This window comes from Macrobrachium rosenbergii, chromosome 34, assembly GCF_040412425.1.
Source record: "Macrobrachium rosenbergii isolate ZJJX-2024 chromosome 34, ASM4041242v1, whole genome shotgun sequence".
In the NCBI taxonomy this organism is placed as follows: domain Eukaryota; kingdom Metazoa; phylum Arthropoda; class Malacostraca; order Decapoda; family Palaemonidae; genus Macrobrachium; species Macrobrachium rosenbergii.
Window position 1 is genome coordinate 316,487 of NC_089774.1, and position 288,358 is coordinate 604,844.

The 288,358-nt window shown below is 44.2% G+C and overlaps 2 protein-coding genes and 1 long non-coding RNA gene across 10 annotated transcripts in view; 2 read left to right on the forward strand and 1 right to left on the reverse strand.

The window, feature by feature from the left end:
* Positions 1-29,757: 29,757 nt before the first annotated feature.
* LOC136856039 (oocyte zinc finger protein XlCOF6-like) lies at positions 29,758-241,901 on the reverse strand. Of its 8 annotated transcripts, none has more exons than XM_067133591.1 (4): positions 241,770-241,901; positions 127,076-127,181; positions 100,842-101,005; positions 39,042-41,989 (listed from the first exon to the last, which is right to left on the reverse strand). In XM_067133591.1, exon 4 carries the CDS (start codon positions 41,914-41,916, stop codon positions 40,381-40,383), a length of 1,536 nt encoding a protein of 511 aa, XP_066989692.1. In that variant the 5' UTR covers positions 41,917-41,989; positions 100,842-101,005; positions 127,076-127,181; positions 241,770-241,901; the 3' UTR covers positions 39,042-40,380. The 8 variants fall into 8 exon arrangements, 7 of the variants coding, with proteins under 7 accessions (XP_066989692.1, XP_066989691.1, XP_066989693.1 ...); XM_067133594.1 differs by lacking the exon at positions 39,042-41,989 and adding an exon at positions 59,352-62,024; XR_010858200.1 differs by lacking the exons at positions 39,042-41,989; positions 100,842-101,005 and adding an exon at positions 29,758-30,394.
* LOC136856038 (uncharacterized) lies at positions 176,106-211,642 on the forward strand. The gene is made up of 4 exons (XR_010858199.1): positions 176,106-176,170; positions 188,882-189,020; positions 189,179-189,282; positions 210,663-211,642. It is a non-coding gene; the product is annotated as an uncharacterized lncRNA (long non-coding RNA).
* Positions 241,902-288,234: 46,333 nt separating the features above from the next.
* The window catches only part of LOC136855987 (gastrula zinc finger protein XlCGF57.1-like), a 1,359-nt gene continuing 1,235 nt past the window's right edge, over positions 288,235-288,358 (forward strand). Inside the window, exon 1 of the mRNA XM_067133536.1 lies at positions 288,235-288,358. This exon is cut by the window's right edge and continues 1,235 nt beyond it. Within this exon, the coding sequence (XP_066989637.1) occupies positions 288,235-288,358 (124 nt within the window).

Sequence of the window (288,358 nt, forward strand, 5' to 3'; positions counted from 1 at the left end):
TATCTATTTTATGTGCTTCAAAAAGCACATAAAATAGCTCAAAATTAAAAAAACTCCAGGTGATTAGGCTCGCTTCGCTTGCCAAACCGCCTTTGCCCGCTCCCCCATCAAAAATCTGAAATGACGCCCCTGATTGAAAGAAAAGATTTCGGTCATTTGTTCTGATGAAATGAAAGCAGAAGAAAGATGGTCATATGATAGAGGAAGTGACAGAATATATAAACCATATTCTCAAGTTCCAGTTGCTGTCTAAAAGGGTTTATTTGGCAAATGGAAGCAGCTCATTTACTATGATTTCGACCAACCTATGACAAAACAAATATTATTGTCACTGATAACTCTGGTTGAAGATGCTGGCTATCCTGTTGTGTGTGTAACTTCTGACGTGGGGAGCACCAGTGTAGAGTTACACAAAGCGTTACATATTTCCAGTGACAAGACCTATTTCGATAACCCTTCAGAACATTCTAGGAAGCTTTCGAATTAGTGGATCCTCCCCATCTCATCAAATTGACTCGTAATAATTTAATTGATTATGGATTTCAGATTGCGGATAAAACCGTTACTTCTAAACTTCAGAATTTGTGTCTTTGTCAGTTAATGATCTGAAATGAGCTCATAAAATTGAAGAGATTCACTTAAAAGTGAAAGGTTATCAACGGGTAGTGTGTGAAATCAACCGTTCAGCGGCCCTCCTCCACTGTTGCAAACACAATCAAGTTTGTAATGACACAGGGTTATTTGAAAAGTCGTTTCTGTAATGAGACATCTGATTTTATGTATCTGATTGATAGTTGGTTTGATATCACGAATTCTTACATGAAATATGATTCGACATAGAAAAGTAGAGATGCTTTCTCGAACAGACCAAATCAAGCTAGTAACTTTGATCAAATGATTGATTTTGCCAGCAGTGCAAGGGAAGGGAGAGTGTTTCCACTCCAGAGGGGCTTTATTATATCATTTAAATCACTAAAAGGATTATATAACATATTGCATGAAATGTGTGGAATAAGTGCTTGCTGACGAGACGATTATGTCAAGACACAAGTTGAACATGTCTTTTCTTTTATACATCAAATAAGTCGTCGTCATGATCATCCGTCACCTTTAGAATTACAGTACAGATTGCGGTCATTCACGGTGAGTAGAAGTTAAGTATACCTTAGTTTTACCAGACCACTGAGCTGATTAACAGCTCTCGTAGGGCTGGCCCGAAGGATTAGACTTATTTTACGTGGCTAAGAACCAATTAGTTACTTAGCAACGGGACCTACAGCTTATTGTGGAATCCGAACAACATTATAGCGAGAAATGAATTTCTATCACCAGAAATAAATTCCTCTAACTCTTCATCAGCCGGCCAGGGGAATTGAACTCCAGCCCATCGAGTAACAGTCCGCAGCTCTACCGGCTCACCCAACAGAGCTTCACAGTGGGTAGATAATAGTGTGGTCAGTGAAGGTCTTAATGTGTGTAGTAATGATGAAGCTGACCCCTGTGTCACAACACAAAGCTTAAGAAATGTAAGCGGTCCATCTCAGTGCTCATGTGCTGTAGGTAAGGATTTAGATTCCAAGTTGTGTATTCCTGCATATCTCATGAAACGTCTCCTACCTGTAACCGATGAGACTGAGAATGAGCAAGATGTCATAGGAAACTTAACGGAGGGAGAGCCAGAATCTGTGATAGAAAAGAGTCTTCTAAGTTATTTGGGAGGCTTCATAGCACATAAGTATCCATCTTTAGGTTCAGTTGATATAGATGGAACAATTGAAGACTGGATCTCATAGATAAATAGAAAAATATTATGCAGACCTTCTGTACAATTTCAAAAAGATTTGCAACATATGGAAGAGTTATTCAAAACTTTCCACGGAAAAACGCTGGAGCCGGGAGTCATAGCAGTATCCAGTCTCCTCGATATTTTCCAGGGCCAAAATGTTGATGTTCCTGAGGATATAATTAATTGTTTTTTAGATACAGGATTTATTTTAGAATGAAAATATTAAAATCAAAAGGGAAACAAATATTGCAAAGCAATATCATAAAAAAATAAAAAAAACAGTTCAGCAATTTTTTATAAACATTTGACAGAATTAAGACAGTGATAGGGGAGTGTTAAATGAATTATAAATAAGTTTATATTATTTTCTGAAGTGCCTTTTCTTTTGGTTTCCATTTCCAATGTTCAGTTTGTATTTTATATGCAAGCTTATGAAGAAACAATTATAACATTAACAAAAAAAAATCTGTGAACTCAAAGAGGCGCCAGTAAGTCATTTAGATGCGCAGCTGCACACAAGTGCTCCGTGGGACGACACTGAGCACAGCTGCCATCCTCTCAGTAGCCTGCGCGGTAGCTCACCTTATCTTTTGACATCTTGATTGACAGAGCCATCACAGTACATCATGCAGTGTTGGATTTTGGCGGAAAATCGTCCGAGAAACGGATGATGACGTCATACTTCGATGACGGAAATGGAGGAATTTTTTTCCGCCGTGTATATTCATATGGCAAGAAAGGGAATAGCATTTTAAATGAAATTTTTATACCAAAATTTTGCATTTGAGTTTTTTAACCGTTTCTACATTTATGAATGGCTAACTGATAATGAATCGCATTTGAAATTGGGCCCATCACTCTCTGACTGCTTGGAGGGGGTGGTGCAAATTTTGTTGTCTGTGGCCAATTTCCCCAGATATCCTCCCACCTCTATGAGGTGAGACAATCGTACTTTCATATCTTTCAGGCATTCATTAATAGGCCTTCACGCGATGTCTCAAATTTGAAGTTACTTAGTGTCATCATCACTTTGTTAATAAGATACTGAGCGTCAAATCGTGTAGCGACTGTGTGAACACAATTGCCCGAACACAGATGACACGGCCATTTCCCAACATCGGCATTGACCACACCGGTCCCTCCAGGTGGAAGGGGGAGTTGGCTACATGGTATTTCTTTTTGATGAAACACAATCTTGACATTCTATATCTTTCCGTTATTACACTCCCGGGTGTGTCCCCATATATTCAAGAGCACTTTCCTTATGCACGCCTTTGTCTGTCTTTTCAAATAGTGTTTCGCGAAAAGCTAATGAGAGAAGGTCATTGTCTCCCTGTTACTTTGATCTTTTTCGTATTCACTGTTCACTTAGTTTCTTGTTCAGAAACCTTTATCACTGCTCTTCCCTGGATGATGCTGGGGGAACCTTGGAAGACTTGGCTTTGTTTGTGTGGGGGGTTAGGGGGCTGGCTCAGCCATATCGACTCCCTTACTTCAGGAATGTCTGTTCACTTGATTTTTGGTGTCATTACAGCTTCTTACTTGCATAAAGTCTTGTGTTCAGTGTGCTGCTTTTTCTGTCCGCCCTCCGCGTGCGACACATCTTCACTCGACTGCATCTGGGGATATGAAACCAATCCTTAATCATTCAGCTTATTTTGATGAAGAGAAATTCTTGATACTTTTCACTGGAACTTGATATCTTAAGACAGATTTCTGACCTTCAGTTCCATACCTGTCAATGGAAACTCATTTGTCTCTCTGAAACTCTGGCTTCTGAACACAAGTCTGGGGCAGATTTCCCATTTCTGGGATTCATTAACTTACCTTTACTCACTTTCACAGCATACTGCATATTGTCAGTATGTTGTCTGTTGATTTGATTAATTACTTTAGTACTTTTATTTAACTGCTTTTCTGTAAGTTTCTCTATTAAGCCACTTGGGCATTGTTCCTTAAAGACATTGTTAAATTCCCCTCACCAGCTATTTGTTAGTTAACACGCGATCTCAGCTTTGTTTTTTCTTTTCAAGTTATGCAGCTCCAGCTCTGCCTCTTTTCAAAGGTATCGTTTTTGTCCTGTGTCGACGGAGGGACAGTTGGCTACCGAGCCTTTTTGAGAGAGGTTGCTGTCGACCTGATCTGCCATATTGCAATCAGTGCCTACTACTGTCCTCGCTACTTGCCCTCGTTTCTTGCTGTCCTCACCGAGTGCTGTGACTTCCTGCAATCCTCACTGCTTACTGTTAGATATACGTTCGTTGGGATGTTGCTCCATCACTGTTGGAATTGCAACTTGATACCTCCCGTATTCATCAGCTCCTCCGGCTCAGTTACATAGCCAGGGGGCCACTCCTTTATGGGGTAAGGTGTCATTATTTAGCATTGTCTACATTTATACGAGACCAGGGCTCTTGCGGGCATCACTACACAGCTGTCGTTTGGACCCCTTTATCCCTACATATCCTGGGATTATCTCCAGACGTGGAGGTTGATGTGTTGAAATCACAACTAGATATTTTGAAGCCCTTGTTTGTATTCTTAAGTTAGTTTGTATTTGATAGGATATTCAATCTTTTCGATTCCCTCATACTTTCTGGACCCCTTTGTAAGCGTGGAAGTGTTGTCGTCTTTATTTAGTAGCGTAAGTGTTTTGGGTATGGTATGATAAGGGCAATTGGATTTTTGTTTATATTTGTATAATTATGAGGTTCTAGTGCTATTGGATTGTATGGCACCTCAGCGCTGGATCTCTAAAACGTTTCTCATTGTCTCTACATGACAAGTGAGTCTACAATACTTTTCATAACTTATTGTATGTAGATAGTTACAGAAGGGACATAATCAAGTGGATCTTTCCTAGACAGTGACCCCCAAGGGTTTTCGGAGGTCGTTATCTAGGACTAATATTTCTTGGGGGTCATTACCTTTATGACATTTACAGTCTTTTTTATGTTTTTACGGCAATCCCCAACGGGCTTGTGCTAAACACGCTACAAAGGTGGATAGGTACCGGGTTCAAATAAAACTCTTGGGGGTCACTATTTAGGAAAGATCAGATCAAGTCTGTGGTGTAGGCCGTGAGAGCATGAAGCTGAACCTCAGTGAACTAAGGCTCTCCTGCTATTTCAGTCTTGCACCTGTTCCTGCCTCATGCTGCAAGTTTTGCTCTCTGGGCTACTTCTGATTTTCCTGTTTTTCTATTGCCAGATATTTTTTCTCCTTACATGGTGCCTGCAACCTACCCCTTCATCTTTTTCTAGGTTTCAAAATTGCTTCTTCTGCAGAAATACTTATTATGAAGGTGTTTTATACCTAAAAGAAATGGTATTATCAGTACCAGAAGTCTTTTATTCCTTTCACCGTGGCAATATTCGTGATGCTGATTTCCATGAGATGCAAAGAAACTGTAATATGGTTTTTAAGAATCATTACCTTCCTTCATTTGACCTTTATTGCTTTTGATGATCAGTTGTTGATGGATCTCTGTTGTTTTTCGATTAGGTTTTACTTTTCTATGCAAACTTACTTGCAGGAATGATTATTGATTCATCATAAAGTGATGAAAGTACTATATGAAAGTAACCAAGTGATTTCTAATTTCCTTCGAGGATACGGGAAACTTCAGCCGAAACAACATGAGACACTGGAAGGTCCTTGGAAACACGTTCTTGGTGACACAGGAGCGACACCAATGTCACAAATGCTGAAATTAATGTTGGAATGAGCCATAACAAACCTTCCTTATCCTGTGAATCGTCTCTTGGTTCTGTAACGGATTCTGGCGGTGAAAATTCTTTTCATTTGTCTTAACGCTTTTCAGAGGCTTCAATAATTACTTGGTCTGTATATCCTTATCGGTATGAGGAACTTCGTGAGAAATTCCGAGCATGCCTCAAGCATCCCATTCTGAGCACAGGGATTCCACATTCCAAGGAATTCAGTGTCTGTTTCCTTCCAGCCCATCCACGCCAAAATGCTAAGGAATTGTGAAGTCAGTCAGTTTTTGAAGTCATATGGAAACCATGAGGAAGAATGTCATGAAAATGTCACTTGCTTTAAAAAAAAATTGGTCCTGAAGTGAAGATGAGAGCAAGAATGAAATGACACTTGCTGTGACTGACTCCTCGCTGCAAAGCTGGTGAATGCAGAACCTTAACTAGTATGCTTTTGAATTAAATTCCATTTTAGTTTTCTGTAAAAGGAAACTATTGAGATGGTTTTGTTTGTCCGTCCGCACTTTTTCTGTCCACCCTCAGATCTACTGAGGCTAGAGGGCTGAAAATTGGTATGTTGATCATCCATCCTCCAATCATCAAACAAACTTCAGCCCTCTAGCCTCAGTAGTTTTCATTTTATATAAGGGTAAGGTTAACCATGATCGTGTTTCTGGCACCGCTATAGGTGCCAACAACACAGACCACGGTTGAGAGTTTCATGGGCCGTACTGAGAGTTTCATACAGCATTATACACTGTACAGAAAACTCGACTGCGCCAAAGAAACTTCGGTACATTTTTTACTTGTTTCTGTCCTTTCTCGAAGTTCAGATGATACAAGTTGACTCCAGCCTCCCGAATCTTCTGGAATTTCTGGCCCAGAGTCATTCTGAGGTTGAATTCAATATCTACCAAGAAAGGTCAAATTGGAATTAAGCATCGCTCGATACTGAACTGCTCTAATAGCATAGTTGCTTTTAGTCTGATTTTCTTTCATTTATCTATTTTTAGATAATTCTGAGCCAAAACTCATTATATTTATAAACATTTTTTATTATGGAAGTTTTCTAGTGATCTTTTCTAGCAAAATTCGGACATTTCTTTGAGCATATTCTTTTGTCAGAAATTAATTTCAATGATTTAGTTTAAAAAGCCAACAGTTTCATATATATATATCCCTGGGGCAACATTATATATATATATATATATATATATATATATATATATATATATATATATATATATATATATATATATATATATATATATATATATATATATATATATATATATATATATATATATATATGATAGCATATAATATAAAAAGAATGACATAAAACCAAATCTAATAAAATAATGTTTCACTGGTATAAAAAGAATGACACAAAACCAAATCTAATAAAATCACTGGTACAAAATAACAACAGTAATTAATGTGATTAACATCTAGCTCCAAAACTTACCATTTAGGCGACAGTCTGAAACCAGGTGTCCAGGCCACTGCTCGGCTCCAAGCAGAATAAAAACATTAGGCGGGTCAAAATATGAAAAAAGGGGGTCAACCCCAACAAATTGCTAGAAATTGTTTTTGCTTGTTTTTGGTTTCCTGATATCTGTAGATTAACATACTAAAAGTCTACCAAGATTGGACTACCGGAAAGTGGGTAAAATTGGGTCAGTTCAAAGATGGGCGCCAAAATTTGAAAATTCATTGAATATGTTTCCTTGTCGATAACTCGGTCATTTTTTCACCCAAAACAAATAAAGTAAGAATGTTTTCCTATGTTTTTGAGTTTGTTCTTTCAATTGGAATTGGTTTTATTTGGGTGTGGTCATGCCGTGGGGGTGCATTGGGGTACCCCTACCCCAAAATGGAATTTTGTCGGTTTCATAGGGAAGTATTTGTCCTCAAATCTAGTCCAAACTGGCAAAACAATGCCTTTTCATTTGTTTTGTTCCTCTGTGTCTCTACAACTATACATCAAAAGTTTACCAAAATTGGAGGGCTTGAAAGCGGGCAAAATTGAGCCTATTCCAAGATGGCCGCTGTGTTCAAAATGACCCTCGGACTTAGTTTTCATTCCTTGACTTGCACAAAACATGCCTGTTTTTTTTAAGTATTCATTTTATCTTAACTCAGATTCACTTAGACATATAGTTTGCCCATGTCTTATTCCTGTCCCTGTTCCCTGTACCCACTGTACACAGCCCCCTCCGTGCCCCAAGCCCAGCCCCCGGCTCAAACACCCCATTTTCAGTACAGGAATCGCATCCCTAGTCTACATTTGACTGTTATTCTCAGTTTCATATTCTTACCATATTCACTGTTAAGGGAAGGAGAAGGAACTCACTCAGGTAATATATAACCTTAAAATTTTTGTATACTTAGCTTCCCATAAGATTTATAGTGCATCTGTTTGCATCATGTTTCATTTAAACCATACCGTTCCCTTAAAAGTAGTGGTGGCCTGACCAGAGGAAGTGGAATGACAGAGGATGTCAGGACCATTTGGACACTGTCATCGTCCGTCTCTTCGGCATACAATCTTGCGATGCAAGAGTTCACAGAACTATCATTTACTTCCAGTGAGCAACATAAAGAATCAACAACACCAAGGATACAAAGAGATCAAGAAGACAGTGTGAAACTCCTGCAGAAACTTCTTGACTGCAACCCATTCTCCAAAGATTCTGAATTAAGAAATGTTGTGACTGGGGTAGTGGCCAATGAAGATGTTAATGTGCATGAATATGAAGCTGTGGGCAAAGCGATAGTACAGAAAATGATCGGCCAGCCAATATTTACCTATTCCTTTAAAACGAAAGGATAAAGTCAAAACTCTTGGCTACTCTTCGTCAGTGAAAGTTAATGCCGATCAAGTGATCAATCCTGAACTCCTATTTCAAAGATTTCTTGTTGTGTCACAAGCTGGGATTTAACATTACAGGATATTATGGACTATGAACTCAGTCCATATCCTCCCACTCTTTTGAAGCCAAACACGTTTTTCAGAAAGCAGACAAGCCTCAGTTGGCCGAGGCTCTACGTGATTTTGTGAGTCAATCCTCTAGTAATGCTGTGATTACAGAATCGATACCTGAATCTGAACATTTTGTTCTTGATGGAGGATCTCTCCTGCATCGCTTATCATGGAAAAGTGGGATCAGCTACGGCAAAATTGCTGAAGAATATGTCAATTTCACTTTTTCCAGGTATGGAATGGCTACCGTAGTTTTTGATGGATACAGTGGTGAGCCCAGTATCAAGGACAATGAACACCAGAGGCGACAACGTAAATCACACCAAGTGGTGCGTTTTGACTCCAACACTGTTTTTTCAGGGAGAATGGAGGACTTTTTGTCTAATGGTTGCAATAAACAACAGATGATCAACCTGATCTGCGACAAACTGAAAGACAGGGATGTGAAGTTATCCATGCACATGGAGATGCAGATGTTGACATTGTCAAAGCTGCAGTGGCATCTGCAAAACACAGAGACACAACTTTAGTTGGAGAAGACACGGACCTTCTAATTCTACTTTTATACTATACAGAAAGGGAAAGCAAAAAGCTCTATTTTCGATCGGACAAACTGAAATCTAAGTATGTTTACGATATCTGTTCTCTGAAAGAACTCCTAGGATGTGAAGTTTCCAGGCAGTTGCTTTTTGTACATGCGTTTACAGGTTGTGACAGCACATCAAGAATTTTTGGTATTGGTAAGAAGGCTCTATTTCAAAAATTGATCAAACGTGACTCTGTCATTAAGTCATGTGCGGCAGTCTTCACCACAGCAGATCAGGAATTGTCCACGATTGTTGATTCTGGATGCAAAACTTTGTTTCTTTGTATGGAGGAAAAGTTGGGACACCCTTGGCAAACCTACGAAACACCTTGCTTGCGAAAAAGTATCATCTGCAAAGTCATTTGTAAAACCCGAGAAGCTGCCGCCAACAGTATCTGCTGCCAAGTACCACTCACTACGCACATTTTATCAGATCATTGTGTGGATGGGAAAAGACGGAATGATGGACCCAAAGAACTGGGGTTGGAAACAGGAAGATAGCTTTTTGTTGCCAGTTATGACAGACCAGAAGCCAGCTCCTGAAAGGCTACTTAAAGTGATTCATTGTAACTGTACATCTGGCTGTTGTAATACACGTTGTAGTTGCAGGAAGTACGGTCTTCCATGTACATCCGCATGTGGACCTTGCCAAGCCGAATCTTGTTTCAACCCAAATAATGAATGTACAGGGGACCCTGACGCAGATGCTGATGACAACCGTGCAGACAGTGCTGTATTTTAAACCACAATGTTGTGAGCAGAACACTGGCATAAAGGCATTTAAAATTGGTTGATGTTAGTATTAACTTTCTGTTTTAAGTTGTGTTTCCGCTATGCAATTATGTCATAATACCGGACCATCTCATAATTAACTGATGAAGCAGAAGACTAAACTCAGTTAGTCTAAGGGTGAGGGGAGGTTGAGGATTGTTCAGGTTGTTGGCATCACTCATGTATTCTTTCAGAGGTCATTATGCCAATTTACCTTGGCGTTTTAGTCTCTTGAGGAGGGGAGGGGTTAATGGAGAGACTAACCAAGTTAAGTTTTTGTGTGGCATCAGCTGATTTTGAGATGGTCCCTAACGTCATGTGTTTATCTTTTTGTGTCACATGGAAATCATAATCCATAACTTATCAGAGTCTATGGGATGTCATATTTTAGTTAATCGAAAGTCAATATTAACCAAATGTTACAAGGTTTGACACCATGTATGACAAGTAGTGTATATTGCATGGCTTATAACTGTGACGTATGATCATGAGGGTGAGGGGTGAGGCCTTTCAAATTTCTGGTACCCATGGTATTTTTTCATTCAGATTAATTATGAGGGGTCAATATTTGGGTTTACTGCAATTTTTACTGTCCTGAACTACAAATCAACATTTTACGTCATTATGACGTAATATTACGTCACAGGCTTGTCCTAATGATGTAATCATTATCTCATTTGAATCTTAGCTATCATATTTATATGTGTTTGTAATACATTTATGGGGTCTAAAACCAGCCATTTAGAAGTTTGCTGTACATTAATTGTTCATCGGCAGCCATCTTGGATATTATGTAATTTTACCACTTTCCGGTTGACCAAATTTGGTAGACTTTTGGGATGTACTAAAGTAGCCCCATACAAACCAAAAATAACCAAAAAATGTTTTCTAGCAATTTTTTGGGGGTCAAATCCTATTTTGACTTGACTACATTATAACCCAAAAGGCCTAAACATGAGGCACATACAGGTACGTACCCATGAACTTACATGCCTTGACGCCCCACCTGTATACCAGTTAAAACTAACAATTCCTTTGAGAAGGTTCCAAGGAGAAATGCTGATGCAAGCTTCCAGTTCCAAGGCATCTCAGGTTGACGGACACTTGATTAACTGTGTGCTGACGTACTTCCGGCTCCCACGCGAGCAGGACTCAAGTCTCTCCCAGTGGATGCAAAATGCTGAACTGGAAAACTTTCAATTATTCACCCTCTGCCCTAAATGACCTCTGTGTGGCACATAATCTTACAATACAGTATTGGTGTTTGAACTATTAAAATAGGCAGTTATAAGCACTTAAAACCCTTATCAAGGTTCCCTTGCAAATAGCATGTCAAGTCTAAAAGAGCATCGCAGGTACCTAGCTGCTTCCTATACAAATATTGACTATCAGCTAACAATCCTTTAGATTCAACATATTTATATAATGTAGCGGCTTAAAATAAGTTTTTCAGCAACTTAGATGAGCACAGGTAGAATAGAAATTGGCCTGTAATTACTGCAGTCTGAGGATATGCCACTCTTTGGAACGGGCGCTCACTCGCAAAGATACCATGTCGACATAAAAATCTATGGAATCTACTAAACTTGGGAGATGACGTGCTAGAAACTTCTTTGAAAAACAAAGGGAATAAACCTGGAGCAAAATGGAAATTTTGAAAGAAGAGCTTCAGGATGACAAGTCTCAGGGAGAGGGACATCCTCAGCTGATTGCTTAGCTTCAAAAGCTTGATGAAGCAGTTCAGCCTTTTCCCTTGGTTCCAGTAACCAATCTACCATCATATGTTAGTAGTGGTGGAATGGAAGATGAGCATAACCCAAAGACAGATGATGCCAATTTGTTCACCACAGATGAGGAAGAGTAATTCCTTCAAGTTTCCTCTTCAAGGAATTATTGTAATTTCTCTCGGCTGTATGGTAAGTTCTATTCGCAGCATGGCAAGACACAACAATGGTGTAATTTTCATTTGAATGATTTCCTCTCTATGTGTTGAATTTGGCTCGTCTTCAAGTATCATAAAACCACGGCTGGTCATTTATCCTAAATTTGATGACCTTTCTAGGGACATATTTTATTAAAATAGCCATCAGAATTTCATTCAACCTCTTCTTGGGATCAGGATCTATTATAGCATCTGAAATATTAGGTGCCTCACAAGCTTCAATAATGCTATCCCAACTGGCTCTGGATTTCAACCAGACCATTTTTCCAATAGTGGAATTAGGAATATGCTGATTGACAGATATGTCCATCTCAATGGCGCAATGATCAGAAGTGCCCATATATTCACAGACCTTTGACCTCACAACAGCTGGAACATCTGTGAATATGAGGTCTAAAGTACTACCAGAAATGTGCGCAAGTTCTCAATTAGCTGGACAAAATTGGAGGATACGCAGAACTCAAGAGCAGACCGGCCACGTTGATCTGTGGAATTTGAATTTAGCCACTCATTGTGTTTTGAATTACAGTCTCTACAAATAATGAATGAAACTTTTGAATCCTATGACTGAACCATACTAATGGTCTCCAAAAGACCGTCAATATAGAATCGTTGATATTTGGATTACGGTAAAGAGCAAATACATAAAAATTGTATAACTTACTGAAAATTTTAAAACAAAGAACTTCATGGCAACTACACTAAAAATTTTTCTGATGATAAATAGGTCGTCCGGACTTAGAGTATGCAGCCATACCTTGCACATGTGGGATGTTATGACGATAAATTAAGTCAGGGTCATCAAACCTAGGGATGGGCACAACTTTGTAGATCAAGAAAATTTGACCTTAAGCACCGAATATTTGAGTAAAGTACTTTGCAATTTTTCTTGCTGGAATGAGCAACAGGCCCAGGGTTCAGCTCAATGTCTCCCAAAAGAATTAAAATTAACAACATAAAATCAGAATCAAAACTAATAAATAAACTCATAACAACAGTAACATTGTAAAAATCAACAGAACAATAAACAACACCACCACCATCAACAACAGTATTTACATAACTCACAAAAATGCATGAACAGAAAACAAGCATGATACCGTACAGGAGAAAATAAACCAGAAATCATCAAAATTATTACTAATGCCGACCACACCATCTATACAGGAAAGAAGCCATTCATGTGCAAGAAATGTGGGAAAGCATTTTTCTTCACCAGTGATTTTACAAATCTTGTGAGAATCCATACCGGAGAGAAGTCATTCATATGCAAGGCTTCTCTCCAGTATGAATTCTCTTATGAAATGTGAGTTGATGTTTCCTGGAGAATGCTTTCCCACATTTCTTGCACATGAATGGCTTCTCTCCAGTATGAATTCTCTCATGAACTTAGTGCTACAAGTGTCTCGAATTAAGAATCTTTTTCGATTTTCTATTTTGAACATTTTTGTTACTTTGTCACAAGCAATTTTTATGATATGGCTAATTTGTCAAATTGAAAGGGTTTTCTCAGAATTTCATAATGAGCAATTTTGCTGGCCAGACCAGGGCAAATGTTTGTTATAGTAACCTTTCCTATGCAATCTACAAGGCGATGAAAAATTTAGCTGCCAGTAGCTGCCTGAATTCTTCAGTTCCATAAATGAAATGTTGCCTTCAAAAATTATGATTTCCTAATTATTTCATGTTTATACTTCAAAGATCTATCTATAAAGACTTAAATATAGATAAATAATAATGTCTATAACGAACAGAAATGTTTTGAGTTAATGCGTGAAGCAATTAAAAACAAAACTCTTACAGGTTTCAATAACAATAATGCAAAACCATTTTTTGTGGAAAAATTCAGTGATCAATCTATTAATGTTAATATTGAATTGTTTGCAAATTATCTGAAGAAACTGCACCAAAAATGGCTGAGTGTTAATCAAAGTAAGAGAAACTTGCCTTTGATGTCCATTAAAGGCGACCACATGGAATCAAAGGCTTCAACATCAAGAGGTCAGCCTACAGTTGTTTCTTTTGAAGCAGCTTCTGATAAAACTAAAAGAAGGAAGACAGCAGAGTTAATGGCAATATCACCAGATGGACTATATCTCGCAACTTCCAGTGTATTAAAAAAGAGGACTCAGTGATACATAAAAAAAGTTAGAAAAATTTAGCAGCATCACCAAAACACTATTCTCCAGATGAAGCACTAGCCCTAATGATGGGCTGTTTCCTAACAAAAAATACGTATCAGAGATATGGAGCAACAAAGAGGAAATGTGAATTGTATACACCCTAGTACCTAGTTAGAGAGGCCAAAAAGTTAAGGTGTCCTTGTTCAGAAAATTGGAAAATGACAGAGTTCTCTGCTGAGCTGAACTTGCAAGATGTTTTAGATCACACAACTAACAGAATTTTGAGATCTTTATACAATGAGCCAAGCAATATTACTGTATTTACAAAGGGTATCTTGATATCAAAGACAGGATTTGATGGTTCAACAGGTCAACAAATTTACAAGCAAAAGACTTCAAATGAGAGATTCTGCTAGTGAAGTTGGCATTTTTATGACGTGCATTGGTCCTTTGAAAATAGAGATAACTTACCCTGAAAGAAATTCCAAAATTATAATTTGGGAAAATCCTGCTCCATTTTCCACTTTTTATTGCAGACCTTAAGATTTTCGTTTATAAGGGAAACTATTGATAATTTGAGAACAGAGAATGATTTTATGGATTCCGCTAAGAAATGCCTAAACCTACAGTAGTTGATAAAGAATGTAAAGTATCCCATGAAGTATTTGTTACTACGATTGATGGCGAAACTTAACTTCTTTATCTACATTGACTTCATCCTTTCAGTGCTGTAGCATTTGTGGAGCAAGTCCCAGATGTATGAATGACATCAATCAGATTATGAAAAGAAAGATCTCTTAAGCCAGGAGGCTCTGGAACCTCAAATGTTCCTAATACTGCAAGGCTTTTTTTTATAAATTTACTGTAACTCTTAATTGAACGACTTCATAGAATCCTTGCTGTCCTGTCATCTGGGAAGGAAATGAATCCAAACAAATCTATGAAATATTCCACAGAAATGGCGAACAATACACAGAACATTATAGATGGTATTATATGTCTCAGTCGCTGCGCAAGATTTTAATTCAGGTAGCTGACTGTATTCAGCAATTCAACATACCTACTGGATCACTTTCAGAGGAGGCTCAAGAAGCTCGAAATAAAAAATTTAGAAGATACAGTGAGGGATTCAGCAGTAAATCATCAAGAACAGAGACCATTAAAGATCTAATGATGAGACTACTGTTCTTCAGATCCTCCTTACATAAGTTCCTTGAGGAACAGAACAGAGAGGAAGATGAGAACTCTTCCTGATGATGCTCCAGTCCTCTTAAAACTTGACGATGATGTAGATAGTGATTCAGATGATGATGACTATGATCACAGCTAATTATTATGCTTAACATTCACTGTGTAAGTACAGTAAAGCTGTAAGCAGGTATAGGCCTATATATGCTTAGTTTAATTTCTGTTTTTTAAAGTGATTGTTTCAAGTTAAAAATAAATTTCATTTCCAGCTGTTTTACACATAATTGTAGAAAAAAGTAACTCTTGAAAAACTATAAAGTACCCACAGTGCATACCTCCACCAATACGTTAAGGAAATAATTTGAAAAAGTTAATTTTGTAAAAAAAAAAAAAAAGTTTGTGGGCCTTTTCGGTCCCCTAGATCTTGATAAGGTGCAATGACTACTCTAAAAATCATATTTGATCCTACTTCATTGTTATATTCAGTTAACTTTAATGGGGGCAGGGGCTGATCGCCCTCCCCCCCTTCACCCACCACGAGGGAGACCATATAAGAGAAATATACTTAAAAAAATATATTTCTCTGTCCATTTTCGACCACTCTTAAAAATTCATCAAAATCCACCCATAACTTGCATACTGCCACTGATAGACATACAGGCAGAGAGAAAGACAGACAGACAGACATGTACATATAAAGGCAAAACATAACCACCTTGGTAGAGGTAATTTAGAAGAGTCATTTAAAAAAAATAATAACATTCTTGAATAAAACAACTAAAATCAAGTAAGGAACTATTTTTGTCCAAAAAATAGCCGTTTCGTCCCACTGTGCAATGGCAGCATGTGGAGGGGAATGCCGTCCCTAGCATCCTCCTCTCTTCTTACCTTTGCCCCCTTTCCTTGATTGGAAGGAGGGCTGCAAGGGGCGTGGCTGTGCACCCTTCCTAGCAGGGCCAGAAGAAGGCTGGGTGTTCTCACAAGAACTCTTCGAAGCCTGGGACTTCTTAGAACCCACAGAGGAAGTGCCAGTCTGACAAGAAGGTCGGGCCTCAGTGGCATGCAAAGACCTGGAAGACTTTGCCACTGCCTGGTGGACAAGACGGTCGTTGTTCTCGACTCGGCACTTGTCCTCCACAGCATCTACTAGCTCTCGAGGGAAGAGAAAGGCAGAACCCAGCAACGGTCCATTCCTCAAAGCCAAAGCCATGAACTTAGATTCCTGAGTTAGGACAGTGTCTTTCCTCTTCAGTACCATGTTTGCCCACAGGTTTGCCGTCTGGTGGGCCAGGTAGGTGATAGCCCTACCTCCTGACCGGCACAGTCTCCCGAAGGCGACTCCTCCTCTGGGGTTATGGAACCCAAAGAAGCAGCGACCTTGGACACTGTGAGAGATCACAGGTCCAACTACGAGACTGTCTGGAACACTGCCATGGCAGTCAGTTCCAGGTTTGCTATTCCTGTTGCATGAGTGTGATACCTTCCACTGCTGCAGTGACAGACCCGGACCCAGATAAACCAAGTCCGGGTCAACCTGTTTGGTCAACAAAGGCTTCTTGAAGGGTGTGTAGTAGTGCTTCTGTCGAGGTAGAGGAGGAAGAAGCATCTTAGCTGAGCAGCTAGAGTGAAGTGAATTCTCCTACCCTGATACCAGAGAGTTCACCTGCTCTAAGACCCCTTCAGTAAGATTGGACCATGGCAAGCCCAACAAAGCCCTGGGTTCCTTCTTAGGTCCCCAGAAAGCTTTGAGGCCAGACGATTGATCCATGGACGTGGCCATGGCCCCTTCCCCAAGATTGTTTTGCTGATGAATCAGTCTCACGATCTCTGCAAAAGTCCTCTGCATCTTGGGAGTGCCTGGGTCCTGAGGGAAAGGACCCTCAGGTCCTTCCAGAACACGGTCCTCCCGAGGAGAGCAAATGGGCTCACGTGAATGTGTGTGGAAGCTATTGCCGGGTGAGCAGACTCGTTCACGCGAATGCGAATGAGGACTGACCCAGGGAGAGTGATCACACAATCTCAGGCATGAACTTGGGCTGCTCTCCCGATGTACTTCAGTCTTTTTTGAGGCTGTGGCCTCTAGACAAGAAGATGACTGTGTGGGGGGCCTCCCCGAAGCTTCTTCAGGTGCACGGACTTGTGAGTCAGTTGCACCTGTATGGGACCCTGGCTGGGTACTCAGGCAAGCACTGGTAGGGGGTGAGGCAGCACCTGCATGCTTGTCACTCTCTCTTGAGCAGAGCCTGAACTGGCCCATAGAGCTGACTCCACAGTACCAGGAGAGGTGACTTGTGGTTTCAATGAAACCCGAGTACCAGGGATGACACGGCTCTCCTTGAAGGTCCATGCACTTGGAGCTCCAGAATCATGTACAGGATGTTCTTCATTTGCTCCCTATACCTGAGTGTCTGAAGAGACACGGCCTGAGGTAAGCGCTGCGCTAGTCTGGGAAGGTGACCTCCTGGGACTAGTATTGGTGATGTGGGTCCCCTTGGAGACCTGCGCACTCAGTGCTCCAGAGTCACAGGGTCTCAGCAGCCTATGGCACAGCCCCCGTGCCAGAAGAATGGGGAAAGCAAATGAGAGATCCCTTTGCCTCCTTCGTGGATGGAAGCAATCCTTCGGAAGCCCCATGACGGAACTTCTTCTGGGCAGGAGAAGCTGCCTTCTTCCTCTGCTGGTGAGCTTTGGAAGAAGGGGAGGCGGTGGCAGCAGATAACGAAGAAGACGACAAAGATGATGAAGACACACTTTCCGACTCCTCTTCTTAGACTTCTTCTTGGCAACCTTCTTTAACAGGGTGTGGAGGAGCTGATTCCCGATGGAGGGGAGAGCAGACGAAACACCTGACGGTTGGGGTGCCCAAGGGTTGACCATTGCGGGAGTGTGAGGCGACGTCTTATCAACCACAGCAGGTGATACTAAAGGAGGGGCATGTGTCATTACCATGGTTGACAAAGAAGCCTTCGAGAAGGAAGACAATGTGACAGTTGATGTAGTCACTGGAGGCATCGCAAGATCACGGGATGTTTTCAGATGACTCAGCAGGCCCTGCAATGAAGGAACACCCTAGAGACCCAGAGAGAGTCAAGTTTCCTGGAGTTCCTCGTTCTCCTCCACACCTGAAAGGGAAGTCGGGTTAATGGTGGCAGTCTCTCTTTGCTCTGAAGGGGATTCCTCCCCCTCCTGAATGAACAGAGACCACTAAGCAGAGATCATCCCTGTCCTCAGCACCCCCACGATGACTACCGCCTGAGAAAACACATGAAGACGACAAGGGGGAGATCACCCCCACAGGAGTGACAACCATGGATGGAAGTCTCAAAGGGGAAGGAAGGAACAAGAAGGATCGGTAACCAATGGAGACATTGGGGCATGCTATCACTAGATGAATCATTGGGAGCCTTCTTCTTGTACCTTCGCCTCTGCGGATACTTCACCCACTGCACAGGAGACCAGACTCAATACTCATCACACACATTATCCTGGGTACAGTCATGCCCCCTGCAACTGGAGCAGAGAGCACGAAGATCAACATCAAAGGAAGAGTAATAGCAGTTGCACTGCTTAAGGCTGGTCCCAGGACACACTGGGAACCAGCCTTTTGCTCAGATGGCTTAATATCATCCAGGCAGCCATTCGATCTTTTGTTTGAATGCTGACTTGCCTATTGGCGCAGAGATATAAGTTAACTTCAACAGTAGGTAAGATTCATCCCGAATAATATTACAGATTTTTAAAATAATTTGTATTTTTCCTAACATACAAACCTGAAGGTCTTTACATATGGATATTGCTTGCAGCAGTGAGCTGGAACAGCCGTTTAACTTTTAACATGGTAGTTAATACCGATGGTAGGGGTGGGAGTCCCGCCTACCCAGCAAGTAAGCATTCACTTTGCCTTTTGGCCCAGGGAGCAGAATGAGGGGTGGCATGATGGGTCATTAATGTAAAGACCTTCAGGTTTGCATGTTAGGAAAAATACAAATTACTTTATTTGTAATATGTTCCTAAACAAATACAAACCTTTGGTCTTTACATGTGGAGACTTACCTTTTGGTGGGGGGGTTTTGAGTAAATCTCTGAACCAACTGGTAGTTTGACTCACCTGGTTCTCTCCTGGTCATGTAGAGCAGAGGAAGGAGTCCATGCCTCTCATCTGTTGAGCATGTGGGATGCTCAACTGTCAGATTTCTGGGGCTTTCGTATTAATGAGTTTGTGTCACTGACTCAAAAAGGCCTTGGATTAACCAATTGTGTCAGAGACAATAAAAGGCTAATAAAACCTACACATTTTTGTTTTATTGTCAGCCGCTGTCTCCCCTTGCTAGAGAGAGGGGAAGACTTGCATTTATAAATCTACAGTATTTTAGATTATAGATAGGTCACTCAGTTATCTAATTCACCTGCACCTCATGCCCGTCCAGCACGTGATGGTTAGCCAACCGTCCCTCTGCCCTACGGGAGAGGAAGGGTATAAAAAGAGAAAAGGAGGAGGCCAGTCACTCACACACTCTCTTTTGCAACCATACTCTTTAGGCAAGATGCTACCTGTTCCTCTAGGGGAGCTGGGTGAGCTACACAATTTGTTGACCAGCCACCAAAGGACCCAAGGAAAAAGTGTCCAAGGACCCATGGGCAACATCCCAAAGGTAGAAGGAAGTGAATGTGGCTTGTCGTGACCACACTCCTGCCCTTAGTACCTGTGGAACCAATAGGTTCTTCCTGAATGCAAGGGACGAACTGATGTCCCTAACCTCGTGAGATCTACTAAGAGCGTACTCCCGTCTACTTCATCAGACATAGAGTACGTTTGCTTGATGGTCCCACGAAGCCAGAAACAAATAGTGTTCTTGAACACTTCTTTCTTGGTAGGGCCAGTACTAACACAGAGTCATCAGAACTCAGGTTTGAGATTTCCATTCCTCTTAAGATAGTACTGCAGCACCCTAACTGGACATGGTAGTATTACATCACGATCACTACCCACCAGGTCTTTTAGGGAGGAGACTGAAGGGGACTTGAATCTGGTGTCAGGGACTGATGGATTCTGAGTCTTTGCTATGAATTCCAGGACAAACTCGAGCATGACAGATACCCATCTCCGAAGGCCATATAGCTCATCAACTCTCTTTCAATTGTCAGGACAAGCAGGAACATAGTCTTGAGGGTCAGATCCCTGTCTGATGACTCTTGTAAGGGAGGTCAAGACTGTTCGAAGCTTCTCACCAGCATGTAGATCTCCCATGAGGGAGACTGATGCCCTTCAAGAAAAGGACTTGGCGAGGGCAGTTGAACACATGGGATGTTCAACTTCCCTATGTAGCCCAACAAGCTGAGACAGAGAAAAGCTTTTTCTCGGAGAAGAGGGACGAGGAAGTCCACTACCTGCTGCAGAATAGCTCCTACCAGACAGTAGAGCTACCAGGTCTGGATACCACTCGGCGTGTGGCCACTTGGGAGCCCTTGGAGTCATCCTGTGATTTGGGTGACCATGACCCTGTTGATCACCCGATGGATCAGAAAAAACAGAGGAAAGGCGTAGGCTTCAAAATTGTCCCATGGGTGTTGGAAGGCATCTTCTGTAACTGCTCATGGTTCAGGAACGACAGAACAGAACACCGGCAGCTTCTGTTGTGTCTGGTTGCAAAGAGATATATTGTTGGGAGGTCCCAAAGATTGGATAATCTTCCACAGTGTCTGGGTGTAGGGGCCATGTCCCTATCACCCGACCTCAGTGACTGAGCTTGTCTGCCACTATGTTCCAGTTCCCAGGAATGTACTTGGCTGACAGCTCTATCGAGTATGCTACTGCCAACTCGTGCACTTGCACCGCCAACTTGTGGAGCTGAAGGGAAACCAGTTCCCCCACCCTGCTCGTTGACGTTTGCTACTACCGTGGTGATGAGGGTACTGTTGCTCATCAGTCCCATCACTCGATCCTGAAACTCGTCAGGCTAAAATGTCGCCTTCAGTTTCATAATATAGATGTGGAAGTGTCTATCATCTCTGCCAAGCTGGTTGTTCCTGTCAAGACAGGAATAATTGTGCTGCCCCTCTGAACTTGCCGATACTCGAGTTTGTGGGGTAGACTCTAGTTGCTGCTGTATCTATAATCATGCCCAGATCCTTACATTCTGCTTGGGTGTGAGATGGGCTTCTGAAAATTGAATGGGACTGTCAAATCATGACAAAATTTGAGAAGTCTGTCTCTGTCCCGGATCAGCTGGATGATGGGTATTTGAAAATATTCATCCTAAAGTCCACTGAAAGCATAAAGTCGCACTCCTGATGGCACTGAGTACAGACCGTACCATTTCCATCTTGAACCCAGTTTGGTGAAAGAATAGGTTTAGAGGAGGAAGGCCTATGACCAGTCTCCATCCACTTGTCATCTCCTATGTGAGGAAAGACAGCTGTAAAACTCCTGGAGACCAATCTGTCCCAACTTCTACAGTGCCCTATCACCTTCACCTCTTCCCATAAGGCAAGGTTTGTCAGTGAGCTGGGAACATATGTCTGGAGGAGGACTGGAACATGAGTGAGGGGTGGAGGGAACATGAAAGTCTCTTCTTCTTATCACTTCCATGTTGCCCAATGGTTCGGCAGATACCCCTTCTCTTTATCCTTGCCCTTTAGCAGGGGCAGGAGAAGACTGGGTGTTCTCACGGGGGACCCTTAGAAGCCTGAGACTTACTAGGACCCAGGGAGGAAAAGCTAGCCTGACCCGAAGGTCAGGCTGCAGTGTCGCATGAAAACAAGGGGGTCTTGACCACTGCCTGGTGAACAAGCAGATCATACTTTCGATTCTTCACCTGTCCACCTAGGCGTCCACTTCTCCTCTACGGAAGAGGGAAGGGGAACCAAGTACTTTACATTACTGAGTGCCAATGCCAAATCAGAATCGACAAACCTGGTGACCTGAGTCAAGACAGCATCTCTCCTTTTGAGCACCAGGTTCACCCACAGGTTAGCAGTCTGGTTGGCTAAGTAGGGGATGGCTCTACCTCCAGACAACATCAGCCTCATGAATGTGGCTTTCCCATTGGAATTATGAGAAGCCAAAATGAACTCAAATTGGTATAATTATTTGAGGATGGGCGAGGATAAGTTTAGGGAACCGATGGCATTAATAAGACCTTATATTAAGAAATCAAACACCTGTATGAATCTATATCTCCTGCTGATAGACTGACCGACCACACTACGGTATTTAGCAACGAGGAGATCTTATGAGGTGGACTGTGCTCCATAAGGAATATATGAAGGTAAGATAGCAAGCATTTGGTAAAATTCACCACTGAGCATAGTATTTTTTACTCTCACCACATGTTTATATGATATGATGTCATTGTTGTTAATTTATTGGCTTTTATACATTGCTGAAACCAAGCTAATCATTCTGCAATGGGAACTACAGTTATACGTGGGTTCTAAACCATGTCTAGAGTGCATTTCTATCACCAGAAATGCTTTTCTCTAACCTCTTGACAGCACCACCAGGAGTCGAACTTGAGGCCACCAAGTGCCACAAAGGTGCGCTTACTTGACCACCAAGGTGCTTATCATTGCTATGATTAATTATTTTTCAGCCACAAAAAGAACTCGATAACCTTAACTTTCGTCTAGTATATGGTCCTATATTATATTTACATCAGGATTTAATAAAATCAATAGGAATATATAAATATATATCTACATTTATAAAATACAGTAATTTTCATACTTCCTATCTGTACAAACCAACAAAGATAAAAAAATAAATAAAATGTTATTTTCATAATAAAATAAATTTTTGAACATACTTACCTGGTAGTTATATATAGCTTAAGTCCCTGACGTCACGGCAGAATTTCAAAACTCGCGGCAATCGCCGATCGGTATCAGGTGAACCACCTGTGCGCCCTCTACCCAGGTACCTGGAACCATTCAACTATTCCTCAGATCTTCCATGCCCCTAGTCTCTAGAGGAGGAGGGTGGGAATATAATTATATATAACTACCAGGTAAGTATGTTCAAAAATTTATTTTATTATGAAAATAACATTTTCAAACATCTAACTTCCTGGTAGTTATATATATAGCTGATTGACACCTTTGGTGGAGGGTCAGAGACAGCTAACATCGTTGGAATTATAATTAAAGTTGCAAAACAACTCTAGGTTCCTACCTGTTAAGGAAGCTGACTTCAATATTTCTCATTATGTCTGCATTCCTTAAGAGATCAGCGATCCACCCAGGGGGCTGAAAAATCTCTAGGGGCTGTCAACGATTGTATAACCTTTATGTGACTAGACCTCCTCTCAATACCCTTTGTTCCGGGCGCTACCAGGAACTTTCATCCCAATGATTGTGGAAGACTGTGCCCAATCTTCACAAACAACCATAAAATTTCAACCATTCCAAGGCAAGAACAAAGGTATTGTTTTATGGAATTGGATTAAGAAACTGACTTCAATGAACTCGCCCCTCATTATGTCTGCATTCCTTAAGAGATCCAGCGATCCACCCAGGGGCTGAAAAATCTCTAGGGGCTGTCAACCGATGTATAACCTCTATGTGACTAGACCTCCTCTTCAATACCCTTGTTCCGTCACAAACAACCATAAAATTCAACCATTCCAAGGCAAGAACAAAAAGGTATTGTTTTATGGAATTGGATTAAGGAAGCTGACTTCAATGAACTCGCCCTCATTATGTCTGCATTCCTTAAGAGATCCAGCAATCCACCCAGGGGGCTGAAAAATCTCTAGGGGCTGTCAACCGGTGTATAACCTCTATGTGACTAGACCTCCTCTCGATACCCTAGTTCCAGGCGCTTCCAAGGAACTTTCAAACCAATGAATGCGGAAGACTGTGTCCAATCTTCACAAACAACCATAAAAAATTCTCCATCCCAAAGTAAGAAAAAGGGTATTGGTTTATGGGATTGTAGGGGGTATTACCCTCTCCCACTAGTAAATGCTATAAACGGACCCAGCGTATAGCAGTCTTCAGTATAATGTTTGGACTCGTTTTTAGACAGTGAGAGGTAAATACTGACTTGTTTCTCCAGAAGGTCGTGTCCAAGATACTCTGCCGGGACCTGTTCTGTTTAAGTACTACAGAGGTTGCAACTGCCCTGAACTTCGTGCGTTTTTACTTTCAGAATCTTATGTCCAAATCGCTACCTTTCATATGAGCTTCTTTTATCAACTGCTTGATAAAATAAGACAGAGCATTCTTCGACACCTGTACAGAGAGCTTTTTGACTGAGCACCAAAGCCCTTCTGAATTCCTTCTTAAGTCCTTTGTCCTGTCCAAGTAGTGCCTTAGAGTCCTTAACTGGAATATGACTTTCTCTGCCTTATACCCTGTAATGTCCGTTAGATTTGGAATCTCGAACGTTCTGTGTCAGGGTTGTGATGAGTATTCATTTTTGCAAGGAATCCCTAGTTGCAGTGAGCAGATTGCCTTGTCTTGTCTAAAGTCCATATTCTCGCTGAGAGCATGTATCTCACTAACTCTTTTTAGCTGTGGCCAAACTGAACAAGAAAAGAGTTGTCAAGATGAGGTCTTCTTAAAAAATGTTCTCTGTAAGGGATCGAGCTTACTCCCCATGAGGAACCTCAGGACCACGTCTAGGTTCCATGCTGGTGAGTTCTGTACTCTCTCCTTAGCAGTTTAGAAGAATCTGAGTAGGTCCTGGAGATTCTTATTGTTTTATAGGTTTAAGTTTTTATGTCTAAAAAACTGCTGCCATCATGCTCCTATAACCCCTAATGGTAGAGGTAGGAAAAAATTAAGCTTCCTCTTACGGTGTAGAAAGAAGTCCACAATTTGAGTTACAGAGGTACTGGAAGAGGACACATGGTTGCTCTTGTACCATCCTCTAAATATCTCCCACTTGGATTTGTATACCCTCATGGTGGATGACCTCCTTACTCTTTCTATAGCACCAACCGCCTCTTTCGAAAAAACCTGTAGCCCTTGTAAGTTTTTTGATAGTCTGAAGGCAGTTACTTGTAATGCTTAGGGGTTTTGGTGATATCTTTCCAAGTGAGGTTGTTTGAGTAGACCTACTCTCTGATGTAGGCTCCTCGGGATGTCCACTATCCATTCCAGAACCTCTGTGAAACAATCTTTTGTCGGCCAGTAAAGGGTCACAATGGTCAATCTGGTACCCTCGTGTGAAACAAATTTTTGCAGTACCCTGTGTATTATCTTGAAAGAGGAAATGCATACACGTCCAAGTTGAACCAGTCCACCAGGAAAGCGTCTATGTGTATAGCCCGGGATCTGGTGCGGGAGAGCAGTAAGTTTCCAGCCTCTTCGTTTGCGCTGTGGCGAAGAGATCTATGCAAGGAAGTCCCCAAAGTCACCACATGCTACTGCACACGTCCTGATGTAGCGTCCATTCTGTTGAGAGGACTTGATTTCCTGCTCAGAATGTTCGCCCTCACATTTTTCTCCCCTTGGATAAAGCGGGTTACTAGTTTGACATTCTTCTCTTTTGCCCAGAGAAGCGGTTCTCTTGTTGTCTCGTATAGAGACCTGGAGTAGTGCCCTTTATTTGCTGATGTAGGTCAACGCTGCCGTGTTGTCGGTGTTGACCTGCACCTCTCTGTTCTCCACTGTGTTGAACCCTGAGAGATAGAAGGATTGCAGTTAGTTCCTTCTAATTGATGTTTAACTTCTCCTGCTCTCTGGACCAGGAGCCGAGACTTGTTATTTCCTAGTGTTGCTCCCCATACTGAGTCCGACGTGTCGGATAACAACACTAGGTCTGGGTTCCTCTAATATAGAGAAGGAACCTCCTGGAGCTTGACGGGGTCGTTCCACCACTGTAAATACGTCCTTATTGGTTCCGAAATGGGGATGCACTTGGTCTCCAGATCTATTTCCTTGTCCCAGTTCTGATTTAGATGAAACTGTAACGGCATAGAATTAACCTCCTAAGGAGACAAATCGTATCAGCGAGGAAAGGGTCCCCAGCAGACTCATCTATTCCTTCACCCGAGCATGTCTGTCTATAAAGTCCTGAAATTTTCTTAAGGCTTGTCCCGTCCTTGCAATAGACGGAAAATCCCGAAAATCCTGACTCTGAATCTTCATCCTAAGGTATAGAAACTTTTGAAATGGGATCAGCTGAGATTTCTATCTGTTTATCAGTAGACCTAATTCCTTCTATACCTAAATCGTGGTCTGAAGATCCTCCAGGCAGAGTGTGCGGAAGGAGCTCTGAGAACCAGCCTTCTAAGTACAAGGAGATTCTGATGTTTCTCGAGTGAAGAAAAAAACCTGCTACATTGGCAATCATCCTTGTGAAAATCTTTGTTAGACGCTTGATGCCAGTGCATCTTGCGTCCTGAGCTACCTCCACGTCTTGACTTCCAATATCTTGAAGCCTGGCGTCCTGGCGTCCAATGCCTTGGCGCTGACGTCTTGGGTTCATGGACGCTTGTCGTCATGATGTTTCACTCCTAGATGCTTGACGCCACTGCATCCAGCGTCTAGAGTTTCATTCACTATGTTCAGCGTCTTAAACTTCTGGATGTCTAGAAGCTTTAGTTGGACGTCTATTATCCTTCTTCTCTTTGCCTGGTTGTCACGCTTGTACCAGGGAAGACAAAGTCCGCTGCATATTTTATATATTAAAGCTATATGTGGGGCTTCCTGCTGTTGGGGACAGGTTGGGGAAGCCTCAGCTGCGACAATTATTTCCTCCTCATAGTCAATAATGGATCGTGGAGAGGGTTCAGCAGACAGTACCAATCCTAAGGAGGAAGAGGAGGATATGAAAGGCAGCACAGAGTCCGTTACGCTCTTGCAGCCTGGTATCCTGACTGAACAGGACTGTCTACGTTTGTTCTTAGTAGGAAAGCTACCCTGGGGCTGGAAGGGAAGAGCTCGGGCTGCTCCAGTGGCTACAACCTGAAGTCTATGAAGTTTTATCATGGCGTCCCTCAATATTGGGTAACTTGCTCTTGAGAGATCTCGACTCCAGAGCCAGGCGTCATCCCGTCTGCTAAGGCTGAAACAAAGGGACCGAAACTGGAAAACCTTTCCGTGGGCCGAACTTCAGAAAATTCTTGGAGTTCGTGCATGGGGATGTAAAAAAATCGCATCCTGGAGGTCAGTGAGGCCATCCAGTCATGCTGTCCGACCGCTGCTAGAACCGATTTTGTCGTTTCAATAGCGACCTTTGTTTATTGCACAGAAAAGTTGAGTGCAATCACGTCTAACACCGTCTCTAACCCCCAAGCATTTGGGGATCAGGAATAACCGAATGTAGAATCATGGGGGAATTCGGATCTTGAACTCTCTGTCTGGTCTCCTTTTTGCAACATCATAGACACTTGTTGCTATAAAGCCTTTGCCTTTGTTCTGTTGTTGCATTTGGCAGAAAAGTCTAATTGTCTTGTTAGTATAGGGGCCTCCTCAGGCTGGACAGTCTGGATCCTACCTCAGTCTGCAGGAAAAAGAAAGGCAGGTTCTCTTTCTTCCCAGTGTAGAGCCTCTTCTCGTTGCCATTCATCTACCCGCCCTAGAGGAACCTCTATCGGAGGGCACGACCACGAAAGGGCTGAGATACCTGAAACACAGGAGCCTCAGCCTTACTCTTTTTAGCGATGAAAGTCGTTGGTAGGACTTTTCTTGCTGTTTTTAGATATTAAATCTTACATGGTTTTCTGGGCCAAGGATGAAAAGTCCTCTTTGCAAATCTTGAGAGAAGAGGTGAGAGGAAAAAGGGGTATAAATCAGTTCTGATTTTGATTGGAGCGTGACCCCATTAGCCAGGAAAGAGCAAAGCAAAGATGGGTTCTTTTCTTCAGGATTCCCGCTGAGAAAGATGCAGTAGATTCGTTGGAACTATATCCGAGTCCTTTATCAATACACGACATCAGATATATGAGTTATTCGGTGTCAGTCGTGTTGAATAATTCCATCTTCCTTCCTGGGAAGGGGCAGGTATTTCCGGGCGAAGAACGATTCTCTAGTTTGATACTAAAAGCTAGACCTTGAGCTAGTTTGGTTGGAGGAAAAACAATGGCTGTCTTTCATTGTTTCTCCTTCGAAAGTATCCATTCTTCGTAAATGCTGCCCTCTTAGGCAGCCAAGAGTAAATTCTGAAGGTGGGAATGAGGAGCAGTCAGGTTAAATTTCTCTGGAAAAATTTCCGAAAATCGTTTCATAAGTCTTTTCAAGTCTGATGAAAGCTGATGGCCTTTTATATTGTCTTCGCCGGAAATCTCAACAATAGGATTCACAGGAGAATGCAAGATATTATCGTTCTCTTTTCCGATTTTCCGAAGGCGGTAGTAGAGGCGTCTTTCAAAATATCATCTTGGCGCCTGGCGTCCAGTCTCTTGCGCCTGGCGTGTTGGCATCCATTTTCTTAAAGCAATGTCTTGGCGTCCAGCTTAATGGCGCCTGACATCCTGGTGTCTAACTTCGACACTTGGCGTCCTGGAGTCCAGCTTCTTCGCCCGGCGTCCTGGCGTCAGCTCCTCGGCGCCCGAAGTCCTGGCGTCCAGCCTCTTGGCGCTTGATGTCCTGGCGTCCAGTTTCTCCGGCGCCTGGCGTCCTGGCGTCCAGCTGCGAAGCCCGACGTCCTGGCGTCTGGCTCCTCGGCGCCGAAGTCCTGGCGTCAGCCTCTTGGCGCTTGATGTCCTGGCGTCCAGTTTCGGCGCCCGACTCCCTCCTGGAGTCCTGGCGTCCAGACTTCTAACATTCGTTGTCCGCCAAACCTAGAGGTTAGGCTGCTTGAGAACTGGCGCCTGTGCGACATCGGTCAAAAGTTTCCTCCGGTTGACGTACAGCAACTGGTGGACGAAAAAACACTTTAACCTCGCCTTTCCTATGGCGAGGGTGGCGTCCTGGGAAGCGTCAACAGGTGCGCTCGAGGGACGACCGCTCGATAACTAAAGCCTCTTGCCTCCCTTCGTCTTTCGACATTTCCTTCTCACAGGGGTTGGTGAGCTTGGAAGAGGTCCAGGACTAGGAGCGCAACAGGACCGAGCGGCCGCACCTCCACTGCACTTGCACTAACAACATATTAACACTTTTATTTTTTAGATCTCTTATTGTCGATCACATATTATCCCTGTCTTCTGAGAGGATTTTTACCTGTTGGGGCAGGGTCTGAATGGCCAACAAAAACATGAAGTGTTGGGTCCTTACCTGTTTCAGTAGGGGTTCAGAGACTACCACTACGGGAGAAGGGGTCAATAGAATAGTTAGCAAGGGGAAAAAGAATTAACTATTCCCCGGTTATATCAAGAAGAGTGAGATACAGTACTCTTGGCTCTTCTGAGCCGTCTTCCATTCCGTTCTTCAGACATACTGAGTGGGGATCAAGGAGACTTTAGCAAGTCAGCTTGCATCCCCATACACATTTTCACACTCGATGAAGATAGATATGTTATAAGAAAATCCAAAAGCGAACAAGCGAAAGCCAAGCCAAAGTGTACTTCACCAAAATAAGTTGCGAAAAAACACAGGCTCTGCGAAATTCCATCGATGTTACCCGACACAGCGGCAGGAAGATCTGAAGAATAGTTGGAATGGTTCCAGGTACCTGGGTAGAGGCGCACAGGTGGTTCACCTGACTACCGATCGGCGATTGCGCGAGTTTTGAAATTCTGCCGTGGCGTCAGGGACTTAAGCTATATATATAACTACCAGGGAAGTTAGATGTTTGAAATATATCTATATATACAGGCATTACCCTATAATGAAATTACATCCATATATAAATTCAACTAGCCTGTCACAATTCCAGTCACTTATACAATACATAAATTCTCTTACATCTTATCTGTACAGACTTGGTATAAAGAATTAATAACTACCTTTATCATATACAGGGATTACCCTATACTGAAACTGACATCCATAAACGGAATCAACTGTCTCCAACTGCTAATTTGAATGTAGGTGACTGAGTCTGGAAATGAAGGGCTAGGAGTACCATTTAGTACAAATGAAGTGGCAGATGCATTATCGATACGGACCACAATCTTTGTATTTCAGTCAAGGTCCTTAACTTCCCCTTCACAAAGTCCCTCATTGATTAGACTTTCTTGTTGCACTCTGATAATGTCAGAGAAAGTTCACAGCCACTTTACCAAATGCATCACAATCATCTTGACGATTGGCATGAAGTCTCTGCCCCATCAGATGTAGAATTTCATCTGCCTTACTGGTGCTGGGGTCTTTCTTTTTCGGGAACGTTTCCTGGCTACTTCTGCCGACGTAATCTCGTCCAAATGATTTATTGGTGAAACTGGTTCCCTTTCATAGTCTTCAACAGTCTGGAAGTAAAAAGTTATGGTATCAGTTGAATCCATGCACTGCAATGAAACATTTGTTTCAAACCGGGAATTAAAAAATCAGATTCCATGATAGGAAAGAGAGAGAGAGAGAGAGAGAGAGAGAGAGAGAGAGAGAGAGAGAGAGAGAGAGAGAGAGAGAGAGAGAGAGAGAGAGATTCTCTGTTTAACCTACACATATTATTATAGTTTGAATTTCTTTTACCATGTTATGTGAACCAATCAATTGTCATGTGACTTGATTAATCTTATCTTGCCCTGACTATGTCGGTTTCAAACTTTCCTTATAGCACCTTGTTTTACTGTCATGCTATTTGATGAACCCATTATATCCATTTTTCTTTTTAGTTTCCAGATTGTGAGCAAGAATGGCTAAATTTTGCTAAACACTTTGAAAAACTTTGGCAATTTCCACATTGCATAGGTGTGGTTGATGGGAAGCATGTGTGGATCAATCCAAAAGAGACTGGCTCTTTCTATTACAACTATAAGGGATCTCACAGTTTGGCTTTGCTTGAGTCGTCAATGCCGATGGAAGGTTTATCACGGGTGACCTTGGAACAAATGGACGTATCTCAGACGGCAGAGTGATAGATAATACGACCTTTGGAGAGAAACTGAAGAATGGCACTCTGCCTATACCACCTGCCACTCCATTGAAAGAAAATATCATGAAGCCACATAGCTAAAGAGAACTGAACACAGCAAAACGTGTGGACAATCACAGACTATCATGTGCTCACCACATCACTGAAGGTGCATTTGGGATGCTCTCTTCTAAATACTGCACAGAGTCCTCAAAACTCCAATAAATCTAAAGCTGGAAACCATTGTCAAAGTATTATTATCATGTTGAATATTGCACAACTTCCTACACAACCCTGATAGTGATTCAGAAGCGGAAATTTCAAATGTTGGCCAGGTAGGCCTACATGATTCTCCACTTGTGAACCTTCAAATTAATCAGGATGGATGATCAAACACAAAAGGTGTAAGCATTCGACACCAAAATCTACACAAAAGCAACAAACGCAGGGCGGTGTCTTAATGCACGTGGGGAACACCCAGCAGCTTATAAGCGATCGGTAGTGGATGCTTATAATAGGTAAGCTATAACCCACTGCTCCACATGGCATGAGACCCACCTTGAAGTCGAGTCAAACAGCTCGTCATTATTATTATTATATTTCTACATTTCTTGTTATTATTGGTATTTTCCCTTTTTTTATTACTACAGTGAATAATATCATTGTAGGGTTTTGCAGTCTTCAAATCTCGTATTTAGCCTTCTGAACCTGACTTATGTAACCACCTATGGTCCCTAGCTGGAAATTAATCGTCTGCAATTACCATTATTATGAATTCTATTTTTTCTACTTCTTCAGCAACTGTGTGGATGCTGCCGATTATTATTTTTATTTATCATGTTACCTTATGTATCTAGATTGTGTGTATTGTATTTGTATATTCCATGTATATGGCCCTGAGCTGCAATAAAGGATATTTTTATCACTATTATTAGTTTCAAGATAAACTGATCGAAGAAGTAACAAGAGGAAGAATCGAACAGTTCTACATCAATGAAACCAGAAAACCATCGAACTAAACACAATGAAAGATTCAAGGAAGAGAAAAAGGCAATAACCATCATCAAGAGAGGAATAACACCTAAAGCACCCTTCGAACAGGTTAATGGACAAGCTTACTGCAAACCCAATTTGACAGCTTCTCTCAAAATGAGAAATAATACCAGCCCAAACCCAGAAAAGGAATACAGTACCAACGTCGTTTACTGCTTTACCTGCCCAGAGAGGATGTGTCAGTCCTCCACCACATTAAAAAGATGCCTACAGGCCCATAGAAACAATGGGTCCATCCACCAACACTGCACAGACCACCACAACCACAAACCTACGACACAAGAGCTAGTGGAGAATACAGATATCATCCACACAGAACATAGTCGCCATAGATTAATCATAGCAGAATCCGTTTGCATTTTATTATACAAACCAACATTGAGCAGACAACTAGAAGCGGAAAGATCACTCCCATCTAGCAGACGCCCAGCAACATAAAACACTAACATCAGAAACAACCATAACAACGGCAGCAACACCTTCTAAATCTCGTGCTTTCTCTTCCTACCATTGCCATTCCTCTCATCCTCGTAATCTGTAGGTTATATACATCTGCATTCCTATTTCTGTTCAGTTTGTTGCCACCAGAACACGTGGTTTTTGTTTTCACCATTTCTCACAAAGTAAATTGTTTTTATTATAAATTTTTATTGTATTGTGACTTTTATAACTGTAAATAAATTAAAATTGTTTATTTGGTACTTATTGTTAATGTAATGATTTATTGTATTATTACTGTTTTGGACACTATGTCATCCACACACTGTGACGAAACAACAGGATGCTATGTCCAGATTATACACTTTGCAAAGGTCACGACGAGTGACAGAACAACTGTGGTCTTGTGTTCCTCAGTAAATGGAACAAAGAGTTAATCTTCGATTTTTTTTGTCCATCAACTGAATTTGGAAGAACGGAGAAGATTCAGAAAATATTGTCAAACTAATAAGAAGCTGATCAACAATCGAAAAGCCATAGAATTCAACAAAACTCTACGGCATACAAGAAGAACCTTGCCATAAAAGCATAAAACAAACTATTTATATATCTATTTATCTATCAGTAAAGAGTAAGAAAGAGAGAGTTGGCCTATCTTCAACATCAAGTCGTAAATTGCTGTTTTATAGTCGACACAACAACCCAGAAACTGGAAAGAAACCGAATTAAAACAAATATTAAACTACAAAAACACCTCTGAGATGGAAGAAATGGTTTAATAAACCGAAATAAACCTTAGAAATATATCAAAACAACTCGAAATGATAACGGCACCATCACCTACCGATTGATAAACCACAATTTTATCATCGATATGATGAACCAGGGATTGAAGGACTGAATTCAAACGAATATAAACCCTAAACCTGTTAAATAAACTACACTAAGCCTCAAAAATATAAACAATTTACAGTATATTAAAATACGATAAACGTCATCTTATCAGGCTACAGACGACGTCACATGCAACACCAACCCCTTATTGTCCCCATAACATTGTTGCCTACTAGTTGCTATATGTACATCACAACTTCCACTCAAAACAATATACCAAATACTCAAAAGACAAATTCATAGAAATATAGACCAAATAAACCTGAAAATATATCTATAAAAAACAATAAATAACGTCACCATTGCCTACCGATGACGTCATGCATAACCTGATCCATCCCAAACCTACTAGTTCAATGGAGGGATTAATTGCAGAGCTCACACAATATTTTGCTCCTAAGGCACATAAGTACTTTGAATGCCATCACTTCAGACAAACATCACAGGCACCAAGTGAAACAACAGACTTTTTTTTTAACTAGGTTAAAGAAACCAGATTTTACTTGTGAATCTGTGGCACTAATATCTTGGATCATCCATCTGCCTTCATGACAGTCTCTTCATCCATGATGTGTCTGTCATGGTCTAGGCCTTCAGTGGCTGCGGAAATTAATGCTATTGGTAGGTCTTCATCCAGCTCGGTGTCGTCTGCGTCAAGTGTTGTCCTAAGTGCAGGGAACTGTGACAGGAAGTCGGTGGTGAATTTCATTTTCCCTGGCAGATACTTAACACTGAATTTAAAGTGTAGCACTTTTTCCTTCTGTCTAAACAATCTAGGGTTAGCTACATCTTCCAGGGCCTTATTACCTAGAAACTTGACGAGTGGGCGGTGGTCCGTGATGATAGTGAGGGTCGGGCATCCTAAAAGGAAGAGTTTAGCCTTCTTAAGGCACCAAACTACCACTAAAACCCACCCTTCCACGGCTGCATATCCTTCCTCGGTGGGCGTAAGACAGTGGCTACCACATAAAGCAATCCTCCATTCCCCTTGAAGCAGAAGGGGTACTCGGCTGAGGTTCACAAGCAATATTGCTGGAGGATGATGAAACCTATCCCTTCTTTACTCCAGTCTGTAATTGCTACTGTAGGACAGGCTTTATCATAGTATGCAAGGACTTCTTTGGCCAGCTGGCACATGGTACCCTGTGCTTGTTCAAATCTTGTCTGCAGTTAATCATCCCAATAGATGTGTTTCCCTGCAGGTTTCTTTAGGAGTTCTCTAGAAGGGTCCATGATGGGTACTGCAGCGAGAAATGGTGCCAACTGGTTCACGAAACCGTGCCACGACCTGAAGTCGGTGACAGTTGGCTTTACTGGCATGGAGAAGTTCTTGATGGCTGCTAAGTTTTCTTCCACGGGTTTATGGTAGTCCCTTCCCAAATGAAAGTCCACAGGAGCTACTTCTCTTCTACAAAATAAAAATTTTTCAGGCTTAAGTGTAATACCTCTTCTTGAACACATCATCAGGATGTCATAGGTGCGCCAAAAGGCCGCCTCTACATTTGCATCATAAAGAAGGGCGTCGTCGACACACTTGTATTTCTGGGGTACCTCTTGAATGGCATCATCGAATCGATATGTGTAGGCATCCAAGGCAGAACAGTGGCCCATGGTTGTCCTGCGGTACTGGTACTGACCCCAAGTCGTGATGAAGGTAGAGAGCTTGTGACATTCCTCATCCAGTTCTACTTGAAGAAACCCCCAATAAGCGCCAGCGACAGTCCTGAAGAAATTCGGTGGGACTCCTGATACCATGTCGAAGGGCACAAGCGTAAGGTGCATCTTTCTCATACAGCATGAGTTAAGTCGCTGGTAATCGATGGTGCATCAGGGCTGGTCAGACTTCTTGGCTACTACCACCATACGAGCACACGACTCTGTTGCCTCTCCGGGGGGAACGGGTTGCAGGACCCCTGTTTTTACAATTTCGTCGAGTTGGGGTTTAACTTCATCCTTCCAATGCTTAGGATTGACACTGGAGTGTGGCAGGCATACGGTACAGCTCCAGAGTTGAGATGGATATGATGAGGCTTGCCTGTCATCACAGGAAGAGGTTCCCTTGAGGTGTTGAAGGTTGAGGATGAGAAATGCTGCAGTAACAATTTCTCAAGTCTTGGAACATTCTCCTCTAATGGTGGAAGAGGCACTGTCGTTGGTTTTGGAGGCATGGTAGCCGTTGGAGCTGTAGTTGTGTCAATGAAGGCACTAGGCCCATTACGTCCAATGAAGCCATGGAAGGAGTGTGATGAGGGAATTTCTCTGGTAATAGGCCCAGTTCCTTACAGGTTGTTACAGTACTGACAGGTAGAAGTGTTTAGCTGTCTTCATGAAATAAACGTCCTGCAGGTAGCCAATCCCATGCACTTCAGGGGTACATCAGCAATATCCCTCAGGCCAGCCTGGTGTTGCAACAGTACAGGTCGCACATTAATTAGTGAAAGCAGGGAGGGTCCCGCTACACACACTTGGGCATCCGTGTCCGCCACAGTGGAGGCAAACTTACCACCCCTCCCGTGATTATGTTCGACCTCCACCTTGATCGTGGGTTGAAGAGTATGGGGGGACTTCAGCCACTACAACAGCTCCTGAAATGTCTACAGAGGCTGCAGGCCCCTCTGTATTCTTCTTATTGCTTCTGCAATATTTCTTCAGATGACCTACCTTCTGACAACGTGGCATGTAAGGGATTTGGCTGGGGAAGAGACCCTGTCCCGACCATGTTGACCTCCCCAATTACTAACTTCAGTGTGTGAGGCTCACATTACCATTGGTATTCTAGGTCCCTGCAGCTTCCAGTGCAGTATCCAAGTCAGTGTTGGTGCAGCCGTATTAGGAAAATCGCGCCAAGATTTCCCGTAAAGTATCAATATTATTAAAGATATTACATGAATGAAACACTTGTCTTTTTAATTCCTGGTTACTAATGCCTACCATAATTTTACGTAATAACATGTATTCTGACAGGTCAAAATCACAATCAGGCATTTGAAATCACGATAAGCAGCTTTCTGTGTGCACTTAATAAAATAATTGCTCACTGACTGATCTGGCCCTTGCATTATACTAAAAAAATCAGAACAATGCACTGCCTCACTTGATGATCAAAGCACTATTTTTTCTATAGCATTGAGAGCTTCCTTGGGTGTGGTATGATTCCAAGGAGCATCAGTAAACCTGGTGTTAAAGGGCCTGTTGAAGGGCAGGGATGCAGTGTAGCCGGACATGATGAACAAAAACAAGTTAATTATACCTTAGTTTTACCAGACCACTGAGCTGATAGCTTCTGTAGGTGGCCACCTGCAAAGTTGCAACCAACAGGACATTGAGTGCCTCCAGAACTGGAATTCAGCCGAAGACATCTCAATCTCGCATTTCTCTGTGGCTGACGACTGTGGAATCCTCGGAAGGGAGGCCACTCCTGTATTCAAGGAGGCACGAATGAAGTCAGCCTGAATCACCTGTTGCTGTGCTGATAGGACTGCCTGAGCCTGTAGTATGGACAGAACAATATTCCTGTGGATCATTAAGCTTCTCTGGGTGGCACAGATGGCCTTTGAGTCCTTGGGGTCCCAGGAGTTTTCCTGTGGGATGGGATCATTGCCGTTTATTATTCCTTATCAAATTGTTAAGGTATTTCATGCAAAAATAAAAGGATATCTTGGCAAAAAATTTATCACATAGTCTGGAACATTAACACCAGAGCATTTTATTTCAGAAGACAGTGTCCTTAAACAGTGTTTGCCTTCTGTCAGCTTTTCCCCATGTACAGCATTAAAAAATTCCCTCCTCACAACTAACTGAGGAAAAAATTGGCTAGTGGGTGTACACAATTTTCCCCTACTAACACATGTTATCCACGAATCAGCCTAAGGTTCCATTTTATTATTTTTCTTTCCCAAATCAGGATATTTCATTGTAAATTTTTGACAATATATCCACCAATGTACCTCAGAGCCTCTTCTTCAATCAAGTCCTCGGCATTTTAATTGGCGGTGTGTGACAATACAATTTTGGGCGATGTCATGCCCATACAGTGCACGCACTTACGCATACATGCCCATAGAGGGATGTGCAGAGGGGGGATGAGAGTGGCGAACAACTACCCTTCTTTCCCCTCCTGATCTCTTGACCTTGATTAATGGCTTCTCTGGAAAGAGGTACAAACGAGATCTAATAACACCTTCAGCTATTACCATACGTGATATGTGCAATACATTTATCAAGAGCAGTTTCATGTATATAAGGATATAAATGAAATATTATAACTAAAACAGTACAGTACTCTAAGACTTCATACTAGAATCATAGTAAAAATCAGACAAAATAATGTAAGAGTGTCATTATCAAATTAGATGTGGTTCTTTCGCCCTTATTATTACATGCAGTAGAGACAAAATACATAAACATGTGAATATATTTGGATTTCACATGAAAACAGATATAAATACAGCAACATAGTTCTTGTCTGTCGATTACCTGACTGACGGCAATTCACAACGAAAAATCAAATCAATAATTTCTTATGATACTAATAACTCTACTGTAAGAGAGAGATCACATGGAAACAAGTGAATGCATAAAAACAGAAAAAATTGTTGTGAGACGAATTTCTCACACCTTGAATTCTGAGTGATGTTTATCAGTACGCTAGCCTTGGCCTTGGTGTGATAACCACCGACATACATGAAAAGATTCACATTATGGAGTAAACTGATAATAAAGGCAATAAAACCATTTTTACCTTATATATTATTGGCATATCTTCATAATGAATAGTCTATTCAAAGAATAATTCCATATCAATGAAATCAACTTGTATCTATGCGAGCCCAGCTGAGGGAATGTAAACTTCGAGTTACGGTTGCACTCACAGCAGCCTTTATCTTTCGGTAACCTTTGAGTAATTTTAATGGTAGTGCATTACAGTAGTACAGTAATAACATTTAGGATAACAAAATTTTTTCAGGCTGCTTGTAACCGTTTAGAAAATTCAGTCACATGAACAATAGTTATCATACATTATCGTATTGTTGTTAGGGGTTGTTTGTGACTGGCGATGAAACGTAAACAAAACAATGGTTTCCCTTTTAGGCGATGTGTGTTGGAAAAACACGATATAGAATTTGCTTTGTTATTCATTTATTTTGAATTTCTAAGGACACGGCAAGTAAAACAGCACTTGTAATAACACCATCTTTTCATGACCAATATTTCATAAGATACATGTTTTTGCAAAAGCTAGCCCATACACAGATGGTTTTGTAATTTAACAGTCGTCTTAAACTACAGATATGAGATAAATTCATGAAAGTTTGCCATAATTTTTGACCTGGTCTTATCTAAAGGTCATCTTATACACTGAAATATACTGTACTTTACGTAATTTTTAGTGGCATGGTGATCCATGCAAACAGTTCATCTATATGTTGCATTTCTAATGTGCAGCTTAAACAGAATAATACAGTACTTTGATAATTTACAAAGCAAGTCCTGTCTCAACACTCCTGGCTGGTTAGCTTAAAACAGAATACAGTAATAAAGCTAGTCCACTGTATCCAGTGGGATAATATGAAACATTACAATTTACCAACGCTTTACATTCTTTGTAGAATATTAAAACCAAGAACACATCAAAAAGTAATCAAATAAAACTGCACTTAATTTTCACTGATGTTTAATGAAAAAATCAATCTTTTTATTTCCACTATGCATGACATTTCATGGAAATATTCAAGCTTACAACTACATATACAAGTGCATATGCATAATGCTAAATAACCAAAGGAAGAAAAATTCATGTCACCCAGTGACAAAACTAATTCTCAGTTTGGAAATCACACAAAAAGTACATGGGAACAAGAAAAGTGAAGTAGATAGACACCAGAAAATTTCTTAACCTAGCACTGAACAGTGCTCGAGTACAATTGTAGAAAAAACGAAAAATAATTTATTTTACATTTTTATAAAGGTTACACTACCTTTGGTTCTGTCTTGACTTCTAATAAAGGATCTACAAATAAGGAGCCATCATCTGTGTATTCAGTAAGATCCTCCTCCCAATTCTCCTTCTCTTCTTTAATGAACAGCAATGATAACAATTTTTCAGTGAGAATCCAATGTAACTTTCTTCCATTTGGAATACTCTTGAATAAAATATCACCAGTAAAAAAATGCTCTCAACAGTACTGTCTATAACACAAAATCAGAATAACTTCCCTGTAAAAACTAATGGGATCCTAAGACTATAAATATGGTTTTTCCTTTTTATAGTCCCACCGGTTGCTAATGTTTTTTTATAGATTTTGCAGATAAGTTCACAATAATTGTTTCCACTTCCAATGCAACTTACTTTAGGTTGCAAAAAATTTACAAAATCTGTCGGTGCAACTGAACATCATCTCTGATGAATGACTTTGCTCATGCATTTTGACACTTGAAAACACTATTTTGGTATTCATAACCAATGACTGTGTTTTATAGATCACAAGACAAAAAAAAAAATGCAGTGTAAAATATTAACATCATATGTTACGAATCTACGAGAAAAAAACTGTTTTGACGCTATATGAAAGGATGAAATCTTTCTTCTGATTTAACACATTCATTCTACGATGGACCTAATGAAAAAAAATTCTCGGGAACCAAGTGCATATGCAGTATATGACTTCTGTCTAGTATTAGTTTTCACACACCTTTTGAGACACCTTGATTCAAAATATCTCCTTTGGCATTCATGAGATGTGAATCGATTCTCTCCAATAAGGCTTCTCATAAGGTTTTTGAGAGCAGAGGAATACTAAAAATCTTTTTGGCATTCAGCACATTTAACTGCCCTCTAAATATTATGCATTTTCATGAGTAATCTCAAAGTATTTCAAATTGTCTAACATTTTTTACATTAGGACTGGAGAATGTTTATGTCTAATATGAATCCTTGTTTGTTTTAAGATGACTTAAACCTGAAAAACTTTGACATACACAGCAAGTGAATGGATTCTATCCTGTATGGGTTCTCATGTGTCTTGTGAGATTACTTGATTCAGAAAAACTTCTTTGACATACAGAGCAAATGAATGGTTTTTCTCCTGTATGAGTTCTCATGTGATTTTTGAAATTACTAGATTGAGAAAAACCTCTCTGACATACCGAGCAAGTATATGGTTTCTCTCCAGTATGAGTTCTCATGTGTGTTTTAAGATCACCTGAATCAGAAAAACTTCTTTGACATACTGAACAAGTGAATGGTTTCTCTCCAGTATGAGTTCTCATGTGCCTTGTGAGATGACCTGATTCAGAAAAACTTCTTTGACATATAGAGCAACTATAAGGTTTCTCTCCTGTATGAGTTCTCATGTGTGTTTTGAGATCACTTGATTCAGAAAAACTTCTTTGACATACTGAGCAAGTGAATGGTTTCTCTCCTGTATGAGTTTTCATGTGTCTTTTGAGATCACTTGATTCAGAAAAACACCTTTGACATGCTGAGCAAGCAAACGGTTTTTCTCCTGTGTGAATTCTCATGTGTGTTTTGATATGACTTTTTTGAGAAAAACTTTTTTGACATATGGAGCAAGTAAATGGTTTCTCTCCTGTATGAGTTCTCATGTGTTTTGTGAGATGACTTTGATAAAAAAAACTTCTTTGACATATAGAACAAGTATATGGTTTCTCTCCTATATGAGTTCTCATGTGATTTTTGAGATCATCTGATTCAGAAAAACTTCTCTGACATAATGAGCAAGTGAATGGTTTCTCTCCTGTATGAGTTTTTATGTGTCTTTTGAGATCACTTGATTCAGAAAAACACCTTTGACATAGTGAGCAAGTGAACGGTTTCTCTCCTGTGTGAGTTGTCATGTGTGTTTTGAGATGACTTTTTTGAGAAAAACTTTTTTGACATATAGAGCAAGCATATGGTTTCTCTCCTGTATGCGTCCTCATGTGTTTTGTGAGTTGACTTTGATAAGAAAAACTTCTTTGACAAATGGAGCAAGTATATGGTTTCTCTCCTGTATGAGTTATCATGTGTATTTTGAGATCACTTTGACAAGATAAAATCATTTGACATATAGAGCAAGTAAATGGTTTCTCTCCTGTATGAGTTCTCATGTGTTGTTTGAGATGACTTTGTTGAGAAAAACTTCTTTTACATATAGAGCAAGTATATGGTTTCTCTCCTGTATGAGTTCTCATGTGGGATTTCAGGTTGCACATCCTTGAAAATGTCCTTTGGCATTCAGCACAAGTTATTTGCTTCCCTGCTGTGCTGCATCTCTTTGAAAATACTTCTTTTCCACCCAAATATCTATTTTCTTCTGCAATATTGATCTTTCTGCCTTCATCATCACAGCTTGGAGAGCTGTCCTCGTACTTAATAGATTGGGATGAACAGTTCACGTCAAATTCACTTTGGTAAAAAAATTCTGGCTCTGTCTTGACTTCTAAGACGGGATTTGCAAATACAGAGCCTTCATCTGTGTTTTCAGTTAGATCCTCCTCCAAATTCTCCTTCTCTTCTTTGATTAACGGCATTCCCACAGGATGTTCTACGTACAATACTCAATCCTAGTCAGGATCTGATGAAATTTTCCTCGTTTGGAATACTCTGAAATAAAAGAAAAAAATCTGAGAACACATGTTCTGAATAGCACTGTTGATAACATACATTATGAGAAATTCAAAATAATTTAATGTTTTGCAGTATGGTCTTTCTTCAACTCTAAAATAATCATCCTCTGGGAAAACAAATATCACAACGCAATGATCATTTGGACACATTTTGTCTCAAAAGAAATAAAACAGCCTTGGATTCTGTTTGGAACCAACAAATTCATTCAAGCCAAAGTTAGTTGACAATTCAACCAGCTTCTACCTTTCCCACAAATTCCCGACTTACCCTAATTTTGTCAAACAAGCAGCCTCTTTCCTTGATGAGTTGAGTATTATAAATCTGTTTACAGAAGAATGTTTTTTTTCTTATGCGAACTGCACGTGCATTTTGAGGTGATTCTAATGAAAAAGCTACTTGGACTTATGAGTTTTCATGTGCCTTTTGAGAACATGGGATAGAGAAAAACTCCTTCGGCATTCAGCACAGGTGAATGGCTTCTCTCCAGTATGGGTTCTTATATGTACTTTGAGAGGAGAGGAATGATAAAAACCTTTTTGGCATTCAGTATGGATTTTCATGTGTAATTTCAGGCTATTCAAACGTGTATAACTTCTTGGACATTAAGAACAAGTGAATGGCTTCTCTCCGGTATGATTTCTGATGTGCATTTTGAGACTTTCAGAATGATAAAAACCACCTGGACATAAAGAGCAAGTGAATGGTTGCTCTCCAGTATGAATTCTCATGTGAGTGTTGAGATGATTTAAGTGAGTAAAAGTAATCTGGCATTCAGTTCAATGCAAGCATATGTTCTCTCTCCAGTATGAATTCTCATGTGGATTCTGAGATGACTCAAGCGAGAAAAAGTACTTTGACATTCTGCAGAACGTCATGTTGGTTTTCCATAATAAAAATACCCACATTTTGTCATTACTTTTATCAATATTACAAGATGATTTCTCATGACATAGTTTTCTGCAAGACATAAGTAATATGTGAGACCCATCAGCAATTGCAGTAGGTAGTGGTATGTTTTCTTCTTTAACACTCTTCTTTCCACATTCCACGTCAAAACTTGTATGGTCTTCTTCACTCTTTATGGGTTGGCACATATATTTTACATCAACTTCACCATTATCAATATATTCTGGCTCCCCTTGACTTCTATGGAAGAATCTACAAATAAAGATCCATCAATTGTGATTTTGGTATATTCATCCTTCAAACTGTCGTTTTGTTGTTTGAGTAAAGGCAAAACTGAGTTTCCAGCTTCCACTCCCAAAGGATGCTGAATATACAGCTTTGAAAAAAAAGTCAGTTTTATGTCAATGAATATTCTGTTCCATTCACGAAAAGCTCTCAAAATGAACAAACTACTGCCAAACCTTTAGATAGTGAAATTGTTGGAATGAGAGGAAGCACTGAAGTAAACATTTTTCATTCACTTTATCACAAAATGCACATCTCACAGAATGGTAGGCTGCACCCAGGCCTTTTGCAAATTCAAAATAATCCTGGCTCACTTTCAGCCTGCTTTCAACGATACTTCATATCAAATATTCTTATAAAGAACAAGACTCCTCACACCACACATGAATCATTCTGGCACAGACATAAAACACAATTATATCAGTTAAAAACCAAAAAATTTCATAAGACCAACTACACTTCTTGGCATCAGAAATTATTTCTAAATTAACAATGGTATGTACATTCAACCCACCCAGGGTTTGCATGCTCTAAATTTGCAGAATTTTCTGTGGAACTTATCTATTAGTTACTTGCGGGAAAACTCACCCATTTGCAGATTTTTTTGTAGAGAAATATTCTGTATTTTCATGTTATTTTTGTGACTAAATACTGTACTGTACCTACATATATATTTTATGATAAAATAATGATTTACAGTACAAATTTTCAGATATTATCAAGTTTAATAAGGTTAAACAATAACATTAAATAATAAAAATAATAATTCTCTCTCTCTCTTACTGAGGTGACAGAACTTTAATGCATATGTAATATGTATGTTTATTTGTTTTGTATGATAAATGATTTACTAATTTTCAAATATTAATATCAATGTTCTAAACATGGCAAAATATCAGTTCATTAAAGAAAACATAGTGAATTAGTAAGACTTTAGTTCAACATAAATTCTTTCCCTCACCTTTTACCTAAAGTAAAGCTTGGGAGTAGGGGTGTAATCTGTCAAATATGTCAAACATCTTGACACACTGACCACAAGGATAGAACTACGAAGGATACTGAAATCTCTCTTTCTCTCTCTCTCTCTCACTGAGATAGATTCTTTATGCATTGTAACACAAGTTTATTTTTTTTCTATATATACTGTAGTTTTATAGAAAGACGTGACGTTACTTTGTTATTAACTTTTTTCATATTTTCCATGCTATAATTAAAACTTTTTGCATTTGTATAGTAAATCATTAAAAATTTTAAACAAATAAATATCATTCCCAGTCTTTTTTCTAGATTTTTCAGGGCAAGGGGGGGGAGGAGGCAAGTATCTGTTAATTAACTCTACATACTGACCACGAAGGGGAGCGTTGCCCACAGAAGGTCGCTGAAATCTCTCCCTCTATTCTCCTTCATAAATCATGAATTTCCATCTTTTGATATCTAACGTATGAATAACTTCTCTCTCCCTCTTTCCAAAGTTATTCTCTTTTTCATTGTCATAATATTTAAGAACAAAAACCCTCTCTCTCATGCCAAAGGGTACCCAGAATGTGTGAGATGGATAGACAGATATATAGAAAAGGAAAGTGGTTGATAGAAGATATACTCTCTCTCTCTCTGTTATGGGCTGGAAGGGTTAGAAGTACATACACATATATTTTTAAGAGTAAAATGTTCAAGGTGAATTTGAAATGATATTAATAATATCATTTCAAAGATTAATACAGTAATAGGATAATAGTTTAAGGTATGTATGATGTAGGATGCTAGTTTAAGGTATACATTTGGTATCTGAACTTTCAAGATAGGCAGTTATAAGCATTTTTAGAGGGGGGGGTGTTAACTATTTACCAATTTTAACTATTTGCTAGGGGTTGCATCCCCCACAAATCTGGATGGTTGACCTGTAGTGGCAAGCAAAATATTCAGTCATTAACACAAACTGTCATATCTTACATAGAGTAATTTATTGTCAAATATTTTCAATATCTGATCTTTTATCTTCGGTATAAAAGTCCTGTATTACTTTGGCAATATGATGTTAATAACAAAAATGCAGTAAAAATATTCTCAAAACTACTAATTCTTAAGGGGATCGGCCGCCTAAAAAAACCCAATAATCTTTAAAAAATTCGATTTGCTGAAAAAAATTCTATGGCTTCGTATAGGGTTCAAGAATGTGTCCACGAAATATTATGCTAAAATTTGCCGTATTTCTCTAGTTATGGCCTAAAATGTCACAATAACTATATACCCATAAAACACCAGTAGCGCAAATGATTTAGTCTGGTATAGTTTTTTGATATATATATTACGAAAACTTCCTTTGAAATGAAATGTATAATGTCAATAATATCCTACTCGGCACCTTTTTAGTTATTCCTAGCCATGACAACGCACACGCATACCATGACGCCGACTGTAGCCGAGAGTTGCCTATAAACTTCCAAGCTAGAAGGACACGTTTTTCATGCTCGCTAGCCTTGACTGAACTCTGTATTTTCTGCTGTGTTTTGTTTTTTCACCGTGCCTAAAAGGTCCAAGAGTTCACTTCATGCTTCTAGAATGCGGAAAAGCCAAGTGGAAAAGTCCAGGCGAGAAGTAGAAGAAAGAGTTCAAGAAATTAGTGCCATAGAGGGGAATGGAGCGACGGAGAGAGAGAGAGCTGTCGCCCATCAAACAGCGCAGGCAGCGATCTCTGCTGACCAGAGACCAACCACATCCACCCCTAAACGCCTTTTTATTTGTTCGTCACTACCAAAGGGCAAAGATATTTTAGAAAAAGAAAGCAGTAGCTCGGAGGCTGATATTATAGACGATCCTGAAAATAAAATGATCATAATAAGTGACGCAAGACTTGATGAATTACTTGAATCACGAATCCCTAATTGTGAATGTAAAGTAATTCCCAGGATCCATTTGGCAAGGGATGGATTCGAGACACTAATAAAAAGTGTAGGCAACTATGATACCTGAGTAATACCTTGCAGCAAGATCAGACAGGTGGGGACCAGGAACCTAAAATTTATAAGAATGTGTCTTAGGCACATAAATAATCAATTAATATTCTTATTTATAATCATTTTGCATTAATTAATACCCAAAAATAAAAATTAAAACCATAGAATTAATTGTAACACACTCTTTGAAGTCCCTTTTACTTTTTTTATGTAACTAAAACTTTGAAGGCCCGTTTCTCAAAACATAAGTTTTTCGCCTTTAAAATGCATCTCCTCCCTTAGTATTGGACCAATCTAAATGAAATTTTAAATATAACATGGGGAAACATGGTAGATTAAAACAAAGCCGGGGATTTTAATATTTTGAGTTTCTGATTTTTGGCAATTTTTTTTCTGTAATTTTTCCGGGAAAATTTCATTAAAAAAAAAAAAATTCATATCTCGAAAAATAATTGAAAAATCAAAATCCCCGGCTTTGTATCGAAGGTCCATATGTGTTTTATACGTGGTTCAAATCTCATCCCTTAAAACCAAAAAGCAAAGGAGGAGATGCATTTTGAAAATGGCCATTTTGGCCGAAGAATGCTCTGGCGTCACAAAACCTAAGGTCACTGAACAAAAATTTTTCCCCAGAAGTTCCACACAATATCCTTTAACAAACCCCCTATATATCAACAACCTGTCATTAAAAAAGTCGGAAACCGGCCGATCCCCTTAAAGTAATTTGTATTTTTCCTAACATACAAACCTGAAGGTCTTTACATACTATTTAGTTTGTGAACTTTCAAACAGGTAGTTAACTAATGACGGCATGGATGGAAGCCCTGACAACTCATCAATCTGCACTCCACTTTGCCTTTTGGCCCATGTATCAGAATGAGGGGTGGCTGAGGTTGGCCATAAATGTAAAGACCTTCAAATTATTTTAAACATCTGTAATTTGTTCCTACAAAAATACAAACCCTTGGTCTTTACATAGGAGACTGGTAGTTAAGCTCACCTGGGCCTCATTTCCTGGTCTCAAAGAACTGAGGAGTCCCATGCCTCTGATCTGTTGAACATTTGGAATGTTCAACTGCCAGACTTCTGGGCCTTTTCAATTATTGAGTGTCATTATTTCAAAAAGGGCTTGGATGAACCCAAAGTGTCAGATAATAAAAGCTAAAACAACCAACAGGTTTGTTTTGTTGTCAGCCTCTCTCTCCCCTTGCTAAAGAAAGGGGGAGGACTTGTACCTAATAATCTACTCTAGATTATAAACAGGGTACTCAGTTATGTAGGCTCACCTACTTAACAAGCCAGTCCAGCAGTGACGGTTTGCCACCTGCCTCTCTTCTACAAGAGAGGAAAGGTAAAAGAGAAAAGGGTAGAGGCCAGTTACTCACTCACATTCTCTCTCCGCTACCATACACCTTAGGCGAGATGCTACCTGTCCCTCTAGGGGAGCCAGGTGAGCTACACATTATCATTATTATTATTATTAAAGTAGTTTAACCAGACCACTGAGCTGACATTCAGCTCTCATAGGGCTGGCCCGAAGGATTAGAATAAAATACCAGGTCTAGGCCTGATGCCAAGCTCTGGAATCAAATAGCTCACTCGGTGTGATGACGAATGAGTGAAAATTAAACTAAAAACTGCACAAAGGAACACGCTTCCACACTGGAACACATCCACACATAAAGACATTTACTCAAGCATCCATACATACATAAAAAAAATCGGAATAGATAAAGTAATATTTAAAATTTTGTTTTTAAAATCCATTAAATGACCCAAGGATTTTCGTATTTTCATTTTTTACTTATATTTATATCTTATCATCCTAATTACATCTCTTCATGAACATCAAAATCGGAACGACTGAAAATGCAGAAGATTCTGACAAAATTTCCTTCACTGATTTATTTTCGAAAGTTGACAGTCGCTGTTGGTGATACTTTGGACACCCACACAAAACATGTCTGACCATTATTATCACCTTGCACTCTGAGCACTTGGGAGCAAGGGTACGTGGTTTGCTCATTAAGCGTGTGTGTCATTCAAGTATGGCCTATTCAGAGATGAGTAAACTATTACTTGCTCATGTCTATCTCTCTAATACAGGATTTTATTTGTTTCAATTTATTATTTTATGGTTCTGCATTCCGTATATTTTGCCATTTATTTAAAATGATTGTTCTTATATATCTTAAATAGTCACTAATAGGGATGTTTACATTTTCTCTTGTCTTGCGGACTGCTTCTTTAGCTGCTTTATCAGCCTCTTCATTTCCTTTAATCCCTACATGGGCAGGGATCCAACATAATTCAATTTTTTTTTTCATTATTACACAACTTATGGAGTGAAAACTTAATTTGTTGCACGATATTATTTTTTGGATTGTAACTTTTAATGGCTTCTATAACGCTTCCGGAGTCGCTATAAATCACAAAATTATTACATGAGGATTCTCTAATTATTTTTATGGCTGATGCTGTTGCACATAACTCAGCTGTAAATACCAAGGCATTATCAGATTGAGAGGAAAAACTGATAAAATTTGTCTTGGGATATTGCAGCATATCCCACTCCGGGCTCTGATTTAGATCCATCTGTATATATTGTGTAATGTGGAACTTTTTGGCTATTGTGCTCTACTGAATGTTGTCTATGGTTTTTGATAAATATTTTAAGTGTGTGCAAATTCTTATTTTATTCATAGTCCAAGGAGGAGGTAATTTTACTATTGGAGGCAACATAACATTCATATTCAACGACTCAGACAGTCTTCTAGCTCTAAGAGGGAAAGATGGCGAGTGATTGTTTATAAATAAATCTCTTGATTCGAATAATATTTTGGTTGGAGAATCACTTGTCTGAATTCTCAAGGCACTTTTCACTGTTACAAACTCTCTATGGGGAGACAGTGGTAGTTCACCACATTCGACTTATAAAGATGAGGTTGGTGATGATCGAAAAGCTCCTGAACATATTCTAAGGCCTTCGTTAAGAATTAGGTATAACATTTTTGGCACTGCATCTGATGCTGAGCTACATATTTCACTTCCATAGTCAATGACAGACAACACTGTTGCTTTATACAGTACAGTAAGGGTATGTCTATCAGCTCCCCAAATAGTGTTTGATAGTGTAAAGACTGGGGTATGAGTGACATACTGGCTGGGTGTTTACTGGTTTATTGGTAGTTCCTTACTGAGATCAATGTACAGAATCTTGGAAGATGTTACTGACGCGTGCGAGCGGCAATGTAGCGTCTACACACAGACAGGTAAAACAGAGATAAAAGGTTCAGACATCTGTGTTTGTCGGCAGACAAACAGATGGCGATATCAAGAGACATGATTAACATACAGTGATGAAACATACATCAGTGGAAAGGCCAGGAAATTCTACATATGGCCAATTGCTTGCGATTCAAGACAGATTAATGGATACAATGCAGTAGCATAATATATGTGAAATGGAGAGACATTTGGCGTCTTCACAAACAGAAACACACATACAGTTTGATACAGAAGATTCGTTGGAACATTATGAGTACATGATTAGAATACTTGCATGGCAATGCAAGTAGTGGTGATTGTACATACATCAAGACAACAGTGGCTAGGGAGAAACAGACGGAAATATTGTATGGTTGAAATAGTGTTCCTGTAGAGAAAGAAAACAAGACGCTGGCTTTGTCCTGTCCACTTCGATGATGACGATTGATGAACACACAAACACACACGTGTTTGGAAGAGGCAGCGTCGGGGCTCTTACAATAGTTTTTCAATTCGATTTAATGCTCTTTTACATTTAGATTTCACACGTTATGTGGGCTTTCCAGTTCAAGTGAGATCAAATACCAATCACAAAAATTTTGCTGTTTGGCTAACTGGTATAATATGGTTTCTGATTTTTAAATTTATTTTTCACCTTTATTCCACTTTATACTTTTATAAAACATTACTGCTTTTGTTTTTTGCATGGATAATTTAAAGCCTAGAGATGAGGACCATTCTATTTTTATTATAGTTTTATTAATGATTCACTCTGCATGTTTTAAGCAAAATGCTGAATAATATATGGCAAAATCATCCATATAAAAGTTACTTTTAATTGCAATAGGTAGATCATTACTGATGTTATTTATTGCTAAAGTAAACAGTGTGCCACTAACGATGCTTCCTTGTGGAACACCATTTTCAAGTGGAAATGTACTTGACTATTAAATACATCATCAATTCTCACTTATAAAGTGCGTTTTGTCAAAAAGTTTTGGATAAACCTAGGATACTGTTTTTATGTAACATTTTTAATACTGCATCGCTCAATGTAGTATCATATGCCTTTTCAATGTCAAAAAAGACGGCTATAGTAATTTGTTTTTGTTCAAGTCCTCTTTGTCTGTGGTCTTCTAAGTTAGATAGAGAATCCAGTGTAGATCTGTTCATTGTGACCCGAATTGAGTGGGAGTCAAAATTTTATTTTCTCAAATAAAATTTTCTCTAGTAATCTCTATAAACACCTTGTTAAAGAAATTGGTCTGTAATTTGGGAATAGGAATAATTATAGCTTTATGCCATTCATCAGGAAATAAAATTTTGAAGCCATAAGTGATTATAAAACAATGACTTTGCCAAAGGTGCTAAGCGGCAGATCATTTCAAAACAAATACTGTCACCTCCAGGGGCACATTTATTGCTGTTCAACATTGCAAATTCCAACTCTTCCATATTAAATTTTCTATTATAATATATATCTTCTATTGTTTAAAAATTTATTGTTATTAATTCTATACTATTTTTCTTTGTGTGGAAGTGTTCATCTAAATTTCTATCACTACTTACTTTTGCTAAGTTTTCTCCTATTACATTAATTTTTTATTTTGGATCAACTATTCTTTTCCCATATTTTAGTATGGCATGTCTTGGTGGTTTAACTTGGGTATCATTTATTTTCCTGAATTTTTCCCATATTTTTTGTATGGGAGTATTATTAGAGAGATCTGATACATATTTCCTCCATGAGATGATTCTTCCTTGAATTACTTTTTTTTAATTTTGCAGATATTTTGTTATATAGAGGTTTTAATGTATCAATTTCTAATAATAATATAGTTAGTTTTTGTAAATTTTCTTTGAATATCAGTAATGTTTCATTTATTTTACTGAACTTTCTATTCAAATTATCTAATCATTTTCCAATGTGGTGTTTTATTTTTATTAATTAGGTTAGTTTTTCAGACCACCATGAGACTTTGTGTTTTGTTGGATGAGATTTTTACTTTGGTATTGCTTCATCAGCAGCATTTATAATGAAATCAACAGGAAATCTATTTGTTTCATCATGATCTTATACATACTCAAATGGTGGGATAGTCCTAGTGTGGAATTCATATTGTTCCCAATCTGCTTTATAATGTTATACTGAGGGACATGCTTGGCAGGATTATTTTGTAATAATGAAACTGATATTGGGAAATGATCACTGGTGTGCAAGTCATCAACTGTAATCCAGTCCAATCTGCCTACTATGCTTGCTGTACATAGTTAAGTCTACTGAAGAAAAAGTTCCATGTGTTTTGGAAAAATATGTGCCGATTTCATTATCATTTATACAGCACATGTCGTTTGAATCTATGAATTCTTCTATTTTACTTCCTGCTCTATTTGAGTCTGTACAATTACAGTCCCACATCAGCTTGTGGGCATTAAAATCATCTACTATTAATGTAGGTTCCTTGGCATTATTAAGTAATTCTTTGAGTTTGTCAAGGTCACAATTTTTATTAGGTTGATTGTATAAATTATGAATTACATAAGTATTGTTCTTATTCATATTCTAATACTCGATGTTTGCAGATCAGTAAAGTTTACAGGTACTTTATCATAACATACTTTGTTATCTACATATATAGCAGTACCTAAATTTCCTTCTTCCTCTCTAATGTAGATGCTAAGGTATATTTACCTATTGTTGATATTGTTTTGTTGACATGCTGTAAACATATCACTGGTTCATATTCTCTTAGTAACCTCTGTATTTCTCCTAGGTGTACTCTGGTCTGTAGACTGTTTACATTCCATTGTATAACATAGCTATTGAAAATATTATGATATAACGGTCGAGTTTTACTTTCTTTTTTGTTTTATCAACTTAGATTTTTTTCAATAATTTACTCACGACATTCATTTGTTTTTCTTTATAATATACTAAGTGCTCAATGCACATGCATCCTTTTTCATGAGTACTCAAATCTGTGGTTTCTTTTTTTCTATATTTCATTAACTTTCTTACAACGTTTGTTAAACCATCTTTTATGTTTTTGTTATTATTGCCCAATTCTACAAAACAATCATTACATCCACAAGTATTATCATGTATATTTCTTTTTTCATTTGTTCTTATACCAATTATTGGAGATGGTGTAATCTCTCCTCCCTGACTTAATCATTGTTATGTATGGTATGGATCTCTTCTACTTTTTTGGTGTTTTAGATATCTGCTTCCATAGGTTTTACTATTATTTTAGGAGACAAAAGTATATTCTTACATTGTGTCTGTTTTTGTTCTTTCTTCATTTCCTTTGTCTTTGGTTTAACCAATGTTTCTCTAATAATTGTTGGATTCTTCGTTTTGGCTTGTGTTTTCTCCAAAGGTCTCTTTTATTCTTTTATTTTCTTGTCCATCACAACTTTCCTCTGCTACTTCTGTGGTAGTATCTTCTTCAGCTATTTGCATTAATATTTCAAATGAATTTGATAAAATATTATCCAGATCATTTGCACCTGTTTCTTTACTCTTTACAATTTTAGTGTTTTCTGTAAAGTAATAATTTCTTCTTGAGATTTATTTTCTGTGCGCCATTACTACTATCTGTATGCACTTTTCTTTCATTTTTGGTTCTTGTTATTGAAGAATACGTATGTTTCTTAGACGGATCTTGAATTCCTCTCACTCTTAATTCTAATTTTGCTTCTTTTATAAACATGCCAGTTCTTTGTTATTTTTCTTTCCTGTATTGTGTACACAGTACTGTACATACATTCTTTGGATCTTGCATGATGGTCTTGTCCAAAGTTGATACACTTTGGTTTGCTGCAATTCCACTGTGTGGCATGTTCTTCAGATCCACAATAGGTACATACAGGTTCATTTCTACAATATTTCTTTGCATGCCCATATTTACTGCAATTTTGACACTAGTGGCTTTGGGATATATGGTCTTATTTCTCTGTTTTGGCCTAATATTTTTATTTTTTAGGTAGATCTTGGCCTTCAAATTTTATTTTTGCAATTTTTAACATTTGCTTATTTCTTTCCTTACTCGGTATATTATATACCTCACAATCTTGAACTCTGGGATATCTTTTTTTAAGAGAGTCCAAGAGAATACTCTTTTCGATTGGTTCATCACTGTTCTCAGGAAGCACAATAGTACCCTGAATGCTGTTCATAGTGTCATGTTTTTTCATTTTTATGCTTATATTATCTATAGCTGTTATAGATATATAGTCCTCAGACTGACTCTTTGTTGTGGCTTCTATGAGCCACGTCTAAATGATATTTCTGTTTAATAGGTAGATTCCTAACTTTAGGGCTGAAATTTTCCGTTCTAAGGTTAGAAACCTTGACCACCTTCCACTCCCAAAGAGGGAGTCAAAGTGAGTCAGGGTTGGGTCAAGATGGTATTTGCTTTTTTTTGGTTTGCTCTTTACTGGAGCATAGGGTTCCAGTGTAATTACACTAGGATTTTTTTGCTTTCTAAACAAAGGTTGTCTGAGGAGGTTCTAGTGGTTGTCAACTGTGCCGAGTCGGTACCATCAAAGGGCCCAAGGGTACTTGAATCCTTATAGCTACTAGTCATAAAGACTGGAGTGAGAAAAAGGAAAAAATTATACATGAAAGCCTTAAAAAGATATCAGCCTTTCATGGAGTTTCTTCTTCTACCAATGGAATTGACTCCCAAATGTCCACGTCCCTACCCTACCCCACATGATTAGAGTGGCCCAAGTGTAAGCCTAACCTGCTGGCTAGGACCGAGAGTATTACAAGAATACAACCATCCCCACCCTCATCATATTATGGGTAAACTGGATAGAATCCTGATAGTCCTATCCCCAGAATCAAAGCCCCATGGAATTCGTGGTCCAGCCCTGCAGAATAGTTCCACCTCTGAGCTATCAATCTGATATCTCTCAGGTCTGGACATTATCGGGCAGTTGATGGTCCTACCACAGTCCCCACTATTTAGCTTCAGATATAAATTCATTCCAAGCTATGATATCTTTTCCTATTTAACAGGTCCAATATTTTAGAAAAAGTGGAAAATTCCACAAAAATTAATCCAAAGAAATATATAATGATATATGGGACTCTTGGACTCAAACCTGGAAACAAATTCCTGGGCTTCAAGAGCATGTCAAGGTGGCCCTATGTCGAGGGGGAGGACTTGGATGAACCCATAGTGCCAGAGACAATAAGAGGCTAATGAAAACCAATGGGTGTGTTTTATTGTCATGCCCTCTCTCCCCTTGCTAAAGAGAGGGTGCTAGTTGCAACTATTAATCTACAGTATATTAATTATTATAGACATGGTACTCATTTATCTAAACTCTCCTGCATCGCACGTCCATCCAGCACGTGCTGGCTCGCCAACCGTCTGTCTGCCCTACGGGAGAGGAAGGGTATAAAAAAGGGAAGGGAGGAGGTCAGTCACTCACACACTCTCTTTTGCAACCATACACCTTAGGCGAGATGCTACCTGTCCCTCTAGGGGAGCTGGGTGAGTACAAAACTTGTTGAGCAGCCACCACAGGACCCAAGGAAAAAGTGTCCAAGGACCTATGGGCAACATCCCGAAGTAGGAGGTGAATGTGGTCTGTTGCAACCACACTTCCGCCGTCAGTACCTGTGGAACCGACATGTTCTTCTTGAATACAAGGGATGGACCAATGCCCCTAACCTCGTGAGCTCTTGCCGGGTGCGTACTCCCGTCCACCTCATCTGAAGTGGAATACATTTGTTTAATCGCCTCATGAAGCCAGAAAGAAATGGGCTTTTTGGACAACTCTTTCTTGAACTCCATCTTGAACTGAGTCTGGTGAACGAATCGGTTCAAGGGAGAGACGTCTATGACCGGTCTCCATCCATCCATCACTTTCTATATGAGAATGAGAAGGCTGTAGAACTCTGGGGACCGGTCCATCATGACTTCTACAGTGCCTTTCTTCAGCATCGCCTTCACCTTCCCCCGCAGGGCAAGATCCATCAGCGAGCTGGGAACTTATATCCTACCCAGAGGACATCCACTACCCAGGTTTCTGCTCCATATCGCTGCCACATTGCCCAATAGCTTGACAGGCACCCCTCACCAAAGGCAGGATGTTGGGAGGAATGCGGTTTGAATTTTTTAATAGAACAGACCAAAATACTGGGGCTGCATTTGGAGCCTCATGTCCATGGCACGGTTCCCCTCTTAGCTATAGGGCCTCAATGTCGCCTTTTTAATTTTTACATTCTCCTCCCTTCTTTTTACTCTTGCCTCCTCTTCCAGGTTGGGAAGGGGGCCGAAAGGGACGCCGCTTTGCACCCTTCCTTACAGGGGGCAAAAGAAGACTGAGTGCTCCTATGAGAGCCCTTGGAAGCCTGGGATGTCTTAGAAACCATGTGCCATCCTGACTTGAAGGTCTGGCTGCAGTGGCACGTGAAGACTCAGAGGCCTTAGCCACTGCCTGGTGAATGAGAGTGTTGTAGTTCTTCGTCCTCCGTGGCATTCACTTCTTCTCTAGGGAAGAGGGAAGTGGAACCCAGCAACAGTCCATTCCACAAGGCCAAGGACAACTCAGAACCAACGAACCTTGGAATCCAATTCAAGACAGCTTCTCTCCTCTTTAATGCCAGGTTAGCCCACAGGTTAGCTGTCTGGTGGGCTAGGTGGGAGATGGCACTTCCTCCAGACAGGATCAGTCTCCTGAATGTGGCTTCCTCTTTGGAGTTCTCAGAACTTGAATTAGAAGAGCAAGAGATCCTGGACACTGAAAGGAGCCAGAGATCGACCCAGGTCTGGGTCAGCCTGTTTAATCGGCCGAGGCATTTCAAAAGGCATGTAGTATCTCTTCTGGCGAGTGAGAGGAGGAGGAAGCATCTTAAATGAGCGGCTAGACCCAAGCGAATTCTCCTGCCCAGGCACTAGAGAACTCACTTGGTCCAAAATCCCTTTAGCAAGATCAGACTATGGCAGGCCCTCAGAAGATCTGGGTTCCTTGTGGGGTCCCCAAAAGTCTTTGAAGGCTGGAGGACGATCCATGAGAGTAGCCAAGGTCTTTTCCTCAAGATTGTTTTACTGATGTACCAGTACAACAACCTCAACATAGGTCCTCTTTTAACTCGGGGGTGTCCATGTCCTGGGGAAAGGGACCTCAAGCCCTTACAGGTCACAGTCTTCCCAGGCTACTCTCTCTCTCTGCAGGGAAGAGACACTCGTTAGATCCCACTCAAGCATACGACCGGCCCGGTCCGAGGACCATACCCAGAGCTTAATCTTTTGTGGACGGGCTAGGATGGGAAGGTGAACGTTCCCAGTCCCGAACCCTAGACCCGTCTGACTCCCGGCTGCCGGTATACACCCCCAAAGAGGTGGAGGGGACAGGTGAGAGGTACCTAGCACCCCTCATGGACCTAATGGAGGCTGAAGCCCAGGTAGGTGAGGAAGGCTGTGGGCAGTCGTCAACATGCGGTGACGATGGCTGCATGGGTCGGGGAGAGCGATCCCGTTCACGTGAACATGGATGGGGGCCGTCTGGGGGAGAGCGACCCCGTTCACACAAACGTGGATGAGAGATGTCACAAAGATGTGCTACAGTCTTCTTTGAAGCCAGGGCCTCTACAGGCGAAGAAGACTGGACGGGGGGCCTCTTCTTTGCTTTCCCAGGTAAGCAGACTGTTGGGCCAGCATCTCCTTTCCAGGAATGTGCAGGGGTTAGGGCAGCACCTGCCCACTGAGCACTCGCTCTTTCTTGTTGGGCTGAGCATGGGTACATAGACTGTGGACCCTTACCGGTGTCCTGGGGGTCCAGGGAACCCTGTGCAGTGGTAGAAGAACCTTTACCAACCCTGTAAAGTGACTTCCTGGGAAAGGCACCGGTGACAAGGGAGTCATAGGACCCTGAGCACCTGTAGCTCCCATGGTACAGTGGTCCTTGGAGCCCTATGCAAAAGTTGCTACCAATACACGGGGGTTAAAGGAACTGTACAGTGGTGAAAAAACCTTTACTTGCCCAGGAAAGTGACTTCACAGTAGTATTACAGTAGTTTATCCAGACCACTGAGCTGACTTTCAGCTCTCATAGAACTGGCCAGGACCGTTATCAGTGACAAGGAGGTCCAAGGAACCCTGTGCACCTGATGCTCCTCTGGCACAGGGGTCCAGAGAGTCCCGTGCAACAGTTCCTGTGTCTGTAGACAGAGTGGGAGAGTATACAAGAGATCCCTCAGCCTCTTCCGTGGAAGAAGGCTTACTATTATAAGCCCTACAGGCCCTCTTACAGCTGGGGGAAGCAACCTTCTTCCTCCTCCACTTGGAAGCTTTGAAAGAACAAGGGGAGGCATCAGCACATGACAAAGGCGACGGAGATGAAGATGTACGATGACTCCTTTCTTCAACCTCTTCTTGCAGTCGTGGCAGGTCTTCTTCAAATAAGGCTTCGAGGATGACATCTCCCCAAGGGGAGGATGTCGGAGGGAGCACTGCAGGATGTATAATCATATGAAACACAGCCGTAGTGGTGGTCCTAAACCTGGTCGACATTGTAACTGTTGCTGTTGTAACGGTCACAGAAGCATCAGTCACTGGAGGGGCATTAGAGGTCCTCAAGTGAGAAATCAAGCCCTGCACAGCAGGCTTCCCCAGGAAGCCTGAGGGGGGACTCACTCCCTAAGCCCCTCAGGCTCCACCAAACCTGGAAACAAAGCTGTGTTAGAGAGGACACTCTCCCTTCGCCCTGAGGGGGATTCCTTCCCCTTGAACGAATGGAGACTGCCGGCATGGAGTCATCCTGGTTTGTCGCCCCTATGCTGACCCTCTACCAACGAAGCAGTAGGAGACAGCGAAGGGGAGACTGCTCCCTTAGGAGTGGCAACAATGAGAAGCAGCTTGGCTGGGGGCAGGAAGGAGTCAGAGAGAACCTTCGGCGTAACCTGAGGCGTGTTGCCCTCCAACGACACCAGGGAAATTTCCTCTCTTTCTTCCTTTTCTGGCCAAACTGCTCTGATGGCCAGACATGACTCTCAGAACAAGGACTATTCTGGTTGCATACGTGCTTCAAGCACAATGTGCAGAGAGTATGTGGGTCAATCTCCATAGAGGAGAGGAAGTGACTACAGGGCTTGTTCGTGGCCAGGCAGTGCCTCATGACACAAGGCTTCCTCTCCTTTGGCTCAGGTAAGTCGTGGGTTTGCACTATTAAAAAGCAACACACAACTACTATCATGTAAACACAAGTATACACAACATACACAAGTATTTCCCAAGCAAAACAAAAGGGTAGTCAAACGGTCCAGTTGGGCAGAGGAGACATCTACATCCGTTGGCACCTGAAAGTAAAGTGAATGTGAATGCATACCGACTGGGTGTTTAAAAGTTAAAGAGGAGTTCCCAGCTTGCACTGCAAGTAATATTCGTATGTAAAGACCGAAGGTTTGTATTCAAGTGCAGACAATCACCAATTTCTCCCAGACTCCCTACTCTTGGTACTCTTAATACCATTGATCAAAAACAAGCTAAAGGATGCAGCTGACCCTGGCAATTATCACCCAGCTGAAATTACTACAATTGCGTCACAGATACTCGGGTTGGTTCTTCTAGTAATACAGTAATTAGAGATTCTTCTCCCTTTTAAAAGATATACTTTACGTAATTTTTACTGGAACGGTGATCCATGCAAACAGTTCATCTATATGTTATGTATCTAATGTACAGCTTACGCAGAATAATACATTACTTTAGTCATTTACAAAACAAGTCCTGTCTCAACACTTCTGACAGGTTAGCTTAAAACAGAATACAATAATACAGTAGTTTAGTCAAGTCCACTGTGTCCAGTGGACTAATACAAAGCATTATGATTTACAAATGCTGTATCACATCTTTTGTAGAATATTAAAACAGAGAACATGTCGAGAAGTAATCAAATAAAACTGCACCTATTTTTCACGGATGTTTAATGAAAAATCAATCTTTATTTCCACAATGTATGACATTTCATGGAAATATTCAAGCTTACAACTACATATACAAGTGCATAAGCATAATGCTGAATAACAATAGGAAGACGAATTCAAGTCACCCAATGACAAAACTAATTCTTCATTTGGAAATCATACAAAAAGTACATGGCAACAAGAAAAGCAAAGTACATAAATACCAGAAAATTTCTTAACCTAGTACGGTGTTCAATGGGTACAATTATAAAAAAAAAATTATTTTATACCTTTGTATAAAGGTTACACAGTACAACCATTTCACATAAAATTCACTATGATCAAACTGTTCTGGTTCTGCCTTGACTTCTACGAAAGGATCTGCAAGTAAAGAGCCATTGTCTGTGTTTTCGGTAATATCCTCCTCCAAATTCAGCTTCCATTTTCACAAGATGTTCTACGTACAATACTCAATCCTAGCAACAATCTGATGTAGTAATTTTATTCAATTTCGAATACAGTACTCGTGAATAAAATATCACCAGTAAAAAAAATGCTCTATAATGCAGAATCAGAATAATTTCCCTGTAGAAACTAATGGGATCCGATGAATATAAATATGGTTTTACCTTTTTATAGTTCCTTGGGTTGTTTTTTCTTTTTTAAAGATTTTGCAGATAAGTTCACAATAATTATCTCCACAACCAATCAACTTGCAACTTACTTTGGGGTACAAAAAATTAACACATCTGTCAGTACAACTGAACATCATCTTCGATGAATGACTGCTTGTGCATTTTGACATTTGAAAACACTATTCTGGCATTCAGAACCAATGACTGTCATTTGGATATTACAAGACAAAAATGTAACATGCAGTGTAAAAGGGCAATATCAATCCTCCATGAGCTCTCATATATGTTATGGATCTACAAGAGAAAAACTGTTTTAACACTGTATGAAAGAATGACATCTTTCTTCCGAGTTAACAAATTCATTCTATGATGGACCTAATGAAAAAAAATTCTTGGGAACCATGTGCATATGCAGTATATGGCTTCTGTCTAGTATGAGTTTTCACACACTTTTTGAGACACCTTGATTCAAAATATCTCCTTTGGCATTCATGAGATGTGAATGGATTCTCTCCAATATGGGTTCTCATAAGGTTTTTGAGAGCAGAGGAATACTAAAAATCTTTTTGGCATTCAGTACATTTAACTGCCCTCTAAATATTATGCATTTTCGTGATTAACCTCAAAGTATTTCAAATTGTCTAATATTTTTGACATTAGGACTGGAGAATGTGTACTTTGAGAATCTCAGAATTAGAAAACTACTTTGACAAAGATCAAGTACACAGTTTATGTCTAGTATGAATTCTTGTGTGTTTTAAGAGGACTTAAACCTGAAAAACTTTGACATACACAACAATTGAATGGTTTCTATCCTGTATGAGTTCTCATGTGTCTTGTGAGATTACTTGATTCAGAAAAACTTCTTTGACATACAGAGCAAATGAATGGTTTTTCTCCTGTATGAGTTCTCATGTGATTTTTGAAATTACTAGACTGAGAAAAACTTCTTTGACATACCGAGCAAGTATATGGTTTCTCTCCAGTATGAGTTCTCATGTGTGTTTTAAGATCACCTGAATCAGAAAAACTTCTCTGACATACTGAACAAGTAAATGGTTTCTCTCCTGTATGAGTTCTCATGTGTCTTGTGAGATGACCTGATTCAGAAAAACTTTTTTGACATACAGTGCAACTATAAGGTTTCTCCCCTGTATGAGTTCTCATGTGTGTTTTGAGATCACTTGATTCAGAAAAACTTCTTTGACATACTGAGCAAGTGAATGGTTTCTCTCCTGTATGAGTTTTCATGTGTCTTTTGAGATCACTTGATTCAGAAAAACTTCTTTGACATACAGAGCAAGAGAATGGTTTCTCTCCTGTATGAGTTCTCATGTGTGTTTTGAGATGATATTTTTGAGAAAAACTTCTTTGACATATAGAGCAAGTATATGGCTTCTCTCCTGTATGAGTTCTCATGTGTTTTGTGAGATGACTTTGATAAGAAAAACTTCTTTGACATATAGAGCAAGTATATGATTTCTCTCCTATATGAGTTCTCATGTGTATTTTGAGATCACTTTGACAAGATAAACTTCTTTGACATACAGAGCAAGTACAAGGTTTCTCTCCTGCATGAGTTCTTACATGTGTTTTGAGATGACTTTGTTGAGAAAAACTTCTTTTACATATAGAGCATGTATATGGTTTCTCTCCTGTATGAGTTCTCATGTGGGATTTCAGGTTGCACATCCTAGAAAATGTCCTTTGGCATTCAGCACAAGTTATTCGCTTCCCTGTTGTGTTACTTCTCTTTGAAAATACTTCTGTTCCACCCAAATGTCTGCTTTCTTCTGCAATACAAATCATCTTTCCACTTTCATCATCACAGCTTGGAGAGCCGTCCGCTGGTTCTGCCTTGTCTTCTAAGATGACTTCTACGAAGGGATTTGCAAATAAAGAGCCTTCATCTGTGTCGTCAGTTAGATCCTCCTCCAAAATCTCCTTCTCTTCTTTGATTAACGGCATTTCCACAGGATGTTCTGTGTACAATACTCAATCCTAGTTAGGATCTGATGAAATTTTCCTCAGTTTAGAATACTCTGAAATAAAATAAAAAATCTGAGAAAATCATGTTCTGAATAGCACCGTTGATAACAATTGCAAAATGAGAAATTCAAAATAATTTCACGTTTTACAGTATGTTCTTTTTCCAACTCTAAAATGACATTTTTATAATAAAATAAAGTTTTATATATACTTACCAAGTAATTACATTGCTAACATTTCTAGTACTGTATCGACGTTTCTAGTATTGGCAGCTAAAATTTGAAACTGGTGTAGCAATTCTTTTGTTTTTGGTGTAGATGTCTACCCCAACCCACTTTCAGGGAAGAGGAACAACTGAGCAAATAGCTTCAATTTGTTTGTGCCATTATGTCCATGTGAGGGATGGAGGGTGGGCTCCCATTCTCTATTACTTGGTAAGTATATATAAAACTTTATTTTATAAAAATATCATTTTTATATAAGTGACTTGCCAAGTAATTACACAGCTGATTCCACACTGAAGGGAGGTGGGATACATGGACTACTCTATTTCCAAAACACTGAATACAGTAATGAATTTGAAACAGAAAATTTGCTAGCATTGAGACAATGCTTGTTGTTCCCTTACCTGGTGAGAGAGATGCTGCAGGAAGATACTGCCTCTGGTTGGCGCTCACCTCACTCAGTAGAGGTGACGGGTATGGCCCTGGGTCGCCTACTACATCAGTGGGAGACTTACAGCGAAGGACACCACCGAGAGCTAGCGAGTTACAGAAAATTGCCCCTGTCCAGGGTGCAGTACTAACACAAGACAACCAGATAACAATGCTGTTACCTGCACCAAAATATTAAAAACACCATTCCCAAACCATTAAAAAACTGGTGGGTATCCCAGTACAGTAATACGCCAAACTTGCGCGATTCGAGTTGCGCGAATTCACAGACATGCAAACTTTTCATTGGAACCTAACTAATTACCATACACAAGTTTTTCACAGACATGCAAATATTTGCGAACACTGAGCAATCCTGCAAACGTGTTTATGTTTAATTTTTTATGTAATTTGTAAGTTTTCAAGCTTTTATGTGTAAATTAAATAACATTAATAAAAGTAATAATTTCTCTCTCTCTCTCTCTCTCTCTCTCTTTACTCTCTCTTTTTACTGAGATGAGAGAATTTTTATGGTACATGTATATGTTTGTTTTGTTTTGTATGATAAATAAATTTTTTACCTAATAATAAGTAATTTTCAAATATTAATATTAAATATAATAATAATAATAATAATAATAATAATAATAATAATAATAATATTAAAATGATATTTTCATAATAAAATAAATTTTTGAACATACTTACCTGGTAGTTATATATATAGCTTAAGTCCCTGACGTCACGGCAGAATTTCAAAACTCGCGGCAATCGCCGATCGGTAGTCAGGTGAACCACCTGTGCGCCCTCTACCCAGGTACCTGGAACCATTCCAACTATTCCTCAGATCTTCCATGCCCCTAGTCTCTAGAGGGGAGGAGGGTGGGAATTTAATTATATATAACTACCAGGTAAGTATGTTCAAAAATTTATTTTATTATGAAAATATCATTTTCAAACATCTAACTTACCTGGTAGTTATATATATAGCTGATTGACACCTTTGGTGGAGGGTCAGAGACAGCCAACATCGTTGGAATTTGCTTAAGGGTTAATAAACCAACTTAAGGTCCTTACCTGGATTAAGGAAGCTGACTTCAATGAACTCCCTCATTTTGTCTGCTTTCCTTAAGAGGTCCAGCGATCCACTCAGGGGGCTGAAGACCTCTAGGAGCTGCCAACCGGTGTACCAACCTCTATGTGACAGACAACCTATAATACCCTTGTTCCGGGCGCCACCAAGGAACAAAAATGATCATTTGACTAAAATTGATGATTGTGGAAGACTGCATTCAATCTTCACAAACAACCACAAAATTTTAACCATTCCAAGGTAAGAACAAAGGGTATTGTTTTATGGAATTGGATTAAGGAAACTGAGTTCAATGAACTCCGCCTCATTATGTCTGTATTCCTTAAGAGGTCCAGCGATCCACTCAGGGGGCTGAAGACCTCTAGGAGCTGCCAACCGGTGTACCAACCTCTATGTGACAGACAACCTATAATACCCTTGTTCCGGGCGTCACCAAGGAACAAAATGATCATCTGACTAAAATCAATGATTGTGGAAGACTGCGTTCAATCTTCACAAACAACCATCAAATTTCAACCATTCCAAGGCAAGAACAAAGGGTATTATTTTATAGGATTGGATTAAGGAAGCTGACTTCAATGAACTCCCTCTCATTATGTCTGGGCATTCCTTAAGAGATCCAGCGATCCACCCAGGGGCTGAAAATCTCTAGGGGCTGTCAACCGGTGTATAACCTCAATGTGACTAGACCTCCTCTCAATACCCTTGTTCCGGGCTCTACCAAGGAACTTTCATCCCAATGATTGCGGAAGACTCGTCCAGTCTTCACAAACAACCATAAAAATTCTCAATTCCAAGGTAAGAAAAAGGGTATTGGTTTATGGGATTGTAGGGGTATTCCCTCTCCCATTACTGAATTAGATGCTATAAACGGGCACAGCGTATAGCAATCTTCGCATAATGTCTTGACTTGTTTTAGATAGTGAGAGGCAAATACTAACTTGCTTCTCCAGAAGGTCGTGTCCAAGATACTCTGCAGGGACCTGTTCTGTTTAAGAGCTACAGAGGTTGCTACTGCCCTGACCTCGTGCATCTTTACTTTCAGAATCTTGTAGTCTATCTCTCTACATTCCATATTTGCTTCTTTTATCAACTGTCTGATAAAATAAAACAGAGCATTCTTTGACATCTATACAGAGAGCTTTTTTGACTGAGCACCAAAGCCCTTCTGAATTCCTTCTTAAGTCCTTTGTCCTATCCAGGTAGAGCCTTAGAGCCCTTACCGGGAATAGGACTCTCTCTCTCCTCCCCTGTTATGTCCGTTAGGTTCGAATCTCGAACGTTCTGGGCTAGGGTTGTGATGAGTATTCATTTTTTGCAAGGAAGCCTAGTTGCAGTGAGCAGATTGCCTTGCCTTGTATAAAATCTATATTCTTGCTGAGAGCATGTATCTCACTAACTCTTTTCATAACGCAAGTTGCCAAACTGACCAAGAAAAGAGTTTTCATGGTGAGTCTTTAAAGATGTCCTCTGCAAGGGATCAAACCTATTCCCCATGAGGAACCTCAGGACCACGCCTAGGTTCCATGCTGGTGAGTTCTCCATATACAAATTTGGGTTACAGAAATATTGGAAGAGGACACATGGTTGTCCTTGCACCATCCTCTAAATACCTCCCACTTGGATTGGTATACCTTAATGGTGGATAACTTCCTTGATTTGCAATAGCGCCAGCTGCCTCCTTCGAAAAACTACTGGCTCTTGTGAGTTTTCCGATAGTCCGAAAGCAGTTACTAGTAGCGCTTGTAGGTTTTGGTAATATCTTTCCAAGTGGGGTTGTTTGAGTAGGTCTACTCTCTGAGGTAGGCTACTCGGGATGTCCACCATCCAATCCAGTACTTCTGGGAACCAATCTCTTGTCGTTTAGTAAGGGGCCACAAGGGTCATTCCGGTCCTCTCATGTGACACAAATTTTTTCAGTACCCTGTGTATTATCTTGAAATAGGGAAATGCATACACGTCCAGGTTGGACCAGTCCACCAGGAACGCGTCTATGTATATAGCCCCGGGATCTGGTACTGGAGAGCAGTAAGTGTCCAACCTCTTTGTTTGCGCTGTGGCGAAGAGATCTATGCCAAGACGTCCCCAAAGTCCTGATGTAGCGTTCATTCTTTTGAGAGGACTTTATTTCCTGCTCAGAATGTCCGCCCTCACATTTTTTTCTCCCCTTGGATAAAGTGGGTTACTAGTTTTACATTCTCCTCCTTTGCCCAAAGAAGAGATTCTCTTATTGTCTCGTATAGAGACCTGGAGTGAGTGCCCCCTTGTTTGCTGATGTAGGCCAACGCTGCCGTGTTGTCGGTGTTGACCTGCACCTCTTTGTTCCCCACTGTGTTCGAACTCCCTGAGAGCTAGAAGGATTGCAGTTAGTTCCTTCTAATTGATGTTTAACTCCTCCTGCTCTCTGGTCCAGGAGCCCGAGACTTTATTTCCCTCGTGTTGCTCCCCATACTGAGTCCGACACGTCGGATAACAACACTAGGTCTGGGTTCCTCTAATATAGAGAAGGGACCTCCTGGAGCTTGACGGGGACGCTCCACCACTACAAATACGGTCTTATTGGTTCCGAAATGGGGATGCACTTGGTCTCCAGTTCTATTTCCTTGTCCCAGTTCCGATTTAGATGAAACTGTAACGGGCATAGAATTAACCTCTCAAAGGAGACAAACCGTTCCAGCTAGGAAAGGGTTCCCAGCAGACTCATCCATTCCTTTGCCAAGCATGACTGTCTCTTTATAAAGTTCTGAAATTTTCTTTGCAATAAACGGAAAAGCCCGAAAATCCTGACTCTGAATCTTCATCCTAAGGCATAGAACCTCTTGGGATGGGATCAGCTGAGATTTCTATCTGTTTATCAGTAGACCTAATTCTTTGTTAGATGCTTGATGCCAGTGCATCTTGCGTCCCTGAGCTAACCCCATGTCTTGGCTTCCAATATCTTGAAGCCTGACGCCCTGACGCCCAATGCCTTGACGCTGACGCCTTGGGTTCATTGACGCTTGTCATCATGGTGTTTCACTCCTAGATGCTTGACGCCACTGCATCCAGCGTCTAGAGTTTCATTCACTACGTTCAGCGTCTTAAACTTCTGGACGTCTAGAAGCTTTAGTTGGACGTCTATTATCCTTCTTCTGTTTGCCTGGTTGTCACGCTTGCAGCCGGGAAGACAAAGTCTGCTGCATATTTTATAGTAAAGCTATATGCGGGGCTTCCTGCTGTTGGGAACAGGCTGGGGAAGCCTCAACTATGGCAATTATTTCCTTCTCATCGTCAAAAATGGACCGTGGAGGGGTTCCGCAGACGAGTACCAATCCGAAGGAGGAAGAGGAGGATGTACGGAAGGCAGCACAGTGTCCGCCACGCTCTTGCAGCACGGTATCCTGACTGAATAGAACTGTCTACGTTTGTTCTTAGTAGGAGAGCTACCCTTGGGGCTGGAAGGGAAGAGCTCCGGGCTGCTGCTGTGGCTACAATCTGTAGTCTATGAAGTGTTATCATGACGTCCCTCAATATTGGGTAACTTGCTCTTGAGAGGTCTCGGCTCCAGAGCCAGACGTCAACCTTGTCTGTTCAGGCCGAAAGAGAGAGACCGAAACTATAAAACCTTTCCCGTGGACGAACTTCCGAAAATTCTTGGAGATCGGGTGCATGGGGACGTGAAAATACTCATCCTGGAGGTCCAGTGAGGCCATCCAGTCATGCTGTCTGACCGCTGCTAGAACCGATTTTGTCGTTTCTATAGCGACCTTTGTTTATTGCACAAAAAAAGTTGAGTGTAATCCCGTCTAGCACCGGTCTCTAACCCCGCAAGCATTTGGGGATCAGGAATAACCGAATGTAGAATCCTGGGGAAATCGGATCCTGAACTCTCTGTATGGTCTACTTTTGCAACATCATAGACACTTGTTGCTGTAGAACCTTTGCCTTGGTTCTGTCGTTGCATTTGGCAGAAAGGTCGAATTGTCTTGTTACTAGAGGGGGCCTACTCAGGCTGGACAGTCCGGCTCCTACCGCAGTCTGCAGGAGAAGAAAAAGGCAGGTCCTCCTTCTTCCCTGTGTAGAGCCTCTTCTGCGTTGTCATTCATCTACCCGCCCTAGAGGAACCTCTATTGGAAGGCCGACCAAAAGAGCTGAGATACCTGAAACACAGGAACCTCAGCCTTACTCTTTTTAGCGATGAAAGTCGTAGGTAGGACTTTTCTTGCTGTTTTAGATCTTAAATCTTACGTGGTTTTCTGGGCCAAAGATGAAAAGGCCTCTATACCAAATCTTGAGAGAAGGGGTGAGAGGAAAAAAGAGGTATAAATCAATTCTGATTTTGATTGGACGTGACCCCATTAGCCAGGAAAGAGCAAAGATGGGCCCTTTTCTTCAGGAGTCCCGCTGAGAAAGGTGCAGTTGATTCGTTGGAACTATCTCCGAGTCCTTTATCCATACACGACATCAGATATATGAGTTCTTCTTTGTCAGTCGTGTTGAATAATTCCATCTTCCTTACTAAATCTCCAAATTCTTTTGAGGGGTGGTCCAATTCTGATATCGACCAACAACTTCGTTTTCCCCACGGCCACTGGCGAGAAGAGTCAACAAGATTCGAGAAAGTTCCTGGGAAGGGGCAGGTATTTCGAGGCCGAACGATTCTCCAGTTTGATACTAAACGCTAGACCTTGAGCTAGTTTGGTTGGAGGAAAAAAAAAAAAAACAAAGGCTGTCTTTCATTGTTTCTCCTTCGAAAGTATCCATTCTTCGTAAATGCTGCCCTCTTAGACGCCTTCACAAGAGTAAATTCTGAAGGCGGGGAACGAGGAGCAGTCAGGATAAATTTCTCTGGGAAAAATTTCCGAAAATAGCTTCATAAGCCTTTTCAAGTCTGATAAAAGCTGATGGCCTTTTATACTGTCTTCGTCAGAAATCTCTACAATAGGATTCACAGGAGAATGTGAGATATTATCATTCTCTTCTTCCGATTTTACGAAGACGGAAGTAGCGACGTCTTTCAAAGTATCATCTTGACGCCTGGTGTCCTGGCGTCCAGTCTCTTGACGCCTGGCGTATTGGCGTCCATTTTCTTGAAGCTTAATGTCTTGGCGTCCAGCTTCATGACGCCTGACGTCCTGGCGTCTTGCTTCTCAACGCCGACGTCCTGGCGTCCAGCTTCTCGACGCTCGACGTCCTGGCGTCCAGCTTCTCAACGCTCGACGTCCTGGCGTCCATACTTCTAACTTTCGCTGTCCCGTCAAACCTAGAGGTTACTTGAGAACTGGCCGCCTGTGCGACATCGGTCAAAAACTTCCTCCGGTTGACGTACAGCAACCAATGGACGAAAAAACACTTTAACCTCGCCTTTCCTATGGCGAGGGTGAGCGTCCTGGGAAACGTCAACAGGTACGCTCGAGGGGACGACTGCTCGGTAGCTAAAGCCTCTTGCCTCCCTTCGTCTGTCGACTTTCCTTCTCACAGGGGTTGGTGAGCTTGGAAGAGGTCTAGGACTAGGAGCACAACAGGACCGAGCGGTCGCACCCTCCACTGCACTTGCACTAACAACATATTAACACTTGTATTTTTTAGATCTCTTATTATCGATCACATATTATCCCTGTCTTCTGAGAGGGATTTTACCTGTTGGGCCAGGGTCTGAATGGCAGCCAACAAATCATTAAGTATTGGGTCCTTACCTGTTTCAGTAGGGGGTTCAGAGACTACCACTACGGGAGAAGGATCAATAGGATAGTTATCACGGGGAAAAGAATTAACTATTCCCTGGTTATATCAAGAAGAGTGAGAAACAGTACTCTTGGCTCTTCTGAGCCGGTCTTTCATTCCCGTTCTTCAGACATACTAAGTGGGGATCCAAGGAGACTTTAGCAAGCTGCTTGCATCCCCACACACACATCTTTCTCACTCGATGAAGTCAGATATGTTATAAGAAAATCCAAAAGCGAACAAGCGAAAGCCAAGCCAAAGTGTACTTCACCAAAATAAGTTGCGAAAAAACACAGGCTACTGAGCGAAATTCCATCGATGTTACCGACACAGCGGCAGGGAAGATCTGAGGAATAGTTGGAATGGTTCCAGGTACCTGGGTAGAGGGCGCACAGGTGGTTCACCTGACTACCGATCGGCGATTGCCGCGAGTTTTGAAATTCTGCCGTGACGTCAGGGACTTAAGCTATATATATAACTACCAGGTAAGTTAGATGTTTGAAATATAATAATAATAATAATAATCATTATAATAAAATTAATATAAATGTAATTATAAAATTCTTATGTGATACGTATTTAAAAAAAATAAATATTTTTCCCTCATCTTCTGTAAGAAGCTCGAAGGCAAAAACCTGTCAGACATGTCACTTTAATATGACAAGAAGGGGTAACGTTGCTGATTGGAGGTGAAAGGTTTCTTGTAATTCTCTCTCTCTCTCTCTCTCTCTTTCATAGTTAGCGCAACCTACGTATTACTGTTTCTCTGTATGTCTTTAAGTGTACAGTAGATAATTGTACATATTGATCTAATTTTACCTGTACCATTTACAAACTGTAAATACGGTGTTCTAAAACATACAGACATAGAGCATTTCAGAACAAAGAGAAAGAGACAGAATAAAGAAGTTTTTAAAAACGAGGTTGAGAAGACTTCTAAAAATAGATTGGTGGAATGGGGGAGAGAGAAATAGTATGCTAATCTTCACTCTCTCCTATATTCTTACATTAACCATTTATTTCTCTTTTAAGGGTAATGTATTAAGCTAACTTTTAAATGAAATTATAGTAACTTTAATTTCATTTTAAAGTTAGTTTAATACTGAATTTCCATCTTTTGATATATCTCTCTCTCTATCTCTCATGTTAGTCTCTCTGTCTCCATACTAATTCATAAATAATTCAACTTGATATTTCAAGTAAGGACAATATCTCTCTCTCTCTCTCTCTCAGTCTCCGTAATAACTGATAAATAATTTCACTCTCTTAAGTAAGGACAACCCTTATCTCCCTCTCTCTCTCATTCATAGTTAGCGGTCACACATTTTTACAATTTATTATTTCTCTGTACGTCTTTACCTGTACAGTAGATAGTTTGAACTTATCTAATTTTACCTGTACCATCTACGAAGTGTAAATGCGCTACTGTGGCAAATACATCCTAAAACATTGAGACCTAATAACTAAGAGTTGTATTAGTCAAAATAAAAAAGGGATTTTGACAGAGGAAAAATCTATTTCTGAGGAAGGTCCCGTGTCACCCGGTGAAATTCCATTACAGCACGAATTTCTAGGTATAATAATGCTAGATATACCAGAGAAAAAGAGCTTTCAGGAAAGCTGGGGTTACTACCCCCAGTCGAGCGTCTTCTAGGAAGACGTCGGTATAAAGAAGGGTGAGTGAAATACCACTACCACGGAAATATACTCGAAAGATCTCTCCTTATCAAAACCCCCGGAACAGAGCGGTGAGCCGTTACAGCCCCTACACTCAACACCCGCCAGGACGGCGACACCAGCGCCACCTACTTCATTCCATGCTAGCACTAACCCCAGACTTGGCATGTGCAAGTAGGGGGGGGGGAGTACTAGGTGAACCAGGGAGGGTCACCGGGTGACACGGGACCTTCCTCAGAAATAGATTTTTCCTCTGTCAAAATCCCTTTTCTGAGTCCAGTCCCGTGTCAGCCGGTGAAATAGTGATAGAGAATCATGCCAAGGCTGCAACTACAAGGAAAAAAGGAGGTAATCTGAAGAAATAGTCAAAAACTTAACGAAAATAATTTTAATCAAGTAATCTCTTCCATGTAGCAAGAATACTAAAACTAAGGTATACTAAATCTAAGGCACAACAAAAAACTTAATACTATGAAATAAGGGGAGGTCCCCGGTACGACGGGGAAAAAACCCCAAAATCCTAAAATTACTTAAAGCTAGGTGAAACATGAAATGTGCACAAGATAAGCAAACACAACCTTAATACTATACACGTAAACTTAGGCTAAACACGTAAGAGACAAGATCAATGAAAATTAAAATATACACATATCTGGGGTACGTGGAGCCAAATAAAAACCGTCCAGTACCCCACAAGAAAAAACAATCATGGCATGTCAGATTACACTTTTCCATCAGTAGGTACAAGATACATCAATATGAGGGGCCAGGCAGTGAGGCATAATCAACCAGGAGAATAAACAGAGAAGTAAATGAGGCAGGCGGGCGGGGGGGAAAAGGAAAGGATAAGGAAATAATTAGTTAAGGTGGGGAGATGACACTTCCCACTGCTATTGTAGAATATTTCAGGGCTTCGAGCGATTTTAAATAGTGGCGTTTAAACACTAGAGGTGATTTCCAACCCGTATATTTTGATAACTCTGAGAAGTCCATATTATGAAAGTAATTAACAGAAGTAGCAACTGCTCGAATATCATGAACTTTAGGAACTGAATCTGGGTTGGCCTGTTTAATGAAATACAGAATTTGTTGTCTTATAGCGTTCAGTGAAAGAGTACCACCTTTCTCCCTGATAAAAAGAGGACCCGACTTACTCTGTGGAGTTCTTAAAAGGTAAGATTTAAGTGTATAAACTGGACATAAAGACTGGTCTTGAGGAAGGGGCACCACCTTCCAAGGAGACCACCTGTCCTGTGGGTCTTCGTTCTTAGCTAAAAATCTAGGGTCAGGGGAAAGGAGGACCTCTCCAGACGGGAGGAAGTTTACGAAATTATCACCTCTAGTGAGAGCCGACAGCTCTGAGATTCTAGCACCTGAAGCCAAGCTAATCAAAAATAATGTCTTCCTTAACAGATCCTGATAAGAGCAATGAAAGTTATCCAACTCTGATGCTAACTTAAGGACGTCATTGAGAAACCACGTAACAGAATGTGGACGTGATACTGGTCTCAGACGAGCGCATGCTCTGGGGATGGATGAAAAATAGGAATCTGTAAGGTCGATTTTAAAGCCGTAAAGAAATACTTTCTTCAATGCCGACTTGACTGTGGTAATAGTGGCCGGAGCAAGGCCTTTTTCAAACAGTGATCTAAAGAAGGAAACTCCTAAATTAGTCGTCATGATTTTGGCTTCAGATGCTTTCAGGAAGGAGGCTAATTTTTTGACTGCTGAGTCATACTGTCTAAGAGTAGAATCTCTTTTATCTGATTCTAAAAACAGAGTGTTGACAGGGTCGATGTTCGCTCCTTTTTGGGCTGCGAATTTTATAAAGTCCATAAAACTAGGGCATTCTGAATCCTTGAGGAAGCTGACACAGTCTTGGTTTGTACTGTCTGGGTCAGAATGGGCTTGGGAATCCGAAGACTCCGTAATCCCAGTTCCTGAAGGAGAGGGAACCAATTGCTCTTCGGCCAGTAGGGGCTACTAGGGCTGGTTGACCCTTGAATGTCCTGAGTTTGTGTAATACTTTCAGCAGTAAATTTATTGGAGGGAACAGATAAATCTTCTCCCAATTGTTCCAATCTACTGTCATTGCGTCTGTGGCGAACGCCTGAGGGTCCAGGTTGGGGCCACGTAACAGGGGAGCTTGAAGTTGCTCTCCGTTGCGAACAGATCCACTTGGAGGCCCGGAACCCAGCGGCAAATCCATTTGAAAGATTCCACATCCAGGGACCACTCCGTCTCCAACGGGGTAGTCCTGGACAGGAATCCGCCACCACATTCCGTACCCCGCTAGGTGGGTGGCTGACAGGTGCCAGCCGTGCTTGTTCGCCAGGGAGAAGATAGCAACCATTACTTGGTTTACTCGACCTGATTTGGAGCCGCCCCTGTTGATGCAATGAACTACCACTGCGCTGTCCAACACCAACCTGATATGAATCCGGTTGGGGGGGCGGATTTTCTTCAGAGTTAGAAAGACCGCCATAGCTTCCAGGGTATTTATATGGAACTGCTGAAACATTGTGGACCACGTTCCTTGTACTTTCTGTTTTGGTGAATATCCCCCCCAGCCGCTTAGGGAAGCGTCTGTGTGGACAACTAGTGCCGGAGGGGGAAATTGAAGCGGAACTGTTTTGGACAGGCCCCTGACTGTGGTCCAAGGCCGCAGTCTTGTCTTTAAGATTTGAGGGATAGAGGAGACCTTGTCTCTGAGCTTGACATTTGCTCGACTCCGCCACACTCTGTTTATGTCTTTTAATTTCGCTTTTAAGAGCAGGTCTGTCACTGAGGCAAACTGAAGAGACCCAAGGACTCTTTCTTGGGATCGGCGGGATGCCGATGGATTTTTGAGGAATCTCCTGGTGAGAGATGCTATCTCTTTCCTCTTGGGAGGCGGGAGAGATAACGTGTGGGAGGACAGATCCCACTGGAGACCCAGCCACTGAAACCGGGACTCCGGAGTCAGGCGGGACTTCTCTCTGTTCAGCTGAAAACCTAGCGACTCCAGGTAATTGATGACTATGGACGTAGCCTTCTGACACTCCGGAACAGTTGGAGCCCAAATTATCCAATCGTCTAGGTACGCTGCTAGGGATATCCCTCGAGACCGGAGCTGTTGTACTACCGTGTCCGCCAGCTTGGTGAATACCCTGGGCGCAATGTTCAGACCGAAGGGCATGACCCTGAAGGAGTAGGCTTGATTCCCGAGTCTGAAACCGAGGAACTGAGAGAAGTTCCGCGCAACCGGGACGTGATAATAAGCGTCTGAAAGATCGATAGAGGTGGTGACGGCCCCACGCGGAAGTAGAGTCCGTACCTGAGCTACCGTAAGCATGCGAAATTTGTCGCATTTTATGTAGAGATTTAGACGCGACAGATCCAGGATCACTCTTTGCTGATCGGAGTCTTTTTTGGGAACAGTGAATAACCTGCCTTGAAACTTTAGGTGCCTTACTTTCTTTATTGCTCTTTTGTTGAGCAATTCTGTTACGTAATCCTGTAGGATTGATGTGGGTGGCTGGTAAAATCTGGTTAGAGGAGGAGGGTTCTTGATCCAGCTCCACCCTAGTCCTTTGGACACAATGCTGTGTGCCCAAGGGCTGAAGGTCCATTGGTCCCTGAACCAATACAGGCGACCGCCTACCTGGGTTCTCTCAGTGGGAGGGAGCGGGTTTATTCCCCCTACCACGTCCGGGCCTTCCCCTTGGGGTGGTGTTGGGCCTTCCTCTATGGGGGGCTCTGCCTCTTCCTCCTCTTGCAACCCTATTGAGGCCGTGAAAGAACCCACGGCCCTCATATGTGGGGTTGTATGCTGGTGAAGCCACATAAGAGGGTGCAGCTGGTTGGACCAGCACGTATTGTTGGGGGTGAGCCTTGGAGGTAGACGGCTGGGCTACTGCCGAGACCGGGACGGCTTGGACTACCGCCTGATGGGGCCTCTTATGCCTTCTGAATCGTTTGCCTCCTCTCGTCTGGGGGCCGGCCGATTCTGGGGTCTTGCGCTTATAAGCGGAAATGCCCCAGCGAGAGCGCAGACTCTGATTGGCCCGTGTAGCCTCGGCCATAACGCTTGTGACCTCGTCTTCAGGGAAGAGGTTAGGTCCCCAGATCGAGCTTTTAACGAGCTTGTTAGGCTCGTGGCGGATAGTAGCATCTGCGAAGATGAACTTCCTGCATTCCAGTCTGGCCGTAATGAACTCGTACAAGTCCGACTGGAAGCTCGCTAGGAAGGACTTAGCCAGAACTTGGAAAAAAGGCTCGTCCGAGCAGGAGACGGCAGTAGCTTCTGTAAGGCAGCTGGAGCTCAAGGACCGGGCTAACTTAGTCCGGGCCTCAAACTCCGCCTTCAATAAGGATTCCGGCAGCTTAGGGAGCTGCTCGCTAAATTGCGTGGAAGCGCAGAGGGGGTCCAGCTTCCCGACAGTGAAAGTGGACGGGGCGTCCACCCAGAACTCATTACTTCCTGGGAATACCAGGGAAGTAGGGTCTGTTTCCCTGAACTGTGGTAACGGATTACCATCGAAGCATGCTCGGGCCGTAGCCAGAGCAACTTTGTCCAAGCAAGGGGTGGGAAGGTCTTCTCCCAGGGCGAACATCGTAAAGTTGCCCTTGAAAGGGGTCAACTTCGTGTTTTCTGCCTGCCACTCCGTCAGAGTGCGCAGGAGAGCCGACTGAGCGTGGTCCCTAGGGACGATGACAGTCTCCCTAGGAACCTTGTCTGACCGGATCCAAGCTTCTTCTGTGAGCCTCACGAAGCCTGGGTAAGGGGGCAAGAGATCGGGGGGGAAGAACTCCAATTCCTCCAACCGTCTCGTGCCAAGACCCTCAACTGTAAGCTTGCCATCATGTTGGATGGCCCGGAGTGCGAAGCGCCAAGGGTTACCGACATCGAACGGCGGGAGGTCCGCAGTGTCGGGGATAACATACTGTGGTTCGGCTGGGGGTGGGCGAGCCATACCTGCCAGTATGTTATCATGACTGGCCAATTTCTCAGTTATCTTTACAAACCTGGAGTCTAGGTCCTCCGTAAACTTTTTATAAAGTTCAGTGGCAAGGGCCTCTGCATCAAAAGCAGGCTGGCGAGGAGGGCTTGGTTTTGCAGCCCTCTTACTCGCGCCTTTGCTGGAGGAACCAGACTTGCTCCCGGAGGCTACAGGTCCTGAAACCTTAGCCTTCGACGGGGGGAAGGGCGATGCCTTCTTGGAAGTCGAGGACTTGTAGCCCTTCGCCTTCCATGAAGTCTTCAACTTCAACTTGGGGATAGCAGACGGAGCTCTATCACCCAAGGAGGAAGACTTCACAAAACCTGCAAAGGAAGATACGGATGAAGCAGGGGAGTCAAACAGAGGGGGGCCTGCCCCAACAACCTCACTTACCTCACCACTTACCACCTGGTCCGGCTCTGTATTCATTGGTTCCAGGTTGAGATTCAAGGCGGCTACATCCTCCGAGACTTCGGCATAGAGGATATCCACCTGGGGTGGCTGGATCGCATCCCGGATTTGCTGGATGATTGGGGTGGCAAGATCTTCAGGCACTGCGGCCACCACCCGTGCGCCGGGTAAAGCAAGTCCCTCAACCTGGCGTTGAGGACGTAGGGCTTCCCCGACGGAACATTCCTGCCGAACCCAGCCACCCAGGCCCGGAGGGATTCCAAGGCAGACTTCTTGGAAGCTTCGTCCGCCTGTAAGGAAACCAGCAATTAGTTAAGAACGAAAAAGCCAGACCGGGAACCTTTAAACAATATACAATATGAGGAGCATAAAACGGGGGACAAAGACTGTCACTTACCGACTCATCCTGGATGGTTGAGCAGAGAGCAAAGCAAACCTCACAACCATCGGGGTGCCAAACAACCAGGTCGTCAAGTCGGACCGCACACCCAGCGTGGGTCCGGCATACTACGTGCCCGTAGGGTTGTTGAAGGGAGGCGGTACACCCCGGCTCCTCACAGCAAACAGTCTGTAAGTATAAAAGTACATGAACCTCACACTCTAAGCAATCTAAAGCCGGCAAGGCCGGGAAACTCAACTATAACCGGAATACTCCGGCGGAGAAGAACTCCCTTATCATAAACTGGGCCAATAAGCTTTAAATGCACAGAGCGGAAGGTAAGGGCTTTCAGACCCCGGAGGACTCCGGGGAATGAAGGAACGAGAAACCAGGAACTAACCATAAGGGCTGCCATAAAAAATAACGGCGGAGCCCCCGGGTGTAGGACCGGACTCACGTATATAAAATAAATAAAGGAGCGAACTCCTGTAGATAAACAGATTTATCTAAAATTAATGAAAAATAATAATAATAATAATAATAATAATAATAATAATAATAATAATAATAATAATAACAAGTGACGGTAAATACTCCGGAGACCGGAGGGGTCCGCTCCCCTTACATGATGTAAAACCTTCCGCCCTTACTTCCCCGCCGGAGAAACAAGACGGGTAAAGTGCTCGTATGTTCATAACATAAGACAGAGCAATTACCTTTTATCCTATCTACGTAACCCAACGGGGAGACGAGAGGTATGGGATAGTGACTCGAACACGTTCGAGCAAACAAACCACCAACAAACCACCAACCCCAACACAGCGAAGCTAGGGACGGTATGGGAGGGAGCGAATCCCTCTACCAATAGGAGGAGTCCCTGAACTCGGAGAAAACGCCATCTAGCGTCACCCGCACGAGTAGAGCAAGGCTGGGGGGGGGGGGAGGGAGGGGGTGGAGCAGGGGAGAGAAGTAGGCTACCCGGAAGGGAACAGGAGACAGGGAGAAACATATCACCCGCTCAACTGCATCCTTCCCTCCAAGAAAATGAAACTTGGAAGGGTAGCCTACTACTGGGAGCTACGCAACCCGAAGCCCGACTCCTTCCTAGGCGAAGCCTAATATGGACCTAACCTAGTATAGGCTAGGAAAAAGGAAGGAGTGCAGAAGGGAGGAGGAAGCAACAGGGAGAGAAATTTTGTGCCGAGAGCCAACCGGGATCGAGAAGGGGGGGCAAGGAGGCGACTAGCCTAGAGGAACACACCCAAAGAACTCGATTCCCCCAAAAGGAGGAAGAGAACTAAGGGGCTCACTCTGCCCACCGAAAAACGACCCCGGAGGAAACAACAACCAAAACTCCCTCAACCTGATCTCCACACCCAGGGCAAGGGGATGGAAGCAAACAAGCCTACACCACAATATACCATCACACATAAGGAAATAAAACCAAAATGTGCTCAACAGGGAGCGTAGCCTACCTCGGGGAAGCGGTTAGATTTGAGGCTGCCGCTACCACCAGGGGTAAACAACAAAACTATAAAAATAAATAAATAAACTAAAAATAAAAAGAGAGAGCACCATCTCCAAGCATAAAATAATTAGCCTACTTGAGACCAAAATAAAAAGGAACCCAACCTGGGGGTCTTGGACGGGGCATCACCCTAATAAAGGCCGATAGGCCAAAGAAATGTAATTTCGTAAACACAAAAGGGAGGGGAGCCACCGCAAGGAACCACCAGGAAGGGAACCAAGGGGTTAGAATCTATCTATAACGACAAGGAGACAACTCCAACCGAAAGAACAGAAGGAGTCGCCTCGCGGTCGACATGGCTGGCGGGGGACGCCGTGGCGTCATAATAAGATCTCAATATTTATGAAAATACGAGACCACAACAGCCAAAAAAACAGAACAAAAACCCCACAAGAAGATGGTACTTAACTTAGAGATGGAAAAGGTGCTCGATGCCATCGTAGATGTAGAAAAAAAAATCCAAATAAGAGGACGAGCACACAAAAGAAACGGATTGTCACGTGCTAGAAAATGGAATGAAGTAGGTGGCGCTGGTGTCGCCGTCCTGGCGGGTGTTGAGTGTAGGGGCTGTAACGGCTCACCGCTCTGTTCCGGGGGTTTTGATAAGGAGAGATCTTTCGAGTATATTTCCGTGGTAGTGGTATTTCACTCACCCTTCTTTATACCGACGTCTTCCTAGAAGACGCTCGACTGGGGGTAGTAACCCCAGCTTTCCTGAAAGCTCTTTTTCTCTGGTATATCTAGCATTATTATACCTAGAAATTCGTGCTGTAATGGAATTTCACCGGCTGACACGGGACTGGACTCAGAAAACACTGTTTGTTTATGAAAAAAGCACTTCAGAACAAAGAGAAAGAGTCGTAGAATAAAGAAGTTATTGAAAAGAGGTTGAGAACGCTAAAAATAGATCGGTCGGAAGGGGAGAGAGACAGAAATTCTCTTCCAACTCTATTTTTATGTCGACCATTTATTTCTTTTTTTAAGGGTAATGTATTAAGCTAACTTTTAAATGAAATTACAGTAACTTTATTTTCATTTAAAAGTTAACTTAATAATTTGGGAGCATGATTAGGGTCATATTTAGTGTTTAAACTTTGGAAATAAGCATTTATTAGCATTTTTAGAGGCCGTGCCAAATTTACGTGAAAATTCAACTTGTGCATGGGGTTCTGGAACCTAAACTTGACTAAGTTCGGGGTATGACTGTACATAGTACCCCCACACCCACTTCAAAGTCAACACCAAAATTCAAAGCGAAGAGAAAGGATGTAAGTATGCTTCCTACTCTCCCTCCCCCAACACCATGCCAGCCATCGATAAAGGACCCAAAGTACTGCATTCATTACAAACTGTTTCCACATCCCTTAAATGGTGAGATGCAAATACTGATCTACATCTCCAAAAAGTTGTTTGGGCAATATCTGAAAGAGACACATGTTCAAAAACTAAGGACGTAGCCACTGCCCTTATTTCATGTGCCTTAACCTTCAGAGAAGGTAAATGCTCTTCTCCCACATGAGAGTGGGCTTCCTTAATACGGTCTCTTAAGAAAAAAGATATTGCATTTTTTGTAAGAGGACGTGAAGGATCCTTAACTGAAGTCCACAAATTACTACAGGGCCCTCATAACTTCTCTGTTTTCTTCAGGTAACACTTTAAGGGCCTTACAAGGCAAAAGAACTCTTTCTTCTTCCTCAGGTCCTAGAATCTCACTGAGACTTTTTACCTTAAAAGAATGAGGCCAGGACTTGGAAATATTCTCATTCTTTGTGAGAAATCCTAACTTATAAGAGCAAACCATGTATCGATTGCTTGTAGCTCACTAACCCTCTTAGCCATTGCCAAAGCCACCAAAAAGAGGATCTTCTTAGGTAGATCCCTGAGCGAAGAGGAGCCGATAGGTTCAAAAGGAGGAAGAGAGAACCGTTTTAGGACCACGTCTCGGTTCCAGGATATCGGTTCTATTAACTTCTGCTTACTAGTCTCAAAAGATTTTATTAAATCAGAAATATCTTGATTTGAAGATAAGTCGAGGCCTCCGTGCCTGAAGACTGAGCATGGCCCAACAGCCCTTTATGGTCGACAGGGATAAGCCTCCGGAGGATCTAAGGTACAATAAAAAATCTGTGACCTCCATCAGAATGGTTTTAGTAGAAGAGACTTTATTCTTTCTGCACCAAATGCGGAAAATTGACCCCTTATTCTGGTAAACATCGCAGGAAGATTGGTGTCTGCATCTCAAGATTGCCTCTGCAGCTGCTCCTGAAAAACCCTTAGCTCTGAGGAGTCTCTTGACAGTTTGAACCCTGTCAGAGCTAGAGTACACAACCCTTGATGAAATCTTCTGACATGGGGTTGTTTGAGATGTCTTTGAGGAAGCAGTCTTGGGAAATACACCAGAAGACCCATGAGGTCCGGAAACCATGCCTTTAGGGGACAAAAGGGAGCAATCAGGATCAATGACACGTTCTTGTGAGACTGGGATTTGTTCAAAGCTTCCTGTATCATTCCAAAGGGAGGGAGGGCATAAAGATCCTTGTCTGACCAGTCCTGCAGCATCGTGTCCATCACCCATGCCAACAGATCTGGTTCTAGTGAACAAAAAAGAGGCAGACGATTATTCTTGGATGTCATGAAAAGATCTAACTTTGGTCTTCCCCACAGTCTCCAAAGGGCCGAGTAAACTAAAGGATGGAGAGTCCACTTTGTGGGAATGACTTGGTTGCCTCGGCTTAACTGGTCCGCCAGTACATTTACTGTAGTTTGCCCTGGACAAATCTTGTCAGAATTCTTGTCCTGTTTTGGTCAGCCCAGAGAAGCAGATCCCTCACTGCTTCACAAAGCGAGAGGGAATAGGTTCCTCCCTGCTTGCTGATGTACAACAGGGATGTAGTGGAACGCCAACGCAAAGGCCTGAATACCTAAGTGAATGGCCTTGAGTTCTTTCACATTGATATGTAGTCTTTTTTGATCTTGAGACCACTTCCTGGAGACTTCCCTGTCTCCAGGAGAGCAGCCGAGCCCACGTTCGAGGCGTCTGCAAAGAGGCTTAGGTCTGGGTTCTGTGGGGAAAGTGACTTTCCTCATAATAACCTGCTTGATGCTCTGTGTCACTGGAAACTCGAAAGAGTCTGGATGTCTCTTTCTGCCCCAACTGGCTTTGAGGAAAAACTGAAGCACCCTCATATGAAGTCTCCCCACATAAACGAACTGTTCTATCGAGGCCAACATTCTGAGGAGACTCGTCCATATGTTGGCCGTGCAGCTCTGATGAGAGACAAACTCGTCGATCATACGTAGGCAGGATCTACTCTCTTTGGGACTGGAAAAGCCCGAAAAGACGAGAGTTCAGAGTCATCCCCAAATATACTATTTCTTGAGAGGCGGTTAGCTGGGACTTCTGATAATTGACTAACAAACCCAATTCTTTGCTAACAGAAGAGTTTTCTGGAGATCCTCCATGCATTGCTCCTTTGTCGGGGAGTGAAGCAGGCAGTTGTCCGGGTAAAGTGAGATATTTATTCCCATGAGATGAAGCCATGATGCCAGAGGGGCCAAATCCCAGGTGAATACTTGAGGGGCTGTAGTTAAACCGAAGCATAGAGCTCGAAACTGGTAGATTTGGTCCTGAAATACAAATCCTAGGTGCTTCCTTGACTCCCAATGTATGGGGATGTGAGAGTACACATCCTGCATATCTATTGAGACCATAAAGTCTCCCTGAGAAAACGAGGCCAGAATGGACTGATTTGTTTCCATACGAAACTTCATCTTGAGCACAAAGTTGCTTAATGCACTCAAATCTACGACTGGTCTCCATACACCTGTGGCTTTGGGGACTACAAACAGCTGATTGTAAAAGCCCTCCTCTGAAGTCGGATCTGTGACTACTTCTATTGCCCTCTTCTCCAGGAGGGAGTGTACTTCCTCTGAGAGAGCCACAAACCTCCTGGAGACTGTGGAGTACGTGGTCAAGTTGATGGGCTTCCTGACTAAGGGAGGTCAATCAGTGAATAGGATTGTGTAGCCACACCTGAGAATCACTATCACCCATTGCTCTGCCCTGTTCTCCTTCCAAAACTCCCAAAAGAGGAGCAGCCTGGCACCTACTGGAGCACGGAGGACAATGGGATAATTTTTTAGCTGACGTCTGGGAAGAGGACTTTTTGATCGAGCGAGGGGTGAAACATACATTTGCACGTCCTCTTGGCTGAGCTCTTCGCTTGCTCCTACGAAAGTGAAAGGGCTGTAAAGGAGAGGATGACTTGAAGGTAAAAAGAGGAAGCTCCTTGGGGCATCTTGAAGAATGCACCAAAAGATCTTGAGTAGACTTTTTTGCAAAGCCATAGCAATATTACAGTATTCACCACAGACTGTGGGAACGCACACTCGTGCACCAGAGGGAAGAAGAGAAGGGCAAATTTCTGAGCCATAATGACTCCCTTCAAGGTGAAAGAGCACCAGAACTCTTTTCCTCAAAATCCCTAGGCGTAGAGAGAGACCAGTTCACGGGAACTATCTTTAATCCCTTCATCTGCGGACGAGAGAACTCCAAGAAGGTCCGAAGACAAGTCAGAAGGTACCACTGGGTGTTCTTGAATCTTACGTGCTAGAGTGCCCACCATCCAGTCCAAAAAATTGACCACTTCAAACACCTTGAACAAGTTTTTAAGCAAGTGGTCTAGTTTGGTGCAGAGAACACAACCTTGGCCACAGAAAACGCTGATAGATGGAAAGAGTCAATGAGACAGGAGAAGTCTCCCCGGGAGGTGGCAGGAACCCCCAGGGAAGGAGCTTCTATGGTAGCATATCACTGATACCTGCTATTCAATAATCTTGTAGGAGGATAACTGAAGCAAGCTTCTCCTTTCTCCCTCATCTGAGGGCCAGATCTCAACCTCGCTTAGAGCCTTTTTAGCAGAAGTGGAGAGAACCATCTCTGGCAACTTAGCCGACTCATTAGAGAGGCCACTCATCTTGATTCGGGTGAAGGAGGAGCAGCTGGAATGAAGAAGGCCAGAAAACTGCGCAGAAGAAACTGCAACAGTGCAGCATAAGCTGAAGGAGTGGAATCCTCTTCTGGTTCCACATCTAATTCCTCTTCTGCCAATGAGACCGGAGACAACGACAACTTGGAAGGTTTCGTAGACAAAGGAGGTTTCTTCAAATACCCCAAAATGTCATCCAAACACTGCTGAATCGGAGTGAGGGAAGGATACAAACAAGGCGAGAGCACTTGCATTGAATGCCTAGAAGACGGGCCAGGATAACCTGAAGGGGTAGCGCTATGTGATCTAGCGGCGATACTGGGGGTTCGGAAGCTACTGACTGCTCGGAAGCCACTGGGTGCTCGAGAGATACTGAGCAAATGACTGCTGCTCACTGCTTTGGTGCCAAAAACTCCTCGGGCAAAAATTGGTGTCCTGGTGCTACTGGAAGCTCGGACCTCGATAAGCTTTTGAGCCATCTGGCGCCACTGGACGCTTACGCTTAAGAGAGTCGGGAGACAGAGCAGCAGGAGGAGGTTCTGTTGAAGCAACTGGCTCCAATAGACACTTGTGTCTAGGAACTTCCAGAGAGAGAGAAAAGCGCTCGGAAACTGCTGCACTATTGGGTGCAGATGGGCACTTGCGCCGTCAAACGTCGGGTTGCTCAGGAGAAAAACATTCCGGGCTATCCCAGAAACTGCATGAAGGAAGACTCCTTCGCCTTCTTGCATGAAACTTGAGGCAAGCACCTCCACTACAGACCTTTTCAGTGGTCTGGACACATCACTGAAGTGCCACTGGCGCTTTTGTTCTGAACTGGAAGAAAGGCGGCGAACCTGTGACAAAGCCCCTTTCCAATGATTGTCACGCACTGTCGACACCTGGGATTTGCAACATGTGTGACTGAGGGGCTGAATACCTGTGGGCAGACACCACCGACCTCCCTTGGGCCTCCGGTATGGCTTCTCCCAAGTTTAGGGAGTATGCCAGGGACCTTCTCCTAGGAGAATCGGTGAGATGGGCAGCCAGCTCCTCCACTAACACTTCACTCTTATCACTTGATTTCTGTTCCATCAAGGAATGTACTGATGCCCCTAACTGGGCCATTGTATTCATTAACAGCTCAAATTTGCGATCGAATTTCAACTCCAAACTGGCAATGGCATTGGGGTCGAGAGTGAGAGTGCTGGGTAAAGGATCAGGTGGTACTGAAGAGGAGGGGATGGGAGAATTAGCATTCAAAGAAATAACATGAACTTCCAAAGAAGACCTAGCAGATTCCTGACTAGCTAAATTCTTGTTATGTTTAATTGTCGCTTATCTCTTTCTATCCCTCTCAAGTTTTGAAAGATGAGAGGACAAAACCTTCCATTGTTTAGGATCCCAACCCTCACATTCTATACATGAATTCTGTCTCGAACAAATCTGACCCCTGCAAGATGTACAAAATGTGTGAGAATCATGCACAGCAGAGGTTAACCTCGTATTACAGCCTTTGCTGTAATATCGAGTACAAGAAGTACTAGAATCTGACATAGCCACAAGAAGTCAATAACTAAGTACCCAGTCACAATCCAGAAGTCAAAAATTGTGAAAACAACAGTTTTTGTGTCAAAACCCTATCTAAATATTGCCGAAAGGCTACCAAAATCAAAGAATACTTCACCAATTTGACGAACAACCAAAAAACAAGAAAGTATGAGTAATCCAAATTCAGCTACTGCACACAACTGATGTTGAAAGCCGGCAGAAACAAGTTGAAGCTATTTGCTCAGCTGTTCCTCTTCTTCCCTGAAAGTGGGCGGGGCTAGAGACCTACACCAGAAACAAAAGAATCACTACTGCAAGTTTCAAATTTTAGCTGCCGATACCAGACACATCAATACTAGAAACGTTAGCTATGTAATTACTTGGTAAGTCACTTATATAAAAATAAGCCTTCTCTGGGAAAACAAATATCACAATGCAATGATCATTTGGGCACATTTTGTCTCAAAAGAAATAAAACAGCCTTGGATTCTGTTTGGAATCAACAAATTTATTCAGGCCAAAGTTGGCTGACAATTCAACCAGCTTCTGTCTTTCCCACAAATTCCCAATTCGCCCTAATTTTGACAATAAAATGACTAGCATCTTTCCTTCATGAGCTGTGAATATTATAAATCTATTTACAGAAGAATGGTTTTTTTTATACAAATTACACATGCATTTTGGGGTGGTTCTAATGAAAAGGCTACTTGGGTACCCAGCGCATATAAATAATTTATATCTAGTATGAGTTTTCATGTGCCTTTGAGAACAAAGGATAGAGACAAACTCCTTTGGCATTCTCTTCAGTATGGGTTCTCATATGTACTCTGAGAAGGGAGGAATGATAAAAACCTTTTTGGCATTCTGCGCAAGTGAAAGGCGAGTCTCTCTCCAGTAGGCTATGAATTTTCATACGTAATTTCAGGCTATTCAAATGTATATAACTTTTTGGAGATTCAGAACAAGTGAATGACTTCTCTACAGTATGATTTCTGATGTGTATTTTGAGACTTTCAGAATGAGAAAACTACTTGGACATACAGGGCAAGTGAAGTATTTCTCTCCAGTATGAATTCTCAAGCGAGAGTCGAGATGATGTAAGCGAGTAAAAGTACTCTGGCATTCAGTGCAAGTATATGGTCTCTCTTCAGTATGGATTCTCGCGCAGATTCTGAGATGACTCAAATGAGAAAAAGTACTTTGACTTTGACATTCTGCATAAGTTATTGGTTTCCCAACCAGGTTGGTTTTCCATAAAAAATATCCATATTTTTGTCATTACTTTCATCAATATTACAACATGATTTCTCAAGAAATACTTTTCTGCAAGATGTAAGTAATACTACAAATTTTCAAAGTAATATTTATTTTTCCTAACATACAAGCTTGACGGTCTTTACATATAGGATATTACTTGCAGCATGAGCTGGGAACGGCCGTTTAACTTATAAACAAGGTAGTTAACTACCGACGATAGGGGTGGGAGTCCCGCCCACCCAGACGGTATACACTTACTTTGCCTTTTGGCCCAGATATCAGGAGGGCTGGCTCGAAGTGGGCCATTCATGTAAAGACCTTCAGATTTGTATGTTAGGAAATATACAAATTACAATTACCTTGATAATTTGTAGTTTGTTCCTACACGAATGCAAAGCTTCGGTCTTTATATATGGAGACTTACCTCTTGGCGTGAGGATTCTGAGTAAACTTCTGAACCGACTGGTAGTTAGACTCACCTGAACCTCTTTTCCTGGTCATGTACAGCAGAGGAAGGAGTTCCAGGCCTCTGACCTGTTAACATACAGGATGTTCAACTGTCAGATTTCTGGGCCTTTCGAATTGATGGGTATGTGTAATTGATTAAAAAAGCGCTTGGATCAACCCGTAGCGTCAGAGACAATAAAAGGCTAATAAAACCAGCAGGTTTGTTTTATTGTAGCCCATCTACCCCCTTGCTAGAGAGAGGGGAGGACTTGCACCTAATAATCTACTTTAGATTATAGAGAGGGTACTCAGTTATGTAGGCTCACCTGCACGACAGGCCTGACCAGCATGCGACGGTTGGCCACTTGCCTCTCTTCTGCTACAGAGGAAAGGTAAAAGAGAAAAGGGAGGAGGCCAGTCACTCACTCACATTCTCTCCCTGTCACTGTACACCTTAGGCGAGATGCTATCTGTCCCCTAGGGGAGATGGGTGAGCCACACAACTTGTGCAGCCACCACAAGACCCAAGGAAAAAACATATCCAAGGGCCTGTGGACAACATTCCAAAGGTAGAAGGACATGAATGTGGATTTGTCGAGACCACACTCCCGCCCTTAATAAACACCTGTAGAACGAACAGGTTCTTCCAGAGTGTGAGGGATGGACCAATGTCCCTAACCTCATGAGGTCTTACTTGGAACACACTCCCATCTACCTTGTCGGACGTAGAGTACCCTCAATTGATTGCCTCACGAAGCCAGAAAGAAATCGTGCTCTTGAACACTTCTCTCTTGGTCGAACCAGTCCTAACAGAGTGTCACTGACACTCGGGGCCTGAGATGTCGAATCTTCTTAAGATAGTACCACAGCACTCTAACTGGACACAGCAGTATCTCGTCACAATCACTACTAGCAATGTCATTTAGGGACTGGACTGAAAGGGACTCAAATCTAGTGTCAGGGACTAACATTCTGAGTCTGCGCTACGAACTCCCGGACAAACTCAAGCATGACAAATTTCTATCTCCTTGAGTGCTAGCATCGAAGACCATGTAGCTCGCCAACTCTCTTGCCGATGCCAAGACAAGCAGTAACACAGTACTGAGGGTCAGATTCCTGTCAGTTGGCTTGGGAGGTCAACACTGTTCAAAGCTTCTCATCAGCATGTATATCTCCCATGAGGGAGGGAGACTGATGCCCTTCAGGAGAAGGACTTGGCCAAGGGAAGTTGGACATATGGTTTGTTCAACTGTCCTCTGTAACCCAACAAGCTGAGATGGAGAGAAGCAACTCTCAGTGAAGAGGAACAAGGAAGTCTGCTACCTGTTGAAGAGTAGCTCCTACTGGAGAGATTCTGTCAACAACACCAACCACAGGAGATGGTCCATTTCCCCTGGTACCCAGCATCAGAGGATATGAAGGTATCCCAATATCTCTGTTGTTGTGTGACGAGAAAAACCTCTTGCTTGCACGAGACACTGGATAGTCTCCAAGTGTGAAGTGAAAGACCTTCCACAGCCTGGTGATACCTCTCTCAACGTGGCTGGTATAGCAGGTTGTGCCAAAGGGGAAATCTCTCTCAGTATCTCGGACAGAAGGTCTGTATACTGCTCAGCAAGTGGCCACTTGGGAGCCACCAGGGTCATCCTGTGATTCAGGGTGATCATGACCCTAGTGATCACCTGATGAATCCGATAAAGCAGAGGAAAGATGAGGGGCCATGTCCTTATCACCTGACCCTGGCGAGTGAGCTTGTCTGCCACCATGTTCCAGTTCCCAGGAATGTACCTGGCTGACAGCTATATTGAGTGTGCTTTCACCTACTCGTGCACTTCCACCGCCAACGTGTGGAGCAGAAGGGAAACCAGTCCTTCCCCTGCTTGTTGATGTATAGTAAAAAAACCAATGTAAATGAGTTGGAGAGAATGGAGTGGACAAGATTAAGACTGAGTTCCCATTCTCTTGCTATTGAGGTTGGCCGTTGGAACAGAAGAGGGAGGGGCCGGTTACCTGTAGAGGAGAGGTTGTGTGTGTGTGGCCAAATACAAACTGAGCAACATGTAATCGAAGCATGCCCCAGGACCTACCAGATTCGGACCCAGTATGATATCTCATCAATGAGCGACTTGATGATAGAAAGATCAGACTATGCAAATGTTTGTCATATAGCAAGCTTAATTTTGAAGGTTTTCAAATAATAAGATGTAAACTCTCTCACTGTGCCTCGCCCAGCTGACTTCATTTTGTGTTACAATTTTAACGCATTTCCAGTCTAATCTGAATGTGTGATGTTTGTTAGTCTATTGTATATTAGTGTTGCTATGTGATATGGAATTGGATATTCTAAACAGCTCTCGATATGATCTCTTTTGTGTTATTTAAAAAATTAATATTAATTATTGTTGCCATTTGTTTTGAATACGGTTCTTTTTAATTTTCTTTTTCCTTTTTAGGAAATGTAATTTGTGAAATGAATTTATGTATTTGGACCGTTGTGTAATTTCATAATATTGTATTTGATGTTTCTGTGGAGAATGGTCAATAAAATATCTATCTATCTATCTATCTATCTATACCAATACCGTAGTATTGTCGCTCATCAGCACCACGGAATGCCCCATCACGTGATCCTGAAACTCTTGTCAAGCTAAAATGCCACCTTGAGTTTCAGAATATTGATGTGGATTATAATTATAAAATAGTTTAACCAGACCACTGAGCTGACTATCAGCTCTCATAGGGCTGGCCCTAAGGATTAAGATGAAATACCAGGTCTAGGCCATAGGTCTAGAACTGGGACCAAATAGGTCACTCACGTGATGAAGAATGAATGAAAATGAAACTTAAAAGAAAAAACTGTATAAGGTACATGCGTTTACACTGGAACACACGTGCACAATAAAAACATTTGCTCATTTCTAGACATACAAAGGAAATAAATAAATAATTTAAAAAGATAAAAGAAAAATTCAACTTCAGAATCACATAACATTTATTACTAATTCATTAAATGCCTACGGGCTTTTGTATTTTAATTTTTTACTTATTTTTATATTTTGTATATTAAATTAAAATTCATCATGAATGTTAAAATTGGAATGACCGAAAATGTAAAAGATTCTGACAAAATTTCCCTCATCGATTTACTTCCAAAGGTTGATAATCACTATTGGTTATATTTTGGACAGTCACTCAACACATGTTTGACTGTTATCAACATTTTGCACTATGGGCATTTGGGAGGAGGGCCATTTGGACTGTTCATTAACTGTCCCTGTGTCAAACGAGCATGGTCTATTCACAGACACGTCAGAATTACTTGTGTGTCTTTCTCTCTGATATGATGAACTCCATTTTCCAACACAGGATTTTTTGTTTCAACTGATTATTTATATTTTCCTCATTCCATATATTTTGTCATTTATTTACAATGATCATTTTTATATCTCTTGACTGACTGACTGATTATGAAATTTAGGTCTTGATACCAAGCGCCAGAACCCGTCAGGATTATTCAGCACCGTAATGAAGGTGAAATATATAAATTAATGATATGATTGATAATGAATAGGTGAATGATGACATAGCAGCAAAATTCAGTATTAAAATATGAACGTAAAAAATGAAGAATGATACTGGATAGAACCAGCAAGAAATAAATATATATCAAACTTTTATATTTAAAATATATACTTAGTATATAAAATAAATATGACTAAAATCTTTATTAAATATACAGTACCAGGATCATATCTCATTAAAGTAACCAGATTCTTTCAGATAACCCATAAGGTTATCTACCTCAACGTCATCATTTAAAATTTCTAAAATAGTCTTCCCAGTTAGTAAGTACTTTGCCCTAAGGCGAGTAAATTTAGGACAGTGCACCAGCATGTGCTCAACGGATAGCTGACCACCACAGTGAGCACAAACTGGAGCACTGGCTCCCTCTACAATATAGCTATGAGTGAAGCGGGTATGGCCAATCCTAAGCCGTGTTAGGATGATCTCAAATCTTCTGTTACGATTAAAATCCAAGCTCCAAAAATCGGTACTTTTTCTAATATTTCTGTACTTCCTATTTGTGGATAAAATGGGGGAAGTCCATCTCTGCTGCCAATTTATACGAATGTATCGTCTGATAACTGGACGCATATCCAAATGTGGCACCTTATTAGTTAAGAAATCACATCTAGCGGCATCCTTTGCTTCACTATCAGCCAGTTCGTTCCCTTCTACACCACTGCACATCCTACTCCATCTTCCGATTTTGATCCGCTAGTACAGATTTTCCTTGTATTTATATGCCTCTCATCATGCTCCAAAAACTTGTTTCTCACTTCTTCTTCCAAACAATCTTTCTTCTTTGTCTCTTTAATGGAGACATCTATTGCTGGAATAAACCATGGAGGGATAGCAGGATGTTTCACTTGTAGGAGTTTCTGCATTTTTATGCTTTCATCCTCCAGTTCACCCAGCTGTCTGATTTGAAATGGTATCGAAGATCTAGATCCAAAAAGCCTTGAGTCACACTGTTTTAAGATCGCCAAAGAAGGATTCTCCTTTTGAGCTTTTCAGCCACATGGTGTATCTCAGACCTAGCTCATGCCTCCTCAAGTCAGGGGTAGCTGATGGGAGTCTACATAAATACTTTCAATGGCCGAAGTTCTAAAAGCTCCAGTGCAGATCCTTAGCCCCATATTGTGCACAGCGTCCATTTCCTTAAGTTTAGTCTTTGAAGCAGACGAGTATTCTTGGCAGCCACAGTCTAACTTAGATAAACATACTGCATTATAAAGCCTTAACAGCGATTTCTTATCAGCACCCCAATTAAAATTAGATACTACTTTTAAAATATTTAGTGATCTCTTCACTTTCACTTTTAACTGGTCAATATGATTATTCCAAGTGAGCTTTTCATCAAAGACCATTCCTAAAAATTGTACTTCATTACAGTAAGGTAAAATAATAACATTTAAGGTAAGAGTTGGAATGGTTTCCTTAATTCGGTGTCTGCAGAACCGAACAGCGACAGTTTTAGACTCAGAAAATTGAAACCCTTGCTCACTGGCCCATTTGCTTACTTTATCAATGGCTCTTTGCATGAATCTGCTATAAATAAAGACCCTTTTACTGGTGATGATATCTTTTCTAATACTCCATTAATGGCAATAGAAAAGAGAGTGACACTAAGGACACTGCCCTGAGGAACTCCCTCTTCTTGCAAAAAGGGTTGTGATACATGATTCCCAACTCTTACCTTTATATATCTTTCTGATAAAAACGAATTTATAAATCTTATAATTTTTCCTTTAATGCCCATCTTACACAACTTTTTTATAATACCATAACGCCATGTGGTGTCATATGCCTTTTCCAAATCAAAGAAAACTCCTATTTTTTGGCTCTGTTTAGCAAAACCTTGTTGAATTTGGTTTGAGAGCCTGAGCAAGGGATCTAGAGTAGGTCTACTTTTCCTAAAGCTCAACTGGAATGGAGAAAGCAATTTATTTGTTTCTAAGTGCCATACAAGTCTGGTGTTAATCATCTTTTCCATCAGCTTACAAACACAGCTGGTGAGAGGTACTGGTCTATAGCTGCTGGGTATAGCAGGATCCTTGTTTGGTTTCTTCAAAGGGAGGATTAATGATAATTTCCAATTCTTAGGAATACTACCAGTTTCCCAGATTTCATTTATTATATCTAAAATAAATTTATTTGACTTTTCTGGGAGATGTTTCAGCATTTCATAAAGTATTTTATCTTCACCAGGGGCTGATGGTTTGGTATTCTGCAAGGCATCTTTGAGTATCTGCAGTGTAAATTTTGCATTATATGATTCAAAATTACTATCACTTAAATCGAGAGAAATCTTGGCATTTCTAATGTCTTGGAATTCTACAGAATAGTTCTCACTACTTGATATTCTCGAGAAATGTTCTCCTAATTTTTCTGCGACCCTCTCTGGTTGGGTGATTAGGTCACCCATTTATCTCAAGGGTAGGCAGAGGTACAGGGACAAACTTCCCATTTAGTTTTTTAATTTTCTTCCAAATAATTTTGGATGGTGTTTTTGAGCTGATGCCATTAATGTAGTACATCCATGACTCTCTTTTTGCTTTTTTAAAATATTTATTTTGCTTGGCCACAGCACGTTGGTAAATAACTTTGGCTTGGGCAGTGCCACTCATCTTATACTTTATGTAGCATTTTCTAGTGATCTTTCTTATACTATATTCTGCAAGTTTTGTTCCACCAAGGAACTGCTGGTCAGGAAGGCTTCCCTTTTGTTGTTGGAATAGAGGCATTTGCAACTATTGATGGTGGTGTCACTGAAGTAATTATATGCCTCTGAGATGGATGGAAATGATTTTGCATTCTTATCCATAAGAGCAGACTCACTAAATTTCTCCCAGCCTGCTTCATTTACCTTCCATTTGGGAGGTGACTCAGAGGGATGATTCTTAACTGTTTGTATATGAATTGGGAAGTGGTCACTCCCATTTTGATATTCATTTACTGACCATTCATAAGTCATGGCTCCATCATTGAGTAAAGTGATATTATGATCATTCATAATATCCTCCAACATCCTACCCTTGGCATCTGTTGTGTTCCCACCACATATGGGGTTGTGAGTATTAAAATCACCAAGGAGGAGGAAAGGAGTAGGAAGCTGATTGATCAGTAAATGAATATCATTATAAGTGAAATCCAAATCAGGAGGAAGATAGATGAAGCAAACTGTAATTTGCTTGTCTAAAATAAGAGTTACTGCTACAGTTTGCAGATGAGTATTAATTGATAGCAAGAAGTGTTGCAATGATTTATGCGCAGTAATTGCTGCACCTCCCTTAGCTCTATCTCCGATTGGTGGTGGAGAATTATATATGCTGTAATTTAATCCAGGATTATATTGTGTGCTTCCAAGCTTAGTTTCCTGGAGACACACAATACCTGGGCTATGGTCATGGAGCAGTACCTTCAGCTCTTCATTCTGAGCCCTAAGACCTCTACAATTTCATTGTAGTATTGACGTGAAAACTATTTTTTTGGGCTTGGTGGAAGGCCCTTTGAATGGAGCCTTCTCATTTACTCTTTTGTTTATGAGTACTGATAAGAGATGATTTGGATAGGAGTGGTCTTGACAGGTTTGGTTTATTATCTGTTGATTTACTGGTGTCATTTTGTTTCCCTTTCTTGTCAGTTTGTTTAAATTCAGGCTGGGGTTCTTGCATCGAGCTTAGTACTTCGTATCTATTACTAAGTGATGCATGTTTAATTGCAGGAGAGGAGGAGGGGAAGGGGAACGTCTCCTCTTTTGGTGCTTTAGTTCCTCAGTCTCCATTCAACAAGCCGAGCACCTGACCCAGATAGTTGGGCCACTACCAAAGTGGTTGATGCACCTGCTGCATTAGAGGGTCCTGCCACTGCACCCCTAGTGGTAGATAGGGGTTGAGGCTTAAGAACTTCAGCATAGCTCCTAAATAGTTGACCTAATTGTCTTTTTGCAAAACCGATACTTATATGCTCTGCATTGGCTTTATTTAGTGCAGACAGTTCAAATTTGTAAATTTCACAATTTTTGTTATTGGATTTATGTTCCAGTTGACAATTAACACATTTTGTTTTTCCATTATATTTATCAACATGATGGACCCCAGAGCAGTTTATACAAATTTTAGCATTTTTGCAGTTTTTTGATGGGTGGCCAACTCAAAGCAATGATAGCACTGCATTGGTCTTTGCTGGAAAGGACGTACTTGTACCTTTTCATTTTCAAATATGACATGAGAAGGTACTTCAGAGTCTACAAAGGTTAAAATGATCGTGTTGGCAATAGCTGCCTTTTTCACTCTCCAAACTGAAGTGGGACTCATTTCTAGAATTTCTTCTGTCATGTACTAAAGGTCTTTATCAAATAGTACTCCTCTCCCTTAACTAAAGCTTAAGTGGGGCTTGATCTTCGTAATCATTTCATCATTTTTTATGTCCAACAAGGTCAGCATATATGCTTGGGTTGTGGATTGGCAGGAATAAGAACTGTGTTCTTCCCAAAACGAGAAATATCAACACTCTTTATTCCTCCCACCTTTTTCTGAAAAAACCTGCAAAATTTATAGTAGTTTTAATTTTCCTCCTTGGCTGAAGCTACCACCCACATAGGAGGTTTAGGAGTCCTTATTTCTGCATTCTGCTTTCTCTCTGGTTTATCCTGAGCCCATTTAGATGGCACATAAACCTCCATGTCTTTGGGAACTTTGTCTGTTAAGGCTCCTCTTACTGTAGCTTGACCTATCTGTATGGCACTTATCATACTACTAGCCTTTAGAGCCTCATCATGGCTACTAAAGGTAACCCATGCTTCCCATTTACATTCATCAATGTCAATAAAGTTCATCCTGATCTCGACAACAGTTCCAGATGATTTCAGAGCTGTCGAGATCATTTCATAATCATAACAGAATGGTAAGTTTTCGATATGGAACATTCAAATTTTTCACACAACCTGGCTGTGTTGAGGATTTAATTTTTGATGAAGATTTCTTAGAGAAGTCCGTGTCCTTGCTTGAAGTTGTCATCAATGAAGCATGGCCAGAGGGTCCAGGGGAGGGTGTGGCAGGATTTCACAACCACACATTCACACTAACAAAAAAAACAGCACATACACTCACCTCGTACTAGGCTAGGCCTACGAATTCCGGACGGGAAGGTTTGCCAAGCAGAAGGAGGTCACGGAGTCACCACAACCGCCGATAATGCCAACGCTCACCACACAACAACAGTCCACAACCAAGAAAACAACAACCCAACCAGTACACAAACACGACCCAAAACAAGACTCAAAAAGACTCAACCACGAAGACTCAAACTCAACTCACTCAGAACACAGCAGAAAAAAAAACAACCAGGCTATCACATGACACCGATCACGCAACCAACACAGCACAAAACCCAAAACACGCCTAAGTACAAACACTCCAACCACAAAGCCTCCAAATACCAAATCACACAAACTGAAATAAAAAAACGCAACCAAAACTCCGATCAACTACCGGAAAAACCATCCTTCCAGCACAATATCTCTGTCAAGACTCCTAAAACAACGAAACACGAAACCACACGGACAATCAAAACGTAAACAAAAGAAAACCACACTAACTAACGACATCATTCAACAATTACGTACGCCGTTGTTCGTTGTCTCTCTCTCTCTCTCTCTCTCTCTCTCTCTCTCTCTCTCTCTCTCTCTCTCTCTCACACACACAAGACGTCGTCAAATGCAATAACCTCATTCCTCCGTATTACTCCCCCACTACATTTGACGACGTCTTCTCACACACACACTACCCAGATTTTATATAGCCTTAGGCAGGACCCACGGATGCTCCGGAACAGGCCCCTGGATCTTGTTCGAGGGCCCTCATGCATTCTCTCTGTCTCTACTCCCTTCTCAGCACCATTTTCACTCAACCCCTCCAGTCCACCCCATTCCAGACGCACACTACCCTCCTCATCACTATCCTGACCTATCTCACCCACCACTTCATCCACACCCTCCAATTCTGCCCCAAATATCTCTCCAAATTTTGCCACTAACCCATTCAACTCATTTATAGTTCTGTCCAGCTCTCGCAAAGACTCATCCATACTACCAATCACCTGCCTACTAGTAAGTTCCTTTCCCACCGAAATTTCACTCACCCCAGTCAACTCAAACCCACACACACTGTATGTATCATTCATGCTATCCTCAGTATTGCATGCCCTATCAATCATTCTCACCCCATAAAGCACACCCCTTATCACACAACTTACGCTTCTTCCGTTCACTTACTTCCTCCAACTTCCTCCGCTTTCTTCCATACTCAACCAACACCAACTGGCGGTCCTCCAGACCCATTTGCTCACCGAAACTTGGCTCGCATTTATTCGCCCTCAACCAATCACTCATTGCATTCTCCCGAACATATTGCGGCACCTCTCTCCATCTACGCAACTGGCTATGATGTGCCCTAATCTCATTCACACTTCCAATTGTAGTTTTCCTAAAACGTAACTCAATCCACTTGGGCCCACCTCCAAAATCTTATATGGCCCATCAAATTTCTCTATCATCTTACTTACATTCATTCTCCCTCTCTCAATCACCTCTCTCAATACTCTATCTCCAACCCCAAAACTTTCAAATCTTTCACTCGCCCTCTTCCACAACCCACGGTCATCCTCCGTTGACCCCAACCTGGGTCTAACCACCCTCTCAAAATTTAACACATATTTCGAAGGAGACATACCCAAGCTCTTATGCAACGTGGAGTTATACACCCACACTGCACGTCCAACATGTACATCCCAATCGTCATCACATTTACTCATCATTCGCAAAATCTCTGTCATCGTTCTCACAGTTCTCTCAGCCAAACCATTCGCACTCGGCATATACGGAGTGGCATACACATGCACAATACCCCACTGCCTCAACATTTCCTCAAACTGCCACCCCACAAACTCAGGCCCATTGTCACTCAACATTCTCACAGGCCTACATACACACATCGGCAATATTACTTGCCCTACCATTCGCGCAACAGTTTCACTCCTTTTATCCTTGATGGGGACCGCATATACAAACTCACTCATGTGATCCACCATCACAATCATTCCCACATGCCCTCTTGCAGTCTGCGGTAATGACACGCAATCAATCACAACCATCTCCAACAATTCTTTCATCTGCAGTCGTAAGACTGGCGGATTTGCTTGCACACTCTGATATTTCCCTCTCTGACAATCTTCACACGTGACAGCTACATCCGCACAAATCTTGCTCAACCCAGGCACATACAATCTCTCTCTCATACACCCCCACAACTTATCCTTCCCTAAATGCCCAAAACGATCATGTACCAACAGACACATACTCACGGCTGCATCGAAGAAAAACACCGGTATATACACCCCTTCATTACACAACCCCTCCTGATGCAAAAAGTACACCACATTCCTACACACCACAAACCGTCCAGCAACCCTCCTGTATGCATCCAACTCAGGGGGCCAATCCTCCACTCTCACCCCCCACAATACACACTGCCGCAACATACTGACCCCCACACTCTGATCCTGCATTTGCTCAACCTCTTCCTCACTCAACAAATCATTCTCACACTCGTGCGTTTTACCCCCAAACCCTTTCTCATGCATCAACCCTTCACGCACATGCATTACCCTCACCGTCTGCATTCTGGAGGATCCACCCAACTGAACCCCCTCACTAATTAGTTTCCCGAACTGGTACTCTGCCCCACTCTCATTCGCCTACACACACTCGCCACATGACCTTCCACCCCACATTCAGTACACTTTGCTCTCACTTCCTTACACATCCTGGCATAATGCCCATTTTGCCCACAGTTACCACAAATTATGCCCCCATGGATACCCCGACAGCCACTGGCTATATGTCCTATCTGCCCACACCTATAACACTTGATACCCCTAACCTTCTTACATTCACTCACCAAATGCCCCGGTTCTCCACACCCAAAACAAGCTCCCAATGCCCACCGACATTCATTTTTCTTATGCCCCACTTTCCCACACCTATAACATTTCTGCCCTAGATCATAACTAACCAACCCTACCCTTCCAATACTACTACTTCTACCTCTCTGTGGCCCCTTGATATTTGCATTATTTACGTTTACACTTCTATCAACTACTTGCTCTGCCATCCACCTCGGTCCTGCCAAAACTGCTTCCCTATAGCTTCTAAATGCTGGTACCTCTGCCCTAACGCTAACACTCCTACTCTCTTTCAAGCATCTGTCAACCTCATGGTCTTCAACCAGATCCAAAATTTCATTCCACCTCAACCTTTCATTTGTCCACTTCATCTTTTCCTTGCGCTTCCTATTTATGAACTCATACACACCCTTGGGTACCGTCGCCAACAACTTTCGTACTAACTCTTTGCACTCATTTATTCCCTCATCACCAAATTTCCTTCTGGCTAATGTTTCCAACCGACAGACGTACATATCCAAAGATTCACCATCATTCATTCTTGCCTCATCGAAATCATGTTTCCTCTGATACTTAACACTATTTTTGTCCTTCTTGCCTGTTCTATAATCCTACTTTTAATACTTTCATAGGACACATGACCTACACTCATTACCACCCCATACATACTCAGCAAAACCCTGTTAAGAAACCCCTAACTCTCATGCCCATACCCTCTTATTCTCTCCATATTTAGCCGTGCAATAACCTTCATACTCCCTGAAAAAATCCCTTATATCCCTACTTCCATACTCTTCATACTTCTCACACCGTGGCACTTCTCTCACATACATAGCCTTCCGTACTTCTTTCTCACTCTCACTGTCGCTGCCGCTAGTTTCACTCTGACCTTTCTTACACTCTTCCGAATACAGCGAATCCACTTCCACACTAACATCCATCCTCCCAACTGCGCTTTTCTTACCCTTCTTCTCAACTACCCTTATCCAATCTCCACTATCCAACTCACTTTCTTCTTGTTCCTTACTCTTTTCCCATTTCCCAATATCAACTTTCTTCTCATCCTTCCTAAGCCCCTTTCCTTTTTTCTTCTTTTCCTCACTCCCTTTCTTAACCTTGTCCTCGCGTTTACCTTTAGCCAGCATCTCTCTCTTCTTTTCCTTCTTTACTGCACCTAAATCACTTCCATCACTCTCATCTCCACTCTTCTCTACCTTCTGCAACTATTCTGGCCCATCCCAAGACCCAGGGGAACCTCCTCCTGCAGCTCCTTCTCCAAAGAACTCCTTAAGCATTCCCTTCATCATTTCCTGCATCCTACTTACTGCAGACTCTAACTTCTTATCCATTCTTTCTTCAGACTCTTTCACCCCCTCTTTCATCTCCTCTTTCATTTCTTCTTTTGCACTCCTTAGCATTCCCCCACCTCCTCCAACTGACTCCTCAACTCCTCATTCTCACTCCTCAGTCTCCCATTCTCCTCCTCCAGCCTACCCTGGAGTTCCCTAGCCACCCGAATTCCTCTCTCAGTTTCTCTATCTCACTCATCCTGACCTCTTACTCTCACTCTACCCACCACAAAACAATCCTAACAGTAAATACACAACAGCCCCACGTTGGGCGCCAAATAATGTGGCGGGATTCCACAACCACACACTAACACTAACAAAAACAACACATACACTCACCTCGAACTAGGCTAGGCCTACAATTCGGACGGAACTTTTGCCAAAGCAGGAGGAGGTCACGGAGTCACCACAACCGCCAATGATGCCAACGCTCACCACCAACAACAACAGTCCACAACCAAGAAAACAACAAACCAACCAGTACACAACCACGACCCAAAACAAGACTCAAAAAGACTCAACCACGAAGATTCAAACTCACCTCACTAGGAACACAGCTGAAAAAACAACCAGGCTATTACACGACACCGATCACGCAACCAAAACAGCCCAAAACCCAAAAACGCCCAAAGTACAAACACTCCAACCACAAAGCCTCCAAACACCAAATCACACAAACTGAACATAAAAAAAAGCAACCAAACTCCGATCAACTACTGGGAAAACCGTCCTTTTTGCACAATATCTCTGTCCAGACTCCCGCCACGATCACGATCACAGTTCCGCGCACTCCCAAAAAAACAAACACGACACCTCACGGACAATCAAAACGTAAACAAAAGAAAACTAAACTCTTTCTCTCTCTCTCTCTCTCTCTCTCTCACACACAAGACGTCGTTGTTCGTTGTTTTCTCTCTCTCTCTCTCTCTCACACACACACAAGACATCGTCAAATGCAATAACCTCATTCCTCCATAACAGCCATCAGCTGGCAGAAACATACTGAGCTCGTTTGCTAAGCTGGCTCCTCTCTTACCCCAAAAGTGGGCAGGGTCACTCACCTGGCCAAAACAAAAGTAGCGCTGCTGCGAATTTCAAAATTCTAGCTGCTGGTTAATAGAAACTAATAGCTATGTAATTACTAGGTAAGTAGCTTATATAAAACATAATTTTATCATTACAATAACATTTTCATATAAATATCTTACCAAGTAATTACACTGCTGAATCCCACATTGACGGGATGAGGGATCCATGGACATATTCCACTCCAAAACATTCAGTCATGAAGATGAATTTGAAATAGACAATTTGCTAGCATTGATACAATGCTTGTTGTTTCCTTACCTGGTAAGAGAGCTACTGCAGGTGATTACTGCCTCTGGTCAGTGCTCATCTTGACCTGTAGTGATGTAGTGGAGTAGCCACAAGTCGTCTTTACCTTCAAGTGGGGCTTTGGAGTAAAGGACAATCCCGATTGCTCACAAAGCATAAGAACAGTTGCTTTTGCCCTGGGTGCAGTACGAAAAAAAAAAAAAAAAAAAGACAACATCGTCACCTACACTGCAATAAATTTAAAAACCATCACCTAACCATTAAAGATTGGTGAGCACTCTAGGTACAAAGTACAGGTAGTGTTCGATTTACGATAATTTGTTTTACGATAATTCGCTTTTACGATGGGGTTAGCAATTAATATCAATACGACAATATTTTCAAGATACGTATTTTAAAATTTTGTGCGTGACTGGCACAGGCAACAGCATACAATCAGGCAGCATACGGTGTACGATACATTGGCCTGAGAGGCTGGAATAGGTACGTTCCAACACTTGCTCTCGTTGTGTAGGAAGTTAAAACAGGTCAGTGTTCATTTGCGATTTTTGTGAATTTGTAAGTAAACTCTACAACTCACATTTGTATCATTATGTCTGCCAAGAACCAAAACGTGTCTCCTGCTGGTAGTGCAAAGAAAAGTCAGTCTATCACCCTGAAGCAGAAAATGACATTTTTATAATAAAATAAAGTTTTATATATACTTACCAAGTAACTACATAGCTATTAGGTTTCATTTATCGGCAGCTTAAATTTGAAAATTCGCGGTAGCGTTCCAATATTTTGGTGTAGGTAACTTGCCTCGCCCACTTTCAGGGAAGGATAGGTACAACACTACTGAGCCCAATTCATTTATGCCCTATGCCCATGAGAGGGGAGGAGGGAGGGCTATGATCATGTAGTTACTTGGTAAGTAAACATAAAACTTTATTTTATTATAAAAATGTCATTTTTATATACTGTAAGTAACTTACCAAGTAACTACATGGCTGAATCCCACATTGACAGAAGGTGGGATGCATGGGCATGTACTACTCAAAAAACACTAATGAATGGAAATGAATTCTAAAATAATAAGTAGTTAACATTGAGAATGTTAGTTGTAACCTACCTGGCGAGAGGCTCCATCAGGAAAATACTGCCTCTGATGAGGCTCATCTCGACTGTAGTGGCGTGGCAGTGATAAAAATTTGCAAAATAACAATTTTTAAAAGTAAATTGTATTTTTCCTAACTATACAAACCCGAGGTCCTTTACATTATGGAATTGCTTTCAGGAGTAGGCTGGAAATGGCCGTTAAACTCTTGAGCAAGGTGGTTAGGCAGTAACTACCTCCAGGTAGGCGGGGATACCCGCCTGCCCGGATGTAAACATTCCAGTTTGCCTTTTGGCCCAGGTACAGATTGAGGGGTGGCATGAGGTGGGCATAAAGTGTAAAGGACCTCGGGTTTGTATAGCTAGGAAAAATACAATTTACTTTTAAAAATTGTTATTTGTTCCGACACAATATACAAACCCTCGGTCCTTTACATTAGGAGACGCACTGATTGGAGAGAGGAATCTGATAAAGTCTCTCTGAACTGACTGGACTTCACCAGCTTGTCTTCCCTTCCTGGTCGTGAGAGCGAGGAAGGGAAAAACTGCCTCTGACAAAAGATCGGGTTGTAAGAAACGCAGGATCAGTTGTCAGATTTCTGGGTCCCTTTGCATGAAAGAGGAAACGTCAGTTCATGCAAAGTAGGCTAGGAAGAATTTGACGTCGGATGACAATAAGGCAAATACAAGCATTGGGTTTGTCTCACAGTCATGGTCTCCTTCCTCCCCTTGCAAGAGGAAGGAGTGGGGCTGCTTCTATTAACCTGAACGGAAATAGAACGGGAGCTCCCGTTATGTGCTTATCTGCCTCGATCGCCCGGTCCAGCTTGTAACGGCATGTCTGCTCCCTGCCTGTGGGAAGGGAGCCAGGATGGGGAGAAAGAAGAGAGGCCAGTCACTCAACATTCATTCTCCCAATCACAACCGTACAACATAGGCGAGATGCAATCCTGTCCCGTTAGGGGAGCTGGATAAGCTACACAACTTGTTGAGCAGCCACCACAGGACCCAAGGAAAAAGTGTCCAAGGACTTGTGTGCAACATCCCGGAGGTAGAAGGAGGTGAAGGTAGTCTGTTGGGACCACACACCCGCCTTCAGCACCTGTGGTACCGACATATTCTTCCAGAATGCGAGGGATGGACCAAGCCATCGACTTCGTGAGCTCTCGGGTGAAAGGTACCGGTATCGTCATCATCAGCTGCCAAGTACCTCCTTTGATCGCTTCACGAAGTCAGGAGGAACATGTGTCCTTAAACACTTCTTCCTTGGGAGAGTCAGTACTAGCGAAAACGTTGACGACATCCAGGTTAGGAAATGTCGAACCTTTCGGAAAGTACCACAGCTCCCAATAGGAAAAAGTAACGAATGATCTGGATCATCGATACAAAGTCCAAGGAGGAGGGGAACAAGAAGGACTCGAACCTGACAGTCGATGCCAATGGATTCGGAGTCCACCTACGACATCCGAGAAGGAGTCGAGGTATGACCCCATCCCTGTTCTTCCATCTTCTACGCCAAGGCCAGGGTAAGATGAGAGATGGACCTAAGAGGGCATATCTCTATCCGACGACTCTCGAGGGCGAGTGCAGAGCACGGACAGGAACCCTAACGAGTCGCATGCCACCCAGGAGACAGTTCCCTGGGAGAGCATGACTGAAGAAGCTTCTCGTCCGTAGCTAACTCTCGACTGAGGAGACGAAGGCTACTTCAGATAGAAGACTAGGTCGCAAGGGCCTACGTTCTTCACAAATGAAAGGGAGAGAAGCAGCCCTCGGCGGAGAAGACCAGGAAGTCCAGACTTGACGAGCGACTCTGACCCGAGAAGAAGTTCCGACAATGACACCACCAGCGAAGACGGATCCAGTCCCTCAGACAGTGTTGCAGAGGACTTCAAGGGATATCCAGCTATATCCGTTGCCACTCGGCGAGAAAGCCTGTGCTTGCAAGGAAAGCTGGAAAGTCTCCCAGTCCTGAACACACAGGGATGTACTGCCTCAAGAACCGCTTCGTGTAGCTGCACAGGAGGATGGGTCAAGCGGAATTCTTCTCGATGCCTCGGCAATCAGGTCGGATGAAGGCGAAGTCTTCAATTATTTGTCTGTAACTCGGGGTGAGCAATGTTCGTGAAACCCTAGCGAAACGGACAAATACGGAGGGAAAAAATGTCGATATCGAGTTTTCACCAAAAGGCAGCATGCCTTAACAGAGCGGCCCCTGGTCTGGTATGAGGGAGCGAGAAAACACTACCGACTTGTGTGCAGGGAGGCAACAGAAGGACAGTAGGGATTTCTCAGTCCAGCAGTCTCTGCATGAATCTTCGTGAAGAAAGAGTGAGCAGCATGTTCCGTCCCAATCACTCAAACCCGAGGCCAGGCTTGCCTACCAATACATCCCCACCAGGAATGCATCTGGTTAATTGAGCTGTCGAGTGTGCAATAGAACAACACTCGAGTACCTTCAAATGTCAAGATGAAACAGGAGGAAAAAACGATTGCCTCCTGTTTGTCGACAAATGCCACTACTGTGGTTTTGTTGTTCAACGAAACCAGTGAGTGCCGCAAAACCCATCCTGAGTTCTCAGACGGCCAAAAGGCTGCCCTTAGCCCAGGACGGTGACGAGAAGGTACTAATCGTCTCGGTCACACAAATTCAAGACAAGGTCTTACCAGTGTGTGCCTATTCCTCAATCTGTGAATCCGTAAGTAGACACAAGATGTGAGGGGCTTGAACTCAAGGTCGAGTTGAGATGACTAAGACCCAAAGTTCTTGGCCATTGTCCAAAGGACAAGTCAGTGCCCTGGTGGGAACCTTGATTACCGGGGTATCTAGCAAATCTCTGAAAGAGAAAGGCAGAACCAAGTAAAGGTTCGTTCCCAAGGGTCGAGCCAACTCGGGACTTACGAAACCGAGATCCGAACTGGGACAAAGTCCTTCTTCTTAGCACCAGAATTGCCCAAAAACTGCAGTCGGCAAGACCCTCCGAGGCAAGAACAATTCATATTCTGTCGAGGCAGGGGTGGAAGCTTGGTGTCTCGACCTGAATTAACTCCTTCAAGAAAAGAATTCATCAGGTCGAGAACGCTCTCGAAGCCAGGACCGCGGCGGTCCCTGACACTCGGCCCTCGGAAACTGCAAGGGTTGCGAGTGATGAAGGTTATTCATTGGGGAGCCAGCGGTCCTGTTCGGGGATCCTCGCGCCGACGAATCAGCGCGAAGTTCCCGAGAACACGGGGCGATCATCACTTGAAGAGGAAGACCCTCGCTGTTTCCGATCGTGAAACTCCTGTACCTCTCCCTTGGAGGGAGACCTTGACAGATCCCATGAAACCATCCTCGGCTACCTGGTTATAATACGAGAGAATCGGGGGACCGATACCCAAAGCACGCCAGGCAGCCGAACTCCGAAAGAAAATTTTGTCGAAGCTCTCTCTGTCCGTCTCGCGCCTCTCGGAACAACCGAGAGAAGAGAACAGGTGAGGAGAAAAGAGTATCCCTACCTGTCCTGCCAGTATGATAAGCAGGAGAGGTGGACAGTGAGCGATAACGAACCGAAGGACATTACTGCCACACGGGGAAAGAAGAGCATTTGTGCCGTGGCAAAGCGCTTTCCTGGGAAGAGCAAAAAAGTTCACTCGAACATAGCGGAGAACCCGAATTGGAAAAAAACGAGTAGGGCCGAGCCGAGCCGAGCCAGTCTGGCAAACCGAGTCGAGTCGAGCCAGTCTGGCAAGCCAAGTCAGTCTTGTAAGTGCGACCGGAGGCCGAGCCGAGCCAATTGCGCGAACACAATCATAACTGGGCAGGCCGGACTCGTCTGCTGTGAACAATTGCTAGTTTCCTGAACTCTAAACTCCTTCGAGGCCGAGGCCCCTCGAGAAGAAGGTTCAAAGGGGAATTTTGTGTCTGCTATCTTGCATGCTCAAACCATAAAGTTCGAGACACAAGAACGAAGCCCGGCCGAGCAACCGAAGCAGCTGGCGGGCAGTATCGAGACACCTGGCGTCACGGCACCCCGACACCTGGGTGTCCCGGCAACCAGACACCTGGGTGTCTCGGCACTTTCTCTCGTCCTGTGCCTCTCGTAAGGAGAGCGCTCGTGATTCATAGAATTCGAGCTACCCACGAGACTTCCGAAAATCGGGAGCGGCTGCTTTGTTTCCTAATAGATTGAAAGAACCAAGCACAGAACCAGTCTTAGACGCAGACTTCCAAGACTGGCAACGAGGGCGTGGCCTCGAGAGGCCACGCTCTCGCGGCCCCCGAGACGCAAGATCCCACAGGAGAATGCGAATCGGTCAACGAGAGAAACTTGTCTCCCGGAAGAGAGTCAGTCCCTTAGAAGTCCCGCAGGACTCCCAAGGTGAATCTCTTCCCTGCTTCTTCTGGTGTTCGAACCGACAGGATCGAGACACCAGGCTGGGAACCCGACCGAGCACTGGCAAACACTCGGGGAGTGCTTGCGGTGCTGGCAGGAAGAGGAACCAAGACACCTGGGTGCCTCGGCCCTTTCTCTCGCAATACTCCCGAACTGGTCCCAGGAAAATCTCTCCAGACCAGATCGGGATACTGATATTCCATAGAATCTCGAAGCACTCGAGCGGCTCGCGAACGAGCGCCGAAGCAGCCCCCATCTTAGAGGCGGAACCTCTAAGACTGGGAACAGGATCGCAAACTGAGGTCTGCGCACCCGCGGCTTCCAAACACAAAACCCACGGCTATGCCAATCGGTTTCCTAACCCGAAGGTCGGGAAGAGCCAACGAGACCCACTGCCTCCTCAGAAGGAGGCAGTCCCTAGACGCCCAAGGGCATCAAGGGGAAGAAGCAGCATTCCTTTCCTTCGGCCGATGGAGGTCTGTCCGATAAGATGAAGACGGCAGCTACTTCCACAGGACGGCTTCCTTCACCTCCACTCCGACATCTTCTACAGGATGGTGGACACGAAACATCGTAACCTCCAGGGTAGTCCGGCAGGAACACAACGGACGCAGCTAGGACACCACCACCAGGAGAAGCATGATCAGGACAGCCCATGCAGGAGCTACGGCAGCAATTCGGAAGGCAGGAGCTACTGCAACGGCCAGGAGCATCACCTCAACAGGACCACTTCCTACATCTTCACGCCGACACCTTCTACAGGATGGCGGACATCGTAACCTCTGGGACAGCTGGCAGGAACACAACGGAAGCAGCCCCGGGCACGATCACTAGGAGAAGAAGCGGGCACGATCAGGACATCCGATGCAGGAGCTACGTTAACGGTTCGGAAGGCAGGAGCTACTGCAACGGACAGAATGTCATTTGAAAGTCACCAGCAGCGACAGGAGCGATCAGGGCGGCTGCGGCAGGCGACCAGGAGAGCAGCCCACAGACTGTCGTCGAGTTGACAAGAGCATAACACAGGGAACAGCAGGAGCAGATGGACCACAGATACGCAGGAAGCATTGCAACAGCATACATGAAAACCAGCAATGACAGTGATCGATCTACATCGGCGGGAACAGAGTCAGAGCGATCCCGACGTGGAAATATGTCATCTAATCAGGTATTGTGGTCAATCCCGAAGCAACACTGAATGAATGTCGGGACTGCTTCATGCAAGATATTCTTGATATATCCAGCCAACTACTGCTGAGTCTGCGATGCTCACTGTCAACCTGAAAGAAAAACAAAGATGATTAGTAGAAGGAGGCTCCTCCCGCTACAAGGGGAACAGCCCTACGCAGCGGGAGGAGGTACTCTAGACAAGGTCGCTCGATCGCTCCCCCCCCCACCCTTCGCCCGACGAGCGAGCGAAGAGGGCGAAGGAGAGAGATCTACTAAGGGGAGAAGGAAGAACCTACGGGAAGAGAAAAAAGGACGGAGGGGAGGCCACCAAGGGCGCCGTGGAAGCGGAACTTATTGACGACGCCCGTAACCTCCCACTCGGCCCGCAAATCTCTAAGCGCAGGCGGCGAGTAACACTCAGCATAAGTAGGAAGAAATTAGTGATGGCCCTTACACACGGAGGGCGGAAGCCCAAGAAGGGAACTAACTCTTACGTCCCGATGGATGTAGGGGAGTGAAGATATTGCGTCCCAAACTATACCTCCGAAAGGGCAGGGGCGCCTTCAGTATTACGTAAAGGGCCGCTGGAGAGAAGCGTTACCACTTGGTTACGCTACTCCAGTTATGCCCTTGGCCGTCAAACCCAAGACACAGGCAGGGAACGACGGCTTACGCAAGGTTATCACAAATCGTGGTTTTGTATTAATAAAAATCAAACACACGTATATATAAACAAAAATACAGAAAGATCCCACCGGGATAATAAGAGCTTAACGACAGTCAAGCAGAGAGAACGAAAACACGTCAGCAACGCATGACGGCCGAAAGCAAACTGGAGGTAGTTACAGCCTAACCACCTTGCTCAAGAGTTTAACGGCCATTTCCAGCCTACGCCTGAAAGCAATTCCCTAATGTAAAGGACCGAGGGTTTGTATATTGTGTCGGAACAACACTGATTTGCACCTCCAGAAAGTGGATTGTAAAATAGAAGATAGGGATAAATTCCTCTTGAAGGAAATCGATGTCACTACTGCCCTAATTTCATGGGTTTTAACCTTGCAAATTGGCAAGTCTTTTTCTTGAATCTTAACCCTTTAACGCCGAAGCCCTATTTACAAAAACGTCTCCCGTATGCCGGCGCCGTTCGGTGAGTTAGCGCCGAAGCGGAAAAAAGTTTTTTCAAAAATCACAGCATGCTTAGTTTTTAAGATTAAGAGTTCATTTTTGGCTCATTTTTTTGTCATTGCCTGAAGTTTAGTATGCAACCATCAGAAATGAAAAAATATCATTATCATATATAAATATTGGAGTATATGACAGCGAAAAAAATCGTATATAATTGTATACAAATCGCGCTGTAAGCAAAACGGTTAAAGCTAATGAGTTAATTTTTTTTAGTTGTATTGTACACTAAATTGCGATGATTTTGGTATATAATAAATTTTAAAACGATCAAAGCAACACAGAGAAAATATTATCACAAAATGATACATGAATTCGTAACGAGCGGACGTAAAAAAATATTTTTTTCAAAAATTCACCATAAATCGAAATACTGTGCTAGACACTTCCCGTTTGTTGAAAAATGAAGCTAATTGATTGAATATTACTAGACTGTAAGTGTTTTAGCTTACAATTGCAGTTTTTGACCATTTCGGTCGAGTTAAAGTTGACCGAAAGTCGAATTTTTTCTATTTATTGTGATTTATATGAAAATATTTCAAAACTGATAAAAGCTACAACCGTGAGTTATTTTTTGTTGTATTGTACATGAAATTGTGCACATTTTCATATATAAAACTTTATGTAACGACTAATATAAAACGGAGCAAATATTACAACAACGAGACGAAAGAATTTCTGAGATGTTCGGCCGAGTTACCGCGCAGATGTAAGGAAAATGTTTTTTTAAAAAATTCACCATAAATCGAAATATTGTGCTAGAGACTTCCAATTTATTTCAAAATGAAGGTAAACGATTGAATATTACTAGAATGTAAAAGTTTTAGCTTACAATTGCGTTTTTTTACCATTTCGGTCGAGTTAAAGTTGACCGAAGGTTGAAATTTTGGCAGTTATCGTGATTTTTGTGAAAATATTTCAAAACTGATAAAAGCTACAACCATGAGCTATTTTCTGTTGTATTCTACATGAAATTGCACACATTTTCATATATAAAAGTTTATGTAACGACTAATGTAAAACGATGCAAACATTACGACATGACGAAAGAATTTCCGAGATGTTCGGCCGAGTTGCCGAGCGCAGACGTAAGGAAAAAAATGTTTTTTTTTCAGAAATTCACCATAAATCGAAATATTGTGCTAGAGACTTCCAGTTTGTTGCAAGATGAAGGTACATGATTGAATATTACTAGAATGTAAGAGTTTTAGCTTATAATTGCGTTTTTACCATTTCGGTCGAGTTAAAGTTGACCAAGCTTGAAATTTTGGCAGTTATCGCGATTTATATGAAAATATTTCAAAACTGATAAAAGCTACAACCATGAGTTATTTTTTGTTGTATTCTACATGAAATTGCGCACATTTCCATATATAAAACTTTATGTAACTACTAATATAAAACAGTGCAAACATTACGACAACGTGACGAATTTCTGGCGCGGACGTAAGGAAAAATTATTTTTTCAAAAATTCACCATAAATCGAAATATTGTGCTAGAGACTTCCAATTGGTTGCAAAATGAAGGTAAATGATTGAATATTACTAGACTGTAAGAGTTTTAGCTTACAATTGCGTTTTTTTACCATTTCGGTCGAGTCAAAGTTGACCGAAGGTTGAAATTTTGGCAGTTATCGTGGTTTATATGAAAATATTTCCAAACTGATAAAAGCTACAACTATGGGTTGTATTTTGCTGTATTGTACATGAAATTGCGCACATTTTCATATATAAAACTTTATGTAACGGCTAATATAGAACAGTGCAAAAATTACGACAAAATGACGAAAGAATTTATGAAATTTTCGCTGAGTTACCGCCGATGCGTAAGAAAAAGATTTTTTCAAAAATTCACCATAAATCGAAATATTGTGCTAGAGACTTCCAATTTGTTGCAAAATGAAGGTACATGATTGAATATTACTAGAATGTAAGAGTTTTAGCTTACAATTGCGTTTTTCGACCATTTCAGGTCGAGTCAAAGTTGACCGAAGGTTGAAATTTTTGTAGTCGGCGTGCGGTACGCCCACTCGCACCCAACAGACAATTTTAGTCGACGTGTATGATACGCCCAGTAGTCGTTTAAGGGTTAATGTGCAACTCAGAAATCACGTCTCAAGAAGAACGCCAGTGCGTTCTTGGACAAAGGATGGGTTGGATCCTTAACTGAACACCAGAGGTTAGGGGACATGCCTCTGATATTCTTAGTTCTTTCTAAGTGCTCTTACAGGACAAAGAGCTCTCTTGGTCCATAGGACCTAGAATGTCTGTTAAGCCTTTGATTGTGAATGGACGGGGCCAGGGAAAGGATGGCGTTTCATTCTTTGCTAGGAACCCTAAAGTAAAGCAAACAGACAGCGTCTCCCTGTGTGAATCCTACCTTCTTGCTCAGGGCCTGTAACACTAATTCTCTTGGAAGTAACCAGAGCGACTAGCAATAGTGTTTTTCTTGTGAGATCCCTGACGGACGTGGATCGAAGAGGTTCAGAAGGCAGACCTAAGAGCCATCTTAAAACAACATCTAGATTCCAGGATATGGAATCTGACTTCTCTTGCTTTGCAGTATCTAGTGAATTGATAAGGTCACTGATGTCTTTATCAGTCAACAGATCCAGACCTCTATGTCTGGAAACGGAGTAGAGCATCGTTCTGTAGCCTCTGATCGTGGACGTAGCTAACCCTTGAGAATACCTTAAAAATAGCAAGGAATCTGCTATTTGCCCTACAGAGGTAGAAGAAGATGATACCTTGTGTCTTCTGCACCAGCTGCAGAATACTGACCATTTATTCTGGTAGACGTTGGAGGAAGACTGACGTCTACATCTGGCAATTGCTTCCGCAGATGATCTTGAAATGCTCTGACAAGCTTCCTGACAGTCTGAAGCCTGTCACAGCGAGAGTGGATAGTTTTAGATGGAACTGGTGAAAATGCGGTTGCTTGAGTAGATTTCGTTGCTGTGGAAGCAATCTTGGGAAGTCTACTAGGAGACTGAGGAGATCTGGAAACCCCTCTTTTTGTGGCCAGAAGGGTCATCGACACATTGTCATGGAAGAGGAATTTGTTGATTACGTCTTTCACCATGCTGAATGGTGGGAAGGCGTACACATCTAGGTTCGACCAGTCGTGGAGCATCGCATCCGTTGCCCATGTGAGAGGTCCGGGGCTGGAGAGCAATACAAAGGGAGTCAGTGATTCCTCGACGTTGCAAATAGATCTATCAATGGCTTCCCCCACCGTTTCCACAGGTCTGTGCATACCTGCAGATTCAGTGTCCATTCCATGGGTAGGATCTTCTGCAACGACTATGACATTGAGTCTGCCCTTTATAAAGAGGGTAACAATCTTGGTTTGATTTCTTTGCACCCAGATAAGGAGATCTTTGGTCGCTTGATACAGTGAAAAGGAGTGGGTCCCTCCCTGATTCTTTATGTAAGCCAGAGCTGATGTATTGTCCAAGTGGACTATGACTGGATTTGTAAGTCGCTGTTGAGAAATGTTGAAGAGCTAAGTGTATTGCCTTCAGCTCCTTCATGTTGATATGAAGTTCTCTCTCGGGTAGTGACCATGTCCCTGACACTTCATTGTTTTCTAGGAGAGCCCCCAACCCAGATCCGAAGCGTCTGAGTATACAGTAATGTGAGGTTGGGGTTCAGAGGGTGTAGAGATTTCCCTTCTGCAAACCTTCCTGTTACAAGCCACCATCGAAGGTCCTCTTTGATCTCGGGTGTGATTGGGAAAACAAACGAGTCCGGGAGAAACTTCATCTGCCAATTGGCTTTCAAAAAGAACTGTAGTACTCTCGTGTGAAGTCTCCCTAGAGAAACAAACTTTTCTATGGATGAGAGAGTTCCCAGCAAACTCATCCATTCGTTGGCCGAGCATGACTGGAGAGAGAGGAATTTCTGAACTGTCCGAATGCAGGCTTTTATTCTCTTGTCAGACGGAAAAGCCCTAAAATCCCGAGAGTTGATCTTCGTTCCCAAATAAAGAATTGACTGACTCGGAATTAATTGGGACTTGTTTAGGTTTATCAGAAGGCCCCAATTCTTGGGCTAACACAAGAGTCTTCTTTAGGTCCTCTGTGCAACCTGATTCCGAGGGAGAGCATAGGAGATAGTCATCTAAATAGAGGTAGATGTTGATCCCCATGAGATGTAGTCATTTTGCCACTGGGGCAAGGACTGGGGTGAAAACTTGAGGGGCTGTCAAAAGTCAGAAGCACAGCACTCGAAACTGGAAGACCTTGTCCTGGAACACAAATCGTAGATATTCCTGGCCTCTGGGTGAACTGGAACATAGAAACATGCGTCCTGCATGTCTCTGGTTGCCATCCAATCCCCTTGACGGATGGAAGACAGAACTGAGTGGGTTGTTTCCATTTTGAATTTTGTAGTCTGAATACAGAAATTCAGGGCACTGATGTCCAGGCCAGGTCTCCAACCTCCCGATGATTTTGGGACGAAGAATAGGTGGTTGTAAAACCCCGACATGTTGACATCTCCGACTACAGTATTTCTACGGCTCTCTTGGCAAGTAGAGACGAAACTTCCTGTGAAAGGGCCACATACCTCTCTGAGTCTAAAGAGTAGGCCGCCAAGTTGATAAGAGAGGACACTAAGGGAGATTTCTCCCTGAATGGGATGGAGAATCCTACTTTGATCACCTCTAAAACCCAAGGTTCTACATCTCTGTCCTTCCACTTACTCCAAAAATGTAAAAGCCTGGCCCCCACTGGTACATGGAGGATAGTATCCTCACTTGCGAGAGGAAGGTTTGCTTGTTGACTTCTTGACTGGCCGAACGGACCTAGAATACGCTCAGGAATAGGGCTGAAATCTACCTCTACCTCCTCGAAATGTTTGCTATAGAGGGGAAACCATTCTAGGTGCAAACAATGCGGAAGATTGCAGAAGATGAATAACATCCAGACTCCTTAGGGCGTTTGGCGGACCGGGCCAGCAAGTCTTGTGTGGATTTCTTTTGCAGTTCCACTGCAATATGTTCTACTGTATCACTGGGAAAGAGTTCATGTTGATTTAAAGGTGCAAAAAGGAGTGCGGATCTCTGGTGGGGGGTGACCCCTTTGGAAGTGAATGAACAACACTGCTGTCACTTCTTAAGTACTCCCACTGCAAACAAGGCTGCCAGCTCCTGGGATCCATCCCTGATCGCTTTATCCGCGCATGAGAGCACTCCCAGCCAGTCTGTAGCGAAGTTAGTTTGGAGAGAGGTACAATCTTCTATTTTCTTCGCTAAGGCGCCAACAGTCCAGTCAAGAAAACTTAAGATCTCGAAGACCTTAAAGATGTCCTTGGTCAAATGCTCGAGTTCAAAAGTTGTAAACAAGATCTTGGAAGAGGAAAAGGCAGATCTCCTTGATGAGTCAATTAAACCGGAGAAATCCCCCTGGGAGGGGGCAGTAACTCCCAACGACAGCGCTTCCCCAGTCACATAGGATAAGTATCTCCTCTTGGATAAGCAAGGAGGAGTGCAGAATACCAAAGCAGTCTTCCTCTTTTCTGCCAACCAGCTCTCGATTACTTGACAGAGCTTTCTTTGATGACTTCGATAACACCACCTTAGGCAGCCTAGAAGCTTCCGTAGGCTGTCTCATCATAAAAGAAGAAACCGGCGAAAAGGGAATCGCTGAAGAAAAGAAGCCCGGGGAGCAAAACAAGAAGTATTTCAAAAGGGAAGCATAGGCTGAAGCAGGCTGATCCTGTTCTACCTCCTCTTCTGCAGACGAAATGGGTGAGAGTGTCAAATCCTCAGGCTCATGAGTCACTGATGGTTTACGTAAAAGGTCCATAATACTGTCTAAGCGTTGTTTAATTGGTTCCAAAGCCGGATCCTGAACCGGACGAAAAGTGGAATGTGGTGCCAGATGCCTGGAAGAATTTGGCACCCGCTCGGAAGAGGCATGATCGGGCACTGATGACTGCTCACGAACTACTTGCTGAACTGGTTCAACGGGTGCATCGGATCCTCTAGATCCCACTGTGTGTTAGGATCCCTTAGATCCCACTACACACTTGGATCCCATAGATCCCACTTGATGAATGGATCCCTCAGATCCCACTGAATATCTGGATCCTTCTGATCCCACTAGGTACTTGGATCCACCAGATCCTACTAAACTGGATCCCCTTGGATGCCCGAATCCCTTGCATCCAAAAGTAAGATCTCTGTGTTTTTTAGAGATCCGCTTGGGCAACAGAGACTCTCTGACACAGACACTAAGGGCGACATGTTAGATGGATCATCCCAAAAACTACATGAAGGTTTGGGACTCGGATCCCAATCTCTGTTCCGCTTGCAAAGGATCAGAAATTCAGACTTGGCCGTGGATATTGGCCTTTTCAATGGCCTGGATGCACTTTTGGAGTGTCAGCTATGCTTCCTCGCTTTGCACTTAGATTTGTCGGATCCCGAATCCGCATCACTCAATGAAAGTGCAGGAACTCCAATATGGATGCCTTTCCAGTGGCTGTCTGCCGAGTCCTGGTAATCCCGAACAACAGGCTCAGTTGAGGGGGCAACTACCCTTGGGCAAACCTCACCGACCTCCCTGGGACTTACGGTTTGCCTCCTCCCAGGCTTAGGGGAGTTTGACAGGGACCTTCGTCTAAGAGCATCAGTGGGACGAGTAGCCACCTCCTCCACTGACACAACACTTGCACCAACCTCACTGGCACTAATCTTATCCATAAGGCCCTTACTGAAGCCCCTATTTGAGTTACAGTGTTCACTAAGAGACCAAATTTCTGGTCCATTCTGGCTTCCAGACTGGCGATGGCATTGGGTTTGGAAGTTTGGAAGCTGGATAAAGGGGTCACAGGTAAATTTGGAGGACTGGCGATAGGGGAAAATGCAGATATAGGAGTTGGAAGAGCATGCAAAATAGGAGAACACTGACTAACTGAATACTTAGCTTCGGTCTTAGCCACTGCTCTCCTACGTCTGTTACTCTCAAGTTTATTTAACTAACTAGTTAAAGTCTTCCATTTCCCCTGATCCCATTCTTTGCATTTGTCGCAAGTCAAGACTGAAGAGCAAGTTTGTCCTCTACATTGACAACAAATGGTATGAGTCATAATTGATAGAAGTTAGTCTGGTATTACAGCCTTTGCTGCAAAACCTAGAGTCAGACATATCCTGAAAAAACAGAAGTCCAAGCTCAATAAGCTAATGCAATTAGCGCAATCGCTACCAAGACACGGAATACTTCACCAAAAATGATGAAAATCATCCGACGAATTATACTAAGTCAAAAGAAAGCTGAAGTTAACAACCAAGTTAAGCTGTCAACCGGCAGAAACGAATTGGGCTCGTTAGTAGTGTTGTACCTATCCTTCCCTGAAAGTGGGGGGGGCGAGTTACCTACACCAAAATATTAGAATGCTACCGTGAATTTTCAAATTTGAGCTGCCGATAAATGAAACGTAATAGCTGTGTGTTACTTGGTAAGTTACTTATGTAAAAATGAAAATTATCAACCAGTGTGCTGCTGGAAAGCCTGTCATGGTAATTGCACGTGACGAGTATCTATCGCAGTCGATGGTATCCACCATCCTTACAGATGAGAAACGGATAATGGCCACTATAAAGGCATCTGCTTAAGTTCATTCGACAGTTACATCAAAGAAGAGGACAGGACCTTTGGAAGAAATGGAGCAATTACTGGTCACGTGGATGGAGGACCAGATACAGAAGCGTATGCCATTCAGCCTCTTAACCATTCAAACAAAGGCTCGCAAGCTTTTCGATGAACTAAAAAAAAAATATGATGATAACCACAACAAAAGTTTTGTAGCAAGTGCTGGATGGTTTCATCATTTCAAAAACTCATAATTTTTATAGTGTGAAAATTAGCGGTGAAGCAGCAAGAGCTGAAGCCAAAGGAGCCGCTAAATTTAAGGGTGCTTTACATAAGATCGTCACTGATGGAGGGTACTTGCTGGAGCAAATCTTTAATGTCGACAAAACAGGACTATATTGAAAGCGCATGCCTAGATGGTCCTGCATCCATAAATAAGCAACAATGATGCCTGGGTTTAAGGCATTCGAAGATCGACTGACTCTTCTGCTTGGGGGAAATGTGGTTTGGTATAAACTTAAGCCACTCATGATTTACCACTCCAAAAATCCAAGGGCATTAAAGAGAATCGACAAGCATACGCTTCCTGTGCATTACCATCATAATAAGAAAGCATGGATGACTGCAATGCTATTCGAAGACTGGTTTGTGCATTGCTTTATTTCAGAAGTGAAAGATTATTGTAGGAAAAACAAAATCCTCTTCAAAATTCTGCCGATTCTAGACAATGCTCGCGGCCACCCCAAGAACATCGGAGATATTAACGAGAATGTAAAAGTTTTGTTTCTGCCATCAAACACAACTTCTCTCATACAACCCATGGATCAGGGCGCTGTGGCTACGTTCAAGGCCTATTATCTTCGGAAAACGTTTGCTCAGGCTGTTCAGGCTACGGATAATGAGGAGAAAGATCTCAGGACTTTCTGGAAGGAATTCAATGTTCTGAACTCCATTATGAACATGGAAAGGTGTGGAAGGAGGTTAAGAAAGAATGTATGAATGGGGTTTGGAAAAATCTGCTACAAGTGTATGTGAACTCATTTAAAGGTTTTGATAAGGATGAAGAAGTTGTGGAAATTAATAAAAAGATTTTGACACCTGGGAGAAGTTTAGATTTAGAAATTGATGAGGAAGACATCCAAGATCTTTTAGATGTGCAAGATGTAGAGCTAAAGGCAGAAGATTTAATTGCACTTGCAGAAGAGAGAAAAAGAGCAGAAGAGGAAGAAGAAATTGAAGGAGAGCCCGAGCAAAAGTTTACGACAAAAGCACTGGCAGAGGTTTTTGCCTCATTTGAACATGGACTGAAACTTTCAAGTGAAATGGATGGGAACATGGAGCAGTTTTCTCAGGTTGACAGAGTACATCAAGACGCTGTTGCATGTTACCGAGTCAATTATGAAGAATGAAAAAAATGCACTATGCAACCGACGATGGAATACTTCTTTAAGAGAACAACTCCGGTGGCATCGCCTTTCACCACCCCTTCCCCGACATTTGAGCCTCAATCGCCTACATCTCTTTAACAACTATTTTCTTGAAACACCTGAACTAACAGAAGAAGAAATACTATCTGAAGAGGAGCGAGTTGATGATCCTGCGACTTTATCATCCTCCTCCTCCTCTTCTGATTTTTAGTTATACGTAGCCATGAACAGCCTGACATCGTTCATGTACGCCGACAATGGACCGGATCTTGGTGAGTACCCCTTACAATACAGTCTGATTCTTGTTCATGTTATCCAACTTCTTTTTGTACTGAATTATCATAAGTCAATCTGCATTGAACCTGCAAAATTAGCTGATATTAATAATTACTATACTGTATATGTATAGAGTATACTGTGTAGTGTAGGCTAGGCTACCATATATGTATAGATGGTACTGATTACCCTAGTGTAGGCTAGGCTATATGTTCGAGATAAGATTTTTTTCAACAAACAATGGGTTTTTTTTAACCTAACCCCATCGTAAGTAGGGCAATACCTGTACCCCACAGGCTCCCCACCTCCCCAATGACTCAACACCCTACTTCAAGATGCTTCTTCCCCCAATACCATGCCAGCCACCGATAAAGGACCAAGGTACTGCAATTTTCAAAAACTGTCTACTTCTTTCAAATAGTGTGTTGCAAAAATGGACTTCCACTTCCAGTAAGTCGACTGAAGGATTGCTGAGAGTGACATTTATGCCTGAAAGCATACGAGGTGGTGACTGCTCTAATCTTGTGTGCCCTCACCTTAAAGGTAGGGAGGACATCCCACCTGGATTTGTAAGTAAGACTCTGTAACAAGATCCCTAAGAAAAAATGACAATGCGTTTTTAGACAGGGGTCGAGAAAGATTCTTGACAGAGTACAAAGATTACTGGAAAGGACTCTGATTCTCTTGGTTCTGTCTATGTAACACCAAAGGGCCCTAACAGGGCAAAGGACCCTTTCCTCCTCTTCTGGGCTGAGGATGTCCATAAGGTTCTTAATGATGAACGAGCGCTGCCAGGGGTTGGACGGTGTCTCGTTCTTAGCCAAGAAACCTAGTGTGAAAGTACAGACTGTGTCTCCCTGGGCAAAACCAATTCAATAGTCTATAGCCTGTAGTTCACTAACTTGTTCGGCAGTAGCCAAGGCTACAAGGAAGAGTCTTCTTAGTCAAGTTCTTGTGGGACGTGGAACAGAGAGGCTCAAAAGCGGGGCCCGTTAATCACTTGAGAATTACGTCCAAATTCCAAGATATGGAGTCAACTCTCTCCTGCTTGGAAGTCTCGAAGGACTTAATGAGATTGCTAAAGTCTTGGTTAGAGGCAAGATCTAGAACCATGTGTTTAAAAACTGAACCCAGAGTTGATCTATACTCCTTGATGGTGGAAGAGGAGAGCCCCTTGGCAGTCCTCAGGAACAGGAGGAAATCCACTATCTGAGCTATTGGGGTTTTAGCAGACGAGATGTTATTACTGCTACACCATCGTTGGAAGACTGCCCACTTAGACTGGTAGCCTTGGCAAGAAGACTGACATCTACATCTTGCAACAGCCTTCGCTCTGACGAGTCTCCGGACAGTGAGAAGCCTGTCAGAGCTAGAGCAGATAGTCCTTGATGGAATCTCCAAATGTGAGGCTGTTTGAGTATATGGGGATCTTAAGGGAGCAGTCTCAGAAAGTCCACTAAGAGTCTCAAAAGGTCTGGGAACCACTCCTCAAGGGGCCAGAATGGCACTATCAGGGTCATTGTTACATTCTGATGGTACTGAAACTTGTTGAGCACTTACCATGCTGAATGGTGGGGAGGTGTAAAGATTCAGATACAGGTTGACCATCACTAATCCGGCAATCAGTAGTCCGGAGCAATCAGTAATCCGGCACAAATTTCGGCTAGAGTAATTTCCAATGTTTCCGCATTAATTTTCAAATTTCCCGGGTCGCTGCGCTAACTCGCTCGCCGGCCGCTTCGATTTCGTGGCGCAGTGTGCTGCATCAACAAACTGGTAGCCTAGCCTACATTATACTGAACTCTATTCACACATTAACAGTATTATACAAACATCAACATAACAAATGTGCATCTTTTTCATGGATCTTTTAGAAAGTTATGCTTTACTACAATGTTTCCAATTGTATTATAAATTGTGATCAATGTTTTGTTTTGGGAATCGGTATCGCGGTGTTTATTTCGCCGCATTTAACTAAGTTCAAAGTGCTTTTCTTGCATCTAGTTAGCGTAAATTAATATGGATACTTTATTTATATGGGGCGAGGATATTTTTCGTTATACGAAGTGTTTTTAAGTCGAAATATAACTTAAATGTCTCGTTGTGAAACTAATTTAGCTATTTTTTTCGTTAATATATGACATTCTCGGGAATTGCGGATGGCTGTTTTGGGGGAATGTTTGTTTTGTGTGGAATAAATCAAGATTCCGTTCGCTATTTTCTCTTGATTTCATCATAATAAGAGCTTTACGTATTTATCTTTTATTGGCGTGAAAACAGTATAGTAATTTGTATTCTTTCATGCCCAATAGTTTTGATTAAAATACATTCTCTCCAGTTTTATTTACGGTCGAGTTTCATCCATGTTGCCGATGCACGATAACTCATAGTCATTGGCAGCTTTAACATTGTTTTCTCAGCTTCAGCTACAACTTGCAGCTTAAAGTTACTGTAGCAGTATATTTCCCTGCCGATCTTTTCTCCAAATAAGGGTATAGTGTAAAAAATATATCAGTCCTATTGTACAGTACTTAACGTCATTTGTAACATAACTACAGTAATTGTGTATTATGGTACGATGGTTGAAATACCAGCACAACAGTTGTTATCCAATATGATTATTAGCAAAACAACAGTTTCCCGTTCGGTTGTTTATGGCTGTACGCATTTACACAAGAGTATAACATTACTAACAATACTTTTATCATTCTCTTTTACTTTTTTAACTAGCAGATGGAATAAAGAGATGTAGGAAAAGAAGTTGGTCTATTGTAAGTTGGTCTCTCTTGATGCCTGCGTGAAATCTAAAAATATTTTTTCCTAAATATTTTCGTATCGGTATTAATTATTGCTAACCCCATCGTAAACTCGAAATATCGTAACTCGAGCACTACCTGTATTTGATAACTGTCTATTCTTTATTAACCAACTTGTACTGATTTATGGGATACAGTCATACTTCGATCTTACACGATTCAAGTTCCGCGAATTCACACACACACACGAACTTTTCACTGGAACCTAACTAATGGGCATACACAATTTTTTCACAGAAACACGAAATTCTCGAGAAACCCTGCAGAAGTGGGTGTTTAATTTTTGAAGTAATTTACAAGTTTTCATGCTTTTATGTGTAAAATCTGTAAGAAAAATGCATTTCATTCTTTTATGTGTAAAATCTGCATGAAAAATGCATTTCATGCTTTTATGCGTAAAATCTGTATGAAAAATGCATTTCATGTTTTAATGTGCAAAATCTCTATGAAAAATGCATTTCATGCTTTCATGTGTAAACTCTCTATGAAAAATGCATTTCATGCTTTCATGTGTAAAATCTGTATCGAAAATGTATTATTTTTATTTTTGTACATGCATAAATATGATGCAAAGGTAATTTCAGTACATTCACTTAGTGTACTTTTACAAGATGTGATACCCATTTGCAAAGTTACTGCACTTTTCAAAGATGATACCCCTGCAGAAAATGCTTGTTTAATGTTTGAAGTACATTTATAAGTTTTCATGCTTTTAACTGTAAAATCGATATGGAAAATTTATATTTATATTTCTGTACATAAATATCATACAAGTATTATGTCCATTTGCAAAGTCTTTGTCACAAGGACTTTACATGACCTTGAGATGAGGTTGTTCAGTCGCACTCACTTGATAAAATGAATTCGTTAATGTAATATCAGAGATGTAACTAAGAGTTGTATAAGTGTCATTCTTTGAAAATTACTCTGTTCACCTCGGAGAAAAGTGCTGGTGCAATCTGTATGTGCATGTAATTACAGCACGTTCAGTTGGTGTACTTTTACAAGATGTGATACCCTTAGTTACTGCATTTTTCAAAGATGATACCCCTGTAGAAAGTGTGTTTAATTTCTAAGTTTTCGTGTTTTTAGGTGTAAAATCAGAATGGAAAATTTGTAATTATATATTTGCGCATAAATACGATACAAAAGCAGTACAGTTACTTTATTATAGTATCTCTCTCTCTCTCTCGTAGTTAGCGCTCAAAACATACTTTCACAACTTATTATTCTCTGTACGTCATTACCTGTACAGTATATAATTTTAAATTTATTGAATTTTACCTGTACTGTACTACCTTCTACGAACATTATGTACATGTTTTCGATATTTTATGGAATTGTACTTTTGTTGCCTGATACATGACATTTTGACTAGTGACGCAAAGAAAACGGCATCCCATGAATTAGGGGTAACATTAGTATACGTACGCACCTACTGTAAATGCGCTATTATGAAACTGTGCAGTACTCAATTTTTATGTCAACCATTTACTGTATTCCTTTTTTAAGGGTAATAAGCTAAATTTTAAATAAAATTACACTAACTTTAGTTCATTTCAAAGTTAGCTTAATACTTTGGGAGCATGATTAGGGTCATTTTTAGTATTTAAACTGTGGAAATAAACATTTATTAGCATTTTTAAAGACCATGCCAAACTTACGCGAAAACTCACCTTGCACGAGGGGCTCTGGAACCTAACCTCGCGTAATTTCGAGGTATGACTGTACTTAAATTCTAAGATGAGGTGCTTAGCTACTGGGTTTCGTGTATTCTAGCCTAACAAATGGCTAATCTGGCACCCTCCAGGTCCCAATGATGCCAGATTAGTGATGGTCAACCTGTATTACCAATTTAAAAGCATGGCGTCTGTTGCCATGCCCAAGGGTCTGGGACCAGAGAACAAGAGAGAGGAAGGTGATAATTTTTTGAGGGGGTGAATAGGTCTAAGGTAGGTCAGCCCCACAGGTTCCACAGGCTGTTGCAGACCATGGAGTTCAAGGTCCATTCTGTGGGTAGTATTTGTCTGCGACGACTCAGCTCGTCTGCCAATACATTAATTTTTCCCTGGATGAAATGCGTGACTAGCTTCACCCGCTTCTGGTCCGCCAAAATGAGGAGTTCCTTCCTGGCTTCGCATAGGGAGAAGGAGTGGGTTCCGCCTTGTTTCATTATATAGGAAAGAGCCGTGGTGTTGTTAGTGCACCACCAAAGTTTTGTCTGTGACCATTTCCGCAAAGGACATTAGACCGAAATGAATGGCAGTCAATTCCAAGTTCCCCAGAGCGGCTCTCCAACCTGGATCTGAGGTGTCTGAAAAGAAGTCTAGGTTGGGGCTCACAGGGCATTGCAATTTTCCTTCCAAAAGTCTTTCTTTGGACGTCCACCATTGCAGGTTTGACTTTATCTCCGTTGTTTTGGGGAACACCACAGAGTCCGGTCGCATTTTCCTGTCCCAACTTGCTCTTAAGAACTGAAGGGCTCTCATATGCAGTCTGCCTAATTTCACACACTGCTTACTCAACTCTCTTGGGAGACAGAAAAGCTTGAAAACTCAGAGTTGGTCCTCATCCTTAAATAGAGAATCTCCAGAGTTGGAGTCATCTGTGACTTCTGTAGGTCTTTCGTGCACTTCTCCCGTGACGGTGATCGAAGTAGCCAGTCATCCAGGTACAGGTATACTGTATGTTGATGCCGAGAAGGTGCAGCCACTTCGCAAGAGGGACTAGTACTCGCGTAAATACCTGAGGAGCTGTAGAGGGGTTGAAACACGGCTCGAAATTGGAGACTCTGTCCTTGAAGACGAACCTGAGATATTTCCTGGAGTCCGGATGAACAGGGACATGGAAATAGGCATCTTGCAAATCTAGTGTGATCATCCAAATGCCCTGTTGAATGGATGAGAGTATCGACTGGCTCATCTCCATTTTGAACTTCGTCTTTTGGACGAAGTAATTTAAGAGCGCAGACATCGAGGACAGGTCTCTAACACCCCGATAACTTGGGGATTACAAAGGATGGTTGTAAAAACCTTTCGTTGAACAATCTTCTACCTCCTCTATGGCTCTCTTCTTCAGGAGGAATGGCATTTCCTCCGAAAGAGGAGCATACCTCTCAGAGCCTTCTGAGTAGGTCGTCAAGGTGATTGGTGTGGACATTGATGGAGGGTGCTCCTTTAATGGTGTTGAGTACCCCTCCTTCAGGATCTTGACTATCCAAGCATCTGCCCCTCTGACACTCCACCTCTTCCTGAAAAGGAGGAGTCTGGCTCCCACTGATGCACAAAGGACTGTTGCATCATTTCTTACAGGATGGTCTGGAAGAAGTCCTCTTAATAGACCTTGATGTACAATGAACCTTGGAGCCGGCTTTGGATGGAAAACTCAGTCTACCTCCACGAAAGTGCTGCTGTTGCCATGGAGAGACAAATTTAGCAGAAAAAGATGAAGTCTCTTTAGGGAGCTTTGAAGACTGAGTCAACAGGTCCTGAGTTGGCTTCTTCTGTAGGTCAGTTGCTATTTCCTTTATTACAGTAGACTGGGGAAACAGATACTGCTTCTCTAAAGGAGGATAAAGTAAGGTCGACTTCTGTATATAAGTCACTCCCTTAGTGGTAAAAGAACAACATAATTCCCTCTTCTTAAGCACTCCTAAGACGAAAAGGGCCGCAAGTTCCAAGGAGCCATCTCTTATGGCTTTATCTGTGCAAGACAGTATGCCACACCAGTCCCCAGAGAAGTCAGCTGCTAAATCATTACAGTCCTCGATCTTCCTAGCGGAAGCCCTGACTGACCAATCGAAGGAACTAAACACTTCAAACACTTTGAAGATACTCTTCACCAGATGATCTAACTTTAGCTGACGAGAAGGCAGAACGGCAGGCTGAGACAATCAGACCTGAGAAGTCACCCTGGGATGAGGCAGCACCTCCCAAGGATGGAACTTCTCCTGTTGCATAAGACAGGTATCTCTTGGCTGTCAATCTCAACAGTGGTGAGGTAAAAGCAGCCTTACCTTGCTCCCTTTTCACTGAGAGCCAATCTTCCACTTCCTTAAGTGCTTTCCTTGAAGAGGAAGAAAAGACCATCTTGGGAAGGCTAACACTGGCATCCACATGGCTCCTCATACGGAAACTAAAGGCAGGTGAAACTGGTGCAGCTGGCTGAAAGTGAGACCATAACGTCGCTAGAAAGTATCTCAACAGAGATGCGTAAGATGACGGAGCTGGATCTTGTACTAATTCCTCCTCAAGGAATTAGTGACAAGGATAAGTCCTTAGTAGGTTTGGCCCTAGTTGGAGCCTTTTGAAGCATATCCAGAATGTCTGCCAACTGATGCCTGATGGGTGCCAACGATGGATTTTCCACAATGGGTGCAAAAGAACTAGAAGCTTGCAAAGGGGCAGTCGGGCGTTTGACAGCTGGCACCAAACTCTTGGCAACTGGTGCTTGGCATGTGGAGGCTGGCAGTGGGCGCCTGGAAAACAGGACTGGTGTTGGTCACTGGGCGCCTGTGTGGGCGCCTAGGCGAAGACGAAAATCGTTTCTTGACTCGAGGGCGCTTAGGTCCCAAACACTGGTGCTCTGAATAAGAATGCACAGGCAAAAGGTATCGTGGGCTGCGCCAAGTACTGCAAGACGGTTGAGGACCTAGAGGACGATCTTTGGTGAAGTCAGATTGTCCTTACTTCTCTTCAGGAACTGGGACTTGCCAGGAAACCGCCAATAACGCCTCTCGTCGGGACTGGACACTCCTGAGTCCAAAGATAACTGATGAACACTAACAGAGATGCCTTTCCAATGGCTATTTTCCAATACCTGTGCATGTGCACGAGCCACAATTTCAGCTCTAAGGCCGCCTTCCTTTAACTATCTCTATCTAGTTTTTCTAAGTGAGATTTCAATAACTTCCACTGCCTTTCGTCCCAATCTCTACACTCCTCACATGTAAGATCTTTCGAATACACTTGTCCCCTACAATTTCAGCAGATAGTGAGTCCGACATGATTAAATGTTAAAAAGATATAAAAAACTATCTGAACTAAGCATGAAGGCTACACAGAAAAGTAAATACTTCACTGAATCCTGGAAAGATAGCCCAAAATAATGATGAAGTAAGATAAACAAAGCTGCTACAAACATTCGATGCTGCGTCGAAGGCCAGCAGAAAAGAGGTGACGTTTTCTGCTTTGCTATTCCTATTGTTCCCTGACAGTGGGTGGGGTGGTCACCTACACAAAAACAATAAAAGTGCTGCTGCAATTGTTAAAATTTAAGCTGTTGCACAAGTGGAAAAGTATAGCAATGTAATTACTTAGTATGTTACTTATATGAAAAATAAATTTACAATGTCCTGCAGATTAAGCAAGCAAACTGTATATCTATGCCTCCCAAATTCAAGCCTCATTTAGGCTCTTGAAGTAAAATAATTGATGTTTTACGTGACTACAGGTCTCCTTTAAACCTGTTTAACTGTCTTGCTATTTCAGACCATGTTTAAGGACAAATGAACAGTACTGTATCTCCATCTTCCTATTTGGAGTGCAGAGTAGAGTACAGTATTGTGGTCACGAAGTCTGTTGTATGGGCAAAGAAGTGAGGTGATGGCCCAGAGAGAAACATTTCTCAAAGTGATTTGGTGAATAAAATGAAAGGTGTTTTAAAAGCAGGGCTGGTGAAGGGATAAGCTAGCATTTTTCATTTTGCTTTTCATTGAACCTTTCGGTGAAAACCATTATGGGTAGAGTGAACCGACAAATAAAGCCAAGAGAGGTCCAAAGGGAAAGCATCCTGCAGAACGAGAGAGACAAGGTACAGAAGGTGAAAAGTAAGTAAATTTACATATGAGAGAGAGAGAGAGAGAGAGAGAGAGAGAGAGAGAGAGAGAGAGAGAGAGAGAGAGAGAGAGAGAGAGAGAGATTTGTTGGATAGTGAATACAAACTACAAATGTTAATGATTGTGGGCTAGTGGATGGGGGGTCAAGGGTGTGGAGCCCCCTTGATGTGAGGGATTGGGGGTGGAAGCCCCCAAATACTGGAGACCAAGTACTAGGAGTTACAAGGTCATTCAGTGGTTAAAGGAATACTGAGAGAGAGAGAGAGAGAGAGAGAGAGAGAGAGAGAGAGAGAGAGAGAGAGAGAGAGAGAGAGAGAGAGAGAGAGAGAGAATTTAGTTTTTTCAATTCTGATGCCAAGGGAGCTAAGCCTAAGGAGTTAAAAAGTTCCTAACCTCAAGAGTTATATTTAAGCCATACATGAACGACAGCATGTACTCATAAACGTACAAATAATCTTCTGAATACTTACGGAAAAATAAAATGGACAGCGGTCCTAAAAGGTTCCCACCAAGACCAAGAAATGCGCTTCCTTTACAATGATTACTTCAGAGGACCTCTGATGCGACATGAATTATCTGCAAGAAAAAGAAAGTGATCATTATAAATATACATTAGTATACAGGCATTAATGTTTTCCTCAGTAACAATCAATATTCAATGTCCAGCAGACTAAAGCAAGCATACTGTATACCAATAAGTCCCCTAGTGAAACCCTCGCTCAGGCTGTTGAAGTAAATTGATGTTTTATGTGACTATAGGTCTCCTTTAAACCTGTTTAACTCTCTTTCTATTTCAGACCATTTTTAAGGACAAATGATTAGAGTATTGCGGTCAACAAGAAGTCCGTCGTATGGGAAAAAAAGTGTGGTGCCGGCCCAAAGAGGAACACTTCTCAAAGCCACTTGGTCAATAAAATGAGAGGTGTTTTAATACCAGGGCTCTGAAGGGATAGTGTAATGATAGAAAGCTTTCCTTTTAAATTAACAGTAATAACCTTAATAAATGGTTGACTGGTTAAATGAATTGGATTTCATCTTATCAAGAGGTTGAGTTAATGGCGTGCGCACTTGTCTTTTGTATCGTACATCGTTACCATAACACTTCATAGTGTTCCTTTGTGTTTATACCTTTATACATTAGGTTACTAAGAAGTGTTATGGTAATGTTAGGTATGTTGCACCATGTTGAAGCTTGCAAGTGGTTACAACTATATCGCCATACATAGGCTAAGATATACTTTGTTCTTCTATATGATTTTATGAAAATGCCAAAATTTGAATTAAGGGATGAATATAAAGACAGTCTAACTGTGCTGTGTAACATTTAGGTTAGGCATGAGCACAGTAGGCTACAGCCTAGGCTAATGAATTGCATGCTGTTTGGCACAAAAATGCTGTTGTAAGTGACTTTTTTGTATTAAAGGGAACCAGTATAGGAGTGTAAGAACCTTTTTAGAGTACCAGTACTTGTATATGTACCATTTTAGGAACCTGTTCTAGAAGGTACAATTATAGAAGAAATCCACTAGGAATACGATGTACCCAGCAATTGTAAAAATCAAGAAGTATTAAAGGAACTGCAGGAGTCGAAAGTTTTCCTTAGCCTACCCTCAAAACGAGTTAATCGTCCGTCTTCGACGTCAAGTACCAGTACATCCCAAAGAATAGGCCTAGAATATCTACCTAAGCCTATGAGGTACACTTGTATCAGCCTACACCAAGGTTTAAATTGTATGGTATAGGTATTGTCTTAAAATGAATGGTAGCCTCCAACTGTAAGTACAGTAAAAAATAACCTTACATAAATGATGAAAGTGGTGTGGGATGTATTTATCTGTTTTTGACTGATATATCCACCCCTACCTCTAAAGTTTAGCCACGAAGCTATTATGTCTGTACAGTATTTAATTTCAGGTGACACCCAAGCCTAAGGTACTGTTAGCCTACTGTACTGCAGCCTATGTTGATTTTTTGACATAGCCTACAAATTGGAGGATGATGGAGAGAGAGAGAGGATTTCTATGGTAATTTGTTGTCTGCCATGAAAATGGAAATGGATAATTTATCAAACTTTGTACCTTTCACTTCCACACCATTTGATTCTAACAGAGCTAAGGGATCACACATTAACCCATTTGTTACAGTAGACAGAGCAGACATAACAGTGACACCACACAATAACCCAGCTTCAAAATTGACACAATTTATCAAATAACACACAGCCAGTAATGTCCAGCAATCAATTCCAGGGCAACAGTCAATAAACCCTTTTGTTCCAGTAGGTAACCTGAATAACCCTACTGATAATCATTTGAAGGGATTTATCTTAAAACCTAAGGATACTTTGGTATTGAAGTTGTCAGAATTACAAGGTGTTGGTACTATTGATAACAGACTTGCTAGGTTTTTTTAGTTAAGCAGAGTTCTGTGCTTCTGCAGATGCTGATAGAATTCTCACACTGTTAACGGCTGAAATGGGTAAAAGGGTAAATAACATTTCTTGGAGTCAGTTTAAGGACATACTGAATCACCACTTAGATTGTTCAGCTAATATTACGCGTGCTTGGCAGGAAATTGAGATTGAATGCTACAGTATAAATGAAGCCCCTAGAGCATTTGTCGACCAAATCAAGTGTAAATTGTCTGCTTTTAAAATGAAATTTCCTGAGGATTCCCATCCCAAAGCTGACAGTCTGTGAGAAGGAAGTTGTAGACAGGACTTCGCAATACATCCCAAGAAAGGCTCAAGGATTTCCTTGGTGATATGATACCCTTAGAGAGATTCACTGAATTTGTTGAGTATGAGTATCATCTAGCTACAATAAGTGGAGATGGTAATTACCCAAGGCAGAGTTTTTCCTGTTAATAATTCCACAATGCACATACCACAACAGTATTGCAAGATCTGAAGAAACAAATTAGCGATTTGTCTAACATATTAAAGAAGTTTAGTAAGAGTAAAGAACACAATCAGTATTGTGCTTACTGTTAGGTCGGAGATCACACAATATCTGAATGTCCACATAAACCTCCAAGAGGTTTTTGAGTGTCACAAACCAAATTGTAAAAGAAGTTCAGCAAGGTGTCCAGGGCCTTTTAAGAATGAATGACTAAACCCAAGAGTCAGGTCTCGTATCAATTTGATGGTAAATAATGCAATGTGTTGTGCCTTAATTGTTACTGGTAGTGAAGTATGTGTAGCACAAAAGAGGCTCATAGAAACTATAGGCTTACACTGTGATGAAATTTAAAATTTACCACAACTTACTGGAGTTACTCAACTTGTTCTCCTGTTCTTGGTACAGTGTATTTGGATGTTCACATTGGTTCCACGTTGGTTTCCCATTCATTTTCTGTGGTGTCTGATGGTTATCTGGACACACACTTACTGTTAGGAGCCAATTTGATTAGGTCTGTGCCAACGACATGGGATGGTGCACAAAAAAAAATTACTATTTGGGATAGATATACTTATCCAGTAAGATATCTGAAACCTAGACCTTCTAATAAAAGGGTCAGACAGATTAAAGTACTTCAGCCTAATGAACCTCATAAAGCTCAGGTTAAACTTAAAAAGAAACTTATTCTGCCTCAGTATACAGCTGGTATTTACCCATTACCTGTAGATGAACCACCTAACATGTTGTTGGAATTTGTACATGAAATTAAGGAGCGTCAAACTCAGTCTGCACTGTGCCTTAAGGTTAATGATGCTCAGGAAGTATATTGCCACTTGTCAATAATACTAAAGCCGCAATGACATTGATCAGCCAGTTCCAAAATGCAGGAAAAATGACAAATTTTGAAGTACAGTAGTGATTTGTATTTTTCATAACATACAAACCTGAGATCTTAACATTTGGAATTACCATTCAGTGCAGCTGGGACTGGCCATTTAACTTTAAACAAGGTGGTTGGGTAATACCTACTGATGCTAAGGTAGGGGGGGGACTTGCCCACTCAGTCGATATGTACTTCACTTTATCTTTTGGCCCAGGTAGCAGAAAGAGGGGTGGCTTGAGGTGGGCAGTATACTGTATGTTAAGACCTCAGGTTGGTATGTTAGGAAAAATACAAATTACTTTAAAATTTGCCATTTTTTCCTACACGAATAAAAATCTTTGGTCTTAATATTTGCAAGACTTACTTCTTGGTGGGAGGATTCTGAGTAAGCTTCTGAACCGACTGGTTGTTCGCCTCAACTGGGTCTCTCTTCTGGGCCTTTTGTATCAATGGGGTTGAAGAGCATCACTGATTCTAAAAGGGTATGGATGAACCTTTTAATGTTGGAAACAAAATTAAAAATAACCAACGGGTTTGTTTATTGTCAGTCCCTCTCTCCCCTTGCATGAGAGAAGGTAGGAATTGCATCTATTGATCTATTTAAGATTATAGACAGGGTATTCAGTTATGTAGGCTCACCTGCATGGCCGCCCGTCCAGCATGTGACGGCTGGCCACCTGCTTCTCTTCTGCGAGAGAGGAAAAGGCAAAAGAGATAAGGGAGGACGCCTGTCACTCACTCACATTCTCTCTTGCCACCGAACACCTTAGACGAGATGCAATCTATCCCCTACGGGAGCTGGGCGAGCTACACAACTTGTTGAGCAGCCACCACAGGGCCCAATGAAAAATGCATCCAAGGGCCTGTGGGTATCATCCAGAGGGTAGGAGGACGTGAATGTGGATTGCCTATGCCACATTTCCATTCCTAATACCTGTAGAACCAACAAGTTCTTCTGAAGTGTGAGGGATGGGCCAATGACCCTGGCCTCATGAGGTCTTGCTCAGAACGTACTCCCGGCTACTTTGTCAGATGTAGAGTACACTTGTTTGATAATTTCACGAGGCCAGAGAGAAATTGCGTTCTTGAACACTTCTTCTTGGTTGAGACAGAACTGCGAAGAGTCGTCGTCACTCCGACTGAGATGTCGAGCCCTCTTAAGGTAGTACCACGGCACTCTGACTGGATACAGTAGTATCTCAACACGATCCCTACCGTCCAGGTCCTAGGGAGAGGACTGAACAGGACTTGAATCCAATGTCAGGGACTGACAGATTCTGGGTCTTCGCTACGAATTTTGAACAAACTCAAACATGACAGATCCTTATCCCCTCGAGTGCTAGCATTGAAAGCCAAGTAGCAATCCCGTTCACAAGAACGTGGACGGGGGCTGTTCCTCTAATGTGCTGTAGTCTTCTTTGAGACCACTGCCTCTACAGGCAAAAGAGACTGAGTGGGAGGCCTCCTTTAGGTTTCTCATGTTAGCTTACCTAGCATCGTTCCTGCGCGAGAATGTGCAGGGGGTGAGGCCACGCCTGCACACTGGACCTTCACTCTCTCTCATTTGACCTGGCCTGGGTCCATAGACCGGGGAACCTTACTGGTGCCACGATGTCCATGGGACCCTGTACAGCAGTAGAAAAATCTTTACCTGCCAAGGAAAGTGACTTGCCGGGGCTGGTATCAATAACAGGTGTCCGTGGAGACCCCGTGTTCCATGGGTGTTGAGAGATTTTCTACCACAACCCATGGTAGCAGAACGATAGAACCAAACACTGGTAGCTTCTGTTGTGTTGATCTATTATTGGGAGGTTCCAAAGACTGGACACAGGCAGTCCCCAGTTATCAGCAGCCTCGGTTATCAGCAATCCAGTTTTATGGAGCTTGTCCAGTGACGACAATAACCGGATTTTCTGCATCGATCTCCAGTTACCGGCGCCGATCCCCAGACATTGGTGCTGATCCCCCCTTATCAGCGCCGATAACCGAGGATCGGTGCTATTATCGTCGATTTTCAGTTATCGTCACGCTGTCAGGAACGGAACCTGCGCTGATAACCAAGGACTGCCTGTAATCGTCCATAATGTCTGGGTGTAAGGGCCAAGTCCCTATCACCAGACCTCGGCGATTATGCTTGTTTGCCACTACATTCCGGTTACCCGGAATGTACCTGGCTGGCAGCTCTATTGAGTGCCCACTTGTACACTTGCACCGCCAACATGTAGAGTTGAAGGGAAACCAGTTTCTCCATCCCCCATTAGTTGACATACTACTATCGTGGTGATAAGGGTACTGACACTCATCAACACCACTGAATGCCACATCATCTGATCTTGAAACTCTTGAGGAGCTAAGAAACTGTTTTGAGTTCCAGGATATTGATGTGGAGGTGTCTATTGTTCTGATTCCACCCACCTGAAAGTAAAACTCTTCCAGGTGTGCGACTCATCTCTCGGTCGATGCACTTGGGAACAGGATCATCTTGGGAGAGGGAGTGTGTAGTGATGCTCCATATGAGGTTCCTGTCATCTAGTCACCAGGCTAAGTCCTGACTCGCTTCCTCAAGGGGGGAATGAGAAGGAACGGAGAGTCCCATGCCCGAGACCAGAACTCCCTCAATCTCCACTGAAGAGAACAAAAGTGAAGACACCCAAGAGGGACCAATGTTTGCTTTTGCAGATCTATCAGTATGCCCAAGTACATTATCCTCTGCTTGGGTATGAGATCGGACTTCTTGAAGTTACGACTACTCCCAGGCTGTAATAAAGCTCAAGTCGTCGATTCCTGTCCTGGAGAAACTGCGAACGAGGGCTCGCCAGGACCAGCCAATCATCAAGATACCTCAGAAGATGCATCCTGTGCAGATGGGCCCAGGTCGACACAAGGGTGAACACTTATGTGAACACACGGGGAGCAGATGAGAGCCTGACACAGAGTGCCCTGAACTGGTAAACCATCCCCCAGAGAATAAAGCGGAGGTACTTGCAGGAGGACTAATGAATGGGTATTTGGAAATACTCATCCCCCAGGTCCACTGAAAACATGGAATCGGACTTCCTAATGACCACGAGCAATAAACGTGTCGTTTCCACCTTGAGCCTCTGGTGAGTGAATTGGTTCAGGGGAGAAAGGTCTATGACCGGTCTCCACGCCCGCTGCTTTCTCTATGAGAAAGATTTGGCTGTAAATGACTTCAACAGCTCCTTCTTGAGCACTGCTTCCACCTCACCTGAAGGGCGAAATCCTTCAGCAAGCTGGCAACGTAGTTTTGGAGATGGAGCGGATGGCTAGTGGGAGGAGGTGGAGACTCGAAGGGAAGTAAATATTCTTCCCGAAGGACATTCACTACCCAGGTCTCCATTCCATATCACTACCATGTTGCCCTATGGCTTGATAGGCACCCCTCACCAATGGCAGCAGGAAAGCTGCCCTCAGCCTCCTCCTCCCTTCTTATCCTTTCCCCTCTCCCTGGCTGGGAAGTGGGGGCCGAAAGGAATACTGTTGTGCACCCTTTCTGGAGTGGCAGAAAGAGGCTGGGTATTCCTACGAGGGCCCTTAGAAGTCTGGGACTTCTTATGGTCTGTAGAAGAGCAATGGCACACAAAGACCCAGAGGTCTTTGCCACTGTCTGGTGAACAAGACAGTTGTTGTCAGTCCTCTGTCTATCCACTTTGGCATCCACTTGCTCTCTAAGGAAGAGAAAAGCAGAAAAGCAATGGTCTATTCCTCAGGGCCAAGCCAACTCAAGATCGATGAACTTGGAGACCCGAGTCAGGACTGCGTCCTCTCTCTTCAAAACCAAGTTTGATGTCTGGTGGGCTACATAAGAAAAGGCCCTACCTCCAGAAAGCACCAGCCTTTTGAAAGTATCTTCCTCCTCAGGGTCCCTCGAATCTGTAGAAAACAAGGAAGAGATCTTGGACACTGACAGTGTCCATTAATTCAGCCAAGAGAATACCTGGAATGCTGCCATGGCAGTTGATTCCAGTGCCACTGACCCATTGCAAGAGGGAGACTCCCTCCGCATGAGTTGGTCCAGCGACAGACCCAGGCCTAGATGAACCACACCCAGGTCTACCTGTCTGGTATGCAATGGTCTCTCCAAGGGAACAAAGAAACACTTCTGATGAGGGAGAGGAGGAGGTATCTCAAACGAACATGCCAAGAGCTATGCAAGTTCTGTCCAGAAACGAGAGAACTCACTGGGTCCAGAACCCCTACGGCATGATCAGACCCTGGCAGACCCAATGAAGATTTGAGTTCCTTGTGTGGTCCCCAAAAAGCTTCGAGGACAGAAGGACAATTCACTGGATTGGCCAAGGTCTCTTCCTAGAGACTGTTATACTGACAAATCAGTTTCACGATTCCAACACAGAACCTCTGTAATTCGGAAATGTCCATGTCCTGGGGAAAAGGACCCTCGAGTCCTTCCAGGTCACGGTTTCCCCGAGCCACTCTCTCATCAGGAGAGAGACCCTCATCAGAATCCTGACCCTCTCTCCACCACTTGAGCATAAGACAGTTCCGATACATGATTGAACCAGGGGTGTAAGCTCTCATGGGAGGGCTGAGTTGGGAAGGTGCTTACCAATAACGAACCCGAGTCCTGTCTACTTCGCAGCTCTTGGTATAACTCCAGGAGGTTGAGGGAACAGGAAGGGGGAGCCTGGCATTATTCATGGACCTGCTGGAGGCTTATGCATTGGTAGGAGAGGAAGGCAGTGAGTGGTCATCATCCCATAGTAACGATGGCTGCACAGGTCTGGAAGGGTGAGCTCATTTATGGAGGCTGTCCCTGGGAGACCGAACACGTTCACATGAATGTGCATGGATGCTGTCCCAGGGGGTGTAGAACCAGTCACATGAACATGGACTGCTCCAGGGAGAGCGATTGCACAAACACACTTGTGATTGTGGGCTATACCGACGAATTGCTACAGTCTTCTTTGAGGCCGTGGCCTCTACAAGCAACCTCCTCATCGTTTCCCGGGTGAGTGGACCCGTAGGTCAGTTTCACCTTTTCAGGACCCTGGCACCGTTCCTGCAAAGGAACATGCAGGAGGGAGGCAGCACCTGCATGCTGAGTGCTTACTCCTATTGCTGGGCCACTGCACTCCCAGTCCTGAACCACAGGCACTCACCAGTGCCGTGGCGGTCTGTGGGACCCTGTGAAATGGCAGAAGACCCTTCACCAGTCCGAGAAGACGACTTCCCAGAACTGGTACAAGTGACACAAGTCTAGGAGACCTGCATACGTGTAGCAACCATGGCACAGGGATGTGCAACAGTTGCTATTGCTACATGGTGGTCTGTGGAGCCCCGCGCAACAGTTGCTACTGTGGTATGGCCAGGTACCAAAGTGCGGCCGCAGTAGTGGAACACAGATAGTGGCGCAGCCGCAGTAGAATGTTCCTTACAGGCCCTGGAAGGTGACTTCCAGCAACCAATATTGGTGACACGGGTGTCCAAGGAGACCTGTACACCTGTTGCTCCCATGTTACGGGGGTCCGGAGAGCCCCTTGTAACAGTTACCTTGTCTGGAGACATCAGGAAAGCAACCAAAAGATTCCTTAGCCTATTCTGTGGAAAAAGCTGGCTGTTAGATGCCCTATGGGCCTTGCAATGGTTGGGAGGGGCAGCCTTCTTCTTCCTTAGGAAGAAGAAAGGGAAGAAGTAACAGCACATGACAAAGACAGAAGATGATGATGATGAATCAATTCTCTTTGTCAACTTCTATTTTTGGTCTGTTGCTGCCCTGGGATCCTTGCATTATTCCAGTGCAGGAACATGCAGGGGGTGGGGGGAAGGAGCGAGAGTCTGCACGCTCTGGACTCCCTCTCTCTCTCTCTGGCCATGGAAACCCGTGTACCTCTGGTGAAATGGGTGTCTGTAGAGAGTGCACATGTCTGTGTTGCAGCAGATGATTCTGTGTAATGGGATCCTTGGGACTCTGCACTTGGTCACTTCTGCTCACGTCTGTGTGTGGAAGTTCCGCACGCTGTGGAAGGTGCAATACTGAAAGTGCTGCTAGCAAGAAACCCATTCTTTTCTAAGCTCCTTGGGATCTACAACATCTGGAAAGAAAACATTACAAATTTCAAAGTACTGGCAGTCCCCGTTTATCGGCGATCCGGATTTTTCTGTGCTTGTCTAGCGACGAAAATCTGTCTAGCGACGAAAATATGCGCTGATTTCCACTTATCGTTGAAAATAACCATGTACTGGTGCCAATACATACCTAACAGAGGCGCCGATAACTGAAATTCGGCGATTTTCGACACCAAAAAGCCCCGAAAATCGCCGATTTCGGTTATCAGCAATTTTAAACATCATCACACCGTTGGAATGGAACCCTACCAATAACCAGGGACTGCCTGTAATCTGTACTGTTACCTTGGAATATTTGCTTCTGAGCAAACAGCGAGAGTTGTAGAGCAGGGGTGAGAAACCGGTTTAAGAATGTTACCTTGGCAACACTAAAACCAGTTTGTAAAACTCAAGGCTTCTCTCCAGCTAAAATATGTCACTGGGTTTGCAGTATATATCAGAATATTGGCAAAACAACAACTACACTCATATAAGTCGTCAGGTTTGCGGTATCAGAATACTGTACAGTACTGGCAAAACAACAACTACACTCATACACACATTACAATTGAAAACAAAAGGAGAGGAAGCAATTGCAGTCTGGTACGAGGCTTCCCTCCTAGGCTGTGATGTCTACAGTTGAGGGTTTGCTTATTCAACAGAAAAATATGCAAAAGCACACATTCGGAGATCACAGTATTGACAGATATACACAAATATCACACAAAGAATGATAAAAAATCCAGGATCACAAAAGTGAGTTGAAGAAAAGCAGCCAGCCAAAGGTAAAGTGAAGTGCATATTGAACGGGTGGGCAAGTCCCCCTACCATACCATCAGTAGGTATTATCCAACCACCTTGTTTAAAGTTAAATGGCTGGTTCCAGCTGCACTGAATGGTAATTCCAAATGTTAAGACCTCAGGTTTGTATTCGTGTAGGAATAACTACAATTCACAATGATTTAACTCTCCCAGGTGTCGATGTTAACATCAAGTTAGGCAATAGAGTACTATAAAAGAAAGGCTTAAGTATTTGCTTTCTCAACAAGACAACTGCCATCTTACAGCTGATAATCAGGCAGAATTAAGTGACATGATGGTTGCTATTCACTGTGTTTATTCTCAAGAAAACGAATTAGGAATTTTAAAGATGTACAAGCTCATATTGCCATAAATGATTCATAGCCAGTAAGGTCTCCCAAAAAATGCCAAAACCCTTATTTCCACCATGTTAGAAGATAAGGAAGTGAGGAGAATAATAGAACCCTCAAGTAAGGCGTGACTAAGCCCTGTTGTACTTGTTAGGAAACCCAATCACACTCAAAGAACATGCCTCGATTACCCCAAAGTCAACACACACCAAGTTGATATTCACCCTTGACCTAGATTAGAAGAAATGGTAAAAACAGCTGCAAGCAACTGTTATTATGCTTTTGTATATATGAATTAGATGAAGAGAGTAGAGATGTAACAACTTTTTATGATGGAATTTCACTGTATAGATTCAAGCATCTTCTTTTGGATTAAGTTGCAGTCCAATTATATTTTCATGTATCATGCCTAATATCTTCCTCTTGTTGAGAAAGGGTAGGTTATGAATTACTTAGATGATATTGTTGTTTGGGCTCCCAGTTTTCCAATCTTGTAAAGATTAGAGCAACTATTCAAACTTTTCATGGAAAGAGTAGTGAAGTTAAATGTAAGGAAATGTCACATACGCCAAAAGGAAATCAAATTCTTAGGTCACATAATTTCCAAGGATGGTTGTAGACCATGTCCAGACAATACTGTATCAGTGCCATCAGAGAAATGAAACCTCCTACAAATGTCAAAGAAACTAAGAGATTTCTAAGAATGTGTGGGTTTATGGAAATCACATTAAGGATTATGCTAAAATTGCTGTTCCCTTGACTAATCTCTTCAACAGAAAGAACCTTTTTGTGGACAAAAGACTGTCAGTCCAGCTTTGAACAAATGAAACTAACATTAATCACTGCTCCAGGGCTAGTGAAGGCTCAGATGACTAAGCCCTTTGAATTATTCACATCGACTCTAGTTTATAACTAATCATATAAGTGCTGTTTTGATGCAGAGACAAGATGATCAGTTAAAAACTACTGGATATTTCTCTAAGAAACTAAAGCCAGTTGAACAGTGCTACAGTACCAATGACAGAGAAGCACTTGCTATTGTCTTAGCATGTCGCAGATTCAATAATTTTCTTTGGGGTGTTCCTTTTACCATTCACACAGATCATCAGCCTCTAGCTTCAGTATTCAAGAAAGACAAAATCACCTAGAATGAGCAGATGAGTAACTGAGATGCAGGATTACTGTTTTAAGGCAGAATATAGGCCAGGTAAGAGTAATCAGGTGGCAGATCAACTAAGTAGACCAATCAGGGCAGTCTTTCATCAGGGTAGGGACAATTATCTTGGTCTAAGGCAAGACGAGTTCAAAGAAAAGCAGTTAGAGGAACCAAGGTGGGCTGAACTAATAACTTCTCTAGAAGGTGGTCGATTACCACATAAGAGGTTTCCCAGAGCTTTGACAAATCAATTCCTGTTGTATGAAGGATTGTTGTATCTCAGTGGAGATAAAATTGATAACTCAATTCAGTTGAGTTTAGTAGTTCCTAGGGATTTAACAAAGGCAGCCGTGAGGTTTGGTCATGAATCTGTGTCAGGTCACCTAGGTACACGCAAAACAATTGATGCTATTGAAAACCTGTTCTATTGGCCTTTACTGCAAACTGATGCTACCAAATATGTAAGTGAATGTATTACGTCACACAAGCATAAAGTCAGTAGTTCTTTACAACAAAAGTTCCAAGAATTGCCTCCTGTAACAAAGCGTTTAGAGCGAATCAGTTTTGATTTAGCTGATATGTTATCTAGTGCACATGGTTATACACTTTATCCTCTGCTTGGGTATGAAATCAGGCTTCTTGAGATTTACCATGACCCCCCGGTCACAGTGTAACTTGAAAAGTTGAAAAGACGATCCCTTTCTTGGAGCAACTGCGGACGAGACTTTGCCAAGACTAACCAATCGTCGAGATACCTCAACAGATGTATCCCGTGCAAATGGGCCCAAGCTGACACAAGAGTGAACACTCACATGAACACATGGGGAGCAGTCGAGAGCCCGAAATAAAGTGCCCTGAACTGGAATACTGTCTCCCTAAGGACAAAGCACAGGCACTTCCGAGAGGACTGATGAATGGGTATTTGGAAATCGCATCCTTCAGGTCCACCGTAAGCATGAAGTCATTCTCCTGATGGAAGTGAGCACTTAATGGGCGTTTCCATCTTGAACCGAGACTGGCAAACGAATTGGTTCAAGGGAGAGAGATCGATGACTGACCTCCACCCTCAGTTTCTTTCTCCAAGAGGAAGTCAGTTGTACAAGCCTGAGACCGACCTGTCACGACTTCTATAGTGCGTTTTCTCAGCACCGCTGTAATCTCCTTCTGGAGAGTGAGATCCTTTGGTGAGCCGAGTATGTAAGACTGGAGATGGACTAGGGTGTTGGTGAAGGGTGGTACAGACTTGAAGGGAAGTAGATAGCCCACCCAAAGGACATCCACTACCTAGGTCTCGGCTCCGTGTCGCTGCTAAGTTGCCCATTGTTTTGACAGGCACCCCAAACACCAACCCTAGCATTTTCCTCCCTTCTTTCCATTGCCTCCTTCCTTTACTGGAATGGAAAGGGAGTGGATAGGGGTGCAGCTGCCCACCTTGAGCGCCCTTCGGCCTGGGACTTCTTAGGACCTGAGTAACTCCTAGCTGGACCCGGTCGGGCTGTAGTGATGCGTGAAGACTTGGAGGCCTTTGTTGCTACCTGGTGAACAAGTCGGTTGTTATTCTCGACACAATGCTTGTTCACCACAACATCTACCCCTCTTGAGGGAAGAAAGAAGAAGAACCCAGTAAGGTCCATTCTGAGGAGCCAAAGCCGAGTCCGGGCTGGCGTGCTTGGTGATCTGAGTGAGAAGAGCGTCCCTCCTCTTCAGCACCAAGTTAGCCCACATGTTTGCTGTCTGGTGGGCCAGGTAGGAGATAGACCTATCACCAGACTGGCCTAGTCGCCCAAGGTTGAGTCCTCTGTGGGGTTGATGGAATCCCCCAAGGCTGCAACCTTGGACACTGTGAGAGACCACAGGTCCAGCCAGAGATTGTCTGGAAGGCTGTCATGGCAGTGACTTCCAGGGTCGCTGCTTCCTGTTGCATAAAGACTACGTCTTCTGCCGCAAGATGCTGCAGTGAGAGACCCAGAGCTAAGCAAACCAAGCCCGGCTTAACCTGTTTAAATCGGCAGTGGCTCTGTCGAGGGCGTGTAGCACTCCTTCTGGTGAGGCAGAGGTAGGAGAAGTAGCTTGGTCGAGTGATTGGATCAAAGGGAACTCTCCTACCCAGAGACAAGAGAGCTCACTTGATCCAAAACTCCCCAGTAAGCAAGGACCAAGGCAAGCCTACAGAAGCTCTGGGTTCCTTCTTAGGTCCCAGTAGACTTTGAGGTGAGAAGGGCGGCGGATGGACATAGCCAAGGCCCTTCCCTGATATCGTTGTGTCGACGAATCAATACTATGATCTCTGAATAGGTCCTCTGTATCCCAGGAGAATCTGCATCTTGGGGCACAGGACCGTCAAGTCCTTCCAATCCACAGTCCTCCCTTGATACTGGAAGAACCTCGAACAGAACCCGCAGCTCCTGCTCAACCACTTGGGTATATGAGCGGGTAGGTCTGAGAACCTTGCCTGCCTCGTAAGCCTTCATGGTAGGGTTGTAGTGGGATGTGACATCCCACTCACAAACCCTTCTGTATACTCACCATTCCCAGAATACCCCCAAGAAGTCGAGGGGATATGAGAGAGGGAGCGAGTACCCCTACCTGTCCTATCGGAAGTGACGGTCCCAGCAGGATAGGCAGGCCGAAGGTGGTCGCCAACCCCCAGTAGCAATGGCTTCACGGGTCTAGGAGAGCCCCTCCTTTCACACGAACGTGGAGGGGGGCTGTCCCGAGGAGAGGGCAAAGGCTCACACAAACATAAGTGAAGGCTCTCAGCAGGTGAGCGAGCCCGTTCACTCAAACGCAAGTGGGAGATGACCTGGGGAGAACAGTTGCGCACTCTCAGGCATACGCTTGCACTGTCATCACGCTGCACTCCAGTCATCTTTTGAGGCTGAAACCTCCCGTAGAGAAGACGACTAAGGGGGACCTCCTTATAGCAACTCCAGATGAGCAGACCCTCGAGTCAGAAGCAACTTCACATGACCCCTGGCTGCGTACTTGGGCAAGTAATGGTGGGGGAAGGGAACCTGCTCGCTTGAACCCAACCTTCTCTTGCGTGCCTGAACCAGAACGCGGAGCTGACTCCACATTACTGGTTTGAGGTGACTCGAGATTTCCAGAAACCTGAACCTCTTGAGCCATGCTTGCCTCCCTTGGAGGTCCCTGTACAAAAAGCTTCCATGGTACACGAAGGTTCTGCATTAGTCCCCTCTGCTCAAGTGTCCAAGGAGACTCAAGTAGAGGCGGGCACAGCACCAAGCTTGGAAGCAGAATCCCAAGCAGAAGTGCTGTATGTCCACACCTCCTTGGAGGTCTGCGCACCCACAGCTCCTGAGTCTTTGGAAGAGGGAGGTGAGGAGGCAGCAGCAGATGAAGACGATGACAAAGACGACAATGACACCTTCCTACTTCTCTTCTTGGACTTCTTCTTTGCCTTCTTCATGAGGCGTGGAGGATCTGCTCCCCGAGGTTGGAGGAAGACTCTAGAGCAGACTCCTGAGGAGCAGGAGCAGACACCATGGAGGAAAAAGCAGGGGCATGAAGGGACACCCTATCAACTACTGCAGGGGTCATCAATGTAGGGTGAGTAGTCACACTCATAGGCATGAGATAGTTGGTTATCATGATGACAGTAGGCGTAGTCATTGTTGCCATGGTATGAGTCACCAGAAGAGCAGCAGGGGCACGAGAAGTCTGCAGGTGACACAGAATGCCCTGCATTGAGGGAACTCCTTGGAGGCCAAGAGACTGCCAGGTCTAGCGGAGTTCCTCCTCCACATCTGGAATCAAAGTCGGGTTAGTTAGGGGGCCATCTCCGTTTGTGCCGAGAGGATTCCCTCCCCGACCGAATGGAGGGTACTGAAGGGAGGCTGTCCTGGCTTCCAGTCCCCCAACAATGATCTCCACCCGATGAAGCGAGTGAAGACAATGAAGAGGAAACCTCTCCCGAAGGAGAGGTGGCAAAGTGAAGAAGTTTCGCTGGAGGGAAGAAAGTATCCAAAGGATTAGCCACCAAGGAAGTCGCTGGGGGTGTGTTGCCCTCAGATGACGACTTGGCAAGCTTTTTCTGATACTTCCTCCTCAATGAATACTTCGACCACTGGTCGGGAGTCAGTCATGGCACTCCTCACACAGTGTCAGGATTACATTCATACCCCTGCACGATGTGCAAGGACATGAGGATCTACATCAATTGCCAAGTGACATGGCTACATGCCTTCAGCCTTCCCTCCGGTACCAGGGCACTTCCGTTTGGGTACCGCCTTACGCTCAGATGGATCAGAGGATTCACAGGTTTGCACTGCACTATTTCACTATAGCAAACACAAAAACACATAAACAGATGTAAATAAACATAGTTGAAATGATCCCACCGGAAAAAAGCGGCGTTCCCAGCGTAAATAAGACGAAACTGGCAAGCAGGGTGAGAGTAGCGAAGTACAACCTCACCATAGCACGGCCGAGTAAGCGATGCTCTAGGGACTGGGTAGGTGAGACTCACCCACCTGGTCGCACAGTAGTTAAAATACCATACCACCTTGTTTGAAAGTTAAACGGCTGGTTCAGCTGCGTTGAAGGTAATTACTATATAAAGACCAAAAGGTTAGTATATTGTGTAGGAACAAACAAACCTTTCATGTTTTACAAAGTAATTTCACTGGTCCTATATCTGTCATATTACAAGTGCCATCAACTACACTGGTGTCATGACCCACTGTTCTTGACAAGTTGTGTTAGTTGCAAAAGCTTTAAGTACTGTATCCTAATTCTTACCTTATAAGTACACTATTATGCATTTTCCACATGCAAAAATGAAATATGATGATAGTTTTTCCCATGATTTTTACTAATCTGCCAAACTGCGACAAAAATGCTTTGTTACTAACCTAAAATAGCTTTCCAATTTCATATACAGTACTTGGGACTTACCCTATAAGAATCCCAAATTACAGCATAAAAATTACATTGAAAGAACAGGGCACAGTTTACAAGAAAAAATTGCCCAGAGTGAAATAAACCTCATTGACAACCATTCTGGTTTATTTTTTAAGGTGTTTCAAGGCATTTAGGTTTTGCTTAGTGACATTTTTATGATAAAATAAAGTTTTATATATAAATATCCATTACTGTAATTACTTAGCTGAGTTTCTACTCAAACAGCAGCTAAATTTTGAATTCCACAGTAGAGATTCTTTTGTTAGTGTAGGTGACAAGACCCTGCCCACTTTCAAGGCAGAGGAACACCACAGCCAAACGCTATATATAAAACCTTATTTCATCATAAAAATGTCATTTTATATATGCAACTTACCCCATAATTACTTAGCTGATTCCACACTGAAAGGTGGTGGGGAATCATGGACAATACAAAGGTCTCCAAAACACTGATAAAGTTACTGAACTTGAGGGAATAAAAATAAGGCTAGCATTGAAACAATGCCTGTTGTTTCCTTACCTGGTGAGAGAGCTGTTGCAGGTAGATACTGCCTCTGGTTGGTGCTCATCTCAACCTGTAGCAGTGTGGCGTTATAGACACAAAGCGCCTTTACTGAAGTGGGAAACTTCGCGGCAAAGGAGTACTCCGAAGGCTGACGACATAACACAAGCTTTGCAATTGATTACCGAAGGCCAACAAAGCATGCATATCTGCCCCTGCCCAGGCACGTAAAAAACACAAAATACCAGACAACAAAGTCACCTACACCAAATATTTAAAAATGTAAAAAATAACAGAGTTAAGCATTGCACTATGCCCCTTTATTATAGAAGCAGACAGGCCCTAAAAGATCTCAAATAAAGAAGGAAGTCCACTATTTGAGTGATAGATGTTTGAGAAGAGGAAGTGTTTCTTCTGCACCAAAGCCTAAACACTGACCACTTTGCCTGGTAGCCTTGGTTGGAATAGTTATGTCTACATTTGGCGATAGCCTCCACCACTGATTTAGAAAACCCTTTCGCTTGGATGAGCTTGCTGACAGTTGAAACCCTGTCAGGGCCAGAGTGGACAGACTTTGATGGAACTTCCTGAAGTGGAGCTGTCTGGAAAGGCTTGGAATCGCGGGGAGGAGTCTTGGGAAGTCTACAAGGAGGTCGAGCAGGTCCGGGAACCACTCCTTCTGTGGCCAAAAGGGGGACCACGAGGTCATCCTTATGTTGTGATGCGAGCAAAACTACTCAATACTTCTCTGATCATTCCGAATGGCGGGAAGGTGTAAAGATCCAGATTGGATCAATCTTGGATCAGTGCATTCATCGCCCAAGCTAGGGGTCAAGAAAGGGGAGCAGAACAGAGGCAGTTGATGATTCCCATAGAATCCAAAGGCTGGCACATACCGAAGACCTAGTGTCCATTCCGTAGGGTGGATCTGTTTTTGACGGCTCAGTTTGTCCGCCAAAACATTGCATTTGCCGTGAATTGGGCACACGGTTCTGGTCCGCCCAGCACAGAAGGTCCTCGCTATCTTACAGAGAGAGAACAAGTGTGTTCCCCCTGATGTCTTATATATGCCAGGGCAATGGTGTTGTCTGCAAGGACTGTTTCCATCTTGTTGTGGACCTCTGTTGCAAAGTGTTGTAGTCCCAGGTGGACTGCTTTCAATTCCTTTAAGTTGGTGTAGAGCCCTGAGTCCTTCAGCGACCAACTTTTTTGGTTCCTGAGGCGAGCTCCCCAACCTGTATACGACGTGTTGGAAAGGAAATCTAAGTCGGGACTCATCGGGAAGAGATTTTCCTTCTGTCAGCTTTCTTTGGACCTCCACCAATGCAGGTCCTCCTTTGTCTCTGAAGTTATCAGAAAGAAGTGATGGTCTTGATGCACTTTCCGATCCCAACAAGCTCTTAGGTAAAACTGGAGCGGTCTTGTGTGAAGCCTTTCAAGTTTGACAAACTGCTCCAGAGAAGCCAGAGTACCCAAGAGACTCATCAATTGAGAAGGGGAGCAAGAGTGAAGGGAGAGGAACAGATCTATTTTCCTCAGTCAGTCTTCCACTCTCTTGAGGGATGGAGAAGACTGAAAACTCAGAGTCTATCTGGACTACCAAATAAAGAATCCCCTGAGTGGGGGTCATCTGTGACCTCTTGTGATTGAGTAATAGTCCTAATTCTTGCATCATTACAAGCGTCTTCTGCAAGTCCTCCATGCAACGCTGCTTTGTGGCCAACAGAGCAGCCAATCGTCAGGTAGGGCGAGATATTTACTCCCACTAGATGTAGCCATCCCGCCAGGGAGCAAGTGCTCAGGTGAATACCTGTGGGGCAGTAGAGATGCCAAAACAAAGCTCTCGGAACTGATAGACTTGATCCTTGCATACAAATCTGGGAAAATCTCCCCAAATTGAAATGTGAAAGTGCGCATCTTGCATGTCTAGGAGATCATCCAGTGTCCCTGATGGATGGATGCAAGAACAGAATGAGTACTTTCCATACTGAATTTTGTCTTCTCTATGAAGACACTTAACGATACTTGCATCGAGCACTGGTCTCCTTTCTCCTGAAGACTTGGGCACCATGAATAGAAGATTGTAGAAACCCCTCGACTTGACGTTCTTGACTACCTCTATGGCTTCCTTGTTGAGGAAAGAGGAAACCTCCTTTGAGAGGGCCGAGTATCTCTACGATCCTATGGAGTAAGCCGTCAAGACAACAGGAGTGTTGGTCAAGGGCGGCCTCTCCCTGAAAGGGATGGAATATCCCTATTTTAGCACTTTTACTACCAACTGATTTGCCCCTTTCATGCTCCACCTCTTCAAGAAGAGATGTAGCCTGGCACTGACTGGAGCATAGAGGACTTTATTCTCACTTGCAAGTGGCTGGCCCGTTGCAGACTTCTTGATCGCTCGAGATGCAAACCCTAACTGCACCTCGAAGCCTGGACTAGGACCTTTGTTTGCCCCTGCAAAGGGCCATGGCTGAAAGTTAAGTAGGCCTATACCTTAGTTTTTGCCAGACCACTGAGCTGATTAACAGCTCTCTAGGAGCTGACCCAAGGATTAGACTTATTTTACGTGGCTAAGACCAATTGGTTACTTAGCAACGGGACCTACAACTTATTGTGAAATCCGAACCTCATTATAGCGAGAAATGAATTTCTATCACCAGAAATAAATTCTCTAACTCTTCTTCAGCTGGCCGAGATTCGAACTCAGGCCTAGCGAGTGCTAGTCCACAGCTCTACCGACTAAGCCCAACGAAGAGCTGTCATGGCTGAAGAGGAGAAGAGGATTTGGCAGAGAAGGTGGGCCAATCTCTCTGGCGCCCGTCGATCTGCGTCAGAAGATCCTGGGTAGACTTTTATGTAAGCTCGAAGCAATTTCACTTACCATGGACTGCAGGAATAAATGATGCTTATCAAGCAGCGAAAACAGCAGAGCTGATTTCTGAGTTATTGCCTTTAGACGTGAAAGAAATCACAATTTTTTAAAGTAAATTATATTTTTCCTAACTATACTGAACCGAGGTCCTTTACATTAGGATTACTTTCAGGTGTAGGCTGGAAACGGCCGTTGAACTTCAAACAAGGTGGTTAGGCAGTTAACTACCATCCGGGAGGTGGGAGTACCCCGCCTGCGGTATGTAAACATTCCAATTTGCCTTTTCGCCCAGGTATCAGATTGAGGGGTGGCATGAGGTGGGCATAAAATGTAAAGGACCTCGGGATTGTATAGTTAGGAAAAATACAATTTACTTTAAAAAATCGTGATGTTCCGACACAATATACAAACCCTCGGTCCTTTACATTAGGAGACTTACTGGTTGGAGGGAGGAATCTGAGTGAGTCTCCTGAACTGACTGGAGTTCACCAACTTGTCTTCCCTTCCTGGTCGAGAGAGCGAGGAAGGGAAAAACTGCCTCTGACAAAATGATCGGGTTGTAAGAAACACGGGATCAGTTGTCAAACTTCTGGGTCCCATTGCATGAAAGGGGAAACGTCAGTTTGTGCAAAGTAGGCTAGGAAGAACTTGGAGTCGGATGACATAAAGGCAAATACAAGCATTGGGTTTGTCTTATAGTCATGGTCTCCCTCCCCCCCTTGCAAGAGGAAGGAGTGGGGTTGCTTCTATTAACCTGAACGGAAATAGAACGGGAGCTCCCGTTATGTGCTTACCTGCCTCGATCGCCTGGTCCAGCTTGTAACGGCACGTCCGCTCCCTGCCCGTGGGAAGAGAGCCAGGATGGGGAGAAAGAAGAGAGGCCAGTCACTCAACATCCATTCTCTCAGTCACAACCGTACAACATAGGCGAGATGCAACCTGTCCCGTTAGGGGAGCTGGATAAGCTACACAACTTGTCGAGCAGCCACCACAGGACCCAAGGAAAAAGTGTCCAAGGACTTGTGTGCAACATCCCGGAGGTAGAAGGAGGTGAAGGTAGTCTGTTGGGACCACACCCGCCTTCAGCACCTGTGGTACCGACATATTCTTCCGAATGCGAGGATGGACCAATGCTGCGGACCTCGTGAGCTCTCAGACGGCGTGCACGGTGTCGTCTTCTCCTGCAGCAGAGTACGCTCTCCTTATCATCTCACGAAGCCAGAAAGAGATGGTATTCTTGGACACTTCTTTCTTGGTCGAGCCAGTGCTAACGAAGAGTCGTCGACACTCAGGCCAGAAGTGCCGAGTCCTCTTCAGATAGCGCCGCAGCACCCTAACAGGACACAGTAGCATCTCGTCTGGATCATTACCTACAAAGTCCTCTAGGGAGGGGATCATGAAGGACTCGAACCATGCGTCAGGGACCAAAGGATTCTGAGTCTTAGCTACGAAATCCGGGATGAAATCGAGCGTAACTGATCCCCATCCCCTCGAGTGTTTAACATCAAAGGAAAGTCCGTGAAGTTCTCCAACTCTCTTCGCCGATGCCAGGGCAAGCAAGAAGACGGTCTTGAGGGTCAGATCCTGTCTGACGACTCTCTTAAAGGCTCGTGACGGTGCACAAGTCAGGCTCCTTAGAACGAGTCACATCCCACGCAGGGGCCTGAGATCCCTGGGTGGGCAAGACCGTTCAAGCTTCTCATTAGTAGAGAAATCTCGAAAGAGGAGGAGATGTCTACTCCTTTCAGCCGCAAGACTAGGCCGAAAAGCGGCCGGTAGCCTTTACAGCTGAAATGGAGAGAAGCTTCTCTCGGTGAAGGAAGACGAGGAAGTCTGCGACCTGCTGAACAGTAGCTCCGACAGGAGAGATACCTTCGATGACACCAACCACAGAAGACGGACCACTTTCCCTGGTATACCACTGCAGAGGATCTTCAGAGGTATCCTGCCATCTCTTTGCTGCGCGGCGTGAAAAGCCTCTCGCTCGCAAGAGATGGTGGATAACCTCCAGTCGTGAAGACACAGGGAATGCACTGCCAGGTGGAACCGCTCTGCGTGAGGTTGACACAGCAGGTTGGGCCAGGGGATCTCTCGGTGCCTCGGAGAGGAGAGCTAGCAGGTCCGGGTACCAAACGGCCTGGGGCCATTTGGGTGCCACCAGAGTCATTCTGAGATTCGGGGTGATCATCACTCGGCTAATCACCAGAATCATTCTGAGATTCGAGTGAATCAGGCAGAATGGGGAAAAGACAGAACGGAGGAAAGGCGGCGTCGAGATTGTCCCACGGGTGTTGGAATGCGTCCTCCGCAGCGGCCCATGGGTCCAGCATGACAGAACAGAAGACCTGGAGTTTTCTGTTGTGCCAGGTGGCGAACAGATCGATAGCTGGGCGCCCCACAGGTCAAACAGCCTTTCTGCTCACTTCCGATGGAGGGACCATTCGGTCCCTACCACACTGGTTCTGGCGGCTGAGCTTGTCTGCCCTGGAATGTACCTGGCTGACAGCTCATTCCTCTTGCCCTGGAATGATCCCACCTGGCTGAGCCAGGAAGGTTGCCTTGAGTTCCAGGATGTTGATGTGAAGGCGCATGTCGCCCTCGGTGCCACACTCCCGAAGTCAGTAAATCCTCCAGGTGTGCAAGTCTGGCGAGGTTTCTGTCGTCCATCCACCAGCAAGGTCCTCCTCACCTCAAAGAGGAATGAGTCTATGACCGGTCTCCATCCCCTGAGGCCTTCTCTTGGCTGCGAGAAAGAACAGCGGCTGTGAACCTGGAGACTGGTCCGACATGACTCTCTTTATCCTCTGCTTAGGATGAGATCACTTCTCGAGGTGCTCAGCAAACTTGCACTTCTTGCTGTGGGAGCGAGGGTGTCCTTCGAGATACCTTAGAACCTGGAAGATATGTTTGGAGATGGACCGTGCCCTGAATTGAGGAGGCCAGAGACTCGGATGAATGGGTATTTGTAGATATCCCTCCCGAAGGACATCCACTATCCAGGTCTCGGCTCCGAGAGGTCGACTGGTCTCATCCCCTGCCCAATGGCTCTGACACTGGCACCCCCACCCCTTGCTCAGCAGCTTTTCTTGGGAATGTTCCTTGGATAGTGTTTCCCCTTCTTCTTCTCCCAAAGGACATCCACCCAGGTCTGCCCATGTCACTGCCATTTACCGGCTTGACAGAGGGCTGAAAAAGGGCGGAGGGAAGGATCCCCCCTTTCTCGAGGAAGAAGAAGGCTGGGTGTTTCCTCGGGACCCCTTCAAGACTGGGACTTCTTAGGGGCCAGGAAGTGCCAGCCTGGCCTGAAGGCCTGGCTGCAGTGGGATGAGAAGACCGGAGGTCTTGGCCACTGCCTGATGAACAAACCGGTCGCTGTCATCAGCACGGCGCTTGTCCACCGCAGCGTCCACCAGCTCTCTAGGGAAAGAGAGGAGGAACCCAGCAACGGTCCATTCCAGGCGGGTCATTGCTGACTCGGGACCCACGGACCAGGCAAAGTGAGAGAGAACGTCGTCCCTCCGCTTTAGCACAAGGTTAGCCCACAGGTTTGCAGTCTGGTGGGTGAGGTAGGAGATGGCCCTACCCCAGACTGGCACAGTCTCCCAAAGGTGGAGTCCTCCCAGGTACTATGCGCCAAGGAAGCAGCTACCTTTGATGCTGTGAATGACCACAGATCGAGCCAGGAGACTGCCTGGAAGGCCGCCATGGCGGTGGCTTCTAGGGTTGCAGCTTCTGCTGAGAGAGGGATATGTTCTCTGCAGTCAGTTGCTGCAACGACAGACCCGGATCCAGACGAACCAGGTCCGGGTCAACCTGTTTGGCAGCAATGCCCCTTCCAATGGTGTGCCGAAAGCACTTCTGACCAGGCAGAGGAGGGGAAGAAGCTTGTCTGAGCGGCTCAATCAGAGTGAACTGTCTTGCCCAGACACAAGACTGTTCACCTGATCGAGTACCCCCTCAGCAAGCGTGGACCACATCAGCCCCACCACCCACCGCCTTGGGTTCCTTCTTGGGTCCCCAAAAAGGATTTGAGGCGCGACGGACAATCCACAGACAAGGCCGTGGTCCCTTCCCCGAGGTCATTGTGCTGGCCGAATCAGCACGATAACCTCTGCAAAAAGTCCTCTGTATTTCGGGGTGTCCGCATCCTGGGGCAGAGGACCCTCAAGTCCTTCCAGAGTGCGGTCCTCCCGAACTACTCTCCCCACAGGAGGAGAACCTCGGCAGACCCCCTGAGGACCTTCCCATGAACTATGCGGATCGTGGACCTGGTCGCCAGGCATGGACCCCCAAGATAGAATCAGGTGAGACATACCCCCTCTCCGACTTGCCTTCCTGGAAGAAACCCAGGAGGCGGAGGGGACAGGCAAGGAAGATCGGGCGCTCCCACTGCCTTTACTGGCAGAACCAGTGGGCTGAGAGCAGTCACCAACCAGCGGTGATGACGAGGCCCAGGTTGAGGAGACTGCTTCAGCCCAGGTGAAAGATCTCTGAGGAGAGCGGAGCAGTGGCTCACGAGCTGAGCACTTCGCCTCCCCCGAGCCAGGCTGGCCGCAGGGACGTGGCTGTGGACGGGAGGAGTCGAACGCCGCGGCTGGCTGGCGGGAAACTTGCGCTGTCCTCTGGACGCACTCCAGTCTTCTTCGAGGCCGGGCCTCTCGGGAAGACTGAGTAGGGGACTTCTTCCTGCCTCTCCAGGTGTCGGGACTTAAGCGTGGGGCTTCACTGGCCTGGTACTTGGCCAGCAGGAAGAGTCGCACACCTGATGCCCGGACTCTTTCTCTCGCCCCACGCCCTGAGTCTGTACAGAGTGTCCGGCCTGTACCAGACGGGGGTCGCTGGCCCTTGATGCACCCGTTTCTTAGGCTCAGCGGGGAAGTCCAACGTGACCTTGGTCTTAGAAGCACACGCCTGGCTCCCGTACCCTGGCCCGGGGCAGGGCAGCGGTTCCCTGATCCGAGGATTGGGAAGAGCCAGCAAGAGATCCCACTGCCTTCCTTGTGGAAGGAGGCAGACCCTTAGAAGTCTCGGTGCAGAGGTTTCTTGGGGAAGAGGCAGACTTCTTCTTCTTCTTGGCTGGAGAGCCTCGGAAGGAGAAGAGGAAGGAAGAAGCAGCAGACGAAGACGGCGATGATGAAGATGAAGACGACGACGACACCTTCCTGATCTCTTCTTCTTCTTCACCATCTGCTTCAGGAAAGCAGTCAAATCCCCAAACCAGGCAAGCAGCAGGACTCAGGACTCAGGGGAACAGCAGGAGCAGCAGGAGGGGCTGCCAGCAGAAGGCACATCCGGGCAGCGAATGTCCAGGTGGAGCCAGGCCAGCATTTGCCTGGGCAGCAAGGCCAGGCCGAGCTGAGCCAGGGTCGGTCAGGAACAAAAGTGGGCAGGGCCGGCCAAGAGATGGAGATGCGAGGCGCCGGGACCTTGTCATGAAGATTCAAGTCGGGCCAAGCATTGCTCAGGGTCGATGGAATGGGGATGGAAGCAAGATAGCAGGGCCAGGGCTGGACAGTCAGGATGGTGAGGGCACAGCATTCGAGGACCTTGGTGTCTAGGCCACCATCACAGGCAGCTTCGCAGCGACAGTCAGCCGTGGTGGTGGAAGATGATGTCACCAGCGCCAGGAGGGGCCAGCCCTCCAGCGTGAATGGAGCCAGGATGCGGCAGTGGAACAAGCGTGCTGGCCCATAGATGATGCCCCCAAACCTGAGGATGTCCAGGTGCGAAGCCTCCACTTGCAACTGATAAAATTTCGCATCTGGACAAACCTCAAGAAGGTGATGGTTGTCGTGGTGACTGTCGTTGAGGAAGGGGAGGGGGAGTCCGACTGGAGCAAGGGGGGCAGGGAGGGAGACCAATCCCAACCAGTGCCACCACTGGCAGGGGTCCCAGGTGTTGGGGTGGGAGCCAGGATGAGCTGGGATATGTTGTCTGGCTATCCAGTCCGGGACCTGAAGCAAAAGTCGGGTCAGGGACTGGTTTAATTTATGGATTTGGCTATTAGTTCTCCCTCCCCTGATCCGATGACTTAACAGCACTGGCAAAGACTTCGGATGAAAATACTCCCCCTCCTGTTGGAAGAGACTTCACTGAGAGGATGTTAATAAATCTGTGGTTTGAACTCTCCCCAGAGTCCTCCACAATGTAGATGAAATGTAAGAGGAAGGGGAGGGGAAAGAATCAAATTAAGAAAAAGCAAGCAGGGTTAAGTTTTCGCTCAGGAGGTGAGAAACAAAGCTCCAACACATTAATGCCATCAACAGAGTGTTTTCGTGAAAACGAATGATGAGCCATTTGACTTTGTTTCCCATGTACGACTCCTTTTAGGCATGTTGCTATCTACAAGGAGGAGGGAAAATTTGATAAAAGCTGCTGACTGCATTGAACTTGCCCCATTGCTCGGAGGACCACTAAACAACACTCACTTCTGTTAGGGATCTTTAAACCTCCTGAAAGTGGAAATATTGAACACACTCACGATCCCAACACGCAAGATAGTTTACTCAAAAAGACGTGTTTTTAAAGGGTCCCATCGTCCTCCTTGAGTATCTCATGTAAAAACTGAATTACATTTCTTCTCCCCTACCCTAGGACACACGCCATGGGGATAGGAAAAATATAAAAGGGCTTAGTTGGTTTCTCCATTATTAAAGAAAAATAAAAGATTTCCTGTGTGCTCTGCAGAAGAAAAATTGCTGATGGGCAGCCCGAGCGGTGAAAGATCAATGTCCAAATTCTAGGCTTGTCCCAGATATAAATTTGAACAAGAAGTGTTGGCAGGCAAACTGGAATGTTTATAAAGCCGTAATGGGGCAAACAAAAGTGCCAACCCTGACGTATGGTAATAAAACTCCCCAGCAATGTACTGCCTGGTAATAGATATCACAAACCTGCTTTCGGAACTAAAATAATAACCTTGCTCAAGAGTTTAATACCAAAAATTGCACAGCCAAAAGCACAGAAATTAATCTCCTAACGTAAAATGCCACCTCTCGAGCTGGTTTGTAAAAATAAAGTGTGGAACAAATAACCAATTAAATATGGAAAATACTTAAACAAAAACAAGCTCAAAGGAACAATTTAGATAGTCAGTTCAGAGCCATCAATCGAATGCCACAATAAATGAACCGTAATTAACTAAAATTGCAAAACCTGCAGTTTAACACAACCTTTAACTCAAAACTTCAAATGGTATTTGTTTTGGAAGAAGATCTCTGCACCTAGAAAGGTATTACAATGGAAATTGATTCTTTCAAAAACATCTACTTTTAGTCTTGTTGCTGAACAAATAGGATTGGCGGTGAATTGTTTTGAACATCAGGTCATAATAAAAAAATATGAAGATCATCTCTAACCAACATCGATGAAAAGGGACCCAATCTCTTATAACGGAGAATTTTTGGAACACGCGGAGAAAGACTGGTGGGAAGTAGCACATTTTACATGTTGCTGTTCTGGAATGGTTCAGTGGAACTGTAAGGTCTCAGAGAACCATAAAGTTTTAATGGAGGGATTGACTAAGGAAACCTGTTATGCTATAAAAGGAACTAAACTACCCCTAACCCTTAAACTCAGCAGGTCGTGTTAACTGGCCCTCGTACCCATGGAGAAGGAAACTCCATTTTTAATCAAATTCTTCAGCACTCCACAATACAAAAATACAACATTGCGCATTTCAGTCATTTTGAAGGATGGCCAGCGATAGCTTCTGAGGTCACCAAACCTTGCTTTTAACATTGGAGATATTCAGTCGTTAACCGAAAAATTGTCGGTAAATTTAATGCCCATAACTTTAGGAAAATTTTTAGACAGTAAAGGGAAAATAATCAAAGACCTCCACAGGAATGATTTACCTTTTCAACTGGTTTTTCCTACACTTTTGATAGGGGTTCTGATACTGGCCTTAGTATCTGTTTGTTGTCCACCAAACTGGAAATGTCCTTTAAATGGAAGTTTAGTACTGGCCCATTTGGAATATGCTCTAATGCCCATCTGACGTTAACAAGTCATTGCACTGCAGACTGGGATATGAACCGTTCAATAAGATAGGGAGTTTGAGTGCTCTGTCTTATGAAGATTACTTTATTGAAACCCCTTCTTGGATGGACTTCAGATGAAGATTAAAAACAAAAGGCAAACCAAAAATGAAAGAATAAGAATTCATAATTAGAAAAGTGACTAGGAAGTGCTAAAAACTGTTGAAAAATAACAATTTTTAAAGTAAATTGTATTTTTCCTAACTATACAAACCCGAGGTCCTTTACATTAGGAGATTACTTTCAGGCGTAGGCTGGAAAATGGCTGTTAAACTCTTGAACAAGGTGGTTAGGCAGTAACTACCACCAGGTAGGCGGGGATACCCACCTGCCCGGATGTAAACATTCCAGTTTGCCTTTCGGTCCAGGTACAGATTGAGGGGTGGCATGAGGTGGGCATAATTGTAAAGGACCTCGGGTTTGTATAGTTAGGAAAAATACAATTTACTTTAAAAAAATTGTTATTTGTTCCAACACAATATACAAACCCTCGGTCCTTTACATTAGGAGACTCACTGGTTGGAGGGAGGAATCTGAGAAAGTCTCTCTGAACTGACTGGAGTTCACCACCTTGTCTTCCCTTCCTGGTCAAAAGAGCGAGGAAGGGAAAACTGCCTCTGACAAAAGATCGGGTTGTAAGAAAACTGCAAGATCAGTTGTCAGACTTCTGGGTCCTTTGCATGAAAGAGGAAACGTCAGTTCATGCAAAGTAGGCTGGAAAGAATTTGAGTCGGATGACAATAAGGCAAATACAAGCATTGGGTTGTCTCATAGTCATGGTCTCCTTCCTCCCCTTGCAAGAGGAAGGAGCAGAATTGCTTCTATTAACCTTAACGGAAATAGAACGGGAGCTCCTGTTATGTCTTATCTGCCTCGATCGCCCGGTCCAGCTTGTAACGAGTCATTTCCGCATCCCTGCCCGTGGGAAGAGAGCCAAGATGGGGAGAAAGAAGAGAGGCCAGTCACTCAACCTCCATTCTCCCCATCACAGCCAACAACATAGGCGAGATGCAATCCTGTCCCGAAGGAGCTGGATAAGACAACACAACTTGTTGAGCAGCCACCACAGGACCCAAGGAAAAAGTGTCCAAGGACTTGTGTGCAACATCCCAGAGGTAGAAGGAGGTGAAGGTAGTCTGTTGGGACCACACACCCGCCTTCAGCTCCTGACCGACAGAAACTTCCGAATGCGAGGGATGGACCAAGCCATCGACTTTGTGAGCTCTCAGGTGAAAGGTACCGTATCGTTGTCATCAGCTGCCAAGTACCTCCTTTGATCACTTCACGAAGTCAGGAGGAAGATGTGCCCTTAGACACTTCTTCCTTGGGAGAGACAGTACTGGCGAAAACGTTGACGACATCCAGGTTAGGAATGTCGAACCTTTCGAAAGAAAGTACCACAGCTCCCAATAGGACAAAGTAACGAATGATCTGGATCATCGATACAAAAGTCCAAGGAGGAGGGGAACAAGAAGGACTCGAACCCAACAGTCGATGCCAATGGATTTGAGTCCACCTACGACATCCGAGAAGGATGATCCCCATCCCTGTTCTTCCATCTTCTACGCCAAGGCCAGGGTAAGATGAGAGATGGACCTAAGAGGGCATATCTCTATCCGACGACTCTCATAGGGCAAGTGCAGAGCACGGACAGGAACCCTAAACGAGAGTCGCATGCCACCCAGGAAACAGTTCCTGGGAGAGCATGACTGAAGAAGCTTCTTGTCCATAGCTAACTCTCAACTGAGGAGACAAAGGCTACTTCAGATAAAAGACTAGGTCACAAGGGCCTACATTCTTCAAAATGAAAGGGAGAGAAGCAGCCCTCGGCAGAGAAGACGAGGAAGTCCAGACTTGACAAGCGACTCTGACCCGGAAGAAGTTCCGACAACGACACCACCAGCGAAGACGGATCCAGTCCCTGGGACAGTGTTGCAGAGGACTTCAAGGGATATCCAGCTATATCCATTGCCGCTCAGCGAGAAAGCCTGTGCTTGCAAGGAAAGCTGGAAAGTCTCCCAGTCCTGAACCCACAGGGATGTACTGCCTCAAGAACTGCTTCTTGTGTAGCTGCACAGGAGGATGGGTCAAGCGGAATTCTTCTCGATGCCTCGGCAATCAGTTCGGAAGGAGGGGAAGTCTTTAAGTATTTGTCTGTAACTCGGGGTGAGCAATGTTTGTGAACCCCTAGCTAAACGGACAAATATGGAGGGAAAAACGTTGATATCGAGTTTTCACCAAAAGACAGCATGCCTCAACAGAGCGGCCCCTGGTCTGGTATGAGGGAGCGAGAAAACACTACTGACTTGTGTGCAGGGAGGCAACAGAAGGACGGTAGGGATTTCTCAGTCCAGCAGTCTCTGAAGAAAAGGGATATGAGTCTTCGTGAAAAAAGAGTGAGCAGCATGTTCTGTCCCGATCACTCAAACCCGAGGCCAGGCTTGCCTACCAATACATCCCCACCAGGAATGCATCTGGTTAATTGAGCTGTCGAGTGTGCAATAGAACAACACTCGAGTACCTTCAAATGTCGAGATAAAACAGGGGGAAAAACGATTGCCTCCTGTTTGTCGACAAATGCCACTACTGTGGTTTTATTGTTCAATGAAACCAGTGAGTGCCGAAAACCCATCCTGGATTCTCGGACGGCCAAAAGGCTGCCCTGAGCCCAGGACGGTGATGAGAAGGTACTAATCATCTCGATCACACAAATTCAAGACAAGGTCTTTACCAGTGTGCGCCTATTCCTCAATCTGTGAATCTGTGAGTAGACACAAGATTTGAGGGAAATATGAAGGCATATTCGAAGGTTCCTTCAATCAAGCATTAGCCTAACTCTTTCCTCATACATCGAAGAGGAAAGAACGGGCAAAGGAAGCAGACTTCCATTTTCCACCATGGGGAAGCTTCTGCAAGATGACAGGGAACCGAGACAATTAGCTCTAGCCGGCTGGCATTTGCGAATCGGGAGCACGGGAGGTGGATGGATGGAGTTCGATGGAAAGAATTGCCGAGACCTAAGGGAAATAGATACTTCTCCTGAAGGAATCCATTCCCAGGTCTCGGCAATGTTGCTGCCAGCTCCAGAGACTCGATAAGCATCATTTTGTCCAGGCATCAGCAGTTGCAATCTTCTTCTGAAGCCTAGGACTTCTTAGCTAAGGAGTTGAGGGGGCTGGCTTGAACTCAAGGTCGAGTTGAAATGACTAAGACCCAAAATTCTTGGCCACTGTCCAAAGGACAAGGCAGTGCCCTGGTGGGAACCTTGATTACCAAGGTATCTGGCAAATCTCTGAAAGAGAAAGGCAGAACCAAGTAAAGGTTCGTTCCCAAAGGTTGAGCCAACTCAGGACTTAAGAAACCGGAGATCCGAATTGGGACAAAGTCCTTCTTCTTAGCACCAGAATTGCCCAAAAAACTGCAGTCGGCAAGACCCTCCGAGGCAAGAAGAATTCATATTCTGCCGAGGCAGGGGTGGAAGTTTGGTGTCTCGACCTGAATTAACTCCATCGAAGAAAAGAATCCATCAGGTCGAGAACGTTTCGAAGACAGGACTGCGCGGTCCCTGACATTCCCTCGGAAAACTGCAAGGGTTGCAAGTGATGAAGGTTATTCATTGGGGAGCCAGCGGTCCTGTCCCAGATCCTTGCGCCGACGAATCAGCGCCGTTCCCGAGAACACGGGGCGATCGAAGAGGAAGACCCTCGCTGTTTCCGATGCGTGAAACTCCTGTACCTCTCCCCTTGGAGGAGACCTGACAGATCCCATGAAACCCCTCCTCAGCTACCTGGTTATAATACGAGAGAATCGGGGACCGATACCCAAAGCACGCCAGGCAGCTGAACTCCGAAAGAAAATTTCGTCGGAGCTCTCTCTGTCTGTCTCACTCCTCTCGGAACAACCAAGAGGAGAGGAGAACAGGTGAGGAGAAAAGAGTATCCCTACCTGTCCTGCCAGAATGATAAGCAGGAGAGGCGGACCGTGAGCAATAATCAACCAAGGAGATTACTGCCACACAGGGAAAGAAGAGCACCTGTGCCGTGGCAAAGTGCTTTCCTGGGAAGAGCAAAAGTTCACTCGAACATAGCCGAGAACCCGAATCGAAAAAACTAGGGGCCGAGCCGAGCCGATCACGAACGCCGATCCAGCTGGTCGGTATTTCGCGGACTGGGAGGCAGGCGAGATGGGGCGAAATAAAGCCGAGCCAAGCCAGTTTGGCAAGCCGAGTCGAGCCGAGCCAGTCTGGCAAGCCATGCGACCCGGAGCCGACCAGTCTGGCAAGCCAACCGAGCCGAACAGCCAGACTCATAACTGGGCAGGCCGGACTCGTCTGCTGTGAACAATTGCTAGTTTCCCGAGTTCTAAACTCCTTCGAGGCCGAGGCCAAGGCCCTCGAGAAGAAGGTTCAAAGGGGAATTCTGTGTCTGCTATCTTGCATGCTCGAACCCTAAAGTTCGAGACACAAGAACGAAGCCCCCCGAGCAACCAAGCAGCTGGCGGGCAGAATCGAGACACCTGGCGTCGGCATACCCAGACACCTGGGTGTCCCGGCACCAGACACCTGGGTGTCGGCAACCACACCTGGGTGTCCTGGCAACCAGACACAAGGGCGCCCCGGCAACCAGACACCTCTGTGTCTACCTGGGCGAGCCGCAACCAGACACCTGGGTGTCTCGGCAACCAGACACCTGGGTGTCTACCTGGGCGTCCCGACAACCAGACACCTGGGTGTCTCGGCAACCAGACACCTGGGTGTCTCGACACTTTCTCTCCTCCTATGCCTTTCGAGAGCGCTTGTGATTCATAGAATTCGAGCTACCCACGAGACTTCCGAAAATCGGGAGCGGCTGCTTTGTTACCTAATAGATTAAAAGAGCCAAGCACAGAACCAGTCTTAGATGCAGACTTCCAAGACTGGCAATGAGGGCGTGGCCTCGAGAGGCGTGCTCTCGCGGCCCCAAAACGCAAGATCCCACAGGAGAAAATGCGAAAGAGCCAACAAGAGAACTTGTCTTCCGGAAGAGAGTCAGTCCCTTGAAGTCCAGCAGGACTCCCAAAGTGAATCTCTTCCTTGCTTCTTCTGGTGTTCGAACCGACAGGATCGAGACACCAGGCTGGGAACCCGACCGAGCACTGGCAAACACTCGGGGAGCGCTTGCGGTGCTGGCAGGAAGAGGAACCGAGACACCTGGGTGCCTCGGCCCTTTCTCTCGCACTGCTCCCGAACTGGGCCCAGGAAAATCTCTCCAGACCAGATCGATACCGATATTCCATAGAATCTCGAGCACTGGCGGCTCGCGAACGAGCGCCCGGCAGCCCCCATCTTAGAGGCGGAACCTCTAAGACTCGGGAACAGGATCGCAAACTGAGGTCTGCACGCCCGCGGCTTCCAAAACACAAAACCCACGGCTATGCGAATCGGTTCCCTAACCCGGGTCAGGAAGAGCCAACGAGACCCACTGCCTCCTCGGAAGGAGGCAGTCCCTAAATGTCCAAGGGCATCAAGGGGAAGAAGCAGCATCCTTCCTTCGGCCGATGGAGGTCTGTCGATTCTCGGGACCCCTTGGACCTCGGGAGAGGAAGGGAAGACGCAGCAGAAGATGAAATCGAAGATAAGATGAAGAAGACGGCGGCTACTTCCACAGGACAGCTTCCTTCACCTCCACTCCCACATCTTCTACAGGATGGTGGACACGAAACATCATAACCTCCAGGGTAGTCCGGCAGGAACACAACCGATGCAGCCAGGACACCACCACCAGGAGAAGCATGATCAGGACAGCCGATGCAGGAGCTACAGCAGCAGTTCGGAAGGCAGGAGCTACTGCAATGGCCAGGAACATCACCTCAACAGGACCACTTCCTAAATCTTCACACCAACATCTTCTACAGGATGGCGGACATCGTAACCCTCTGGGGCAGCTGGCAGGAACGCACGGAAGCGGCCCGGCACAACCACCAGGAGCAGCAGGAATGATCAGGACAGCCGATGCAGGAGCTACGGCAAAGGTTCGGAGAGCAGGAGCTATGCAACGGCCAGGAACGCACTTCCACAAGGCGACTTCCTTCCTTTCACGCCAACATCTTCTACAGGATGGCAGACATCGGCGTAACATGGCAGCTGGCAGGAACACAACGGAAGCGGCCCCGGCACGACCACTAGGAGAAGAAGCGGGCACGATCAGGACATCCGATGCAGGAGCTACGTAGCTGTTCGGAAGGCAGGAGCTAATGCAACAGACAGAATGTCATTGAAAGTCACCAGCATCGACAGGAGCGATCAGGCGGCTGCGGCAGGAGACCAGAAGAGCAGCCCAGAGACTGTCTGTCGAGTTGACAAGAGCATAACACAGGGAACAGCAGGAGCAGATGGACCACAGATACGCAGGAAGCATTGCAACAGCATACATGAAAACCAGCAATGACAGCGATCGATCTACATCAGCGGGAACAGAGTCAGAGCGATCCCGACGTGGTAATATGTCATCTAATCAGGTATTGTGGTCGATCCCAAAACAACACTGAATGAAAGTCGGGACTGCTTCATGCAAGATATTCTTGATATATCCAGCCAACTACTGCTGTGTCTGCGATGCTCACTGTCAACCTGAAAGAAAAAACAAAGATGATTAGTAGAGGGAGGCTCCTCCCGCTACAAGGGGAACAGCCCTACGCAGCGGGAGGAGGTACTCTAGACGAGGTTGCCTCGCTCCCCCCCGCCCGTGGTCTTCACCCGACGAGCGAGCGAAGAGGGCGAAGGAGAGAGAAGGAAGAACCTACGGGAAGAGAAAAAAGGACGGAGGGGAGGCCACCAAGGGCGCCGTGGAAGCGGAACTTATCGACGACGCCCGTAACCTCCCACTCAGCCCGCAAATCTCTAAGCGCAGGCGGAGACAAACACTCAGCATAAGAAGGAAGAAATTAGTGATGCCCCTTATACACGGAGGGCGGAAGCCCAAGAAGGGACTAATCTTACGTCCCGATGGATGTAGGGGAAGTGAAGAAAAAGCGTCCCAAACTAATCTCCGAAAGTACAGGGGCGCCTCCAGTATTTACGAAAAGGGCTGCTGGAGAGAAGCATACCACTTGGCTACGCTACTCCAGTTATGCCCTTGGCCGTCAAACCCAAGACACAGGCAGGGAACAACGGCTTACACACAAGGTTATCACAAATCGTGGGTTTGTATTAATAAATATCAAACACACGCAATATATAAACAAAAATACAGAAAGATCCCACCGTAAGAGCTTAACGACAGTCAGCAGAGAGAACGAAAAACACGTCAGCAACGGCTGACGGCCGAAAGCAAACTGGAATGTTTACATCCGGGCAGGCGGGTATCCCCGCCTACCTGGAGGTAGTTACTGCCTAACCACCTTGTTCAAGAGTTTAACGGCCGTTTCCAGCCTACGCCTGAAAGTATCTCCTAATGTAAAGGACCGAGGGTTTGTATATTGTGTCGGAACAAACCCTATGAAATTACCAGTTTCAGTTAGAAGGCAAACGTGAGAAGCCAAGGAGCTACTATATAGCCAAAAGAGAATACCGATTTTTCAAACCAAAAACTAGTCTGTAGGAAAATCAATTTCCAAAGAAAGCCTAAACCTGATGGAAAATGGCTGAGTGGAAAATTTGTCTACCAACTAACTTCGACCACTGATTAAACCTTCATCACAGTTATTTAACGGAAATATAAAAACAACGGTTAATTTACACTGGTAATCGTAGGCGTCTTGAGACCATAAACGCCTCAAATGTGTCAATTTAACTAAAAACTTAAATTTAACGAAATTTTTAACCCCGAATCCAACTTCAATCCACAGCTCCAGGTGATTTACCTCAGTTGAAATGCTCACCTCCCAGATGAGTCAATCAATAATTCCGGTAGATATTGATTAACTTTTACGGCCGATCGTTCGTCAACCATAAATCCACCAAACAACTAATTGTTTACACCAGTCAGCTCACCATTTTCCACCCAGCTGATGATTAGGTCGTTTATTTGAGTTATTTTTGATTAAAAATGTTTATTATAATATCATAATTAGTATAAATTATATATATATATATATATATAAATTTAGATATATTATTTCAATATGAAATTGGGTCATTGTACTTATAACAATTAAAGCACTTTTGTCAACATAATTATTTTCTCCCATTTCTATTAATATTATAAGTAAGAGTGTATCTCGTTTTACATAAAATTACTTTTATGTATTACATTTACAAAAATATAAAAATATAATTATATTATATTATTTTAATATAAAATTGAGTTTTTTATCCATAAATCTAATTTATAAAGCATTTACTTATTTTGTACCTTACAGGCAGTGTTCATCATTTTTTCAGAAAATAAAACTACATTAACCAATTTAAATTAAATTTTATTTACTAATAGAAAGCATTTTCTATTCAGATTTGTATAAACTGTTTCATGAAGATCCATGTAAAAGAAAAAGGTGGGCATAAGTAGAATATGTGGCAAATTTTATTTTTTGAAGAAACACTCCATCTACAAAAATCAAGATATTAAACTTTTATATTTCTATGGAAAGAACTTTCCATTTATAGATTTAAAAGGGGTTTCTAAAAAAGGTGAAAATAACTTTTAAAAATTTTAAGTTGCACTTTATTGCATCAATAAAATATTCTGCGATTAAATAAGAAAAATAAATAGTAAATAAATAGTAAAATTTAAATATAAATAAATCCGACTTTGTTAAATGAAAGCCCTGTCATTGCTAATAAAAAGAAAAAACTGCACATGAATATCTTAAAAAGGAAGAGAATAGTGTCAATCTGAAGTGACGATAACTTACTTTTTGAGTTGTGGGCGTCCAAAGTCCTAGAAACCTCCAGTGGCGTCCTCTGTCAGCTCTTTTTCTTGCTGATTTGTCCTCCTCATCTTCCTTCTTTTGGTGTGTCCATTCAAGCTTGTCCATGTTTTTAGGTATTTCAGCATGCCAGCTGAATGTTCAACACCAAATGAACTCACATAATGAAGACTCTACTATCCTGCAACAGCAGTGGCCATTGCAAATCGACCTGACCTCTCTCTTGCCCTCAAGTCCTTGGGGCATATCTGCCAAATACGCTGGTGCAATGACCCATTTCGATTTTGGGTGAGTCCTCGGAGGCAATTCCATCATCTCATCTGTTGTTAGACGATCATACACCTGTTTCAGCACAGCAAGTTCTTTTTATTCAGTCGAAAATAAACTTTGATCTCTGTATGGATTGGATTAGGTGTTTTCCTGAGCAATGGCCCTGTTATAAAACACCAGAACTTGGACCCCTGGGGACTTAGATGATGCTGAGGATTATCATCTGAGGAAGAGCATTGGTACAGGTTGACAATATTTCATTCCTCATCTCTCAGGAGATGTCCCAAATAGCTTCTGTTCACTGATACAGTAAAGTAATACTGAGATGATCTATTACTAGATCAGTAAGTTTATGTGAACCTCCCATGGACACCTTCTTCTGGGCATTCACCGATACCAGTGTAAGCAGAGCTATCACCATCAGATACCACACTCATGTCACTGAAATTATAACTGAGAGATCTCCCCACATCAAAACTGCTAACTCTGCCTCCATCCCGCCAGAACTTCCTCAGTCATAATTCTGTTCACATTTGACAAACCATGTGTGAGTCCAACCAGTCTATATACTCAGAATGAGAGATCTTCCTCTTTCCATCAAACTACTTTTGTTGTTACACTTTTCACAAATCAAACTTAGTGTTTCATAGTCAATGGTGTGACCAGAATCAGTTTCTATAACAGCTCCCGACTCCAGTGACCCCTACGGTGCCACGATCCATCGAAAACTAACTGCAATATTGATATTCCATTTTCATTTTTTCATGTCCTCAAATATTACTATGACTTTTCTCCATTATACGACGAGTATGATCAACTGCACAGTCAGTCAGTAATCAATTTTGCATATTTGAATAAATGTTTCAAATGAAAAAATGACTGAACCCTAAATAAACAACCATCTTTTCAACACCTGAAAACCCCCTCCCTAACATCATCATGCAATAAACTAACAGAGTTTTGGGGAAAAATTTCAAATGTTTGCTTGTTTGACATCCTTTGCTTTTCCTGTGTTATCATAGCTCACATAACCACACTTATTACAAAACACTTTGACATATATTGTAAAAATCCCTGCTAAAGATCCGGTTTTCCACTATGATGGCGACCCATTTTCTTTGCCGCCCCTAGGATAACGGGTCACGAGGATCAGCCATACCCAATCATTTAAACTGATTTATGGAAATATTTACCTGTTACCAACTTGTACGTTATATGTTTCTTTTGCTCAGGTATCAGAATGTATTCAACTTCATTATTGTCTATTTTTGTAACTCAGAATGTATTTATTCATTGTCAAATGTTATTGACCTCAGGTCACCCTGGTTCTCATTGTATTCCTCGGCGTGACGTCAGTCCGCTGCAATATAAACCGCCTGTGTCCTCAATAAATCAGCAGTAACTTTATCCTGCTCGTTTCTTTTGCACCTCTTAAAGTGGTGACCAGGAGTGGTTCCCGGAGCCATTAGCGGACTCAGAAGTCGGTGACCTAGTCTTGGCTCCATGAACTACCCCACGCCTCAAGCGGACTAAATTCCCTAGGCGCTGTAACCAGCGTTGGATGTGCTGACTTCCTAGATCGACAAATCACCAGTGTCATTAGCTGACCCACATGGCGTGCTCTTGGGACGCTTACTGAAGTTAGTACCCCACTCCAATTAAGAGGGCAATGAGTGATCATGGACGCGGACATTCCCTCCCACGTAGACAGTTAACCGTGAACCAATCGCCAGACTCAGAGATCTATGTACCGCAAAGTCCCGCCTCATGATAATCCATGCCAAGAATCACACGCTCCTCCATGCTGCTACCCAACCTCTGCATTGCTGCCCATCCCCCCCGGAACAAACTAAAGCCACCTCTTGCCATAAAATTGCCGTCCTTCATGCACGGCAACCCATCATCATGGGTTGTACAGGGTCGAAACAGTTCAGACTGGCGAGGCTCACGGACGAACTCCCTTCAAAGCTGACGCCGTCATCAACGCCCCGCCCGAAGGAGGCCTACAGAAAGCTCGTTGTAGAATTGGTTGTCTTGCAGCAGGATTGTCACCTACCAGAGTCTAAAAACCTTTGCTCATCGAGACCTGCTCCTGCCTGTATCTCTGAGAGGGCCGCCCGCGCCCTGACCTCGTCACCAGCCTGTGGCATGACCAGAACATCCTGGAGACTTGGGGCATGATCCAGGACCTCCTCACCCTTCCAGACATGGAAGCCTGGCACCGATAGGTGGTCAGAGATCAGCTATCAATCAAATCCTGCCCTACGCCAGCTCCTCTCGGAAAAGACTGAACTCAGAAGATCTCGACCCTGCACCATGCCGCTCGAGGACCTTATTAAGACAGCGCAGCAGCTGACAGACTGCCAAAGGGCAGTGAAGAGGGCATCCATGCCTGCAAACCCCATCAGATTCTCTCCAGCCGGAGGATAGATGGCGCAAAAGGGAGAACATCAACGCCCTCTCACCAGAAACTGACAGCAAAAGTATGACGCACAAGAAGAACCCCCAGGCCCTTGCTACTACCACCAGCAGTTGGCAAGGACGCACTGGAACTGCCAACCCCTATTCCTTCGCCCATCCAAAAAACGGGGAGGTGGCGGCCAACAGAACAGGCCGCCATGGCAGCAGAGTTCCCCAGGAGCCCAAAGCAATCAGGTTTCACGTCCGCGCCACCATCTCCGCCAGGATGATGTTGGTCGACACTGGAGCCACCCAATCAGTGTTTCCAAACCATCCAGAGAAGACCAGTCAGGAAATGCCCGCCGGTTGAAACAGCCTGCCTTGGTGATGGCCGCCAACGGGTCCCCATCCTCTCCTATGGCACCAGGCCTTCTGCGATCTCCATCCTAGCCGGAGATATTCCTGGAACTTCATCGTCACTCGATGTAAGGACCCTTACTACATGGACCGGATTTCGCCCAGCTTCAGGCTGGCAGTCGACATCAGTCTTGCAAGCATCTCCTCCACAGGTGTTAACTCCAGCCAGTCCCTTCCCCTGGCACCAGGACCCAGAGTGCCTATCATCTACTCCGCAGCCCCACACCAGGACGCAAAGCTGCTGAAGGAGTTCCCCGGGTTTGAAACTTGCCAAAGTCCAGGTACCTGGAACCCCAGCAAACATGGAATCTGCCACCACATCAAGACGAAGGGTCCCCAGTCCAAAATTTTCTGGAGGCTTCCCACGCGGCGCCTTCAGGAGGCCAAGGACGCCGCCTTGCCCAGATGGAGCGGATGGGCTATATGCAAGAAGGCCTCCAGCCCATGGGCCTCTCCTCCACATGGTGCAGAAACCGGATGGCTCCTCGAGACCCTGCAGCGACTACAGGCGAGCTCAACCTAGCAACTGAACCTGATCATTACCCATTGCCAAACATGCAAGATCTCACGGCCTCCTTTCACAGGGGCCAAAATATTCTCTAAATTAGATCTTTTAAAATCATACTTCCAGGTACCAGTTGCTCCAGAGGATATCCCAAAAGAGTCCGCCATCATTACGCCACGCTCAGGAGTCCTACGATGGCGCCTTCAGCACCTTCAGCCTGAGGAACGCTTGGGAGACATTCCAGAGGCTGATGGACAGCATCCTTGGGGACCTGAACTTCGCGTCTGCTACGAGGACGATATTCTAATTTTTTCCAGATCCCCAAAGAGCACCTGCGGCAGCTGGGTGGTCCGCAGCAACTGCAGGAGAAAATATGGATTCGACAAAATTATGGCACCTTCGGCGTCGAAAAAATGCTTGACTTCCTGAGCTAAAAGATATCCCCAGATGGTGTCCGCCCACGTTTGTTCAAAGGTCGCAGCCATCATCAGGTTCCCCACCCTACCTCCATCAAGGCTGTCCAGGAATTCCTCGGGATGGTCAATTAACTACAGAGGGTTTGGTCCCTGGGATCGCACACATCATGGCCATATCCTCTAACGGAGATCCTGAAAGGCCAACCAAGTCCTTCTTTATTACCCAGCTTGCAGGCCTTCTCCCTGATAATATTTTGTTAGCCATCTCACCGAGATGCAAAAAGAACCGCTATTAGCCCACCAGGACCCCAATGCCCCCTCCAGCTGATGACGGATGCCAGCAACGTCGCCTGTGGGGCCATCCATGGAAAAAGCAGATCGTCATTGGCACCCCCAGCCCATCGCCTTCTTCAGCAAACAGTTGAACCTAGCATAGGCCCAGCCATCAGCACCTTCGACAGGGAACGCTGCCAGTGCATCGGGCGACAAAACCAAAAAGTCAAATTCCTCCTGGAGGGTAACGCCCTTCACAGCCTGGACGGACCACCAGCTGCTGGTCCACGCCTTCACGAAAATCAGGGGGAATGGTTCTGGTCTTCCAGGCAGCAGCAGCCCCTACCATCGCAGAGTTTGCCTGCTCAATCAAATACCTCCCCTGACAGGCAGGAAGAAAATGATAAAGCAGACGCCCTCTCCAGAATCGATTTCAATTTGGGTTCAGTTCGGGATCGACTACGATTGCCTGGGAGCAGACAGCCGACCCAGAGACTTGCCAGCCTACCACACCACCATCACGTCCCTAAAGTGGAAGGACCTGACCCTCGGTATAGAGGACCAAAACTCCTTGTTTGTGACATTAGCACCGCCAGCCTTGTGCCCCTGGTGCCCGCCTCCCACCGTCGCCATGTTTGATGTCATCCACGGGCTGTCCCACCCCTTTACGGCAGGACGACGTCTGCCAAACCCCTGACAGAGGAGTCGTCTGGCATGGGATGCGGAAGGACGTGAGGGCCTGGGCGAGACAATGCATCCGGTGCCAAACCAGCAAGATAGGTCGTTATAGAGGGATGAATGAATTTGTTTGTATTTAGCATTTCCCAACGTTTTGTGTGTGTGTGTGAGAGAGAGAGAGAGAGAGAGAGAGAGAGAGAGAGAGAGAGAGAGAGAGTGAGTGTAATTGTTGTTGTGAGTGGTTCTGGTTGTTGGAATCATTTACGGCGCTGTCTGTCTGTGAAAATGTTAGGTAGATTTCGGTTTTGGGAGAGTCTTGGGCTGATTGAGGTCCAACCTTGAAAGTGGATGGGCAGTTCGAAATTAATTTTGTTCTGGGTTTTGTACCAACATTGATGGTGCATGTGTCTCTTCTTTTTTTGTTCATTGTTGGTGGAGGGTCTGTTTGCAATTTTGTTTTGTGGTTTTGTGTGCTGTGATTGGCGACCGTGGACCTTTGGTCCATCTCCAGCGACCGAAGATCAGGGTGAGTGTTGTGTATTGTTTTGTTTGTGGGTTTGAATTCCGCCACATTATATTTGGCGCCCAACGTGGGGCAGCTGGTGTTGCAGCTGCAATTGAGATTGGTGGCTGGTAGTGTGACTGGAGAGAAAGGATGGAAGAGGAACTGGTGAGGTTGAGAGAGGAGTTGCGGCTGGCAAGAGAGGGAATGCATGGTTAAAGAGTGAGAATGAGAACTTGAGGCTTCAGTTGGAAGAGATGAGATCATTGGTAAAAGGAGTGCAAGAAACAAATGAAAGGGGAGATGAAAGAGTCAGAAGAGAGAATGGAAGAGAGGATGGATAAAAGTTGGAGGGAATGATGAAAAGTGTGGAAGAAATGATGAAAGGTATGTTCAAGGGTGTTTTTGGAGAAGGGGCTGTTGGAGGCAGGTCCTCTGGAACGTGTGAAGGGGCAAGAGAAAAGAAAAGGAGGAAGAAGTGAATGGAAGCGTGAGTGATGAAAGTGATGTGGGAATAGGAAGTAAGAAACGAGAGAATGAGAGGCAGGGTAAGGAAAAGGGGAATGAAAAGCAAGGGAAGGAACAGAGGGAAAGTAAGGATAAGTCAGGGGAAGAAAAAGGGAAGAAGGGAAAAGAAAAGAAACTGGTAAGAAGGGCAAGGAAGTGGGAAGGCAGGAAAGAAGGGAGAGGGTGAAGATAGTAGTGATAATGAGGTGGATGGGGGTGAATGGATAAAAATGGATAAAAAGAGGGGAAGAAGAAGAGTGTAATGAGTAAGATGAATGTAAGTGCGGAAGTGGACTCTTTGTATTCGGAAGAGGGTATGAAAGGACAGAGTGAAAGTAGCGAAAGTGAGAGTGAAAGTGAGAAAGAAGTGAGAAAGGCTATGTATGTGAGGGAGGTACCCTGGTGTGAAAGGTATGATGAGTATGGAAGGAGGGATGTGCATGATTTCTTTAGGGAGTATGAAAGGTTTTGTCAGGATAAGTATGGGGAGAGTAAGAGAGTGTGGGCACGAGAATTAGGAGAATATTTGACTGGGTTTTTGCTTGATATGTATAGGGTTATTATGAGTGTGGGAGATGTTGAGTATGACAAGGTGAAAGCTAGACTAGTTGAGCAAGCGAGGCGTATGAAAGCGAGTGTTAAGTATAAGAGGAAGAATGAATATGATGAGGCAAGAATGAAAGCTGGGGAAACCTTGTCACTGTATGCTTGTAGGCTGGAGACGTTGGCAAGGAAGAAGTTTGGGGATGATGGGATAGATGAATGTAAGGAGTTAGTACGGAAGTTGTTAGGGACAGTGCCAGATGGAGTTAGAGAATTTGTGAACTTGAAGTGGAAGGAGAAGAAAAGATGGACGAGTGAAAGGTTGACTTGGGGAGAAATTTTGGAAATTGTAGAAGATTATGAGCTTGACAGGGTTATAAAAGAGAGCAGAAGTGTGAGTGTAAGGGCTGGGGTAGATGAGAGAGTGCCAGAGTTTGGAAGCTTTAGGGATGCAGTGTTGAGGGGCCCAATGAGAATGGCAGATAGTGTAATAGATAGGAGTGTAAGAGCAAGTAATGTGGAGGTGCCAGTGAGGATGAATGGTGGGTTTGTAAGGGAACAACTGGTTGGACAGGTTAGGGATAGTAGTGTACAAAGGGGAAGGTCGGTGAGTGAAAGTCAAGCGAAGTGTTTTAGATGTGGAAAGGAAGGACATACAAAGAATGAGTGTAGGTGGGCTTTAGGAGCGTGTTTCAGGTGTGGGCAATCGGGACATTTGGTAAGGAGTGTATGAAAGATAGGGGTTAAATGCTACAGGTGCGGACAGGTGGGTCATATTGCTAATGGTTGTAGGGGTACCCGAGTGAATGTAATATGTGGCAACTGTGGTAAGAATGGGCATTATGCGAGAATGTGTTCAGAACCGAGAGCGAAGTGTGTCGAATGTGGAATGGAAGGGCATGTATCAAGTGTATGTAGACGAAAGAGGGTGACTGTGACAGCGAATTCGGGAAACTGAGTGTGAAGGGGTTCAGATGGGTGGATCCTCCAGGATGCAAGTGGTGCGTGTGATGCATGTACGTGAGGGGTTGTTGCATGAGGAGGCTTTGCTGGAAAGACTGACGAGTGCATGAGTTTGTGTTGTAAGGGAGAAGATTGACTGCGTTAGTAGATACCGGGTGTAGTATGAATGTCATATTTAAGAATGGATGTGAGAAATTGAGGAATACGTGAAATTAGGAATTGTCAGGGGAAGTAAGCGGGATTGGAAATTTAGGGTAGCAGTGGTTGGAAGAGTGTGTGAACAGTTAGAAATTGGGGGTGTAATGATGGATGAAAGTGATTTTTGTGTTAGTGAGAGTACGAATGATAAATATGATATTTTGTTGGGATGTAAGTTTTTGAAAAAATGCGGGATGGTGGTCTGTCCTAGTATGAAGGTAATTGAATTACGCATGAAAGGGGATGTGCTTGGGGATTTGTATTTGGGGAAGGATGTACCGAATATGTGAGAGAAATGGGGTGTATAAATGGTTGAAATCGAATGAACCAAGTATGCATGAGAGCTTGTGTATGGAGGATCAGCAATTTGTTTTGATAGAGTATGGTAGAAAACGTAAGAAAGGGAAGAACGTAAGTGAACGGAATGATCGTAAGTTGTGTGATAGGGGTGTGAGTGCCAAAGTGAAAATGAGTGATAAAGCGTGTAATACGGATGAATGGGATGGTATGAATAGGACGTATAGCATATGCGGGTTTGATATAACTGAGTTGACTGAACGTGTAGGGGTGAGTGAACGGTTGGAGGTGAGCGAAAGTGTAAGTGTAAGAGAGCGTAGCAGTAATATGCGAGTGATTGAAAGCATGAATGAATCGTTGCAAGAATTGGAAAGGTCAATGAGCGAATGGGATGGGTTAGTTGAAGAATTGGGGGAGATATTTGGGAACGAGTTAGAGGGTATAGATGAGATTGTGGATGAAATTGAGAGTGGTAGTAGTGAAGAAGATAGCGTGAATCTGAGAGAGAATGGAGGAGAAAATATGAATCTGAATGTTGCGGGAAGAGAAAGTGATTCTGAGAGAATGATTGCGTGCCCGCGAACGCTATCTAGAGGACCTGCTAGTGAGCATCCGTGGGTGTTGCGTAAGGCAATTTGAATGCAGTGTGAAAGGTGTTAGTTGGGAAATGCTAAAAAGGGGGGAGAATTATAGAGGGATGAATGAATTTGTTAGTATTTAGCATTTCCCAACGTTTTATGTGAGAGAGAGAGAGAGAGAGCAAGCGAGTGTAATTGTCGTTGTGAGTGGTTCTGTTGTTGGAGTCGTTTATGGCGCTGTCTGTCTGTGAAAATGTTAGGTAGATTTCGGTTTTGGGAGAGTCTTGGGTAATTGAGGTCCAACCTTGAAAGTGGACGGGCAGTTCGAAATTAATTTTGGTCTGGGTTTTTGTACCAACATTGATGGTGCATGTGTCTCTTCTTTTTTGTTCATTGTTGGTGGGGGTCTGTTTGCAATTTTGTTTTGTGGTTTTGTGTGCTGTGATTGGCGACCGTGGACCTTTGGTCCGTCTCCAGCAACCGAAGATCAGGGTGAGTGTTGTGTATTGTTTTGTTTGTGGGTTTGAATTCCGCCACATCGTCACACCGAGTCAGGGGTAGGCAAGTTTCCCCAGCCGGAGAGGTAGTTCAGCGACATCCACAAAGACGTCGTAGGCTCTCTTCCCCAGTCAGGTGGGGCCAAATACCTCCTGACGATTGTCAACCGCTCAACCAGGTGGCCTGAGGCGATGCCCATGCAAGAAGCCACCGCCAGCGCATGCGCCGAGGCCCTCCTCTTCAGCTGGATCAGCCGGTTTGGCGTCCCAGACCACATCACCACTGACGGGCCCGGCCTTCCTGCCCAAGATCTGGTCCGCCCTGGCAAGCCTGCTGGGGACATCTCACCACACCACCACTGCCTACAATCCCGCAGTCAACGGATTAGTGGAGAGATTCCACAGGTCCCTGAAGGCATCCTCATGGCCCACTGCACTGCCAAGGATTGGAAATACCAGCTGCCTTGGGTCCTCTCGGTGAGAACCGCCCCAGAGCTAACGGCGACCCATCTGCAGCGGAGAAAATCTACGGAGAGCCCTCGTGGTCCCGGGCGAACTCGTCACGGAGGATCATTACAACCCATCAGACCAGAGGCTCCGCGACATAGTCAGGAAATTCGCCCCTGACGGCGGATGTATACCGACAGATCAACCGCCTTCACGCCTCCCGGCTTGTCCTCCACCACCACGTCTTCGTCAGGGATGCTGCTGTCCGCCCCGGCTCACCAGACCCTACAGGGGCCCTTCCGCGTGCTTGAGAGGAACAGCAAAGCCTTCCACCTCGCCCTACATGGAAAGGACAATTGGGTGTCAATCGACCGTCTCAAGCCCGCCCTCCTGGAGGAAACAGCACACGACACCATGCAGCGCCCTCCCCAGGAACCGTCGCCTACGCAGCCGGGCCGCTGCAAAAAGAGGTCGCGTGGCCGCCCCTGAAAGCAACCAGCCACACCCACACCCAGCCGCTCCCTTACACACCGCACTCCCCAGCTGACTTTGCGGAGCCGCGGCACTCTTCAATGCCCCAACAGATACCTCGATTAATCAGACGTTACCCACGTCTTGTGGGGGGAGTATTTGTAAAGTCTCCGCTGAGTGAGTCTTCTGTGATCTGTGGTGAGCGACCTGTTTTCTTTCAATTCCGCTCCTATAGGAGCTGGGCGCGCAAAATCAGCCATATCGAACCAGTCATGCCTTTCTATGTAAATTTATACCTGTTACTAATTTATTTTGTATCTGTCTCTTTTGTACATGTATCAGAATGTTGTCATGTCGGGCATTGTCCATTTTTCTGTGCACAAGAATTGTATTTATGCATTGTAATTATTGTCAAGTGTAATCGACATCGGGTCCATTGTATTCCTTTGTGTGACGTCAGTCCGCCGCTATATAAACGGCCTGCGTCTCCAACAAAGTAGCAGTAACTTTCTCCTGCTCATTACTTTTGCACCTCTTAAAAAGTCAGTGGTGTGGAAATGTGGCACGCTGCTCTTGTTAGTTGGACAACAAAACCCATAAAACGAAGGCATGTGTTCTTATTACTCTGACTCACAAAGGTAGAAGGAATGTAGAAGTTGAATTAACAAAGAATAACACATAACCATTTTAAAAGATCTGATAAGACCTTCAACTATTACTATACGTAATATGTGCAATGCATTCATCAAGAGCAGTTATATAAGGATAACTGAATTATTATAACAAAACAGTACAGACTTCGTTACTATAAAGCTTCAACTGGCGTTCTTGTCAAAAGACTTCGTCTCTGTGTAAAACAACTACCGGTGCTGACCATAGCACCGCCGATACTTCATGCTAGAATCAGCAAAAATCAGACAAAATGATGCGAGAGTGTTATTCTCCAACAGATGTGGTTCTTTCACCCTTATTATCATGACTTGCAATAGAGACGTACATAGTTCTACAAAATTCATAAGCATGAGAATATATTTGGATTTCACGTGAATATAGATACAAATAACATAGTTTTGTCTGTCGGTTACCCAACAGAAGGCAATTCACAACGAAAAATCAAATCAATAATTTCTTATGAAAACAGACAATACAAGTAACTCTACAGTAAGAAAAATATGAAAAGATTGTTGTGCGGGAATTTCGCACAAGAGAAGAAACTTGCTGTGGGGTATATGTTATCTGGCACATACCCACACAATAGCCTACGATTCTTTGACTCATGCCTGTGGAAGAGGAAAGATGATCTTTTAACATGTGAAGTGACGTCCATTTTCGTGGTCGTAGGCCGGAGATTTTTCCTGATAAATTAGACGAATTTCTCCATTGAGTACTTTATTGGCAGAGCTTACATCCTAAAGGTGTAGCAGGAGTAATAAGCAAATACAAAACGTATGAAAGAGGATTGTAACAAACATACGAGCATTGTAATATAAGGCATCTTTTCCTACATACAGGAGGTAGAACCTACCGGATCGAAGCCTGTGTATCGTATCCAATACTAAACGCAGTAATAATTGGTTACACTCATACATTTAAGCATGATGCAACATCCTCCAATATTTTTTTTAACTGAACGCGCCCACGGAGCTAAGTTTTCATGCCCTTGTTACATAAGTATCTTACGTACGTAACATATCTTACGTACGTAACATACCTTACATACATAGTGCTCGCCATGATAATAACTGCGCTAAACGGCAAGATCTACATAGAACACTTTAGATCTAAATGACGGAAGAACAAGAAGATTGAAGAGGAAAGGAACGAAAATACTAATGGCTGAATCTCACTTTTAATAAATATTTATAGATATCAAAATAGAAAATAGGCAATTATCTATTGAAAAATATATAACAGAGAAAATAGTCTGAATTAAGCCCAGCCAAAGGATAAAACAGAGCCTTGAAAGATAATTTTGCAACCATATCAGGAAGATAAAGATGAAATAATGGCCCAGATCTCACATTTAATAGATTTAATAGATTCTGAATAGAAAATAGGCAATGACCTATTGAAAAATATATGATACAGAAAAAATAAGCTTAAATAAACTCAACCTAAGGAGAAACAGAAGCTGAAAGAGAGCCGCTACAAAGATTAATCCCTCAATTATTACTACAACTACGTAAACAACATAAATAAACGCTCTCTCGTAAACAATCCGACCGCCAGCGCTACTTCATTCGCATGTAATTACTCAAGACCCTTTTCATTTATCACTTAAGGTCACATTGAGTTTAATGTAAGTCACTTAAGGTCGGAGGTCAGGTCAAATAGCGTTTCAGTTTCACTTTGGTTTTATATCCAGCCCTCCACTGGGATGATTCCCTCTTGGTCAGGTCGTCATTATGGTAGTTCCTGGAGAATAGGAGAGCCTTTAGTTCCTTTTTAAACTTGTTTTTTTCATGTATGCTCTTCATTTCAGGCGGTATTTTGTTGTATGGTCTTGGTGAGCAGTGTACAAATGTTTCTCTCTCTCTCTCTCTCTCTCTCTCTCTCTCTCTCTCTCTCTCTCTCTCTCTCTCTCTCTCTCTCTCTCTCGCCTGACTTACAGTTTGTTCTAGGTTCAAATAGCCTCTATGATGCTTCCAACGCATGTCTGATTACAATATTCATTCGGGTCTAAAGAAGCTTCTGGCAGTTTCTCAGATATGTTGGTTCATCATATTTTAGTGCTTTAAAGACTGTAAGTAGTTTGTTATATTCTATTCTAGCTTTTACTGGGAGCCAATGTAGCTCAATTAGTGCTGGGGTTAGTCTGTCATGGGAACGTAGTCCTTTTATTAACCTGGCTGCTCTATTTTGTACTCCTTGCAATTTTCTTAGTAGGTAATTAGAGAGACCGTAGTATATAACGTTACAGTAGTCAAGCCTTGAAAGTATTTGGTTGCAAATTGCTGTTTTCAGAGTATCTTCGTTTAGGTATTTTCTAATAAATGCAATGGTTCTCATGTGGTAGTTACAGGTTTTTGTAATATGCAATATATGGTTCTTCATCGACAATTTATTATCAATAAATACTCCTAAGTTCCTCACTTCTGCTACAATATTTATTTTTGACGAACCAATAGTTACTCTTTTGAGGTGTTCATATTTTCATAGTGCACTGTCTGATCCAAATATCATACACTCAGTTTTGTCTTTGTTAAGTTTCAGTTTCTTTGGCGACATCCATTTTTTGATATCTTTCATTATTGCATCAATTTTACTAATGGTGTCTTCTACTGTTTCGATGGAAAATAGAATTGAGTATCATCTGCATTCATTTTATACTTAACCTTGTGCTTATTTAGAATTCTAGATAATTGTGTAAATGCCAAATAGCAGTGGACCCAGAATGCTGCCTTTGGGCACTCCTTTTGTTAGGTCTTTCTTTTCTGATTTCACATTTGATATAACCACTGTAACCTTCCTATTTTCTAAGTAGCTTTTGTACCATTTGTATATGTCATCTTCGATGCCTACTACTCTCAGGTCTTCAAGCAGTAGATTGTGGTTAACTGTGTCAAATGATGCACTTAGGTCAAGCATAACCAGCATGCCACATTTTCCATTTGCTATAATTTCTACCATATCATTTGTAATTGCACACAATGCATATACCGAAACCACCGAAAGATAGATCTATTTTCAGTGGGTAGATCTATTTTCAGTGGCCTTGATTATACATTTTAGCGGCTGTATAGAAAACTCGATTGTTCAACACAATTTTTGCTTGTTGCTTTTGTCACCCTTTTTTGGTAGCCTACCTACATTTCACTCTGCTCGTTCTCTGTGTTTTGTATTTTTCTTGCTGTTTTACAACAATACACAAGTCCATGGTGAAATCAAGTTTATATAGAAACCCAGTATTGTTTTACAAATTACTGTGATAATGTCTGTCATATTACAAGTGCCCTAAGCTACACTGGCATCATGACACTTTGTTTTTGACAAGTTGTGCTAGTTATACAACTCTGGCCAAGGCTACTACAAAGTACTGTAACATATCTTTTACCTTATAAAGTAGTCTGTTATGTATTTTCCACATGCAAAATGCAATTATTATAACAGTTTTTCACATGATTTTTACTGATCTGCCAAACCGTGACACAAATGTTATTTGTTCCGACACGGTATACAAACCGTCGGTCCTTTACATTAGGAATTACTTTCAGCATAGGCTGAAACGGTTGTTGAACTTTCGAACAAGGTGGTTAGGCAGTTAACTACTGTCCGAGAGGCGGGAGTACTGCCTGCCTGGATGTAAACATTCCAATTTGCTTTCAGCCGTCGTAGACTGCGGATGTTGTTTTCTTGCTCTCTGCCTGACTACTGTTGAGCTTTTCCCAGTGGGAACTTTAATTTTCCTTGTTTATGGTGAATGTGGATAAGTCCTCTAAGCCCTCTTACCTCCAGTGTGTGTGTCCTGGGGTGGAAGGCAAAAAATGTAATACATTTAGATCTAGCGTTGACACAGACCCACACGCCCTCTACCCCACCTGCAGAGGACGTGCGTGTTCGCACGCTTCGCCCTTTAATGAGTGTTGCTCCTGGTCTTCTGAGTAGTGGAAAAAGTTTGAAGGGAGGAGACGATACTGTAGGAAGCCTGCCAAGGAATCATCCGAGGTAACACACCCCAGCGACTCCTGTGGTGGCTGATCTGTTGGGATCATTTCTCCCTCCCGGCAAGCTTCCCCTTCTTGCTGCCTCTCCTCGGGTGAGGACTTCCCGTCCCCTTCCTCATTCATTTCACCGGGTGTGGAAGGTCGCAGGGGAGAGATTGCTCAGGACATCCTCTCTGGGGCCTCTCCTCACCCCAGGGGCAAATTTTTTCCCCCAGAGTGAGTAGAGGCTTCCCTTTTTGACCTGACTCTGTCCTCAGGTTTGGGGGTGGAAGCGTCCTCTGTTGGCCAGGTACCTGATCTCACCTCTGCCTGGCTGCACCTGGGTCTGCCTGGCGTTCCGTCACTGGAGGGTCTGGTGTCACATCTGTCTGGCGCTCCAGTGACGACCCACACAGCCACCGCTTCCACCACCACGACTGTCACCATGTCGCCCTTTGGCAAGCTGCCTGTGATGGTGGCCTCGCACCTGGACACCCAGGTGTCAGCCACTCCTGCCACATACCACTCCGTGCCGCTGTCTCCTGGGTTCCTGGCCCCATTATCCCTGCCTCGCCCCTCGCACATGGTGACATCATCGGTGCCCTATATGTCAATGCCGGCTCCTGTTGCCGACCCACGCTTGTTCTTGACTACGGTTCTGGCTCCTTGCTTCCTTGACACTCGGCCTGGCCTGGCTCCCGATGCGCCACCCGTGTCTCTAACCCTGTCTCTGGACTGTCCTGGCTCCCATGCTGGAGTACCTGCCCTGGTAGCTGCTGGCCCGAGCACCATCTCCGCTACCTGGGTTGTGCCTGTTTCTGTGGTCCCCGTGGTTGCTCCTGTGCCTTCTGCTGCTCCTCCGTGGATAGGGGACCTGACTGCGATCCTGAGGAAGATGGTGAAGAAGTCGAAGAAGAGATTGAGGAAGGTGCTGTCATCTTCGTCTTCGTCGTCGTTGTCTGCTGTCTCTTCTTCCTCTTCTCCTTACGAGGCTTGCCAGCCAAGGAAGAAGAAGCCTGCCTCTCCCCCCCCACCAAGAAGTCTCGCACTGAGACCTCTAAGGGACTGCCTCCTTCCACAGGGAAGGCAGTGGGATCTCTCGTTGGCTCTTCCCAGTCCACGGATCAGGGAACCGATGTGTTGACCCTCGGGTCAGTCGTATCAGGAGCCGAGGACATGCAGACCGAGGTTTGCACTCCCCCTGCTGCATTGAAGAAGCCTGCTTCTAAGGCCAGTGGGACCGTGCTGGACACTCACTCGTGAGTTGCTTCAAGTCCCCGGTCTCTAAGGAGACCCAAGTACCCCAGTCTGGTATGGGAGAAACCTATCTCCATACGGACTTGGGCGCGGGACGGGAGAAAGAGTCTGGGCATGCAGGGACCCAAGTACCCCAGTCTGGTATAGGAGAAACCTATCTCCATACGGACATGGGCGCGGGACGGGAGAAAGAGTCTGGGCATGCAGGTGCTCTGACTCTTCCTGCTGGTACTTCTTCTAGTACCAAGCCAGGTTCCTGGGAAGGTGCACCAGTCCCTCGGGCCTGGACAACCGGGGAGGCAGAGAAGAGGTCCCCTGCTCAGTCTTACCGAGAGGTTTTGGCCTTGAAGAAGACTGGGACGCATCCAGAGGACAGCGCAAATTCTCACCAGCCAGCCATGTGCTTGACTCCTGGGAATGAGACTTTTTGGTGTAGCGCGTTTGGCGTCGCTGTTTCGGCTTGGCCGATTCGGCGTAGCCGATTTGGCATATAGAAATTTTCGGCGGAGAGACTGTTAGGCGTCAAATGACTACTTTGTCGCTGTAAACGACATTTAGCCATGAAATAGATACTTCGTCGTTATAGCGCAATTAGCTCTCATTTTAACAATTGTTTAGCAATTGAACAATTGTTTTTTTTTTGTTTACATTTACTTTTTGGTAGCTTTAGAATTTTCAGTCGTCTAAGCCCTATTGTACGAAATGGAAGGAGATATTTTAACAAAACGTGGAAGAAGCAAAGTGATTCACGATGGATACCTTTTTATTTTTGATGCAACGACTAAGAGTGATTCTGAATTAAAATTCTGGCGATGTGAACAGAAAGATCGGTGTAAAGTAAGATTACATATGAAGGATGGAAAAGTGATTCGCCAGTTGAATCAACATACCCATGAACCATCTGCTGCAAAAGTAGAAGTTGAAAAGTTGAAAACAAATATTAAGAAAAGAAGTTTTGAAACGCTGGAGCCACCAACCGTTGTAGTAAATGAATGTTTAACTGGCGCCTCTCAAGCAGCTTTAGCCATAGGGCCTGACTTGCCTGCAATGCGAAAACTTATTACTAGGAAACGAAAATTATTAAACAAAGTGCCAGCTAACCCAACTCATTTGGAGCAATTAGTTATACCCAAGTCCTATACACTGTATGTTCCCCAACTGGGTATGGAAGAAAAATTCCTATTGGGAGACACGGGAGAAGGCAGTAAGAGAATTTTAATATTTGGAAGAATAAGGTGGCTTCAGCATTTAGTCTTCTCAGAAATTTGGTTTGCCGACGGAACTTTCACCATTGCGCCAAGTCTTTTCATCAAGTATATGTTATATCGGCTAAGAAGCATGATGGAGTTATTCCTATAGTTTATGCTCTTCTTCCTAACAAGCAAAGATTAACTTATTCTCGTTTATTTGAGTTACTTAAAACCATCGAACCAAATTTGAGAGCAGTTTCTATAATTTGTGATTTTGAGCAAGCTGCCATTCATGCCTTTCAAGATGCATTTCCACGCTCGAATTAAGGGATGTTTTTTCCATCTAGCCCAAAACATGCACAGACATCTTGTTTCATTGGGTTTATCGAATCGCTATAAAACCGACCGGACTTTTGCGTTATGGGCTAAAATGATTATAGCGCCGCCTTTGTGCCATTAGAAAAGATGGACGAATACATGGATACACTAGCAGCGGGTCTTCCAGACGAACTAATACCCTTGTTCCATTGGTTCAAGACACTTATATTGGATGACAGAATAGGCATCGAAATGCAAGAATGAACCCTATGTTTGCTCCCGAGATCTGGAACCTTTATGAACGCACTGTAAATGATGAAGATCGCACTAACAATCACGCTGAAGCTGCCAATCGACGTCTACAGTTCGAACTAGGAATGCATCATCCTTCCATCTGGAAATTTATTGATGCCTTGAGGAAAGTTCAGAAAGGACGTGATGCATTTCTAGAAAAATTAATCGCTGGATATCCACCTCCCAAAAAGCTAAAGAAATATAGAAATGCTGATGAAAGAATAAAAAAAATAGTAATGGAAGTTGAGTCATCAGAGCCTATTGAATTCCTGAAGGGTATTGCTCATAATTACAAAATGAAAAATTAATTCCTAAGGTTAAAAAACTGTACTAAATTTTATTTTTCTAAATAATGTATTTTCATTTCAAGTTTTTAACTCGCATTATCCCATTATTGTTTTAATAGGATCCTTTATTCTCTAAGTGAATAAAATTTATATTTTTCCCAATTCAAGTTTTTATTTACATTATTCCACTAGTCTTTTAATAATATAAAAATTTTTACTGTTTTATTTTTCTGAATAAAGTTCAGAAAGGACGTGTTGCATTTCTAGAAAAATTAATCGAACAAAGACGCCGAAACAATCTGACGCCCTAATGGCTACGCCGAATAGTGCTATTAGTTTTCTGACGCCGAATCGCCAAGCTGAAACGGCAGCGCCAAATGGGCTATGCCAAACGTAGCAAACCCTTGACTCCTCCCAGTCCCTGGCGCGTTTATGCGCCAGCCTGCCTCGGGAAGCTGAGTACAGTATGCGGCTTGGCTCATGAGCTGCTCCACTCTCCTCGGGAGACCACTTCGCCAGGCGAAATGCTTTCTTCGACCCGGGCTGCTGCTCCTGTTGGTTCTGCCAGCAAGACCAGTGGGAGTGCCAGATCCTCCTCGCCTGTCCCCTCTACCTCCTGGGCACCTCCCAGGGGGCGCGAGTCGGGCAGGAAGAACTCCGGCGAGTTGTCTCCCCAGAGTTCTACCTCAGGGGTGTACGTGCCTGGCTCAGCTGTTGGTTCGTCCAGGTCGTACGCCCACGTGGTGCTGGATGGGTCACGGGGTCTGCCAAGGTTCTCCCCTCCTGCAGGAGAGTAGATCGAGGACTGCACCCTGGAAGGACTCGAGGGTCCTCTTCCCCAGGACATGGACACCCCCGAGATACAGAGGACGTTTGCTGAGGTAATTTCATTGATTCGTCAGCACAATGACCTCGGGGAAGGAACCACGGCTTCATCGGTGGATCATCCGTCGCGCCTCAAATCCATCAGGTAGGCGGGAATACCCGTCTGCCCGGATGTAAATATACCAGTTTGCTTTCAGCCGTCATGCATTGCAGGCGTGTTTTCGGATCTCTTTGCCTGACTGTCGTTGAGCTCTTTATTTATCCCGGAGGGATATTTCTGTATTTTTGTGTATAGTTTGCGTGTTTGATTTTTACTAATATACAAACCCACAATTTGTGATAGCCTTGATAGCCTTGCTTACAAACCTGAAGGTCTTTACATAGGGATTTAGCTTGTGAACAGGAGCTGGAACGGCCGTTTAACTTTCATACAAGGTTGTTAGCTATCGATGGTAGTGAGGAAGCCCTGCCCACTCATAGGTCTGCACACCACTTTGTCTTTCAGCCCAGGTACCAGAATGAGGGTGGCTGAGGTGGGCCATAAGCAAATTCCTGAGATGCACACTAGTACAATATTGCACTAGCCCCAGATTTTTTGCCATGCCCCTCGGTTAGTTTGAGTTAGGTTAAGTTAGATTAGTACCTCTAAAGTAATTTGGGTGTGAGAAACATAATGAGATTATTTTCAAGAAAATTCTATAGTTAGTTTTTAAGATATGGTGTCCCGCTTTTTTCAGGGAAAGGTCCCAGGATAACAAAACTTCAAGTTTGTATGTTAGGACAAATACAAATTACTTTAAAAATTTGTAGTTTGTTCCTTCACAAATACAAACCCTTGGTCTTTACATAGGAGACTTACCCTTTGATGGGTGGATTCTGAGTAAATCTCTGAAACGACTAGTAGTTATGCTTGCCTGGGCCTCTCTTCCTGGTCTCAAAGAGCTGAGGAAGGAATCCCGTGCTTCTGGGCCTTTCGAATTAATGAGTTTGTGTCATTATTTCAAAAAGGGCTTGGATGAACTTGTAGTTTCGGAGGCAATAAAAGGCTAGTAAAACCAATGTTTGTTTTATTGTCATCCCCTCTCTCCCCTCTAGAGAGAGGGGGAGGATTTGCATTTAATAATTTACTCTAGATTATAGACAGGGTACTCAGTTATGTAGGCTTACCTACATGACACACCCGTCCAGCATGCAACGGTTGGCTACTTGCCTCTGTTCTACAAAAGAAGAAAGGTAAAAAAGAAAAGGGAGGCCAGTCACTCATTCACATTCTCTCTTTACCACCGAACACCTTATGTGAGATGCTGTCTGTTCCCCTGGGGGAGCCGGGTGAGGCAAACAACTTGATGAGCAGCCACCACAGGACCGAAGGAAAAACGTATCCAAAGGCCTGTGGGTAACATCCTGAAGGTAGAAGGATGTCATTGTGGTAGAGACCACACTTCCACCTTTAATACCTGAAGAATGGACAGGTTCATCCAGAGTGTGAGGGACTGACCAATGTCCCTACCCTCATGAGCTCCTACTCAGATTGTCTCACGAAGCCAGAAATAAATCATGTTCTTGGACACTTTTTTCTTAGTAGAGACAGTACTAACGAAGAGTCGTCGACACTCAGGCATGAGACGTTGAGTACTCTTAAGATAATACTGCAGTACTCTAACTGGACACAGTAGTACTCTGTCTTGATCACTACCAACAAAGTCCTCTAGGAAGGGAATCGAAAAGGACTTGAATCTGGTATCAGGGACTGACTGATTCAGTGTCTCCGCTACGAATTCTGGGACAAAAACGAGCGTGACTGGTCCCCATCCCCTTGAGTGCAAGCATCGAAGGTCATGTAGCTCACCAACACTCTTTGCTGATGCCAGGGCAAGCAGGAGCACAGACTTGAGGGTCAGCTCCCTGTCCAATGACTCTTGTAAGGGAGGGCAAGACTGTTTGAAGCTCCTCAACAGCATGCAGGTCTCCCACGAGGAAGGGAGGTTGATGCCCTTCAAGTGAAGGACTTGGCCAAGGGCATAGAACATATGAGGGGCGCGGCGTAACAAGGTGGCAAGCGCCACCGCGGCCGAACTGGTTTTTTTATTGTGAGCGAGCAGCTAAAGTACAGCACTATCCTGTACACACTATTTTGTCCCCTTATGTTACTGGCAAAAGGTTCGAAAATCCATGCAAAACAAAGGGAAATTTCGCCCTTAGCGAGTTCTCACTGCTACATCATAAGACTCGTCATAAAAGGAGGCAAGCGGCAACCAGTGAAGGTGCGTGGGTGGATGTAGGAGGATGTTTTGTTTTATAATATTTTCATGGAAATTTTACTCAGATATGTTATAATAATAATTTTAGAGCATTATTAGGATAAATATTTTAGGTTGTTTTCACAAAAACATGCTTTAATTGCCGTATGAAAACATTTTCATTGTGTTCATTAACACTTTACAATCTTACATTACCTCACTTTTTGTGGTTGTGGCCGCTAAATGACAAAACATACTATAATGATTTTTGCATATGTAATAGGCGAATAAATTTCCTTTAAAATGAGGTATGATTCATAGAAATCGTTTGGCTGGTTTTTTTTTATAAGCGTTTTCATAGTTGGCAAACTTTAAATGCGTTTTTATCATTTTTTAAAAAACGGCGCTTGGCACCTTATTACACTGCGCCACTCATATGAGATGCTCAGCTGTCCTCTGTAGCCTCAAAAAGCTGAGATGGAGAGAAGCTTCTCTCGGCAAAGAAGGATGAAGAAGTCTGCTACCTGCTGAAGAATAGCTCTAACCAGAGAGACCCGTTGGTGACAGCAACCACATGAGACAGTTCATTTCCCTGGTAACCAGATATCTCGTCATTGTGTGGCAAGAAAAAGTTCTCACTAGCAAGAGACGCTGGATAGTTTCCAGGCGTAAAGTGACAGACCTTCCATAGCCTGTTGATACTTCTCTATGTATAGTTGGTGTAGCAGGATGTGCCAAGGGGAAATCTCTGTCATTACCTCGGAAAGGAGAGCTACTGATCACCGGATGAATCAGACAAAACTAAGGAAAAGTGTAGGCCTCAAGATTGTCCCATGGGTGTTAGAAGGCATCTTCTATAACTGCCCATGGTTCTGGAATGATAGAACAGAACACCAGCCGCTTCTGTTGTGCTGGGTTGCAAAGAGATCTGTCGTTGGGAGGTCCCAAAGACTGGATAAGCTTTGTGCAGTGTCTGGGTGTAGGGGCCATGTCCCTATCACCTGACCCTGGTGAATGATCTTGTCTGCCACTACATTCTGGTTCCCCAGAATGTACCTGGCTGACAGCTCTATCGAGTATGCACTGCACACTCGTGCACTTGCACGGACAACATTTGGAGCTGAAGGGAAACCAGTCCCAACCCCTGCTCGCTGACATGTGCTACTACTGTGGTATTGTCACTCATCAACACCATGGAGTGCCCCACCACCTGATCCTGAAACTCGTGGGGCTAAAATGCTGCCCTGAGTTTCAGAATATTGATGTGGGAGTGTCTGTCATTCCGGTTCCACACACCTAAGGCCTGCAACTCTTCTAGGTGTGAGCCCTGTCCCCCAGTCGATGCATCTGAAAACAGACTCATCTCAGGAGGGGGAGTTCCTAATGGCACTACAGTACTATTACGAGGTTCCTGTCATCTAGCCACCAGGCTGAGTCCTTCTTTACCTCCTCTGAGAGATGAATTGGGAAGAACTGGGTCACTTGTCGGAGACCAAAACCCCTTCATTCTCCGCTGAAGGGAACAAAGGTGAAGCCACCCATAAGAGACCAACTTCTCCAAGAACAACAGGACAGGTGACCGAGAACGAATTGCCACTGCTGAGCTGGTTGTTCCTGTCTGCGCTGCCTCACTGAACTTATTGATATGTGGGTCTGAGGGGTAGACTCTTGCTGCTGCCATATCTATCAGCATGCCCAGATACTTTACCCTCTGCTTGGGTGTGAGATCGGACTTCTCAAAACTGATGAGGACTCCCTGGTCACAACAAAATTCGAGAAGTCAATCTCTGTTCTGGAGCAACTGCCACCGAGAGCTTGCCAGGACTAGCCAATCATCAAGATACAGTTAATCCTTGCTTTAACGGACCTGGAACCAATGGACATCGAATTTAATGGACAAAATCCGGCCAAGGCTAGTGGCTGTTGTTGTTTAGATTTATTCACTCACTAACCTCAGCATTGGTGCGAAATTGAAACTTATTGTGTATTTTCTTGTATAGGACAACCTTTAGATAAGACAAGGTAAAAAATTATGGCAAATTTTCATGAATTTATCTCATATCTGTAGTATAAGGCGACTGCTAAATTACAAAACCAACGCTACCAGTACCGTCTTAAGAGGACTCGACTTCTCTTGCCTGAGTGTCGACAACTTCGTTAGTACTGTCTCTACTAAGAAAACAGTGTCCAAGAACATGATTTCTTTCTGGCTTCGTGAGACAATCTGAGTAGGAGCTCATGAGGGTAGGGACATTGGTCAGTCCCTCACACTCCGGATGAACCTGTCGTTCTTCAGGTATTAAGGGTGGAAGTGTGCTTGGCTTACTGTTTGCTCCCTGTGCTTGTACATATCTGCGTCTCTACAATGCAGCTTCTTGTGACAATGTTCAATTTCATGCTCTCTCCTCATAGAAGACTCATGATCTGTTGCTAGTGTTTTGAAGTGCCCCTGTCAAGGGGTCATCTCTCTGGGGCAAGGGAGGAATTCGCTACCTGTGCCTTTGTGAGTTGGTGTTTCATGGATGCATTGCACAGTCCATATTCATAGGTCTTTATCGTCCATATGGATTTGTATCTTCAGAACTTGCGCACATTGTATTTTCCAGCGCATCTTGTTCCATACAGGCAAAGGTCTGCACTTTCCATATTCAGACACTGTTTGTGCTGGAACACTGCCCTTTCTTGTATGCTGCCATTTCTGTGCACATTCTGAACCAGTAACATCCCCAGCACTCGTCTATCAGTCTTATCCAAATAAGGGTGGGGGGCGTGCTTCCATTCTGAGGTTGACGTTTAGTACAACTCGGTCTCTCCTTGGGGTAGCTGTGCATAACTTGGCATACACCCTGTGCTTCTCGCATACTGGACTGAGCAGACTCTTCCCAGCACCTGTAATGGTGTTCAACCGTGATTGTTGTGCCATCAGTGATGATATTAACCTAAGTTTAGACATGGAAGTAGAGAGTAGGTTAGCTGAGGCTGTGCCACCAAAGGTGTACCCTAAACTTACACCTTACAAAAAAACACTCTCTCTCTCTCTCTCTCTCTCTCTCTCTCTCTCTCTCTCTCTCTCTCTCTCTCATGTACACCTTTCAAACACTTACCAAATTAGACATATCAGTGTTTATGTAAATCTGGTATCCCATGTGGTCATTTGTCTTGAAGGGTCACTGCACCACTGCAGTGCTTGAGAATGGCCTTATGTTAGCATTCGCAGGTGTAGGAAGATTGTGTCATCAGGGGTTAGCCTTAGGTCGAATGAGGAGTCCTACTATTGCTTGGCGCAAGAACTGGTCGAGGGATGTGGCATTGGAACAGGATGGTGGGTGGGACAAGTGGATGACCCCATAGCCTTGAAATTGGGTCCATTTTGTGGTGAGAGGGGGACCTTTAAGGAAACCCGGTGCCTACTTGTGATGTAAAGATGACCACTGTTGAAGCTTGATTTTGTTGGCCCTGGCAAAAGGGTATAATATTCTCCATAGGGGGCTAGTGTTGTCAGTGCACCTCATGTGGTGCTATGTAGGCATTATTCTGTAGGGTTCTTTGCAGTGTCTCTTTGGCCCCTAGCTGCAACCCCTTCCATTCCTTTTACTGTACCTCCATTCATATTCTCTTTCTTCTATCTTACACTCCTCAACCTTCACTTTACAATTCTTTCATATTGCAGTGGCAAAAGGTTCTTCCTCCTCCTGTTACTGTGCACCTTGACACCTTTCTGATCTCAGTTCCCATTTCAGTGCTAATTGACCTCCTCAATAGGTCCCAGCACTAGGCCTTTGGCATAAATTCTGTATATTCCTTTTCTATGAAGTATGTACTTTGGTTTTGTATATCTAGAAGAAATAAAAGTTTCTTCGATTTGCAAATTTTATTTTATACTGTTTCCTGTTTCTTATATAGATGTGTGCTTGGTAAGTGTTCCTGTGTTGCAAGTTGTAGATCCTTTGAAAGTGATTTAAAGTCACCTGCTGCCTATCTAGGATGCGTTGACGTCTACAGGACATATGCCATGAGTTTCTGCCGTCATGTTACTTGTTGGGTGAGTGTTAAAACAAGTTTATGTACTGTATGTAAGTGGTGAATTGATGTAGAGAAAGAGATCAGGATAAATACAATGAAAAGCTGAAGACATACTTTTTACCAGATAGGTATGTGACTTATATTACCCACAATGCCCTCATTTTCTGCACATTTCAGAATTGCTTGTCACTGCGAAGTCTAGATCCAAATCAAGGAAGAAAGAAATGAAGATATGCTGATACCCGACTGAAATTTGATCTTGAGCCCAGGCACTGAATGAGGTAATGATTATTTTCTCTTTGATATGACAACCGTTTCCAAAATGTAAAGATATCGAGAAGTTAAGAGATGGCATTATGGATAATAGAAGCCGCATACAGTATGTTTAGCCAAATGGATACTGATCATTTTATCCTTTGTGTGTGTTGTATCTCTTTTTTTACATCGTATGTTTGTTAATGTATTTGTGGCAAAAAGTGACAGATATTTTTAGTACTTTTCATATTTTTTAATATGTATAAACTGCATCATCCATTATCTTTGATTTTAATGCTTTTTGTTAATTTTAGTTTGCTTGAATGCAAATTTATTACTTAGAAAAGAAGGTTCCCCTCATATGGTGCACTGTCAGCATAACTAAAAAGTTGTTTGTTCATGAGACTTACCTGTCAGATATATATATAGCTGTATTCTCCGAAGTCCGACAGAATTTCAAAAACTCGCGGCACACGCTGTGGCGGAATTCAAACCCACAAACAAAACAACACACAACACTCACCCTGATCTTCGGTTGCTGGAGATGGGTAAAGGTTCACGGTCGCCAATCACAGCACACAAAAACCACAAAAAACTTAAAACCGACCCTCCACCAACAATGAACGAAAAAAAAGAAGAGACACATGAACCATTAATGTTAATACAAAAAAAATCAGACGAATTCCCCGTCCACTTTCAAGGTTTGACCTCAACTGCCCAAGACTTCCCCAAAACCGAAAAACTCCCGACAGACAGGCAGCGCCGTAAACGAACTCCAACAACCGAACCACTCACAACGACAATTACACTCGCTCTCTCTCTCTCTCTCTCTCTCTCTCTCTCTCTCTCTCTCACAAAACGTTGGGAAATGCTAAATACAAACAAATTTATTCATCCCTCTATAATTCTCCCCCCTTTTTAGCATTTCCCAACCAACACCTTTCACACTGCATTCAAATCGCCTTACACAACACCCACGGATGCTCACTAGCAGGTCCTCTAGATCGCGTTCATGGGCACGCAATCATTCTCTCAGAATCATTCTCTCTTCTAGCAACATTCAAATTCACATCTTCTCCTCCATTCTCTCTCAAATTCACGCTATCTTCTTCACTATTACCACTCTCAATTTCATCCACAATCTCATCTATACCCTCTAACTCGTTCCCAAATACCTCCCCAATTCTTCAACTAACCCATCCCATTCGCTCATTGACCTTTCCAATTCTTGCAACGATTCATTCATGCTTTCAATCACTCGTCTATCACTGCTACGCTCTCTTACTCTTACACTTTCGCTCACCTCCAACCGTTCACTCACCCCTACACGTTCAGTCAACTCAGTTATATCAAACCCGCATATGCTATACGTTCTATTCATACCATCCCATTCATCCGTATTACACGCTTTATCACTCATTTTCACTTTGGCACTCACACCCCTATCACACAACTTACGATCACTCCGTTCACTTACGTTCTTCCCTTTCTTACGTTTCCTACCATACTCTATCAAAACAAATTGCTGATCCTCATGCAACAACCCCTCACGTACATGCATCACACGCACCACTTGCATCCTGGAGGATCCACCCATTTGAACCCCCTTCACACTCAGTTTCCCGAATTCGCCATCACAGTCACCCTCTTTTGTCTACATACACTTGATACATGCCCTTCCATTCCACATTCGACACACTTCGCTCTCGGTTCTGAACACATTCTCGCATAATGCCCATTCTTACCACAGTTGCCACATATTATATTCACTCGGGTACCCCTACAACCATTAGCAATATGACCCACCTGTCCGCACCTGTAGCATTTAACCCCCCTATCTTTCGTACACTCACTTACCAAATGTCCCGACTGCCCACACCCGAAACACGCTCCTAAAGCCCACCTACACTCATTCTTTGTATGTCCTTCCTTTCCACATCTAAAACACTTCACTCGACTTCCACTCACCGACCTTCCCCTTTGTACACTACTATCCCTAACCCGTCCAACCCGTTGTTCCCTTACAAACCCACCATTCATCCTCACTGGCACCTCCACATTACTTGCTCTTACACTCCTATCTATTACACTATCTGCCATTCTCATTGGGCCCCTCAACACTGCATCCCTAAAGCTTCCAAACTCTGGCACTCTCTCATCTACCCCAGCCCTTACACTCACACTTCTGCTCTCGTTTATAACCCTGTCAAGCTAATAATCTTCTACAATTTCCAAAATTTCTCCCCAAGTCAACCTTTCACTCGTCCATCTTTTCTTCTCCTTCCGCTTCAAGTTCACAAATTCTCTCACTCCATCTGGCACTGTCTCTAACAACTTCCGTACTAACTCCTTACATTTATCTATCCCATCATCCCCAAACTTCTTCCTCGCCAACGTCTCCAGCCTACAAGCATACAGTGACAAGGTTTCCCCAGCTTTCATTCTTGCCTCATCAAATTCATTCTTCCTCTTATACTTAACACTCGCTTTCATACGCCGCTTTCATACGCCTCGCTTGCTCAACTAGTCTAGCTTTCACCTTGTCATACTCAACATCTCCCACACTCATAATAACCCTATACATATCAAGCAAAAACCCAGTCAAATATTCTCCTAATTCTCGTGCCCACACTCTCTTACTCTCCCCATACTTATCCTGACAAAACCTTTCATACTCCCTAAAGAAATCATGCACATCCCTACTTCCATACTCATTATACCTTTCACACCGGGGTACCTCCCTCACATACATAGCCTTTCTCACTTCTTTTTCACTTTCACTCTCACTTTCGCTACTTTCACTCTGTCCTTTCATACCCTCTTCCGAATACAAAGAGTCCACTTCCGCGCTTACATTCATCTTACTCATTACACTCTTCTTCCCCCTCTTTTTATCCACTTTTATCCATTCACCTCCATCCACCTCACTATCACTACTGCCTTTACCCTCTCCCTTCTTTCCTGCCTTTCCCACTTCCTTACCCTTCTTACCAGTTTCCTTTCCTTCTCCCTGCTTCCCTTCTTCCCCTGACTTATTCTTACTTCCCTCTGTTCCTTCCCTTGCTTTTCATTCCCCTTTTCCTTACCCTGCCTCTCATTCTCTCGTTTCTTACTTCCTATTTCCACATCACTTTCATCACTCATGCTTCCATTCACTTCTTCCTCCTTTTCTTTCTCTCTTGCCCCTTCACATGTTCCAGAGGACCTGCCTCCAACAGCCCCTTCTCCAAAAACTCCCTAAACATTCCCTTCATCATTTCTTCCATCCTGCTTTCCTGCAGACTCTAACTTCTTATCCATTCTTTCTTCTGACTCTTTCATTTCTTCTTTTGCACTCCTTAGCATTACCCCCATCTCCTCCAACTGACTCCTCAATCTCTCATTCTCACCCTTCAACCACGTATTCTCCTCTCTCAACCTCACCAGTTCCTCTTCCATCCTTATCTTCAGTCACACTACCAGCCACCAATCTCAATTGCAGCTGCAACACCAGCTGCCCCACGTTGGGCGCCAAATATAATGTGGCGGAATTCAAACCCACAAACAAAACAACACACAACACTCACCCTGATCTTCGGTTGCTGGAGATGGGTAAAGGTCCACGGTCGCCAATCACAGCACACAAAAACTACAACAAAAACTTAAAACCGACCCTCCACCAACAATGAACGAAAAAAAGAAGAGACACATGAACCATTAATGTTAATACAAAAAAAAAAGACGAATTCCCGTCCACTTTCAAGGTTTGACCTCAACTGCCCAAGACTTCCCCAAAACCAAAAAAACTCCCGACAGACAGACAGCGCCAAACAAACTCCAACAACCTCACCACTCACAACGACAATTACACTCGCTCTCTTTTTCTCTCTCTCTCTCTCTCTCTCTCTCTCAAAACGTTGGGAAATGCTAAATACAAACAAATTTATTCATCCCTCTATAACGCAGTGGGGCCAGGTGGTTAGTACCAACATTCCTTTGGGAGGCGGGGTATCAGGAACCATTCCCATTTTCTATTCAGATTTTTTCTGTCATTATTGTCAACATCTGTTTTCAGTACCTCCGTCTTTAGATTTCATAAACTCATTATTTTCCACTTAAGTATTCTATTTGACTTTTGGTTTTGACTTTGGATTGTGGATTGGCAGACGCTTTTGTGGACTGTTTTTGGATTTGCTTTTGATTGCTCTTTGGATGATGTCTGGATCTAGTTCTGCTAGCTTCAGAGTATGTTGTGTGAATGAGTGTAAGGTGAGGCTACCAAGGCTTCATAGATCCTCACACTGTATGCATGAGGTTTAGGGGCAGCTTTGCTTGATAAATAATCGCTGCAAGGAGTGTGAGACTTTGCCGGATGCAAGCTGGAAGGTGTATGATGCCTATGTACGCAAGTTGGAGCGTGATAGGATCAGGAGGTCTTCCTCCAGGAGTGCTAGTCAGAGTCAGGGTATTAATTCCTTCCCCTGATAACCCTATTGTAGACGTTTAATCACCTAACCCTGTGGTATTGCCTTTGGGCGCTGAGGTTGTGTCTGCGGAGGGTATGGCCCTGACGGAGATTATGAACACCATCCGTGCTCTGGAATCAAAGTGATTTCTCTTCAAAGTGCTGTTAAGTGTAGTGATCCCCTAGTGTAGTGGAGGGGGCGTCAGATTGGCCCCATAACGCTTCTAGGCCTGGACCTCTGTCGGACTCCCAGGACTCAGGGAGAGGGCAAGTCGAAAGCCACAAGAGGGTTACGGGGGCTTCCCACCGATCTGGCGTCCCTTCGGCAGGACCTGTTGACGCTTCCCAGGCTGCCAAGGATCATGCGTGCCGCACGTATCCTGAAGGACTGCTGCTGCCCTCCGAGCGTAACCCCACGCAAGGGGTGGAACTCTCGAAGGACTCCCACCCTGGAGAGAAGCTTCAGAGAAGAGGACGCTTCACGCCCTCTTTCTCAAGGCAGTATTTTTGTCTTCTTCTGAGTGTTTCAGACGCGCCTTCCCACCAGTCGTCTCACACAGCCGCTGGATCGCCATCGTGGCGCTTGGCTGCAGCGTGACGCTCCGCAAGCAGCTATCCTGGACGTTTCTGTAGCTGCTCGTCAGGACGCCCTCTTGCTGCCGTGCAGGACGCTTTCGGATGGACGACCGACAGGGCGCTCATCAGGACACCTCTTTGGTTGCTCACGTGGCGCTTCAGAACAATCAAAGACTGCGGACAGCGAAGATCCCATCTGCGTGTTGGACCGCAAGGCCTTCGTTCTCCCAAGGTCTTGGGAGACTCTCTGGTTTCTCCATTGAAGAGGAGAAGTCTCTTGTGAGTTGGAGCCTGCAGACCTTGAGCAGCCTCCTACTTCCTCGTCTCGGACTACCAGGTGTTAGGCGGTCTTCTCAAGGACTTGTTTGGCGACAAGTTTGTTCAAACCCTCGGCTCCTCTCTTTCCTCCTTCCCAGTTAGCTTGTCCCAAGACAGAGAGCGCCGGATTTGTTAAGATGACTTCGTCTCTGGCAACGAAGAAGGCCTGGACAAGAAGGTTAACACCTGGATGGAGGAAAGGAAGACCCAAGGCAAGACTTCATTTGCCCGCCTCCGTCCAAGCTGAGCGTCAAGGCAGGTATGTGGTACGAGACCGGAGAGGATGTTGGCTCAAGAGTTCCTTCCGTCCCAGGAGACTTCCTCCATTGGTCGAACCTAGAAGGTCCCTCCTGTCTGCAGCCAAAGTGTCGTGGACTATGTCGGAGACGGATCACCCTTTGAAGGGACTGTTTCAGAACCATGGAGGTCTTCAATTTCCTGGACTGGTGTTTGGGGCTCTAGACGTCAAGATTAGAAGTCCCATTGATCAGCCTGGGGAGCTGTCCAGAGTGTTGAACTGCATGGACAAGGCTGTCAGGGATGGCTCGAGGAACTGGCTTCCCACTTTTGCATTCTTGAAGAAGAAAGCCTTGTACTGTAACTTTATAGCAAAGTCAGTTTCTCCGTCGCAGAGGGCAGAATTGCTGTTCGCCCGTTGTCGAGCCATCTCTTCCCAGTCCTTGATCAAGGATCTCGCCGCCAGCTTGAAGGAGAAGGCCACTCAAGACCTCTTGGCCCACTTGTCAAGACGCCCGCAGTCCCTTTGACGTCGTCGTCGGATCAGACCTCCAGGAAGCAGAAGCCCTTTCGTGGAGGAGCTTCTTCCTCGAGATCGTCTCCCGAGGAAGAGGTCTTTCCAGAGGCGTTTGCCTAAACCTAGGGGCAAGAAGTGACTTGCAGCATACAGACACCTGTAGGAGCCAGGCTTCTTTCTCGTTTCAGGGAGTCTGGAGAGCAAGAGGGCGGACACCTGGTCCTCTCATATTTATCGAGAGATACAAACATCCCCTTTCTCGACACGCCACCTCTCTGCACGTACACCCAGGGATCTGTCGCCCTCCTTCCATCAAGAGAAGCAACAGATCCTTTTAGAGCTATTAGTGCAAATGCTCGAGAAAAGAGCTGTGGAGCAAGTCCTGGAGCTGGACTCCCTTTTCTACAACCGACTGTTCCTAGTTCCTTGCAGTCGGGAGGATGGAGACCAGTCCTAGATGTCAGCAGACTGAACAGCTTACGTGGTGAAGGAGAAGTTCACGATGGAGAGGTCCCAGTCTGTTCTAGGAGCATTAAGACCAGGAGTTTGGATGGTCTCGCTGGACCTTCAGGACGCCTACTTTCATGTCCCCATACATCCCCAGTCGAGGAAGTACCTGAGGTTTGTACTCACGGGTGTTCCAATTCAGAGCTCTTTGCTTCGGGCTAAACACACAGCCCCTATGATCTTCACGATCATCATGAAGAATGTGGCGAGATGGCTTCACTTATTCCCATACAAATCTCGCTTTCTGGACGATTGGCTCATTCGAGCCTCTTCGAAGTCAAAGTGTCTGGAGGACCTGAAATCGACTTTGAGTTGACAAAGTCCCTAGGACTTCTAGTAAATGTAGAAAAGTCCCATCTGATCCCTCACGCAGTCCATCGTCCAGTATCTGGGGATTCAGATGGATTCAGTGGCTTTTCAAGCTTTTCCATCCCAGGAACGACAGCAGCAATGCTTAGAAAAGTCTCATCCTTCCTGGGAAGGAAACATGCTCGGTGAGGGAATGGATGAGTTTGCTGGGGACCATTTCCTCGCTGGAGAAGTTTGTTTCCCTGGGAAGACTGCATCTCAGAAGACCAAGAGTTTTTCCTGGCGGAAAACTGGATAAACAAAACAGGATCTAGAGGAGACCCTGAGGATCTCTCCGTCATCAAGGATCACCTGAGGTGGTGGCTCGACCCCTCAGGTTGGCAGAAGGGGTTTCTCTACACCTTCAGAGCCCTGACCTAGTGTTGTTTTCCGACTTGGTCCAGGGAGGGATGGGGAGCAACACTAGGGAGGGAGGAAGTGTCAGGCACCTGGAGAGGGAACAGGTGTCCTGGCACATCAGTCTCAAAGAGTTAGGGGCGATTCTGCTGGCCCTGCAATAAACAAAAGAGCCAAGTATCAGGCCGAGTGATACAGGTAAATCTCGGACAACACCACAGCCCTGGCATACCTCAAGAAACAGGGAGGAACTCACTCCCTCTCCCTGTTTGTCCTAGCAAAGGAAATCCTGCTTTGGGCCCATGCTCGGGGGATCACGATCCTTAAAATTTTATTTTCCAGGAGTGGAGAATGTCCAAAACACTTTCTCAGTCCGCAGCGTCAACTTCTGCCGACCGAGTGGACCCTTCACAAGGAGGTGTGTCAGGAGCTGTGGAGGTTATGGGGACGTCCCTTGGTGGATCTCTTCATGGATGTCCAGGACAAAGAGGCTTCCTCTATACTGCTCTCCCAGACTAGATCCAGGAGCAGTAGCAGTAGATGCCCTCCTCTGGGATTGGAAGGAATGGATCTCCTACGCCTTTCCTCCCTTCAAGATTCTGGGGAGGTCATCAGGAAGTTCATGAGCGTCGGAAGGGACGAGGATGACGTTGATCGCCTTCACTTTTGGCCAGCGGCAGAGTGGTTCACAGAGGTCATGGCCTTCCTGGTGGACTTTCCCAAGAATGCTCCCTGAGAGTCGATCTGCTCAGGCAGCCCCACTTCGAATGGTCCACAAAAACCTCCCGCTCTGAGTCTGACTGCATTCAGACTATCACGGTTGGCGAGAGCGAGGGTTTTTTCAAGAGCAGTGGCAAGGGCTATCACCAGCGCCAGGAGACCCTCCTCCAATGTGGTATACCAATCAAAGTGGGCCAATTTCAGGAAACGGTGCAGAAGCAATTTCCTCAACCACGACCTCTGTGCCGTTAGCAGACTTCCTGCTTCATCTTAGGGAGAAGGAAAAGCTGGCAGTCTCGACAATTAAAGGATATAGAAGTATGCTTTCGGCAGTCTTCAGACATAGAGGTCTAGACTTAGCCGACAACAAGGATCTTCACGATCTCTTGAGGTCCTTTGAGACTGCTAAGGTACCTCAGCCAAGGACACCTTCCTGGAACCTGGATGTCGTCCTGAAAATTTTGATGTCGGATACATTCGAGCCTCTTCATTCGGCATCGCTCAAGAATGTGACAAGGAAGGCTATTTTCCTAACTGCTCTGGCGACAAAAGAGAGTTAGTGAAGTTCAAGCCATCAGCAAGCACATAGGCTTTAGAGGGCATAATGCCGTATGCTCCTAAGCCCTATGTTTCTCGCCAAGAACAAGAATCCTTCTACCCCTTGGCCCAAGAATTTTGAGATCAATGGTATGGCAGAAATTCTTGGGCAAGAATCAGAGAGCCCTGTGCCCTGTCAGGCTCTCAAATTCTACCTAGACAGGACGAAAGGAAGTCGAGGCCCATCGGACAATCTGTGGTGTTCTGTCAAAAGGCCGAACTTTCCGATGTCCAAGAATGCTCTGGCATTCTTGTTAAGAAGCACGATCAAGGGATTCTACCTGCCAAGACAGCGACATGAGACTTCTGAAAGTCAAGGCTCACCTAGTGAGAGCCATTGCGACTCGGTGGCTTTCCAGAAGAACATGTCCCTTAGTGATCTTCTGGGTACCACCTTCTGGCGAAGCATTATGTTCGCCTTACATTACTTGCGGACGTGAAGAAGACATTGAAGGCTGCTGATCAACACTAGGACCATCGTTTCCGCTGACACAGTGTTGGGGGGCAGAGAGCGATACTCATCCTATCCTTTAGAGGTTAGGAAGTATTTTTAATCTTGATTTTGTGTTTTATGGTTGTTGGGTTGGCACTGCTTGTTGGAGGTGGACGCCCAGTCGTTAGCTTATGTTAGGTTTAATGACTTAGATAGGCTCGGTCAGGTGGTTGGTCGTTGCTCCTTTTGCCCTTACAGTATGGTGTTATGATCTAGTCCCATTGTGGTCACACCTCCGTGGACAGATCATCTAGAACTCACCAGCTATATAGGTCACTACCTTGCTGGAGACTCTAGTAAAGCAGAAGCAGGCTTGGGTGACAGTATCACAAAGTCAGCTATGCTAACAGGTAAGGAACCAAGGCGTCAATCACTGCCTACATATATTTGTTTCCTAAATCCTATTCTGTCTCTTCCCACCTCCAATGGTGGATTCAACTATATATATATCTGACAGGTAAGTCTCATGAACAAAATGATATTTTTATGATAAAATAAAGTTTGTTCATACTTACCTGGCAGATATATATAATCATAGTGCCCACCCACCTCCCAGGAGACAGTGGCACTAGAAAATCTGAATAGAAAATGGGGATGGTTCCTGATACCCGCCTCCCAGCGGCGGGAATGGGTACTAACCACCTGGCCCCACTTTCACCCCCACGAAGGAAATTCTGTCGGACTTGGAGAATACAGCTATATATATATATCTGCCAGGTAAGTATGAACAAACTTTATTTTATCATTAAAACATAATTTTTCAGCATCAGCCACTTTTGTCAGCAACCTTTAAGCAACAAACACAATTAAAGCCTCTTTGGTCAAACAAGGGGATGAGACCACAAACTATAAACTACAAACAGAAGAGTAAATGTAGGGAAAGGAAGGACTCGTCATTGTGAGAGTTTTAGATTTCTGCATTGAAAGAATATTTCTTAAGGAAATGGTACTAAGAACTTTAAATAATCAGAATCTAGGGACAACCAGATGAAGGATATAGGCAAACCACACTTTGTTTGAAAGAAAAAATATAGATTAATACATATGAATAATAATGTGTACAGGAAATGGAAGAACTGTTCCCATATGATCTCTTGTATATACAGAAGCACTCACTTGTGTTTTAAAGAACAAATTTGCAGTCTAGACTCTGGAATTGCTGGTAGACTGCTGTTGCTATATCACGACAGGGAAGAATATTTCCATATTCTTCCCTACACCACTGTTTGTCACTTGCCTATGGCAAAAACAAGAGTGACAGCCACATTGAATCTAACTGGAAAGGTTTAAAGTACTAAGCACCAATTAGTTGCTCACCCAAAGGGAAACCTAGACCATGTCCATCCTTGATTAGGATTGATTATGAAAAAGCGCTCAAGTTCTTTAACATCTTTCATTGGAGTACATATTTCCAAACTGACCTCAAAACAGTGGAAATGAATTGTATTTGTCCCTACACAAATACAGTATAAACTCTTCGTTCTTTACATAGGAATTTTAGCTTGCCATAAACTGGGACAACCATTCAAACTTATTGACAAGGTAGTCAACTCCTGTCAACGGGTGGGGGAGCCCTCCCACTTGTCAGTCTGTACTCCAATTTGCTTCCAGCTGCTGTTGACTCCAGACATCTCTCACGGCTCTCTGCCTTGTGGCGGTATTCACACCCACAAACAACACAACACGCAACACTCACCCTGATCTTCGGTTGCTGGAGATGGATAAGGTCCACGGTCGCCAATCACAGCACACAAAACCACACAAACAAAAAACTTAAACCGACCCTCCACCAACAACGAACCAACAAAAAAAAAAGAGACACATGAACCATTAATGTGGTCCCAAAAAAAACACGAACTCCCGTTCACTTTCAAGGTTGGACCTCAACTGCCCAAGACCTCCCCAAAAACTCTCAAACTCCCGACAGACCGACAGACAGAGAGACAGCCAGCACCAACTCCAACAACCAGGCCCACTCAAACAACAATTACACCCTCTCTCTCTCAACTCTCTCTCTCTCTCTCTCTCTCTCTCTCTCTCTCTCTCTCTCTCTCACACACAAAACGTTGGGAAATGCTAAATAAAAACAAATTTCTTCATCCTCTATATTTCTCCCCCTTTTAGCATTTCCCAACCAACACCTTTCACACCCCTTTCAAATCGCCTTCGCAACACCCACGGATGCTCACTAGCAGGTCCTCTAGATCGCGTTCATGGGCACGCAATCATTCTCTCAGACTCATCTCTCTCCAGCAACATTCAGATTTACATTTTCTCCTCCATTCTCTCTCAGATTCACGCTATCTTCTTCACTATTACCACTCTCAATTTCATCCACAATCTCATCTATACCCTCTAACTCGTTCCCAAATACCTCCCCAATTCTTCAACTAACCCATCCCATTCCCTCATTGACCTTTCCAATTCTTGCAACGATTCATTCATGCTTTCAATCACTCGTCTATCACTGCTACGCTCTCTTACTCTTACACTTTCGCTCACCTCCAACCATTCACCAACCCCTACACGTTCAGTCAACTCAGTTATATCAAACCCGCATATACTATACGTTCTATCCATACCATCCCATTCATCCGTATTACACGCTTTATCACTCATTTTCACTTTGGCACTCACACCCCTATCACACAACTTACGATCATTCCGTTTACTTACGTTCTTCCCTTTCTTACGTTTTCTGCCATACTCTATCAAAACAAATTGCTTCATGCACTCGTCAGTCTTTCCAGCAAAACCTCCCTCATGCAACAACCCCTCACGTACATGCATCACACGCACCGCTTGCATCCTGGAGGATCCACCCATTTGAACCCCCTTCACACTCAGTTTCCCGAATTCGCTGTCACAGTCACCCTCTTTCGTCTACATACACTTGATACATGCCCTTCCATTCCACATTCGTCACACTTCGCTCTCGGTTCTGAACACATTCTCGCATAATGCCCATTCTTACCACAGTTACCACATATTACATTCACTCGGGTACCCCTACAACCATTAGCAACATGACCCACCTGTCCGCACCGGTAGCATTTAACCCCCCTATCTTTCATACACTCCCTTACCAAATGTCCCGGTTGCCCACACCCAAAACACGCTCCTAAAGCCCACCTACACTCATTCTTTGTATGTCCTTCCTTTCCACATCTAAAACACTTCGCTCGACTTCCACTCATCGACCTTCCCCTTTGTACACTACTATCCCTAACCCGTCCAACCCGTTGTTCCCTTTACAAACCCATCATTCATCCTCACTGGCACCTCCACATTACTTGCTCTTACACTCCTATCTATTACACTATCGGCCATTCTCATTGGGCCCCTCAACACTGCATCCCTAAAGCTTCCAAACTCTGGTACTCTCTCATCTACCCCAGCCCTTACACTTACACTTCTGCTCTCTTTTATAACCCTGTCAAGCTCATAATCTTCTACAATTTCCAAAATTTCTCCCCAAGTCAACCTTTCATTCGTCCATCTTTTCTTCTCCTTCCGCTTCAAGTTCACAAATTCTCTAACTCCATCTGGCACTGTCCCTAACAACTTCCGTACTAACTCCTTACATTCATCTATCCCATCATCCCCAAACTTCTTCCTTGCCAACGTCTCCAGCCTACAAGCATACAGTGACAAGGTTTCCCCAGCTTTCATTCTTGCCTCATCAAATTCATTCTTCCTCTTATACTTAACACTCGCTTTCATACGCCTCGCTTGCTCAACTAATCTAGCTTTCACCTTGTCATACTCAACATCCCCACACTCATAATAACCCTATACATATCAAGTAAAAAACCCAGTCAAATACTCTCCTAATTCTCGTGCCCACACTCTCTTACTTTCCCCATACTTATCCTGACAAAACCTTTCATACTCCCTAAAGAAATCATGCACATCCCTACTTCCATACTCATTATACTTTTCACACCGGGTACCTCCCTCACATACATAGCCTTTCTCACTTCTTTCTCACTTTCACTCTCACTTTCTCGCTACTTTCACTCTGTCCTTTCATACCCTCTTCCGAATACAAAGAGTCCACTTCTGCACTTACATTCATCTTACTCATTACACTCTTCTTCCCCCTCTTTTATCCACTTTTATCCACTCACCTCCATCCACCTCACTATCACTACTGCCTTCACCCTCTCCCTTCTTTCCTGCCTTTCCCACTTCCTTACCCTTCTTACCAGTTTCCTTTCCTTTCCCTTCTTCCCTTTTTCTTCCCCTGACTTATCCTTACTTTCCCTCTGTTCCTTCCCCTTGCTTTTCATTCCCTTTTCCTTACCCTGCCTCTCATTCCCTCGTTTCTTACTTCCTATTCCCATATCACTTTCATCACTCACGCTTCCATTCACTTCTTCCTCCTTTTCTTTCTCTCTTGCCCCTTCACACGTTCCAGAGAACCTGCCTCCAACAGCCCCTTCTCCAAAAACACCCTTGAACATACCTTTCACCATTTCTTCCACACTTTTCATCATTCCCTCCAACTTTTTATCCATCCTCTCTTCCATTCTCTCTTCTGACTCTTTCATCTCCCCTTTCATTTCTTCTTTTGCACTTCTTAGCATTCCCCCCATCTCCTCCAACTGACTCCTCAATCTCTCATTCTCACCCCTCAACCACGTATTCTCCTCTCTCAACCTCACTAGTTCCTCTTCCATCCTTCTCTTCAGTCACACTACCAGCCACCAATCTCACCTGCAGCTGCAATACCAGCTGCCCCACGTTGGGCGCCAAATATTATGTGGCGGTATTCAAAACCCACAAACAACACAACACGCAACACTCACCCTGATCTTCGGTTGCTGGAGATGGATAAGGTCCACGGTCGCCAATCACAGCACACACCCCACACAAACAAAAACTTAAACCGACCCTCCACCAACAACGAACCAACAAAAAAAGAAGACACATGAACCATTAATGTGGTCCCAAAAAAACAGACGAACTCCCGTTCACTTTCAAGGTTGGACCTCAACTGCCCAAGACCTCCCAAAAACGAAAAACTTTGACAGACCGACAGACAGAGAGACAGCCTAAACCAACTCAACAACAACCACTCCAACAACAATTACACTCTCTCTCTCTCTCTCTCTCTCTCTCTCTCTCTCTCTCTCTCTCTCTCTCTCTCTCTCACAAAAACGTTGGGAAATGCTAAATAAAAACAAATTTCTTCATCCCTCTATAGCCTGACTTTTGCCGTTCAAGCTTTTATTCATTAAACTTGAGTATTCCTATCCCTTTTACCTTTAGAAGGCTTATTAAGCTTCTTTTTGTGTGCCTTAGCCTTTAGGGTGGACTGGGAGACTTGATCACCATTGGCGATTGATTTCCCAGGCAGGGCTGGCCCTGGGTGCCTTTCTCTCAAACTCGAGGTTCCTTTGTCTCACACGGTAAGCTTTAGAGCTTGCTTCAAGAGAAGTAGTGCATTGATCTCTCATGAGGCTCATTCGCCCTCATTGTCCCAGTCTATGGATCGGGTTGTTGGGTGGCAACGATTCTGGAGTGTTCTTCCTGCTTTTCTATGGTCGGATGATCTTAGTAACAGGTAATCACTTCTCCCCTTCTCAATGCAGTCCTTTGGGATCACACTGAGTGGGTTTTTGCGTGACTCACTTTCATGGACCATTGGTTTTTGTCACCACGAGTGTTCTCCTATCTTTCCTTGGTCTGGTGATCAGGTGATAGGAAAATACTTCAGCTCTTCCCAGCATTCTTTCGGGATTGCACAGGAAGGGTTTGTGCAGCCTGTTTGTGCTGCTCATTTGTTCCTGAAATCTTGGTTTTCAATTGAGTTTTTGGGGAGCCATGAGCTGGTGTTCCATGGCCATGGTGACCGGGTAACACTTCAACCTGCCTGTCCCAGCTCTTCAGGGCCGTTAGAGAGGGGGTAGTGTGACCTGGGCGTGAGGCTCTGCCACTATCGATGGCTCCGATCTTTGGATTGGGTTGTTCAGTAGTGAATGGTTTTGTGGAGTTCTCCGTCGCCTCTGATCTTCCTCTTTTGATATTTTCGAGAAGAGGGCTACTATGTTTGACTATCACTGCAGGAAGTCTTGATAGGCCTCTAGCATTTGGTCCTTTTCCGAGGCAGAGGACTGATTGGCTCACACTATGGTACAGTTGCACCCTCAGTTTTCTGCATGGGTGCGACTGTTGCCCGGGGGCTGGCTGATACCCGGGCTGGCTGATCCCTGGGCAGGCTGACACCTGGGCTGACTGATCCATAGGCTGGCCAATCCCCAGGCCAGCCGATCCCTGGGCCGGCTGACACCCAGGCCAGCCGACACTCGACTGTCTGTCACCTGGCCTGGTTGATCTCTGGTATCTGCCAATCCCCAGGCTGGTCAATCCCTGAGCTGGCTGACTCCTGGGCCATCCAATCCCCAGGCTGGCTGGCCGACATCTGATCCTGCCTGTCTGTGGGATACCAGTCCAGTCAAGCTTTCATACCTCTGGTCCAGCATTCCCTGATGCTACCTGTGCTCCATGCACAGGAACTATAGCTATCCAGGCTGACTGATCTGGTCAAGGCTCTTGGACTGCTGGTCTGGGACCCCCCTGCTGCTACCCATGCTCTTTGCAGGGGTGCAACTGCTATCCGGGTCTCTCAGAGACTGGGTGCCTGTCCTGCCTAGCTAGCTATGCTCTCAAAGCCAGCCAAGATACCTGTATTATCTGTACAGGATCTTTGGCTTGCAGGATTCCAGGGAAGTTACAGGGCCTGTGTAGTCCTGTTATCCAGCCATAGAACTGAATGGGGGCAGGAATCCCATGGGGTTCTGTACACCAGGATTTGGATACCAGTGTGCAGGATCCGTTATTCCTAGAGGCCTTCAAGTCTGGTTGAGAGCTGGATGGCCTTGGAGAAGCACTGGGACTTTTTCTGCAGATTTTCCTACCACTGAGAGAGCTTAGGCTCCAGCTTAGTTGCCTTGGTCATAACTTACTAGTGCTCTTATGAACCATTGACTTTCACCTGTATCTGTACAGGTAATCCACTCAGGACCAATCCAGTGAGGTGACTTTACCTCGCCTCTAACTCATTGAAAGGTCTTATCTTGGTCAGTGCCAACTGGTACCACAAGTAAGTTTGAGTCACTCTTTTTCTCTCTGGTGTCACAGGTGAAGCAGTGGATGACCCAAATTAGGAGGCGATATTTAAAACGCTGTTGCCGCTGGGGTAGCCTTCACCAACAACCTGGCCCACCAGGCAACCTCCTGTGAGCTGTTGTTGCATGTAGTGGGATTGGGGGACGAAATTCAGTGGCATTTTGAGTCCATGTGCAAAATTTTGGCACTGAGTCAGTGCTGATATTGAGGATCGGTCCAGCTCTGGGGTCTACTTTAATCCTTTTAGGACAAAGTAGAGGCTGCAGCAAGATTAGTGAAATTGACTAATGGCAACCATCTCTGCCAGACAGTGTCCTATATGTTCTCGGTCCTATAGGGAACTGCAGTTGAACTTTCACGTTCAGTTAGCATTCTCTTCTTTGTGACATCGGAGCTCCAACTTTGTTTTTTCCTCTTGAAATTTCCTAGACTTCTCCAGTTCGGCCCCCTGATCCCAACCCCTTGAAGAGATTGGGGGACTTAGGGACCCATTGCAAGGATTGAATGCACTTTTATATCTTCCATCTCTGCAGTGGGTTCAACCACAGTGGAAATCCTTTTTCCCTTTACTCCTCCCTCTATTAAGCTTTCCTGCTTCTCTCTTCCTCTATCATTGACAAAATTTGCATGGCACTATGGAAAAGACTGTTCTTATAACTTATATGGAGGGTGGAGGTTGACGGCATGCCTCTTCACCCATAAAACTGGAGTACTTGATGTGATTGAGCGAAGCAAAACTTATATGTCAAACCTTTCCCCCTGTGCTGGGTTTGATCTTGACTGACTGACAACCCTTAAGGCACTGAGGGTATGTGATAAGTCTGGGAGAAGAGAAGCTACCTGTTACGTGGTGTCTTTATTATGCAATAAAACATAGGTACACACAGTATGGAGGCAGGTATTTAACTGACTCATAAAGCCAAATGACTTTGGTCAGGTTGACACTAAACAACAAACAAACAACTGTTAAGAATGCAATAACAATACACAATAGTATGGTGTATATCCAGTTGAGGATCCCAGATCAGTTACCACTGTAGATGACATTGTTGCTCCTCCCCCCCATTGGGCCTCCTTGTTGAGAGGGACCTCCATCCTGGACGAAATTCAAATTCATCGTATGATGACACAAGACACAACCTAAAAGCCTTTTGACCTCTGGCTTACCAATGGGCAACTCCAAAGGACACTCAGTTCAAATAAAGAAAGATGGTATTAATACATTAATACCATATAGAAGGCCTAGGAAAACTAGATTCAGGCAAGACCTGACTTTGACAAACTTTGATTCTCTATTTGGAAGTGGAAGTTGGTCAAGGTTCCTAACCTTAGGAACTGACAAAAATTGATCAGCTTTAAAACTAGAAAATTTCTTATTGAATAGGCACTCAACTTCCAAAATGTCATTCAGACAGATTAAAGACCAGATATGGTTGATAGAAACCACAACAAAAACCAATCTGAATATTACATGAATAGCACAAACATTGACACAGTAAAGGTAACAATAAAAATAACATGATGGTATGAACAGTATTCCAGGTACCCTAGTACTTCCTGATAATTATGATGAACCAATTGAAAAGAATATATTATTAGATTCTCTTAACAAGAGATATACCAATGTACAAGACTGTGAAATACATAAGTAACCAGTAGACAGAGTAATAGACAAAAATTGAGAATAGCAGAATTAAATTTGAATGTCAAGAATTACCCTTAAAAATTAAAATTATGAGCAAAAACAGAGAATTAAGACCGTATGTTCCAAAACCACTACAGTACAATGCCAAAATTGTAGTAAATATGGACATACAAAGAAAAAATTGCCAAAATAAATCTGTATGTGCATATTGTGGGTCTAATGAACATGCCACACAGTGGAAGTGCAGTGAACCAAAATGCATGAACTGTGGGCAAAATCATCATGCAAGCTCTAAAGAATGTATGTATCATATCAACAATAAAGAATTGAAATTATTGCAGGAAAGAACAGGGATGCATATACAAGAAGCCAAATTAGAACTGATAGTTAGAGGAATGCATGATCCCACTAAGAAACGTACCTTTTCTTCCATAACAAGAACAAATAATGAAACAAAATGGAAATAGATAAGGGTAACAAAACCCAGATAGATAAATCTCAAGAAATGATAACTACCTTACAGGAAAGAAACTGAAATAGCAAAGAACCAAGAAATGAACACAAATGCTTATATGGATAATATTTGTTCAAATTCATTTGAGATATTAAGCAAATGGAAGCACAAGAAGATAATGCATACACTACGGAAATAAAAGAAGAAAATTGTAATGAACTGGAAGTTATAGATAAAAAGAGACCTTTTGAGAGAACTCCACCCAAAACCAAAACACCAACTATTATCAGAGAAACGTCAGTTAAACAAAAAAAAATACCCGAAGAAAGAATATAAACCAAAAAATTATAAGAATATACCTTTATCTCCTGTTGGGACTTTGGCCTCCGACAGGCCCTTGAAAGGTGCTGCATCCCTCTCACCTGTCCCCTTAACCTCCTGGGGTCATACGGTCCTAGGACTGGAACGGTCGTATGTTTGAGTGGTGGAGAGGGGAGCAGGGGGTTCTGATGAGGGCCTGTCTCCTGCTGACAGAGTAGCCTGGGAAGACCTTGGCCCGCAAGTGCTTGAGGGTCCTTTTCCTCAGGACATGGACATCCTTGAATTACAGAGGATCTATGTTGAGACTGAAACTGATTCATTAGTGTAACTACCTCGGGGAAGAGACCATGACCACTCCCGTGGATTGTTTGTCTGCCTTCGAAGCCTTCTGGGAACCATGCAAGGAACCCAAAGCTTTGTTGGGCCTGCCGTGGTCAGATCTTGCCGAAAGGGTTCTAGACCAAGTGAGTTCTCTGGTTTCTGAGCAGGATTATTCAATTTGTTCTATCCATTCAAACAAAATACTTCCTCCTCCTCTCCCTTGTCAGAAGTATTTCTGCGTGCTCTTGGAGAGGCCACTGCCAACCAAATAGGTTGGCCTCGACCTGGTTTGTCTAGACCCAGGTCTGTCGATGAACCAGCTTCGTGCAAAGGAAGTCTCCCTCCTCCAGCACAAGTTAGCGGCGCTAGAATCGACTGCCACGGCAGCATTCCTCGTCATCTTCAAGTTCAAGGAACCTGTCTCATTGTCCTCTCTGAAGAACTTCAGTAGGGATTTTTTTGCAAGATGCTACTAAGTTTGGTTGAGTGCTGCACTACTATCTCAAAGGTGATCGACACTGCAGGTTTGGATATTGACAGCTCTTCGGTTAGCACTAACAGAGCTGAGGAAGGCATCTTTCGAGTAAACTTCCTCCTGGCTCTGTAAGTTGCTCCTTGTGCATCGTCTCTTCCTGGGTGGAGAAGAATTGCAACCCAGACGACAGCTCTTGATAGTAGGGACATCACCCTTTAATTTGCACTCAGTAGGAACCTGTCAACTTCTGGGTATTATGTGCAGAGAGGTGATTGGTCACGATCACCTGCACGTTGTTTTACCTGCAGAACGTTGCCCACTAACCTTGGACACACTTTCCATGGACCATTGGTGGCTGCTCAACAGGTCAGTTAGCAAGTCCAGCTGCCTTTGGGGCAGGTAGCACCTCATCTAGGTATCCAGTTGGTAGGAGACAGATTAGGAGTGACTGGTTCTCCTCCCTCTCTCATACTTCCTCTTCGGTAACAGAGGGTCAGAGTGCCATTCCATATACGAGCGGGATGGATGTAGGTTCAGGTGAGTTATCTGACTGAGCAACAGTCTTCATTGGCAGTGAGGGGATGCAAGTTCCCCACCTCTTTTGGTAAGGGGTGAGGAGGACAGACAATAATCAAGCTTGTTGAGTGTATTTACCTGTTTTGTTGTCTCTGACACTTCAGTTGGGTTCTTGCAGCCTGATTAAGTAATAGAGTACAAATCCTTTACTTAATGGTCCAGAAGTCTAGCATCTGCTACATCCCATATGTGCAGTATGCTAGAGGTATGGGGTTCCTTTCTCTGCTAACGGACCAGGAAGGGAACTAACCCCAGGTTGGAGGTTGGGCAAACCTACTAGCTGGTTCAGAGATTTGCCCAGACTCCTCCCACCAGTGGCTAAGTCTCCTATTTAAAGAGTAAAAGTTTATATTTGTGTAGGGATAAATAGCAAATTTTAAAAGTCATATTTTTCCTAACATACATACAAACCTGAAGGTCTGTACATTTATGGCCCGTCTCAGCCACCCCTCACTCTGGTACCTGGGCCGCAAGGCAAAGTGGAGTACAGACCTACAGGTGGGTGGGGCTTCCCCTGCCTGTTGGTAGTTAACTACCTTGTCAATAAGTGTGAATGGCCGTCCCAGCTTGGGTCGCAAGCTAAAATCCCTGTGTGAAGAACTTTAGGTTTGTATGTTAGAAAAAATGCAAATTATTTTTAAAATTTGCTATTTTTAAAAGAAAATATTCGTGATGAAATATATGGAAGCTCAGATTTCTGACCCAGGATTTCTGATAACTCTTCCGGAGGGAACTGTGATAAGTATTATTGAGTGTACCTTAAGAAAACATAATACGTTTAGGAGTAAAGGCTAAAGTTTTCAAGGTCACTGAAGCTCCGTAACGAGGTAGATAATCTTATTAACTACAATTAACAGGACTATTACTGAGCCTTTTGTCAAAAGAATGCCTCAAGAAATTACTCTTAAAAGTATATTGAAGAAATCATGATATGGGAACCAAGAAAAATGATAATGGTGAAGATATACTCTGAGGGATATATGCAAGAATTTGGAATGGAAAACCACTTGTAAGCAAATGATTATTAAGTGGTACAGCATTATTTCAGTGAGTACTTGAGGCGTACAGCTTGACTTAACATCCACGTTGCAGGTTGTTTGAGAGCAAGATTATGTCCATCAGAGAGGAGAGTCTTGTGAGACACGACAGAATGAGCAAAGCAGTTCCAATGAACTGTTGGTTTACAGACTTTTACTGTATGTGTGGACAACTGCCCATCTGAAAGACTTGGAAATCAAAGTGTCTAGTGAAATCATGACCTCAATATGGGCTCAGTATGATTGATGGGTTTGCCATGAACAATAAATTAAAAGCTCCAGTTTTATATAAATTTTCTACTAATCTTTTACTTTCTCTCATATTTCAGACTTTCCATCCTTAAACAAGAAGTTGTCGATTTGCGTTGTCAAGGTTTCAGAAATGAATGAGCTTCCAGTGATGAATTTAAGTGGAAGTTCCTGTGAGGTTTTGAATAAATTCTTAAAATAGTAAATGGAAAATTCTAGATATCAGATTTGTGCATTGGTGAAAGAAGAAAAGGGAGAAAATAAAATAGGAACAAAATGAATGTGATAGAAGCAATGAATAACAATAGAAGAAAGTAAAATAGTTGGTAATCCCGTAAATAAAAAACAAAGTTGAAGGACCAGAGGCTAAAATGAGCATCTCGGAATATCAGTTGAAAAGCGAGACCGAGGATCCAGTATCCCCGTCTCTCGTCAAGAATGAAAATGTAGGTTTAGTGGGCAGTGATACCCCAGCCAGCTATGCCTCTGCCTCATTGGATCCAATGACGGAAATCAAGTCGGAAATCAAGACGGAAGTGGAGGTGTGTTATGTGTCTGATGGCGAGGTGAAGTATCACTGTGAGGATTTTACATCAGCATTCGGAGATGAAGGCGATTCGCTGCCTGTCAGAAAGAAAGTTGATAAGGGGAAGCCCTTCGTGTGCAGGGAATGTGGGAAAGCCTTTTCCACAAAGACCCACGTGGAACGACACGTTTGGATCCATACCGTGGAGAGGCCATATACGTGCAATGACTGTGGGAAGTCGTTCTCCCAGAAATCAAATATCAAGGAACACATGCGAATCCATACAGGGGAGAGGCCCTTCACCTGCAAGAACTGTGGAAAGTCGTTCTCCCAGAAAGGCAATCTCAAGACCCACATGGCAATCCACAGGGGGGAGAGGGCCTTCACCTGCAAGGACTGTGGGAAGTCATTCTCCCAGAAAGGCAATCTTAAGTCCCACATGGTGATCCACAGTGGGGAGAGGGCCTTCACCTTCAAGGACTGTGGGACGTCATTCTCCCAGAAATCGTACCTCAGGGCCCACACGGCAACTCAAATGGGGAGAGGGCCTTCACCTGCAAGGACTGTGGGAAGTCGTTCTCCAAGAAATCGCTCGAGCGCCACGTGAGAGTCCATCTTGGGAGAAGCCATTTGCTTGTAAGGACTGTGGGAAGTTGTTCTCCCAGAAAGGCAATCTCAAGACCCACATAGCGATCCACACGGGGGAGAGGGCCTTCACCTGCAAGGACTGTGGGAAGTCGTTCTCCCAGAAATGGTATCTTAAGGTCCACATGGCTACCCACACAGGGGAGAGACCCTTCACCTGCAAGGACTGTGGGAAGTCATTCTCCCAGAGATCGTCTCTCGAGCACCATATGAGGGTCCATCTTGGGAGAAGCCATTTGCTTGGCGAAAGAGTGTGGGAAAACATTTTCCTGGAGGAAGAGCCTGAAACAACATTTCTTGACTCACACAGGCGAGAAGTCCTTCAGATGCGCTGACTGTGGGAAGTCATTCTCCAAGAAAGGCAATCTCAAGGCCCACATGGCGACCCACAGCAGGGAGAGGGCCTTCGCCTGCAAGGACTGTGGGAAGTCATTCTCCCAGAAATCGTATCTCAAGGCCCACATGGAGATCCACATGGAGCAGAGGCCCTTTGCCTGCAAGGACTGTGGGAAGTCATTCACCCAGGAATCGCATCTCAAGCTCCATATGAGGATCCATCTTGGGGAGAAGCCATTTGCTTGTGAAGAATGTGGAAAACGTTTTCCAGGAGGAACAGCCTGAAACTACATTTCCTGACTCACATGGGAGAGAAGCCCGTCAGATGCACTGACTGTGGGAAGGTGTTCTTACAGAAGTCACATCTGAAGGTCCACACGAGGCCATTCTGTCTGCAAGGGTTGCACTACCTCTTTCTCTTTGGACCCATTGATGGAAATCAAGACGGAAGTGGAAGCGTGTGTTACGAGTCCAATGGTGACATGAAACATCACTATGAGGATTTTACGTCAGCAACTGGAGGCGAAGACGATTTGGCATGCGTCACGTCAGAAAGGAAGTCGATAAGGAGGAGTCCTTCGTGTGCAGGGAATGTGGGAAAGCCTTTTCCTGGAGGAGCGACTGGAACAACATTTCTGGATCCAGGAAGGAGAGGCTTGATTTGCGCATGAGGAGGCATTAAAGTCACTGATTGATTGCGAGCTGTCCTCCAATGATTCATTGACCTTAATCACTGATTCTGACTACTGTATGATGCACTTGTTCCTACACAAATACAAACCTTCGGCCTTTACATAGGGATTTTGCTTGCGAATGCGAGCTGGAACAGCCATTACCTTGCAAACGAGGTCATTAGCTTCTGATGGTAGGGGGTAAACCCCGCCCACTCGTTGGTCAGCACTCCACTTTGCTTTCGGCCGTCGTCGAGTCAAGATGTCTGCTGCGTTCTCTGCCCAACTGCCATTTGACTTTCTTTTTGTTTTTGTTTTTATGAGATATGAGTATGTTTATTTGTTTGCCTTATATCTATAATGCAAATCCCAAACTTGCAACAGCCTGGGTAGAGGATAAGTATACCTTAGTTTTACCAGACCACTGAGCTGATTAACAGCTCTCCTAGGGCTGGCCCGAAGGATTAGACTTATTTTACGTGGCTAAGAACCAATTGGTTACTTAGCAACGGGACCTACAGCTTATTGTGGAATCCGAACCACATTATAGCGAGAAGTGAATTTCTATCACCAGAAATAAATTTTTCTAACTCTTCATCAGCCGGCCGGGGGAATTGAACTCCGGCCCATCGAGTGACAGTCTGAAGCTCAACCGACTCAGCCAACAAAGGGCTTCCTGGGTAGAGGAAACCTTTGCTTTTTAGGCATTGTGCTGATAAACAAATCTTATAATCAGTTCCTCTCCTCGTTAGAGATAAACCTTCATTCTCTGTGTGCATCATGCAGGGAGCATGATTGCAGCCAATAGTCCATGTATTGAGTGTCGTGTCTGGCTTTCCGAACGGTGGATGAAGTTTGCCTGGGAGGAGAAGAGAGAGAAGTAGGTTTCTTTGGTGTCATCAGGACACAGCACTTCACCAATTACACCTAGGATTCTCTCTGATTCCTTTTTTGCCCAAGGCAAACTTCCATCTGCTGTTGCTACTCCTAAGGGAGTGGTTTTCTCCTTCGATGTCTCCTACTGCATTGTTAGTAGAGAGCCAACGTAGGGAAATGGTTGACTGGTTTGACTTCTCTCCAGTGGTCTCTCTTCATTCGGAGGTGGGATTATCCTCCTCGGGGCGAAGGGAGATTGCCTCCCTTAACCCAACTTGTTTTTCAGGTGTTGTGGTGCCTGAGGGGCTTAGGGCGTCCCTAGGCCTCCCAGGGGAGCCAAGCGTTGAGGGCTTGATCTACCACTTGAAGACCTCCAAAGACCTTCCAGTACTGCTGCAACTGTAACTGTGACTACCGTACCTACAGTACTGCAGTCTATGGGTATGGTGCCTAACGGTTTGAGGGCCAAAACTGTGTCATGCCTCCGGTAGTGTGCCCTCAAATGTTACCCGCCACAGTAATACCACGATCTTATGTACTTCAAGTTGCGCAAATTCACAGACACGTGAACTTTTTGTTGGAACCTAACTGATTGGCATATGCGATTTTTTCACAGGCACGCGACATTTGCAAAATCCTTGAGAAACCCTGCAAAAGTGGTTATGTTTAAATTTGGAAGTAATTTATAAGTTTTCATGCTTTTATGTGTAAAATTGGTATGAAAAACTTGTATTATTTTTATTTTTATACATAAATACTGTATGATACAAAGGTAACCTAGCATACTTTACGTTAAAATCCAGTAAAGTCAATCAAAGTCATAAAACAGCTGTCGATGTAAACCTCTCTCTCTCTCTCTCTCTCTGGTACTTTAATATTTTCTCTGATGTATGAGTAGTATTTTGTTCTCTCTCTCTCTCTCTCTCTCTCTCTCTCTCTCTCTCTCTCTCTCTCTCTCTCTCTCTCTCTCTCTAAGAGAGAGATTTTTGTGCGTATGTAGCATGTGTTTATTTGTTTTGTATACTTTAGTTTAATAGATAAATGTGACATTACTTTATTATTAATTTTTTTGTATTATCTATGCTATAATTACAACTTCTTGCATTTCTATAGTAAATTATTTAAGATTTTAAAAGAATAATATGGATTCCAGTCTTCTCTGATGATGGAGCGAGGAGGGGGTGTAACCTAGCTGTCAATTATCTTGACATTGACTGCAAAGAGGAGAAAATGATGGTCAAATAAAATACCGCTTCAGAAGGGATTTCTCTTTCTCTCAAGTTATTCTCTCCTTCTCCGTTGCAAATCATGAATAACTTCTCTCTCTCTATTTGCAAAGTTATTATCTCTTTCTCTGTCATAAAACATGAATAATTTCCCTCTTGATATTTAACTAAGAACAATTCTCTCTCTCTCTCTCTCTCTCTCTCTCTCTCTCTCTCTCTCTCTCTCTCTCTCTCTCTCTCTCTCTCTCACAATAATTCATGAATAATTTCACCCTTATGATATTTAACATAAGGACAACCCCCATCTCTCTCTCTCTCTCTCTCTCTCTCTCTCTCTCTCTCTCTCTCTCTCTCTCTCTCTCTCTCTCTCTCTCTCGGTACTGTAATGAAATGTGAATTACAGTATGGTATTAAGCTAACTTTCAAGTGAAATGAAAGTGCTGTGGGAGCACAATTTTCTCAAATTTAGGGTTTAAGCTCTAGAAATAAGCATTTACTGTATTAGCATTTTTAATGACCGTACCAAACTTGCAGGAGGGGTTCTGGAGCCTAACCTCGCATAAGTTCGAGGTACAGTCATCCTCCGGCGTTGGTGGGGGACGTGTACCACCCCCACCTGCGAATACCGAAAATCTGCGAGTACCAAAACCCCCTCTAAAAATGCTGATATCTGCCTATCTTAATAGTTCAAACACCAAAGACCCCTCTTAAATGCTTCTAACTACCTAATTTAATATTTGAAACATCAAATATACCTTAAACTGTCATCCTAAAACATTTAGTCATGAAAGTAATACAGTAATACATTAATTGCTCTATGAAAAAACCTGCAATAATAGGCAAATTTTCAATGAATAACTGTGAAAAATCTGTGAATAACTGAAGCCACGAATGCTGAACCGCGAATAAGGGGGGGTTGACTTCCCTTGGTGATGTCCGTCTCCATACCCTGCTGTCCAAAGGCCTGCCGCGACCAGCAGAAGAAGTCGAAGAAGAGGAATTGAGAATTATCATTGTCATCTTTGTCTTCATCTTTGTCGTATGCTGTCACCTCCTCCCCTTCTTCTTCCAAAACTAGCAAGCGGAGGAAGAAGAACGCTGCCTCTCCTAGCCGTAAAAGCCCTGTAGGGCTTCAGACAGCCAGCGTTCTTCCACAGAGAAGGCTACGGGATCTTTCACTAACGGTACCTACAGTACAGCAACTCCTGCTGCCTATAGCATGGGAGCTTCTGCTGCCTATAGCTTGGGAGCAACTGTTGCCTGGGGTTCCACAAACCCCTGGTGCACTGTTACTTGTCCCGGGAATTCACCTTCCAGTTCTGGTAAGGGTCCCTGGTCTACGGATCCAGGCCCAGCTCAGTGTGAGAGTAAGCACAGAGCGTGCTGGCGCTCACTATTTTTACCTGCCGGGTCCCAGTATGGTGACACCGGCCTACTGGCTTTATTCACCTGGGAAAGGCAAGAGGAGGTCTCCAACCAAATCTTCTTCTGCTATGGAGGCCCCAGCTTCTAAGAAAACTGTAGCACATCTTCAGGATAGCCCCTGTCCACGCTTGCGTGAACGGGACCGCTTTCCCCAGGACAGCACCATCCACATTCACGTGAACTGGACCTCTCTCTCTGACTTGTATGACCATTTTCACCTCCGCCTCCTTGGATTTTTCCAGGAACTGGGAGCTGGACAGGCCTAGGGTTCGGGACTGGGAATGTTCACACTCCCACCCCATTCTGACCATGGAAACATGTGCTCTGGGTATGGTCCTCGGACCGGACTGGTTGTATGCTCAGCTGGTAGAGAGACCACCAGGGGACTCTGGCGAGCATCCCTCTCCTGTAGAGGGAGTAACCTGGGAAGACCGTGTCCTGGAAGGGCTCTAGGTCCCTATGCCCCAGGACTCGGACACCCCCGAGTTTCAAGGGATTAGTCAGAGATCGTCTGTTTCATACAGCAGTTTAACAATCTTGAGGAAGAGACCATGGCCCTGTGGACCATTTGTCAGCCACCAAAGCTTTTTTGGGACCCCAAAAGGAACCCAATGTCTTGATGGGCTTGCCATGGTTGTGACTTGCTGAAGGGGTCTTGGACCTGGTTAATTGCTGCGGCAGGATGCAGCAGCAGTGGAATGGACTGCCATGGCAGCATTCCAGATGGTCTCCTGGATAGATGTATGGCCCTTGCAGTGGCCAAGAATGCCTCTTCCTCTTCAGAGTCCCATATTCTGAGGAGGAAGCCACATTCAGGAGACTGATGTTGTCTGGAGGTATGGCCATCTCCTACCTAGCCCACCAGACAGCTAACCTATAGGCAAACCTGGTGCCCAAGAGAAGAGACCCTGTGTCTCGTCAGGTCACCAAATCGGTACTGAGTCGGCATTGGCACTGAGGAACGGACCAGTACTGGGTTCCACTTCCCTCTTCTGTAGAGAAGTGGAGGTCGCAGTGGACAAGCTAAGGATGGAAAATATGACATGCTTGTTCATTAGGCAGTGGCCAAGATCTCTGGGTCTTCACGTGACACTGCAGCCCAACCTTCAAGTCAGGCTGGCCCTTCCACTGTGGGTCCTAGGAAGTCCGAGGCCTCCAAGGGCCCCTCCAAGAGCACCCAGTCTTCTTCTGCCCCAGCTAGGAAGGGTGAGCAGCAGCACTCCGTTCAGCCCCCTGATGAGCACTCTGTCACAGTTGCCCCAGGATAGAGATTGACTTCTCAATTTTTGTTGTGAATTGGCAGTCCTGATCAATTTTGAGAAGTCCGATCTTACACCCAAGCAGAGGGTAAAGTATCTGGGCATGCTGATAGATACGGCAGCAGCTAGAATCTACCCTTCAGACTCGCACATGAGCAAGATGAGAGAGGCAGCGCAGTTATTCCTGTCTCGACGGGAACAACCAGCTCGGCGGTGGCGATTCATTCTCAGCCATCGGTTGTCCTGGGAGAAGCTGGTCCCCCATGGACGGTTTCACCTTCGTTCCCTTCAGTGGAGAATGAAGGGGTTTTGATCTCCGGCAAGAGGCTTCGTGTTCTTCCCGATTCCTCTCTCGGAGCATAAAATTCATTAGAATAGTTATATTTTAAATTCTGAAACAACTTTTACACTCAAATGAAAGCATGCAACTGAGAAATATGGAATATCTATAGGTCATAAAGACTTGCCAATTTTTAACTTTCTACTTTATTTTCTAAGAGCTATTCAAATAATGAAGACAGTTTGTATTAAGACAAACCTGACATTTAGTTTTTACAAGGACCTTTTCACAATTACATGCAACCTGACGGTATTAACCAATCTCTGTTAATTTTCGTGATAACTGACATCAGAGAACATGTGAATATTAAGTCAAACCTCACTCTTTACTGTTATTAGTTCAATCTGATCTTGATTTTGGCTATTAGAGAAAAAGAAATTATGATCTTATATGAATCCATGCAAACCTTCATATGGTCCTTTAATGAATTAACAAAAGCAGAGTTAGTCGTGCAAGTAACGACCGGAATTCTAAATCCCGAATCTGATCTACAGCATACCACCTACAGGAACTTCAAAACGTCAAGAACCTTATATGAATTCTCTCCACAAGTCGAATGGACTTGATAAGCTCAAGTGTTAATCTTCCAAATATCTAGAGAATGTTCAACGAGCTCTGAAACATTTGAGTTCAAAGCTTGGAATGAAGCCAGGAGAGAGGTGCAAATAATGAGCAGGAAGACAAGTACTGCTGGTTTATTGATTGTTGCTTTAGATTTAGCCAGTCTTGTGCTGCACGGGCTCTTGTTCCTCGGCAGCCCGTATAGCGCATTGATTGTTGTTGTTGTTTTAGATTTAGCTGTCTTGTGCCAGCACGGGCTCTGTCTCTGTGAGCAGCCTGCAATAGTTTACTGATTGTTGTTGTTGTTTTAGATTTAGCTGGTCTTGTGCCAGCACGGGCTCTTGCCCTAGAGCAACCTGCAGCTTCTACTGATGAAGGACCTGCTTATAGTGGCATGCGGACGTTCGCGTATAATGCAGATCGTGGGTACAAAATTCTACAGGTGACCTGAGGTCAAACTATTTCACAAACAGGACAAGATATACAGAAAACATAATGATTAACAATGACTGGTTAGACATAAAAATACTCTGTCTCATATATGTGGTGCAAGGTCAAATGAACAGATAATAAATATACAATTCATAATGATAATAATAATATTGTGTCCGTCCGACCCTAGGTCGCACGTGAAGGCACTGCAGAAAAACGGATGTTCATACAGAACCCTGTTGAGTGTGTCATTTAAAAATAGTACCAGAATACGACATAAAAACTATCAGAAGATACTTAGCTCGTAAATGTACAATATTATTCTTCAGAGGAAATATATTCGTAAACACTATTACCAATAAACATATTTTATTACTTCACAGCATCATTATAATTAGATAATAAATCTGTTTCACCACTGAGGCTCAATGTATTAATTTTATTCAAAAGGGTACCGTCACATATGCCCTATTCTTATGACAAACCTCACAGTTCCCACCGCCGCCACCATATGTCATAGGTAGTTTGTGGAGCAAAGTTCCTGCAATGAGAAAGATCTTCCATTTCAGACCTTTATTACGATAATATAGTATGAGGTGCCTACGAGCATTCTCTCAGGCAGTCTCCCCATGAATCTCCCGCGTTTCCTTTCTCATTTTACGTATTTCACACAAACACTAGGCACACTGGCAATCACTCCAGTTTTTCACAGCTGTCAAAGGACAGCTGTATTATATACAACTATGTGCCAACTATGCTACATAACAAACTCAGTGGATTAGAAATAGATAGTACCTCGATTAATCTCAGTATTTATAAAACAACAGCACAACACCAAATAATCTGAACATGAGTTGGACGTATCATGAGGGTGAGAGGTGGCAATACAAAGAATTGACAACCTCAGATTCCTTAAGATTTAGTAACAACGCAAGTAAGTGTCAACGTTGTCAAGCACAAGTAGTCTTAGGCCAAAGAATGTCATTACAGTTCACAAATTCCTTTCATCTTTGTAATACAACGCTTAATCTATGTTATTCAGTCCTTTCTTTTATTATATATATATATATATATATATATATAGTGTGTTATATATATATATATATATATATATATATATACTGTATATATCTATATCAATGGGGAGGTGATATAAAGACTTGTTAAAAGGGTCAATTTATTCCGACGTTTCGTAATGGCTTCATTACATTTTCGAGGGCTGTACAAAATAAATAACATAAATTACAAAAAGGCTATAAATAAAAGAATAAATAAAAAATAGAAGGGACAATTAAAAAGCGACAACATAAAAACAAACAAAATCTCTAAAATATACAATATAAAAATATAAAGTGGGGCAGATATGGACCAACCTATTCAGTGGCAATGTTAAAACTGGAACAGAAACGAAAGACTAAGAGGTACAGACGGCAGAGGTTTGGCTTAACAAGGGGACGAGTCGTTTAATCATTAATGATTCCAAATGGTCAATTCATGGCTGCTAGAGGCTCGCCCTAAAACAGAAAAAATCCTTATTTTCAATTGGAAGTTTTACACATTTTGTGAGTGATTTCGATATTCGAAACTCTGGGTTTGTAATTTTACTGCCTGTCCTATAGCTTACCTACTTCCTTCAGAAGCCTCCTGGTGGATCCAATATAAGTTCCTAAATTACATTTAGGACACGTATAGCTATACACACACCCGGAGGACATATAAGGGCACAAACGATCTTTGTATTTAAATAAAGACCCGATGGTGAGAGGAATTAACAGGTATCAAGTGGACCTTAATGGCTCCAAACTTACTTTGGATCTGTTGTGAAAAGTTTAAAAAAGTGTTATCAAATAAAATGGAAATTTAGCATAAAATTCAATTTAGCACACTGTAAATTGTAGGTCTGATATAGTTGACTTGTCTATAGCGTCTACTATCTTAAAGACCAGTTCAGACGGGAAGCAGTTTTCCTTAAAATATTTACATAAAAAGACGATCTCATCTTGGAATAGGCACCAATCAGAGGTTAGCGTTAGAGCCCTGTGGAGGAGAGTAAAAACAGAATTAATTTTAAATTAAAAAGAACAAAACTATAAAATTTCTAACCCCAAGCCCGTAAATGTTCTGTTTCTAAAATCAGGTGTTAAAAATATTGTTTTGTCTAAGAACTAGATCGTCTAAAAAGAAAGCAGATTCGTTTTCTTTTCTAGGGTAAACTTAATATTATGGATGTTGTAAATTTAGAAAATCAAGGGAAGGAATCAGCATCAAATTATGTTCAAAAAAGGGCAAAGGTATCATCAAGCATAAAAAGGGGGCGGCAGGCAGGGACAGCCATCTAAGAAGTGCGCCTCCAGGAGCACATGAAAATGTTGGCAAAAGTAGGACGAGAGGACTCTACTGCCATGCCGCTTCAACCTGCTTGTATAACTTACTGTTAGTGGTAATAAAAGCTGTCCAGCACAGCCAGGCTTAAAAGATTTTTAAAAACGAACGGTTAAAACCACTCAAAAACTGTGTCGGGTTCAGAAAAAGCTTATTTAAAATGATATTAATAGTTTCTTCACATTGGTAAATAAGGATTCTACGTCAAAGCTGGTCATGAACAGGTCTGAATCTGTAATAAAATCTTTCTTTAAATTGACTGAATTTTTTAGTGAAATTATTTGTAGTTAAAGGCTCACAAGGGAACCAGAAATTTAGCCAGTTTGTAATTAGGGGCGTTGTATGATGCAAGCGATAGCCTAAAGGAGAATTTTGTTTATGAATCTTTGCAGCTCCATAGAGCAGGGTTTTCAACCTTTTTCCCTACGTACCCTTGGGTATTTTTAATGTCAAGAATGCACCCTCACTTTGTATAAAGTAGAAAAAACAAACAAACGTGCAGAAAAACATCTATTGTGTATATTTGCAAGTACTATTTCGAAGGGGAAGTAAGTACACAACTCTCCTGACATAACCAATAATATTGTAAACACAAAGAATTCCATAAAATAAAGAAAATTGTTTGTAATTATTTACCCTGTGGCTATGCAGTCAGTGGCGGCCAAAGCCTAACCTTAACGACCCACGGGAGTAAGTGTAAATTTCATCCGATCTCTTTATGTACCCCCTGGGGTACGCGTACCCCAGGTTGAAAACCCCTGCTATAGAGGGGATACTGTAAGAGGAGCTCAGACAACAATTTTGATAAGTTTCATTATTATTTTCACTTTCAGAGTTCTCAGGAAACGGTTAATTTTATCTTCCGTTTTGAAAATGTTGGAATAATCGGGAGATCCAATCATTTAGAATTTGGAGGAATCATTAAGAATGACTTCATTTCGTAATATAATCGTTTATTCAACAACACAACCCCTTTGACTTTATCTATCGCATTATATATCTTCTTTCAGACAGTTCCTTTTAGAATTTCAAACGGTCTTTTAAAAACGGGGTCCATTGTCTTAGTTTTCGAAAGTGTGATGTGACAGATCAAATAAGCGGATTCTGTAGATCACCAAGGACATCAAAAGGCAGCGATTTAAGTCTGTGAAAAATAGATTCTAACGGCAAAAAACTTAATAAAGTTAGTTTAAAGAATAGGCAGAATCCAAACCCAGAGAAAGGGAGAAATTCTTCCCTTAGATAATACATAGTTGGAAAAGTTAAAACAGAGGTTTTGTATGGAATTTGGGAATAGAAATGCTCAAGTCTTCTTTTAGCTTCTTGTTATGACGTGCTTGTACATTGTCAATAAAATCCTGTATTGTTTTGTTAAAAGGGTCTTAAAAATAGTGCTATCTATAAGAGAGAGATTAGAGACAAACCTGACCGGGCATCTGTTAACGACACTAAATGTTTATCATCAATCCTTGCTCTGCGTTATTCAAATGTTGAGTTTACCTCAAAAGAAAACGAAAATCAGCTTTCTTTTTTAGACGTCCTAGTTCTTAGACAAAACATCATTTTTAACATCAACACTTTAGAACAGAACATTTACATTTAAATAACTTTTATAGTTTGTTCTCTTTTTTAACTTTAAAATTAATTGCTTTACTCCACAGCTCTAACGGCTAACTTCGATTGGTGCCTATTCCAAGATGAGATCGCCTTTGCGTAAATATTTTAAGGAAAACTGCTTCCCGTCTGAATCCGGTCTCAAGAGGCTTGAAACGCTTCTAGACAAGTACTCAGACCTACAATTTACAGTGTTCCTAAATTGAACTATACAATTTCCATTTTTATTTGATAACACTTTAGAAAAACTTTTCACAACAGATCCAAAGTAAGTTTGGAGCCACATGTCCACTTGATACCTGTTGATTCCTTCTCACCATCAATCTTCTTTTATTTAAATACAAAGATCGTTTGCAGTTCTATATGTCCTCCGGGTGTGTGTATACATACGTGTCCTAAATGTAATTTAGAACTTATATTGGATCCAACCATGAGAGCTTAACATAGACCTCATCGGAGTAAGCTTACAGGACAGGCAGTAAAATTACAAACCCAGAGTTTTTTGAATATCAGAAATCACTCTAAAATGTGTAAACTTCACCTGAAAAATAAGGATTTTTCTCTGTTTTAGGCGAGCCTCAAGCAGCCATGGAATTGGTCATTTGAACTACAATGATTAAACGACTCGTCCCTCTTTGTTAAACAGCTAAACCTCTGCCAGCACACTGTACCTCTCTTAGTCTTCGTTTTCGTTCAGTTTTAACATTGCCACTGAATAGGTTGGTCCATATCTGCTTACTTTTTATATTTTTTTATATTGTATATTTTTTAGAGAGATTTTGTTTTGTTTTTTATGTTGTCCTTTTTAATTGTCCCTTCTATTTTTTTATTTTTTTTTAATTTGTAATCCAGTGTGCTTAATTTTTTAAACTTAAATTTATAGCCTTTTGTAATTTATGATATTTATTTTGTACAGCCTCGGAAAATGTAATGAAGCCACACAAATGTTTGGGAATAAATTGACTCATTTAACAAGTCTTTATATCCGCCTCCCCATTGATGTATATCTGTCAGCCACTGCTGTTTGAGATACAGTATATATATATATATATATATATATATATATATATATATATATATATATATATTATATATATATATATATATATATATATATATAGTATTATATATATATATATATATATATATATATATATATATATATACATATATATACATATATATATATTATTATATATATATATATATATATATTATATATATATATATATATATATATATATATATATTATTATATATATATATATATATATATATATATATATATATAAAGGTTATTTTGTTGGTTTTGTTGTTCCCCTTTTCCCGTCGTTGTCTCGGTTTCTGCCAGTCTTTCCTGAACCATTTTGTACTGATGAGGAACTATTTAATCCAAGCTTGGATTCATATATAATACGTATTAATATATATATATATATGTATATATATTATCTATATATATATATATATATAGAGTATATATATATATATATATATACCACCTTGTTTAAAGTTAAATGGCTGGTTCCAGCTGCACTGAATGGTAATTCCAAATGTTAAGACCTCAGGTTTGTATTCGTGTAGGAATAACTACAATTCACAATGATTTAACTCCTCCAGGTGTCGATGTTAACATCAAGTTAGGCAATAGAGTACTATAAAAGAAAGGCTTAAGTATTTGCTTTCTCAACAAGACAACTGCCATCTTACAGCTGATAATCAGGCAGAATTAAGTGACATGATGGTTGCTATTCACTGTGTTTATTCTCGAAGAAAACGAATTAGGGAATTTTAAAGATGTACAAGCTCATATTGCCATAAATGATTCATAGCCAGTAAGGTCTCCCCAAAAAATGCCAAAACCCTTATTTCCACCATGTTAGAAGATAAGGAAGTGAGCAGAATAATAGAACCCTCAAGTAAGGCGTGACTAAGCCCTGTTGTACTTGTTAGGAAACCCAATCACACTCAAAGAACATGCCTCGATTACCCCAAAGTCAACACACACCAAGTTGATATTCACCCTTGACCTAGATTAGAAGAAATGGTAAAACAGCTGCAAGCAACTGTTATTATGCTTTTGTATATATGAATTAGATGAAGAGAGTAGAGATGTAACAACTTTTTATGATGGAATTTCACTGTATAGATTCAAGCATCTTCTTTGGATTAAGTTGCAGTCCAATTATATTTTCATGTATCATGCCTAATATCTTCCTCTTGTTGAGAAAGGGTAGGTTATGAATTACTTAGATGATATTGTTGTTTGGGCTCCCAGTTTTCCAATCTTGTAAAGATTAGAGCAACTATTCAAACTTTTCATGGAAAGAGTAGTGAAGTTAAATGTAAGGAAATGTCACATACGCCAAAAGGAAATCAAATTCTTAGGTCACATAATTTCCAAGGATGGTTGTAGACCATGTCCAGACAATACTGTATCAGTGCCATCAGAGAAATGAAACCTCCTACAAATGTCAAAGAAACTAAGAGATTTCTAAGAATGTGTGGGTTTTATGGAAATCACATTAAGGATTATGCTAAAATTGCTGTTCCCTTGACTAATCTCTTCAACAGAAAGAACCTTTTTGTGGACAAAAGACTGTCAGTCCAGCTTTGAACAAATGAAACTAACATTAATCACTGCTCCAGGGCTAGTGAAGGCTCAGATGACTAAGCCCTTTGAATTATTCACCGACTCTAGTTTATAACTAATCATATAAGTGCTGTTTTGATGCAGAGACAAGATGATCAGTTAAAAACTACTGGATATTTCTCTAAGAAACTAAAGCCAGTTGAACAGTGCTACAGTACCAATGACAGAGAAGCACTTGCTATTGTCTTAGCATGTCGCAGATTCAATAATTTTCTTTGGGGTGTTCCTTTTACCATTCACACAGATCATCAGCCTCTAGCTTCAGTATTCAAGAAAGACAAAATCACCTAGAATGAGCAGATGAGTAACTGAGATGCAGGATTACTGTTTTAAGGCAGAATATAGGCCAGGTAAGAGTAATCAGGTGGCAGATCAACTAAGTAGACCAATCAGGGCAGTCTTTCATCAGGGTAGGGACAATTATCTTGGTCTAAGGCAAGACGAGTTCAAAGAAAAGCAGTTAGAGAGGAACCAAGGTGGGCTGAACTAATAACTTCTAGAAGGTGGTCGATTACCACATAAGAGGTTTCCCAGAGCTTTGACAAATCAATTCCTGTTGTATGAAGGATTGTTGTATCTCAGTGGAGATAAAATTGATAACTCAATTCAGTTGAGTTTAGTAGTTCCTACGGATTTAACAAAGGCAGCCGTGAGGTTTGGTCATGAATCTGTGTCAGGTCACCTAGGTACACGCAAAACAATTGATGCTATTGAAAACCTGTTCTATTGGCCTTTACTGCAAACTGATGCTACCAAATATGTAAGTGAATGTATTACGTCACACAAGCATAAAGTCAGTAGTTCTTTACAACAAAAGTTCCAAGAATTGCCTCCTGTAACAAAGCGTTTAGAGCGAATCAGTTTTGATTTAGCTGATATGTTATCTAGTGCACATGGTTATACACTTTATCCTCTGCTTGGGTATGAAATCAGGCTTGAGATTTACCATGACCCCGGTCACAGTGTAACTTGAAAAGTTGAAAGACGATCCCTTTCTTGGAGCAACTGCGGATCGAGACTTTGCCAAGACTAACCAATCGTCGAGATACCTCAACAGATGTATCCCGTGCAAATGGGCCCAAGCTGACACAAGAGTGAACACTCACATGAACACATGGGGAGCAGTCGAGAGCCCAAACAAAGTGCCCTGAACTGGAATACTGTCTTCCTAAGGACAAAGCACAGGCACTTCCGAGAGGACTGATGAATGGGTATTTGGAAATACGCATCCTTCAGGTCCACCGTAAGCATGAAGTCATTCTCCCTGATGGAAGTGAGCACTTAATGGGCCGTTTCCATCTTGAACCGAGACTGGCAAACGAATTGGTTCAAGGGAGAGAGATCGATGACTGACCTCCACCCTCAGTTTCTTTCTCCAAGAGGAAGTCAGTTGTACAAGCCTGGAGACCGACCTGTCACGACTTCTATAGTGCGTTTTCTCAGCACCGCTGTAATCTCCTTCTGGAGAGTGAGATCCTTTGGTGAGCCGAGTATGTAAGACTGGAGATGGACTAGGGTGTTGGTGAAGGGTGGTACAGACTTGAAGGGAAGTAGATAGCCCACCCAAAGGACATCCACTACCTAGGTCTCGGCTCTGTGTCGCTGCTAAGTTGCCCATTGTTTTGACAGGCACCCCAAACACCAACCCTAGCATTTTCCTCCCTTCTTTCCATTGCCTCCCTTCCCTTTACTGGAATGGAAAGGGAGTGGATAGGGGTGCAGCTGCCCACCTTGAGCGCCCTTCGAAGCCTGGGACTTCTTAGGACCTGAGTAACTCCTAGCTGGACCCGAAGGTCGGGCTGTAGTGATGCGTGAAGACTTGGAGGCCTTTGTTGCTACCTGGTGAACAAGTCGGTTGTTATTCTCGACACAATGCTTGTTCACCACAACATCTACCCCCTCTTGAGGGAAGAAAGAAGAAGAACCCAGTAAGGTCCATTCTGAGGAGCCAAAGCCGAGTCCGGGCTGACGTGCTTGGTGATCTGAGTGAGAAGAGCGTCCCTCCTCTTCAGCACCAAGTTAGCCCACATGTTTGCTGTCTGGTGGGCCAGGTAGGAGATAGACCTATCACCAGACTGGCCTAGTCGCCCGAAGGTTGAGTCCTCTGTGGGGTTGATGGAATCCCCCAAGGCTGCAACCTTGGACACTGTGAGAGACCACAGGTCCAGCCAGGAGATTGTCTGGAAGGCTGTCATGGCAGTGACTTCCAGGGTCGCTGCTTCCTGTTGCATAAAGACTACGTCTTCTGCCGCAAGATGCTGCAGTGAGAGACCCAGAGCTAAGCAAACCAAGCCCGGCTTAACCTGTTTCGTCGGCAGTGGCTCTGTCGAGGGCGTGTAGCACTCCTTCTGGTGAGGCAGAGGTAGGAGAAGTAGCTTGGTCGAGTGATTGGATCAAAGGGAACTCTCCTACCCAGAGACAAGAGAGCTCACTTGATCCAAAACTCCCTCAGTAAGCAAGGACCAAGGCAAGCCTACAGAAGCTCTGGGTTCCTTCTTAGGTCCCCAGTAGACTTTGAGGTGAGAAGGGCGGCGGATGGACATAGCCAAGGCCCCTTCCCTGATATCGTTGTGTCGACGAATCAATACTATGATCTCTGAATAGGTCCTCTGTATCCCAGGAGAATCTGCATCTTGGGGCACAGGACCGTCAAGTCCTTCCAATCCACAGTCCTCCCTTGATACTGGAAGAACCTTGAACAGAACCCGCAGCTCCCTGCTCAACCACTTGGGTATATGAGCGGGTAGGTCTGAGAACCTTGCCTGCCTCGTAAGCCTTCATGGTAGGGTTGTAGTGGGATGTGACATCCCACTCACAAACCCTTCTGTATACTCACCATTCCCAGAATACCCCAAGAAGTCGAGGGGATATGAGAGAGAGGAGCGAGTACCCCTACCTGTCCTATCGGAAGTGACGGTCCCAGCAGGATAGGCAGGCCGAAGGTGGTCGCCAACCCCAGTAGCAATGGCTTCACGGGTCTAGAGAGCCCCTCCTTTCACACGAACGTGGAGGGGGCTGTCCCAGGAGAGGGCAAAGGCTCACACAAACATAAGTGAAGGCTCTCAGCAGGTGAGCGAGCCCGTTCACTCAAAACGCAAGTGGGAGATGACCTGGGGAGAACAGTTGCGCACTCTCAGGCATACGCTTGCACTGTCATCACGCTGCACTCCAGTCATCTTTGAGGCTGAAACCTCCCGTAGAGAAGACGACTAAGGGGACCTCCTTATAGCAACTCCAGATGAGCAGACCCTCGAGTCAGAAGCAACTTCACATGACCCCTGGCTGCGTACTTGGGCAAGTAATGGTGGGGGAAGGGAACCTGCTCGCTTGAACCCAACCTTCTCTTGCGTGCCTGAACCAGAACGCGGAGCTGACTCCACATTACTGGTTTGAGGTGACTCGAGATTTCCCAGAAACCTGAACCTCTTGAGCCATGCTTGCCTCCTTGGAGGTCCCTGTACAAAAGCTTCCATGGTACACGAAGGTTCTGCATTAGTCCCCTCTGCTCAAGTGTCCAAGGAGACTCAAGTAGAGGCGGGCACAGCACCAAGCTTGGAAGCAGAATCCCAAGCAGAAGTGCTGTATGTCCACACCTCCTTGGAGGTCTGCGCACCCACAGCTCCTGAGTCTTTGGAAGAGGGAGGTGAGGAGGCAGCAGCAGATGAAGACGATGACAAAGACGACAATGACACCTTCCTACTTCTCTTCTTGGACTTCTTCTTTGCCTTCTTCATGAGGGCGTGGAGGATCTGCTCCCCGAGGTTGGAGGAAGACTCTAGAGCAGACTCCTGAGGAGCAGGAGCAGACACCATGGAGGAAAAAGCAGGGGCATGAAGGGACACCCTATCAACTACTGCAGGGGTCATCAAATGTAGGGTGAGTAGTCACACTCATAGGCATGAGATAGTTGGTTATCATGATGACAGTAGGCGTAGTCATTGTTGCCATGGTATGAGTCACCAGAAGAGCAGCAGGGGGCACGAAGTCTGCAGGTGACACAGAATGCCCTGCATTGAGGAACTCCTTGGAGGCCAAGAGACTGCCAGGTCTAGCGGAGTTCCTCCTCCACATCTGGAATCAAAGTCGGGTTAGTTAGGGGCCATCTCCGTTTGTGCCGAGAGGATTCCTCCCGACCGAATGGAGGGTACTGAAGGGAGGCTGTCCTGGCTTCCAGTCCCCCAACAATGATCTCCACCCGATGAAGCGAGTGAAGACAATGAAGAGGAAACCTCTCCCGAAGGAGAGGTGGCAAAGTGAAGAAGTTTCGCTGGAGGGAAGAAAGTATCCAAAGGATTAGCCACCAAGGAAGTCGCTGGGGGTGTGTTGCCCTCAGATGACGACTTGGCAAGCTTTTTCTGATACTTCCTCCTCAATGAATACTTCGACCACTGGTCGGGAGTCCAGTCATGGCACTCCTCACACAGTGTCAGGATTACATTCATACCCCCTGCACGATGTGCAAAGGACATGAGGATCTACATCAATTGCCAAGTGACATGGCTACATGCCTTCAGCCTTCCCTCCGGTACCAGGGCACTTCCGTTTGGGTACCGCCTTACGCTCAGATGGATCAGAGGATTCACAGGTTTGCACTGCACTATTTCACTATAGCAAACACAAAAACACATAAACAGATGTAAATAAACATAGTTGAAATGATCCCACCGGGAAAAAAAGCGACGTTCCCAGCGTAAATAAGACGAAACTGGCAAGCAGGGTAGAGAGTAGCGAAGTACAACCTCACCATAGCACGGCCGAAGTAAAGCGATGCTCTAGGGACTGGGTAGGTGAGACTCACCCACCTGGTCGCACAGTAGTTAAATACCATACCACCTTGTTTGAAAGTTAAACGGCTGGTTCCAGCTGCGTTGAAGGTAATTACTATATAAAGACCAAAAGGTTAGTATATTGTGTAGGAACAAACAAACCTTTCATGTTTTACAAAGTAATTTCACTGGTCCTATATCTGTCATATTACAAGTGCCATCAACTACACTGGTGTCATGACCCACTGTTCTTGACAAGTTGTGTTAGTTGCAAAAGCTTTGAAGTACTGTATCCTAATTCTTACCTTATAAGTACACTATTATGCATTTTCCACATGCAAAAATGAAATATGATGATAGTTTTTCCCCATGATTTTTACTAATCTGCCAAACTGCGACAAAAATGCTTTGTTACTAACCTAAAATAGCTTTCCAATTTCATATACAGTACTTGGGACTTACCCTATAAGAATCCCAAATTACAGCATAAAAATTACATTGAAAGAACAGGGCACAGTTTTACAAGAAAAATTGCCCAGAGTGAAATAAACCTCATTGACAACCATTCTGGTTTATTTTTTAAGGTGTTTCAAGGCATTTAGGTTTGCTTAGTGACATTTTTATGATAAAATAAAGTTTTATATATAAATATCCATTACTGTAATTACTTAGCTGAGTTTCTACTCAAACAGCAGCTAGAATTTTGAATTCCACAGTAGAGATTCTTTTGTTAGTGTAGGTGACAAGACCCTGCCCACTTTCGGGGCAAGAGAGAGGAACACCACAGCCAAACGCTATATATAAAACCTTATTTCATCATAAAAATGTCATTTTTATATATGCAACTTACCCCATAATTACTTAGCTGATTCCACACTGAAAGGTGGTGGGGAATCATGGACAATACAAAGGTCTCCAAAACACTGATAAAGTTACTGAACTTGAGGGAATAAAAATAAGGCTAGCATTGAAACAATGCCTGTTGTTTCCTTACCTGGTGAGAGAGCTGTTGCAGGTAGATACTGCCTCTGGTTGGTGCTCATCTCAACCTGTAGCAGTGTGGCGTTATAGACACAAAGCGCCTTTACTGAAGTGGGAAACTTCGCGGCAAAGGAGTACTCCGAAGGCTGACGAAGCATAACACAAGCTTTGCAACGAAGGTGATTACCGAAGGCCAACAAAGCATGCATATCTGCCCCTGCCCAGGGCACGGTACCAAAAAACACAAAATACCAGACAACAAAGTCACCTACACCAAATATTTAAAAATGTAAAAAATAACAGAGTTAAGCATTGCACTATGCCCCTTTATTATAGAAGCAGACAGGCCCCTAAAAGATCTCAAATAAAGAAGGAAGTCCACTATTTGAGTGATAGATGTTTGAGAAGAGGAAGTGTTTCTTCTGCACCAAAGCCTAAACACTGACCACTTTGCCTGGTAGCCTTGGTTGGAATAGTTATGTCTACATTTGGCGATAGCCTCCACCATTGATTTAGAAAACCCTTTCGCTTGGATGAGCTTGCTGACAGTTGAAACCCTGTCAGGGCCAGAGTGGACAGACTTTGATGGAACTTCCTGAAGTGGAGCTGTCTGGAAAGGCTTGGAATCGCGGGGAGGAGTCTTGGGAAGTCTACAAGGAGGTCGAGCAGGTCCGGGAACCACTCCTTCTGTGGCCAAAAGGGGACCACGAGGGTCATCCTTATGTTGTGATGCGAGCAAAACTACTCAATACTTCTCTGATCATTCCGAATGGCGGGAAGGTGTAAAGATCCAGATTGGATCAATCTTGGATCAGTGCATTCATCGCCCAAGCTAGGGGGTCAAGAAAGGGGGAGCAGAACAGAGGCAGTTGATGATTCCCATAGAATCCAAAGGCTGGCACATACCCGAAGACCTAGTGTCCATTCCGTAGGGTGGATCTGTTTTTGATGGCTCAGTTTGTCCGCCAAAACATTGCATTTGCCGTGAATTGGGCACGGTTCTGGTCCGCCCAGCACAGAAGGTCCCTCGCTATCTTACAGAGAGAGAACAAGTGTGTTCCCCCCTGATGTCTTATATATGCCAGGGCAATGGTGTTGTCTGCAAGGACTGTTTCCATCTTGTTGTGGACCTCTGTTGCAAAGTGTTGTAGTCCCAGGTGGACTGCTTTCAATTCCTTTAAGTTGGTGTAGAGCCCTGAGTCCTTCAGCGACCAACTTTTGGTTCCTGAGGCGAGCTCCCCAACCTGTATACGACGTGTTGGAAAGGAAATCTAAGTCGGGACTCATCGGGAAGAGAGATTTTCCTTCTGTCAACTTTTCTTTGGACCTCCACCAATGCAGGTCCTCCTTTGTCTCTGAAGTTATCAGAAAGAAGTGATGGTCTTGATGCACTTTCCGATCCCAACAAGCTCTTAGGTAAAACTGGAGCGGTCTTGTGTGAAGCCTTTCAAGTTTGACAAACTGCTCCAGAGAAGCCAGAGTACCCAAGAGACTCATCAATTGAGAAGGGGAGCAAGAGTGAAGGGAGAGGAACAGATCTATTTTCCCTCAGTCAGTCTTCCACTCTCTTGAGGGATGGAGAAGACTGAAAACTCAGAGTCTATCTGGACTACCAAATAAAGAATCCCCTGAGTGGGGGTCATCTGTGACCTCTTGTGATTGAGTAATAGTCCTAATTCTTGCATCATTACAAGCGTCTTCTGCAAGTCCTCCATGCAACGCTGCTTTGTGGCCGAACAGAGCAGCCAATCGTCCAGGTAGGGCGAGATATTTACTCCCACTAGATGTAGCCATCCCGCCAGGGGAGCAAGTGCTCAGGTGAATACCTGTGGGGCAGTAGAGATGCCAAAACAAAGCTCTCGGAACTGATAGACTTGATCCTTGTATACAAATCTGGGGTACTTTCTAGAATCTCCCCAAATTGAAATGTGAAAGTACGCATCTTGCATGTCTAGGGAGATCATCCAGTGTCCCTGATGGATGGATGCAAGAACAGAATGAGTACTTTCCATACTGAATTTTGTCTTCTCTATGAAGACACTTAACGTACTTGCATCGAGCACTGGTCTCCTTTCTCCTGAAGACTTGGGCACCATGAATAGAAGATTGTAGAAACCCCTCGACTTGACGTTCTTGACTACCTCTATGGCTTCCTTGTTGAGGAAAGAGGAAACCTCCTTTGAGAGGGCCGAGTATCTCTACGATCCTATGGAGTAAGCCGTCAAGACAACAGGAGTGTTGGTCAGGGCGGCCTCTCCTGAAAGGGATGGAATATCCCTATTTTAGCACTTTTACTACCAACTGATTTGCCCCTTTCATGCTCCACCTCTTCAAGAAGAGATGTAGCCTGGCACTGACTGGAGCATAGAGGACTTTATTCTCACTTGCAAGTGGCTGGCTTCGTTGCAGACTTCTTGATCGCTCGAGATGCAAACCTAACTGCACCTCGAAGCCTGGACTAGGACCTTTGTTTGCCCCTGCGAAAGGGCCATGGCTGAAGTTAAGTAGGCCTATACCTTAGTTTTACCAGACCACTGAGCTGATTAACAGCTCTCCTAGGGCTGACCCGAAGGATTAGACTTATTTTACGTGGCTAAGACCAATTGGTTACTTAGCAACGGGACCTACAACTTATTGTGAAATCCGAACCTCATTATAGCGAGAAATGAATTTCTATCACCAGAAATAAATTCCTCTAACTCTTCTTCAGCTGGCCGGAGATTCGAACTCAGGCCTAGCGAGTGCTAGTCCACAGCTCTACCGACTCGCCCAACGAAGAGCTGTCATGGCTGAAGAGGAGAAGAGGATTTGGCAGAGAAGGTGGGCCAATCTCTCTGGCGCTTCGTCGACTGCGTCAGAAGATCCTGGGTAGACTTTTTATGTAAGCTCGAAGCAATTTCACTTACCATGGACTGCAGGAATAAATGATGCTTATCAAGCAGCAAAAACAGCAGAGCTGATTTCTGAGTTGTTGCGCCTTTAGACGTGAAAGAAATCACAATTTTTTAAAGTAAATTATATTTTTCCTAACTATACGAACCCGAGGTCCTTTACATTAGGATTACTTTCAGGTGTAGGCTGGAAACGGCCGTTGAACTTCAAACAAGGTGGTTAGGCAGTTAACTACCATCCGGGAGGTGGGAGTACCGCCTGCCGGTATGTAAACATTCCAATTTGCCTTTTGGGCCAGGTATCAGATTGAGGGGTGGCATGAGGTGGGCATAAAATGTAAAGGACCTCGGGATTGTATAGTTAGGAAAAATACAATTTACTTTAAAAATCGTGATGTTCGACACAATATACAAACCCTCGGTCCTTTACATTAGAGACTTACTGGTTGGAGGGAGGAATCTGAGTGAGTCTCCTGAACTGACTGGAGTTCACCAACTTGTCTTCCCTTCCTGGTCGAGAGAGCGAGGAAGGGAAAAACTGCCTCTGACAAAATGATCGGGTTGTAAGAAACACGGGATCAGTTGTCAAACTTCTGGGTCCCATTGCATGAAAGGGGAAACGTCAGTTTGTGCAAAGTAGGCTAGGAAGAACTTGGAGTCGGATGACATAAAGGCAAATACAAGCATTGGGTTGTTTTATAGTCATGGTCTCTCCCCTTGCAAGAGGAAGGAGTGGGGTTGCTTCTATTAACCTGAACGGAAATAGAACGGGGAGCTCCCGTTATGTGCTTACCTGCCTCGATCGCCTGGTCCAGCTTGTAACGGCACGTCCGCTCCCTGCCCGTGGGAAGAGAGCCAGGATGGGGAGAAAGAAGAGAGGCCAGTCACTCAACATCCATTCTCTCAGTCACAACCGCATAAACATAGGCGAGATGCAACCTGTCCCGTTAGGGAGCTGGATAAAGCTACACAACTTGTCGAGCAGCCACCACAGGACCCAAGGAAAAAGTGTCCAAGGACTTGTGTGCAACATCCCGGAGGTAGAAGGAGGTGAAGGTAGTCTGTTGGGACCACACACCCGCCTTCAGCACCTGTGGTACCGACATATTCTTCCGAATGCGAGGGATGGACCAATGCTGCGGACCTCGTGAGCTCTCAGACGGCCGTGCGGTGTCGTCTTCTCCTGCAGCAGAGTACGCTCTCCTTATCATCTCACGAAGCCAGAAAGAGATGGTATTCTTGGACACTTCTTTCTTGGTCGAGCCAGTGCTAACGAAGAGTCGTCGACACTCAGGCCAGAAGTGCCAGTCCTCTTCAGATAGCGCCGCAGCACCTAACAGGACACAGTAGCATCTCGTCTGGATCATTACCTACAAAGTTCTCTAGGGAGGATCGTGAAGGACTCGAACCATGCGTCCAGGGACCGAAGGGTTCCGAGTCTTAGCTACGAAATCCGGGATGAAATCGAGCGTAACTGATCCCCATCCCCAGTGTTTAACATCAAAGGAAAGTCCGTGAAGCTCGCCAACTCTCTTCGCGATGCCAGGGCAAGCAAGAAGACGGTCTTGAGGGTCAGATCCCTGTCTGACGACTCTCTTAAAGGCTCGTACGGTGCACAAGTCAGGCTCCTTAATACGAGAGTCACATCCCACGCAGGGGGCCCAAGATCCCTGGGTGGGTAAGACCGTTCGAAGCTTCTCATGAGTAGAGAAATCTCGAAAGAGGAGGAGATGTCTACTCCTTTCAGCCGCAAGACTAGGCCGAGTGCGGCTCGGTAGCCCTTTACAGCTGAAACGGAGAGAAGCTTCTCTCGGTGAAGGAAGACGAGGAAGTCCGCGACCTGCTGAACAGTAGCTCCGACAGGAGAGATACCCCTTCGACGACACCAACCACAGAAGACGGACCACTTTCCCTGGTATACCGCTGCAGAGGATCTTCAGAGGTATCCTGCCATCTCTTTGCTGCGCGGCGTGAAAAGCCTCTCGCTCGCAAGAGATGGTGGATAACCTCCAGTCGTGAAGACACAGGGAATGCACTGCCAGGTGGAACCGCTCTGCGTGAGGTTGACGCAGAAGGTTGGACCAGGGGATCTCTCTCGGTGCCTCGGAGAGAGAGCTAGCAGGTCGGTACCAAACGGCCTGGGGCCATTTGGGTGCCACCAGAGTCATTCTGAGATTCGGGGTGATCATCACTCGGCTAATCACCCGGCGAATCAGGCAGAATGGGGGAAAGGCGTAGGCGTCGAGATTGTCCCACGGGTGTTGGAATGCGTCCTCCGCAGCGGCCCATGGGTCCGGCATGACAGAACAGAAGACCTGGAGTTTTCTGTTGTGCCGGGTGGCGAACAGATCGATAGCTGGACGCCCCTACAGGTCGAACAGCCTTTCTGCTACTTCCCGATGGAGGGACCATTCGGTCCCTACCACCTGGTTCTGGCGGCTGAGCTTGTCTGCCACGACATTCCTCTTGCCTGGAATGTACCTGGCTGACAGCTCTACCGAGCCACGGCCAAGTCTGGCGAACGAAACGGTTCAAGGGAGAGAGGTCTATGACCGGTCTCCATCCCCCTGAGGCCTTCTCTACGAGAAAGACGCGGCTGTAAAAGCCTGGAGACTGGTCCGACATGACTTCTACAGCACCCTTGCTCAGCATGGCTTGCACTTCTTGCTGTAGTGCGATGTCCTTCGACGAACCTGGAAGATATGTTTGGAGATGGACCGGAGTGTAGGTGAGGGGAGGCCGAGACTCGAAGGGTAGTAGATATCCCTCCCGAAGGACATCCACTATCCAGGTCTCGGCTCCGTGTCGCTGCCACGTTGCCCAATGGCTCGACAGGCACCCCCCCACCTTCGGCAGCTTTTGGGGGGGAATGTCGCCCATAGTGTTTCCCCTTCTTCTTCTTACCCTTGACCCCTTTACCGGCTTGGAAAGAGGGCTGAAAAGGGCGGGAAGGACCCCCCCTTCTCGAGGAAGAAGAAGGCTGGGTGTTTCCTCGGGACCCCTTCGAAGACTGGGACTTCTTAGGGGCCGAGGAAGTACCAGCCTGGCCCGAAGACCTGGCTGCAGTGGGATGAGAAGACCCGGAGGTCTTGGCCACTGCCTGGTGAACAAGCCGGTCGCTGTCATCAGCACGGCGCTTGTCCACCGCGGCGTCCACCAGCTCTCTAGGGAAGAGAGAGGAGGAACCCAGCAACGGTCCATTCCGAAGGGCGATAGCTGACTCGGGACCTACGGACCAGGCAAAGCGAGAGAGAACGTCGTCCCTCCGCTTTAGCACAAGGTTTGCCCACAGGTTTGCAGTCTGGTGGGTGAGGTAGGAAATAGCCCTACCCTCAGAACGGCACAGTCTCCCAAAGGTGGAGTCCTCCCCAGGTACGATAGCGCCTGAGGAAGCAGCTACCTTTGATACTGTGAATGACCACAGATCGAGCCAGGAGACTGCTTGGAAGGCCGCCATGGCGGTGGCTTCCAGGGTTGCAGCTTCTTGCTGAGAGAGGGATATGTTCTCTGCAGTCAGTTGCTGCAACGACAGACCCGGATCCAAACGAGTCAGGTCCGGGTCAACCTGTTTGGTCAGCAACGCCCCTTCCGCTGGTGTGTAGAAACGCTTCTGACCAGGCAGAGGAGGGGAAAGAAGCTTGTCCGAGCGGCTCAATCGAAGTGAACTGTCTTGCCCAGACACAAGACTGTTCACCTGATCGAGTAGCCCCTCGGCAAGCGTGGACCACGGCAGCCCCACCGAAGCCCCACCGAAGCCTTGGGTTCCTTCTTGGGTCCCCAAAAGGATTTGAGGCGCGACGGACGATCCACAGACGAGGCCGTGGTCCCTTCCCCGAGGTCATTGTGCTGACGAATCAGCACGATAACCTCTGCAAAAGTCCTCTGTATTTCGGGGGTGTCCGCATCCTAGGGCAGAGGACCCGCGAGTCCTTCCAGAGTGCGGTCCTCCCGAACTACTCTCCCCACAGGAGGGAGAACCTCGGCAGACCCCCGAGGACCTTCCTGAACTATGCGGGCGTAAGACCTGGTCGAGCCAAGGACCGAGCCAGGTGCATACCCCCCTCTCCGACTCGCGCCCCCTGGAAGAAACCGAAGGGGCGGAGGGGACAGGCGAGGAAGATCGGACGCTCCCACTGCCTTTACTGGCAGAACCAGTGGGCTGAGAGCAGTCACCAACCCGCGGTGATGACGAGGCCCCAAGTCGAGGAGACTGCTTCAGCCCAGGTGAAGCGATCTCCCGAGGAGAGCGGAGCAGTTCGCAAGAGCCGAGCACTCGCCTACCCCGAGCCAGGCTGGCCGCGCGGACGTGGCCGGGGACGGGAGGAGTCGAACGCGCGGCTGGCTGGCGGGAGCTTGCGCTGTCCTCTGGACGCACCCCAGACTTCTTCGAGGCCGGAGCCTCTCGGGAAGACTGAGTAGGAGACTTCTTCCCTACCTCTCCTTGCGTTCGGCCGCGTGGGGCTGAAGCACTGTCCTTGGGGGCCCGGGTACTCGGAGCAACTCGCGAACGAGTGTCCGACGCAAATTCGCTGGCCTTAGATGCAGGAAGTTTCTTAGGCGCAGCGGGGGAAGTGCCGACCTTGGTCTGCACGCCCTTGGCTCCCGGTACCCCTGGCCCGGAGGCCGGGGCAGCGGTTCCCTGATCCGAGGATCGGGAAGAGCCGACGCGAGATCCCACTGCCTTCCTTGTGGAAGGAGGCAGACCCTTAGAAGTCTCGGTACGAGGTTTCTTGGGGGGGGAAGAGGCAGACTTCTTCTTCTTCTTCGCTGCGAAGCCTCGGAAGGAGAAGCGGAAGAAGCAGCAGACGAAGACGACGATGATGAAGATGAAGACGACGACGACACCTTCCTAGACCTCTTCTTCTTCTTCTTCACCATCTGCTTCAGGAAAGCAGTCAAATCCCCAAGCCAGGAAAGCGAGGCCGCCGACTCAGGAACAGCAGGAGCAGCAGGAGGGGCTGCAGCAGAAGGCACATCCCGGGCAGCGACAGCGGAGCTCGGGCCAGCATTTGCCTGGGCAGAGAGAGCCACGCGTCTATCAGGAACAAAAGTGGGCGGAGCCGGGAATGCAGGCGCCGCCCCTCCTGCGTGAAGATTCAAGTCGGGCCGCTCCAGGGTCGATGGAATGGGGATGGAAGCAGACGAAGGGCCGGGCTGGACAGTCAGACGAGGAACAGCATTCGAGGACAGGCCATGGTCAGCAACAGGGGCAGCGACAGTCACATAAGGGTAAGATGATGTCACCATGTAGGAGGGGCCAGCACGCGTGAATGGAGCCAGGATGCGGCAGTGGAACAGCGTGCTGGCCCGCGGATGACGCCGAAACTTGGGTGTCCAGGTGCGATGCAACTGATACCGGCATCTGGACAAACCTCAAGAAGGTGATGGTTGTCGTGGCGACTGTCGTTGCCGAGTGGGTCGTGACTGGAGCGGGGGGCAGGGGAGCCAATCCCTCCAGTGCCGAGCCAGGTAGGCCCAGGTGTAGCCAGGATGAGCTGGGATTCGGTGTCTGGCTATCCAGTCCGGGACCTGAAGCAAAAGTCGGGTCAGTAACCGAAGCCTCCACTCGCTCCGGAGGAAAAAAACTCCCCTCCGGAACGGGAAGAGACTTCCGAGAGGATGTCGTGGTCCAACTCTCCCCCGCGCCCTTCCACAAACGATGAAATGTAAGAGGAAGGGGAGGGGGAGTCAAGGGAGAGGGAGCAAGCAGGGGAAGTTCGCCAGGAGGGAGAAACAAGCCCAACACATTAGCCATCAACAGAGTCGTCGGGGGCGTATTTCCCTCGGACGACTCCTTGGTAGGCTTACGACGGTAACGTCACCTCCCTTCGAACTTGCCCCATTGCTCGGAGGACCACGAACAACACTCACTACAGGGATCGTCGCGTGAACACACACGTCCCCTGCAAGATGTACGGAGGGCGTGTGGGTCCACGTCGACTCGAGATCTAAATGAATTACATTTCTTCCCCCCTACCCTAGGACACACACGCTGGGGATAGGAGGGCTTAGTTGGTTTCTCCATTATTAAAGAAAAAATAAAAGAATTTCCCACCAAACAGAAGAAAATTGCTGCTGGGCAGAGAGCGGTGAAGATCAATGTCCGAACGCAACGACGGCCGAAAGCAAACTGGAATGTTTATATCCGGGCAGGCGGGTATCCCCGCCTACCTGGTGGTAGTTACTGCCTAACCACCTTGCTCAAGAGTTTAACGGCCGTTTCCAGCCTACGCCTGAAAGTAATTCCTAACGTAAAGGACTGAGGGTTTGTATATTGTGTCGGAACAAATAACCATTAAATATGGAATATGTAACATTAACACTCAAAGCCTTTGGAGTCACGAGACTGAGAATGCATGATAAATGAACCGTAATTAACTCAAAACCTCCAGTTTAACACAACCTTTAACTCACGAAATGGTATTTGTAAGCAAGAGCTCTGCACTGACTATTACCTTGGAAATTGATCTTTCCTCTACTTTTAGTGTTGCTGATGAAGGAGGCGGTGTTGTTTACTGTCGGTCAACCATTATTAACCTCATCTCTAACCAACATCGTTGGGGACCCTTTGGGAACGCAGGGTTTTGGAACACGCGGAGAAAGACTGGACTGCCATGTTGCTGTTCTGGAATGGTCCCGCGGATGTGCAAGTTATCGGGGAACCATATGTTTAAGGAGGGATTGACTAAGGAAACCTATTATAAAAGGAACTAAACTACCCTAACCTAAACTAGCAGGCCGTGTTACTGGCCCCCGTACCCCGTGGTGAAGGAAACTCCATTTTTAATCAAAAGCGCCCCTATAACATTGCGCATGCACGAGAGCATTCCAGGATGGCCAGCGTACAGCTTCTGAGGTCAATTACAGTCGACCGACAAAAATTGTCGGTAAATTCTTAATAACTGTAGGAAAAATTGGTAATTCTATACATTACCTCCACGGCTGTTTTAGCTTTTCAACTGGTTTTTCCTACACTTTTAGGGGTTCTGATACTGGCCCTAAGCATCTGTTTGTTGTCGGCCAAATGGAATGTCCCTTCGCCTTGTTTAGTACTGGCCCGGGGGGGGGGAGGGTTACCCATACGTTAACAAGTCATTGCACTCGCCGGACGGGATATGAACCGTTCTAAGCAGACGTACTGGTGCTCTGTCTTATGAAGATCGCGTATGGAAACCCCTTCTTGGATGGACTTCAGGGGTTAATTACACTCGAGCGCCAAAAATGAAAGGTAAATTCATAATTAGCAACCAAAAAACTGTTGACAAACCCTATGAAATTACCAAAGTTCAGTTAGAAGGCAGTCGCCGCCGCGGAGCTACTATATAGTTCTACCGATTTTTCAAACCAAAAAACTAGTCTGTAGGAAAAATCAATTTCCAAAGTGGCCTAATACCCGATGTGGGGCTCTTGCCTACTTCTACCAACTAACTTCGACCACTGATTAAACCTTCAGCGTTATTTAACGGAAATATAAAAAACAACGGTTAATTTACACTGGTAATCGTAGGCGTCTTGAGACCATAAACGCCTCACTCAATTTAACTAAAAACTTAAATTTAACGAAATTTTTAACTTACGAATCCAACTTCAATCATTGATTTACCTCGGTTGACTTTCAATTCGATCAGTCAATCAATAATTCCGGTAGATATTGATTAACTTTTACGGCCGATCGTTCGTCAACAGAAATCCACCAAACAACTAATTGTTTACACCAGTCGCTCAGCCATTTTCCACCCAAGATGATTAGGTCGTTTATTTGAGTTATTTTTGTATTAAAAATGTTTATTATAATATCATAAACAGTATAAATTATATATATATATATAAATTTAGATATATTATTTCAATATGAAATTGTGTCATTGTACTTATAAGTGTAACAATTAAAGCACTTTTGTCAACATAATTATTTTCTACCGTACGTGTTAATATTATAAGTAAGAGTGTATCTCGTTTTTACATAAAATTACTTTTATGTATTACATTTACAAAAATATAAAAAATATAATTATATTATATTATTTTAATATAAAATTGAGTTTTTTATCCATAAATCTAATTTATAAAGCATTTACTTATTTTGTACCTTACAGGCAGTGTTCATCATTTTTTCAGAAAAATAAAACTAATTAACCAATTTAAATTAAATTTTATTTACTAATAGAAAGCACGCCTACTCACGTGTGTATAAAGTTTCATGAAGATCCATGTAAAAGAAAAAGAGAAAAAAATAAGTAGAATATGTGGCAAATTTCCCACTTTTTTGAAGAAACACTCCATCTACAAAAATCAAGATATTAAACTTTTGAAAGTTTCTATGGAAAGAACTTTCCATTTATAGATTTACAAAGGGGTTTCTAAAAAAGGTGAAAATAACTGTTAAAAAATTTTTAAGTTGCACTTTATTGCATCAATAAAATATTCGCGATTAAATAAGAAAAATAAATAGTAAATAAATAGTAAAAATTTAAATATAAATAAATCCGCTTTGTTAAATGAAAGCCCTGTCATTGCTAATAAAAAAGAAAAAACTGCACATGAATATCTTAAAAAATAAGAGAGTAGTGTCAATCTGAATGACGATAACTTACTTTTGAGTTGTGGGCGTTCAAAGTTTAGAAACCTCCAGTGGCGTCCTCTGTCAGCTCTTTTCTTGCTATTTTCCTCCTCATCTTCCTTCTTGTTGGTGTGTCCATTCGATTGTCCATGTTTTTTAGGTATTTCAGCATGCCAGCTGAATGTTCAACACCAAAGAATTCACATAATGAAGACTCTACATATCCTGCAACAGCAGTGGCCATTGCGAAATCGACCTTCCTCTCTCTTGCCCTCAAGTGCTTGGGGCATATCTGCCAAATACGCTGGTGCAATGACCCATTTCGATTTTGGGTGAGTCCTCGGAGGCAATTCTGCATCATCTCATCTGTTGTTAGACGATCATACACCTGTTTCAGCACAGCAAGTTCTTTTTTATTCAGTCGAAAATAAACTTTGATCTCTGTATGGATTGAGGTGTTTTCTCCTGAGCAATGGCCCTGTTATAAAAGCACCAGGAACTTGGACCTTGGGGACTTAGATGATGCTGAGGATTATCATCTGAAGAAGAGCATTGGTACAAGGTTGACAATATTTCATTCCCCATCTCCTCAGGAGATGTCCCAATCTTTCTGTTCACTGATACAGTAAAGTAATACTGGAGATGATCTTGTAAGAGCCCCGACGCTGTCTCTTCCAAACACGTGTGTGTTCGTGTGTTCGTCGATCGTCATCATCGGAGTCGACAGGACAAAACAGGAGCGTCTCGTTTTCTTTCTCTACAGGAACGCGATTTCAACCATACAATATTTCAGTCTTTCTCCTAAGCATTGTTGTCTTAACGTATGTACAATCACCACTACTTGCATTGCCATGCAAGCATTCTAATCATGTACTCATAATGTTCCAACGAATCTTCTGTATCAAACTGTGTGTATGTTTCTGTTTGTGAAGACGCCAAAGGTCTCTCCATTTCACATTTATTATGCTATTGCATTGTATCCATTAATCTGTCTTGAATCTCATGCAATTGGCCATATGTAGAATTTCCTGACCCTTCCACTGATGTATGTTTCATCACCATATGTTAATCATGTCTCTTGATATCGCCATCTGTTTGTCTGCCGACAAACACAGATGTCTGAACCTTTATGTCCGTTTTACCTGTCTGTGTGTAGACGCTACATTACCGCTCGCACGCGTCAATAACATCTTCCAAGATTCTGTACATTTATTTGACTGTACAGAAACAGAACAGCTAAGAACAAGTTATGAAGGTAATGAAAGAACAGCTACCCAAATAACAAAGCACATACTGACAAACATCCATGAATTTGCAGGCTTCCTATGCTCCTACCCACCACCAAGATAACTCAAGAATCCATACCTTAAACCACCCACCCTCCTTCCCTATTCTTAAATCAGACTCAACAGACTCGACCCAGACAACAAATAAAAATCCATACCATTCATCTCTAAATACTGACTTTAGAAATCACCCCTCCCCTATCATTCCATCCATCACAATCAACACCCAACAAATACACAAAACACATACAGACACAAGAATTAGGACCGGACAAGGAATATGGCTTTGGATCACCACCAACTAGCATACTAGCTACCTGTGCCTACTACTCAATTCTTCTTTTTTCCGTCTGTTGGCCTCTCCCACTAGCCAACACTCACTGCTATCGTACTTTTATCCTCATCTGATGGGTACCTTAGGGTTCAAAGAGGTTGCAACCTTGCCTGTTAAACCTTTTCATTTCAAATTTTCACCCCCACCAAAATCACTTTCATGTATCATAATAAAGTTTTCATTAACCTACCCATCTCACAGACTCATCATCAACATATAGTTACGGGCTGCACTAAAAGCAAGAGCCCGTGCTGGCACAAGGCCAGCTAAATCTAAAACAACAACAACATTTATCTCAGTAAGGAACAACCAATAAACCAGTTAACACCCAGCCAGTATGTCGCTCATAACCCAGTCCTTACACTGGTGACCCCGGAGTGACTCGAAGGACCCGGCCGACCCAAGATGACGACCCACGCGCTGATAGACCCTTCGCCGCCTCGCTGTTTCCCGCCGTTCCTGAGTTCTCAGTATTAGTCCGACCCTCCGAGATGACCCACTCCACCACCGAGCCCTGGATACCTCCTCCAGGAAACCTGAAGCCGCCCCGCACTCGTACTGGACGAGCTGACCAACGGGACCAGCCACGTCATCCTTCAGCCTGCTGCCGCCCCTCTCGAGCTGGCTACCAAGGATCAGCCGCCGTCATCCTTCAGCCCTCGAGCCGGCCACCGGGATCATCCGACGTCACCCTTCAACCAGCTCCCGTCCTCCTCGAGCTCCTGCTGGCCGGTGCCGCCCTTCAGCCTCCTACCCGCCCCTAGCCCAAGCCCTTCGAGCCAACTACAATTGTCGCCAAGACAATTTCCGCATCGATGCCTCGCTTGTGGGGGGAACATTGTAAGAGCCCGTCGCCCCGACGCCGTCTCTTCCAAACAATCAGACGTTACACACGTCTTGGGGGAGAGTACTTGTAAGAGCCCCGACGCTGTCTCTTCCAAACACGTGTGTGTTCGTGTGTTCGTCGATCGTCATCATCGGAGTCGACAGGACAAAACAGGAGCGTCTCGTTTTCTTTCTCTACAGGAACGCGATTTCAACCATACAATATTTCAGTCTTTCTCCCTAAGCATTGTTGTCTTAACGTATGTACAATCACCACTACTTGCATTGCCATGCAAGCATTCTAATCATGTACTCATAATGTTCCAACGAATCTTCTGTATCAAACTGTGTGTATGTTTCTGTTTGTGAAGACGCCAAAGGTCTCTCCATTTCACATTTATTATGCTATTGCATTGTATCCATTAATCTGTCTTGAATCTCATGCAATTGGCCATATGTAGAATTTCCTGACCCTTCCACTGATGTATGTTTCATCACCATATGTTAATCATGTCTCTTGATATCGCCATCTGTTTGTCTGCCGACAAACACAGATGTCTGAACCTTTATGTCCGTTTTACCTGTCTGTGTGTAGACGCTTTTTACCGCTCGCACGCCCAATAACATCTTCCAAGATTCTGTACATTTATCTCAGTAAGGAACAACCAATAAAACAGTTAACACCCAGCCAGTATGTCGCTCATAACCCAGTCCTTACAATCTATTACTAGATCAGTAAGTTTATGTGTACCTCCCATGGACACCTTCTTCTTTTTTGGGGGCATTCCTTTGATACCAGTGTAAGCAGAGCTATCACCATCAGATACCACACTCATGTATCTGAAATTATAACTGAGAGATCTCCCCCACATCAAAACTGCTAACTCTGCCTCCATCCCGCCAGAACTTCCCTCAGTCATAATTCTGTTCACATTTGCAAACCATGTGTGAGTCCAACCAGTCTATATACTCAGAATGAGAGATCTTCCTCTTTTCCATCAAACTACTTTTGTTGTTACACTTTTCACAAATCAAACTTAGTGTTTCATAGTCAATGGTGTGACCAGAATCAGTTTCTATAACAGCTCCCGACTCCTGTGACCCCTACGGTGCCACGATCCATCGAAACTAACTGCAATATCTGCTATTCCATTTTCATTTTTTCATGTCCCTCAAATATTACTTTGCGACTTTTCTCCATTATACGACGAGTATGATCAACTGCACAGTCAGTCAGTAATCAATTTTGCATATCTAATAAATGTTTCAAGTGAAAAATGACTGAGCCCTAAACAAACAACCATCTTTTCAACACCTGAAAACCCCCTCCCTAACATCATCATGCAATAAACTAACATTAGAGTTTTGGGGAAAAATTTCTAAATGTTTGCTTGTTTGACATCCTTTGCTTTTCCTGTGTTATCATAGCTCACATAACCACACTTATTACAAAACACTTTGACATATATTGTAAAGTCCCTGCTAAGCGGGTTTTCTATGATGGCGACCCATTTTCTTTGCCACCCCTAGGATAACGGGTCACGTAGGATCAGCCATACCCAATCATTTAAACTGATTTATGGAAATATTTACCTGTTACCAACTTGTACGTTATATGTTTCTTTTGCTCAGGTATCAGAATGTATTCAACTTCATTATTGTCTATTTTTGTAACTCATTGTCAAATGTTATTGACCTCAGGTCACCCTGGTTCTCATTGTATTCCTCGGCGTGACGTCAGTCCGCTGCAATATAAACCGCCTGTGTCCTCAATAAATCAGCAGTAACTTTATCCTGCTCGTTTCTTTTGCACCTCTTAAAGTGGTGACCCCGGAGTGGTTCCCGGAGCCATTAGCGGACTCAGACGGTGACCTAGTCTTGGCTCCATGAACTACCCCACGCCCCTAGCGGACTAAATACGGCGCTGTAACCAGCGTTCGGGTGTGCTGACTCTAGTCGACAAATCACCAGTGTCATTAGCTGACCCACATGGCGTGCTCCTAAGCGCTTACTGAAGTTAGTACCCCACTCCAATTAAGAGGGCAATGAGTGATCATGGACGCGGACATTCCCTCCCACGTACAGTTAACCGTGAACTTCGCAGACTCAGAGATCTACGTACCGCATGTCCCGCCTGCGCCCTCCCCCATGCCAAGAATCACACGCTCCTCCATGCTGCTACCCACACCCCGCACGCTGCCCATCCCACCGGAACAAACTAAAGCCACCCTTGCCATAAAATTGCCGTCCTTCATGCACGGCAACCCATCATCATGGTTGTACAGGGTCGAGGGACAGTTCAGACTGGCGAGGCTCACAGATGAGGTCCTACAAGCTGACGCCGTCATCAACGCCCTGCCGAAGGAGGCCTACAGAAAGCTCGTCCCGTGGTTGTCTGCCGCACGCCCCGTCACCTACCAGAGTCTAAAAACCTCCCTCATCGAGACCTGCTCCCTGCCTGTCTCTGAGAGGGCCGCCCGCGCCCTTGACCCTCGTCACCAGCCCGTGGCATGACCAGAACATCCTGGAGACTTGGGGCATGATCCAGGACCTCCTCACCCTTCCAGACACGGACGGCACCGATAGGCGGTCAGAGATCAGCCTATCAGGGGAAATCCTCCTACGCCAGCTCCTCTCGGAGGTCTGAACTCAGATGCTCGACCCCTGCACCATGCCACTCGAGGACCTTATTAAGACAGTGCAGCAGCTGACAGACTCCGCAAGGGCAGTGAAGCGGGCATCCATGCCTGCAAACCCCATCAATTCCCTCCAGCCGGAGGATAGTGCGCAGCAGGAGGACATCAACGCCGTCACCAGAAGGCGGCCACCGTACCACTACAAGAAGAACCCACCAGGCCCTTGCTACTACCACCAGCAGTACGGCAAGGACGCCTGGAACTGCCAACCCCCTGTTCCTTCGCCCATCCAAAAAACGGGGGAGGTGGCGGCCAACAGAACAGGCCGCCATGGCAGCAGAGGAACCCAGGAGCCCAAAGCAATTAGGTTTCTACGTCCGCGCCACCATCTCCGCCAGGATGATGTTGGTCGACACTGGAGCCACCCGATCAGTGTTTCCACCATCCAGAGAAGACTGCAAGTGCCCGCCGGACCCAGCTGCCATCCTGATGGCCGCCAACGGGTCCCCCATCCTCTCCTATGGCACCAGGCTCCTGTCGATCTCCATCCTTGGCCGGAGATATTCATGGAACTTCATCGTCGCGGATGTAAGGACCCCACTACTGGACGCGGATTTCCTTGCCCACTTCAGGCTGGCAGTCGACATCAGTCGCAAGCATCTCCTAGACACCGACTCCTGCCAGTCCCTTCCCCTGGCACCAGGACCCAGAGTGCCTATCATCTACTCCGTCGCCCCACACCAGTACGCACAGCTGCTGAATGAGTTCCCCGGCGTGTTCAAGCCCGAGCTGCACCAGGTACCTGGAACCCCAGCAAAACATGGAATCTGCCACCACATCAAGACGAAGGGTCCCCCAGTCCACGCAAAGTTCTGGAGGCTTCCCCCTTGGCGCCTTCAGGAGGCCAAGGACGCCTTCGCCCAGATGGAGTGGATGGGTATATGCAAGAAGGCCTCCAGCCCATGGGCCTCTCCCCTCCACATGGTGCAGAAACCGGATGGCTCCTGGAGACCCTGCAGCGACTACAGGCGGCTCAACCTCGCAACTGAACCTGATCATTACCCATTGCCAAACATGCAAGATCTCACGGCCTCCTTTCACGGGGCCAAAATATTCTCTAAATTAGATCTTTTAAAATCATACTTCCAGGTACCAGTTGCTCCAGAGGATATCCCAAAAACCGCCATCATTACGCCCTTCGGGTCCTACGTCTTTGCCTTCTCCACCTTCAGCCTGAGGAACGCGGGGGAGACATTCCAGAGGCTGATGGACAGCATCCTTGGGGACCTGAACTTCTGCGTCTGCTACGAGGACGATATTCTAATTTTTTCCAGATCCCCCAAAGAGCACCCGCGGCACATCTGGGTGGTCCTGCAGCAACTGCAGGAGAACGGCCTAGTCGTCCGATTCGACAAGTGCACCTTCGGCGTCGAAAAAGCTGACTTCCTGAGCTACAAGATATCCCCAGATGGTGTCCGCCCACTCGCATCAAAGGTCGCAGCCATCATCAGGTTCCCCACCCCTACCTCCGTCAAGGCTGTCCAGGAATTCCTCGGGATGGTCAATTACTACAGAGGGTTCATCCCTGGGATCGCACACATCATGGCCCCCCTAACGGAGATCCTGAAAGGCCAACCGAAGTCCTTAATGTGGGGACCCAGCTAGCAGCAGGCCTTCTCCCTGACGAAGGCCGCCCTCACCGAGGCAACCGCCTTGGCCCACCAGGACCCCAATGCCCCCCTCCAGCTGATGACGGATGCCAGCAACGTCGCCTGTGGGGCCATCCTGGAGCAGATCGTCATTGGCACCCCCCAGCCCATCGCCTTCTTCAGCAAAAAGTTCAACCCCGCGTAGGCCCGCCACAGCACCTTCGACAGGGAACTCTGCGCAGTGCATCGGGCGGTACGCCACTTCAAGTTCCTCCTGGAGGGTACGCCCTTCACAGTCTGGACGGACCACCAGCTGCTGGTCCACGCCTTCACGAAGCAGGGGGACGCATGGTCTTCCAGGCAGCAGCAGCACCTCGCGGCCATCGCAGAGTTTGCCTGCTCAATCAAATACCTCCCTGGCAGGAAGAATCCTGTAGCAGACGCCCTCTCCAGAATCGAGCTCAATGAGGTGCAGTTCAGGATCGACTACGATTGCCTGGGAGCAGACCGCCGACCCAGAGACTCCAGCCTACCACACCGCCATCACATCCCTAAAGTGGAAGGACGTGACCCTCGCCCCCGGGACCAAAACTCCTGTGTGACATAAGCACCGGCCAGCCTCGCCCCCTGGTGCCCGCCTCCCACCGCCGCCTCATATTTGATGTCATCCACGGGCTGTCCCACCCCTCCGGCAGGACGACGGCCAAACCCCTGACAGAGGAGTTCGTCTGGCATGGGATGCGGAAGGACGTGAGGGCCTGGGCGAGACAATGCATCCGGTGCCAAACCAGCAAGATAGGTCGTTATAGAGGGATGAATGAATTTGTTTGTATTTAGCATTTCCCAACGTTTTGTGTGTGTGTGAGAGAGAGAGAGAGAGAGAGAGAGAGAGAGAGAGAGAGAGCGAGTGTAATTGTTGTTGTGAGTGGTTCGGTTGTTGGAATCATTTACGGCGCTGTCTGTCTGTGAAAATGTTAAGTAGATTTCGGTTTTGGGAGAGTCTTGAGTAATTGAGGTCCAACCTTGAAAGTGGACGGGCAGTTCGAAATTAATTTTGGTCTGGGTTTTTGTACCAACATTGATGGTGCATGTGTCTCTTCTTTTTTGTTCATTGTTGGTGGAGGGCTTGTTTGCAATTTTGTTTTGTGGTTTTGTGTGCTGTGATTGGCGACCGTGGACCTTTGGTCCATCTCCAGCGACCGAAGATCAGGGTGAGTGTTGTGTATTGTTTTGTTTGTGGGTTTGAATTCCGCCACATTATATTTGGCGCCCAACGTGGGGCAGCTGGTGTTGCAGCTGCAATTAAGATTGGTGGCTGGTAGTGTGACTGGAGGAAAGGATGGAAGAGGAACTGGTGAGGTTGAGAGAGGAGTTGCGGCTGGCAAGAGAGGAGAATGCATGGTTAAAGAGTGAGAATGAGAACTTGAGGCTTCAGTTGGAAGAGATGAGATCATTGGTAAAAGGAGCGAAAGAGGAAATGAAAGGGGAGATGAAAGAGTCAGAAGAGAGAATGGAAGAGAGGGTGGATAAAAAGTTGGAGGGAATGATGAAAAGTGTGGAAGAAATGATGAAAGGTATGTTCAAGGGTGTTTTTGGAGAAGGGGCTGTTGGAGGCAGGTCCTCTGGAACGTGTGAAGGGGCAAGAGAAAAAGAAAAGGAGGAAGAAGTGAATGGAAGCGTGAGTGATGAAAGTGATGTGGGAATAGGAAGTAAGAAACGAGAGAATGAGAGGCAGGGTAAGGAAAAGGGGAATGAAAAGCAAGGGAAGGAACAGAGGGAAAGTAAGGATAAGTCAGGGGAAGAAAAAGGGAAGAAGGGAAAAGAAAAGGAAACTGGTAAGAAGGGCAAGGAAGTGGGAAAGGCAGGAAAGAAGGGAGAGGGTGAAGATAGTAGTGATAATGAGGTGGATGGAGGTGAATGGATAAAAGTGGATAAAAAGAGGAAGAAGAAGAAGACTGTAATGAGTAAGATGAATGTAAGTGCGGAAGTGGACTCTTTGTATTCGGAAGAGGGTATGAAAGGACAGAGTGAAAGTAGCGAAAGTGGGAGTGAAAGTGAGAAAGAAGTGAGAAAGGCTATGTATGTGAGGGAGGTACCCCGTGTGAAAGGTATGATGAGTATGGAAGGAGGGATGTGCATGATTTCTTTAGGGAGTATGAAAGGTTTTGTCAGGATAAGTATGGGGAGAGTAAGAGAGTGTGGGCACGAGAATTTGGAGAATATTTGACTGGGTTTCTGCTTGATATGTATAGGGTTATTATGAGTGTGGGAGATGTTGAGTATGACAAGGTGAAAGCTAGACTAGCTGAGCAAGCGAGGCGTATGAAAGCGAGTGTTAAGTATAAGAGGAAGAATGAATATGATGAGGCAAGAATGAAAGCTGGGAAACCTTGTCACTGTATGCTTGTAGGCTGGAGACGTTGGCAAGGAAGAAGTTTGGGGATGATGGGATAGATGAATGTAAGGAGTTAGTACGGAAGTTGTTAGGGACAGTGCCAGATGGAGTTAGAGAATTTGTGAACTTGAAGTGGAAGGAGAAGAAAAGATGGACGAGTGAAAGGTTGACTTGGGGAGAAATTTTGAAATTGTAGAAGATTATGAGCTTGACAGGGTTATAAAAGAGAGCAGAAGTGTGAGTGTAAGGGCTGGGGTAGATGAGAGAGTGCCAGAGTTTGGAAGCTTTAGGGATGCAGTGTTGAGGGGCCCAATGAGAATGGCAGATAGTGTAATAGATAGGAGTGTAAGAGCAAGTAATGTGGAGGTGCCAGTGAGGATGAATGATGGGTTTGTAAGGGAACAACGGGTTGGACGGGTTAGGGATAGTAGTGTACAAAGGGGAAGGTCGGTGAGTGAAAGTCAGCAAGAGTGTTTTAGATGTGGAAAGGAAGGACATACAAAGAATGAGAGTAGGTGGGCTTTAGGAGCGTGTTTCAGGTGTGGGCTATCGGGACATTTGGTAAGTGAGTGTATGAAAGATAGGGGGGTTAAATGCTACAGGTGCGGACAGGTGGGTCATATTGCTAATGGTTGTAGGGTACCAGTGAATATAATATGTGGCAACTGTGGTAAGAATGGGCATTATGCGAGAATGTGTTCAGAACCGAGAGCGAAGTGTGTCGAATGTGGAATGGAAGGGCATGTATCAAGTGTATGTAGACGAAAGAGGGTGACTGTGACAGCGAATTCTGGAAACTGAGTGTGAAGGGGGTTCAAATGGGTGGATCCTCCAGGATGCAAGCGGTGCGTGTGATGCATGTACGTGAGGGTTGTTGCATGAGGGAGGCTTTGCTGGAAAGACTGACGAGTGCATGGTGTTGTGTTGTAAGGAGTAAGATTGATTACGTTAGTAGATACGGGTGTAGTATGAATGTCATATTTAAGAATGGATGAGAAATTGAGGAATACGTGTGAAATTAGGAATTGTCAGGGGAAGTAAGAGGGATTGGAAATTTAGGGGTAGCAGTGGTTGGAAGAGTGTGAAACGGTTAGAAATTGGGGTGTAATGATGGATGAAAGTGATTTTTGCGTTAGTGAGAGTACGAATGATAAATATGATATTTTGTTGGGATGTAAGTTTTTGAAAAAATGCGGGATGGTGGTCTGTCCTAGTATGAATGTAATTGAATTAACATGAAAGGGGATGTGCTTGGGGATTTGTATTTGGGAAGGATGTACCGGTGAGAGAGAATGGGGTGTATAAATGGTTGAAATCGAATGTGGGTGAACCAAGTATGCATGAGAGCTTGTGTATGGAGGATCAGCAATTTGTTTTGATAGAGTATGGTAAAAACAAGAAAAGGAAGAACGTAAGTGAACGGAATGATCGTAAGTTGTGTGATAGGGTGTGAGTGCCAAAGTGAAAATGAGTGATAAAGCGTGTAATACGGATGAATGGGATGGTATGAATAGGACGTATAGCATATGCGGGTTTGATATAACTGAGTTGACTGAATGTGTAGGGGTGAGTGAACGGTTGGAGGTGAGCGAAAGTGTAAGTGTAAGAGAGCGTAGCAGTAATATGCGAGTGATTGAAAGCATGAATGAATCGTTGCAAGAATTGGAGAGGTCAATGAGCGAATGGGATGGGTTAGTTGAAGAATTGGGGGAGGTATTTGGGAACGAGTTAGAGGGTATAGATGAGATTGTGGATGAAATTGAGAGTGGTAGTAGTGAAGAAGATAGCGTTAATCTGAGAGAGAATGGAGGAGAAAATATGAATCTGAATGTTGCTGGAAGAGAAAGTGATTCTGAGAGAATGATTGCGTGCGTGCCCGCGAACGCGATCTAGAGGACCTGCTAGTGAGCATCCGTGGGTGTTGCGTAAGGCAATTTGAATGCAGTGTGAAAGGTGTTGGTTGGGAAATGCTAAAAAGGGGGAGAATTATAGAGGGATGAATGAAATTTGTTTTATTTAGCATTTCCCAACGTTTTATGTGAGAGAGAGAGAGAGAGAGCGAGTGTAATTGTCGTTGTGAGTGGTTCTGTTGTTGGAGTCGTTTATGGCGCTGTCTGTCTGTCTGTTGAGAGTTTTCGGTTTTGGGGAAGTCTTGGGTAGTTGAGGTCCAACCTTGAAAGTGGACGGGCAGTTCGAAATTAATTTTGGTCTGGGTTTTTGTACCAACATTGATGGTGCATGTGTCTCTTCTTTTTTGTTCATTGTTGGTGGAGGGTCTGTTTGCAATTTTGTTTTGTGGTTTTGTGTGCTGTGATTGGCGACCGTGGACCTTTGGTCCGTCTCCAGCAACCGAAGATCAGGGTGAGTGTTGTGTATTGTTTTGTTTGTGGGTTTGAATTCCGCCACATCGTCACACCGAGTCAGGGGTAGGCAAGTTTCCCCAGCCGGAGGTAGTTCAGCGACATCCACAAAGACGTCGTAGGCTCTCTTCCCCAGTCAGGTGGGGCCAAATACCTCCTGACGATCGTCAACCGCTCAACCAGGTGGCCTGAGGCGATGCCCATGCAAGAAGCCACCGCCAGCGCATGCGCCGAGGCCCTCCTCTTCAGCTGGATCAGCCGGTTCGGCGTCCCGGACCACATCACCACTGACGGGCCCGGCCTTCCTGTCCAAGATCTGGTCCGCCCTGGCAAGCCTGCTGGGGACATCTCACCACACCACCACTGCCTACAATCCCGCAGTCAACGGATTAGTGGAGAGATTCCACAGGTCCCTGAAGGCATCCCTCATGGCCCACTGCACTGCCAAGGATTGGAAATACCAGCTGCCTTGGGTCCTCCTCGGGTGAGAACCGCCCCCAGAGCTAACGGCGACCCATCTGCAGCGGAGAAAATCTACGGAGAGCCCCTCGTGGTCCCCGGCGAACTCGTCAAGGAGGATCATTACAACCCGTCAGACCAGAGGCTCCGCGACATAGTCAGGAAATTCGCCCCCTGACGGCGGATGTATACCGACAGATCAACCGCCTTCACGCCTCCCGGCTTGTCCTCCACCACCCAGTCTTCGTCAGGGATGCTGCTGTCCGCCCCCGGCTCACCAGACCCTACAGGGGGCCCTTCCGCGTGCTTGAGAGGAACAGCAAAGCCTTCCACCTCGCCCTACATGGAAAGGACAATTGGGTGTCAATCGACCGTCTCAAGCCCGCCCTCCTGGAGGAAACAGCACACGACACCATGCAGCGCCCTCCCAGGAACTGTCGCCTACGCAGCCGGGCCGCTGCAAAAAGAGGTCGCGTGGCCGCCCCTGAAAGCAACCAGCCACACCCACAGCCAGCCGCTCCCTTACACACCGCACTCCCCAGCTGACTTTGCGGAGCCGCGGCACTCTTCAATGCCCCAACAGATACCTCGATTAATCAGACGTTACCCACGTCTTGTGGGGGAGTATTTGTAAAGTCTCCGCTGAGTGAGTCTTCTGTGATCTGTGGTGAGCGACCTGTTTTTTTCAATTCCGCTCCTATAGGAGCTGGGCGCGCAAAATCAGCCATATCGAACCAGTCATGCCTTTCTATGTAAATTTATACCTGTTACTAATTTATTTTGTATCTGTCTCTTTTGTACATGTATCAGAATGTTGTCATGTCGGGCATTGTCCATTTTTCTGTGCACAAGAATTGTATTTATGCATTGTAATTATTGTCAAGTGTAATCGACATCGGGTCCATTGTATTCCTTTGTGTGACGTCAGTCCGCCGCTATATAAACGGCCTGCGTCTCCAACAAAGTAGCAGTAACTTTCTCCTGCTCATTACTTTTGCACCTCTTAAAAAGTCAGTGGTGTGGAAATGTGGCACGCTGCTCTTGTTAGTTGGACAACAAAACCCATAAAACGAAGGCATGTGTTCTTATTACTCTGACTCACAAAGGTAGAAGGAATGTAGAAGTTGAATTAACAAAGAATAACACATAACCATTTTAAAAGATCTGATAAGACCTTCAACTATTACTATACGTAATATGTGCAATGCATTCATCAAGAGCAGTTATATAAGGATAACTGAATTATTATAACAAAAACAGTACAGACTTCGTTACTATAAAGCTTCAACTGGCGTTCTTGTCAAAAGACTTCGTCTCTGTGTAAAACAACTATCGGTGCTGACCATAGCACCGCCGATACTTCATGCTAGAATCAGCAAAAATCAGACAAAATGATGCGAGAGTGTTATTCTCCAACAGATGTGGTTCTTTCACCCTTATTATCATGACTTGCAATAGAGACGTACATAGTTCTACAAAATTCATAAGCATGAGAATATATTTGGATTTCACGTGAATATAGATACAAATAACATAGTTTTGTCTGTCGGTTACCCAACAGAAGGCAATTCACAACGAAAAATCAAATCAATAATTTCTTATGAAAACAGACAATACAAGTAACTCTACAGTAAGAAAAATATGAAAAGATTGTTGTGCGGGGAATTTCGCACAAGAGAAGAAACTTGCTGTGGGGTATATGTTATCTGGCACATACCCACACAATAGCCTACGATTCTTTGACTCATGCCTGTGGAAGAGGAAAGATGATCTTTTAACATGTGAAGTGACGTCCATTTTCGTGGTCGTAGGCCGGAGATTTTTCCTGATAAATTAGACGAATTTCTCCATTGAGTACTTTATTGGCAGAGCTTACATCCTAAAGGTGTAGCAGGAGTAATAAGCAAATACAAAACGTATGAAAGAGGATTGTAACAAACATACGAGCATTGTAATATAAGGCATCTTTTCCTACATACAGGAGGTAGAACCTACCGGATCGAAGCCTGTGTATCGTATCCAATACTAAACGCAGTAATAATTGGTTACACTCATACATTTAAGCATGATGCAACATCCTCCAATATTTTTTAACTGAACGCGCCCACGGAGCTAAGTTTTCATGCCCTTGTTACATAAGTATCTTACGTACGTAACATATCTTACGTACGTAACATACCTTACATACATAGTGCTCGCCATGATAATAACTGCGCTAAACGGCAAGATCTACATAGAACACTTTAGATCTAAATGACGGAAGAACAAGAAGATTGAAGAGGAAAGGAACGAAAATACTAATGGCTGAATCTCACTTTTAATAAATATTTATAGATATCAAAATAGAAAATAGGCAATTATCTATTGAAAAATATATAACAGAGAAAAATAGTCTGAATTAAGCCCAGCCAAAGGATAAAACAGAGCCTTGAAAGATAATTTTGCAACCATATCAGGAAGATAAAGATGAAATAATGGCCCAGATCTCACATTTAATAGATTTTATAGATTCTGAATAGAAAATAGGCAATGACCTATTGAAAAATATATGATACAGAAAAAATAAGCTTAAATAAACTCAACCTAAGGAGAAACAGAAGCTGAAAGAGAGCCGCTACAAAGATTAATCCCTCAATTATTACTACAACTACGTAAACAACATAAATAAACGCTCTCTCGTAAACAATCCGACCGCCAGCGCTACTTCATTCGCATGTAATTACTCAAGACCCTTTTCATTTATCACTTAAGGTCACATTGAGTTTAATGTAAGTCACTTAAGGTCGGAGGTCAGGTCAAATAGCGTTTCAGTTTCACTTTTGGTTTTATATCCAGCCCTCCACTGGGATGATTCCTCTTGGTCAGGTCGTCATTATGGTAGTTCCTGGAGAATAGGAGAGCCTTTAGTTCCTTTTTAAACTTGTTTTTTCATGTATGCTCTTCATTTCAGGCGGTATTTTGTTGTATGGTCTTGGTGAGCAGTGTACAAATGTTTCTCTCTCTCTCTCTCTCTCTCTCTCTCTCTCTCTCTCTCTCTCTCTCTCTCTCTCTCTCTCTCTCTCTCTCTCGCCTGACTTTCAGTTTGTTCTAGGTTCAAATAGCCTCTATGATGCTTCCAACGCATGTCTGATTACAATATTCATTCGGGTCTAAAGAAGCTTCGGCAGTTTCTCAGATATGTTGGTTCATCATATTTTAGTGCTTTAAAGACTGTAAGTAGTTTGTTATATTCTATTCTAGCTTTTTACTGGGAGCCAATGTAGCTCAATTAGTGCTGGGGTTAGTCTGTCATGGGAACGTAGTCCTTTTATTAACCTGGCTGCTCTATTTTGTACTCCTTGCAATTTTCTTAGTAGGTAATTAGAGAGACCGTAGTATATAACGTTACAGTAGTCAAGCCTTGAAAGTATTTGGTTGCAAATTGCTGTTTTCAGAGTATCTTCGTTTAGGTATTTTCTAATAAATGCAATGGTTCTCATGTGGTAGTTACAGGTTTTGTAATATGCAATATATGGTTCTTCATCGACAATTTATTATCAATAAATACTCCTAAGTTCTCACTTCTGCTACAATATTTATTTTTGACGAACCAATAGTTACTCTTTTGAGGTGTTCATATTTTCATAGTGCACTGTCTGATCCAAATATCATACACTCAGTTTTGTCTTTGTTAAGTTTCAGTTTCTTTGGCGACATCCATTTTTGATATCTTTCATTATTGCATCAATTTTACTAATGGTGTCTTCTACTGTTTCGACGGAAAATAGAATTGAGTATCATCTGCATTCATTTTATACTTAACCTTGTGCTTATTTAGAATTCTAGATAATTGTGTAAATGCCAAATAGCAGTGGACCCAGAATGCTGCCTTTGGGCACTCCTTTTGTTAGGTCTTTCTTTTCTGATTTCACATTTGATATAACCACTGTAACCTTCCTATTTTCTAAGTAGCTTTTGTACCATTTGTATATGTCATCTTCGATGCCTACTACTCTCAGGTCTTCAAGCAGTAGATTGTGGTTAACTGTGTCAAATGATGCACTTAGGTCAAGCATAACCAGCATGCCACATTTTCCATTTGCTATAATTTCTACCATATCATTTGTAATTGCACACAATGCATATATCGAAACCACCGAAAGATAGATCTATTTTCAGTGGGTAGATCTATTTTCAGTGGCCTTGATTATACATTTTAGCGGCTGTATAGAAAACTCGATTGTTCAACACAATTTTTGCTTGTTGCTTTTGTCACCCTTTTTTGGTAGCCTACCTACATTTCACTCTGCTCGTTCTCTGTGTTTTGTATTTTTCTTGCTGTTTTACAACAATACACAAGTCCATGGTGAAATCAAGTTTATATAGAAACCCAGTATTGTTTTACAAATTACTGTGATAATGTCTGTCATATTACAAGTGCCCTAAGCTACACTGGCATCATGACACTTTGTTTTTGACAAGTTGTGCTAGTTATACAACTCTGGCCAAGGCTACTACAAAGTACTGTAACATATCTTTTACCTTATAAAGTAGTCTGTTATGTATTTTCCACATGCAAAATGCAATTATTATAACAGTTTTTCATGATTTTTACTGATCTGCCAAACCGTGACACAAATGTTATTTGTTCCGACACGGTATACAAACCGCCGGTCCTTTACATTAGGAATTACTTTCAGCATAGGCTGAAACGGTTGTTGAACTTTCGAACAAGGTGGTTAGGCAGTTAACTACTGTCCGAGAGGCGGAGTACTGCCTGCCTGGATGTAAACATTCCAATTTGCTTTCAGCCGTCGTAGACTGCGGATGTTGTTTTCTTGCTCTCTGCCTGACTACTGTTGAGCTTTTCCCAGTGGAACTTTAATTTTCCTTGTTTATGGTGAATGTGATAAGTCCTCTAAGCCCTCTTACCTCCAGTGTGTGTGTCCTGGGGTGGAAGGCAAAAATGTAATACATTTAGATCTAGCGTTGACACAGACCCACACGCCCTCTACCCCACCTGCAGAGGACGTGCGTGTTCGCACGCTTCGCCCTTTAATGAGTGTTGCTCCTGGTCTTCCGAGTAGTGGAAAAAGTTTGAAGGGAGGAGACGATACTGTAGGAAGCCTGCCAAGGAATCATCCGAGGTAACACACCCCAGCGACTCCTGTGGTGGCTGATCTGTTGGGATCATTTCTCCCTCCCGGCAAGCTTCCCCTTCTTGCTGCCTCTCCCTCGGGTGAGGACTTCCCGTCCCCTTCCTCATTCATTTCACCGGGTGTGGAAGGTCGCAGGGGAGAGATTGCTCAGGACATCCTCTCTGGGGCCTCTCCTCACCCCAGGGGCAAATTTTTTCCCAGAGTGAGTAGAGGCTTCCCTTTGACCTGACTCTGTCCTCAGGTTTGGGGTGGAAGCGTCCTCTGTTGGCCAGGTACCTGATCTCACCTCTGCCTGGCTGCACCTGGGTCTGCCTGGCGTTCCGTCACTGGAGGGTCTGGTGTCACATCTGTCTGGCGCTCCAGTGACGACCCACACAGCCACCGCTCCACCACCACGACTGTCACCATGTCGCCCTTTGGCAAGCTGCCTGTGATGGTGGCCTCGCACCTGGACACCCAGGTGTCAGCCACTCCTGCCACATACCACTCCGCGCCGCTGTCTCCTGGGTTCCTGGCCCCATTATCCCTGCCTCGCCCCTCGCACATGGTGACATCATCGGTGCCCTATATGTCAATGCCGGCTCCTGTTGCCGACCCACGCTTGTTCTTGACTACGGTTCTGGCTCCTTGCTTCCTTGACACTCGGCCTGGCCTGGCTCCCGATGCGCCACCCGTGTCTCTAACCCCTGTCTCTGGACTGTCCTGGCTCCCATGCTGGAGTACCTGCCCTGGTAGCTGCTGGCCCGAGCACCATCTCCGCTACCTGGGTTGTGCCTGTTTCTGTGGTCCCCGTGGTTGCTCCTGTGCCTTCTGCTGCTCCTCCGTGGATAGGGGACCTGACTGCGATCCTGAGGAAGATGGTGAAGAAGTCGAAGAAGAGATTGAGGGAAGGTGCTGTCATCTTCGTCTTCGTCGTCGTTGTCTGCTGTCTCTTCTTCCTCTTCTCCTTTACGAGGCTTGCCAGCCAAGGAAGAAGAAGCCTGCCTCTCCCCCACCAAGAAGTCTCGCACTGAGACCTCTAAGGGACTGCCTCCTTCCACAGGGAAGGCAGTGGGATCTCGTTGGCTCTTCCCAGTCCACGGATCAGGGAACCGATTATTGACCCTCGGGTCAGTCGTATCAGGAGCCGAGGACATGCAGACCGAGGTTTGCACTCCCCTGCTGCATTGAAGAAGCCTGCTTCTAAGGCCAGTGGGACCGTGCTGGACACTCACTCGTGAGTTGCTTCAAGTCCCCGGTCTCTAAGGAGACCCAAGTACCCCAGTCTGGTATGGGAGAAACCTATCTCCATACGGACTTGGGCGCGGGACGGGAGAAAGAGTCTGGGCATGCAGGGACCCAAGTACCCCAGTCTGGTATAGGAGAAACCTATCTCCATACGGACATGGGCGCGGACGGAGAAAGAGTCTGGGCATGCAGGTGCTCTGACTCTTCCTGCTGGTACTTCTTCTAGTACCAAGCCAGGTTCCTGGGAAGGTGCACCAGTCCTCGGGCCTGGACAACCGGGGAGGCAGAGAAGAGGTCCCCTGCTCAGTCTTACCGAGAGGTTTCGCCTTGAAGAAGACTGGGACGATCCAGAGGACAGCGCAAAATTCTCACCAGCCAGCCATGTGCTTGACTCCTGGGAATGAGACTTTTTTGGTGTAGCGCGTTTGGCGTCATCTGTTTGGCTTGGCCGATTCGGCGAGCCGATTTGGCATATAGAAATTTTCATGGAGAGACTGTTAGGCGTCAAATGACTACTTTGTCGCTGTAAACGACATTTAGCCATGAAATAGATACTTCGTCGTTATAGCGCAATTAGCTCTCATTTTAACAATTGTTTAGCAATTGAACAATTGTTTTTTTTTTGTTTACATTTACTTTTTGGTAGCTTTAGAATTTTCAGTCGTCTAAGCCCTATTGTACGAAATGGAAGGAGATATTTTAACAAAACGTGGAAGAAGCAAAGTGATTCACGATGGATACCTTTTATTTTGATGCAACGACTAAGAGTGATTCTGAATTAAAATTCTGGCGATGTGAACAGAAAGATCGGTGTAAAGTAAGATTACATATGAAGGATGGAAAAGTGATTCGCCAGTTGAATCAACATACCCATGAACCATCTGCTGCAAAAGTAGAAGTTGAAAAGTTGAAAACAAATATTAAGAAAAGAAGTTTTGAAACGCTGGAGCCACCAACCGTTGTAGTAAATGAATGTTTAACTGGCGCCTCTCAAGCAGCTTTAGCCATAGGGCCTGACTTGCCTGCAATGCGAAAAACTTATTACTAGGAAACGAAAATTATTAAACAAAGCGCCAGCTAACCCAACTCATTTGGAGCAATTAGTTATACCCAAGTCCTATACACTGTATGTTCCCCAACTGGGTATGGAAGAAAAATTCCTATTGGGAGACACGGGAGAAGGCAGTAAGAGAATTTTAATATTTGGAAGAATAAGGTGGCTTCAGCATTTAGTCTTCTCAGAAATTTGGTTTGCCGACGGAACTTTCACCATTGCGCCAAGTCTTTTTCATCAAGTATATGTTATATCGGCTAAGAAGCATGATGGAGTTATTCCTATAGTTTATGCTCTTCTTCCTAACAAGCAAAGATTAACTTATTCTCGTTTATTTGAGTTACTTAAAACCATCGAACCAAATTTGAGAGCAGTTTCTATAATTTGTGATTTTGAGCAAGCTGCCATTCATGCCTTTCAAGATGCATTTCCCACGCTCGAATTAAGGGATGTTTTTTCCATCTAGCCCAAAACATGCACAGACATCTTGTTTCATTGGGTTTTATCGAATCGCTATAAAACCGACCGGACTTTGCGTTATGGGCTAAAATGATTATAGCGCTCGCCTTTTGTGCCATTAGAAAAGATGGACGAATACATGGATACACTAGCAGCGGGTCTTCCAGACGAACTAATACCCTTGTTCCATTGGTTCGAAGACACTTATATTGGACGACAGAATAGGCGTCAAATGCAAGAATGAACCCCATGTTTGCTCGAGATCTGGAACCTTTATGAACGCACTGTAAATGATGAAGATCGCACTAACAATCACGCTGAAGCTGCCAATCGACGTCTACAGTTCGAACTAGGAATGCATCATCCTTCCATCTGGAAATTTATTGATGCCTTGAGGAAAGTTCAGAAAGGACGTGATGCATTTCTAGAAAAATTAATCGCTGGATATCCACCTCCCAAAAAGCTAAAGAAATATAGAAATGCTGATGAAAGAATAAAAAAAATAGTAATGGAAGTTGAGTCATCAGAGCCTATTGAATTCCTGAAGGGTATTGCTCATAATTACAAAATGAAAAATTAATTCCTAAGGTTAAAAAAACTGTACTAAATTTTATTTTTCTAAATAATGTATTTTCATTTCAAGTTTTTAACTCGCATTATCCCATTATTGTTTTAATAGGATCCTTTATTCTCTAAGTGAATAAAATTTATATTTTTTCCCAATTCAAGTTTTTTATTTACATTATTCCACTAGTCTTTTAATAATATAAAAATTTTTACTGTTTTATTTTTCTGAATAAAGTTCAGAAAGGACGTGTTGCATTTCTAGAAAAATTAATCGAACAAAGACGTCGCGAAACAATCTGGATAAACGGCTACGCCGAATAGTGCTATTAGTTTTCTGACGCCGAATCGGCTTAACTGAAACGGCAGCGCCAAATGGGCTATGCCGAAACGTAGCAAACCCTTGACTCCTCCCAGTCCCTGGCCGCGTTTATGCGGCCAGCCTGCCTCGGGGAAGCTGAGTACAGTATGCGGCTTGGCTCACATGAGCTGCTCCACTCTCCTCGGGAGACCACTTCGCCCAGGCGAAATGCTTTCTTCGACCCGGGCTGCTGCTCCTGTTGGTTCTGCCAGCAAGACCAGTGGGAGTGCCAGATCCTCCTCGCCTGTCCCCTCTACCTCCTGGGCACCTCCCAGGGGCGCGAGTTGGGCAGGAAGAACTCCAGCGAGTTGTCTCCCAGAGTTCTACCTCAGGGTGTACGTGCCTGGCTCAGCTGTTGGTTCGTCCAGGTCGTACGCCCACGTGGTGCTGGATGGGTCACGGGGGTCTGCCAAGGTTCTCCCTCCTGCAGGGAGAGTAGATCGGGAGGACTGCACCCTGGAAGGACTCGAGGGTCCTCTTCCCCAGGACATGGACACCCCCGAGATACAGAGGACGTTTGCTGAGGTAATTTTCATTGATTCGTCAGCACAATGACCTCGGGAAGGAACCACGGCTTCATCGGTGGATCATCCGTCGCGCCAAATCCATCAGGTAGGCGGAATACCCGTCTGCCCGGATGTAAATATACCAGTTTGCTTTCAGCCGTCATGCATTGCAGGCGTGTTTTCGGATCTCTTTGCCTGACTGTCGTTGAGCTCTTTATTTATCCCGGAGGGATATTTCTGTATTTTTGTGTATAGTTTGCGTGTTTGATTTTTACTAATATACAAACCCACAATTTGTGATAGCCTTGATAGCCTTGCTTACAAACCTGAAGGTCTTTACATAGGGATTTAGCTTGTGAACAGGAGCTGGAACGCCGTTTAACTTTCATACAAGGTTGTTAGCTATCGATGGTAGTGGGAAGCCCTGCCCACTCATAGGTCTGCACACCACTTTGCCTTTCAGCCCAGGTACCAGAATGAGGGGTGGCTGAGGTGGGCCATAAGCAAATTCCTGAGATGCACACTAGTACAATATTGCACTAGCCCCAGATTTTTTGCCATGCCCCTCGGTTAGTTTGAGTTAGGTTAAGTTAGATTAGTACCTCTAAAGTAATTTGGGTGTGAGAAACATAATGAGATTATTTTCAAGAAAATTCTATAGTTAGTTTTTAAGATATGGTGTCCCGCTTTTTTTCAGGAAAGGTCCCAGGATAACAAAACTTCAAGTTTGTATGTTAGGACAAATACAAATTACTTTAAAATTTGTAGTTTGTTCCTTCACAAATACAAACCCTTGGTCTTTACATAGAGACTTACCCTTTGATGGGTGGATTCTGAGTAAATCTCTGAAACGACTAGTAGTTATGCTTGCCTGGGCCTCTCTTCCTGGTCTCAAAGAGCTGAGGAAGGAATCCCGTGCTTCTGGGCCTTTTCAATTAATGAGTTTGTGTCATTATTTCAAAAGGGCTTGGATGAACTTGTAGTTTCGGAGGCAATAAAAGGCTAGTAAAACCAATGTTTGTTTTATTGTCATCCCTCTCTCCTCTAGAGAGAGGGGGAGGATTTGCATTTAATAATTTACTCTAGATTATAGACAGGGTACTCAGTTATGTAGGCTTACCTACATGACACACCCGTCCAGCATGCAACGGTTGGCTACTTGCCTCTGTTCTACAAAAGAAGAAAGGTAAAAAAAAAAGGGAGGCCAGTCACTCATTCACATTCTCTCTTTGACCACCAACACCTTATGTGAGATGCTGTCTGTTCCCCTGGGGGAGCCGGGTGAGGCAAACAACTTGATGAGCAGCCACCACAGGACCGAAGGAAAACGTGTCCAAAGGCCTGTGGGTAACATCCTGAAGGTAGAAGGATGTCATTGTGGTAGAGACCACACTTCCACCTTTAATACCTGAAGAATGGACAGGTTCATCCAGAGTGTGAGGGACTGACCAATGTCCCTACCCCTCATGAGCTCCTACTCAGATTGTCTCACGAAGCCAGAAATAAATCATGTTCTTGGACACTTTTTTTCTTAGTAGAGACAGTACTAACGAAAGAGTCGTCGACACTCAGGCATGAGACGTTGAGTACTCTTAAGATAATACTGCAGTACTCTAACTGGACACAGTAGTACTCTGTCTTGATCACTACCAACAAAGTCCTCTAGGAAGGGAATCGAAAAGGACTTGAATCTGGTATCAGGGACTGACTGATTCAGTGTCTCCGCTACAATTCTGGGACAAAAACGAGCGTGACTGGTCCCCATCCCCTTGAGTGCTAGCATCGAAGGTCATGTAGCTCACCAACACTCTTTGCTGATGCCAGGGCAAGCAGGAGCACAGACTTGAGGGTCAGCTCCCTGTCCAATGACTCTTGTAAGGGAGGGCAAGACTGTTTGAAGCTCCTCAACAGCATGCAGGTCTCCCACGAGGAAGGGAGGTTGATGCCCTTCAAGTGAAGGACTTGGCCAAGGGCATAGAACATATGAGATGCTCAGCTGTCCTCTGTAGCCTCAAAAAAGCTGAGATGGAGAGAAGCTTCTCTCGGCAAAGAAGGATGAAGAAGTCTGCTACCTGCTGAAGAATAGCTCTAACCAGAGAGACCCCGTTGGTGACAGCAACCACATGAGACAGTTCATTTCCCCTGGTAACCAGATATCTCGTCATTGTGTGGCAAGAAAAAGTTCTCACTAGCAAGAGACGCTGGATAGTTTCAGGCGTAAAGTGACAGACCTTCCATAGCCTGTTGATACTTCTCTATGTATAGTTGGTGTAGCAGGATGTGCCAAGGGAAATCTCTGTCATTACCTCGAAAGGAGAGCTACTGATCACCGGATGAATCAGACAAAACTAAGGAAAAGTGTAGGCCTCAAGATTGTCCCATGGGTGTTAGAAGGCATCTTCTATAACTGCCCATGGTTCTGGAATGATAGAACAGAACACCAGCCGCTTCTGTTGTGCTGGGTTGCAAAGAGATCTGTCGTTGGGAGGTCCCAAAGACTGGATAAGCTTTGTGCAGTGTCTGGGTGTAGGGGCCATGTCCCTATCACCTGACCCTGGTGAATGATCTTGTCTGCCACTACATTCTGGTTCCCCAGAATGTACCTGGCTGACAGCTCTATCAGTATGCACTGCACACTCGTGCACTTGCACGGACAACATTTGGAGCTGAAGGGAAACCAGTCCCAACCCCTGCTCGCTGACATGTGCTACTACTGTGGTATTGTCACTCATCAACACCATGGAGTGCCCCACCACCTGATCCTGAAACTCGTGGGCTAAAATGCTGCCCTGAGTTTCAGAATATTGATGTGGGAGTGTCTGTCATTCCTGGTTCCACACACCTAAGGCCTGCAACTCTTCTAGGTGTGAGCCCTGTCCCCCCAGTCGATGCATCTGAAAACAGACTCATCTCAGGAGGGGAGTTCCTAATGGCACTACAGTACTATTACGAGGTTCCTGTCATCTAGCCACCAGGCTGAGTCCTTCTTTACCTCCTCTGAGAGATGAATTGGGAAGAACTGGGTCACTTGTCGGAGACCAAAACCCCTTCATTCTCCGCTGAAGGGAACAAAGGTGAAGCCACCCATAAGAGACCAACTTCTCCAAGAACAACAGGACAGGTGACCGAGAACAATTGCCACTGCTGAGCTGGTTGTTCCTGTCTGCGCTGCCTCACTGAACTTATTGATATGTGGGTCTGAGGGTAGACTCTTGCTGCTGCCATATCTATCAGCATGCCCAGATACTTTACCCTCTGCTTGGGTGTGAGATCGGACTTCTCAAAACTGATGAGGACTCCTGGTCACAACAAAATTCGAGAAGTCAATCTCTGTTCTGGAGCAACTGCCACCGAGAGCTTGCCAGGACTAGCCAATCATCAAGATACAGTTAATCCTTGCTTTAACGGACCTGGAACCAATGGACATCGAATTTAATGGACAAAAATCCGGCCAAGGCTAGTGGCTGTTGTTGTTTACATTTATTCACGCACTAACCTCAGCATTGGTGCGAAATTGAAACTTATTGTATTTTTTCTTGTATAGGACAACCTTTAGATAAGACAAGGTAAAAAATTATGGCAAATTTTCATGAATTTATCTCATATCTGTAGTATAAGGCGACTGCTAAATTACAAAACCAACGCTACCAGTACCGTCTTAAGAGGACTCGACTTCTCTTGCCTGAGTGTCGACAACTTCGTTAGTACTGTCTCTACTAAGAAAACAGTGTCCAAGAACATGATTTCTTTCTGGCTTCGTGAGACAATCTGAGTAGGAGCTCATGAGGGTAGGGACATTGGTCAGTCCCTCACACTCCGGATGAACCTGTCGTTCTTCAGGTATTAAGGGTGGAAGTGTGCTTGGCTTACTGTTTGCGCCCTGTGCTTGTACATATCTGCGTCTCTACAATGCAGCTTCTTGTGACAATGTTCAATTTCATGCTCTCTCCTCATAGAAGACTCATGATCTGTTGCTAGTGTTTTTGAAGTGCCCCTGTCAAGGGGTCATCTCTCTGGGGCAAGGGAGGAATTCGCTACCTGTGCCTTTGTGAGTTGGTGTTTCATGGATGCATTGCACAGTCCATATTCATAGGTCTTTATCGTCCATATGGATTTGTATCTTCAGAACTTAGCACATTGTATTTTCCAGCGCATCTTGTTCCATACAGGCAAAGGTCTGCACTTTCCATATTCAGACACTGTTTGTGCTGGAACACTGCCCTTTCTTGTATGCTGCCATTTCTGTGCACATTCTGAACCAGTAACATCCCCAGCACTCGTCTATCAGTCTTATCCAAATAAGGGTGGGGGGCGTGCTTCCATTCTGAGGTTGACGTTTAGTACAACTCGGTCTCTCCTTGGGGTAGCTGTGCATAACTTGGCATACACCCTGTGCTTCTCGCATACTGGACTGAGCAGACTCTTCCCAGCACCTGTAATGGTGTTCAACCGTGATTGTTGTGCCATCAGTGATGATATTAACCTAAGTTTAGACATGGAAGTAGAGAGTAGGTTAGCTGAGGCTGTGCCACCAAAGGTGTACCCTAAACTTACACCTTACAAAAACACACTCTCTCTCTCTCTCTCTCTCTCTCTCTCTCTCTCTCTCTCTCTCTCTCTCTCTCTCTCTCTCTCTCATGTACACCTTTCAAACACTTACCAAATTAGACATATCAGTGTTTATGTAAATCTGGTATCCCATGTGTTCATTTGTCTTGAAGGGTCACTGCACCACTGCAGTGCTTGAGAATGGCCTTATGTTAGCATTCGCAGGTGTAGGAAGATTGTGTCATCAGGGGTTAGCCTTAGGTCGAATGAGGAGTCCTACTATTGCTTGGCGCAAGAACTGGTCGAGGGATGTGGCATTGGAACAGGATGGTGGGTGGGACAAGTGGATGACCCCATAGCCTTGAAATTGGGTCCATTTTGTGGTGAGAGGGGGACCTTTAAGGAAACCCGGTGCCTACTTGTGATGTAAAGATGACCACTGTTGAAGCTTGATTTTGTTGGCCCTGGCAAAAGGGTATAATATTCTCCATAGGGGGCTAGTGTTGTCAGTGCACCTCATGTGGTGCTATGTAGGCATTATTCTGTAGGGTTCTTTGCAGAGTCTCTTTGGCCCCTAGCTGCAACCCCTTCCATTCCTTTTACTGTACCTCCATTCATATTCTCTTTCTTCTATCTTACACTCCTCAACCTTCACTTTACAATTCTTTCATATTGCAGTGGCAAAAGGTTCTTCCTCCTCCTGTTACTGTGCACCTTTGACACCTTTCTGATCTCAGTTCCCATTTCAGTGCTAATTGACCTCCTCGTAGGTCCCAGCACTAGGCCTTTGGCATAAATTCTGTATATTCCTTTTCTATGAAGTATGTACTTTGGTTTTGTATATCTAGAAGAAATAAAAAGTTTCTTCGATTTGCAAATTTTATTTTATACTGTTTCCTGTTTCTTATATAGATGTGTGCTTGGTAAGTGTTCCTGTGTTGCAAGTTGTAGATCCTTTGAAAGTGATTTAAAGTCACCTGCTGCCTATCTAGGATGCGTTGACGTCTACAGGACATATGCCATGAGTTTCTGCCGTCATGTTACTTGTTGGGTGAGTGTTAAAACAAGTTTATGTACTGTATGTAAGTGGTGAATTGATGTAGAGAAAGAGATCAGGATAAATACAATGAAAAAGCTGAAGACATACTTTTTTTACCAGATAGGTATGTGACTTATATTACCCACAATGCCCTCATTTTCTGCACATTTCAGAATTGCTTGTCACTATGAAGTCTAGATCCAAATCAAGGAAGAAAGAAATGAAGATATGCTGATACCCGACTGAAATTTGATCTTGAGCCCAGGCACTGAATGAGGTAATGATTATTTTCTCTTTGATATGACAACCGTTTCCAAAATGTAAAGATATCGAGAAGTTAAGAGATGGCATTATGGATAATAGAAGCCGCATACAGTATGTTTAGCCAAATGGATACTGATCATTTTATCCTTTGTGTGTGTTGTATCTCTTTTTTACATCGTATGTTTGTTAATGTATTTGTGGCAAAAAGTGACAGATATTTTAGTACTTTTCATATTTTTTAATATGTATAAACTGCATCATCCATTATCTTTGATTTTAATGCTTTTTGTTAATTTTAGTTTGCTTGAATGCAAATTTATTACTTAGAAAAGAAGGTTCCCCTCATATGGTGCACTGTCAGCATAACTAAAAGTTGTTTGTTCATGAGACTTACCTGTCAGATATATATATAGCTGTATTCTCCAAAGTCCGACAGAATTTCAAAAACTCATGGCACGCTGTGGCGGAATTCAAACCCACAAACAAAACAACACACAACACTCACCCTGATCTTCGGTTGCTGGAGATGGGTAAAGGTTCACGGTCGCCAATCACAGCACACAAAAACCACAAAAAACTTAAAACCGACCCTCCACCAACAATGAACGAAAAAAAGAAGAGACACATGAACCATTAATGTTAATACAAAAAAATCAGACGAATTCCCGTCCACTTTCAAGGTTTGACCTCAACTGCCCAAGACTTCCCCAAAACCGAAAAACTCCCGACAGACAGGCAGCGCCAGTAAACGAACTCCAACAACCAACCACTCACAACGACAATTACACTTGCTCTCTCTCTCTCTCTCTCTCTCTCTCTCTCTCTCTCTCTCTCTCTCTCTCTCTCTCTCTCTCACAAAAACGTTGGGAAATGCTAAATACAAACAAATTTATTCATCCCTCTATAATTCTCCCCTTTTAGCATTTCCCAACCAACACCTTTCACACTGCATTCAAATCGCCTTACACAACACCCACGGATGCTCACTAGCAGGTCCTCTAGATCGCGTTCATGGGGTAGCAATCATTCTCTCAGAATCATTCTCTCTTCTAGCAACATTCAAATTCACATCTTCTCCTCCATTCTCTCTCAAATTCACGCTATCTTCTTCACTATTACCACTCTCAATTTCATCCACAATCTCATCTATACCCTCTAACTCGTTCCCAAATACCTCCCCAATTCTTCAACTAACCCATCCCATTCGCTCATTGACCTTTCCAATTCTTTGCAACGATTCATTCATGCTTTCAATCACTCATCTATCACTGCTACGCTCTCTTACTCTTACACTTTCGCTCACCTCCAACCGTTCACTCACCCCTACACGTTCAGTCAACTCAGTTATATCAAACCCGCATATGCTATACGTTCTATTCATACCATCCCATTCATCCGTATTACACGCTTTATCACTCATTTTCACTTTGGCACTCACACCCTATCACACAACTTACGATCACTCCGTTCACTTACGTTCTTCCCTTTCTTACGTTTCCTACCATACTCTATCAAAACAAATTGCTGATCCTCATGCAACAACCCCTCACGTACATGCATCACACGCACCACTTGCATCCTGGAGGATCCACCCATTTGAACCCCCTTCACACTCAGTTTCCCGACCGCCATCACAGTCACCCTCTTTTGTCTACATACACTTGATACATGCCCTTCCATTCCACTTTCGACACACTTCGCTCTCGGTTCTGAACACATTCTCGCATAATGCCCATTCTTACCACAGTTGCCACATATTATATTCACTGGGTACCCCTACAACCATTAGCAATATGACCCACCTGTCCGCACCTGTAGCATTTAACCCCCTATCTTTCGTGACACTCACTTACCAAATGTCCTGACTGCCCACACCCGAAACACGCTCCTAAAGCCCACCTACACTCATTCTTTGTATGTCCTTCCTTTCCACATCTAAAACACTTCACTCGACTTCCACTCACCGACCTTCCCTTTGTACACTACTATCCCTAACCCGTCCAACCCGTTGTTCCCTTACAAACCCACCATTCATCCTCACTGGCACCTCCATTACTTGCTCTTACACTCCTATCTATTACACTATCTGCCATTCTCATTGGGCCCCTCAACACTGCATCCCTAAAGCTTCCAAACTCTGGCACTCTCTCATCTACCCCAGCCCTTACACTCACACTTCTGCTCTCGTTTATAACCCTGTCAAGCTAATAATCTTCTACAATTTCCAAAATTTCTCCCCAAGTCAACCTTTCACTCGTCCATCTTTTCTTCTCCTTCCGCTTCAAGTTCACAAATTCTCTCACTCCATCTGGCACTGTCTCTAACAACTTCCGTACTAACTCCTTACATTTATCTATCCCATCATCCCCAAACTTCTTCCTCGCCAACGTCTCCAGCCTACAAGCATACAGTGACAAGGTTTCCCCAGCTTTCATTCTTGCCTCATCAAATTCATTCTTCCTCTTATACTTAACACTCGCTTTCATACGCCAATACGCCTCGCTTGCTCAACTAGTCTAGCTTTCACCTTGTCATACTCAACATCTCCCACACTCATAATAACCCTATACATATCAAGCAAAACCCAGTCAAATATTCTCCTAATTCTCATGCCCACACTCTCTTACTCTCCCCATACTTATCCTGACAAAACCTTTCATACTCCCTAAAGAAATCATGCACATCCCTACTTCCATACTCATTATACCTTTCACACCGGTACCTCCCTCACATACATAGCCTTTCTCACTTCTTTTCACTTTCACTCTCACTTTCGCTACTTTCACTCTGTCCTTTCATACCCTCTTCCGAATACAAAGAGTCCACTTCACTTACATTCATCTTACTCATTACACTCTTCTTCCCCTCTTTTTTATCCACTTTTATCCATTCACCTCCATCCACCTCACTATCACTACTGCCTTTACCCTCTCCCTCTTTCCTGCCTTTCCCACTTCCTTTACCCTTCTTACCAGTTTCCTTTCCTTCTCCTGCTTCCCTTCTTCCCCTGACTTATTCTTACTTCCCTCTGTTCCTTCCCTTGCTTTTCATTCCCCTTTTCCTTACCCTGCCTCTCATTCTCTCGTTTCTTACTTCCTATTTCCACATCACTTTCATCACTCATGCTTCCATTCACTTCTTCCTCCTTTTCTTTCTCTCTTGCCCCTTCACACGTTCCAGAGGACCTGCCTCCAACAGCCCCTTCTCCAAAGAACTCCCTAAACATTCCCTTCATCATTTCCTGCATCCTGCTTACTGCAGACTCTAACTTCTTATCCATTCTTTCTTCAGACTCTTTCATTTCTTCTTTTGCACTCCTTAGCATTACCCCCATCTCCTCCAACTGACTCCTCAATCTCTCATTCTCACCCTTCAACCACGTATTCTCCTCTCTCAACCTCACCAGTTCCTCTTCCATCCTTATCTTCAGTCACACTACCAGCCACCAATCTCAATTGCAGCTGCAACACCAGCTGCCCCACGTTGGGCGCCAAATATAATGTGGCGGAATTCAAACCCACAAACAAAACAACACACAACACTCACCCTGATCTTCGGTTGCTGGAGATGGGTAAAGGTCCACGGTCGCCAATCACAGCACACAAAAACTACAAAAAACTTAAAACCGACCCTCCACCAACAATGAACGAAAAAAAAGAAGAGACACATGAACCATTAATGTTAATACAAAAAAAATCAGACGAATTCCCGTCCACTTTCAAGGTTTGACCTCAACTGCCCAAGACTTCCCCAAAACCGAAAAACTCCCGACAGACAGACAGCGCCAGAACGAACTCCAACAACCGAACCACTCCCCAACGACAATTACACTCGCTCTCTTTTTTCTCTCTCTCTCTCTCTCTCTCTCACACAAAACGTTGGGAAATGCTAAATACAAACAAATTTATTCATCCCTCTATAACGCAGTGGGGCCAGGTGGTTAGTACCCATTCCCGCCGCTGGGAGGCGGGTATCAGGAACCATTCCCATTTTCTATTCAGATTTTCTCTGTCGCCGGTACTGTCAACATCTGTTTTCAGTACCTCCGTCTTTAGATTTCATAAACTCATTATTTTCCACTTAAGTATTCTATTTGACTTTTGGTTTTTGACTTTGGATTGTGGATTGGCAGACGCTTTTGTGGACTGTTTTTGGATTTGCTTTTGATTGCTCTTTGGATGATGTCTGGATCTAGTTCTGCTAGCTTCAGAGTATGTTGTGTGAATGAGTGTAAGGTGAGGCTACCGAAGGCTTCGGTAGATCCTCACACTGTATGCATGAGGTTTAGGGGGCAGGTTTGCTTGATAAATAATCGCTGCAAGGAGTGTGAGACTTTGCCGGATGCAAGCTGGAAGGTGTATGATGCCTATGTACGCAAGTTGGAGCGTGATAGGATCAGGAGGTCTTCCTCCAGGAGTGCTAGTCAGAGTCAGGGTATTAATTCCTCCCCTGATAACCCTATTGTAGACGTAGTATCACCTAACCCTGTGGTATTGCCTTCGGGCGCTGAGGTTGTGTCTGCGGAGGGTATGGCCCTGACGGAGATTATGAACACCATCCGTGCTCTGGAATCGAAAGTGATTTCTCTTCAAAGTGCTGTTAAGTGTAGTGATCCCCCTAGTGTAGTGGAGGGGGCGTCAGATCGGTCCCATAACGCTTCTAGGCCTGGACCTCTGTCGGACTCCCAGGACTCAGGGAGAGGGCAAGTCGAAAGCCACAAGAGGGTTACGGGGGCTTCCCACCGATCTGGCGTCCCTTCGGCAGGACCTGTTGACGCTTCCCAGGCTGCCAAGGATCATGTGCGTGCACGTATCCTGAAGGACTGCTTCTCGTCCTCCGAGGCGTCCTCCCCAACATGGGTGGAACTCTCGGAAGGACTCCCGCCCGCTTAGAGAGAAGCTTCCAGAGAAGAGGGCGCTTCACGTCCTCTTTCTCAAGGCGTATTTTTGTCTTCTTCTGAGTGTTTCGACGCTTTCCCACCAGTCGTGCTCACCGCTCGCTGGATCGCCACCGTGACGCTCGGCTGCAGCGTGGCGCTCCGCAAAGCAGCTATCCTGGGCGTTTCTGTAGCTGCTCGTCAGGGCGCTCCTCTCTGCTGCCGTGCAGGGCGCTCGGATGGGCGCTCGACAGGGCGCTCATCAGGACACCTCTTTGGTTGCTCGGCGTGGCTTCAGAACAATCAAAGACTGCGGAAAGCGAAGATCCCATCTGCGTGTTGGACCGCAAGGCCTTCGTTCTCCCAAGGTCTTGGGAGACTCTCTGGTTTCTCCCATTGAAGAGGAGAAGTCTCTTGTGAGTTGGAGCCTGCAGACCTTGAGCAGCCTCCTACTTCCTCGTCTACGGACTACCAGGTGTTAGCCGGTCTTCTCAAGGACTTGTTTGGCGACAAGTTCAAACCCTCGGCTCCTCTCTTTCCTCCTTCGCAGTTAGCTTCGTCCAAGACGAGGAGAGCGCCGGGGTTTGTTAAGATGACTTCGTCTCTGGCAACGAAGAAGGCCTTCAAGAAGGTTAACACCTGGATGGAGGAAAGGAAGACCCAAGGCAAGACTTCATTTGCCCCGCCTCCGTCCAAGCTGAGCGTCAAGGCAGGTATGTGGTACGAGACCGGAGAGGATGTCGGCTCAAGAGTTCCTTCGTCGTCCCAGGGAGACTTCGCTAGCTTGGTCGACGCGCCTAGAAGGTCCCTCCTGTCTGCAGCCAAAGTGTCGTGGACTATGTCGGAGACGGATCACCCTTTGAAGGGACTGTTTCGAACCATGGAGGTCTTCAATTTCCTGGACTGGTGTTTGGGTGCTCTAGACGTCAAGATTAGAAGTCCCGACTCGATCAGCCTGGGGGAGCTGTCCAGAGTGTTGAACTGCATGGACAAGGCCGTCAGGGATGGCTCGGAGGAACTGGCTTCCCACTTTTGTACGGGCCTCTTGAAGAAGAGGGCCTTGTACTGTAACTTTATAGCAAAGTCAGTTTCTCCGTCGCAGAGGGCAGAATTGCTGTTCGCCCCGTTGTCGAGCCATCTCTTCCCCCAGTCCTTGATCAAGGATCTCGCCGCCAGCTTGAAGGAGAAGGCCACTCAAGACCTCTTGGCCCACTCGTCAAGACGCCCGGCAGTCCCTTTGACGTCGTCGTCGGGTCAGACCTCCAGGAAGCAGAAGCCCTTTCGTGGAGGAGCTTCTTCCTCGAGATCGTCTCCCCGAGGAAGAGGTCTTTCCAGAGGCGGAGCCCCGCCTAAACCTAGGGGCAAGAAGTGACTTGCAGCGCCTCCAGACACCTGTAGGAGCCAGGCTTCTTTCGTTTGCGGGAGCCTGGAGAGCAAGAGGGGCGGACACCTGGTCCCTCCAAGTTATCGAGAGAGGATACAAGATCCCCTTTCTCGACACGCCACCTCTCTGCACGTCGCCCAGGGATCTGTCGCCCTCCTACCATCAAGAGAAGCAACAGATCCTTTTCGAGCTATTAGTGCAAATGCTCGAGAAAAGAGCTGTGGAGCAAGTCCTGGAGCTGGACTCCCCAGGGTTCTACAACCGACTGTTCCTAGTTCCGAAGCAGTCGGGAGGATGGAGACCAGTCCTAGATGTCAGCAGACTGAACCGCTTCGTGGTGAAGGAGAAGTTCACGATGGAGAGGTCCCAGTCTGTTCTAGGAGCATTAAGACCAGGAGTTTGGATGGTCTCGCTGGACCTTCAGGACGCCTACTTTCATGTCCCCATACATCCCCAGTCGAGGAAGTACCTGAGGTTTGTACTCGGGGAACGGGTGTTCCAATTCAGAGCTCTTTGCTTCGGGCTAAGCACAGCCCCTATGATCTTCACGATCATCATGAAGAATGTGGCGAGATGGCTTCACTTAGCGGGCATACAAATCTCGCTTTACCTGGACGATTGGCTCATTCGAGCCTCTTCGCAGTCAAAGTGTCTGGAGGACCTGAAATCGACTTTGGAGTTGACAAAGTCCCTAGGTCTTCTAGTAAATGTAGAAAAGTCCCATCTGATCCCGACGCAGTCCATCGTGTATCTGGGGATTCAGATGGATTCAGTGGCTTTTCAAGCTTTTCCATCCCAGGAACGACAGCAGCAATGCTTAGGAAAAGTCTCATCCTTCCTGGGGAAGGAAACATGCTCGGTGAGGGAATGGATGAGTTTGCTGGGGACCATTTCCTCGCTGGAGAAGTTTGTTTCCCTGGGAAGACTGCATCTCAGAAGACCGCTCCAGTTTTTCCTGGCGGAAAACTGGATAGACAAGGAGGATCTAGAGGAGACCCTGAGGATCTCTCCCGTCATCAAGGATCACCTGAGGTGGTGGCTCGACCCCTCGAGGTTGGCAGAAGGGGTTTCTCTACACCTTCAGAGCCCTGACCTAGTGTTGTTTTCCGACGCGTCCAGGGAGGGATGGGGAGCAACACTAGGGAGGGAGGAAGTGTCAGGCACCTGGAGAGGGGAACAGGTGTCCTGGCACATCAGTCTCAAAGAGTTAGGGGCGATTCTGCTGGCCCTGCAATTCTTCGAGAGCCAAGTATCAGGCCGAGTGATACAGGTAAACTCGGACAACACCACAGCCCTGGCATACCTCAAGAAACAGGGAGGAACTCACTCCCGGTCCCTGTTTGTCCTAGCAAAGGAAATCCTGCTTTGGGCCCATGCTCGGGGGATCACGATCCTTACGAGGTTCGTAGCAGGAGTGGAGAATGTCCGCGCGGACCTTCTCAGTCGGCAGCGTCAACTTCTGCCGACCGAGTGGACCCTTCACAAGGAGGTGTGTCAGGAGCTGTGGAGGTTATGGGGACGTCCCTTGGTGGATCTCTTCGCGACGTCCAGGACAAAGAGGCTTCCTCTATACTGCTCTCCCCGTACTAGATCCAGGAGCAGTAGCAGTAGATGCCCTCCTCTGGGATTGGAAGGAATGGATCTCTACGCCTTTCCTCCTTCAAGATTCTGGGGAGGTCATCAGGAAGTTCGCAGCGTCGGAAGGGACGAGGATGACGTTGATCGCCCCCTTTTGGCCAGCGGCAGAGTGGTTCACAGAGGTCATGGCCTTCCTGGTGGACTTCCCAAGAATGCTCCCCCTGAGAGTCGATCTGCTCAGGCAGCCCCACTTCGAAAGGTACCACAAAAACCTCCCCGCTCTGAGTCTGACTGCATTCAGACTATCACGAAGTTGGCGAGAGCGAGGGGTTTTTCAAGAGCAGTGGCAAGGGCTATCACCAGCGCCAGGAGACCCTCCTCCAATGTGGTATACCAATCAAAGTGGGCCAATTTCAGGAAACGGTGCAGAAGCAAGGGGATTTCCTCAACCACGACCTCTGTGCCGCAGATAGCAGACTTCCTGCTTCATCTTAGGGAGAAGGAAAAGCTGGCAGTCTCGACAATTAAAGGATATAGAAGTATGCTGTCGGCAGTCTTCAGACATAGAGGTCTAGACTTAGCCGACAACAAGGATCTTCACGATCTCTTGAGGTCCTTTGAGACTGCTAAGGTACCTCAGCCAAGGACACCTTCCTGGAACCTGGATGTCGTCCTGAAAATTTTGATGTCGGATACATTCGAGCCTCTTCATTCGGCATCGCTCAAGAATGTGACAAGGAAGGCTATTTTCCTAACTGCTCTGGCGACGGCGAAGAGAGTTAGTGAAGTTCAAGCCATCAGCAAGCACATAGGCTTTAGAGGGCATAATGCCGTATGCTCCCTAAGCCCTATGTTTCTCGCCAAGAACAAGAATCCTTCTACCCCTTGGCCCAAGAATTTTGAGATCAAGGGTATGGCAGAAATTCTTGGGCAAGAATCAGAGAGCCCTGTGCCCTGTCAGGGCTCTCAAATTCTACCTAGACAGGACGAAAGGAAGTCGAGGCCCGTCGGACAATCTGTGGTGTTCTGTCAAAAGGCCGAACTTTCCGATGTCCAAGAATGCTCTGGCATTCTTGTTAAGAAGCACGATCAAGGAGGCTCATTCTACCTGCCAAGGCAGCGACATGAGACTTCTGAAAGTCAAGGCTCACCTAGTGAGAGCCATTGCGACCTCGGTGGCTTTCCAGAAGAACATGTCCCTTAGCGATCTTCTGGGTACCACCTTCTGGCGAAGCAATTCGGTGTTCGCTTCACATTACTTGCGGGACGTGAAGAAGACATACGAAGACTGCTATTCGCTAGGACCATACGTTTCCGCAGACACAGTGTTGGGGGCAGAGAGCGATACTCATCCTATCCTTTAGAGGTTAGGAAGTATTTTTTAATCTTGATTTTGTGTTTTATGGTTGTTGGGTTGGCCACTGGAGGTGGACGCCCCAGTCGTTAGCTTATGTTAGGTTTAATGACTTAGATAGGCTCGGTCAGGTGGTTGGTCGTTGCTCCTTTTGCCCTTACAGTATGGTGTTATGATCTAGTCCCATTGTGGTCACACCTCCGTGGACAGATCATCTAGAACTCACCAGCTATATAGGTCACTACCTTGCTGGAGACTCTAGTAAAGCAGAAGCAGGCTTGGGTGACAGTATCATGAAGTCAGCTATGCTAACAGGTAAGGAACCAAGGCGTCAATCGCCTACATATATTTGTTTCCTAAATCCTATTCTGTCTCTTCCCACCTCCAATGGTGGATTCAACTATATATATCTGACAGGTAAGTCTCATGAACAAAATGATATTTTAATGATAAAATAAAGTTTGTTCATACTTACCTGGCAGATATATATAATCATAGTGCCCACCCACCTCCCCTCAGGAGACAGTGGCACTAGAAAATCTGAATAGAAAATGGGAATGGTTCCTGATACCCGCCTCCCAGCGGCGGGAATGGGTACTAACCACCTGGCCCCACTGCGTGTGCCGCGAGTTTTTGAAATTCTGTCGGACTTCGGAGAATACAGCTATATATATATATCTGCCAGGTAAGTATGAACAAACTTTATTTTATCATTAAATTATAATTTTTCAGCATCAGCCACTTTTGTCAGCAACCTTTAAGCAACAAACACAATTAAAGCTTGCGTTTGGTCAAACAAGGGGATGAGACCACAAACTATAAACTACAAACGAGAAGAGTAAATAATGGTGTATGTAGGGAAAAGGAAGGACTCGTCATTGTGAGAGTTTTAGATTTCTGCATTGAAAGAATATTTCTTAAGGAAATGGTACTAAGAACTTTAAATAATCAGAATCTAGGGACGACCAGATGAAGGATATAGGCAAACCACACTTTGTTTGAAAGAAAAATATAGATTAATACATATGAATAATAATGTACAGGAAATGGAAGAACTGTTCCCATATGATCTCTTGTATATACAGAAGCACTCACTTGTGTTTTAAAGAACAAATTTGCAGTCTAGACTCTGGAATTGCTGGTAGACTGCTGTTGCTAGGTACCGACAGGGAAGAATATTTCCATATTCTTCCCTACACCACTGTTTGTCACTTGCCTATGGCAAAAACAAGAGTGACAGCCACATTGAATCTAACTGGAAAGGTTTAAAGTACTAAGCGAAGTAGTTGCTCACCCAAAGGGAAACCTAGACCATGTCCCTCCTTGATTAGGATTGATTATGAAAAAGCGCTCAAGTTCGTTAACATCTTTCATTGGAGTACATATTTCCAAACTGACCTCAAAACAGTGGAAATGAATTGTAATTTGTCCCTACACAAATACAGTATAAATCTTCGTTCTTTACATAGGAATTTTAGCTTGCGACACAAGCTGGGACAACCATTCAAACTTATTGACAAGGTAGTCAACTACCAACGGGTGGGGGGAGCCCTGCCCACTTGTCAGTCTGTACTCCAATTTGCTTCCAGCTGCTGTTGACTCCAGACATCTCTCACGGCTCTCTGCCTGACTTTTTGCCGTTCAAGCTTTTATTCATTAAACTTGAGTATTCCTATCCCTTTTACCTTTAGAAGGCTTATTAAGCTTCTTTTTGTGTGCCTTAGCCTTTAGGGTGGACTGGGAGACTTGATCACCATTGGCGATTGATTTCCCAGGCAGGGCTGGCCCTGGGTGCCTTTCTCTCAAACTCGAGGTTCCCTTTGTCTCGTCACGGTAAGCTTTAGAGCTTGCTTCAAGAGAAGTAGTGCATTGATCTCTCATGAGGCTCATTCGCTCCTCATTGTCCCAGTCTATGGATCGGGTTGTTGGGTGGCAACGATTCTGGAGTGTTCTTCCTGCTTTTCTATGGTCGGATGATCTTAGTAACAGGTAATCACTTCTCCCCTTCTCAATGCAGTCCTTTGGGATCACACTGAGTGGGTTTTTGCGTGACTCACTTTCATGGACCATTGGTTTTTGTCACCACGAGTGTTCTCCCTATCTTTCCTTGGTCTGGTGATCAGGGTGATAGGAAAATACTTCGGCTCTTCCCCAGCATTCTTTCGGGATTGCACAGGGAAGGGTTTGTGCAGCCTGTTTGTGCTGCTCATTTGTTCCTGAAATCTTGGTTTTCAATTGAGTTTTTGGGGAGCCATGAGCTGGTGTTCCATGGCCATGGTGACCGGGTAACACTTCAACCTGCCTGTCCCAGCTCTTCAGGGCCGTTAGAGAGGGGTAGTGTGACCTGGGCGTGAGGCTCTGCCACTATCGATGGCTCCGATCTTTGGATTGGGTTGTTCAGTAGTGAATGGTTTTGTGGAGTTCTCCGTCGCCTCTGATCTTCCTCTTTTGATATTTTCGAGAAGAGGGCTACTATGTTTGACTATCACTGCAGGAAGTCTTGATAGGCCTCTAGCATTTGGTCCTTTTCGAGGCAGAGGACTGATTGGCTCACACTATGGTACAGTTGCACCCTCAGTTTTCTGCATGGGTGCGACTGTTGCCCGGGGCTGGCTGATACCCGGGCTGGCTGATCCCTGGGCAGGCTGACACCTGGGCTGACTGATCCATAGGCTGGCCAATCCCCAGGCCAGCCGATCCTGGGCCGGCTGACACCCAGGCCAGCCGACACTCGACTGTCTGTCACCTGGCCTGGTTGATCTCTGGTATCTGCCAATCCCAGGCTGGTCAATCCCTGAGCTGGCTGACTCCTGGGCCATCCAATCCCCAGGCTGGCTGGCCGACATCTGATCCTGCCTGTCTGTGGGATACCAGTCCAGTCAAGCTTTCATACCTCTGGTCCAGCATTCCCTGATGCTACCTGTGCTCCATGCACAGGAACTATAGCTATCCAGGCTGACTGATCTGGTCAAGGCTCTTGGACTGCTGGTCTGGGACCCCCCTGCTGCTACCCATGCTCTTTGCAGGGGTGCAACTGCTATCCGGGTCTCTCAGAGACTCGGGTGCCTGTCCTGCCTAGCTAGCTATGCTCTCAAAGCCAGCCAAGATACCTGTATTATCTGTACAGGATCTTTGGCTTTGCAGGATTCCAGGGAAGTTACAGGGCCTGTGTAGTCCTGTTATCCAGCCATAGAACTGAATGGGGCAGGAATCCCATGGGGTTCTGTACACCAGGATTTGGATACCAGTGTGCAGGATCCGTTATTCCTAGAGGCCTTCAAGTCTGGTTGAGAGCTGGATGGCCTTGGAGAAGCACTGGGACTTTTTCTGCAGATTTTTCCTACCACTGAGAGAGCTTAGGCTCCAGCTTAGTTGCCTTGGTCATAACTTACTAGTGCTCTTATGAACCATTGACTTTCACCTGTATCTGTACAGGTAATCCACTCAGGACCAATCCAGTGAGGTGACTTTACCTACGCCTCTAACTCATTGAAAGGTCTTATCTTGGTCAGTGCCAACTGGTACCACAAGTAAGTTTGAGTCACTCTTTTTCTCTCTGGTGTCACAGGTGAAGCAGTGGATGACCCAAATTAGGAGGCGATATTTAAAACGCTGTTGCCGCAGGGTAGCCTTCACCAACAACCTGGCCCACCAGGCAACCTCCTGTGAGCTGTTGTTGCATGTAGTGGGATTGGGGGACGAAATTCAGTGGCATTTTGAGTCCATGTGCAAAATTTTGGCACTGAGTCAGTGCTGATATTGAGGATCGGTCCAGCTCTGGGGTCTACTTTAATCCTTTTAGGACAAAGTAGAGGCTGCAGCAAGATTAGTGAAATTGACTAATGGCAACCATCTCTGCCAGACAGTGTCCTATATGTTCTCGGTCCTATAGGGAACTGCAGTTGAACTTTCACGTTCAGTTAGCATTCTCTTCTTTGTGACATCGGAGCTCCAACTTTGTTTTTTCCTCTTGAAATTTCCTAGACTTCTCCAGTTCGGCCCCTGATCCCAACCCCTTGAAGAGATTGGGGACTTAGGGACCATTGCAAGGATTGAATGCACTTTTATATCTTCCATCTCTGCAGTGGGTTTCAACCACAGTGGAAATCCTTTTTCCCTTTACTCCTCCCTCTATTAAGCTTTCCTGCTTCTCTCTTCCTCTATCATTGACAAAATTTGCATGGCACTATGGAAAAGACTGTTCTTATAACTTATATGGAGGGTGGAGGGTATTGACGGCATGCCTCTTCACCCATAAAACTGGAGTACTTGATGTGATTGAGCGAAGCAAAACTTATATGTCAAACCTTTCCCCTGTGCTGGGTTTGATCTTGACTGACTGACAACCCTTAAGGCACTGAGGGTATGTGATAAGTCTGGGAGAAGAGAAGCTACCTGTTACGTGGTGTCTTTATTATGCAATAAAACATAGGTACACACAGTATGGAGGCAGGTATTTAACTGACTCATAAAGCCAAATGACTTTGGTCAGGTTGACACTAAACAACAAACAAACAACTGTTAAGAATGCAATAACAATACACAATAGTATAGTGTATATCCAGTTGAGGATCCCAGATCAGTTACCACTGTAGATGACATTGTTGCTCCTCCCCCCCATTGGGCCTCCTTGTTGAGAGGGACCTCCATCCTGGACGAAATTCAAATTCATCGTATGATGACACAAGACACAACCTAAAAGCCTTTTGACCTCTGGCTTACCAATGGGCAACTCAAAGGACACTCAGTTCAAATAAAGAAAGATGGTATTAATACATTAATACCATATAGAAACCTAGGAAAACTAGATTCAGGCAAGACCTGACTTTGACAAACTTTGATTCTCTATTTGGAAGTGGAAGTTGGTCAAGGTTCCTAACCTTAGGAACTGACAAAAATTGATCAGCTTTAAAACTAGAAAATTTCTTATTGAATAGGCACTCAACTTCCAAAATGTCATTCAGACAGATTAAAGACCAGATATGGTTGATAGAAACCACAACAAAAAACCAATCTGAATATTACATGAATAGCACAAACATTGACACAGTAAAGGTAACAATAAAAATAACATGATGGTATGAACAGTATTCCAGGTACCCTAGTACTTCCTGATAATTATGATGAACCAATTGAAAAGAATATATTATTAGATTCTCTTAACAAGAGATATACCAATGTACAAGACTGTGAAATACATAAGTAACCAGTAGACAGAGTAATAGACAAAAATTGAGAATAGCAGAATTAAATTTGAATGTCAAAATTACCCTTAAAAATTAAAATTATGAGCAAAAACAGAGAATTAAGACCGTATGTTCCAAAACCACTACAGTACAATGCCAAAATTGTAGTAAATATGGACATACAAAGAAAAATTGCCAAAATAAATCTGTATGTGCATATTGTGGGTCTAATGAACATGCCACACAGTGGAAGTGCGGTGAACCAAAATGCATGAACTGTGGGCAAAATCATCATGCAAGCTCTAAAGAATGTATGTATCATATCAACAATAAAGAATTGAAATTATTGCAGGAAAGAACAGGGATGCATATACAAGAAGCCAAATTAGAACTGATAGTTAGAGGAATGCATGATCCCACTAAGAAACGTACCTTTTCTTCCATAACAAGAACAAATAATGAAACAAAAATGGAAATAGATAAGGGTAACAAAACCCAGATAGATAAATCTCAAGAAATGATAACTACCTTACAGGAAAGAAACTGAAATAGCAAAGAACCAAGAAATGAACACAAATGCTTATATGGATAATATTTGTTCAAATTCATTTGAGATATTAAGCAAATGGAAGCACAAGAAGATAATGCATACACTACGGAAATAAAAGAAGAAAATTGTAATGAACTGGAAGTTATAGATAAAAGAGACCTTTTGAGAGAACTCCACCCAAAACCAAACACCAACTATTATCAGAGAAACGTCAGTTAAACAAAAAAAATACCGAAGAAAGAATATAAACCAAAAAATTATAAGAATATACCTTTATCTCCTGTTGGGACTTTGGCCTCCGACAGGCCCTTGAAAGGTGCTGCATCCCTCTCACCTGTCCCTTAACCTCCTGGGGTCATACGGTCCTAGGACTGGAACGGTCGTATGTTTGAGTGGTGGAGAGGGGAGCAGGGGTTCTGATGAGGCCTGTCTCCTGCTGACAGAGGAGCCTGGGAAGACCTTGGCCCGCAAGTGCTTGAGGGTCCTTTTCCTCAGGACATGGACATCCTTGAATTACAGAGGATCTATGTTGAGACTGAAACTGATTCATTAGTGTAACTACCTCAGGGGAAGAGACCATGACCACTCCCGTGGATTGTCTGTCTGCCTTGAAGCCTTCTGGGAACCATGCAAGGAACCCAAAGCTTTGTTGGGCCTGCCGTGGTCAGATCTTGCCGAAAGGGTTCTAGACCAAGTGAGTTCTCTGGTTTCTGAGCAGGATTATTCAATTTGTTCTATCCATTCAAACAAAATACTTCCTCCTCCTCTCCCTTGTCAGAAGTATTTCTGCGTGCTCTTGAGAGGCCACTGCCAACCAAATAGGTTGGCCTCGACCTGGTTTGTCTAGACCCAGGTCTGTCGATGAACCAGCCGTGCAAAGGAAGTCTCCTCCTCCAGCACAAGTTAGCGGCGCTAGAATCGACTGCCACGGCAGCATTCCTCGTCATCTTCAAGTTCAAGGAACCTGTCTCATTGTCCTCTCTGAAGAACTTCAGTAGGGATTTTTGCAAGATGCTACTAAGTTTGGTTGAGTGCTGCACTACTATCTCAAAGGTGATCGACACTGCAGGTTTGGATATTGACAGCTCTTCGGTTAGCACTAACAGAGCTGAGGAAGGCATCTTTCGAGTAAACTTCCTCCTGGCTCTGTAAGTTGCTCCTTGTGCATCGTCTCTTCCTGGGTGGAGAAGAATTGCAACCCAGACGACAGCTCTTGATAGTAGGGACATCACCCTTTAATTTGCACTCAGTAGGAACCTGTCAACTTCTGGGTATTATGTGCAGAGAGGTGATTGGTCATGATCACCTGCACGTTGTTTTACCTGCAGAACGTTGCCCACTAACCTTGGACACACTTTCCATGGACCATTGGTGGCTGCTCAACAGGTCAGTTAGCAAGTCCAGCTGCCTTTGGGGCAGGTAGCACCTCATCTAGGTATCCAGTTGGTAGGAGACAGATTAGGGTGACTGGTTCTCCTCCCTCTCTCATACTTCCTCTTCGGTAACAGAGGGTCAGAGTGCCATTCCATATACGAGCGGGATGGATGTAGGTTCAGGTGAGTTATCTGACTGAGCAACAGTCTTCATTGGCAGTGAGGATGCAAGTTCCCCACCTCTTTTGGTAAGGGGTGAGGAGGACAGACAATAATCAAGCTTGTTGAGTGTATTTACCTGTTTTGTTGTCTCTGACACTTCAGTTGGGTTCTTGCAGCCTGATTAAGTAATAGAGTACAAATCCTTTACTTAATGGTCAGAAGTCTAGCATCTGCTACATCCCATATGTGCAGTATGCTAGAGGTATGGGGTTCCTTTCTCTGCTAACGGACCAGGAAGGAACTAACCCCAGGTTGGAGGTTGGGCAAACCTACTAGCTGGTTCAGAGATTTGCCCAGACTCCTCCCACCAGTGGCTAAGTCTCCTATTTAAAGAGTAAAAGTTTATATTTGTGTAGGGATAAATAGCAAATTTTAAAAGTCATATTTTTCCTAACATACATACAAACCTGAAGGTCTGTACATTTATGGCCTGTCTCAGCCACCCCTCACTCTGGTACCTGGGCATAAGGCAAAGTGGAGTACAGACCTACAGGTGGGTGGGGCTTCCCCTGCCTGTTGGTAGTTAACTACCTTGTCAATAAGTGTGAATGGCCGTCCCAGCTTGGGTCGCAAGCTAAAATCCCTGTGTGAAGAACTTTAGGTTTGTATGTTAGAAAAAATGCAAATTATTTTTAAAATTTGCTATTTTTAAAAGAAAAATATTCGTGATGAAATATATGGAAGCTCAGATTTCTGACCCAGGATTTCTGATAACTCTTCCGGAGGGAACTGTGATAAGTATTATTGAGTGTACCTTAAGAAAACATAATACGTTTAGGAGTAAAGGCTAAAGTTTTCAAGGTCACTGAAGCTCCGTAACGAGGTAGATAATCTTATTAACTACAATTAACAGGACTATTACTGAGCCTTTTGTCAAAAGAATGCCTCAAGAAATTACTCTTAAAAGTATATTGAAAAAATCATGATATGGGAACCAAGAAAAATGATAATGGTGAAGATATACTCTGAGGATATATGCAAAATTTGGAATGGAAAACCACTTGTAAGCAAATGATTATTAAGTGGTACAGCATTATTTCAGTGAGTACTTGAGGCGTACAGCTTGACTTAACATCCACGTTGCAGGTTGTTTGAGAGCAAGATTATGTCCATCAGAGAGGAGAGTCTTGTGAGACACGACAGAATGAGCAAAGCAGTTCAATGAACTGTTGGTTTACAGACTTTTACTGTATGTGTGGACAACTGCCCATCTGAAAGACTTGGAAATCAAAGTGTCTAGTGAAATCATGACCTCAATATGGGCTCAGTATGATTGATGGGTTTGCCATGAACAATAAATTAAAAGCTCCAGTTTTATGTAAATTTTCTACTAATCTTTTACTTTCTCTCATATTTCAGACTTTCCATCCTTAAACAAGAAGTTGTCGATTTGCGTGGTCAAGGTTTCAGAAATGAATGGGCTTCCAGTGATGAATTTAAGTGGAAGTTCCTGTGAGGTTTTGAATAAATTCTTAAAATAGTAAATGGAAAATTCTAGATATCAGATTTGTGCATTGGTGAAAGAAGAAAAGGAGAAAATAAAATAGGAACAAAATGAATGTGATAGAAGCAATGAATAACAATAGAAGAAAGTAAAATAGTTGGTAATCCCGTAAATAAAAACAAAGTTGAAGGACCAGAGGCTAAAATGAGCATCTCGGAATATCAGTTGAAAAAGCGAGACCGAGGATCCAGTATCCCGTCTCTCGTCAAGAATGAAAATGTAGGTTTAGTGGGCAGTGATACCCCAGCCAGCTATGCCTCTGCCTCATTGGATCAATGACGGAAATCAAGTCGAAATCAAGGCGGAAGTGGAGGTGTGTTATGTGTCTGATGGCGAGGTGAAGTATCACTGTGAGGATTTTACATCAGCATTCGGAGATGAAGGCGATTCGCTGCCTGTCAGAAAGAAAGTTGATAAGGAAGCCCTTCGTGTGCAGGGAATGTGGGAAAGCCTTTTCCACAAAGACCCACGTGGAACGACACGTTTGGATCCATACCGTGG

Excerpts from the sequence above, each read along its gene's own strand:
- LOC136856039 (XM_067133590.1), bottom strand. The coding sequence starts at position 41,916 with ATGCCGTTAATCAAAGAAGAGAAGGAGAATTTGGAGGAGGATCTAACT.